The 288,358-nt window shown below is 41.6% G+C and overlaps 2 protein-coding genes, 1 long non-coding RNA gene and 1 pseudogene across 3 annotated transcripts; 2 read left to right on the forward strand and 2 right to left on the reverse strand.

The window, feature by feature from the left end:
• The first annotated feature begins 3,534 nt into the window (after nt 1-3,534).
• LOC124788289 lies at nt 3,535-114,203 on the forward strand. Its single transcript, XM_047255522.1, has 6 exons — nt 3,535-3,920; nt 37,302-37,587; nt 66,772-66,891; nt 70,376-70,516; nt 83,351-83,503; nt 110,282-114,203. The coding sequence occupies exons 1-6, from the start codon at nt 3,613-3,615 to the stop codon at nt 110,453-110,455; spliced, it is 1,182 nt and encodes a 393-aa protein (XP_047111478.1). The 5' UTR covers nt 3,535-3,612; the 3' UTR covers nt 110,456-114,203.
• Nucleotides 114,051-132,992, reverse strand: LOC124788290. Its single transcript, XR_007016080.1, has 2 exons — nt 132,714-132,992; nt 114,051-114,770 (listed from the first exon to the last, which is right to left on the reverse strand). It is a non-coding gene; the product is annotated as an uncharacterized LOC124788290 (long non-coding RNA).
• Nucleotides 132,993-153,745: 20,753 nt separating this feature from the next.
• Nucleotides 153,746-156,148, forward strand: LOC124789307. Its single transcript, XM_047256619.1, has 2 exons — nt 153,746-154,183; nt 154,261-156,148. The coding sequence occupies exons 1-2, from the start codon at nt 153,848-153,850 to the stop codon at nt 154,477-154,479; spliced, it is 555 nt and encodes a 184-aa protein (XP_047112575.1). The 5' UTR covers nt 153,746-153,847; the 3' UTR covers nt 154,480-156,148.
• A 46,063-nt stretch (nt 156,149-202,211) lies between these two features.
• On the reverse strand, nt 202,212-202,329 carry LOC124790564 (annotated as a pseudogene).
• Between the last annotated feature and the right edge of the window lie 86,029 nt (nt 202,330-288,358).

Consider the following 288,358-nt stretch of genomic DNA (forward strand, 5'->3'; position numbering starts at 1 on the left):
TAGAGCAAAGCTTTTGTCCCGGTTTTATGCTAATATTTTTTGTCAGTATTGTTTAGAAAGATCCAAGCCTACACTTCAACGATTTTTCGATGGGCTTTTTGTGTTTTTTTTTTTTTAGTGGGTCTACACATGCTTGATACTTTTCAAAAATATTTAAAAAGTAGTAGCTGTGGTGTGAACATATATTCTTAAATTCACACAGATTAATTCCAGATCGTAAGTCAATCAAATCTCTTCCTTCCTGACTCAATTCAGATACCGGTTGTAACTTTTTTGAAGGTGTGTAGGTTGCTTGGAAACAGTCAGATTTTTTAAATAACCCTACGCTACAGGTTTGAATATCTGACATACTGATTTCACTTTTGGTCTGATTACTGTTCTGGTTACTTTTATAGGATATTGGAAAAGAATCTGTAAACTAAGTAACAGTACTTACTGAAAGTTCGAATAAACTTAATAAAATACTATCCAAGCACTATTTAACACTGTAATAATTTTTGACTTCAAAACACAGGAGTAACAAAACAAAATCCAAGCGTACATTGTTACTCCAAGAAGACAAAAACTTATTTTCGGTGTCTAAGTCACTTGGTACTTTTTATTTTTAAAATATAATTAATATTATTTTAAAAATTAGATAACTATTAAACAGGTTAAAAAGTCAACATAATTTTTCTTTTATCTAGTAGCCTATACAATTAAGAGTATTTTAAAACAAATTTTAGCTTTCTATCAGGTCTGAGACTCTAGATATTGCAGTTTTTGTAAAACTAAACATCCGTTAGCTTTTAAAAAACACACAACACACACACACACACACACACACACACACACACACACACACACACAAAAAACAACAACAACAACAACTCTTAAATTTCTTTCATTTGGAAGATTTTAATATATCTTTATGGTAATTTTTTTTAACATTTAGATATAATACACAAACTTATTCCAAAATTTCATACTGATATCTTGAGTATTCTTTCACATACAAATTTTTTTATTTGTGAGGACACGTTTAAGTTACGATTTCCGACTGCTGAAGTAACGCCAAATCTGAAAACTTTAAAAATTTATATATAAAAAAAAACTATAAGAGATAGAGCAAAAAAATTTTACAAGTGCTTTCAGGACGATAAAAGAAGTAATTGTACCAAGTTTCATCAAAATCTGACATGGTTGGTGTCAAGGCCTGGGTGACTTGACATGGAATGACCCCTATCCAAGATAGGCAAAATTTAATTACGGCTCAACGCTTCCAGAAGGTAGGTAGGAAGGTTTGTACTGCTATCATGAACTGAACTACGTTCCAGCAGTCAACTAAAGTAGTAAGATTTGAAGACAAAGAGACGCAAAATGTGGGCAGGAAACATGACAAGCTCTCTGCAACATGAGAAAAGCACAGTAACTCTTGTGGGAACATAACATACTAATAGATAAGTCCAGGATGGAATAACAGTAACATGGAAAGGACATATTACTACTCACCACCTACAGGGGCAACTGAGCCATAGACATGCACAATGAAAAAGAATGCTAGAAATACTCCGACAAAGTCTTTCTTCACAATCAAAAAGAGACACTTAATATGAAAGCTGAAATAGTTCTAGCATTCTTTTTCATTGCGCCTGTCCTTTAGTCAATGCCTCCCCTATGTGGTGAGGAGCAACCTACCCTTTCCATATTACTGTTATAGTAATAGGAAACATATACCTCAAGAACTGAACAATGCCTCAAGAAGAGAGACACCGTATATTCTAGTTAACTTGTTTTCAGGGATTCGAGTATTGAAAATATTCCAATCACAACTGTCTCTCATATTCCCCATGAAAAAATCCAAAGGAAACTCCCTGTTGCACGTGCATTTTAACACAGCAACTGAGCCACATACTAGCATTAGGAAAGCAAAAAGCTGTGTTATAATTAAACTAAAAGCAGTGTTGACCGATTTATCGAATGTGTGAGGAAACCTTCAACTACGTGGGCTAAAGATGATGTTGGCTGACTGTTTCCTTTGCTCTTGTGCACCCAGCAGCGATAAATGATTATAAATTGTTTCTATTAAAAAACCAGAATTAGAAAAAAAACCCTAACAAGCGACAATTTCTTCAAGAATTGGGACTCTTGGTCACGAAACCAAACTGCAGGAAGGGTTGCATACATTGAAGTACTGTAGAAGTCTGTGGTACGGCATGTATTCTGGGATGGGAAATCGTACAAAACTATGGTTCAAAGGAAGTTCGAGGAGCTAAAGATAAACGTCACCAGTGCACTGCTGAAAACTGGTAAAAAGAAGAAAAGTTCACGAAAGTGCGCAAACCAATCATAATATCCAGCTCTTTTACGAGCTAAGCATACAGTAAATATTGCAAGGAAAAATGTTGTATGTCCCAGGTGTGAAGGAGATTCGCAAGAAAGTGAATAACAATTTTTCCCCTGAAACTATAAAGTGAGAATCCTTTCAGTTTTACCTCAGATACATAAAATATTATAGAATTTTACTACAGTTTTTCATAGTGATTTATTCAAGAGTTATAAAATTCCTTTTACTTGTGATTTAAACAGATTGCTCAAGAGTAAACGAAAAGTAGAAAAAACATTGTTGAAGACTGTGCTAAAATATATTTTCGGATTCTGGAACTACTTACACATCAGTATACCTTTAAAAAGTGTGTTAGTAAAAGGCAACAAATATTAACGAAATTTCTATTTCTCGTGGTAGTCACAGATTACAGTCTCGTTGGTTACATAAATTACCGAAAATGCGTTGGTACTGCTGGGATTAACTGAAAGTAGCAAATGTTTCAGTGGCGGCGGAACAAAATACTCAAATTCAATTCGTATTAAAGCGCGGAGAGGAATAACAATATTTAGTTTACTCGTCGCCAAAGTAACAGTACTAAACTCGTAATAAGAACTTACAATGTCGGTAACAAATTCTGAAATACGAACTTTACATTTATTATCGGCACCAGATATTTACGGCTACAACCATTCTCCAACTTTCATAGAGAATTAATTTTCCAAGACACAGCTTGCGGAACTACACCATATTTCATACACTCCACACTCTTCTATTAACACAATTACTGCAGCACAAAACTTGATAAACCCATTCGAGTTTCGACGCACTGACCTGAGGATACCAGTCAAAGATACTACAAAGTACCGCGCGGTTGATTATACGGGACTGAGATCTGCTTCATTTGTGAATGATCTACAAAAGCATGTTTGCAACCATCACTGCATAGCTAAACCTCCCATCGATAAATGCGTATTTTAAATCTTGAGATTAAATTTTAACAGGCAAATTTTAAGTATAGCGAGCAGCTGTTGTTAACTTGCGATCGACACTACCTGCTTTTCTGCTACAGATTTTATATTAGGTTTAGATAAGAATACATTTCCTTGTTTGTTATAAAATATTCTCTTTAGTTTAGAATGAAGACGACAGCGTAATATTCATGCTTTTGCAGCAGTGTGAACTAAGATATTACTAACTGTTGGATCTATTTCCGTCGCTCAATCATCAATGCGGGCAGTATTTGTGTTTTGGTTGACACCGCGAGAAGTGTGACCATAGCAAAGTAGTTTTGCGGTTGACACAAAATGATTAATGATGTGCCATGCTTGACGTACATGGCACTGTACATTCTATCGTTTCACGTACTTCAAAGTAATTCGAGAACGTCAACTCTATGGAAACTAAATGCAGAAGAAGGAAAAATAATGGAAGCAAGTCATTTTCCTGGGATTGTTACATTACCTGACGTTAACAGCGATTCGCGGATCGCTGACAGTGACCGGATATTTAACATTATTACGTCAACAATACATTTTGGAAAATCGTGGACTAAACAGAGCATGGAGTATTACTGCACAGATTGTCAAGGAATGAATTATGCCCCTAATGATATGTAAGTCCTATACTCCTCTATAACATTTTTAGTTGTTTTTCGTAGAGCTATTGTACCTGTGACATTTATGGTGCTTATGGGGTTGGATTTGGACGTGCTTCGCTGGTATGTTGTTCTAGCACTAAAGAAGTTCACCGAATACGAGCAACCCCCTGTTACTAGCCACACAGCCCGTGTGTGTGTGTCCAATCTGACACTACCAGAACCGAAATCTAGGAGAAACTAGTGTGTGACATGCTACGTCATTGCTGTTTGTTTATTCGTTAGATACAGTCTTTTAAAGAGTACCGACAGGTGGTCGCTGGCCTGGAACTAAGTTTGTAATCAAAGAAGCTGTGGACTGCATATGTTAAACGCTAACGACTAGCTATCATTGATGTTAATAGTCTCGGGCTATCATTACAGTCTTTCAAGGACCGTATGTGAAAGATGTTGGTGAGCAAGATTTGCATCTGTTGTCTAACATTTTATTGTAATCACCACAGCTTTACGTCTGTGACTTGCAAAATCTTTCATTATGCTCCTTCTTTTAAGAGAGAAAAGCTTCTGAAGAAAGCAGTTTAGAGTACTTATACACAAAAATTAGCCAAATCATGGTGAAACAAACCACTGCATACATCACAAATAGCACAATAAAGTACTCCAGCATGCCACGAAAAGCTAAAAAGTACCTATTTATTCTTTATAGTAGAACATTTATCATAGAACAATAGTATCATGTAAGAATGGAGGCTTATTTACTCTGAGCATTGCTTCTTGGCATGTAAATAAAAGGTACAGATGTTTTTAAAATCTAGACAACCAGATAGTTTTTTTTTTTAATGACAGTTGGCTAATAGGGCTTGTTTTAGTAATTTATCTTGTATGTATAAGGGTCCTCAGTCTCTCTGTTTACAGGGTTTGGACAAAAATGTGGAAGCATGAGAAACTCAACATATTATTGTGCCTAATACAGTGTAGAAAACGTCCAGCCATCCTGATTTAGGTTTTCCATGATTTCCCTAAATCGCTCCAGGCAAATGCTGGGACGGTTCCTTTGAAAGGGCATGGCTGACTTCCTTCCCCGTCCTCCCTAATCCGACGAGACAGATGACCTCACTGTCTGGTCTCCTCCCCCAAACAATCCGACCCAGTATAGTAAACATGGCATTCAGAACTACTTCCAGCCATCTCAGAATGGCTAAATACAGGCCCTGTATAGCTTTCAAGAGAATTTTATACCATTCTTCCTGCAAAATACTACCAAGTTCAGGTAACGATGATGGAGGTGGACGGTGATCTGGTACTATTCACTCCAAAGCAGACCACAAAGGCTCATTAATACTGATATCTTGCTGCCTTTGGTGGCCACGAGAGATGCAACAATTCATCCTTGTGCTCACAAAACTAGTCCAAGACAATGTGAACTGTGTAAATAGGGGTGCTGTCATCTTGGAACACAGCATCACCATTGGGGAACAAGTATTGTACCATGGGACAAAAATCATCAGGCAGAATGGTCACACAATGCTTGGTAGTAATAGGACCTTCCAGAATAATCACGGGCCCCATGGATTGCCGTGATATGGCTGCCCAAATTTTCATTGAACCCCCACCATATTTCACTCTTGCGATGTAATCTCGACCAGAGGTAGGAAGCCATGTGAAACAACACACATCCAACCAAATGACTTTCTTTCGTGACTCCATAGTCCAGATTTTATGGCATTGATTCCATATTTTCCTGTTACAGGCATTTCATTGCTGATGAATGGACTTTGAATTCCAGTTCACTCAGCAATTCCCTGCTAATGGAGCTCCTTTCGTGTTGTTTTGGTAGTGACAGTGAGAGGGTTCACAAGTACAACATTGAGTTCTGCAGGTGCCGTCCTTGTCAAATATAACAGTGTAACCTGCAGACTTGGCTACAGTCTGCACTTATGTTCAAGCATGCATTTTCTGCACTGGATCCATATTTTTGTTTTCGTCAAAGACCACATCCTGGATTGAGTGGAGTCTAGATAAAACTCATTTTTGTATATTTTTTTGTAGTTGTGAAAATAACACTTTAGTTGACACTTGTTTTCATTTGTAGCAACAAATGTTTTCAGAAGAAAAGCAACTTGATGCTTAACTGAAGCCTATGATACTGCTTCACCAACTCACAATAAAACTGTAACTTTTCAATGTGATAGTCCTTGGGATGCTTCAGGGATCAATATGTCAGCACAACTAAGATTTTGTATCTATATTTGGTGGTGTCACCTACTCACAACCAGTTTGTCACCTTTTAACTTAACCTAACGCATGCTATGCCTCAGTATGTCACCACAAACTACATTAGAAAAAGTGATACAGACACCAAAAAAATATGGGCAATGTTCGGTTCTCTTCTGTTTTCATATGTATGACATCACAGCATCATTATGCCATATGACTAAGTTGACATCCAGTATCAGTAGTTTCAATTGACCCCAGTGGGGAAGTTAGTGGCTGACCTTTGAAGCTGAACATATTCAAATAATGCAGTACAGACTTACTAAAAGTCAAAACCGATTGTGATACCATTTATGTAACATGAGGTTGAAAAATATAATCAAATAATTTTAGTAATTTGATGAAAGGATAGATCACTACTCTCTCTCTCTCTCTCTCTCTCTCTCTCTCTCTCTCTCTCTCTCTCTCTCTCTCTCTCTCAGGAGAGAACACAGTGACAGAGTAGTCGCAGAGAGAGAGAGAGAGAGAGAGAGAGAGAGAGAGAGAAGCTCAACTAGAACATGACCACTCTCTCTGGCCTCATTGGCTGGACTTTTGTTGACTACTCTGTCACTGTGTTCCACTAAGGCAGTCTACCTAGTCTGTTTATATTCTGAAGAGGTCTTTCTATGACATTGACATATCTACTTTACGTAGTATTGTTATTGCTTTGCTGAATAAGAACTTGGTGACCTTAGTTGTTTTACTCCAGAGTGCAATTCTGTAAGAGTGTAGAGAATTAAAGTTTTCAAGAGAAGCCAGTATGCTGGTCTTAAAATGAACGAACTGAGAGATGTCATTTGGCATGTGTTGGTATGAAGTCAATGTGTATGTAGAAATCTTACTTACCTTCTTTTGTTTGGTGGTGGTGGGGGGGGATTCATCTGTTTTCCCAAAACTTAAATGCATCTTGATTTCTTTGTATAAACACATCCTCTTGTTTTTTTCTGATGAGAATATGATTCCATCCTTGTAAAAGGGTGCCATTACTGTGTTTGTTTCCCTAGTGTAATTTTGTGATCCACCTGACTGAAGGCCTTTTTAGCATCGCAGAACACTACCAGAAGGGTAGTTCTCGTTATGTCACTCTGTAGAGTGTCTTTCTTTGAGAAGAAATGAACAACTTATACTTCAAAAGATGAATCAGTTTTCTGCTGTAACCCATGTGACTAAAAAAGAATTGAAACAAGTGAAAGAAGTTAAATGGGCTTGTAATTATTGGTGTCACTTTTTTGTGTGAAATTATTTGTCCTGAAAGGCTGTATTTAAGTGTAGAAAAATTTCAGTATTTCGCTGATTATGTTTTTGTTGTCCTTTTCAAATGCGCCTGTATGTCGTAGTCGCATATTAAAATCAAATGGAGTACATTCAGAGTTTTATATGATGGTCTATGCTAATGTTTTGGTGTTCTTCTAATGCACCTAGGAAAGTTAACTTTGGCTGCTAACAAATAGGAAGGAAAAATAAAGAAAAGAAAAGGAAAAAAAAAGAAAATCTAAGACTGTAATAATTTTAAAAGTACACAGTCATAGCCAGAATGGTTTCAGTATTGGCAGCATAACAACCTTTTTTTAAAAGAAAAGTTTTATTTCAGTTTCCCAGTGCTTCTGATTAATAATTATTTATTGACTATAAGTTCTAGTCTAAAGATTATCTTCAGGTAGGCCCCTACATTAAAGTTATGTACAACAGATACTTGAAGATCAAAACTAAATATGTGTAAAGTATTATTTATCAGCTGTTCTCTGCAGTTGAAATTGACTCTTTCAAATATTTGAGCCACGAGACACCAACTGCACTAAATGTAGGGCTAATGATTTTTGTTACTTTTGTAATTGTTAAAATTTTAAACTGACAAGGATTTGAATTTTTGAGGCCAGTGCCTGTCGGTATTTACAAATAGCCTCTACTAAAGTCATTATGTATTTGTGTTTGTGTCTGAGCAGGTGCTATGTTTACTGCCACTGTGTGGAATTAATAGAGTAGATGCTGATGTATGATTATTTTATTCACATAATGTATATCACAGCCAATACTGGGAACAAAGCTCCTATTGCCTTACTAGTTTTATTTGACTGTTGCTTGATAACGTCCTAGACTGATTTTTTTTGTCTTGAAGTATATTGTTCTTTACTTTCTTGATAACAAACTGTAAGATCTGACAATAGTTGTGTTGTAATGAGCTTTAACTCTTCATTTCAGCTTGTTCTCAGAACTAGGTGGAGATTTCTTTTTATGATACAAGGTACTTTAATACCACATGTTATCTATCCTTGGCCTCTGCTTCTGTTTACTTTTTTCTGCTTATGTTTTATGGAAAAAATTACTCCAAGTGCTGAATAAGTACTACTATATCCAAGAAAATTTGATTATTTTTTATTAATACTGCTTGCTTAGTAAATGTCTTCCCATTGTTCTTCTCAAATGTTTTCTCTGAACATCGTTATTGAGTCATTGTTTGTTTTTCTGTTGCATGTTTTTGTTCTTTCATGGAATGAGCATAACAGTTGGGTGCATATTGTTGTCAGTATTAAACCGTAATTGTACATCACAATCACCGAGCAAAACCGTTATTTTTCAATAGCTGTTGCCTTGACATTCAATCAATGCAGTGGGAACTCTATTGTGTGAAAATAAACTGAAGCAGCTTATGAGTGTGGTAGTGCTGCTTCATACTCCCCATCCACCATTTGTTGTTGTTGTTGTTGTTGTTGTTGTTTGAAACTTACGTTATTGGCATTGCCATTCCTAATTTTGGTATGAGTTCTCGTAGCCAAGATATGTCCAATATTTAATGCACTTTCCATTATAAATACCTAAAACTACAAGGTAAATTCAGAAGCACTATATTACATAATATACAAAACTCGGAAAAGTATTTTGATGGATATTATGCACATATATGGTGCATAACGCAGAAGGTCGCACCGTTTTAGTAGTGGCCCAGGAATGGCACTGCCTGGAGTCGAAGTCTGGACCAACAGTGAGGAGCAAGAGCAGGTGGAAGGCGCGGTATTGCCTGTCTGGACTGGGCAGGTAGGCAGACGTTTCCCCTTCACATTCCAGTAGTGGCAGAATTCACAGTAAGAATGCCTGGCTGACACACAGGACGCGCTGGGTGTTGGTCTGGCGTGCCGAACATGATGTACTCAGCTGGGCTAGCTTTTAAATGCTGGTTCCTTGCACTGAATTTGCTGAAGGACTGCATTTATGGGCCACTGTGAACCATCTAGAACAGGGCAATGACGGGTCTGGCATAATTTTCGACGACGCAGAACTCAATTGAGTCAGAGTGGCTTCTCAAAGGCTGGCCGCAGGGCATTGATGCCCAGGACGATGTCGTGGAAGTCTTGCTGCTGAGGGCTGCTGATCAAGCAGGAACAATGGCTGGCTGTAGCCGATGTCCGTGTCTTGTGGCCTAATTTCGGCGCTCGTGGTCAAACAACACAGGAGCCAATTGCGCATTTCAGTGACCAGCATTTGCTCTCTGTCTGCGGGCTTGTTACAGTTCTGGTTTCTGACTTCTGCTTCAAGTTCTCCTATAATTTTGTTCCGTACAGTATTCACAAACCTTGTAGAACCCGGGGCTTAAGATTTTTGTATCTCTAATAACCAATATTTTCTTTTGTGTTTATATAATCATCTTGTCATCATCTAGATGTTTCTGTTCAGTTTTAATGATTTTAAGTGACATTCATATATGCATAACACATGTGCCGAGTCTCACTCACCCATTTATTTTCCTTTATTGAGAGACAATGTCAGTATTTTTTAACCATTGCCGTAGTAGGGTGGCTAGGGTGCTTCAGGGATACAGATAGTTGTACTGCAGTTGCAGTTTCATCCACATTTGGGGGGGGGGGGGGGGGTGCCTGGTATCTTTTAGAGGGGCCAGGCACAAATATGATTCCCAAAAAAGGCAAATAGTTGGGTAATAATGGTCTATATGATTGACTGACCTAACTTTGCAAATTGGCCAAGGTGGCCTTGCAAGTTTGGTACTGTGGGAACAAGGGGAAGACACAACTATTATTTTTTCAGAAGTCATGGATGGCTTAATGATGATATCCTCTTGGGTGAGATATTCTGGAGGTAAAGTAGTCTCACATTCAAATCTCCAGGCAGCAACTGCTCAGAAAGATATCATAATAAGGAAAAGCAAAACTGGTCAGAGCATGGAAAATTAAAGAGTCCTTAATTGGATATAATTTAAAGAGGGAAGTAAATAGGTTGAAATTCAGTGAAGTGGTAGCTACTGAATTACGGTGGCCAGAGGATCGAGACCTCTGGTCAGGTGAGAACAGAGCTATAAATACTAAATCAAATAGGGGCAGTACAAGATTTTGTTTGAGTAAGGAAGTAGAAATTTTGGTGAGATATTGTGAAGAGCATGGTGAACACACAGTCATAGGTGAGAGACAGACTCACAGCTAACACCCACCACAGTAGTAAAATATTATATGCTAACTCCACAAATGATTCTTGAAAGAATGTGCAATTAGATACATGAAGTTATTCAGATTATGATTCTGGACTGGAATTAGATAGTAGAAAAAGGAAGAGAAGGAAAAATTGTGGAATAGGGGGCAAAGAGTGAAAGAGAAAGCCTTCAGGTAGAATGCTACACACAGCACCTTTTCACAATTGCAAACATCTGGCTTAGGCGTCATGAATTGTGTAAGACAGAGCAGACACCATAAGGTTTCAAATAGATTATTTAGTGGGAAGACAGTTTTACTCCATATTTTAAATGGTAAAACATTTTTAGTGTTGATGTAGACTCTGACTAACATACAAATTATGAACTGCAGATTAATACTGAAGAAACTGCAGATTAATACTGAAGAAACAGCAGAAAAGTATGTGATGAAGTAGATGGAACCTGAGTAACTTAAAAAACCAGAAAATCAGACTTTTGAAGGGAGCATTAGGCAACAAATGACTGAAACAGGGGAAAGGAATACGCCAGAAAACTGTTGTGTGGCCGAAGCTTGCTTGTTTAGCAGTCTTTCCAATGTGCTTGTCTGTGACTCAGCATCTCCACTATATGGTGGGTAGCAATTCATCCTTTTCATAATATTGCCATTGTTCCATCCTGGATTTTCCATTGCTTGATATACTGAATTGAATTGACAAAATGAGAAACTATAAAAATGAAGTAGGCAAAAGGCATACAGGCACCTAAATATAAGATTGAAAGAAAGTGCAGAATGGCAAAGCAGGAATAGCTAGTGAAGAAATGATAAGCTTTAGAACTGCACTTCACTATGAGAAAGGCAGTTTCTGTCTATAGAATAATTCTTGGAAGAAAGCAGAAGTAGCTTCATAAATATCAAGAGTGCAGATGGCAAGCCAGTACTAAGGAAATAAGGGAATGCTGAAAAGTGGAAGGAATATATAGAAGAGCTATACAAAGGAGACAAACTTGAATACAATATTACAGAAAGATTGATATGGTAAAAGATAAGATACAGCAAACAAAATTTGACATTGAAAGATCTAAAACAAGGCATCAGGAGTAGATGACACCACGTCCAAATCTATAAACTTGAGGGAACCAGTCATGGTTAAACTATTCTGTGTGGTAGTAAAGATATATGATGCAGACGAAATACCCGCAGACTTTGAGGAGAATGTAATAATCACAATTCCTAACGTCAAAAAGACAGGAACGGAAAGCTGTTAATATTACCATACTATCAATTTAATAAGTCATGAATGCGAAATACTGACATGAACAATTTATAGAAAAGTGGTGTAATTGGTAGAAGCCAACCTTGGGGAAGATCAGGTTGGGTTTTGGTTAAACATAGAAACATACAAAGCAGTACTGACACTATGACTTGACTAAAAAGTGCTGGGTAACAAAATGTCTTAAATTTAGTGTAAACGCAAAGATATATTCCTTATCATAGAAAACTTAGCCCTTGTGTGTCTACAGATACAATGATGATGTGTAAGGGCAGTATACTTAATTGCACAACAGTTTTATAAGCATTCTATCAGTTCTGCACATTTTGGATTGTGGCATAATGTACTCCAGGAAGATATCTGCAGTTTCAGCACCAACAGTGTGAGAGATTTTCACTTTTTCCCTCTCCCATGACCTCTTCTTCATCACTTTCATCATAAATTTCCTGTACACTTTTTGTCGTCTCTTCATCTTTTATAGTTTGGCCATAAATAGTTTCTCGTCTAGCATTATATGCAACAGCAATTGATTTCTGCTGAGAGGTTCAGTTCAACTTATTTCCAATTTCAAGTTTCCACTTGAGGTCTGCATAATGTTTTCTTTTAGAGGCTGTGATACTGAAGCATAAATAAAGCCACAGTTTCAAGCATGTATAGCTTTGTTTAACATTGTAATTAACAACATTGTTGCACTGAACAATTCATTATTGTACGTGTCATTTCTGCTTGAGCTACTAGAGGCTAGATATGGGCCGGAAAACTGAAAGGCCGGACCAATGAGAGCTGGATTAATGAGATTTTAGTGTACATAAATTAAAGAAAGGCATACCTGTTCCTAGAGAGGACCACAAAAACTCTCTTTTAACATATTGCGGTAACATTCGCCATCCACTGTTAATGAGTTTTTAGCGTCATCTTCAGAGAAGTATGATCCCGTTACACACTCAGCTGAAGTACGCTTGCTGATGAGCTCACCATTTAGCATCCTAACACACTACTCACACCTACCAAATGCCGTGCCACACAGTCACTCATTATGGATGTAAACGCTTCTCTGTAACTACACAAGGGTTTTCTCTATGTCCTAGTCCTGCAGTTTTGCTTGTTTATGAAACCTTCCAATAAAGAGTGCACCTAATCAGTGAACATTATTTTCATGTGTGTCAGTTAGATTTTATTGACCCAAAGGTGCATACTTTCTCTCAGAATTCAGTGTGCTAGTTCTTGGAATATCCAGTTGCTTTGAATATCAGCAAATAGGTTTCACTGGACTTACTGCAACATTATCACTCACAGGGCTAATGTTTACCACAGAATGACAACATGAGGATGTCCCAAGGGTTTATTATCCACAAACGAATGTTCTTCTCAGTTTATTAATGACTCTAATATTAGTCAACATCTTTGGTTCCTTAGGTTGATCAAATATTCCACAGAGCTGGCAAACAGTCTCTGCACAACATTCACCAAATTTTTAATATGTTTTAAATACGTCAACATGCTGTTCTGCCAAGGAGCAGAAAACGGATGGAGATCAAGCAACATTCTGTACTTCTAACTCATTGGAACAGAAATTATGGACATTTCAATGTATTTATAGTTCATCCATTACTACAGGGGAGCATAAATAATTTCAGAACAAATGTGGAGGAGTTAAAACTGCTGTTACTGGAAAGACTCCCTATGTTTGTGTCTCCTATAAATAAATTTTAAACATATTGACACCTTTGTGCTCAGGGGATACAGGCTCCACTGAAAGATGAACTGAGTTGGAACTGGGCTAAAGATGGAGTGGCCATCTTTTTGAATGGCATTTACAAGTTCCCTTCCTTTCTGAACAGCCATTGAGGCAGTCAGTATAAAAGTGCACATTCTGCATGAAATTACACTTTACAATGTTTATCTCGCCTCCACGACAACAACATATGGATATCTGTGAGGAGGCCAGATGAACCCATGACTCCTGAAGAGGGCAGCATCCTTTTCAATAGTTGTAGGGGAAACAGTCTGGATGATTGAATGATCTGGCCTTGTCACATTAGCCAACATGACCTTGCTGTGCAGGTACTATGAATGGCTGAAAGCTAGAGGAAATGGTAGCTGTTTTGTTTTCCTGCCTGTGGACATGGTGCTCTACAGTATGGCTTAATAATGATGGCATCCTCTTGGATAAAATATTCTAGAGGTAATAGCTACCGCCCCCCCCCCCACCCCCACCCCCCCGTTTGCATCTCTGGGCGGAGTGTGCTTAGGATTAGTCCCCAATAGGCTAAAATTAATTAATTAATTAATAATAGTAGTAGTAGTGGTAGTAGTAGTCTGTGGCTCAGAATGTGGAATATTGGATCCCTTAATCAGGTAGGGAGGTCAGAGAATTTAAAAAGGGGAATGAATAGGTTGATGTTAGATATAGTGCAAATTAGTAAAGTATGGTGGCAGGAAGAACAGAACTTTTGGTGTGGTCAGATCAGTACATGGTTATCAACACAAAATCAGATAGAGGGTAGTGTAGGAGTAGGCCTAATAACGATAAGAAGATAGGAATGCAGGTAATTTACTATGACAAAATTGTTAAGGCTTTCATGGCCACTTGTTGACAAACTGCCTATTGGCTTCTGTCTCGGGCTCTTCAGCTGACGTTCGTCTAGTGATTTTACTGACATTTTGCCAGCTTTAAAACAGTCATTCTTCCCATTCTCCATATGTGAATGAAACGGGAAGAAACCCTAATAACTCATTCAGTATGACGTACCCTCTGCCTCGCATCTCACGGTTGTTTGCAGAATATAGATGTAGGGAGCAAGATGAGATCATACCAAGTTTCACTCACTTCTCAAAGATATGGAAAGCCATAAGGGAAGATATCGGAAACATTTCTGGGCACCAATAACAGCAGTAATGAAGTGGGAATGTCCCCAGCCTATACCTGGAGACATCATGTAGGTAGTGGCAGAATGCTTCAATTTGATCACTGCCACTGAAAACTAGGATCCAGCTTTTTGCCACCTTGGCTATTAATGAAAAAGGGTGGTTGGAATTCTTATTCCAACAAACCAAAAATTCCAACTGTCCCTTTTCGGTATGGAAGATGTGTTGTGTATTGTCTTGATCAAGGAGACTGTACCTGGTAAGAATTGAATCCAGTCAATCATGTTATAGTATCATGAAAATGATGCAAACAAAATCTTCATAACTCTTTTTAATAAAATTTGGCTGATTGGAGACTTTCCCCTCACGGAGACAGGCGATTGTAGTTCCCCTCCTGAAACCTAGGAGAACTGCATGTTGCCCTGTAGTTATCGTAGCTTGGCCCTTACTAGTTGTGTAGAAAGACCACCAGAATGCATGGTCAGAAGCATGTGACCTGGATCCTAGAGTCACAGGAACTTACATGGTCACTTCCAGTGAGAATCTGAGAAGTATTGCTCAAGCCTCGACTTCATCACCCTGTTGGAAGCAGGAATACAACAATCTTTCCTATGTAGGCAACATGCCAATGATATATTCTTCAAACTTGAGAGGCTCTGTAACATAACTTGGGGGTATAACATCGTGGAACAGCTCCACAAATGCGGTTTTGGATGTTGCTACTCATATTCAGACAGTCCTTTCTGTCTAAATTTTTTAATATAAGGTCAGCAATACTCTTTCAGAAAGATTTGAGGAGGAGTTTGGTGTTCTTTAGGGATCTCTCAGCAATTCAGTTTTCTGTAGCCAACAGTGTTACGATCACAGTTGAGGTCTCTCATTCAGTATTCGTTGTTTATGGATGGCTTTGCCACATTCTGTTTCTTCCCCAGTCTTGCAATGACTACTCCTCAACTATGGCTAAAGATAACATATTTGGAGAAATGTGTTTGTCTTAAATAATTACCAATGCCCTTTTAACCCAACTGCTCTTAAAATGAGGGATGCTGTTCTCATTTTTTTATGTTCAGCAAGATTTCAGAGTCTTATATTTGATACGAGGCTGAGATGGTTACCACACCTCAAGAGTATAAAGACCTAAAGCCATTAAATATATTAGAACACCTCAGCCATAGGCCGTGTGAAGCAGACTGATCATGTCTGCTCGAGTTTTACAATGCCTTTGTGCAGTCCCACCTTGATAACAATTAGAAAACTAGTCTACTTTGTGCATTTTCATTTGCTTATAATGTCAGACATTACATTTTGGGGTAACTCTTCCCATTCATAAATGATGATGAAGTCCCATACCCCTTGACAGAGCGCAGGGGATGATGCGGGAGACACGCACCGCTGTACTAGGCAAGATCCTAGCGGAGGTGGTTTGCCATTGCCTTCCTCCGACCATAATGGGGACGGACGGAAGGAAGAAAGAAAGGAAGGAATTTGCAGCTGTCACTTGGATAATACTAGTGGAAATCAAATCTCCATTTGGATACAATGCCTTGATTCTTATGCAGTAAGGTGTGCAGTATTCTGCTGCATCATTTCCAATATGCTACCATAAAAATTAAAAAATTCCAGCAGTAATCCTTCACTTGAAGCAGGAGCTTCACTTGAACCGGACTGCATTATTGTGCTACGTCGAGGTTGGTGTCATTCACCATCATGATTAATAAGAAGACCCAGAATTAATTTAGTTTGATCAGCTTACAGAAGGAATTTTACGTCAAACTGTGTTTTTAATTCCATGTTTTACACACCTGTCCAGCCAAGTGTGTTAGTATGCCATTTCCAGGACATGGGGAGATGAGCTTGACAGTGATCAAGTCTGCTTCGTGGATTGACGATGAGTGCTGGTGAGCCAGCTGCCTAGATGTGGTGTTTAGGCATTTTCACATGCCCAACTAGGTAAATATTGGGATGTTACAATATCCTTCCTCAGATAAAATTTTTGCGGGCATTTAGAAAACATTCTCTGAATTGCAGTTAGGATTAACTACAGAGACAGGCAGATGGGGCACATAGATTCCATACAGGGGAGGAGGGGGTTGAATAAGATACTGCTAATCCCAAACTCCAGCAGCATCCATGTTTTACAAAATTTTATCTATGTTGTATTTTACATTAGTTACCCGTGGAGGAAATTCCACTGGATGCTCTAAATATACTATCAATATTTAGTTATCTAATCCATTCAGGGTGTATGATGCTTAATTATATGCACTCTTGAAACTGGTGGAAGAGATGAGATGTATTCACATGCACATCAGGTTATCCATCACATCTACCCTGCAGAAAAACATATCCAGATGGTCCATGACACCCTTTTTCATCAAGACATAGGACAAGGTGGTGTCATTCTGTTGGGTACCAGGGAATGTGGAATTCACGGTAATGAAGGGGTAACTACACCTGTATGAAAAATATTATTTTCCAGTGTGCTGCTCCTGTACATACAGGGTGCTACAAAAAGGTACGGCCAAACTTTCAGGAAACATTCCTCACACACAAATAAAGAGATGATGTTATGTGGACATGTGCCCAGAAACGCTTAATTTCCATGTTAGAGCTCATTTTAGTTTCTTCAGTATGCACTGTACTTCCTCGATTCACCGCCAGTTGGCCCAATTGAAGGAAGGTAATGTTGACTTTGGTGCTTGTGTTGACATGCGACTCATTGCCCTACAGTACTAGCATCAAGCACATCAGTACGTAGCATCAACAGGTTAGTGTTCATCACGAACGTGGTTTTGCAGTCAGTGCAATGTTCACAAATGCGGAGTTGGCAGATGCCCATTTGATGTATGGATTAGCACGGGGCAATAGCCGTGGCGTGGTACGTTTGTATCGAGACAGATTTCCAGAACGAAGGTGTCCCGACAGGAAGACGTTCGAAGCAATTGATCGGTGACTTAGGGAGCATGGAACATTCCAGCCTATGACTCGCGACTGGGGAAGACCTAGAATGACGAGGACACCTGCAATTGACGATAACCCTAATGTCAGCGTCAGAGAAGTTGCTGCTGTACAAGGTAACGTTGACCACGTCACTGTATGGAGAGTGCTACGGGAGAACCAGTGGTTTCCGTACCATATACAGCGTATGCAGGCACTATCAGCAGCTGATTGGCCTCCACAGGTACACTTCTGCGAATGGTTCATCCAACAATGTGTCAATCCTCATTTCAGTGCAAATGTTCTCTTTACGGATGAGGCTTCATTCCAACATGATAAAATTGTAAATTTTCACAATCAACACGTGTGGGCTGACGAGAATTGGCACGCAATTGTGCAATCACGTCATCAACACAGATTTTATGTGAACGTTTGGGCAGGCATTGTTGGTGATGTCTTGATTAGGCCCCATGTTCTTCTACCTACGCTCAATGGAGCACGTTATCTTGATTTCATACGGGATACTCTACCTGTGCTGCTAGAAGATGTGCCTTTACAAGTACGACACAACATGTGGTTCATGCATGATGGAGCTCCTGCACATTTCAGTCGAAGTGTTCGTACGCTTCTCAACAACAGATTCGGTGACCGATGGATTGGTAGAGGCGGACCAATTCCATGGCCTTCACGCTCTCCTGACCTCAACCCTCTTGACTTTCATTTATGGGGGCACTTGAAAGCTCTTGTCTACGCAACCCCGGTACCAAATGTAGAGACTGTTCGTGCTCGTATTGTGGACGGCTGTGATACAATACGCCATTCTCCAGGGCTGCATCAGGGATTCCATGCGAGGGAGGGTGGATGCATGTATCCTCGCTAACAGAGGACATTTTGAACATTTCCTGTAACAAAGTGTTTGAAGTCACACTGGTACGTTCTGTTGCTGTGTGTTTCCATTCCATGATTAATGTGATTTGAAGAGAAGTAATAAAATGAGCTCTAACATGGAAAGTAAGTGTTTCCAGACACATGCCCATATAACATATTTTCTTTCTTTGTGTGTGAGGAATGTTTCCTGAAAGTTTGGCCGTACCTTTTTGTAACACCCTGTATAATCACCTCTGTGTTGAGATACAGTATCAAGAAGTAGTTGCTAGAGTTTGGAATCGCCAACAAATCTGATCAATGAAACAACAAATGATCCTCCTCCTTCTGACAACTGAGGTGGGAGGAAGTACTTATAATGCACCTCCAGATAGGGCACTGTCCTCTGACACACAGATTCCTCCTCCAGTGCACCTGTGTGCAATGCTGTTCACCACATTTTAACAAAACGTGTTTTATATCAATATATAAGGGCAGCAACTGGTTTACCAGCTTATCTGCCCTCCTTTTTAGGTGACAAGAAGGGAATGTAGTTAGTGTAATGTCTAACCTTTTACATATGTTATTAGGTAGAAGGTTTTAATACGTTCCCATTGTGGCTGGTATCATCTTTTTCCCAGTGATGAATCAATCACAATTCCCTGGTACAGCATTTTAGCTATTGTTGTTTTTGTAGTCTATGTATTGTAACTATGGTTTTTACAAATTCATTGGAGACCTAGCCTTAAATATTTTCTGCTTCCATGTGAAAGTATGAATATGAGTGCATCAGAGTAACACTTTATTAATTTTACCTTTTGAAACATAATTTTAAAAATGTTAGCCACAATTTATTGATTAGGTACACTAATAATCTTTTTCAAAAATTATATTTATAGGAAAATGTTGAACATGTTCCAAAGAGACTCCATACAAGACATTCTGGTAACTCTATTTTTATTACTGCTATAGTTTTTGGGATTCTCATCAGTTGATATGAATAATAAATGAATGAAAAGATGAAAGCACTTAAGATACTTCCTTGTAAGACTGTAACTGGCCAGTTTAGTGTGTTACAGAAATTTCGGGGCACTGATTATGTGGAAGCAGCTACAACTACCTAGGGAACTGTGGTGTGAAACTACACTCCTGGAAATGGAAAAAAGAACACATTGACACCGGTGTGTCAGACCCACCATACTTGCTCCGGACACTGCGAGAGGGCTGTACAAGCAATGATCACACGCACGGCACAGCGGACACACCAGGAACCGCGGTGTTGGCCGTCGAATGGCGCTAGCTGCGCAGCATTTGTGCACCGCCGCCGTCAGTGTCAGCCAGTTTGCCGTGGCATACGGAGCTCCATCGCAGTCTTTAACACTGGTAGCATGCCGCGACAGTGTGGACGTGAACCGTATGTGCAGTTGACGGACTTTGAGCGAGGGCGTATAGTGGGCATGCGGGAGGCCGGGTGGACGTACCGCCGAAATGCTCAACACGTGGGGCGTGAGGTCTCCACAGTACATCGATGTTGTCGCCAGTGGTCGGCGGAAGGTGCACGTGCCCGTCGACCTGGGACCGGACCGCAGCGACGCACGGATGCACGCCAAGACCGTAGGATCCTACGCAGTGCCGTAGGGGACCGCACCGCCACTTCCCAGCAAATTAGGGACACTGTTGCTCCTGGGGTATCGGCGAGAACCATTCGCAACCGTCTCCATGAAGCTGGGCTACGGTCCCGCACACCGTTAGGCCGTCTTCCGCTCACGCCCCAACATCGTGCAGCCCGCCTCCAGTGGTGTCGCGACAGGCGTGAATGGAGGGACGAATGGAGACGTGTCGTCTTCAGCGATGAGAGTCGCTTCTGCCTTGGTGCCAATGATGGTCGTATGCGTGTTTGGCGCCGTGCAGGTGAGCGCCACAATCAGGACTGCATACGACCGAGGCACACAGGGCCAACACCCGGCATCATGGTGTGGGGAACGATCTCCTACACTGGCCGTACACCACTGGTGATCGTTGAGGGGACACTGAATAGTGCACGGTACATCCAAACCGTCATCGAACCCATCGTTCTACCATTCCTAGACCGGCAAGGGAACGTGCTGTTCCAACAGGACAATGCACGTCCGCATGTATCCCGTGCCACCCAACGTGCTCTAGTAGGTGTAAGTCAACTACCCTGGCCAGCAAGATCTCCGGATCTGTCCCACATTGAGCATGTTTGGGACTGGATGAAGCGTCGTCTCACGCGGTCTGCACGTCCAGCACGAACGCTGGTCCAACTGAGGCGCCAGGTGGAAATGGCATGGCAAGCCGTTCCACAGGACTACATCCAGCATCTCTACGATCGTCTCCGTGGGAGAATAGCAGCCTGCATTGCTGCGAAAGGTGGATATACACTGTACTAGTGCCGACATTGTGCATGCTCTGTTGCCTGTGTCTATGTGCCTGTGGTTCTGTCAGTGTGATCATGTGATGTGTCTGACCCCAGGAATGTGTCAATAAAGTTTCCCCTTCCTGGGACAATGAATTCACGGTGTTCTTATTTCAATTTCCAGGAGTGTATATCTCAGCCTTTTGAGGACAGGTCACTACATAATTATATGCTACTGTGTAGCTCTCGCGATCCAATTCTCCCCCTGCGGGTCCGGGGTAAGAATAGGCCCGAGGTATTCCTGCCTGTCGTAAGAGGCGACTAAAAGGAGTTTCAACCGTTTCGGCCTTCCATGTGATGGTCCCCCTTGGGGTTTGACCTCCATTTTTCAAAATTCTACAGAAATACGAGCCTTTTGGGGAAGGACGCCTTACGTGGTGTACCACTGGTCCTCAGTGCACTAAGACCTTGGCACTCGGCATTGTAACGGCGTTGTCACCATACCCACTATTCCTCAAATTGGGCCTAAACGCTTGATGGATTGTACAAGTTACGCCCATAGTGCGTCCCCATCTGCACCTATGATCATGATGGACTTTTCATGGCACCCGAAATCCAGCACGGTAGCCAGCCCGTTGTGGTGGGGTCGTCATGTACCCTCTAGGTTGTAGCCCCCTGACAACACAGGGATCGTGCTGCCGATACCTGAGCTGCATCCTCCCCATGTCGGCCAAGGAGTAGATGCCCGTCTCCTTGGGGCATCAGGACTCCCGGCAACGGTCATCCTGCCAGGTGGCCCTTGCTGAGGCTGGGTGGCGCCTGTGGGGAGAGCCCCTGGTCGGAGTGGGTGGTATCGGGGCGGACGTTTCGCAGATGAAACGTCAACACGTATCAGGTCGCTCTGCAGCCGAGTCTTTCAAAAGGAAAGGTACTGTCTCTGGTTCTGGTTCTCCTGCCCTTTCCCCCTTGGCCACTCCCTGGGAGGAGGGACAGGCCCGCCAGCTTGGGGCGAAGTACTTCCCCCACTATTTGGTCTGTTCTCGAACCGATAGGGGGACGTTGGCCACCTCCAAGCACATGTTCTTTGTTCAGCACATCGAGGACATCTTCGGGGAAATCGAGGCTCTCAGTAAGATGCGTTCGGGGTCCGTTCTTATAAAGACCACCTCCGCCACACAGTCGGCAGCGCTCCAGGCGTGCGACCGACTAGGGAACATCCCAGTGTCCATTGTCCCGCATCTGGCACTGAATAGGACGCAGGGGGTTATTTTTCATCGGGACCTCCTGCTGCAATCTGATGAGGAGCTCAGGGCCAACCTGGAGTGCCGAGGCGTGCATTTCGTCCAGCGAGTCCAGTGCGGCCCCAAAACCCGTCGCATCGACACCGGGGCCTTTATCCTCGCCATCGAGGGGGACGTTCTCCCGTAGAAGGTAAAAGTGATGTGCTACCGGTGCGACGTGCGACCTTACGTCCCGACTCCTATGCGCTGTTTTCGGTGTTTGCGCTTTGGGCACATGTCGTCATGGTGTGAGGCTGAGCCCCTTGTGGCGATTGTGGACGTCCCCTTGGTGAGGAACATACATGCACCCCACCACCTCGGTGCGTTAATTGTCCTGGAATCCACTCGCCTAGATCCTTAGACTGCCTCGCGTATCAGAAGGAGAAGAAGATTCAAGAACTCAAAACTTTGGATCGTCTCTCTTATTCTGAGGCCAGAAGAAGTATGACCGCCTCCATCCCGTGACATTGACCACTTCGTTTGCCTCAGACGTGTCCACTCCTTCCACGGTATCCTCACCCCTATCCTGTCCCCCCTCCACCTCCTCCCCCCATCCGGGGTCTATGCCTCCGCCTCCCAAATCCCTCCCTTCCAAATCCTCCTCCCCCGCGGCCCCCGCCCCCTCTGCCCCAGGGGCCACCCTTCCTCCGCCTGAGAAGCGATCCTCTTCTCAGGCGTCCATCGGGGAAACGTTCCGGACCCCAGCTTCCGAGGTCTGGCGTTCCAAAACGGACCCCGCGCGTGAGGACCTTCTTCGGGTCCAGCCCACCATCCCTGTGCCTCCTCGGACTTCTAAGAAGGCCTCCAAGAAGTAGTCTCTATCCCCCTCTCCACCCCGGTGCGTTTCGTCTGACGCTCCATCTGCGAGTCGCTGCTCCCAGCCGTCCTCAGTTTTGCCGGGACGTTCTGCTGCCAGGCGCTCAGCTGGCCTCTCGTCAGCAAATGATGCTGTCCCTCCTACACAACCAGGGACAGCGGCTGCAGCTGGCGATGACTCGATGGAACAGGATCCGCCTCCCGCCGGTTGTAGCGTTGTTCCATCGAAACCTGGCCCTCTGCGGCCGTCGAGGTGACCAGCTCTTCCCCCGTCTCGTTCCCCCTCTTTTTTGACTAGCGATGGCCTTGTTACATTGGAACATAAGAGGTATTCGATCTAATTGGGAGGAATTACAACTGCTCCTTCACCTGCACTGTCCGCTCGTCCTTGGTCTCCAGGAAACCAAGTTGTGCCCAACTGACCGTATTGCCTTTACCCACTATACCTCGGAGCGGTATGACCTCACCCCTGTGGACAGTATCCCAGCTCATGGTGGGGTCATGTTGCTCGTTCGGGACGATGTCTATTACCATCCCATCCCATTGACCACCCCACTCCAAGCAATAGCTGTCTGTATTACTCTTTCTGCTTTTACTTTTTCAGTTTGTACCATCTACACTCCATCGTCATCCGCAGTTAGTCGGGCTGACATGATGCACCTGATTGTTCAGCTTCCCCCGCCGTTTTTATTGTTTGGCGACTTCAATGCCCATCATCCCCTTTGGGGCTCTCCTGCATCCTGTCAAAGAGGCTCACTCTTGGTGGATGTCTTCAACCGTCTCAATCTTGTCTGCCTCAATACTGGCGCCCCGACTTTCCTCTCGGACTCTACTCATACCTACTCCCACTTGGACCTCTCGATCTGTTCTACCACTCTTGCCCGTCGGTTCGAGTGGTATGTCCTTTCTGACACCTATTCGAGCGACCACTTCCCCTGTGTCGTTCGTCTCCTGCACCACACCCCATCCCCACGTCCTTCGAGCTGGAACATATCGAAAGCTGACTGGGGACTTTACTCCTCCCTGGCGACCTTTCCGGACCACGATTTTCTCAGTTGTGACAGTCAGGTCGAATACCTCACGGCTGTTATCATCAATGCTGCCGAACGTTCCATTCCTCGTACTACCTCTTCTTCACGTCGCGTTTCCATCCCCTGGTGGAACGAGGCTTGTAGAGACGCTATCCGTCCTCGACGACGTGCTTTACGCACCTTTCGCCGCCATCCTACGTTGGCGAATTGTATTGGATACAAAAGACTCTGAGCGCAATGCCGTAGAGTCATCAAAGACAGCAAAAAAGCTTGTTGGGCCTCTCTCACCAGCTCTTTTAACAGTTTTACTCCCTCTTCTGTCGTTTGGGGTGGCCTGCGCCGGCTGTCGGGCATTAAGGCCCACTCCTTGGTACCTGGCCTGACCTCAGGTAATGAGGTCCTCGTTGATCCTGTGGCTGTCTCCAACGCCTTTGGCTGGTTTTTTGCGGAGGTTTCAAGCTCCGCCCATTAACACCCTGCCGTCCTTCCCAGGAAAGAGGCAGAAGAGGCTTGGCGACCTTCCTTCCACTCGCTGAATCTGGAAACTTATAATGCCCCCTTTACTATGCGGGAACTCGAACGTGCGCTTGCACTGTCCCGGTCCTCTGCTCCGGGGCCAGATGCCATTCACGTTCAGATGCTGGTACACCTTTCTCCAGCGGGCAAAAGCTTCCTTCTTCGTACCTACAATCGTGTCTGGACCGAAGGTCAGGTCCCCATGCGTTGGCGTGACGCCATCGTTGTTCCTATACCCAAACCCGGGAAAGATAGACACCTTCCTTCTAGTTACCACCCCATTTCTCTTACAAGCTGTGTCTGTAAGGTGATGGAGCGCATGGTTCATGCTCGGTTATTCTGGATTCTTGAATCTCGACGGCTACTTACCAATGTCCAATGCGGCTTTCGTCGCCGCCGCTCCACTGTTGACCACCTTGTGACCTTGTTGACATTCATCATGAACAACTTTTTGCGAAGGCGCCGAACGGTAGCCGTGTCCTTCGATTTGGAGAAGGCTTATGATACCTGTTGGAGAGGAGGTATCCTCCGCACTATGCACAGGTGGGGCCTACGCGGTCGCCTGCCCCTTTTTATTGATTCCTTTTTAACGGATCGAAAGTTTAGGGTACGTGTGGGTTCCGTATTGTCCGACGTCTTCCTCCAGGAGAACGGAGTGCCTCAGGGCTCCGTCTTGAGCGTAGCCCTTTTTGCCATCGCGATCAATCCAATTGTGGATTGCATTCCACCTAATGTCTCAGGCTCTCTCTTTGTCGATGACTTCGCGATCAGCTGCAGTGCCCAGAGAACATGCCTCCTGGAGCGCTGCCTTCAGCGTTGTCTAGACAGCCTATACTCATGGAGCGTGGCAAATGGCTTTCGGTTCTCTGAAGAGAAGACGGTTTGTATCAACTTTTGGCGATATAAAGCGTTCCTTCCGCCATCCTTACATCTCGGTCCCGTTGTTCTCCCATTCGTGGAAACAACTAAGTTTCTAGGGTTCACATTGGACAGGAAACTTTGTTGGTCTCCACATGTCTCTTATTTGGTGGCCCGTTGTACACGTTCCCTTAATGTCCTCAGAGTTCTTAGTGGTTCATCTTGGGGAGTGGATCGCACTGTCCTGCTTCGCTCGTATCGGTCCATAGTCCGATCGAAGCTGGATTATGGGAGCTTCGTCTACTCATCTGCTCGGCCATCCCTCTTACGCCGTCTCAACTCCATCCACCATCGGGGGTTACGTCTTGCGACCGGAGCCTTCTACACTAGTCCTGTCGAGAGTCTTTATGCTGAAGCTGCCGAATTACCATTGACCTACCTGCGCGACGTACTGCTGTGTCGGTATGCCTGCCGGCTGTTGTCTATGCTCGACCACCCCTCTTATCAGTCCTTCTTCGCCGATTCTGTCGACCGTCAGTACGGGTTGTATGTGTCTGCCCTGCTGCCCCCCGGAGTCCGCTTCCGTCGCCTGCTTCGACAATTGGATTTTGCCCTCCCTACCACCTTCAGAGAGGGTGAGAGCCCGACACCACCTTGGCTCCAGGCTCCGGTTCATATTTATCTCGACCTCAGCTCACTCCCGAAGGAGGGTACTCCGGCTGCAGTGTATTGCTCACGGTTTGTCGAACTTCGTGCTCGACTTGCCAGTCACACCTTTATTTACACCGATGGCTCCAAAACTGACGATGGTGTCGGCTGTGCCTTTGTCGTCGGGGCCGCCACCTTTAAATACCGGCTCCTCGACCAATGTTCCAGCTTTACGGCCGAGCTTTTTGCAGTCCATCAGGCCGTTCAGTATGCCCGCCGCCACCGCCATTCATCGTATGTACTCTGCTCTGACTCACTCAGTGCTCTTCAGAGCCTTGGAGCTCCCTATCCGGTCCATCCCTTGGTTCAACGGATCCAGCAGTCCCTCCATTCTTTCGCTGATAATGGTTCTCCTGTCAGCTTTCTGTGGGTTCCCGGACATGTAGGAGTGCCTGGGAATGAGGCTGCAGATGCTGCAGCCAAGGCTGCAGTCCTCCTGCCTCGGCCAGCCTCCCATTGTGTCCCGTCATCTGACGTTCGTGGGATTGTTTGTAAGAGGCTTGTGTCGTTGTGGTGGGATGCTTGGTCATCCCTCCAAGGAAACAAGCTCCGGGCAGTAAAACCGCTCCCAACTGCTTGGACAACCTCCTCCCGACCATCTCAGCGAGAAGAGGTCATTCTGACCAGGTTGCGGATTGGGCATTGCCGGTTTAGCCACCGCTACCTGCTCTCTGGTGACCCAGCCCTGCAGTGCCCTTGTGGTCAGGCATTAACAGTGCGCCATGTTTTATTGTCGTGTTCCCGCTTTAGTCAATCTCATGTTGTCCTGTCCCTGCCATCTACTTTACCGGATATTTTAGCTGATGACGCTCGAGCAGTTGCTCGTGTTCTGCGCTTTATAACTTTGACTGGCTTGTCCAAAGACATCTAACTTTTTTACTTATTTTATCTGCATCTTTGTGAGGACTTTCTGGTGTGTCCCTCTCCCCTTGAGTTTTACTAGATTCCATGTGCTCTAACAACTGTGACTGGGCGCTAATGACCTCAGTAGTTGAGCGCCCTTAGACCCCCCCCCAAAAAAAAAAAAAAAAAAAAAAAAAAAAATCCAATTCGAAGCCTCAACTTGTCATTGGCTCCTCCCTTTCTTTCGAAACCTGACACACCTAATCATTTCAGTATACACTCTGCTTGGAGTAAAGGATTTTGGTTACTCTTTAACAGTCCTGAGGCTTGGATACATCAAAATCCTCTGCTGTAACCTTTCTTTCCGATAGACCAGTCTCACAGCACAGTAAGAGTCCATCTGTAGGGGCTAGAAGGAAAGAGGAGCAGCTTGTGACAGGTTGAAGAATCGAGTTTGTAAGACACACTCAGATGGCACATTGGTAATTCATTATCAACAAAAGGCACTACTTGGCATAGAGTAGAATACTTCGTTCACAACTAAACAGGACTCTTCAGAAGAAAGATTACATTCCAGTCACGAAAGATTATCAAATTAATTTAGGGAAGTGGTGTTCAGTATGGATAGTAAAAATCTACTGTTGCCTCAACTGTGTTTTCTGAGTGCCATAAAAAACATTTGAGAGCCTACAGAGTTATGTAGTCCCTTTTTCCATCCCTGAGTAAAATATGAAAGAGTGGAGCTAATAGTGATAAAATGTACCTTTCAATATTTACAGCTATACTCTGCAAAGCACTGTGAAGTGCACTGCAATGCGCACTTCTCATTGTACCAGTTATTAGTGCTTCTTCCCATTCAATTCACATACACAGCATGAGAGGAATATTTGCTTAAACGCCTCTGTGCGCACTTAACTTAAAAAATATATTTAAATATAATAAAAAGTAAAGAATGTCAGTGAAAATAGGATACCAAATCATCACAACTGGGAATTGATTAGCAATGTATTTAAGGAACCATTTTAGATTCATCCATTAGTGTGCTTGGAGAAACCTCTTCTGATGCCATGAATATTTGATGACATCTGCAAACTTTCATATAGAGTTCACTCCAATTACGTGTTGGTAAAGTGGCTAAATAGAATTTTCTGCATATGAGCCATCACCCATCATAGCCAAAATTTAGTATGTACAATTTTGTACTGGTCAAAACATTATTTCATACTCATAGAACAGGATGAAAGCTCAAGAAATAAAACAAAATTATGGAAATTTTGGGGTGTATAAATCAACATTGCCTTATGCTATGGATGCTCATAAACCTATGATTTCCAGGAGTTTTTTTGTCTGTGTTTGATTCCTGATTTTAACAATGAAAGTATCAGAATTTAATCAATTTTTGTTACTTCCAGTGTAATTGTTGTCCAATTTTTGATTATTATTACAGTTTATAAAAACATGTGTTGCACTAAAACATGCAGCAGAGGTATAATGGAGTTTACCCACTATAATTTTTGGAGATAGCCTTTCTACGGGTACTGACTATAGCCTAAATGCATATTTACACTCTTGTGAATTTGCAGTAACTCTTATCACAGAGGGGAAAAAGTCATAGTGGGGAAAACAAGGAGAAATTATGATGATACTAAAAAAATCAATTTTGGTATCAGTTATCTGACAAATGCCAAGACTGCCTGTCAACCTGCCAGCACGTATACATCAATACTGGGAATATTGTGGTTCTCTGGGAGATGAGTGGAATCATTTTAAAAACAAATTTAAATCTATATGGTCAAAACATAGTACTACCATAAACAATAAATATTGAATATACCTCTCTCCCTCCTCCCTTCTTCCTCCTGCCTCTCAAGTGTGCCCCCACAGATATCTGAACACAGCTTATCAGCTTATGGGCCAACTGCCCCCCCCCCCCCCCCCCCCTCCTTTTCTCTCCCCCGTTTCCCTGTGTGGTCCCCCCCCCCCCCCCCCTAAACCTGGTCCCACTTGCCAGCTGTATGAGATCACACTGTGTATCCAGGGACAGTGCCAATTCTGGGTTGGTACCTACTATAAGGCCAAGACTAACAACATGTCCCATACTTGTCAAGCTAAACTTGTTAATATGTGAATGACTGTGACAGCCATGTCTGCAGCAGTGCTATGTTGGCCACAGAGGGTGCCTCAGACGTGTGTGTGTGTGTGTGTGGGGGGGGGGGGGGGGGGGGACCGGCGGGCCGTCAGTCGGTTGAACAACAAGAATCATTTGCCATGGTGTTGCACCACCAGTCACAGGCGCTGGACAATCAAACCCACGTACTTCCATAATTGACTTCTATTTTGTCTAGTCGGCAAGCTCCTTAGTCTGTGTCACCTGCTGTTTTAGTCTCCGTGATCCCCATGTTTTATCCACATCCCTTTTCTACATATGATGAGTCTGTTGAGAAATGCAACATATACAAGAAACGGCAGTGACAACATTGTCTACTGACATTATTTTGTGTTGTGACTTGTTCCTCTTGTGGTTATTGCCCAGAATGTATCAAGTCCTACATCAACATGCTCATTTGCAGGATCAGTCTTCCTTAACGTTTGACCTAATGTGTGAACTTCTTTTAGAATACTACTGTGAGTGCACCCATGTCGTTGCATCGTGGGTTGAGTTTTACTGCTGTAGGAAGCAACCACATCAACCCTATGGAGCATGGGAGACTGAAATCCATGGAGTAAGTCATCGTCGTCATTTTGTGGTTGATGTGCATAAAGAGCCGTATGCTGGTGGTCAGATGGTGAGAGGTGCTATCATTCGTTTAGCTCCATATAGTGAGGTGCAAGAGCATACCGTTCAGCTTGAAAATCTATCCTTCTCCACAGTTTTAGCTATTGCACAGTCATTTGAGGTGTCGCAAGCTGTGGGTAACAAATTTGAGTCATGGTGTGAGGTACCAGCAATCCAATCCTCTCCTCCACACCAAGCTTCAGATAGTTTGCAGGGGAGGACATGGTCACGGTGATCTGCACATGATCCTGAGTCGAGGCGGCCAGCCACGTTCCCAGCAGCAGCCGCACCAACAAAGTAAACAGCAATGAATGCGTTCCTTGCACCCATCCTGTCCCTATAACCCCCCACCCCCTCCACTGAGGCTGGCCCCTCTTTAGTAGGTTTGTGCTTGGCTACTATGGGGCCCCCGCCTTTGTGGCATCTTTTCCCTTCTGTGCTCCATGTCTATCTTCTTGCTGTTCTTTTTCCCGTCCCTTGGGGAACATGTCTGGGATGTTGTTGGAAATGTGTTCTGCATATTCAGTCACTGATATCAAAACAGTCTCTCTGCTATCTTTCGTTCCCTGTTTCTCTTTTTCATTCCCCACCTCTTCTCCTTCCTCCGCTTTGGTGTTTGAGGTTCCTGTTTTTCTTCTTCCTCCCCGTGTACTCCTGAAGGCCAGCCCACACATCTGACATGTAACAGGTGACTGGGTAATGTATAATTCCTTGGCTGACCCTTTCAATCAACTTATTGTCATCTGCCGTAACACGTGAGCAGCCATGTTCCTTTCAGACCCCCATCACACCTATTTCCATTTCAAGCTCTCCTTCTGCACTGCCCAATTTGCCCATCATCTCGAGTGGTCCGTTCCGTCTGATGTGTTCTTGAGCAAACATTTCCCCTGTGCCACCTGATTGCTGACTCATACCCCACCTACATGCACACCCAAATGGCAGCTTTGTAAGGCCAACTGGAGGCTTTACTCTTCCCTGGCAACCTTCAACGAAAATTTCCCCAATTGCGATGACCAGGTGGGAATATCTTATAGATGTTACTGTTACCATCACAGAATGTTCCATTCCTCTCACTTCTTCTGTACTGCGCCATGCCCCAGGCCCTTGGTGTAGTGAGGTATGCTGTGACGCCATTCGCATGCGGAGACGTGCTAAGTTTTTAACCATCATTCTACAATGGCAAACTGCATTCCTTACAAGTGGTTATGTGCACAGTGCCGTTGCATTCTTTGGGGTAGCAAAAGAGCTAGGTGGATTTCCTTTACTAGTTCTTTCAATAGTTCCATTCCTTCTTCCATTGTGTGGGCCAACCTCCGACAGCTCTCTGGGACCAAGGTCCATTCCCCAGTGTCCAGCCTGACCATAGCAGATGATGTCATAGTGGACCCTACTTATATATCCAACAACTTGAGCCACAATTTTTTGAGATTTCAAGCTCCTCCCAGTGTCACCCTGCTTTACTACATTGGAAACGAGTGAAGAAGGCTGAGGCAATACCCTTCTCTTATCTGAATCGTGAGTGCTACAGTGCCGCCTTTACTATGAGGGAGCTAGATCATGCTCTCACTTCATCCCAGCTTTCCACACCAGGGCCAGATGATGTTCACTTTCAGATGTTGCAGCACCTTTCTCTTGTTGGCAAGCACTTTTTCCTTCATATGTACAACCACATCTGGATAGAGGGCACGTTTCCCAGACGCTGGCATGAAGCCACTGTCATACCCATACCTAAGCCCAGTAAGGACAAACATCTTCATTCTAACTACCACATCATTTCTCTCATCAGCTTTGTTTGCAAGGTGATGGAACATATGATTCATGCCTGGCCCGTGTGGTGGCTTGAGTCTCGCAGTTTACTAACCACTGCACAGTGTGGATTTCGAGCACGCCATTCTGCAGTTGACCATCTCGTCACTTTGCCCACCCATCTCGTGAATGGTTTTCTGAGGAAATCCCAGACTATATCATCCATACTCTCTGAATGTGGGGCTTCCATGGCCACAAGCTGCGTTTCCTTGAGAAATTTTTAAAAGACAGAGTTTTAAAGGTACACATAGGTTCACTTGTCGTACACCTTTATCCAGGAAAACAGTGTGCCTCAGGGCTCTGTTCTGAGTGTCATCCTCTTTGCTATCACCATTAATCCTATCATGGCCTGTCTCCTGCTGGGCATATCCAGCTCCCTTTTTGTTGATGATTTTGCCATCTATTGCAGTTGTCTATGTACCTGTCTCATTGAGCGGCTTCTTCAGCGATGTCTCGATCGTCTTTACTCATGGAGCATTGACTGTGGCATTCATTTTTCCCCTGAGAAAACAACCTGTATGAATTTCTGGGGGCAGTATTGGTATTTTCCACCATCTTTATGTGTTGGGCATGTTGCACTTCCGTTCATTGAAACTATGAAATTCCTGGGACTCGTGCTTGACAGGAAACATTCGTGGCCCCCTCATGTTTCGTACCGGGTGGCTGCAGTATGCGATTCGTCTGTCGTACATGTCCTCAGTGGTTCTTCCTGGGGAGCAGATTGAACCACCCTCCTCCATTTATACTGGTCCATTGTCCATTCAAAACTGTCTGCATGTCTGTCCCTCTTACGTCGTCTCGATACTATCCACCATCATGTCATCTGTTTGGCCACTGGCACCATTTACACTAGCCTGGTTGCGAGTCTGTATGCAGAAACTGCCGAACTACTGCTGTCCTAGCACTGTGACTTTCTCCTCAGCAGATATGCACGCCATTTTGTCAGCCAAGTGTGGCAAACAATCCTGTGCCTCCTCCTTCAAAGACTCCTTTGATCGCCAGTATGGGGCGCATCCCTCTTCTCTGTTGCCTCCTCGATTTCGCTTTCGGCTCTTGCTCCGGCAGCTTAACTTCTCGTTACGTGCCACTTTGCCGATAGGTGTGAACCCTTCACCACCTTGGCTTCATGTGTTGGCCCATGCTCACTTTGGCCTCCATTTGCTCCCTGAGACACTACTCCAACCGCATTCTGTCACCTTCAGTTTCACAACCTTCACACAGAACTTCCCGATAGTACCTTTGTGTACACTGATGGTACTTGGTCTGACCACGGTGTCGAGTGTGCCTTCACCATTGGCACTGACGTATTTCGGAATCCGCTTCCAGAACACTGCTCTGTATTCACAGCAGAGGTGGTGCAAAGTTCAAAAGTCATACGAAAAAGTATGTTGGCAACTCTTTGTCCAATGTTGCCATAGATTGGATTCGCTTCGCTTATGGTTTCATGCCATTTGGCAAGAAGAGCCCAACATATCTACTCCACAGGGACCAACCGAGGATATTGCTATTACACTTGCACCTTCCACCTGGACGTCAACCCATGCAGCTGCCGTGCCTCTTTGGCCGGGGGTGGATGTCTGGGCATGTGGTTTTGGACATTGCCCTAAATGGATTCCAGCTGTTGGTTCCAAATGCCAGGGGTGGTGTGTCTGTAACATCTGCATAGAGAACAGTCTCTGCTCAAGGCATCGTTATCAGTTCGCCTTCACGTGGATGGTCAGGCAACCTCTGATGATGTCACACCATTGCCTCTGAACCTGTCCACATCGGGAGTTACATCACCTGCTGCTGCTGGTTCTGCACTCCCATGCAGGCATGGGTATCTGTCCATGGTGGCCGAATCTGCAGTTCTTCTCCTGCTTCCGACACAATAGTCAGGGATTCTGTCATCCATTCTGGAGCAACCACTAATAGCAGTATCATCAGCACTGCGAGTGCCATAACCAGTGTCGATGCCCAAGGTCGTCAGGGAAACAGCATTGCCGGTGTTGTTATATGGTTTGACATGGGAGGTAGGCATAGAATCGGGGTTGCCACAATTTCTGGAAATAAGGGAAATATCAGGGAATTTCAAACATTCAGGGAAATCGGGAAAATATCAGAGAAATTTGAAAAAAAAAAAAAAAGGAGAAATTGTTTGTTTACTGAGATGTCATGCATTGTTGCTGGCTGGGCACAGCTGAGTACATGTGCTGCTTCCTAGCCCCTCATTCTTACTGCTTCTCCCCTTCCCATCATTCCCCTCAGCTTGCAGTCAGTGCAGCCACAGTCTTGCCATTAGGCTAGCAGCTGCCGACGAGAGACAGGGAAGTGTGAGGAATAGCTTCTTTGGATCTGATTCTCAGCACGCGCGCATCAAACCTGTGGTTGAAAATTTAGTTGTGAGAGTGTGATAGTCTTTTTTTACGTGCCTGTCTGTGACTCAGCGATCATCTGTATAGTTCGCCTTCACGTGGATGGTCAGGCAACCTCTGATGATGTCACACCATTGCCTCTGAACCTGTCCACATCGGGAGTTACATCACCTGCTGCTGCTGGTTCTGCACTCCCATGCAGGCATGGGTATCTGTCCATGGTGGCCGAATCTGCAGTTCTTCTCCTGCTTCCGACACAATAGTCAGGGATTCTGTCATCCATTCTGGAGCAACCACTAATAGCAGTATCATCAGCACTGCGAGTGCCATAACCAGTGTCGATGCCCAAGGTCGTCAGGGAAACAGCATTGCCGGTGTTGTTATATGGTTTGACATGGGAGGTAGGCATAGAATCGGGGTTGCCACAATTTCTGGAAATAAGGGAAATATCAGGGAATTTCAAACATTCAGGGAAATCGGGAAAATATCAGAGAAATTTGAAAAAAAAAAAAAGGAGAAATTGTTTGTTTACTGAGATGTCATGCATTGTTGCTGGCTGGGCACAGCTGAGTACATGTGCTGCTTCCTAGCCCCTCATTCTTACTGCTTCTCCCCTTCCCATCATTCCCCTCAGCTTGCAGTCAGTGCAGCCACAGTCGTGCCATTAGGCTAGCAGCTGCCGACGAGAGGCAGGGAAGTGTGAGGAATAGCTTCTTTGGATCTGATTCTCAGCACGCGCGCATCAAACCTGTGGTTGAAAATTTAGTTGTGAGAGTGTGATAGTCTTTTTTACGTGCCTGTCTGTGACTCAGCGATCATCTGTATAGTGAGTTGCTACCTATCCCCATTAGTATTGATTGTCAGAGTATTTGCGCAAATTATCTGTTGCATGGATTGATCACCACGGTCTCATTTCATCAACATGGTGTCTGTGACATGAGTGGACTACCATGACGGGCCAAAACCACACGCCATTTCTGCAGGCCTGCCCATCTGAAGCCCATCGTTTCCCACTAATGTGCAAGCCCTGCCCATCGCATCTAGTCTTGCTGGCCCATAGGCCGGGTATATTTGTGTGAGGCATAATGCAGTGGATTTTCATGGTTTATCCAAGGACCCAGGACTGTGGTGCTCCCAGGCAGACCAGAGGCCACGGACTATGGATTTCAGGAATTGCAACTGTCTCACAGCAAGTACACTGTACAGTGTGGTGTTTTATAGATATTTTATTTATCTAGTACATTTTGGCACTTTGAAAGTAATTTATGTACTAGAAAATATAAATGATAAGAAGAAGAAGAAAATTGTGGCAGTCGCTGGAGTTTTGTTTTCTATGTACTCATATACTCCTTGAAAGAAAATGCACACAATACCTGTAAAATACTAGACATAACATAGTGGATAATGACCAACAATAATGAAGATAGAACTAACATGTTATTGGTGGTCACCTATAGTGCTGGTTTGCACAACTCTTCCCTACCTTATTCACTTCTTTCAAGAGGTCTACTCTTTTCTGAGGTTATTTCTGAAATCGGTGAAGGTATTTTAAATGTGTCTTGCAGCTTATAACATTTCTCTAACTACTCGTAATAATGGGGTTGTTTTACTCATTGTATCTGGCAATCTGTCGCAATAGAATTCCTTGATTCTCAGTCACTGTGAAAATTCCAACTTCAGAAAAGTTAAAATTAAAAATGAATCTCTTATTGTGTTTCAGCTAGAAATTTATTACAATTTCAAACTAAATAAAGGCATCTTGACAAATGTGAAATAAGTTGTAATATACTTACAATAATGAAATAAATATGCACAACCAGCTACATGCTCTCTGTCCAAAATCCCACAAAGTGCTGACCGACCCTGCCAATATGGCTACCCCTAGATATATGTTCTAAACAATCCCGAACAATCCTCGGCATTGTTTAGAATCATTTTTCTATTACTTAACAATTAAAACTCTCATCCTAAAGCAAATGTCACATTTTGAAGATTATCTAGATTTTTGTATATTAAACATGAGTGAATTCTAGTCGATAAACTATACAAGTACATATTTTTCATACACCTCTGTTAGAAATTACTGTTCATGGCTAAAATTTACGTGTTTGGATTAATTTTAATAGGACTGTTACATTTCAAACTCCAAGGAAATGTGTATTTTTGTCATCAAATGTGTTTCATTTTATTGAAATAAAATAACTACAGTGGTATTAATGAAACACTTATATCATTTGGCTTGCTTTGTCCATCAGAAAACAGTTAATTACAAAAGATGTTGATGTTAGTACTTAACGTTTTTTCTTACATACAAAAGTCCTTTCCTCTCTCTCTCTCTCTCTCTCTCTCTCTCTCTCTCTCTCTCTCTCTTTTTTTTTTTTTTTTTTTTTTTTTTTTTTTTTTTTTTTTTTTTTTTTTTTTTTTTTTTTTTTTTTTTAAAAAAACCCCTGAGATCTCAAAATTTGTCAGGGAGAAATGGTAAAACTTGTCTGGAAATCAGGGAATTTCACTTGGGGAAACTTATGACAGCCCTGAAACTATATATCAATCACCATCAGAGCTCGCCATGGCCTCCAGTCTGTTTAAGGCTAGTCGAGCTACACTTGGCCTTAGTTCTCTCTGTGTATTGCTGCAGCTCTTTGTGTAGGTAATTGGTTCCTGCTGAATGTTATTTAAATACTGTGTTCAAGCTGTTAATGCTTCCTTGGATTAAAGTTGTGTTTGATCTATTAGTCATGTTGTACTTATATCTAATTATGACACTTTGTTGCCTTAAATTGATGCCATGATATATCCAGTATCCTTGTAAAAGTGTGAACAGAGAAAAATCAAGTATTGAGAAGACATTATGATTTGCATTATCAGTTCCTAGAATCATTGAATTGTAGAATTTCAGAAGTGTACCTGGTTTATACAGCTTATTCAGATTGTCTTCAAAGCATGTTGCTATCATATTTACATTTCAAATGTACACTCAGTATCAGTATATCAGCAGTTTTGTAAATATTGGGTGTAATTACACGGTTTGCTAATCCTATCTTAATATTTGATAATATTTACTCAAGCACACTAGAAATATTTAGGTTATCACCTTCAAAATGGTTCAAATGGCTCTGAGCACTATGGGACTCAACATCTTAGGTCATAAGTCCCCTAGAACTTAGAACTACTTAAACCTAACTAACCTAAGGACATCACACACACCCATGCCCGAGGCAGGATTCGAACCTGCGACCGTAGCAGTACAGCGGTTCCGGACTGCAGCGCCAGAACCGCTAGACCACCGCGGCCGGCTGGTTATCACCTATATGTTAGTATTATAAGGTGCTAATACTAGTAAAACTTTCTGAAGAGAATTTAAGCATTATAATATGATACCAGTGAATTTAACAAGTATGTAAGACAAAGTTATTGGTTACAGATCCAACAATAAGCAGACTGAAAAAGTGAATAATAAAACAAACCCTACAAGAAATGACTGGAGCTCCAACAGGAACACAGTGGATTTAGACATAGATGAAAAGCTGGATTGTGGAAAGCCAGTAAATTTTACTTATTATGACAATCTTGTTGGAGTTGCAAACAGACACAATCATCCACATGTACCAGAACCACAAGTGTCTTTGATATTCAAAAAGCGAAGTACAAAAAATATTGAGTTTGACGTGAATGCCTTGGAAAGAAAACTGAAGAAAGCAAAACGAGAGGTTTGTATTAAAACTGAATGTGTCAGTTTTCAAGTGTGAATGTGTCAGTTTTCAAGTGTGAATGTGTCAGTTTTCAAGTGTGATAAGTAAAAAATATACATAATTTTCTTCTCTTCAATACCCAAGCATTTACCTTTTCATTTTCTTGTTATCTATATTTTTATTGCTAAATTGATTGATCCAAGACCAGAGGTCCATCTGTATTTTGAAATTTGTTTGTTGGTCAAATCCACTTGTCCTGTTTTGGTATTCAGTAAGTGGTTATCATCAAAACAAACCACTATTGTTTGGGTAGATTGCTCTTATGAAAACTGGCAATTTGTAAAGGAAAAGTGCAGTTTTCAATATGTTGAATTACTCTGCTTTTCCTTAATCTGACAAAGACCAAATGAACATGTTGTTCCTTGTTTGTACATTATTTTTTCCAGCACTTTTTTTAAGTGCAGTGACATCTGTCTTGTTTATTTTTATATGCCCAAAAAATTTCATTCTTTGTCTAGTATTTATGTATATTATAAAAGAATCCTCACATTGTGATATTCTTGAGATGCCTATTTTAGTTATTGTTTGTTTTGTTGTGTATTCTCTTTGGTGTAAATTCCTTTGCTGTCACACTTCGTGGTTGCTGCATATGCTCTTATCTTTTTCCCTACAAAAGATTACTTCTGTTTCTTCTAGTTTAATTGCATTTGTCTCCTTATTTGTCTAAACTATTTATTGGGCAGCTGAATCAGTCTCTGATGTAAGTGTCATTGTTGAATTTTCTTGTTATTGTTATGATGGTAAAACTATTGATCTATCATTTGGCAGAAGCAGGGTTAAAATCTCTCCCCCTCCTTTTTTTCTGCAATCATCTCATTTTTGTGTTTCATGCATGCTATTGTCCTATACATGTTCATTATTTACATTAAGATGAGAGGAGCACAGTTTGTGCTGCAGATTTGTTATTGTTGTAATACTTTCTTCAAATAATCTCTTACAAACATCTGAAAAATTTACTTAATAGGTGTGCTTATAATTGTGATAGAAAACATTGCATAAGTGTAACACCACTCCTAGCTTAGACATTCAGTATTTATTTTAAAAGCTTCTGATATTTTGATAGAACATACGTACATCTGTATGTACCAACTTTTATTACCACACAATAATTAATCAGAGATGCATCATGAGTGCCTATCCTTACATCTCAAGACTGATAATGTAACTTCACTTTATTTTACAACAAATATTTAACGAGAAGAAACGCCTTCATCTTCGTAGCTTCAATGATGTCAGTTTGCCATACAGGCTTTTATTGTTGGGATTAAACCATTGTTTTATTTTGTATTGTTCACAACTATGTAGTATCAGCTGTGGAGCCGTTCTCAATTGTTTGCAATGACGTCAGATGTAACACCTAAAATAATGACAAAATTTCCAAAGGATGAAATCATTTTTGAACACCATAATCTGCCACTTTATTAAGCAGAGAGCCCCTATTCTTGACATGTCTTGGGGATCAGTAGCAGTCTATACTGATGGCTCGATGGTTTCCAGTCACACTGGCTTTGCTAACGTCCATGTGGGATGTAATGAAATCCACTCCTTGCCAGTGTTTTCATTGTGGAATTGGTAGCCATCTCTCATACTCTTGAGCATATCCGTTCCTGCACTGGTGAGTCATTCCTTATCTGTAACAATTCTTTAAGCAGTTTACAAGCTCTTGATCAATTTTACCCTCCTCAGCCATTGATCCTGACCGTCCAAGATTCCCTTTTTGCCCTGAACCAATGTAGCCGCTCAGTGGTCTTTGTCGGGACACCAAGTCATGTTGAGATCCCAGCGAATGAACTCTCTGGCTACTGGCAAGCAGGCTCTTAAGATCACTATCTGGAACTGTATGTTTTACCAGTATCATGTCACCAAGTTTTAAGGATTTTGAATATGAAATGGCATATTCTGACTTTTCCAAACTAACTATGGGAGATAAAGGATACCACAAATTTGTGGAAGCCCTCCAAGTGGGCCTCTCGCTTGGACTTCATCATCCTTTGCCGGCTCCACATCGGCCATAGTTGGTTGATTCACGGTCATCTCCTCTGTCATGAAGGTCCACCTCACTGTCATTGTGGTGCCCGTTTGACGGTGGTCCACTTTTTGCTGTACTGTCCTGCCTTAGCTGCCCTGCAGCAGACTTGATCTTCCTGACTCGCTACCCCTGGTGTTAGATGATGCCTCGCTAATTGACCTGGTTTTACGGTTGATTCGTGAAGAGTGTTCTTATCATTCTGTATAAGGGAAGATGCCTCAGCCTTGATGGCCTATTAAGGGGTTGGCAGGACACCCTGTTAGTTCCTCTGCACCAACCAGACAATGGTTCTCTGGGCTTGGTGGTCTGCTCCTGTCTTCACCCTACCCTTCCTTTTGCTCTTCTTAACTCTTCGACCATGTTCTGTTTTGCTTAGTGTTCTTCCCATGTTTTCTTCATCCTGTCCATGTCACTAGTCTTTTCTGTGTGTTGTTGGATGGTGTGCCTCTGGTAAGTGGCAGGGGGTATATTCATCATCACACTTTCTGCCTTTGAGTTGTTTAATATACCTTGGCACTTCTTTCCTTGGGTCTCGTGCACTGGGCCATTCATTGGTGCGCAGTTTTGGCGACTTGCTTATTCCAGGTAGGAGGGACCGATGACGTCATAGATTGGCCCCTTTAGTTGTTGAACCAACCAATCAACTGATTCCTGTGCACCAAGATCACTCCGGTATATAGGTGGATGCGTCTGCCACCACAACCAGTGGGCGACCAGGAGAGAGTGGTGTGAGGCAAGGGGCAAATTTCAGTGTGGTTTTCAGGTGAGTAAAATTCCAGTCGCAGTCAGTGATCCACTTGTAAGGCACGCCCCTTTTATGTACATGATTGAAGGGTTGCACATTGTGTGCCACATGGGTTAAGAACTTGGAATAATAGTTTATCTTGCCCAGGAACACCTACAATTCGGATAGGTTTGTCAGACAGGGTAAGAAATCTGTTGCAGTGACATCCTGATCAGGGGGCCTGATTCCCTCTTTGGTTAGCCAATGCCCCCAATACTCCACTTCCATCTGAAGAAAACCTGCACTTCTCTAAATGAAAACACAGGCCTGTGTCCTGGAGGGTGATAAGGTGTGGAGATTTTTCAAATGCTCTTGGCATGAGGATCCTGTGATAATGAGATTCAAGTAATTCACACAAACCGGAATAAGATGCGTCAACTGTTCCAGAAACCACTGGAAAAAGCAGGAGCTGAGACAATGCTAAATAGAAGCTGCTTGTACGTATATAATCCAAAAGGCATATCGAGACAACAGTATTCTGTGATTCATGATCTAAGGCTAACTGGAGCTAAGTATTGGTGAGATTGATCTTGGAGTGATATTCTCCTCCAGCAAGTTTAGTGAGGTAGTCTTCCAGCCAGAGGATATGATAAGTATCTATCTGCATTGGAGCATTGGTTGTAGCCTTGAAATGTCCACATAACTTGAGAGAACCATTTGGCTTTTTGATAATGACTAGCAGAGTGGCTCACTGCCTCAATAACCCCAGCAGTCTGGAGATGATCTAACTCCTGCTTCCCAACAGCATGTAAGGTAACCAGAAATGATCTGGCACAGTAAAATTGAGACACTGTATCCAGCTGAAGGGTGATGTGTTCCTGACATTCTGAACACATTCTAAATCTGGCTGAGCTAGAGACACAAATGCAGTGTAGAGATTGTCCAGTTCCTGGAAAGGAACTGCAATGATACAACCTTGACTTCATCAGAAATAGAAAACCGTAACAACGTAAAGGCACCGAGGCCAGAAATGTTGGTAGCAGATGGGTTCTCAATGACAAATGTGATGAGTCACTTATGCTCTTTTAGGCTACAGTGAGACAGACGTGACCATGAAGAGGAATAAGCTGTCACCATAGGTCACCAAACACCACGAGGGGTGGGGGGAACAATTCAGTTGAGCCCAGTTTTGCATGTTGCCTAATTTAATAAAGAAATGATGGCCCCTGTGCCCACCTGGAAATGGACCTCCTGGTGAGAAATGCCAAATGTGAGAAACCATTTCCTTGTGAAATGGTTGCATGTGTACAGTGTCTTGGTGCACACGTCGGATGGTATGGGAGCGGGTTGCGTGGCTGCGACACACTGACACGCTGAGTGGAGGTACCTCTCTTTTCCACAGCTTGTAAAGAAACCCCAGAGAACTGGACTGTCTGCTTGTGAATTAATGAGAAAACACTGCAGGCACAATGGGAGTGGTCAACATGACCGATGACAAAGGTTGACTGGAGACTTGGTCACCATAGACGTCAGACAACAAAGAATCACAGCGTTGCAGCAACCTTGGTGGTGTTGTGAAACTGTGACATTGAGGTGGAATGAATAATGGCATGTTAACCGCCTCAACTTATGACCTTGCCATGAGTTGTTCGTTAGCAGCCTGTGTAATTTTGAATGAATGTGTGACGCACAAGATGTGCTCTAACACAGGGTTATCCAATTTGAATGTAACTGTTCAGACCTCAGGATTGGATGCCAGCTGACCCACATCACCACAAATCAGAGTCTGCATACAAAGCCTTGCAGCCTTGATTGGCGCAAGTGAAATCGCATTTGACCTTGCTGAGGCCTTGCAAGTTCGTGACTCAGGAGTGATATGATTGTCCAGGAAGTTTATGATATTGGTGAAATTTGAGCTTGGAGGCATTCAAATTATGTCTCTGGGAATAATAATTAGTCAGAAGAGTAACATACCTCTTGAAAGGAGAGCACAATGAGGCCAAACAGAAGCATTTGCAGAGCAGAATTAGTGTATGGGGACGCCCATGACAGAAATAATGATCCCTGTAATGAATTGTCCATGACTTGAAGTCTGTGAAATATTGCTTCACTCGATGCAAATGTGTGTCCCAGTCCTCCTTATCATCACTGAAAGGCGGAAATGATAGAGAACGAATGAGCGTATTGACAGTTGGATGTGCTGAGGCCTGTAGCAGACTGGCCTTGTACACTCGGAATTTGTCCACGTGAAACAGAAGCAGACTTTTGTAAAAATTATGCCTGTAGTTGCTGCTGTTGCATTAGCTGCTGCAGGGTGTTCCAGCAGGCAAACCAATTTAATGTTCATGATACCAAACAGTTTCCTTTTCCTGATTGCCAGTGCTATAACTACAAGTAGCTGGGTATCAGCACACACTTTAAAACCCAGGAGAGAAGTGGGTGAAGCCGCAAGGCTGAAAGACCACCTTGGAAGAGAAAATGACACAAAGTGGTAGTCTAGCTAAACATGGTTGGCAGGTGGTTGATGGGACACACAGGGACAAGCCCAAAGCAGCCTATTTGGCAGTGAGGTGCAAAGGACAAACCTTCCTCTCAGCAATGTTAACAGGCACAGAGCAAAAGAGGAGACAATCCAAATTATGACTAGGGAGAAAGACTAAATGCCAAGTAAGGTATTTATTGATGAAATCCGTAGTACAGCAGTGATATTACCTGACAATATCAGACACAAGTACAGAAATGACTAGCTGTTCACTGTGCTGTCTTATTTATACCAGCCATGAGGAACACTATTGGCTGGCGTATTCACGTGGTGGGGTAGGTGGTGCACTCACTGTAGGAGTGCAGTGGTGTGGTGATGATATGTTCTAGAATGGCCATGTGTGTGTATTTCCGTGGGCAGATATTCAATGTCCATGGTTCCAAATATCAGAATGTTAATCACCATAGGCTGTCAGTTCATCAGGCAAAGTGCCTTTATTGCACCTTGTATGTGTTTCACATTACTGGTTAGTTTCAGCCTTTGGCCACCTTCAGATGTCTGTGAATACAATACCAAAAGAACAGTAAACAGTAAGACAAAATACAAAGTATAAAACAACCAGTGATTCTTTAGTAGACACAATAAAAAAAAGAACTTGCAGAGTATGACCCCCTTAGAAGCACATTTTTGGTTTACAGCCAGTGTACTTATCTCTCTCTATCCTTATATTTCTCATATTTTCATCACTTGTACTGCATCTGTTGTTGCACACCATGGAAAACTAAAATTTTAGAAAAAGAATGTCACATTTACGTAATACTGTTTATTGTTTTACCTGGATGCTACATATTACTGCTGTTTCTAAGAAGCACTATGGGAAATTGAGTTTTGTGTTGTCATAGATCTTATTGCAATATACTGTGTAAAGAAGTGACTGCTGTGTAGCCCATTTTCATAACACTTGGTGTAATGTGGGTAATTCTTAGTAGTTAAATGTTTTAGTGTATGGTATTCTCCCTTTCTGTGTATATACCATTTTTAAGCTTGCTTCACTTGTATTGATTTTATTATGTCAGGCCAGCCATCCTTTGCTTCTTAAATTGTGCCATAGACAAGTACACTGACTGTAACCCAAGTATTTGTGTTTACCAGATCATATCCTATCAGTTCTCTTTTTATTTGTTGACTAAACAACTAGTGCTTGCTTTAGGCCAGGGTGGGCAAATGGCAGCCGGCAGTACAAAAGTGGTCCACGAAGTGTTTTTGTGTGACCCACCAATACAATCAGGAAAATATGTCTTGAATCAAGATACCCTTCCCGTGCATAACCGAAGGTATTCAGTAGGACAGCGTCGTCAATAAGCTTGCGCAGTGTAGATACTGTCCGTGCAAACCAAGTTGTCACTCGACACGGGGGCTGATGGATGAACGTAAAGGCGTTGCCAATTTATGCTCACTCCTATCAGGCACCACTCAGAGTACCAAGAGTATCGACATGATTTGTGTATACATGCAATGCGCAGCACTTTTCTGGTAGATCTGATTTATTTCGATGTTACCTGTGCAACAGCAAGTAAATAAATGTCAACTTTAGTGAAACCACAAACTTTCAAAAAAATGTAAAATAAGTGATGAATGTCTTGTGTGTAATGAAGGAAATGTAAAATCACTGATGAATATTGTGTGTATAATGAAGAATCGATCTTTTCTGAAATGCAAAGTGAACTAATGAATGCAAACATTTCAAAAGGTGCCGCCCTCTGTTAAGCTCTGCTTCCACAAAATGGCCCCAGAGCTACAAAAGCTGCCCACCCCAGCTTTATGACTATACTTTGAATTTTAATTATGTTAAATATTTTATACATATTGCAGGCACCTTAGAATGGCTGAAACTATGTTGTAGTGAACAATATAAAGTAAATAAATGGTTTAATCCTAACAATAACAGCCAATGTGGCAAATTCATATCCTCCAACAAATTTCTCATGGTTCTAGACCCCATTGCAACTAGGATATTTTAATAAATCACACATGAAAACAATGCTTATAATAATGATTAAAATTCTTCTGGTTGTTGTAGTACATCATTCTATAAAATAATTTAATTATAAACTTAGAGCGTACGTTATTTTGTACAATGGTGCAGTCCAACACGTACAAGAATTTTAATCATCATGACACCAGCTGTTGGAGGCTTCGTAGTTAATTCTTATAATGTGCTCTTTAGTTCTCTTGTTCACTTAATCACTAGACAATGAACCCATCAAGGAAGAAGTAGACGCTCTGTTTCCAAAAACAGCAACCCCCTCCAGGGGGGTCCACATTTCTTGCGAGTACGTGCTTTGCCATCATGGAGCCCCATCCGTTGCAGTGCTAATTCCTCTTCCTGTGCAGACCTACTGTTCTTTTTTCCTGTCTGCCTTTCCACTGGTTGGTCCTCTTGGTGCTGACTGTGCTTGGATCTAATTTGTGATTTTGGACACTTGTTTGGTTCCCTTCAGACACACTTATAACTCTTCATTTTTAATAACATGGTCCACTTCCTAGGTTTCACTTATTACTCCTCTTCCAAATTTTACAGGAGTGTGGATCATGCAGGGAAGTTCGCCAAGCACGGTGTATATTCCACCCCTTGTGATTTTCTCTCTTTGCATCCTTCCTTTGTTGCAAAGGTACTATGCCCAAAACCCAGCACAATAGTCATTCCATTGGCAGGGGGGGGGGGGAGGGGGGGGAGGGGATGGGTTGTCAAGTACCTGCACAGTGGTCAACCCATGCATGGATTGCACTGTTGACGCCTGGGTTGGAAACTACCCATCCAAGCCAAGGAGTATGTGCCTGTTATGGCTGGGGCACAGAGACTCTGGACAGTGCAACAAAACCATTATTTTTATCGAGAACTTTGAGGACCAATTTTGGAAGCTGAGTATGTGGCAAACTTGCAAAATGGTTCATTGTTGTTTAAAATTTCCTTTGCTGCCTAATCTACAGCTCTTCAGGGATGTGGTAGCCTAGGTGATATACCTGTTACCATTGCTCCACATAAAACTTTGAACGAGGTCCAAGGAATCATCTTCCATAGAGATCTTATGCCCCAAACAGATGAGGAGCTCCAGACTAATCTCCAGTGGCGAGGTGTATGTTTTATCAGATGTGTACAGAAAGGGCCAAACAATAATCGTATGGATACAGGCACTTAGCCTTTGAAGGGAAAGTCCTCTTGGAGAAGGTTAAGGTCATGGTGTACAGGTGTGATGCGAAATTATGTCCCACCACCCATGAGGTGCTTCTGATGTTTATGCTTTGGGCAGACATCATCCCACTGCATGACGCCAAAATGTGGTAATTGTGGAGGTTCACTCCACGAAGGTAGTCAATGTGAACGATCACCTTTTTGTATCAACTGTGTGGAACACCACCCTCCATGTTCATCAATTTATCTAGTTGTTAAGAAAGAACAGAAGATCCAGGAACACAAATCTATTGACCGTCTCTTGTATAATGAGGCACAGAATAAATATGAATGCCTACATGGTGCGGATATGGCAATCAAGCCTTTGCAATGTTTACTTATCTCCAGGTAGGCCACTTACATGTGTTGAATTGAGCACATTAATCCAACAACTTCCCCCACCCCCTCCCCCTTTTCTCTTGCTTGGGAATTTCAAGCACACCAACCACTGTGAGGGAGTACCATTTCATCTGGTAGGGGCCTTCTAATTGACAATCTTCTCACAGATTACAATCTGTGCTGCCTCTATCATAATTCTCCTCCGCACTTCAGTGCCACCTTTCTGGCTATTGATCTAATGATCTCTTTCCTCTAATCTTGTGGCTTTGTTACATTGGTCACTACAGAACAACCTTTGTGACAGTGACTACTTTCCAGTGAGCCTGTAATTTCCCTGCCACCACCAGACTGACTGACTGATTACCTTATTGGACACTTCTTAGGGCCAACAGGTCTCTGTTGTTACATTTGCCGCCTGTGTGTCAAATCGTATTGATGAGTTTGTGCGAGGTGTCTGACATGATGCCCCCTCTGCTGGAACAGGCTGTTCCCCTTTCTACAGGTCCATCCCCTACCTCCATCCCCCCACTACTACCAACGCACCATCAGCTGTTGCTGTGGTGGGCCAAAGACATTGTAATAGCTATTCAGGAATGCCAACAAGCCCTCAGCATCGTTTGCAGACCAACCTTATCACTTCTAACCAACTTCATGCTGAGGCACGCTATTTAATCAAACTCGGTAAGTAGGAATGCTGAGAGCATTATGACTCTTTTCTGGGGACGAATGTCTCTCCAGCTCCAGCTCAAGCATAGGCTAAGCTCTGTGGTTTTATGGGCTGCCAATGTTTCAGAGCTGTTCCGTGACTTGACGTATGGGGTGGTTCTTGTACTGATCTGTCAGTACCTGTAGAACACCTTGCAATCCACTTAACAGCGTCGGCATCCTCTTCTTATCTGGCTACCTTTCCACTGCAGAAGCAAAAAATGGAAGATGTGCCCTTATGTTTCACTCTTCACAGACTGGGTACTACCTCAGGCACTTACCTCATCCCGACACGGCCCCAATCTCTGAGTCAACACAGGACATTGTGGGATGCCTTTCTTTTGGACCTGTGTAAAGTACTGACTCTAACCCAGAACGCCTGAATGTTCCCCAAAGGCAATGTCTCCTAGGGGATTCACCAGTATATTCTGTAAGTTGATAGAGATTATGGTGGTCTACAGATTATGCAGGGTTCTTGAATCTTGGAGACTTTTATCTCCCTATCAGTGTTGTTTCTGGGATGAGTGACCAACAACTGACAATATATTTAGGTTGGAAACAGCAATCCAACAGACTTTTTCTCAATGCCAACACCTAGTCACACCCCCCCCTTTTTTTTTTTTTTAACTGCGTAAGGTGCCACTTTTACTGGCCCCCCATGACTGGGGCTTTAGAGGTCCCCATACCGATTTTTGTTTGTGTTTTTATCCCACAAGTTGTTCTGGGTTAGAGTCACCACTTCACACAATTTCCCATGGATCTAAGAATGGCAGTCCGACAGGGTACTGTTTTGAGTGTCACTCTTTCCCTCATCACCATTGATGGGTTGGTGATCTCTGTTGGGCCGCTGGTCACCAATGCTGTGTGTGATGATTTTAGCATTTGTTACAGCTCCCCCTGGTAGCCTCTGCTGAATGCCAGCTCCAAGGAGCCATGTGGCAGATCTCTGCAGGCTATTTCCCATAGTTTCCAATTCTCTCCTATGAAAACACAGGTCATACATTTCTGCCATTGCACCACCGTCCATCCTAAACCAGAACTTCACTTAGGTACCCAGCACCTGGACGTTGTAGCACAGTCTCATTTCTTGGGCCTCCTTTTTGATAAAACAAACTAACTCATGTTCACCATCTTAAGACTAGTTGCATGCAGAAACTTAACACTCTCTGTTTCCTTACCCACCATCTTGGGGTGTAGATCGTGCTACTCTTTCAGTATTTACTGGTCATGGTCTTGTCCCAACTGGACTGTGGTTGCCATATTTATGGCTCAGTAGCTCCTTCAGCTTTAAAACTGTTAGACCTGTTGACCACTGTGGTGTGCATCTGACCACTGGTACCTTTTGGACTTGTCCTGCAGACAGTCTCCTTGCTGAAGGTGGGATCTTCTCCCTTCAGGTTTGATGGTACCAGCTCTCCATGATCGTCCTACATATCCCATTCTCTTTACATACGAATGGTGTCATCCTCCTTATTCCCACCCATGCGTGGGAGTACTAGTTGGTATGCATCTCACTTCCCTCTGCCAAGATCTCCACCTCGGCTCCCTTTGTTTGCCCACCTGCTCTCCCTTGGTGGTGCCCAGGCCATGGATTAAGACCAGTCTCTTCCAAAGTCGTAAAGTCCTTGATGTTTTGGCATCTATTATGTCCATTTCTTTGAGAGTTCCAAGATGCTACTATCTTTTAAAACGAGCTCTAAAACTGTGGATCAGATGGGATATACTTTTATATCACCTGCCAGTATGGAATTAGCAGAGCCTTTAATTTTATCAAACGTGCCTCCTTTGGCCATTTTTAGTATGTACTGACTCAGTGAGCACTCTCCATGCTGTTGACACTCTCCACGCTGTTGACCGTTGCTGTAGTTGCCACCCTTTTGTTTCCACTGTTCATGTCCTTCTCGGTGACCTTCGTCATGCTGCCTGCTCACTTGCCTTTCTTTGGATCCCCAGTCATGTGGGTATCGCAGGGAATGAAATGCCCGACCATTTGGGTAGAGGAGCACTTACTTGCTCCCCATTCTCTTTGCTGACCCCAGCTGCAGATTTGATCTCTTTTCACTCAGAAATGGAATGTCATTTGGTGGGCTACTGCCCCATCTAATAAATTTCTCACCACCAGGGAAACTACTGCAGCATGGGGCTTTTCCTTCCACATATCCTGGAAGGAGTCCACAGTCCTATGTCACCTCCATATCGATCACACCAGGTTAACCCATAGTTTCTTTTCTGTAACAAGCCATCCCCACATCGTGGTTGTGGAGCCTTACAAACAGTAGCTCTTATCTTGGTTGAATGCTGTCTCCTTTCAGTTCTCCATGTTTCTGGACTCATTGCCTCTAATATTGACAGATGATTTACGGATGGTTGAACTGGTTCTCTGTCTTCTCTGTGAATGTGGCTTTTATTTCAGTTACAAGGTTTTAATCTATGCCCAGAGCAGGGGCAGGGTGTTTGGGGATAGGGTGTCTCCCATTGTATGCTAGCTCAGGGGTTCCCCAATCCTACCTCCTTGACCAAGCTATTCCTTCATCCGTATTTTACTCTGTTTTAATCGCCTGTAGATTTGATTTGGCTCCTTTCTGCTGCACCCAGTTTTCTATTCTGGGCATCACACTTTGTCAGATAGTGGGCGCCCTTATCTATAATGGTTCAATGGTGGGACAGTTGTGGGTGGATGTTTCATGTGGCATGCAGAGCACTGGGGACACCCACCTGCTGACTGCCCAATGTCCTTCATCTTGCTTTTATTATTGAGGTGCAAGAGATGTCCATTGCAGTTTTAGCCTTCTCACTTTTACTGTTATGAATCTCTCACCCAAATCAGAACACATTCTCAGTGTCTCTACTTCCAGATGCAATACTCTGGGATCAATTGTTGATGACCTCATTGTTTGGTCCCCCCTCAAAAACAAAAAAAAATCACCCAGTGAACAAACAGCATTTCACAGTTCACTCACTCTCTTATAAAGGTACCTTCACACTGAAAACCAACTCCAACAAACTCAGTTGACAACAATTTTCAACACGAAATTTGACTTAGTTTTCGACTGTTGTCAACAGTTTTTTGAAGTCGAGTCTGAACAACTAGTTGAGGGAAGTTTTGTTCAGAGTTTGTAGTTTATGGTCAGTGAGCAAAAAATACGGCAGAGTTGTGTGGCTTGCACATGCTCATTTGACGTATTGTCTGCTGTGTTCCTTTCCACAATGGCAACTCACGAGTGGACGACAAATCCAACAATTCATTTTTTGTTAGAACTTGAAATGAGGAAACCTCTGTAGGATCCTTCCGATTCTGCATATAAAGACAGATATAAAAGGAAAGATTTGTTTAAAGAAGTTTCAGATAAAATTGGTATACCACTTGCGGAGTGTGAAAGGAAATGGACAAATATGAAAACACAGTACAATCGTGAGCATTGTAAAATGGTCAAAACCGAAGGTGGATCTGGGACAACTGAGATCTACGTTCTGAAATGGATATTTTATGAGCATACGAAGTATGTGGAAGGCGTGAACAAGCCAGGGAGTAAAATATTTGCAGTCATGAGTAAAATGTCATTCACTGAGGTAATTGAAGCTGTAAGACTTTTCGTCGGAAATTTCGTAATTACAGCTGCATTTTCACCAGAAATTTATTTATCCTGTCATATCATTTTGTCAACATCTGATACAAAGTAGTGTGCAAATTAATGGCTTACATTGTTAATAATTTATGCTATAAGGGTTTTGTTTGGTAGTTTTTTTTTGTTCGTTCAGTGGTTTGGGATGACACCTTCTTCAATCAACAATTCAATTAAGGCATGTTGATGACCTCTCATCAACCAATTGTCTGTGTAGGGTTCCATTCTTTGCACTTTAAAACACAGCAGAAAACCACAGCAGTGAACAATTAACTGAAGCTGTTGAGGAGATCCTACTGAAGAGTCATGTACATGGTGCATAAGAGTGCCACCCTCTCCCCCCCCCCCCCCCTTTCCCCCTTGCAGGCCCGGGTGTTAGAATAGGCCCGCGGTATTCCTGCCTGTTGTAAGATGCGACTAAAAGGAGTCTCACACCTTTCAGCCTTTATGTGATGGTCCCCTGTAGGGTTTGACCTCCATTTTTCAAAATTTTCCCGAAGAGCGAGCCAACATGGTGCATCGTGTCCATCGTGCATTGAGATATTTAGCCCACTTTCTCATCGTGACATTGCAGTTCTGCTCATCCTCCATCTCTTCAGTGAGGACACCTTCCTGGATGCATTTACCTCCACCCACCATGCAGTGTCATTTTCTGCTACGATGATGACCATGGAATTCTTTGCACCTCATATCCAGTACGGTAGCCAGTCCGTTGTGGTGGGGCTGCCATGTACCCTGTTGGTTGTAGCCCCTGACTACACATGGATCGCTCTGCTGGTGTCTGCACTGTTAACTCCCCATATATGCCAAGGAGTAGATGCCTGTCAACCTGGAGCTTTGGGACTCCCGACAATGGCCATCCTGCCAGGTGGTCTTTGCTGCAGCTGGGTGGTACCTGTGGGGAGGGCCTCTGGTCAGAGTGGGTGGCATCAGGGCAGATGAAATGTGATGAATCGTACCACGTCATCACTTGCTGGTGATCAAATGCCAGCAGTCTCCAAGCATTCCAAGTCTCGGTACAATGCAAGGAAGTGTGATCCTCAATCGTGCCCCTCCCTGGCCACATCATGGAAGGAATGCCAGGCTAAGGATGGCAGCGAACCTTACTTGCCCTGGTACCTCGTATGTACGAGAGCTGATGGGGACTCCTTTGTCTCAATGAAGCCTCAGTTTTTTGTAGAACATTTAGAGAACAAGTTTGGGGAGAGAAGATGGACAGCTTGACCAAAATGTGGTCAGGGTCAGTCTTGATAAAAATGGCATCCCCTGCCCAGTCTCAGGCATTACTCACTTGTGACAAGCTGGAGAATGTTTCCAGTACCATCATACCCCATAAGAGCTTAAATATGGTCCAGGGTATTATATTCCACAGGGACCTTCTTTCGCAGTCTGACGGTGAGCTGCGCTCCAACTTGGAGCGACGAGGAGTTCATTTTGTACGGCACATCCATCGGGGTCCGAGGGATAATCAGGTTGCCATTGCTGCCTTCATCTTGGCCTTTGAGGGTGACACATTACCTGAGAAGGTCAAGGTGGTGGTCTACCGCTGTGATGTCGAGCCATATATCCCTCCCCCAATGCAGTGCTTTAAGTGCTGGAAGTTCGGCCATATGTCTTCCCATTATACTTCCAGCATCACGTGTTGATATTGTGGACATACATCCCATCCCAATACTCAGTGTGCCACGCCTTCCATCTGTGCCATCTGTGGAGAGCATCATTCCCGTTGCTAACCAGACTACAGGATTTTACAGCAAGAATGGAAAATCATGGAATACAAGACCCTGGACCAACTGACATACACTGAGGCCAAGAGGAAATTAGAGCACCTACATCCTGTGGCTCTGACCACCTCTCATGTTGCTGCTATGAGAACAGTTGTAGCTCCATCAGTTATGCGAGTTCCAGTTGTCTCTCTGAGCCAGAAGACTACACCTACCCCCTTGATGGTGGGGGGGCACTTCCCTCCCTGTTGCTCCCACACCACCTACCTCAGGAGCACTGTCCCCCCCCCCCCCCCCCAACCATTGGGGACACCAGTCCCCTCTCCCCAGCCAGAGAAGCGTAAGTCTTCTTTGGCTCCTCTCACTAGGAAGGGGACCCTTGGGTCACTCTGTTCCCAGGTTCCTGCTACTGTGAAAGACTACACCCGCCAGTGGCTGAAGTGCCCAAAAGCAGCTGGTCATAGGGCTTCACGATTGTCCTCAATGCCGGAGACTGAATCAGTGAAGGCCTCCCAGCCAGAGAAACCCCAGGATCAGCGAGAGAAATCCAGAAAGAAGACCCCCAAGACCAAGGGAATTGCGGTGGCACCCACACCACTGCTGCCTACAAGGTCTGCGTTTGAGGATGAGATGAAGACTCTGGCGTCTGCTGAGGACCTAGATCTCGCCAGACCCCCAGACACAATGGATATAGCCTGTTCAGGAAGTAAATCTGTGGCAGCAGGTGACCCTGAGGTGTAGGCTGCCTCATTGAGTGTTTCATGCCTTCCCAGTCTCACGATCATTTCATCCTCCAGTGAAAATGCAGCAGTTTTTTCCACCACCTGGCTGAGCTACGGCAACTGTTAAGCTTTACACCTGCTTTCTACATTGCCCTCCAGGAAACCTGGTTCCCGGTAAAGCGGACCCCTGCCCCTCACAGCTACAGGGGATATTACAAGAACCGTAGTGAATATAATAGTGTCAGGTGGAGTTTGCGTTTATGTCCTGAACCCGGTATGTGCCTCTTCAAACTTCTCTTGAAGCTGTGGCTGTCAAGATATGGATGACGCAGGAAATAACTGTCTGCAACGTATATATCCCTCCAGATGTTGTGCTGGCTGCACTGATTGATCAACTCCCTAAACCTTTCCTACTTTTGGGAGATTTTAACGCCCATAACCCCTTGTGGGGTAGCACCATGCTTACTGGCCATGGCAGAGATGTCGAAAATTTACTGTGCCAACTCGACCTCTGTCCCTTAAATACCTGGGCTGCCACACATTTCAGTGTGGCTCATGGTAGTTATTCGGCCATTGATTTATCAATTTGCCTTCTCCCATCTATCCACTGGAGATCGCATGACGACCTGTGTGGTAGTGACCACTTCCCCATCTTCCTGTCACTTCCCCGGCATCATGCCCACGGATGCCTACCCAGATAGCCTTTTAAACAAGGCAGGCTGGGTAGTCTTCACCTCTGCTGTCACCGTTGAATCTCCCCTGTGTGGTGCCATTGATGTTGTGATTGAGCAGGTCACTACAACGATAATATCAGCAGTGGAAAACGTGATCCTTCGTTCTCTAGGGTGCTCCCAGCGGAAGACAGTCCCTTGGTGATTGCCGGAAGTCGCCGAGGCAATTAAAGAGCATTGGCGAGCTCTACAGCGACACAAGTGGCACCCTTCCCTAGAGTACCTAATAGCCTTTAAACGGCTCTGTGCCTGTTTTAGCCTGCTTATAAAACAACGGAAACAGGACTGTTGGGAGAGGTACGTGTCGACCATTGGGTGCCATACGTCACCTTACCGAGTCTGGACGAAGATCAAACGTCTTTTTGGGTACCAGACCCAACAGGTGTCCCTGGTGTTAACATCGATGGCGTGCTCTCTACCAACACAAACACGATTGCTGAGCACTTTGAAGAGCACTAAGCTCGAGCCTCTGTGTTGGAGAACTATGCCTCAGCCTTTCACACCCTCAAACAGCGGATGTAAAGAAAAGTCCTCTTGTTCACTGCACGCCACAGTGAACCCTATAATGCTCCATTTACAGAGTGGGAGCTTCTCAGCGCCCTTGCACATTGCCCCGACACAGCTCCTGGGCCGGATCGAATCCACAGTCAGATGATTAAACATCTCTCATCTGACTACAAGTGTTATCTCGTCATCATCTTCAACCGGATATGGTTTGATGGCGTCTTTCCATCACAGTGGCGGGAGAGCACCATCGTTCCAGTGCTAAAACCCGGTAAAAATCTGTTTGATGTGGATAGCTATCAGCCCATCAGCCTCACCAACGTCCTTTGTAAGCTGCTGGAATGTATGGTGTGTCGGCGGTTGGGCTGGGTCCTGGAGTCACGTGGCCTACTTGCTCCATGTCAGGGCAGCTTCTGCCAGGGTCGCTTTACCACTGATCATCTTGTGTCCCTTGAGTGTGCCATCCAGCCTTTTCCAGATGCCAACACCTGGTTGCCAATTTTTTTTAAATTTTTTTTACTTACGTAAATCATACGACACGAGCTAGTGACGTCATATCCTTGCCACATTGTATGAGTGGGGCCCACTCCCAATTTTTATCCAAAACTTCCTGTCACTACATACTTTCTGTGTCCGAGTTGGTGTCTCCCATAGTCCCCTCACCATCCTTTGGTAGCGAACATCCAGGAGTCCATCTCTGCCCTGGAATGGTCCATTCATTCAGTGGTGTTTGTATGGACCGCAGGACACATTGGAATCCAAGGCAATGAACATGCTGATAGGCTGGCAAAACAGGGTATGTGGAAACTGCTCCTGGAGATGGGTATCTCTGAAACGGATTTGCGTTCTGTCTTATGCCGCAAGGTTTTTCGGCTTTGGGAGACAATTGGCAGCTCCGCATTGGCCATATGTGGCTCACACATGGCTACCTCCTCGGTCGCGAGGACTCATCTCAGTGCCGCACTGGCTCCCAAATCACAGTCTTCCACCTCTTGCTGGACTGCCCACTTCTAGCCACTCTGCGGCGGACTTTTAATTTTCCCAGCATTGGTGTTGTCCACCGCCGGTAGCTGAATGGTCAGCATGACAGATTGTCAATCTTCTGGGCCCAGGTTTGCTTTCCAGCTGGGTTGGGGAATTTTCTCTGCCCAGGGACTGGGTGTTGTGCTGTCCTCATCAACATCATCCTATCATCTTCATCGACTGCAGGTCGCCGAAGTGGTGTCAAATTGAAAGACGGGCACCTACTGAACAGTCTGCCCGATGGGGGAGGGGGCCCTAGCCATACGATTAAATAAAATAAATACCTTCAATGTTGGACAACAATGCCTCAACAACATCTTTAGTTTTCATGTTTTTTTCGTGAGGGTGGGTTTTATCATTTGATCTGAGTTTTAGTGCATGTCCTTTGTCCCTCTGTGTCCTCCACCCTAGGGCTTTTAGGGTGGAGGTTTTAATGTGTTGCTGAGTGGCTGGCTTCTCCTTTTTTATTCTCATGGTCAGCCAGCCATTGTAATCTGCTTTCTTGTTTTTAGTCTCTTCTCCCTGTTTCTCGTGTGTCTCTGTGGTTTCCTTGTCCTGTTTTGTCCATTGTAGTGTTTGTTGTCCTTCTGTCATTCTTCTGGTTCTTTCTTTCTGCTGTTATTGTGCAGTATGTCTTCTTTGTTTTCTTTTTTCCCCTCGGGTAATTGTTCTACTGGGAACAAGGGGCTGATGACCTCGCAGTTTGGTCTCTCTTTTTCCCCCCCTTGTAAACCAGTCAACCAACCCCCTCCCTCACCCCCCTTTTCCTCTGGCCTTTCCCATGATTACAAATATTTCTCTCTGTCTTCTGACAAATTAGTTTGGAGTTTGTCTTCTCATGAAAAACATGTCATTTTGCGTTCTGGATATAACATCTTCTGACTAATGTAATTTACTTTTATCTCCTTTGAATTAATCTAGAGTGATCTGTGCTGCACCTCTTGCTCAACCCAACACTAAACTGTTTTTGTATTATACTACCTGAAGAGACCTGCTATGCCTAGTCTCTTTTTTCCCATTTCCTCAGGAATTGGGGAAAGAAGTGTTTAACTGATTATCTCATTTGCATGGAACCTAACTTATTCAGCATATGTTCTTATAAACTGCATTTGATACTTAGGTTTGGAATGCAATGACAAGTAAGTTTTGTGATGCCCCAATACACATACATGCTACATTTAGTTATCTGTGTGAAGAATACCATTCTTTTAAAAATCACTCTGCAACATTTGAATATTTTCCATGTGCTTCATTGATATTCATATTGTACACTAATCTTATCAGAAATTGGAGTATTTTAAATAAGAATGGTAGGTTAGTTGAAATTATTAGAATTTGTGTTACAAATACTGATTTGTTTTTCCTTTTACATTTACTATTTACGCTTTTATGAATTTTCAGTCTGCAGTAGAGTGTGTACTGGTTTATTTGAAATGTCCTGGCAGATTAAAACTGTGTGCCGGACTGGGGGTTGAACCTGGGACCTTTATTGTGGTATGCAAAGGTTCTAGGTTTGAATCCTAGTCTAATACACAACTTTAATCTGTGATGAAGTTCCTCTGATGTCATTTAGAAGCTTTTTTTGTGAGGGCGTTGTGGGAACATTGAGTAAATTTAGGACTTCTTTTAGGAAGTTAACACTTTCATTTTGGTTCATCATTGTGTCAGTGGTGTTTTCTTTTTAGAAAGTTGCTGTAAGCTGTGCTGCATGCAGTGTAGCGTAGCCGTGTGGTTATCACTGGCTGACATGTTGCAAGTCCTCAGTTCAAACCCGAACACTATTATTGTTATTTAGTATTTGTCAATTCTGTAAGGTTCTCCAATTTTCCTATCTTTGTGATGTTTGTACGTTCAGGAATATTCGATGTCAGCATAAATAGCAGCACACTCTTTATAGGAGCTCTGTTCTGTTCTGGTGTGCAGTATGTTGGTGTTTGTAATAAACATGCATCGGTGCTAAGTGCCATACTTCATTGACAACCCTGCTTTCAGATTCAGAGTTAAGTTTGTTACTGTGTGGATGCGCCAGGTACTTCAAAACATCTACATCACCCTGGCTCGTGAAAGCTGTTGCTTATACAGACACAACTGGAATACAAACAATATGTAGTTCTCTAGGACTGTACATTCAGCATGCCATTGGACTCCAGAACAGCAGCAAGTCAACTGCACATCAGACATCCATCAGTGTTTTTCAGATACACTGGTCAGGATCTGACAAAATTACTGAAAGAATTCAACCGAATTGTCAAATACATTAAGTGGGATGACATGATGTGTTTGGCAAATGTGTACTTTCAGTTGTACAGTACAGCCCAGCTGTGTGACTTGGGAACAATGAACAGCAGCTTGATAATCGGGACAAATCACAGATTGAACTGAAGGAAACATTCGGCAACAATCAACAGCAAGTCGATAACAGCTGAAGAACAGGGTCTGACATCATGGGAAATGACACAATCCCACATACAGAATGTTTTGGCCCTATGCCACATTGTGAAACAAATATGACTGACGCTGATAAAATCCCTCACTTACTGAAAGGGGTTGCAGAAGACATATACCAAGCTCTTCTGGTAAAGAATGCCATACCAACTGAGGAAGTCATCAGGTGTACCGGCACATCTATGAGAGGCAACAGAAAAAGCGTTGTTCGAAAGAAGTGTGTCTGACTCCTGAATGTGTCACTATAGCAGTAGTGGAAGACCACCAAAACCTCACCTCCCTCATACACCAGGTGGTGAAGAAAAGAGATGCAACTATCTATGGAACAAGATTAAGCAAGAGATAAGAACCACAAATGTCAACCCCACCCATCAGGAGGCAGTAGAGAGTAGTGAAGAAGAGATCTGCTGATCTAGCACCAATCTATGCCTCCAGGAAGAATGAAGTAGACAAACTCGGACGTATTCCATAGCTGTTAAGCAACAACCCAGCACTCGACCAACATAGGTACAATTAACTCCTCCACCAAGTACAATGCCCCACATAAGAACAGATATTTGGAGGACAGAGAACATCATGCAGGTGTGTTTCCACTTCTACACCTTGCACTCGTGTTACTGCATAGAAAGATGATGAGTTTTTGACAACTACCACACTGCCAGATGTCAGCCATCATAACAGTTCCGTTCATACCAGTCAGTTGCAGGTGACTGTAGCTGACTTGTGGAATCAAGCCCATCTTCTTACCCAGGACAACATTGCTTTCCAAGAAGTCATAGCCATTCCCCATTGCAATACAGAAGAACTAGCCATTAGTTGCTTTCCAAAAAGTCATAGCCATTCCCCATTACAATACAGAGGAAGTAGCCATTAGTCTAGCTGCAAAATTCAGGAAAACTAAGCGTGGCAACTATTTATGGAGATGTGGCCACCACACCAATTGTACTGTACGTCACAAATGGGAAATAAGTCTAGCTGACAGGAAATATGTATTGCAAGGCTATCAGTGAAAGAACACAGCCCTTCACATTTGCCATTTTACCAGATTGTAGTCATAATGTTATTCTCTGATGAGACTACTTGCAGGCATCACTAGCGATCAGATGTTATGAAGGATCAGAGCTCTAGATTGATGAAGATATTCCAACAAGGACACATAACAAAGATTGCTCTGGGTGATTGTTTGCTGTTGAAGATGTTATCCTGCCATCATCAACAAGACACATTCCAGTCATCAATCGAAATGTTCAGCTAAACTGTGAAACATTCATAAATTCCAAAAATCAACTCTCACTCACAAAAGAAATCTACATTCCAGCAATGATCATAGGCATTGTAGGTGGACAACTGTCACGACCAGCCACTAATCATCACTAAAGGTGTGCGCACAGGGGTAGCCAAGCCAGTCCAGGAACAACTACTTAGTGCACTCAAAGAAGAATTGTGCTCCACTTCCACTGCAGACAATGCAGGAGAGGAAGCTACTATTGAACTGACAATATGATCTGGTCTGACCAAAGAGCAACAATGGTGAGTGCCAATTTGCAGATACTTTCAGATCCGGAGTGGAGAAAAGATAGACCAAGCGTTTTTTTTTTTTTTTTTTGTGTGTGGTTTTTTTTTTTTTTTGTGAAGTATATGATATTGCATATCAGTAATGAGGATCATCCATCAATCAGCCAGTGCTTGTAAATGATGTTGCCTACTGAACAATGGATAATCCAGGAGGAAGTGGACTAGATGCTGCAAGATATCATTCAACCTCCAAAGTGTCCTTGGTCCTTTCCTGCAGCCCTTGTGAATAAGTAGGACAGCACATGTTATTTCTGCATTGACTATTGATCGCTGAATAAAATTGTGTTAAAAGCTGTCTACCCATTGCCACACATTGATGACACTCCAGACTGCTTAAGAGGAGCAAAATATTTCTCAACTGTGGACATAGTCTAACCAGGAAGAGACTGCATTCATAAGACTTGATGGCCGCTGAGTTCAAAGTTATTCTGTTTGATCTGTGTAATGGTCCAACCACTTTCGATCATATAATGGACAACCTGCTTCATCACCTTAAATGGGCACTGTTTCTTTGCTACTTGGGTGATCTCGTCAAAAAGACATTTGAATAACCTCTAACTCACTTGACAACTATGTAGAAATGTGCTCAGATTGCAGGCCTCTGGATTAATCTGAAAAAAGGCTCTTTGTCACTCAAGAAATAAAAATCTTGGGGCAACTAGTAATGGCAGTGAAGTCCATCCCAGTCCAGAGGAGACAAGAGCAATCGCCCATTTTCTTACTTCACAGAACATTCATGATGTGGGTAGTTTTCTCAGAATGTGCTCATACTACCAGTGATTCAGAAAGGACTTCTATATTGAGGCACATTCCACACAAGAACTACCATAAGGAGAGGCCAGATTTTTCTGGAATGAAATGTAAGAAAGATCTTTCCTTGTCATAAAGGAAGCACTAACATCTTCAGTCCTAATACTGTACAACGAGAATGACAAGACAAAATTTCACACTGCTGTTACCAGTTATGGTACAGATGCAGCTACAGGGCAAATTCAGGAAGTTGCTGAAAAGATGATAGTTTATGCATTCAGAGTACTTTCCAAGTCCAGGAGAAACTACTCTACACCTGAAAAAGAGTGCCTTGCAGGTGTTTGGGCCATCAACAAGTTCCAGTCATATTTATTAGGCAGAAGCCAGATCCACACAGAAGGATGCTAACTGTCTTTCTAAGGAATCCTTTGGTGGAACAGAGTAGCATAGATAAAATCTCAGTTATCAGTGCATGAATGAAATTACTGCTAAACGGAGGGAGATCAAGCACTGCTGAAAATCACGAAAGCCTTGAAGAAGAAGCAATCAACCAAAGGATAATTCCTATTAATATATGGAACATTGTATAAGAGGGACAATGTTCCAGTTGGGTGGAAATGGGTGTTCATCATCTCAGCTTATCTACAGCCAGGTATCCTGAAGTATTTTTGCCACACTCCTATATTTGGTTGCGTGGAATTCATGAAGATTCAAGATGCCATTGGATACAGGTATCACTGGCCAGGTCTCTGTCGATCCATTACACACTATGTGAGCCATTTGTAAGGAATGCCAGTGACGGAAGCACATGCCTCACTCACTTCTGAGGTATGTGGTACCAATTCTGCTTGCAGCAGTGCTACTCCACTGAATTGTAATCTTGAAGTTTGCAAATGAGAATCGATGGATAATAGTCTGCACTGATTTCCTGACCCATTACACTGTCACCAAACTGTGCTTTTCTACAAAAGCACTGAAAATTGCAAAGTTCATGGTAGAAGGTATTATTTTGGGCTTTGAGCACCATGATTGTGGAAAACTTTCCCAGGCATGGCTAGTATCAGAGGTAATTTTATGTTGTGACATCACCTGCAGGATGTGATCTGCCTACCACCCACAGATGAAGGCCCTCGCAGAATGCTTTAATAAGGTGTTGGCAGACATGCTCACGATGTACGAGGGTGTGTTGAAAAGTAGTGCCTCCAAATTCTTTATGTGAAAACTTTTAAAGTGTCCTAAACAAAACAAAACTTCAACATTATGGATCTTTATTCTTCACGTCCACATATTTATTTGTCAACATAGTCACCCTGCCCGTGAACACATTTCTCCCAATGAAAAACCAGTTTGTTGATATCATCACTGTAGAATATTTGGCTATTTTGGCAGAGCCACAACCTCACCTCTGCTTGCATTGCTTCATCACTATCATAGTGAAAACCTTGAAGAAGTTGTCTAAGTTTTGGAAACAGACAAAATGAGATGGGGCCAAATAGGGAATGTATAGAGGATGATTGATGACAGTGAACCCAAGACATCAGATTGTTGCAGATGTAGTAGTGCTCATGTGTGGTCTGCATTGTCATGCTGAAGGAGATGATGCTCCATGTGTGAGCAGTTAGAAACTCGATTACAGCACGTTGTTTGTCATGTATCAACACAGTTAAGTTACACACCTCCACATTACACACAATAATTCAGAATCCTCTAGCTGCAAAGGGTTACAACCTGCATCAGCAAAGCAGGAAAGTGAACAGAGTAAAGTGTGTGACATTTAATACCTCAGCTGAAATTAAGAACAGAATAAAAAATTCAGAGGCATTACTTTTCAGTACACCCTCGTACATTGATGTCAGAGAGATTGTGATACAATACTGCCCTTAATGACATTTGCATGCAACACAGCTGAGCAAGACAGTACAGACTTTACAGCATTCTTTTTCCTCCATGGTCAAGAGGTCGAAATGATGCTGGATATACTGTTTCCATGTGAACTGGATGATGCCCAGAATGACTATGTGAAACACCATCACTGGGACCAAAGAAGCAAGGCAGCTGGCTTGCATATAGACTATTGATGCCCAGGAGAAAGATGGCGAGTGCTATAACGCCAAGCAGAGGCCAGTGAGACACAGCTGGGAGGTTTGGTTTGAATTTCTATGGCTATGCACAAAGTGGAACTATTGAAAAAGTTACTAAAGAGCTACTTTGGGCTGTTCATGTCCTTCGTCACTGGTCAGACATTATGACTTGATTTGTACACTGTGTGGTTCTTTAGTGGATACAGGAACAAGGAACAAGTACTGTTCATTAACAAAGAATACAAATACTAATTTATTCTACATCTAATATCAAGTAGTAAAAATAGTACGTAACTTTGTTGCCGTAGTTGCAGCATCAGTCACTAACAGTAGCTTTGGATGTAGAAACCTATACAGATACAAAAGATTTATATACTGATCAGCCAGAACATTACGACCACCCACCTACTATCAGTATAAACCCATCCAGGCAATAGAAGCGTCACCTGGCGAGAAATGACTGTTGATCAGACACATATACGGCGCCTGTAGTATCAGTGAGCGTGCTGTCCGTATGTAGAATTGGGAAGGCGTGCGATCTATCTGAGTTTTCCTGAGCGCAGGTAGTGATGGCCTGGAGGCTCGGCATGAGCATTTTGGAAGCTGTATGACTCTTTGGGTGTTAGAGGAATGCTGTGGTGAATGTCTTCAACATGTGGTGAAACCACGTCCAGGCATCATGAGGTTAGGCAGCGACACCTCATTACAGATGTCATAGGCCAGGCAGACTGGCAAAACAGGACAGGTGGCGAACTGTGACAGAACCTAACACCAGACTTTAATGCTGGGCAGAGTACAAGTATGTGTGAACACTCCTAACGATGGCCCTCTGCAACTGACAATCCGTGCATTTGCCAGTGTTAACATCACGACATCAGCAACTACAACTGAAGTGGGCACATGACCATTGACACTGGATGTTGGCACAGTGGTAGAGTATTGCATGGTCTCATGAATCCCAGTACCAACAGTTTCTTGACGCTTGTACTGCGGGATGTAGACACACTGGCGGTGGCTCTATTATGCTCTGGGGAACATTCATGTGGGCCTCCACGGGTCCAGTGTTCATGCAAAGCACCTTGGTGGCCAAGGAGTAGCATACACTGGTTGCAGACAATGAACACCCCTTAAAGACAACAGCAGTGGCATTTTTCAACAAGATAATGAGCGATGTCACAATGCAGGAGTGTGATGGAGTGGTTGAGGAACACAGTAGTGTGTTCCAGTTGATGAGCTGACCCCCCAACTTGTCAGATATGGGATGTGATTGAACGTGGCATCAGAGCTCAATGCCCCCTCCCCAGAGTTTACAAGAATTAGGGGACGTTTGTGTGTGTGTGTGTGTGTGTGTGTGTGTGTGTGTGTGTGTGTGTGTGTGTGTGTGTAGATGGTGTGCTAACTCCCTCCAGTGATCTACCAGGTTCTCATTACTTCCACACAACAGTGCATTGCCATCGTTATCCATGCCAGAAATACACATACCGGCTATTAGGTAGGTGGTCAAATGCTTTGGCTGATCGGTATTAGTATGTCACTCTTCAATACAATGTCTATTCAGATTATGTTGAGTGTGGCCACTATAAAAGTCTGTAAATGTTATTCAGCTGACAAAAACACAAAAAAGGGGCAGTGAATGAAATTTCGAACTTAAGTACACCACCTGCTGGAGTTCCACAGAGGGGAGCAGGATAGTCATTAGTGGCAGTGCCCTCCTGCCACAGTGGCAGCTATGGGAATTGCGATGGTGTGACTGGCGACACACGTATTTGAAAGTGCAGTCTAACGGACAATGCCAGATACTGTAGTATGAAGCTGTACTACATTCTTGTGGCACAGATTGATGGTGTGCACTTCTTGTTCAAGAAAACTGAAGACCTGCTCAACGATTGTGAAAATTTCAAAAGAGTAGCTGCCTCCAATGCTCACCATAATGAAGAGAACAAGACAAGAATATGAGGATTTGCCAGTACTGCCATGCAGAGGGCCATTGACAAGATCTGGATCCAGGGTTCTGTTGTTAGTTCCAGTTAAACTCCGGAAAGAGTGGGTAATTTTTTCTCTGGGAGGGGCAGCAGTACCGCAATCTGTGGTGCACGCAGTGCAACAAAGCGGCTAATGTCACTGGCTGGTATGCTGCAGATTGCTAGTTCAAACACAGCCACCAGCAATTATTTGTTATTTAGTATTTGTTCTCTCTGGAAGGTTCTTGAAATTTGTTATGTTTAAACATTCTGAAATATATGATGTTTGTATAAATAGCAGCACTCCCCCATCCAGGAGTTCAGTCCTGTTCAGAGCGTTCGTTGGTTTTTGTAATAAACATGCTTTCAGATTTAGATTTGAGTATGGTTACAATATGACAATATTCTGTATCTTCTGATTTATTTGTTGAACTATGTCATCTTTTTATTGCTAAAATTGTTTGGTCACAAAGCCATTCTTTATTTGCATAGGTTCTCCATAGGTGGATAAAACTTTTTGATGAGTTGTTCCTGTGGCTCCATTACACTGAAGAACTCATTGTTAGGACAGTTTTGCTGGGCTGTTCTATTTCCAAGTTGTAAGCTAGAATATTCGGTAATATTCTAGAACAGTAGGAAACATTTTTTTAAGATGTAGGAATATTTGCAAAATCTCAAGAGCATTACAGAAAAATCTCAGTTTTTTTCATTTGAAAAATGCATTCATGCGAACAACAGGTGTCCTGGTGACCACCACAATATGATGATCATCACTTGACTTACTCATATCTCCATTACCACAACCGCTATCAACCACTCCACTGGTAAAAAATCTAAAGGAGTAAGATACAGCATCCTCGGTGACCGTTGCTACTGATCCATATTCCAAGGAATGTTAGGATTAAAAGATGTCACCTGAAGACTAGCATGTGCCGAGGCCCTGTAACATGATGGGATAACACAACCGATCCAATCAACTGTTTGCCTGCCATAGCAGACACATACGCTCTTGAAAGAATGTGTTTCCACAGATGCATGTAGGTTTTCATTGTATCACCGATGTGAGTTAAGTGTTGTTGGTACACCCTGAGTGAAAGTGGCTTCATCATTGAACAGTATTAATGGGATTGCACAGCAATATGCGGTTAGCCAGTGAGAAAATTCTAATCGCTTACCTTCATCTCCTTTCAGAAAGTGCTGAATTTGCTATAAATGATAAGTACAGAGGCCATGCACACATAATGGCCACCGTATACTTGTTTGTGGAAATCTCTATGTACTCTTTGAAGGACTTAATAATGTCCTCTGCTTCATCCACACCTTGTTCATTTGCACTTTCAGATGAAATTTTACTGCAGGGCACTCCATCAATCTCACGCAGTTTAGTGAAAATATGAATAAACACACTTGAATCTGGTACTCAGGCGTTAGAAAATAGTCAGTCGTATTCTCTACAAGCAGCAGCAGTGTTTCCCCTGTGAAACATGTACACAAACATCATATTGGGATATAAGCATTTGTACAATGAACAGCCAGTCTGTTGCCAGAAGTTTAAATAAACAAACATGGCCTAGATTCTGATACTCCTATGAGTATCTTCTTCAGAAATACATGCCATTACATTGGCTGCATTAAAATATGTTACATGAATCATGAGCTAACCAGCTCAGATATCATGCAGTAACTGTAATTAATATGCCCATTGAAACTGTAAAAGTGAGACAGATATGGCTAATGAAGAGATGCAAACATTGAAGTCAAAACCTGTAGCACAACTAGAGGCAGGGATTAGAAAGGGTGTTAGAAAGAGATGGCAGACAAAAGTAATTGAAAACTACCCGATGTTAATTTTAAATCAGTGTTGTTAATGTTACTGGTGATTTCCATTATGATAAGTTACCTGCACAGGTGGGTGTAAGTGTAGGTGTGGAATATTGTGTGTGACGTACCTTCACTCATGAGGCATGCGATTTCAGAGATCGTGCATCCATACAGTTCACAGGCCCACTTACAGACGCCACCTGGATTGGCCCCCTGGCACGCTCTGGTAGCCGCCAAAAAAAACAGTATTATCTAAGCGATCGCAAACGAGTGCTCAGCCTATTCTGTAACCTGTGTTACTGTTGTCCGTTCAGTGCTACGCACAACCTGTACTTCATTGTATCTTATGTGTTGCTCTGTAAAGTACTATGTTCCATAAATCGTGTTTGCTCTTGCTGTAGCAGTATGTAATAAAGTTTTGATTAAAATTAATATTACAATGAAATTGTAAATCATTTTCATGTATAATTTGTGTAACGTATTTATACTTTTAAAAACATGTAAACACGCGAAGTTCATTTTTGTTGTGCATATAGATTTACCTTTTCCTATTTAATAAAATATTCAGACACACAAGTAACTGAGCAATGCTGGGTAACCAGTTAGCATAATTATGAATGAAAGATTGTCTGGGTAGAATCAGTGTGCTCAATGTTTTTGTACTGTTTCAGAAACCAAAGTCTGTACAACTTTACAACCAGATAGGAAACTTCTGGAGAATTAAAGGTGATGCACAAAAGTCTATAGAGTGCTTTAGAAGGGCCCTAGCAGTCTCACCACATAATGCGGAGGTAAGAATGATAGTTTAATTTTAAATGGTTTAAAAATATTTATGTATGTAGCGTGCACTTGTAACCTTTGCTATTCGCATGAGGGGGTGTTATGCCTCGAAGACAGGTAATTTTTTGCTATCTTTTGACTCATTGGTTTGGAGATGGGTATCAAATGATGATGTCTGCTCTTCACGTCACACAACCTTTCTCAATGTGAAATATGGGAGAATGTATAAGATTCACTTTAGTTAACACAAGCAGGGAAATTTATTCTGTCAATATTCACAGCTTTTGAATAGATTCAGATGTTGAAAAAAAAATTGCACAGTCTCTGATATGAATGTGACAAGTCAGATTATAAAAGCCACACGCATGATGGAGAGCCAGTTTTCATCTCTGGCATTTGGAAAAACTAGTGTTGAAAGTTGGTATCCAAAGAACCTGAATGGTGAAGTTGCGTAGGATGATCAGCAGTAAGGTAATGCATATTACCAGTGAAAGTGATTTGTCAGTGTTCATTCATTCAGGTTGAAATATTAGTGGTAACAAGGTCTTCCTCCAGGCTTTGAAAGCCCAAGGGATGTTGACTGGCTGCCTTGTAATTCTCTACCTTGCGGAGCTGTGAGGATGTAGTGTAGAGGGGCATGTAGTGAACACTCTGCTCTCCTGGTTGTGTTGCCAACTTTCCAGATCATGGAACTCCTACTTTTCATTAGAGTTGCTCCTCGGTTGGCATCATGAAACTGAAACTGACACCAAAACCTCCAGATGTCAGACACTCGGATCATTACCGAACATTTTATGTTGATAGGGTACGAACCAAAACATCGATTTAGTTCATGCTGTGCGCTGTCATCCAGTAGAATGTGCATAGACGGTAATGAAAAATATCACCAGAACTTCGGAGCACAGCAAAAGTGTATCTGTGAGTGACTGTATTGTAGATCTCAGGGGTGAGAAGGTAGACCATTCGTCGTCATACCAGAGATCGCACTTCCAAACCCAGTTGATGACAATTTTGTTTAACTGTTTATGTGTGAAACTGTTATATGGGAGAAGATTTTCCTGAAATGTAAAAGGACTTTTTTTAGTCTGTGCCAATTTTCTTTTGGCAGCCTGATTCCACTTCGTTAGTTGAGCATTATGTACTTATCATTTTTTTTATTTTGTTTATTATTACTACTATTACTTCCACTTGTGTGATGCAATTGTTTCTTTATTTTTTCTCTTCTGATTGTATATTCTGTGAAACTACAAATTCACTCTATAGGTTTACTACTGCCAAAGAAACGACACGCAAGCAGACTGCCAAGAGAACATTGCTGTAAACTCCAAACAGCCTTTTTACATGTTATAAACATGTTGTCTCATATAACACTTTCACATATAATGCAGAAGAAAAAGTTATTGGGATTTGATCCTGTAGGAGGATCTATCACTCTACCATTTCCCCAGGCAAGCAACATGGGTTAGTTGCACACAATCATGCTTTTGATTTGCCCTGTAGTTCTGGTGTTACTTTTAATTAACATTTATGCCCATTCTGCTGGATGACAGCACATAGTACAAACTAAATTAGAGTTTTGGTTGATACTCCATTGACCTGCAACGTTTGGTACTGATCTGAGTGTCTGACACCTGGAGGTTTGGATGTGAGTGCACCCCGTACTAGTACCCCGTGAAGGAAAAATCATTGGCAGGACCAGGAATCAAATCCAGGTCCTCTGCATTGTAGCCATCCATGTTGACCAATCAGCTACAGAGACGGACAGAGATTAGTGGAAATCGCACGAATATGAACACTGGGCAACATTCACTGATTAGCTGATGATCAACATTGTACTCCACTGTCTCCTAGAGTACCCTGCTGGTTATCAGAAAGTTGAATCCAGCTGTTGTACCTGCAGAACACCCTTCTCTTTTTACCATGACATGGGAGGGTTGTGTGCCCTGTTGACTACCAGTGCATGTGGAGATGAAGTTACTGACAAGTCAGGCATGTTTGCTGCGTACTGCATCAGTCTTCCTCATCCCTCATGTGCAGTCGTGTCATTGCTCAGTGGAGGAGTCGTGTGTCAATGGAAAACTTGCAAGCTAGAGTTATGGAACAAGAAGTTATGACATGTTAGATCTAGTGCCAGACCTTTCAGAACATTTGGCTTTCTGTGTAAAGAATATACCTTGTAATTAGTTTTTAATTTTAAACACAAATCAGTTAAAAAACTAAAGGAATATTGTTATGTCTAGAGTCTTTACGAGGTACCCACATAGTGATTAGAGATCAGAAGCAAACTCGATACACTCACTCTAAACTCACCAGCTGGTCCTATGACATCATCTCTAAACTCAACATCTCTGTATGCTCAGAAACTTGACTTGTGAGTCTCTGTCATTGATCATTTAATTGAACTCTTGCCACTTGAGTCTGTTCTTGGGTAAAAAAGGAGACAGAGTACTTAAGTTCGCAAATATTACTGAGGACTCACAGCAGTTGCTGCAACTGTTGGCATGATGATTATTATATACCAACACAGTGAACATGTTTCATTTATATGAGAGGCAGTCTGATGAAAATGAGACAGGTGGAAAAAATAGACAAACTGTATAATATTTCAAAAGTAATCGCCATAACTTCTAATACATTCCGCTATGAGACACGACGGTCAGTGCCTTCATGGAAAAATGTATGTGATTACCTAGGGAACCATGATTGTACCCAGGCAAGCACCTCTTCATCTAAAACGTATCAGTAGTGATGAACGTCTTTCTTCAGGGTACCAAAATTATGGAAATTGCATGGTGTTCCTAGCGAAACTTCTGCAGCACAGTTGAAACAGCCGTGGCAACATGTGGGCCTGCCCACTTAACCATTCTGATGTGAGAGCAATGACCCAGAGGCTGCAGCAAAATCTCTATCTTGTCACTTAATACTGCTTGCCTAATACAAATCATCAGACCATTAAACTGAAGAATTCTGTTGTTCCGTGGTTTATGCCATGTTTAGTCTAGACAGTATTTGCTAAGATGTAATATTTTATTATTGAAGTTTCTTAACCTAAATGCAGAAGTGTTACAGTCTGTATTATGACCTCTGTTCACAAATTTTACAGTGTTCAATCTTTGAGATACAATTTTTCCACTAAAGTTTATTCCTCTGAAGGAGGATTTTTTTTTTTTTTTTTTTTTTTTTTTTTTTTTTTTTTTTTTTTCAATGCATGGTGAGTAATTACTATCAGGTGTTTAATAGATAACTGTAGCACTCAACTGATACTATCTCATCGGGAAATTGGAATGATCAAAGCTCAGTTGTGGGGACACAGTTCTTCAGTTACTTGCAGCAAGTGACCAATATGTCTCACCTAGGCCAACTGATGGGTTATCTTTGAGGGCTGGATAGTATTAATAGTTTTCTTCCTGAAATATTTTTTTTTAGTTCTGCCATATAGGCTGTAACATAATTACTTCTCAGATTTCATTATTTGTAATTATTCTCTATTTACAGGTGCTGCTTAATTTGGCACGGGTGCTGTTTAATCTGCAGTACCTTGATGATGCCATTTACTTGACGAGGAGGTCACTGGAAGTGCAGCCTCCAGATAAAAATGCTTGGCAGCAGTATTTTACTCTTGGTGAGATCTTCAAGGTCAGTCTTCTTTCTTCGGTATATTCTTTGTCTTTACTCCCCCCTCCTCCCCTTCCCCCCTACACACACACACACACACACATACACACACACACACAGCTTAATGTAAAATCTCTTTATAAAGCATGCTGTATGGCTCTATGCATGCGTGCTATCTATAATTTTCAATGTCCTGTGTGATAATCACCACCATTTTGAACACACTTTGAAGTATGACAGGAAATAGATTTAAAAAAAGTTTGGCATATTGTATGATATAACCACATATTAACAGCTTAATTGAATGCAATCACATTATCTTTTGTAATGTTCCTGTTCATATGATTGCTTGATTTGCCCACAGTGATTTGGTGAGATGTTAGGTAATCACCCAGTGTGCTATAACAAAATAGATGCTGCTGCATTATAACAAAGTTAGTAGTATGGACAAGAAATAATTGTTTTATTTTATGGCCAATTTTGGTGCTATTTTTGTTCATCTTTTATTTCTCCCTGGCCCCCTCATGCCCCACATGTGCTCTAATTTTTTCCCCAGTTTTGGTGTTATTTTATGTCAACTTCAGTGTTATTTGCTGCTAGTTGCGGCAATATTTTTTGGCTGTTGTGGTGTTAGTTTCTGAAGGCTTATTTTTGATGAACCATATGTTCCTATTTTTACCTTATTTCATTGTTTGTCAGAAGATGCACCTATCAATTGCTTTATATTTTGTGGCATCACAGATCATTTTCTTTACATTATTAAAAAATAAATATTGTATATTGAACCTATTAAATCCAACCAGTTAAAGTAAAATTATCTTTGCAACCAAACACCATTGAAAGTTTCCAAAAGAAAACATTATCCTATCTTTAAAGTTGTCTTCTGAGACATTATGCCACCAATCTGACAATACTCCATTGTAGTGTGGAAACAACAGCCAGAGTCAAATTTAAACACAGAAGACAAACTGCCTTCAGCACAACAACAGATTTTTACAGTGTGCATATATCCTGCTGAAACAGAAAGTTGCTTTTTTGCACTAAATTTTGAAGGGATTTACATCCTTCCAGGATATCTGAAATGGCTGAGACCCATCATTCTAGGTGCACATAATAGAATCTTTCCATTTCAACGTTAGTAGAATTCATTATCATCTCATGGTTGTTGCGTGTACACAGACTTAATGTTTGCATACATGACCTTGAGGGTTGTCAGCCTAATTGGAAGGTGCAGCCTAATGTGTTAATTGTTTCTGTCTCTGCCTTATGTATTTTTGCCTTCATATGTCTCAAAAGCTTACTGACTTAATCTCCATAAATGAGGCAGTTTTTGCTTGTAACTTGAAATACAGGTAATGTTTTACTCAGTGGCATGAGATTTCCCGATATTTTTGCACAACAAACATACCAAAAACTATATTGTTTGGAGAGAACTTTAATGTGGTTAATCAGTTTAATGCCTATTTTTGTAATACACAAGTATAAATGCGAAAATCATCTAGTACTGCCCTTCAGTACACAGATATGTAAATCAGCATCATGCCAAGTCGGTTTGCTTCTATCAGCCAATCGCAGCATAGGACACATGATGTTATGCAAATGTGTTTATGGTGGTAAAACACAACACTGAGAATATTTATTCAGTGTAATTTTTATTATTTTTTGAACGAAGTTTGTGGTGACGACATGATCTGTTGCTTAGGCTGGGTCCTACGGTAGGTTGGAAGGTATCAGGTGTCAGTGTTTGTTGGTGAATCAGTATCTGAATGACTTGGGATGGGTCATTTATCATGGCCCAATAGGTTTCTTTTTTGCTGTGTGTGTAATGTCTTATTATTTTTTAAAGTCAAGTTTATTGTCTATAATACAGCATACAGTCACCTACTATCTTTATCTTGCAATTGTTGTTGCCTACTTTCACCCAAATAAACAAATACTCGCCAGAGTTGAGCTGCTTCTTTCTTCTAGTTGACAGAGAAAACAGCTTATCTGGAACCAATGTACCATACGGAATCGTAACTAGTAGTCCTGTACTCTGTTATACTCCACGTCTTCCAAGCCAGAATATTTGCATCAGGAAAAGCCTCAAGGCCACCATAATTTACATGACTGCCCCATACAACATCCAAGCTCAACCATGCATGGCCTCCAGAAACAGCGGAAACATCACAGATAAACTGCATTCGAAGTCCATGAAAGACACAAGGACCCCCAATAAAATTGGATGATATTGAGAGTCAGTTTCATTTACTGTGAAACTGAATGTTGCCATTGAAATTACAGTGAAATAAATGTTGACATTAGTGTTGTGTCCAGTGAGAACTGAACTGACCAAACTACTTCCTTTTCCAAGACAGTTTGTAATTGGTTAGTCTACAATTTGATTTCCATCATTAAATTGTTGAAGAAGACAAAAATTCAGTTTTGATGTGAGAGTGGAATTTGGTAGTAAAAAAAAGAAAAATAATGGAAAAATAGTGGGAGAACTTGGAAAGGGGGGGATGAAAGTGGAAGTTGGCTGATAAAATTTTACAACACTTACAGAATTTTCTGTCCATAAGGATCACGCAGGAATGGTACTCCATCTTGCAAATTAAAAGTTTGATTGTAATAGTTTTACATAATTTTGTTGCTTTGGATATATGAGGGGTATTTGAAAAGTCCGTGCAAAGTCCGAGAGATGGCACCACTGGCGCGTATAGAGGTTATGTTTAGTTAGTAGCATCTTTGGAAAGAACTCGCACCAAGTTTCAGCCATATTGGTCTATTTCTTTGTGTTCGGCATTCGTGTGAATCAAGGAAGTCGAGTGAGCGTCAAAAAATGGACGAAAAAGAATTTCGCTTGGTGATTAAACATTACTTTATGAAAGGCAAAATGCCTCAGGAGACTAAAGCTTGATAAACATTACGGTGACTCTGCACCTTCGATTAGAACAGTTTATAAGTGGTTTCAAAATTTTCAGAGTCGCCATATGGGTACAAGTGATGCTGAACATTCTGGACTCCATGTGGAAGTTATGACTCCAGAAATCATTGATAAAATCCATGATATGGTGATGGATGACAGAAGAGTTAAGGTGTGTGAGATTGCTAATGCTGTGGACATCTCGAATGAATGGGTACATAACATTTTGCATAAACATGTGAATATGAGAAAGCTATCTACAAGATGGGTTTCGCAATTGCTCACGCTTGACCAAAAACAGAATTGTGTGAAATGTTGCAAGGATGGTTTGCAGCTGTTCAGGAAGAATCTGCAGGACTTGAAAGCATTGTTTCGTCACTGTGGATGAAACATGAACACATTACTATACTCCTGAGACCAAACGATAATCTAAACAATGGGTTACCAAGGGAGAATCTGCACAAAAAAAGAGGCGAAGACCATGCCTTGGCCGGAAAGGTTGTGGCGACTGTCTTTTGTAATTTGCAAGGGATAATACTCGTTGACTATCTGGAAAAGGGTAAAACTATTACAGGTGAATATTATTCATCTTTGTTGGAGCATTTGAAAACCGAGCTGCAAGAAAAACGCCGGCGATTTGACCGCAAAGAAGTCCTTTTCCATCACGACAATGCACCAGCACACACCTCAGCAGTTGTGGTTGCAAAATTGATGCAAATAGGATTCCAATTCGTTTCAAATGCCCCGTTCTCCAGACTGGGCTCCCTTGGTCTACTATTTGTTCCCCAATTTCAAGAAATGTCTGGCAGGACAAAGATTTTATTCAAATGAGGAGGTGATTGCAGCAACTAATAACTATTTTGCAGACTTGGCCAATTCCTATTATTCAGGAATGGAATGGGTGGATGGGCATGAACGTGTATTTTTCTACATCTGAAGGATTTTGACTGGTAGCTCAATCCACTTTTAAAGGTACTTTGAATGTGCCTGTCAGCAACTCACTGCCTCCTCTTTGTGATGAGTAGCAGTTTATTCTATTTCATTTTGTTATTCCATCCCCGATTTTGTGCTGTTTGATTTTACGTCATGGTAAGACAGAAATTTTGAAACCAGATTTTTAAACAGCAAAACATATCCAGTGGTAGTTCTGGGTTCTGTTCGTAATTTATTAGTTATGAACTGCAGATTGAAACTGAAATTGCAGAAAAGTAGGAAATTAACCAGGTGGGACCTGAGGAAGTTAAGGATACAGGATACTTATAAATTGTGCAAAAATCTAAATTTTTTATGTCTGTTAAATTCTTAGTCTTTCCTGATTACATTGATATATACATTATAGGATTTCAAATGAAAAATTACCTACATATACCAAATTTTAATGTTATGGTCATGTATGCCGCCACCCCCCCCCCCCCCCCCCCCCTTATTTCTGTTATAGAAACCAGTATAATTTCGAAAAGAACTGTGAACTTTCTGTTTCCAGTGATTATCTATATGATACATTGTATATGTTTGTAACTGTGCAGGTTTGTAGTGTCTGTAATTGTAAATAATTATCTTTGCTTGTATTTACTTTTGTTTTGCTGCAGCAGTTTGTTCACGTGTTACTGAATGTTTCTTGCCAAAGTGCCACATATCTTTGTGGAAGTACATATCCTTTAGTGTGCAATAAATACGAACTATGCCAGGCATCAAGAAATTCAATAAAAGGAAATTCCGTGGTAATCAGTTCACAAACAAAGCAAGCCACACTGTTAAAAGCAACCTATGTATCAGTTCTTCACGGAAGAAACTCCCACATGGCACACCTCCTAGTGATTCAAATTTTTGTGTTAACAATGACGCTGTTTGTAGTGGATTTGTTGTTGTTGAAGTGGGCATCTTATCTCCTTTGTAAAGGATGTGGTGAAATGTAAACAATGTGATGGTGTAAGCTGTCTGGAAATAACTGAAAAACAAAGTACCAGGAAAGGTTTAGCATCAAAATTAGTTGCTCTGTGTAGATCCTGCAATAAAGCTACTGTGAAAATGACTTCGAACATTGTGCAAATTAATATTATGTGAATTTGAAGTTAGTGCATGCAAGGTGTGCAATAGAAAAAGGAAAAAAGGCTGCTCAAACATTTTGTGGTTTGGTGGACCTTTCTCCTCCTCCCAGTAGGTTCAGCAAGTATGTAAAAATACTTTTAGGTGCCTTGACAGTTGTGTCTAAAGCGTCTATGAAATGTGCAATAGAAGAAACTGTAAATATTAGTGGAACCAGGGACATTGCTGTTGCACTTGATGGGACATGGCAACATCGAGGATATTGTTCCTTGAATGGTGTTGTAAGTGCTACTTCTCTGGAGAAAGGAAAGTTGTTGATGTTGAGTGCTTATGTAAGTACTGCCACACCTGCCATGGTAACAATGAAGGACATATTGAACATCAGTGTTGTGATAATTATGATGGTTACAGTGAAGGTATGGGGTATGATGGAGCTCTAAAAATATTTCCGGGGTCAGTGCTCTTTTATAACGTTACATATACGATGTACTTAGGCAATGGGAACCCTAAAGCTTTCAATAAAATTAACCTTGATAACAGAACTGGAGTGTTGTGGACATGTGCAAAAGGGGATGGGTGCTAGATTGAGCAAGCTACAAAGCGAAATGAAAGAAAAGTTGTCATCTGATGGAAAATCTCTGTCTGGCCGAGGCAGATTGACAGAAACTGAAATAGACCTCCTTCAGAGTTATTATGGACTGGCCACTAGACGAACTGCACCTCTGAATGATGATACAGCAATAAGAAAAGCTGTATGGCCCACCTACTTTCATAAGTTGTCCACAGATGACCACCCTGTTCACAGACTTTGCCTTAAAGCAGCAGATTCTTGGTGTGGTTACCAAAAGGCAAAAAGAAGTGTTCAAATATACCATCATAAGCATTCTCTTTCTGAGCCAGTTATGAATGAAATAAAAAACAATTTTTAGAGACATGAGTGACCCTGTTTTGTAAATGTCTTCATGGGGGCACTCAGAATACAAAAGAAAGTTCCAACCATTGCACATGGGAAAGATTACCCAAGAATATTTTTGTAGAACTAAAGGCATTAAAAGTTGGTGTACTAGATGCAGTGATATGTTTCAATTATGGATTGAAGAAAGGTTGGAAGTCCTGAGAAATTTAGGCATAAAATGTGGCTCTGATATGGAAGATCAATTGCTTGCATGTGACAGTCAATGGGTGCATGAAGCTGAAAGATTCACTCTTCAATTTACCAAAGAAGCAAGAAGTGCTAAAAGGAATGCCAAGAGGAGGCTTGAAGATGAAGAAATGCTGGAGGATGAAGACTATGCTTCAGGAATATTCTGAGGCAGAGTTTAATTGGACTCATATCTTCATTCGCAACTTCCCGCAAATTGTATTTTTTCAGAATTCAGGTACAGATATTTCCTAAAGTTTATAAAGCAATGCTCTAATTTTTTTCTGTAACTTTAAATAGTCCATACTTATGTAGTAGACCTTAGCTTTATTGCAGAATCAACTAAATTATAGAAAAAATAACATTTTTACTAGGAAAAAAATTACAAAAATTAAAATGTAAGATGTGATATATTTTTATCCTTGTAATATACATAATAGGTGGAATTATGTAAGTCTATTACCTCAGCCATCATGTCTTGCAAAAATTTGGTCTCCTTCAAATGTATAACATTGGATTAAAAGGTACCTCAATTTGAGGAAGCATTTTGGAAAAAAAATTGCGTCAGTTTCTTTGTAATTTTTTTAAAGTGTGCTGCATTACCTGATGTCAACAAAAAATCTGTAAAACATATACATTATAAACAGTGCCTAAAAGAATTAGGTGTTGATTTTTACATAATATTGACCTAGAAAAATACCCTGTATCCTTAAAAGACTGGAGAAAGAAGTACAGTAAAATACGAAAGAGACAAAGTAATAAAGACAGCATAGGACTGAATGGGCAAAGAGATAAGGTGCAGTAGAAATAATTGGATAACAAATGAGATAAAGAATTTAATTATTCCAAGCAAAAGCTTGGAATGCTTAAAGGAAGAGGAAGGATATCAGCCATGCCCTTTCAAAGGGACCGTCCCACCATTTGTATTAAGTGATTTCCCTAAATCATGGAAAACCTAAATCTCACTCAATGACGTCGTCATATGTGTGTAGATGACTTGATGATTTCCCTTGACTTACCAAGCACCCTGTTTCTACAAAACATTTGTGCCACTCATAAACTGTAGGCCCACTAGGAGGATCTTCAGCGTATTTGGTACGGAAATTATGCTATACTGTTGTCGCCAACCTAGATTCTTTAAACCAAAACACACATCTACTAGTACGCTTGGGTCCAGTGAAGGCAGCCATCTTTAACGCAACTGCCGCTAGCACTCCTTGCGATGCAATTCGGCAATAGCAAGCTATGTGAGACAAACTTTATATATTTCTGTACAAATTAATACTACAATCATCTCTGTAGGTACTGTGAATTAATTTATATGAATTCTGAAACTTGTAAAGTCCTTTTTGAAACACACAATACAAGTCATCTTCAGATCATCATCAGATGATTTGTGTTACATAGTAACTTGCTAACTGGTTACATCCAGAGAGGTGCTCACGATGTCCAGAAAAAAAAAAAAAAAAAAAAAACACACACACACACCTGTGAGGATTACCGATGTCACTGTAATTCTCTTTCTGTTGGAGGTGGCTAGAAACTTATTGCCAAATCAAATCAGCTGATGTTGAAGGAATTAGTCTGGGAAAGTAATAGATGATTTTTGCTGTTTGGGTAGAAAAAAACTGATGATGGCTGAAAGAGATGACAGATTGTCATTGATTATTCTTGAAAAAGACATATATGCTAACATTGAATATAAATGTATGTGTTAGAAATTCTTTTCTGAAGGCATTTGTCTGGAGGGTAGCGTTGTGTGGAAATAATACATTGAAAATAAACAGTTCAGATAAGAAGAAAACAGGAGCTCTTGAAATGTGATGCTATGGATGAATGCTGAAAATCAAATAGGTTGAATGGATAACTAATGAAGAGGTAGTAAACTGAATTTGGAAGAAAAGAAATTTGTCATCATCTTTAATAAAAGAAAGGCTCAGTTGATAGGACCCATATTCCAGTATTAAGGAATCCTAAACTTGCTAATGAAGAGAAGTGTGAGGAGTAATAATTGCATAGGAAGACCAAGGCTTGACACAAGTAAGCAAGTTCATATGGCTGTACCAGTAGCTATGCAGCGATGATGAGGCTTCCTTCATTCCTTCTTTGATATTCAGGTTTAACAGTACAGGAGAAAGAATTTACCATATCTTAAACCCTTCTTAATTTGAGCACTTCTCTTTTGGTCTTTCATTGTTATGGCTCTCTTGATTCTTGTATATTCTTCGCCATTCCCTGTACCACATAATTAATTTTCTGATGCTCTCAAACATCTAGTACCACTCTACTGTGCCAAAAGCTTTTTCTGTGTTGGCAAATCTTATGGAGATGTCTTGATTCTTACCATGTTTTTATTGGTCACTTTCTTCTCTCTCTCTCTCTCTCTCTCTCTCTCTCTCTCTCTCTCTCTCTCTGTGTGTGTGTGTGTGTGTGTGTGTGTGTGTGTGTGTGTGTGTGTGTGTTTTTTCAGTACAAAGTTTGCAACTGATTTGAATTTCCAGATGAGTTGAAGACTTGAAATTTTAAACATAGCTCATAACTGGATGACAATGCAATATTAACTCACTTTCTTGTCAGGTGTGTGGCAGAGGGTACAGTGTGTATCATTGCCACTTCTGTTGCAGTTGAGATGGTTCGTGGGAAGGACGACTGCTAGTAAGCCTGCTTGTGACCTCACACTCTTGGTCTTTTCACAAAACATGCATAGGAGGAAGCAACATATTCAGCCAGGTTAAGAGAAACTGAAATAAACCTGGGTTTCCACAGGTCTCTGTTGTAATCTCAACAAAATGTTGAAATCGATTGAAGAATTTCACACATACACAACTAAAAATCAGAAAACAATTATTTAAAATAATGTGAATTTTAATAAAGCATGTTCTAAATTAGACTAAAAAGTATAAAATAATTTTGCCTGTCACCAAAGAGATTGTCCTGAAAATTTGCAAATCTGAATTTTTAATTAGCTACAAAAATACTTGTAAGATTTAAAACAGAAACACATTGGATACATGCAATAAATAATTGATACATGAATAGTGCTTGCCATTATTATTGTCTATTGCATCTTCTCCACATTTTTCATATTAAATCTTCCAAGTATTTCCATTGCTATTAAAAATTCACAATTGCAAATCTTAAGGATTGTCTCTATCGATATAGGAGAAATTATTTTATACTTAATGGTATATTAAAAATTCATTTTTATTTAAATAATTATTCTTATGTTTTGCTTCCATTAGTAAGTATACTGTCCTAAAGACACACTAACTTCTGCTAAAATATCCTCAGTTTTCTTTTCAATTCTTCTGTGAACTATTTTTGTCAATTACTTGATTGTATTAGCTGTCTAGCTGATTGTGTGTTAACTCACATTTTGTACCCTTGTTGTCTTTGGGATGGTGTGGATGATATTCTTCTGAAAGTCCAGAGATACATCTCAAGTCTCATGTATTCCACACACTAACTTGATTTTTTCTCCTCTGATGCTTTTAGGAAATCTGCTGGAATGTTATCTATTCTTTGTTCCTTCTTTGATTGCAAGACATCCAAAGCTCTCTCAAATCTGGCTAATGCTGGATCCCTCATCTTCCACTCGACGCCAGCCTCCAGAATATTTTCATATGAAAATGCCATTGTTTTTCTACACGGTAAAGTTTCATGTACAAGAGAAATATTAGGTCTCATATTAAAAGCATGTGTACCAAGTAAGGACAATGCTCCAGAATACAAATGTAAAGCCATAATGTTCTCCAAGCAAATGAGTTGTTCACTGAAACAAGGACCCATCCCAGTACAGATACATTGCTGCAAAATAAAACTTTGTGCAACAGGGATATGGAACATTGTTGTAAGAGTTCCTGTTATAGGACATTTTTTAAAGAAACAAAGGAACCTATTATTCCCGATGTCCACAGATAACCCTAGTATGATGATTAAAATGCATTCATAGACAGTATTGTTAAAAGCTTTGTAAAAAGATCTACTGAAAGTCAGCAGTCAGTCAGAATTTACAGAAAGAAAAAAAGAAGGAAACAACTTTTAATCCTGTTCTTAAGGACTTAGGCAACAAAATCCCTACATGCAGAAGCACAGTTTGTGCATTTCACAAGATTACTAGCAAATGTGTAAGAACTCGAAGTTAAGTTGTATTTCTATTTGTGATTTCAATTTGATACCTGCCATTTAGTTTACTCGTGTCTGAACCTATGGGATATTTCTATTTAATATCCCTACACACTCTTACAACAAGGTCTTTTTATGAGTCAACAGATTCTGTATGCTTCATTGACACTATAAAAGTAATATAGTGCTACAAGACGTCATTATACATAATGATATTATCTGCAAAATATCTGAAGTTAATATTGTCAGCAAGGTTGTTAATATACAATTTGAACAGCAGGAGCCCCAAGGCATGTCTCTGTCGTACAAATTTCATGAGGTTGTTCTCTCTCTCTCTCTCTCTCTCTCTCTCTCTCTCTCTCTCTCTCTCTCTCGCTCTCTCCCCCCCCCCTCCCCCCCCCCCTCTCCCCCCCTCCCTCCCTCTCTCTCTCTGTCTCTCTCTCTCTCTGTCTGTGTAGGTGGGTGGGCATGCGTATGCACGTGCGAGGGGGGAGGTACCTTATAATAAGCGATTCAGATGTACACAATGTACATAGCTTTATATGAGTTTTTGAGACCAAGAATTAATAAGCAAATATGAAAGATAATCAAAATATTTTTAAATGTATCTTCAATGGCAGGTTGATGACGCAGACTGTAAAAAGACAAGGATTGGAGCAGTTCAACATCTTTACTTTGAACATGAACCATGCCTTTTTCCAGATTTTAGAGGTTGAATATAATTTCACATTCACTCTTTATTTTCTTTCCAGGTGAGATAAACTAATGTAAAGTACCCTGCTTTCCAGTTAAAGCAGTCCATCAAAAAGCAGTGACTCTCATGCTTGTGCTTAATGTGTTTTATGTCTTTGTGTGTCTGTATGGAATTAATAGCATTTTTTGAAGTTTCATTGTCCTTGTATATAATGCACTCTGATTTTATGAGTCGTAGAAAATAATTGTTAGATATTTTTCCTCTGACATAATTTGCGTGCAATACTGTCTGAACTATTTTTGTGTTCTTTCTTTTCTTGCAGTTTTGTAAATGGATAAAGATTTCCTAAAAAGACAAATATTTCATAATTAGTCTGAGTCAAAAAATCCTGTTTCTTTCTACAAAAAAACTTGATGATTCAGTGAAAATGATTCAGGAGTAAAGTTAACAGCTCACCGAATAATACACACTTTGAGTCATCAACAGGCACATAAACGAGACAGAAAATTGGCTTTCAAATAAATCCTTTTTACACATCCACTGAAACAGAGCAAGTTTATTCATCTTCTTTTTAAAACTAATTGCTGTTGCTAACTACCTTCTATCCATTCATTACTAACGATTTTATATAGCATATTATAGAGTTAGTTCATTTTCTTTTGACAGCAAGAACATAAGATATTGAGACATTGTAACTGCCATCTTTTTGCTGTTGCAGGCCATTAACTAAGAAGGAAAAAAACAAAACGGAGTTGACTGAAACTGCAAAAGTCTGTCTCAAATGAGAAAAGTTTTACGTGTTGACTCTGTTCCCAACAATTACACATGAAACAAGAGTAAACACATTTGCACAAATATATTGAGATGTGGTTGTTAATACACTAAAATATTATTATTTACCTGTTATCTCTCAGGTGGAAAAGACATCATCATCATCATCATCATCATCATTAATTACATGTTTACAACCATGAAGGTCCACATAGGAATATCAACAGTATTATGAAAAGAACAGAATAGATAGCTATTCACCATAAAGTTAACACATTGAGTTGCAGACAACCAAAATGAAAAGACTGTTACACATTTAACTTTTGGCCAGATTGTTTTACAGAAAAGAAAACACATACACATTCACACAAGTAAGCACACATAATGCACATATGACTTGAATTACAAGCCACTCTGACCAGAGCACGAATGATGGTATCACGAGCCACTCTGGCCAGAGCAGCCAGAGATAGCAGTTTTTGCACATTAAGTGTGCTTGCTTGTGTGTGTGTGTGTGTGTGTGTGTGTGTGTGTGTGTGTGTGTGTCTTCTTTTCTGAAGAAGAATCTGGCCAAAAGATAAATGTGTAACAATCTGTTCGTTGTGTCTGTCCACAACTCAATGTCATCTTTATGATGACTAGAAATTTATCCATTTTATAATATTGTAAAAACCATGATGGAGTAATTACAACATTATGAAAAGGATAGATGGCACGCACAAGCACACGTGCGACCATTGTCTCTGGCTGCAGAAGCTAGACTTCTGTGTCAGTGTGCATGTGTATGTATCTCCACAATATGGTGAGTAGCAATCTGTCCTTTTCATAATGTTGTCATTTCACAATATTGTTAATTACATATTTTGATGGAAGTCAGTTTAATCAAAATCTGATAAAATTTAAAGATAGTTTGTGTGTAGTCTTTATATGGGTAATGCCCATACATAGGTATTGTTGATATAAAGAAGGCACTGACACCATCTTAATACTCCCACCAGAAGATGGAGAGAATGATTCACATTATAGCATAATGCCTTTCTATCAGTCTCTCCTTATTAGGAATCCAGGAACTTTATATTAGTAAAGCTGCACTTGTTTCGAGCTTGAAAAAGCATTAGCTGTTCTGTTGTTAGCTTCTGGAAATCAATGTAACAATCATTTTCTTTTTGGCAGGCATATGGTCATTACCAAGAGGCAACACTGCATTTACGCCATACCTTGGAGCTGAAGCCTGACTTTCAGCCAGCAGTTGCAGCTTTAAAAGATATGGAAAGTTTGCCTGATACGACAATTCATGTCTACACACTTCTTATAATCATATGCTTGGTGAGTATTTGAATTGCAAATTTTCTACACTGTAATAATAAAAATGTAAGGTCACATCTCATGTCATTGCAGACCTAAGACAATACAAGTGTTAGAGAGTGTGGTCAACAGTTCAGAGATCTGGGAAAGAGTTAAAGGAAGGAGAGGCATGGATTAGATAAAGAACAACAGATAGGAAGAAAATGTAAAGAAACTGCAAATAGTTGATGAGAGGTATAAAGCCATAACTTTGAGTATTAGGAAAGTAACTGGCAAGAAAGATGGAGAAGGCTGGAGGAAGAAATAGAGAGAAAATAAAAATTACCAAAAATCATGGCCTTTTGCTAGAAATGAAGCACTCTTGACCAAGTGAACATTGATGTATTGATGCTAGGAGCAGGAGTGTAATAGGCATAGGCCCTTTTGTTCCCCTGTAATTTATGCTCCACAACATGGTATTATGTTTCATACATTCTGTGTCCATTGAACCTTATTGGCAGCTTTGTGATTCTTGGGTTGACATAGAAAGCTTGAGTTTGGAATGTATGCAGGGTGATTCTTATTACTGTTAAAAAATGTTGGAAGCAACGTAGATGATGCTGAAACAAGTAATTTAATATAAGATACACAGAGTTGCAAATGTCAGGAAATACCCTAAAAGTGGATGACAAATGTTGAACATGTGAGATCACCAGATGACGTACTGCACTGCATGTGTAGCGGTTGAGCCTATCAGTCTGTCGCACCTGATCATCCCATCCCAAGTCAAGTATTCATGTCGGTGTGACTCTGGATGCATCACACAACTTTAGCCTGTGGAGCTCAGTGTTCAAGTCATGCATCTGGCAAGCAGTATTTTTTTTCCCCTTTGCTTTAGACAGTAATATGTTTACATTGAGGTAACATTTATTATTTTATGTACCTGTCTTGTGGTCTCCACTGTTTTATTGCGAAGTACAATACAACAAAAGCCTTGCATCACAAGTAAATGAGCATAAGCTTCTTAATTGGATCATTGCCAATGAGTGACCTGTATTTGTTCATTAAATAATGTCCATAAACAAAGACATGAATGGACAACAGGAAACGGCCATCCTGATTTAGGTTTTCCGTGATTTCCCTAAATCACTCCAGGCAAATGCCGGGATGGTTCCTCTGAAAGGGCACGGCCGACTTCTTTCCCCATCCTTCCCTAATCCGATGAGACCGATGACCACGCTGTCTGGTCTCCTTCCCCAAAAACCAACCAACAACAACAACAACAGGAAAGAAACACAAAAGAAGAACACTTATTAGAATGAGATTTTCACTCTGCAGTGGAGTGTGTGCTGATATGAAACTTCCTGGCAGATTAAAACTGTGTGCCTGACCGAGACTCGAACTCGGGACCTTTGCCTTTCGCGGGCAAGTGCTCTACCAACTGAGCTACCGAAGCACGACTCACACCCGGTACTCACAGCTTTACTTCTGCCAGTACCTCGTCTCCTACCTTCCAAACTTTACAGAAGCTCTCCTGCGAACCTTGCAGAACTAGCACTCCTGAAAGAAAGAATATAGCGGAGACATGGCTTAGCCACAGCCTGGGGGATGTTTCCAGAATGATATAATTTTAAAAAAAAACTCTCTTCAATCCAACATAAAATTTTGTGGGATACAAAACTTTTCGAGAGTGGTGTAACACAGTGATTTGTTTACTTTGCTAGTGAAAGTGGCATGGCACATGTTCTATTATTTATTTGATTGCTTGTTGTTGTAGTAGCTGGCATTACATTTATTTGAACAAAGCGTGGTGATGCATATGTCAAGTCAAAGGACTTGCATTAAGAATACATGGTGTTCCAATGCTCATATCACTATCTGAACAAAATGTTTTCTCTTGTGAGATAAGTGCTAAAATTGTAGTTTTGATAAAGCAGTGACTTTGTACTCTCCAAATGATCACCAAGTCATTGAGGCATGTAATTTTCCTTCTGATTACTTCATATGTTAGAGGTACAAATGAAAGAACCGTGCTAAGGGTACTTTTTATTTTAGAAAATAATCTCTGTTCGACTCTTGAAGTTAGTAGCAGATACACTTCTGCAACCCAATAATAAGTGAATAAGCAAAAAAAAGTGAAAATAGAAGGAAACAAAACCAAACATTCAACACAAACCAAAAGAAATTTTACCAGACAATAGATAACACATACATTAAAATAGACAATCCACCAAACATAACAGACATGGAACACTTCTGGAGCAACATGTGGTCAAACCCGGTACAACATAACAGGCATGCATGGTGGATACAAGCAGAAACTGACACATACAAGATGATACCACAAATGCCTGAAGTGATAATTTTGCAACATGAAGTCACTCGAGCAATTAATTCTACTCACAATTGGAAAGCCCCTGGAAAAGATAAAATAGCAAATTTCTGGCTAAAGAAATTCACCTCAACACATTCACATCTAACTAAATTATTTAACAGTTACATTGCTGACCCATACACATTTCCTGATACACTTACGCATGGAATAACTTATCTGAAACCTAAAGGTCAAGCAGACACAGCAAACCCAGCTAAATATCGCCCCATAACATGCCTACCAACAATGTACAAAATTTGAACTTCAGTCATTACACAGAAATTAATGACACATACAACACAGAACAAAATTATAAATGAAGAACAAAAAGGCTGTTGCAAAGGAGCACGAGGATGTAAAGAGCAACTGATAATAGATACAGAGGTGACATATCAAGCTAAAACTAAACAAAGGTCGCTACACTACGCATACATTGATTACCAAAAAGCTTTTGATAGTGTACCCCACTCATGGTTACTACAAATATTGGAAATATACAAAGTAGATCCTAAATTGATACAGTTCCTAAACATAGTAATGAAAAATTGGAAAACCGCACTTAATATCCAAACAAATTCAAATAATATCACATCACAGCCAATACAGATTAAGCGTGGAATATACCAAGGAGACTCATTAAGTCCTTTCTGGTTCTGCCTTGCTCTGAACCCACTATCCAACATCCTAAATAATACAAATTATGGATACAATATTACTGGAACATACGAACACAAAATCACACATTTGCTATACATGGATGATCTCAAACTACTGGCAGCAACAAATCAACAACTCAACCAATTACTAAAGATAACATAACAGAAGTATTCAGCAATGATATAAATATGGCTTTTGGAACAGACAAATGTAAGAAAAGTAGCATAGTCAAGGGAAAATACACTAAACAAGAAGATTACATATTGGATAACCACAGCGACTGCATAGAAGCGATGGAAAAAACGTATGCCTATAAATATCTAGGATACAGACAAAAAATAGGAATAGATAATACAAATATTAAAGAAGAACTAAAAGAAAAATATAGACAAAGACTAACAAAAATACTGAAAACAGGTATACACTCGCACACGCACATATCCATCCACACATCTGTATGTGTGGATGGATATGTGCGTGTGTGCGAGTGTATACCTGTCCTTTTTTCCCCCTAAGGTAAGTCTTTCCGCTCCCGGGATTGGAATGACTCCTTACCCTCTCCCTTAAAACCCACTTCCTTTCGTCTTCCCCTCTCCTTCCCTCTTTCCTGATGAGGCAACAGTTTGTTGCGAAAGCTTGAATTTTGTGTGTATGTTTGTGTTTGTTTGTGTGTCTATCGACCTGCCAGCGCTTTTGTTCGGTAAGTCACCTCATCTTTGTTTTTATATATAATTTTTCCCACGTGGAATGTTTCCTTCCATTATATTAAATTATTTAACAGTTACATTGCAGACCCATACACATTCCCTGATACACTTGCACATGGAATAACCTATCTGAAACCTAAAGATCAAGCAGACACAGCAAACCCAGCTAAATATCGCCCCATAACATGCCTACCAACAATCTACAAAATATTAACTTCAGTCATTACACAGAAATTAATGACACATACAACACAGAACAAAATTATAAATGAAGAACAAAAAGGCTGCTGCAAAGGAGCACGAGGATGTAAAGAGCAACTGATAATAGATACAGAGGTGACATATCAAGCTAAAACTAAACAAAGGTCGCTACACTACGCATACATTGATTACCAAAAAGCCTTTGATAGTGTACCCCACTCATGGTTACTACAGATATTGGAAATATACAAAGTAGATCCTAAATTGATACAGTTTCTAAACATAGTAATGAAAAACTGGAAAACCACACTTAATATTCAAACAAATTCAGATAACATCACATCACAGCCAATACAGATTAAGCGTGGAATATACCAAGGAGACTCATTAAGTCCTTTCTGGTTCTGCCTTGCTCTGAACCCACTATCCAACATGCTGAATAATACAAATTATGGATATAATATTACTGGAACATACCCACACAAAATCACACATTTGCTATACATGGATGATCTAAAACTACTGGCAGCAACCAATCAACAACTCAACCAATTACTAAAGATAACAGAAGTATTCAGCAATGATATAAATATGGCTTTTGGAACAGACAAATGTAAGAAAAATAGCATAGTCAAGGGAAAACACACTAAACAAGAAGATTACATATTGAATAACCACAGTGACTCCATAGAAGCGATGGAAAAAACAGATGCCTATAAATATCTTGGATACAGACAAAAAATAGGAATAGATAATACAAATATTAAAGAAGAACTAAAAGAAAAATATAGACAAAGGCTAAAAAAATACTGAAAACAGAATTGACAGCAAGAAACAAGACAAAAGCTATAAATACTTACGCTATACCAATATTGACCTACTCATTTGGAGTAGTGAAATGGAGTAACACAGACCTAGAAGCACTCAATACACTTACACGTTCACAATGGCACAAATATAGAATACATCACATACATTCAGCAACAGAAAGATTCACATTAAGCAGAAAGGAAGGAGGAAGGGGATTCATCGACATAAAAAACCTACATTATGGACAGGTAGACAATTTAAGAAAATTCTTTCTAGAACGAGCAGAAACTAGCAAAATACACAAAGCAATCACTCATATAAATACATCGGCTACACCACTGCAGTTTCATAACCACCTTTACAACCCTTTAGATCATGTAGCATCAGCAGATAAGAAGAAAGTAAATTGGAAAAAGAAAACACTGCATGGCAAGCACCCGTATCATCTAACACAGCCACACATCGATCAAGATGCATCCAACACATGGCTAAGAAAAGGCAATATATACAGTGAGACGGAAGGATTCATGATTGCAATACAGGATCAAACAATAAACACCAGGTATTACAGCAAGCATATTATTAAAGATCCCAATACCACAACGGATAAATGCAGACTTTGTAAACAACAAATAGAAACAGTAGATCACATCACAAGCGGATGTACAATACTAGCAAATACAGAATACCCCAGAAGACATGACAATGTCGCAAAAATAATACATCAACAGCTTGCCTTACAACATAAACTTATAAAACAACACGTTCCCACATACAAGTATGCACCACAAAATGTACTGGAGAATGATGAATACAAATTATACTGGAACAGAACCATTACAACAGATAAAACAACACCACATAACAAACCTGACATCATACTCACCAATAAAAAGAAGAAATTAACACAACTAATCGAAATATCCATACCCAATACAACAAATATACAAAAGAAAACAGGAAAAAAAATTGAAAAATACCTCCAACTGGCTGAGGAAGTCAAGGACATGTGGCATCAGAATAAAGTTGACATCATACCAATCATACTATCAACTACAGGAGTCATACCACACAATATCCACCATTACATCAATACAATACAGCTACATCCAAACTTATATATACAATTACAGAAATCCGTAATTATTGATACATGTTCAATTACTCGAAAGTTCCTAAATGCAATATAACATATACCGTACAGTTAAAAGGAAGTGACGCTTGATCAAGGTCCGCGTCACGTCCCATTTTTAACCAGACTTAACGTCTGAGAAAGTAAAGAAATAATAATAATAATAATAATAATAATAATAATAATAATAATAATAATAATAATAATAATAAACCCCGTGGAGGCCCGGGAAAAGAATCGGCCTCCGGTATGTTCTGCCAGTCGTAAAAGGCGACGAAAAGAACAAACCACTAATAGGGCTAACCCCCCTTTTAGTGTGATTAGTTGGTTCAGGACAAAACTAAAGAAGCCTCGGACAAGCGTCGTCATGGTCGGGGACGACGCTTGAACCCTATGCCCGCCCACAATGGTAACGACACTGCTAGCCAACTGGAAAATGATTTAAATCCAAATAGAGGTGTTTTGCAGGATATGCTTCCTGCAACCACCCTAGAAGGAAAACAAAGACAGAGGATGAGATGGTCAGATGAAGTTAATCGACACCTCATGTTCTGTTATTACCAAGCAACAAACCTAGGAACCAACACAACTGGAAACAGATCACAAGTATACACAACATTTATTACCAGATACCCAGAATTAAAATTTTTAACAGAACAACGATTAGCTGATCAGATCCGTGTAATAATAAAAAATAACAGGATACCCCAGTCAGAATTAGAAAACATCAAACATCAAGTACAACAAATACTGGAACAAAATAATGTGCAATCAGAAGAAGAAGAAAATACAGTAATGGACTCAAACATCCCAGAGCAAACAAACAAAGAACAACATGCACCAATTAAACAATCAGAGGAAAACGAAATCTTAAGACAGCCATCAGAACAAGCACAAATAGAACACGAAGAGACACACGTGTTAGATATAGAAGAGAAATTTCAGCTGACATATATAGAATACAAAGACACAAATACAGACATTAGACCATTCTTGCGTAGACCACCAAATAACCCACAAGTCGAAACAACAATAAAAACTATCAACACAGTCATACACAACAAAATAAATGAAAATACAACTATGGAAGAGTTACAACTACTGGTTTATATAGGAGGACTCGCTACACTAAATATACACACTAGGCAGAGATCAGAACCAACCAACACACAGAAGAAACCCACAAAACCAGCATGGCAACACAGGCTACAGATCAAAATAGAAAAACTGAGAAAAGACATCGGACAGCTAACACAATTTATAAGAAATGAAATCTCGGAAAAAAATGAAAAAGGTTAGGTAAAATCTCACAACAAGAAGCGACAGAGCAATTAGACGAAAAGAAGCAGAAATTACAAGCATTAGCCAAACGACTCAGAAGATACAAAAAAAGTGAAAATAGAAGGAAACAAAACCAAACATTCAACACAAACCAAAAGAAATTTTACCAGACAATAGATAACACACACATTAAAATAAACAATCCACCAAACATAACAGACATGGAACATTTCTGGAGCAACATATGGTCAAACCCGGTACAACATAACAGGCATGCACGGTGGATACAAGCAGAAACAGACACATACAAGATGATACCACAAATGCCTGAAGTGATAATTTTGCAACATGAAGTCACCCAAGCAATTAATTCTACTCACATTTGGAAAGCCCCTGGAAATGACAAAATAGCAAATTTCTGGTTAAAGAAGTTCACCTCAACACATTCACATCTAACTAAATTATTTAACAGTTACATTGCAGACCCATACACATTCCCTGATACACTTACACACAGAATAACATATCTGAAACCTAAAGATCAAGCAGACACAGCAAACCCAGCTAAATATCGCGCCATAACATGCCTACCAACAATATACAAAATATTAACTTCAGTCATTAAACAGAAATTAATGACACATACAACACAGAACAAAATTATAAATGAAGAACAAAAAGGCTGTTGCAAAGGAGCACGAGGATGTAAAGAGCAACTGATAATAGATACAGAGGTGACATATCAAGCTAAAACTAAACAAAGGTCGCTACACTACGCATACATTGATTACCAAAAAGCTTTTGATAGTGTACCCCACTCATGGTTACTACAAATATTGGAAATATACAAAGTAGATCCTAAATTGATACAGTTCCTAAACATAGTAATGAAAAATTGGAAAACCACACTTAATATCCAAACAAATTCAAATAATATCACATCACAGCCAATACAGATTAAGCGTGGAATATACCAAGGAGACTCATTAAGTCCTTTCTGGTTCTGCCTTGCTCTGAACCCACTATCCAACATGCTAAATAATACAAATTATGGATACAATATTACTGGAACATACCCACACAAAATCACACATTTGCTATACGTGGATGATTTAAAACTACGGGCAGCAACAAATCAACAACTCAACCAATTACTAAAGATAACAGAAGGATTCAGCAATGATATAAGTATGGCTTTTGGAACAGACAAATGTAAGAAAAATAGCATAGTCAAGGGAAAACATACTAAACAAGAAGATTACATATTGGATAACCACAGCGACTGCATAGAAGCGATGGAAAAAACGGATGCCTATAAATATCTAGGATACAGACAAAAAATAGGAATAGATAATACAAATATCAAAGAAGAACTAAAAGAAAAATATAGACAAAGACTAACAAAAATACTGAAAACAGAATTGACAGCAAGAAACAAGACAAAAGCTATAAATACCTATGCCATACCAATATTGACCTACTCATTCGGAGTAGTGAAATGGAGTAACACAGACCTAGAAGCACTCAATACACTAACACGATCACAATGCCACAAATATAGAATACATCACATACATTCAGCAACAGAAAGATTCACATTAAGCAGAAAGGAAGGAGGAAGGGGATTTATCGACATAAAAAACCTACATTATGGACAGGTAGACAATTTAAGAAAATTCTTTCTAGAACGAGCAGAAACTAGCAAAATACATAAGGCAATCACTCATATAAATACATCGGCTACACCACTGCAATTTCATAACCACTTCTACAACCCTTTAGATCACATAACATCAACAGACATGAAGAAAGTAAATTGGAAAATGAAAACACTACATGGCAAGCACCCGTATCATCTAACACAGCCACACATCGATAAAGACGCATCCAACACATGGCTAAGAAAAGGCAATATATACAGTGAGACAGAAGGATTCATGATTGCAATACAGGATCAAACAATAAACACCAGGTATTACAGCAAGCATATTATTAAAGATCCCAATACCACAACGGATAAATGCAGACTTTGTAAACAACAAATAGAAACAGTAGATCACATCACAAGCGGATGTACAATACTAGCAAATACAGAATACCCCAGAAGACATGACAATGTCGCAAAAATAATACATCAACAGCTTGCCTTACAACATAAACTTTTAAAACAACACATTCCTACATACAAGTATACACCACAAAATGTACTGGAGAATGATGAATACAAATTATACTGGAACAGAACCATTATAACAGATAAAAAAACACCACATAACAAACCTAACATCATACTCACCAATAAAAAGAAGAAATTAACACAACTAATCGAAATATCCATACCCAACACAACAAATGTACAAAAGAAAACAGGAGAAAAAATAGAAAAATACATCCAACTGGCTGAGGAAGTCAAAGACATGTGGAATCGGGATAAAGTTGACATCATACCAATTATACTATCAACTACAGGAGTCATACCACACAATATCCACCAGTACATCAATGCAATACAGCTACATCCAAACATATACATACAGCTACAGAAATCCGTAATTATTGATACATGTTCAATTACCCGAAAGTTCCTAAATGCAATATAACACATACCGTACAGTTAAAAGTAAGTGACGCTTGCTCAAGGTCCGCGTCACTCCATTTTTAACCGGACTTAACGTCTGAGAAAGTGAAGATAATAATAATAATAATAATAATAATAATAATAATAATAATAATAATAATAATAATAATAATAATAATCTAACTACTGATGGCTAGAATACAATGGTCCATGTTTTATTACAGAATAAATAGCCCTTCATGCTGGAGAAAACAGATTGCTTGTTTTAAATGTTCAGCAAAACTTCACACTTCATGAAACACAGAAAAGGAGTATCCTATGACTAGAATATCAGTAACTCAATTAAAATCAGTTACAGTAATTTATACAAGTAAGTGTGTGTAAAAAATTGTAGGTAAATGAAACGGAATGATAACGTAGGCTCAGTCATAAGACAGGCGACAGACTTCAGTTTATTGGTAGGCAATTGGTAAAATGCAATCAGTCTACAAGGAAGACTGCTTACAAATGACTTTTTAATCAGTTGTGTGTCATCCATACCAGATACAACTAACTGGGGAATTGAATGTATATAAAGAAGAGCAGCATGAATGGTTACAAATTTATCTGACTCATGAGTGAGCATTACGAAAATGATGAGAGACCTGAATTGGAGGCTCTTGAAGATAGATGCCAGTTATCCTGCAAAAGTCTACTTCCAAAGTTTCAAGCACCAGTATTAAGCGAAGGATAAATTGTATTCTTCAACACCATTTATACTGCTCTTGCAGTGATCGTGAAGGCAAGATTAGAATTAATAAGAGCATGCTCAAGCACGTTTAAACATTCATTCTTCCCACAGTACATACACAGTTGGAATGGAAAGGAACCCTAACATGAGACACTATGCTATCTCAGTACCTCTGCCATGCACCCAACAATGATTTGCAGTGAATGTATGTAGGTGTAGATAGCGCCCGTAGAAATTAACCCAGATTAAGCTATTTTTAAGATCTCATTACACTGTATGGCAAAATCACCACATTTTCTTTCTACCATACTATCTAGAGAGAATGTGAAGAATGAGAATTGATAATAGTAAAAAATAATTTAAATAAATTCTAATAACATTTGTTTATAGAATCTGCCTTTGAAAATATGGACCAAAATAATCAGGAGTAAGATGGGATGACAGTGAGATTTCAGGCAGTTGTCTCACATTTATTCTGACCTTAATTTGATATTTGAGATATTCTGTCAGAAGCAATCATGTACAGTAAATTTGCAACACTGCTTATCAAACTGACTCGTTAACCTGAACTTTTTCACTAGGTGAATACAGTTCCTATCGTTCTTGTAGAGTTACGTAGATGGGCTGCAGAATGTGTGCTGACCCAAACAGATAGGAAAGATATTTACCAAAACTGACAGTGGTAATGTTAACATAATTTATACAGAAAAGAAAGGGAATAGAGAAAACTTACTACATGAAAATTTATTGCAAACAACTAGACAAGGTGAAGTAATGTAATGAATACGAGCAAGAAAGAAAGAAACCAGATGACCAGCTTATTGTACAAATTTCAGCCACCTGATGTACAAATGTAGAACAAAACCATTTAATATGTAGTTATAGTGTATATGGTGATTAACTCCAGCTGATAGAGAGAAAACATGTCCAAGCTTACTGAGTTATAAGTTTTTCATCACAAATATAGGAATAGGCACATTTTTTAAATGGTGCACATTTTAAATAAAAACCAGACTGGTAAATGTCTGCAGCTGTACAGCAGTTAAGAGGCAACATGATTGGTGTACATTTCTCAGCCCTTAAACAGTTTGAATGGTGAGAGGAAGGGATGGGTGCGGGTATACAAAATCCAAAGACAAAACAATAACGCTGTAATTTTTGTGTTCACCCCTGATATGAGCTGTGTAATCTGTAAACAAAGCCAAGTTCGCCCTGATCTGACAGTTGAAGGAATGCCAATGGTGGTAACCTGAAGTTCCAAGTCCCTAGCAGGGTCGGTATCTGCATAGAGGCTAGACTTACTTCATTATGCACACACAGTGTTCTGTACTAGACTGAGCTGCAGCTGCTTGCTTAGCCCATTGTTGTGAGCGAATGAGTCCAAGTGACACACTGTCTTTACCTCTGGTGGCACTGCTCATTCCTGAACTGTAATGCCTCCAAGCCACTATCAATATCATCCACTGGCTGGGAGATTAAATCCCTTCCCTCTGAAATCTGCACCTAGGGCTGTAAATGTCATGGTCTTTGCCACTGTTAGTGGAGGAGGGAGGGGGGAGGGGGCAAATGTAGGGGGAGAATTCTTTGTTGACAGATCTAGTGCCATCAGCTCAGTGGTGACCCCATCAGGAGGCCTGGTCGAGCACAGCACGAATGGTGGAGACGCTGGCATCCCCATGCCAGTAGACTGTCCCATTGCCACCATCATGAAGGGAGGTTGAGACGGAGTGTGTGTGTGTGTGTGTGTGTGTGTGTGTGTGTGTGTGTGTGTGTGTGTGCGCACCCTGAAACAGGTATCCCATGCCTAGGTGGGCCTGTCCCCTCACGTGCTCAGCATTCGTTTGCTGAGTATGGTTGGCGACCCCAGGGTTCATCAGCTGGAGACTGGTAAGCGCTACCATCCCCCTGTCACTGTAAGCTCTGGGCGAGCTCTAGCGACCAGCATGTGGCGCAGCAGTGGAATGTTGTGTGTTTCGGAGAACTGGAGCCTTGGCTTCACTGCCTGGAGTGTGAGGAAGGTACACGCCTCTAAAGGGTGTTACAAAAAGGTACGGCCAAACTTTCAGGAAACATTCCTCACACACAAAGAAAGAAAACATGTTATGTGGGCATGTGTCCGGAAACGCTTACTTTCCATGTTAGAGCTCATTTTATTACTTCTCTTCAAATCACATTAACCATGGAATGGAAACACACAGCAACAGAACGTACGAGCGTGACTTCAAACACTTTGTTACAGGAAATGTTCAAAATGTCCTCCGTTAGAGAGGATACATGCATCCACCCTCCCTCGCATGGAATCCCTGGTGCGCTGATGCAGCCCTGGAGAGTGGCGTATTGTATCACAGCCGTCCACAATACGAGCACGAACAGTCTCTACATCTGGTACCAGGGTTATACGAGCACGAACAGTCTCTACATCTGGTACCAGGGTTGCGTAGACAAGAGCTTTCAAATGCCCCCATAAATGAAAGTCAAGAGCGTTGAGGTCAGGAGAGCGTGGAGGCCATGGAATTGGTCCGCCTCTACCAATCTATTGGTCACCGAATCTGTTGTTGAGAAGCGTACCAACACTTCGACTGAAATGTGCAGAAGCTCCATCGTGCATGAACCACATGTTGTGTCGTACTTGTAAAGGCACATCTTCTAGCAGCACAGGTAGAGTATCCCGTATGAAATCATGATAATGTGCTCCATTGAGCGTAAGTGGAAGAACATGGGGCCCAATCAAGACATCACCAACAATGCCTGCCCAGACGTTCACAGAAAATCTGTGTTGATGACGTGATTGCACAACTGCGTGCGGATTCTCGTTAACCCACACATGTTGATTGTGAAAATTTACAATTTCATCACGTTGGAATGAAGCCTCATCCGTAAAGAGAACATTTGCACTGAAATGAGGATTGACACATTGTTGGATGAACCATTCGCAGAAGTGTACCCGTGGAGGCCAATCAGCTGCTGATAGTGCCTGCACACGCTGTACGTGGTACGGAAACAACTGGTTCTCCCTAGCACTCTCCATACAGTGACGTGGTCAACGTTACCTTGTACAGCAGCAACTGTTCTGACGCTGACATTAGGGTTATCGTCAACTGCACGAAGAATTGCCTCGTCCATTGCAGGTGTCCTAGTCGTTCTAGGTCTTCCCCAGTCGCGGCTGGAATGTTCCGTGCTCCCTAAGATGCCGATCAATTGCTTCGAACGTCTTCCTGTCGGGACACCTTCGTTCTGGAAATCTGTCTCGATACAAACGTACCGCGCCATGGCTATTGCCCCGTGCTAATCCATACATCAAATGGGCATCTGCCAACTCCGCATTTGTAAACATTGCACTGACTGCAAAACCACGTTCGTGATGAACACTAACCTGTTGATGCTACGTACTGATGTGCTTGATGCTAGTGCTGTAGAGCAATGAGTCGCATGTCAACACAAGCACCGAAGTCAACATTACCTTCCTTCAATTGGGCCAACTGGCGGTCAATCGAGGAAGTACAGTACATACTGACGAAACTAAAATGAGCTCTAACATGGAAATTAAGTGTTTCGGGACACATGTCCACATAACATCTTTTCTTTATTTGTGTGTAAGGAATGTTTCCTGAAAGTTTGGCCGTACCTTTTTGTAACACCCTGTATAAAAAAAATCCCTCAGTCTCAAGGTGCATTACATGCTGATGAGGTGAATGGCTGTTGATATAAAACAGTCTGTAGTGAACAATCTCTGGGGCACCTGCCACCCTCCATTTGTGTATAAGGCTTGCTCAGGCAGGCAGGGCTCTGCCTGGTTCGATGCCTGTTTCCCTAGTGTCTCGTGGAATGGTCTCATCAAACTATTACTCCTGATGGAATGGGTATACTGTCAGGTAGTACTGATTCCCACTCATCAAGGAGAGCTCGGTTGGTCAGTCCTCGCAAAAAGTAGTCTCAGAATCATAGTCACAGGGCATTAGTGTGCCATAACACTTTAATTGTAATCAAGCAACCGGGGGAACCTTTGAGAAGGTCTCCCCTTTTTATATTCACAAGGCATTGGATTGTGTAAACTGCTCCAGGGACCACCCAGTGTGGAGCAGAAATTGTGGTTTACAATGAGAAAAGAGGAAAATTAAGAGGTTGAAAGTCAAGAGACACATACCCTTTGGTGAAGCTAAGAAAGCTTTCAAAGCTATGCAACCTCCGGTTTTTTGTACTTCTTTTCCACTTGCCCTTAAAACGCCTATCGCCAAGTGTGACACCTCCACACAAACTCAGACCACAGATTAAAGTACAATCACATGCTCTTTTCTGTGCACCTGTGGGGGGAAACGCTCCACTTGAAACAGAAGTCATTCAGGAACCCTCAGCAACGGCCTTACCACCTAAGCCACATACCACTGCCCACCATCAGAAGCCAACTAAGCTGTCCCCGTAACCCAAGCAACAACAAAATGTCCTTCGAATAGTATTTCCAGGTCCAAAAAAGTAGTAGTTATTTGTTCAGTTGGGTGAGCTCTCTCCCTCTCTGATGGGATCTATGCTCTTGAGGATATGGACTTCCGATCGAAGGAACCTGAGGGTCGGGAAATGGCTAAATTTCCCCCTGACCTCCCCAGTAAGTCACCACCTCCGAGGGAGAAAGATGTGAACAACCTTCGCTGAACGAGTGCCACAGGGACTTCTGTGTTACAGTGGAATCTAAATGGATGTTGTTCACATTTGGAAGAATTACAGCTCCTGGTCCAGGAGAAACTATTCTGGGTCTGCTTACAAGAAATGTATCTTAAAGTCACTGGCACACCTGCATTATGGGTTTACAACCCATACAGGAAGGATGATACAACTAGCTAAAGGTGGAGTGGCTGTTTTCATTGATGATAGAGGTTACGCCTCTCCTGTCGCTCTTACCAAGAGCATACAAGTGGTTTCCATCAAAGTTCTAGCACACTATTTATCACAGTATGTTCCTTGCATCTTCCACCTTGTGATGCTTTGGATGCAGATGCACTTGCAGAACTCTCCCGGGCGCTCCCACACCCATGCCTCCACATGGGGGACTTCAGTGCACACAATGTGCTGTGGGGCTCGGCTGCCGCTTGCTCCAGGGGTCAGATGATTGAGCGAGTTGTTTATTCTGAGAATATCTGCCTTCTGTATGCACAGCTACAGGGTCTTTTTCAGCCACTGACCGTAGTTTTTGTTCCCCAGTCATTGTAGACTCAGTTCAGTGGGAAGTGCCTACAGATTTACATTCTAAAGACCACTTCCCAGTGAGGATCTGTCTGCCGATTAGGACGGTGGCTGATAGGAGACCATACAGATGGATCATACAAAGGGCAAATTGGATGCAGTACAGTCAGTGGTCGCAATCAGGGTCAGGCGAGCAGCTCTGTGGAACTTCAAAAAGAAGACCTTGATGCCTTCAGATCTGCGAGAGCACATGTGAGGAAAGTGATAAAGGAACAGAAGAGCGCTTCCTGGAAGGAATTCATGACTTCCATTAATTGGTCCACTTCCACTGCAAAAGTTTGGGAATCAATAAGACAGATTTCAGAGAATAGCTGTACACATCCCCACATGGACTTGTCAAGTAATGGCTTCTTGGTGGACATGGCAGGAGACGTGGCTCAGGTTTTAGCTGAACACTTCTTTACTGTCATTATGTCATCCAGACAAGCTCCTGCTTTTCAGGTGTTCCTTAGGACTGCAGAGATGAGGAAGCTCAGTTTCTTCTTGCATAATGAGGTAGTCTAAAACTTTCCATTCTCTATGTGGGAACTGGAATCAGCTTTGTCTGCAGCCAGAGACGCTCCTCCAGGACCTGATGACTCATTATGCCATGCTTCATCATCTGTGCCCTGAAGCGAAAGGACAGCTCATCTCTTGTTTCAGTTGGATCTGGTTTGATGGACAGTACTCCACAACGTGGAAGGAGGTAATAAAAGTAATTCCATTCTGGAAACCAGGCAAGGACCATAGTACCCCTAACAGTTACTGGAGTGTAGCTCTTACCAGTTGTATGGGTAAGACTCTTGAACACGAGCTCAATCGCCATCTCATCTGGATGCTCAAATACTGAGGTTACCTGAGATGCTACCATTCCACCCTTGACAGCTTAATTCTACTAAAGACGGCAAACAAGGAGTCCTTGTTATGCCAGAACCTTTCCTTTGTGTGTTTTTTTGACCTTTAAAAAGCATATAAACTACTTCACGCATGGCGACTACTCGGATGCGTGCCACTTCTTATCCAATCCTTTCTTGATGACCGGAATTTTCAATATTGCATTGGCAAAGCCTTGTCTGTCTACTATGTTAAAGAGAATGGGGTCCCTCAAGGCTATGTCCTCAGTATCACGTTGTTTGCCGCCGCTATCAATGGCATTTCCTCAGCAGTCAAAAGCCCTGTGAAATGCTCTTTGTTTCTGGATGATTTCACAATCTTCTACTATTCGTCTGATATTATAACAATGACGAGGCAGCTACAGCTGACGATTAGGAGGCTGGAAACCTGGGCCAGGACAACTGGTTTTCGGTTCTCACCTGAGAAGACTACATGTGTCAATTTTAACTGTGCTCATCAAAGTTTTGACCAACCAGTGCTCGCAGTGGGGGACTATACTTTACCTTTCAAGAAACTGCGCTTTTTGGGTTTATTATTTGACTTGAAGTTAAATTGGCTCCCACACCTGAAAGGTCTGTGAACAAAGGGCTTCCAGTCATTGAATATTATGAAATGCCTTAGTGGAAAATCATGGGGAGCTGCCAGGTTCCACCTCCTGCAGTTTTATGTAGGCCATTTGTTTGATCGTGTTAAGATTATGGCAGCATGGTCTATGGATCAGCCCGTGTTTTCTACTTCAAGATGTTAGACGCTGTCCACCATGAGGACATTCAGATATGAACTGGGGCCTTTCGGACCAGCCCAGTTCAGAGTCTGTGTGCAGAGGCTGGTGAACCACCACTCTGGATTTGGCACTGTATCCTTTTGGCTCGACAGGCTCTGAAAATCTCAGCGTCATCCCAGCCACTGGTATTTAATGCAGTGACCCAACCCACCTTTGAACGGCTGTTCAGAAATCGACCCCATGCGACCAAGCTATTTGGAATACATGCTGCAGACTCTCAAGAATCTGGATCTATCAGGCATCAAACTATGCAGCCAGGGATGGAATGCATTGCCGCCTTAGTGTCTTTGGAGGCCCAAAGTGGTTTTAAGCTTGACACAGTACAAGAAAACTTATACTCCAGATTGCGTTCTTAGAACTTTAAATATGTACCACAGTCTAATCATTGGTTATAGAGATCCTGGCAAGAGAATGTCCTCGGTTGTTCTGCTGTTTTCCCTGATAGGGTTTTAAAGGGTGTCTTCCTGAACAATTTACAAATTATGATGCGGAAATATATGGCATTCTGATGGCACTGGAGAGGATTCACCGACATCACCATACAAGATTTCTTGTCTGTTCCGACTCACTTAGTGCACTGCCAAACACTTCACCAAATGTATCCAGTAGACCAGATGATCGATCTCATCCATGACTCCTTACAGTGGCTCCAGCACTATGGCAAGGAGGTGATGTTTTTCTGGGTACCTGGCCACATCAGGATACAAGGAAATGACATAGCTGACAAAGCCACAAGGAAGCATGTTGGGGTGGTGTTGTCGGTCAATGTCACATCCCATTGCGCACCATCGTCTCATTTTCTGACAGACGCATCTTGCGTCAGCAGGAGACTGAATGGTTACAGATGACAGGAAACAAACTGTGATCTCTCAAATTGACCACAGAGGCATGGCAGATTTCATGTCAGCCTCGCCGCCGGAAGTAGATATTGCTTACCAGACTGCGCATCGGACATAGCCTTTTAACACGTGGCTTCCTCCTCTGGTGGGAGAATCCACCACTTGGTGACGTTTGTGGCATGCCACTCTCAGTTCAGCATATTGTGGCAACATGTCCTGCATACTGATATTAGGGCAGCCCTCAGTGTTGATGGAGATCCGCCCACCATACTCGCAGATACTGATTCCAGTGTTACAATAGTGGTGAAGATTTGTGAACAGCCAGGCCTCGTCCCTAAATTGGTGGGGAATGGAGGCTTACTTTAATACATTATAACCTGCTCTGCATGTGGGGACGGCCTTCATCACCACCCATGATACTGGCATGCTGTCTTCTCATCAGGGTGCTGATGACCATGATGTTGAGTGCCCCTCACTTAAAATAGTCATCATCATCAATTCAGCTTCCTTGATCAAACATGTCATGTAGCAATCACAATAACTAGATAAGAGACAATGGGACGCTTGTGGAGTTGTGTTGACAGTAATTATTCCCCGACTCATACTGGTTTGTAATAGGACTGAAAATTGCTATTATTTGTACAAAGTACCCCCCCCCCCCCCCCCCCATTATAGACTGCACAGTCACTAGCAAAGCATAAGTGCAGATACAGAAGCCATTCCACACTGAACCACTGCTTCCAATCTGACCATCTCCAATCCCAATGAAATTTTCACAGATGTTTCCTACAGAATAAAACTAAGATGTGCTAGCTTAGAGTGCAAAATATAAGTATTCATGGCTTTATGAGGCTTTCAGTAGAGGGCTGCAAAATGTGAGAGGCCTGTGACTGAGCCAAATGTAAGATGCTAATAGCACTTCAAAGGAGATATTAGGACCTGTTGAGTCCTAAACCATAGCAGTTGTATATGAGTACTGCCAAGTTATTAATATGTAAATATGCCATCAAAATTTTTGCTTCAGATTTGTACAAATTTGTACATAATGTATTGATGTCATATTATTATACAGTACTGGTGCTATTTTCTTTATTTTTTCTTTCATTAAAATTTGTTTTAAAGAAGTTTTGCAGTAGAAGAGGTTTGTTTTGTTTTGGGGACTCGCCAAATAATGTTATAAAGTGAACTTGAAAACACTGCTATCAAACATTCACAGACCATCATTCAACTAGTGCATTTTTTGTACAAGAAACCTAAAAATCTGGCTGTAAAGTAAAGCTTTTGCAGAAGTTTGTTATTGCACATAACCATCCACTTAAAACATTTTCATTCCAGTTAAATTTGTTATCCTCGAAGGAAGCTAAAACCTGTACTATTTAAATTTTATAGGTCTTTTTGACAACCCAGGATGAAACTGTAACGTCAGAAGCCACTCATGGCATTAACCAACTTTGAGGAACAAACGTCAACAATTTCAAATCTCACCATTTGAAGAAACTCAGGTTTTTTTTTGTTTCAATTAATTCACTAAATTATCATAATCAACACTGTATCTGCTTTGCTGGTCATTCGAAATTTGCTGTACAAATATTACATTGTTCTACTTTAACTCACTGGAAACTGCAATCTACCTTCCCTGTCAGTCCAAAAAGTTTCTCCTTCTTCTTAAAGTGCCTTATCCTCCAAGGACATTGGTGATTTGTAGTATGATCTGCTGTTTGTTCGAATCCTGCCTCGGGCATGGATGTGTGTGATGTCCTTAGGTTAGTTAGGTTTAAGTAGTTCTAAGTTCTAGGGGACTGATGACCTCAGAAGTTAAGTCCCATAGTGCTCAGAGCCATTTTACTGTTTGTTCATGGCTTTTCTGAACAGCAATTCTGTGCTCATTCCAAACTACTTGTTTCAATTCCTTAGCAAGGATAATCAAACAGTGAATCAAACAATGGAAAATCCAGGATAGAATGTAACAATACGAGAGAAGGAAAGTTGCTACTCACCATATAGGGGAGGTGCTGAGCCACGATAGGCACAATAAAAAGATTCACACAATCATAGCTTTCGGCCATTAAGGCCTTTGTCAGCAACACACACATACGCACACGCACACAAGCACAACTTGCACACACAGCACACACATCTGCAGTCTCAGAGAGCTGAAACTACACTGCGAGCAGCAGCATCAGTGCATGATGGGATTGGCGACTGGGTGGGGATAAGGAGGAGGCTGAGGCGGGGAGGGGGAGGGATAGTATGGTGGGAGTGGCGGACACTGAAGTGTTGCAGTTTAGATGGAAGGTAGGAGAGAAGATGCGGAGGGGGAGGGGGTAAGTAGCGGAAAGGAGAGAAGTAAAAATAAAAATAAAAGAAATTAAAAGACTGTGTGTGGCAGTGAAATGACAGCGTGTTGTGCTGGAATGGGAACTGGGAGGGGGCTGGATGGGTGAGGACAGTGACTAACGAAGGTTGAGGCCAGGAGGGTTATGGGAATGTAGGATGTATTGCAGGGAAAGTTCCCACCTGCGCAATTCAGGAAAGCTGGTGTTGGTGGGAATGATCCATATGGCACAGGCTGTCAAGCAGTCATTGAGATGAGGGGTATCATGTTTGGCAGCGTGTTCAGGAACAGGGTGGTCCACTTGTTTTTTGGCCACAGTTTGTCAGTGGCCGTTCATGTGGACAGACAGCTTGTTGGTTGTCATGCCTACATAGAACGCTGCACAGTGGTTGCAGCTTAGCTTGTGGATCACATGACTGGTTTCACAGGTAGCCCTGCCTTTGATGTGATAGGTAATGTTAGTGACCGTACTGGAGTAGGGGGTGGTAGTAAGATGTATGGGACAGGTCGTGCATCTAGGTCTATTACAGGGGTATGAGCCATGAGGTAAGGGATTGGGAGCAGGGGTTGTGTAAGGATAGACGAGTATATTGTGTGGGTTCGGTGGACAGCGGAATACCATGGTAGGACAGGTGGGAAGGATAGTGGGTAGGACTTTTCTCATTTCAGGGCACGACGAGAGGTAATCGAAACCCTGGCGGACAATGTAATTCATGTGAACAGAGCGAGTGTAGCCCCCACAACTCTCACTCCGCTTTCATACCCCAGCAACATATGTGACTTTTCTCCCAAGTGTTCTATTGGTTGCTGTCAACGTGAGGCTTGTCAGCAATCTTAACATGAAATAACCACTTCTAGTGTAAAATATGGGCTAACTCTGCCACATAAAGCCATGGGGAAGTGTATCAAGCATGGATGGAAGCACCAAAATGAAATGACATAGACAAGTTGCAAAATAAAAGTGAGTGAATAAAAGGAATACTTACTATATATACTAAAAAGAATTGCTGTGAGCACAGAATGTAACCTAAATTAGGCCAGGTGGATGGCAAGAGCCAAGCACATGTTGTAATGCCAGTTCCCAGATGTTGAGTTCTGGGAAACTGGTCTCAGGAGGGAGAATCCAGATCACACAGATGGTGAAATAGGCACCGAGGTCTCAACTGCCATGTTATAGAACATGCTCTGTACCAGGATATTGTTTGTTACAAGTATTCACCCTCCATCTATGCCCAGACATTCTGACTGGTAACTTGGTGGTAGTCATACATCATAAGTGTAAGAGCCGTAGGGTAGGGTAGGGTAGGGTAGGGTAGGGTAGCAGAAGGAGCATACATTATTATGTTGATATGGGACGGGGGAGCTATTCTAGGTGTGGTGGGCAGATGTGGTCCTCATTGCAAGGCACACAAGTTTAGGTAGTCATAGCCTTGTCGAAATAACTGATTAATGCTTGGAAGTCTCTTGGGCATGCAGCCGGATTAATTGATCATTATAGAACAAATTTTTGATGGCATAATGAGCCATCATCATCTGGTTACTCCTGCTGACTGATATCCTCGACCAGCTGGTGCAATATATATACCAGTTGTCTCGCCCATCCACTGATGCCCTGTATGGACTGCGCGATATGCTGACTGCAGTTATGGGGGTAGCTTGCACTTGTGATTAGAGTGGCAGTCCCCAATCTGTGCTCTGTCTTTTCTGTGCTCGGTGTTCTGTTTCCACTGTGTTTGGAGAATTTTCAGTGTCAGAGTCCATGCTTGACTCAGTCGAAATCCATTCTCCTTGTTGACAAGTTTCTCATGTAGCGGGATTTCGATAGCCTCCTTGTATACACAGTCCCAATAGTGGACCAAGCAAGGTGGCACAGTGGTTAGCACACTGGACATGAATTCAAGAGAATCATGATTCAAACTTGTCCCTGGCCATCCTGATATAGGTTTTCCGTGATTTCTCTAAATTGCTTCAGGCAATGGTTCCTTTGAAATGACACAGCCAACTTCCTTCCCCACCCTTCCCTAATCCAATGGGACCAATGACCTCACTGTTTGGTCCCCTCTGACGAAACAACCATCCAACCAACCCAATAGTGGGATGTGTTTTGCATAATTTTTGTGGTTAGTTTCAAAGCAGTGTTCGGCAATTGCGGATTTTGTCTGCTACCGGAAATTGGTGTGCTGTTTGTGTTCCATGCACCTTTCTTCAATTGTGCAAATGGCTTGTCCGGCGTATGTTTTCCCACACTTGCATGGCATGTAATACACTCCAGGTTTCTGGAGTCTGAGATCATCTTTTACTACCCCTAAAAGGGATTTGGTCTTAACTGGTGGCTGGTACACACATTTGATATTTTGCTGTCATAAAATTCTGCCAGTTTTTCCAGATACATTCTTTGTATGGGATGTAGGCTATCTTTTTCAGTTGGCCTTCGTCTGTATTGGCAGTGATGTCGTCTGTTGCTTGAAGGCACATCAAATTTGGCTGTCACTGAAGCCATTTTTTCTGGAACATGTCCATGAGGTGGTCTAGTACAAGTTTCTAACTTTCCTCATCAGAAATCTGTAGCTCTGTGGACCAGTGTGTTTAGCAATCCTTCCCTTTGTGATGGGTGATGACAGCTAGAAGCATGAAATTACTGGTCCACATGAATCCTCTTCGGATAGAAAAACTGTGTCCCCATGTTCCATCCAGTTTTTTCCATACCAGAACATCGAAGAATGGCAGCTGACTGTTTTGCTTGACCTCCATGGTGAATTGAGTTTGATTGTGGATAGAAGTCAGTGCAAGAAAACTTGAAGAAACTCACCTTTCTGTGAGGCCAAACATATCTGAAAAGTAGTCGGTTTTAATGGTGCTGAGTCTAGTGCCTTGTCCTCAGTCTTCCATGTACATAATGTATGTATTGACCACAACAGGTGACAAAGGACTACCCATAGGTGCACCATCAGTCTGTTCATGGTAATGTTTTGTCAAAAAGAAATGACTTTGGCGTGATCAGAAAAATAAAAAGTTTGGTGAATGAAGCCAAATTTCTTTTCAATCACTTCCAGCGATTTCGTGACTGGAACACAGATGAAAAGTGACACATCAAAATTGACCATTAAATCTGATCTGGCCAATATTAGTACCCATAGACGTTCTACGAAAAGAACCACCTTCTTGACGCGGTGCTCATATTTGCCAACCAATGGATACAAAACTAATGTCAAGTGTTTCACAAGCTGCTACATTGGCACTCCTATTGTACACACTTTTGGTCTCTTTATTTACCTTTGGAAGCCTATAGAACCTAGGTGGCGCGGCAGCATGTAGTACTTTGAAGAAATTCATTTGTCTTGCACTGCTGTATCCAGCTTGTTGGATCTGTGATCGTCATCTTGTAAGCCGCATCGTTCTAAGAGTTTGTACATTTTCTCTTTGTATTCTGTAACTGTTAATAAGATTATTGAACATCTTCAAAGTACTTTCACAGAAGAGGCAGCAGAGAAACTTTGGCCATGTGCTGCTGCACTCCCTCTTCCATCGTGTGGACCAACTTCCGACCCGACAGCTCTCTGGGACCAAGGTCCATTCCACAATTTCTAGCCTGACAGTAGCAGGTGATGTCATAGTGAATCCTACTGCTATCTCCAACACCTTGGGCAGTATTTTGTGGAGATTTTGAGCTCCATCTACTATCACCCTGCCTTCCTCCATCAGAATTGAGTGGAGGCAGCTCAGATGATACCCTTCTCCTCTCAGAATCATGAATGCTACCATGCCACCTTTACTATGAGGGAACTTAACTTCACGTCACTTTCACAATGTGTGAACCCTTCACCATCTTGGTTTCATGCAGCAGCCTGTGTTCACCTTGGACTTCATTCACTTCCTAAGGACACTACTCCAGACTCGCTCTATCATCATAAATTTCTTGACCTGCACACACAACTTGGTGATAGTACCTTTGTGTACGCTGATAGCTCACAGACTGTCTGTGGTGTCGGGTGTGCCTTTGTTATTGGCACAGACGATTTTTTGGTATCGGTGTCTGGAACACTGTGCAATATTTACAGTGCAGCTCTTTGCCCCATATCAAGCCACGTAGTACATCTGGTGACACAGGTTTTTTTTTCAGTTGTCATCTGCTCAGACACTCAGTACCCTTCAGAGCCTCTGTGTGCTGTACACCATCCATCCCTTAGTGCAGTGGGTCCAGGAAAGCTTTCACTTGCTCACTCTTGATGGAGCCACTGCAATGTTTATGTGGGTCCCTGGTCACATCGGTCTGATGGGAAACGAGGCTGCTGAGATTGCTGCCAAGGCTGCGATCTTCCTACCTCTGCCCACTAGTTCTTCCATTCATCTCTTTGTTGCCATATGTCAGCCAGTGGTGTCACTTTGGGATCACCACTGGTCTTCTCTTCATGTGAGCAAGCTTTGGGGAGTTAAACCCCTCCCAGCAACTTGGCCAACCTTCTCTCGGGCCTCTTGCCATTAGGAGATCATCATTTTAGCTAGATAGTGTATTGGGCACTGTCATTCTAGCCATTGCCATTTTTTAGGTGGTGGTCCCCCACCACTTTGTGCTCATCGTTGTCAACCTTTGACGGTTCACCATTTCCAGACAGAATGCCCACTTACATTCTCATTTAAATTTTTCCACCCGAGTTATCGGCCATTTTAGCAAACGATGTGCAACCTGTCCACCGCGTTTTACTTGTTATCCATCATAGCAATATGGTAAAGGACATTTAATCTGTAGTTCAGGACCTCTGTTGTGTCTATGGTGTATTGTATGGCCTTCTGCAAGAAAAGGTCCCTGTTTTTAGCTGTCTTTCCTTCCATCGATTGGGCTTAATGTGCAATTGCTTTTAACTCCATTTTCATGTATAACCGTAGTGTTATCGCATCCTAAAACAAAACAAACAAATCCTGTGCTGTGCACTTCACAGTGGTTTGCATAGAACACATGTAGATGTAGGTAGGACACTGTCTTCATTAAATCTATTTTTAGTACACATTTACCATAATGGATTATGATAGTCTGCTTGCATACATTTGCACCTGCTAGTATCCTGTTGCAGGACTGATGCCATAGTGCCTTTGTTGTTTGAAGAAGGCTGATGGCTCATGGTTCATTGCTTTCCACAAGGAGAACCAAGCCTGCTAATGAAAAAGCATCAGTTGTAGTCATCATTGATTCCTTCCCAGAAATTCAACATGCTCCATTAATTTATGATCAAATAAATATTCATAATGTGCTATGGATCCCTAGATGCTCCTGCCCCAAGATTGAACAATTAAGAATGTTATTTTGACTGCATTTGTCACCTGTTATATAGACATAGAACAACACACCCTCTGTTACTCCAGGAAATTCATCTTTTGTTATCTTTTCTCAAGCTAGCTCACCTTCATTGGTTCTTTTTTATGCAGAAGTAGCAGGGATTCCATTCTGGAGTGCGGTCCCCTTACATCATATTTACCAGCAATATCTGCCAGGCAACTTTTTGATGTAGCCCAAGTGTACGTTAAGGAGGCACGAAACATCCTCTCATTGAAGTCGTGAAGTTCTTATGAAATGACATTCTACTGTTTTTTACATGTGGTTTTATCTGTGTGATGTACAATAAAATTATATGTTCCTGTCATTGAAAGGTAAACAGTACTCAAACTGTATTGGTGTAACAGGAATGGAGAAAAGAAATAACTGGCATAAGTTGGATTTGGTGCAAGTATAAAGGGTGTTTGGTTTGTTTCAGTACAGATAAAATTAGCATTTTTCCCAGTACTTTTATTCTTACTGTCATAAATTTGGTGTTTTTAATAATTTTATCTGGAATCACATGCAGAGAAAATTACTTGGATGCAACCTCAATGGGTTGAATTGTCTAAATGTGTACTGTGTTATTCAGCATAGTATCATCATCATATATCAACCTTTGTAGTGCAAGAAAAATAATGGCAGCTCTACACTTGTCCAGCAAGTCTACATTTGTCTTCTGCTGATCAAGAAATCATTTGAAACTGATTTTGTTTGCCATAAAGTTTACAAATTACTTTACGCAATAAATCTGTTGACAGAAAATTATACATAGCTGACCAATCAGTACATGTCACACTAAAATACTGTAGTTAAAATGGGAATTAGTACTGTGGAACATTGTCAGTCACATTATGTATTGGTGGTAGGTAACTCATCAGCAAATGATACAAACTTGTGAGAAAATTAGAGACTCAGACAATCATCATAATCATTGTAAACATACTCTATAATTTTGATTTGGGTTCTGTTATAGGTCTTGGGTGTCTTGCTTGTCATCCTGTCTTCAATGGATGGAGGCCTTGAAGCTGATTTTGCAGAGGCAAAACCTCAACGCCATTTCAATCGCGCTATGGCTATGCGAAGTTTGAAGATGGGCATCTCTCCTCGAGCGCTAAGAGCCAAGAGGTATGCAGGAAACTACCCTTGATTCAGTGCTTGTGAAGTTGTCGGATGTGTTGTATTACCTGCCAAATATATGTGTGTAGTACCTGTAAAAGCTCACCATTTAATTCTGATGTTTCAAACATTAGATAAATGCTGTTGAATGTATATTTTTTATAGAATTTGTTTTATTTGTGATGTAATTTATTTTATTTATTTGTTATAAAAGAACAACAGAAAAAAGTGTTTTTAAAACCCAAGTTTCTGTTTTGGTGCTTACATTAAAACTTTTATTTATTTTAGAATCAGATTAAATCTGAAATCGTGGTGTTGGTCTTTGACTTGCGATGAGCATGCCAGACGTTGGAGGAACTTCTGTTTCCTTTTAACTTTCTGTTTTACTTAGAAGCAGCAATTCAGAGAATTATTGTTACCATTGGTTGTGGTCGTGATGCACACCAGGAAAAGAAGATTCTGTCAATTTTTATTTTAAAGAAATAATAATTGGTCTTATTGTGTGACATAGTGCAATGCATTACTACTTCATATGCTGTTGATGTTCCCTAAAATGTGTTCAAATTTTTTAAATCTATCTGAGAGCAATAAGTAATTTGTCACCATTAATACTATATTTATTGTTATGTCTTTCATTAAATATTTTGATAATGTTTGTGTTGTCCTTTGTGTACTCATTTGCAGTTCCTATCATTTGTACACACAAACATTTGTAATTTGATTTAAAATTGTAATGTGGGTTTTGAGTGTAAGTAGAGGACATGCAGCAGAATTTAGTTCTAGTCATTTTTCTTCTTGTGTGGAAATGCTGTAAACACTTGTATAAGAAACAGTTCACATACTGAGGACTGAAACAGACGTTTCTTTATTATATACAGTATTATAACTGTCCCAGACATATTTGTAATTGGTGTTTGTCATTTGAATCATTTGTTTTGACATTTGATTTTATGACCTTGTTTTTGAGAAATATTGTTTTGTTGTGAACTGTAGCCTTTATGCAGAGAAATGTTTATTTTATTATATACATTATAATTTTTGTATGAAATTCTGCACAAAATTTTTATTGTACAGGTATTCATCTGTAATCGTGTATATATTCTTGATAAATTGAGAAACTTTGATATCAGATCACCAAACAAGAATAAAAACACACAAATTGGTTCTTATTTATTGACATTAATATTTCTTGACATGTCACTAAGCTTTTGATGAGATTCCAAATCTTTAACTTTGTAATTTTGTTGGATAAATTGTTGTTTCAGCTATAGGAGAATAAGCTCCCTTTCTGTGTTTACACTGTTTCTTGAATCCCAGTTATAGTCATTGTTTGTCTGATTTTATTGTCTGCTATATGCACTCAGAGTGAGAAAAGTAGTTGCACCTAAAAGGAAGAGGATTGTAGAGATATGTGGAATGAATTGGCAAACTAGCTAACAACAATAGGTCATATGAGACTGAATCTGTACCAAAAAGAAAATTTATTTGGGAAAACTACGAGAGAGAATTGCTAAACACTCCTTATCTTCAGGAGGCGAAATTGTTAGTACTGTGCTAATAGACACATCTCAGAGTATAAGAAATGATTCCAGCATGCTGAATTATTGGTTCCTTTGGAAGAATGAAAGAGGATAGGGGAGGTTAGAAAGTGTAGGCAGGCTACTCAGATGCCAGGATGAGAGGCGAGGGGAGACAGAGATCCAGCACCTGAGGCATAACTTGCATGTAGCAGTCAGTGGCTTAATGAACTCATAAAATCTAGCGTCTCCCTTACCTTTCCATACGCATATCTTTAGTGTTCTTCCAACAGGACAGAACAACACTCATCCACACGACCTGTCTAATTGACAAGTCAAACTCAGTATTTCTCCATCAAAAATATGCAGGAATTGCACGCGAGTGTACGGTGTACATGGGATGGGATTATCAAAGTGGAATTATCAGTAAAATTGGAATACTATGTGAGAATGTGAAAACCACATCAGTACATTTTACCAAAAGATACTACTTTCGAGTGCGCAACTTCTTAAATATTACATATAAAACTTTTTGGCAGATAATGCTTCAATATACATCATGTATTTTCTGTCCAGTCTGCCTGTATACACTTTGCTGGAGACTACAAGCCTGTTACAGACTGCAGTAAATGGTACAAATGTAAACTGTTGGAGTAACACTATGGATAAGTTGTTTGAAAGGGGAAGGAGCCTATATTTTATGAGGTTGTTATCCCATTGAATGCTGTGTGTGCAACGTAATAGCTGTGCCTCATTTATTTAAAATATTTACGCAGTTTACTGCAGTCTATAACATCATCGCAGTCTCATGACAAAGCGGACTTGAAATGGACAGAAATCACATGATGCACATTGGGGCATCATTTGTTTGATTTCTGTCAGACTACAAAGTGAGGTTAAATTCCACCAAAGTGCTGACAACAAAATTATATAATGTGCATTTGAAGGCCATTTGTTGGGTTAATTGCAAAGTACAAAATTCGATGTGGATTGACTGAACGTATTGATATCGAACTGCAACTGAAATCCCAACCGTGAGAGTCTACCAGTATAACGAATCAAATGGGTGCGGTGCTCCACCATAGCCAAACAATAAACAAACACACAGTTCAAGACTACTGGATAAGTTGACTACACCTATAGGCATATCAACACTGAACTGCCAAAGCAGTCAACTGCCCTCAGGAAACAGCTAATTTTGACTGCTGCTGAGCTGGCAACGTCCCCAGCCACCATGATCTGACATCACTGACATACACATAGTGAATCATGATGCAGGCTCTCTGAGTACAATGTAACACAAGTAGATTCACCTTTGAGAAAAGTGTGGTTTATCCATTCACACATCTCTAAAGTTGTCTCCTTTTAGAGAAATTCAGAATTTGTTGTTGTTGTTGTTGTTGTTGTTGTTGTTGTTGATGATGATGATGATGATGATGATGATGATGATACATTTTCATTCCAACACTTCTGATGATAACAGGCAGCAGTGTTTGTTTGTTTATCTACACATTTTGTGAGTGGGAACACTATTTCTTATTGAAAGAAGCTGCAGTAATGGGTGTTGATCAGCCAGCATACGTAAAGTTGTTTGTTCGAGATCTTCTTGACCCTTTATATTGCTAGTGTATATCTTGTTTGTCGATTATAACTGACAATTCTCATAGTGATACTATTGTGACCGGTATGAGGGCCACTGCGCCATTAGTATGCGGATTCTCTGAAAATAAAGATGCAGTCTCTGATAAAGCTGTTCAAATGTTTTAATTGATTGTGTACTTTCTTCAAAGGAGGTGTGTATCAAAATTAATCATTGATTCATTCCTGCTGACTTTCTTGGTGCAAATATATTTTTTTGAAAAATGTTTATTGTGATTTCTTGTACTGATTATTAGTTCTGAAATGCTACTAATTAAGGATCATGTTAAACAATTAAATTTTTGGTGAACCATGAACATTCAGTATGAATTACTTGTGCAGATTGTTATGCTCAAAGTTTAATAAGTAAGGAAAAAGTATTATTCCAGTCTTACAAAGAACATTTTTTAGTGATGTGTGATTCCAAAAAGTTATCTTAAAGTGTGTTTAGAATGAAATTATTTCAGAGACTGTTGTTAAGTGAAGATTTTAATGATGTTATTTTCATTTGTAACTGTTCAAATATTTTCTACATTTTTTGGCTATTCAGTATTATGCTCCTTTTTTGATCCGAACCTTATCTTCACAAGGTCTGTAAGCTATTTTCTTGAATGAATAAAATATTGTTTCACCATTATGTCCAATATTCATTGAGGAATGCCTATGTTTTCAGAATAAACTTGTGTAAAAAAAGAAGTCAAACTGGAGGTCATGTTCATGTTTGAAAACTGACCCCTGTATTACTGAGAAAAACACACACACACACACACACACACACACACACACATAATTATTTGATTTGAATATGGAAACAAAAATACAAATGGTCACCATATATAAAGCAGCCAACAAACTACTGTGTCCCTCTGAGTTTAGTTACACCATATGTCGAGCACATCGTGGATCTCAAGTTTCAAGACAAAGTTCATATTTGGAGAACTGAAGTCCCAAGTTGAGAGCTGGTCAGCAGTTCCCGTCCTTGTCCATCCTAATCTCTAGATGCACATAATCAGTGTTGGTGGTGATGGTATAACATTTTCACATTTGAGAATGAAGATCTTGACTGTACTGGCCACTTCACAAGGTGGCACAAAACTCCAAAGCATATCATGGCCTGAAGGTAAGCTGTGCTGGGACACACTTCCAGGCATGTGGGGCTCTGTCTGTGTCAATATACATTCTTGTAGTTGCCTGTGGGAACAAGATGGCAGTCTGAAATTCTCTACATGCCAATGATATAAACACATGATTTGTAATGTCAACACCAATCTTATTAACAAACCAAAGAGGATGCCCTTCCTGAGCAGTTTGGATATATTAGCAAGATATAAATACCAGACAGTAATCATGATTGTAAAAACTGAGGAGGGAATGTATGAAAAAGTCTTCAATCATCATACAGAAAGTGCTAAACAAATTGAAATTGAGCTGAAGTCACTAAAGAGATGGAAAAAGTACTTTTTTGTTTTATTGTAGGCCCTATTTTTGGGTACAAATTTGTTGTGCAGCAAGTTTATTCATATAAATATTATCCAACTTTGATTTGTTACAGATCATTACTGTTTGTGTTTTTAAACTCTCATTGCAATGTTGTGGCATGGGATGTGAATGTTTGCAGTAGTACCATATATAAAAAGCACTTTGTATGTCCTGTGATACTATATTGCTAACAATTTTTTAATGGATGGCCATGCTTTTCAAGTTTGTGTTAGCGGGCTTCAATAATTTCATATTATTTGGGACACTCACATAAAGATGGTTTGAGACCTCTTATTCTGTACAAGAACAAAAGGAGTCTCCATGGTGTGCAGCCTGTGCAAATGATAGCAAAACTGCCCATGCTTAAATCTTAATCTAGAAGTTGAAAAAGCCAAGCACTGTGAGACAAAGCGCAGATGAGATCTTAAGGACAGGATAACTGTCATGTGAAATGTTGCATAGTTCTTGACTATGCATCTCATTGTCTGCTCTCATTACTGTTGCCTCTTAAGGAACATGTATCTGGAATCATTACTTGAGATTTTAATCAAAGTTATGTCCTTTGCCACAACTACTTCTTTGCATGGGTAGTAAAAAATTTCGTTGCCAGTATTCCTGTTACACAATTTTTCCCTGTTTGAGATAATAGATTTGCCATTTTCTCGCACATATTTCAGCACTTCTGATCCTATGTGCTGTAGCTTTTTCTGTCTCATTGACACTGAAACTATTCACAGATGCTAGAGTATTATATGAGCCGCCAAGAAGCAGAGTGGTGTAAGTCAAAAAATTTTAGTTTTTGGGTTATACCACTCAGTTTACTTATAATGCATAGAAATTTGTTGTGGAGAAGTAGTAGAGTAATAACTCCAATTGGAGCTGCTTGAGAGTGCCAAATTGATTCTTCCTCTTATGCCAGAGCTAAGAACACATACGGGAATAGTGGTATCAGTGAAGCGTGATCGTTTTGTTTCGCATGTTTATTAAAAAGGCATTGCAACAGTACTAGTAAGTATTAGCATTGTTTTCTTTCTTTTAGATTTGTAATATCCAGATGTTATTAAAGCAGAAATTGTCTTTATGAGGGAAGTTCACACTTCATGTTGGAGTCTTAGGTTAAAGCCTACACAAATCAAACAGTGAAGTGTCTCATTGAATACATAAACCACACGTTGTGCTTTGTTTGATCTATTCACAAAACGCTTATAAAAGAATGCTCACATGTCAGATGGCTTTACGCACATTTGGAATGAGGCTTTGCCATCAAAAAGCTCCCAAGAAATAGGTTCCTGCCTTCTGAAGCATGTTGAATTGTATGCCCATGATTCTCATCACATAACAACAGTGTCAGTGATGTAGTAATTGATCAAAATCAGAATTTGAAATTTGCACTAATTCAGATAGAGATTGTAAAGAATTCAAGAAATGAGATCTGTATGTTTGACCATAAGTTTTATGTTATCAAAACACTCCTTTCTGCCAAGCAATAGGGATTTCAGAGTTATCGAGACAAAACCAAGAACAGCTCATATTTTCACTCCGGATGATTGGTGTAATGTCATTCAAAAGGCAAGGAGAAAACAACCCTCTACCATTTGTAGATTGGTCCTTAATGATTTTTGTCCCTACAAATAATCTAGAGAAAAGTGTTACATTTTGAAAGAGTAACACGCAAAATTAATAGTTCAATTGGCTTCACATTCAATGGCTTCATTTCCAGAAAGATTGCCCACATCTTGTTTTTACAAAGAATCTCTTGATGCAGGAACCCCTTTCAAACCTTTGCATATTACAACTTCACATCATACTCGTGACTGTTCTTGCTTGTATAATGTTCAACTCACTGCTCTCAACAATGCTATGCTACCTGTGACTGTGGCAAAAAGGAGAGACATGATGACACTTCTTCCGTACATCCCTCCGGTGCACTGTGCTTTCTTCAAACAACTTCAAGTTTGGCTAAGGAATCTGGATCTCGACGTGTTGATCCTTTAGCAGAGCCCCTCCCCCCAGGTGCTCACCACTCTTTGGTGGGTTCGTGCTTGGCTACCATGGGGCCCCAGCCTTTGCAGCACCTTTTCCCTTCAGTGCTGCATATCTATCCTCCCCTCCTGCTACTCTTTTTCGCCTCCTTTGGGGAACATATCTGGGATATTTTTGGGAATGTGTTCTGAAGTTTCAGTAGCCTGACATCAAAACAGCCCCTCCTGTTTTTCTTTTCTTTCTTCTTTCTTTCTCCATCTCCTATCCTTCCTCTTCTTTAGCATTTTTAGGTTCCACTTTGTTTCTTCTTCCTCCTTGTGTGCTCCTAAAGGCCAGCCTGCACTTCTGATGCATGATAGGTGACTGTGCAACATGTAATTCTCACCCTCCCTCTGAGAGGGTCCCCACAAGGAAGGAGTGCGCCATTGGAGACACTGGCAATCGTGGGGGATTCATCCGCAATGGATTTCTCTTCTTCTTCTCTCTCAACTTCTGCCCAAAAACGGAAACTTGACCAGCCACCAGTGACAAAAGTACTACCGCCTGCCCCAAAGTTCCTCGTAGTTTCTAGATCTGAGGACGGAAAGGATTTTTCATATGTCAACCCTTTTGTTATTCAGAAGGGCGTAGATGCCATAGCCGGACCTGTCAAGTCATGTACCAGGATGCGTAACGGTACCTTGTTCTTGGAAACAGAGCACCTTTCAGGCACATAAACTCCTTCGGGCCACACTCCTGTACACGTTCCGTGTCCGGGTGGAGGCTCACCGCACTTTGAATTTGTCGCGTGGTGTGGTATCTACTAGATCACTCGACGGATTGATTGACGTGGAGATTCAGTCTTTCCTCGCTGAGCAGGGCGTGACGGCTGTCCATAGGGTCGTGAAAAAGGTCGACAATGACATTGTACCAACCCGGACACTTTTCTTGACCTTTGATAGTGTTCAGCTGCTGTCGCGCATCAAAGCGGGCTATGAGGTTATTTCTATTTGCCCCTACGTCCCGACACCTACACGCTGCTACCAGTGTCAGCGTTTTACCCACACCCGCCAGTCTTGTTCTAATGCGGCTAAATGCGTCACTTGTGGCAGGGATGCCTATGAGGGTGACTGTCCACCTCCATCTCCTCATTGCGTGAACTGTCAGGGTGACCATGCAGTGTCCTCTCGCAACTGTCCTATCTACTAGGATGAACGCTGTATACAGGAAATTCGGGTCAAAGAGAAAGTGTCCACCTCGGCTGCTCGCAAGCTTTTTGCTAGTAGGAAGCCCACGCTGCTCCCAGCGGGGAAATACAGTACCGTTCTCGCCTCTCCTCAGCCTACCAGGGAGGTATCAACACAGACATGCGATCTGACCTTTAGCGCTACGGTCATCCGTTCGGCCAGTGCTAAGATCACCCGGTCAACGTCTCCTCTTTCTCCCGTCACCCCTAAGACACAAGCACCTTCATCAGCTTCTGCCACGACTAAGACCCAGAAGTCAGATGCACAGGCCTTCAAGAAGGAACCGTCCTGTGAAGACTTCTTATGTACCCCAAACTCCCAGCCATTGAGCAGTACTTCGACTAAACGACCTTCCAAGAAGGCTCATAGGAAGAAAAGTTCTCCTTCTCCGCCACAGCATGTTTCTTCTCCTGCGCCACCCAGTGGTTGTCGTCATCTGTTTCGCCTGGCCGCACCACTGGTAGCCGAACATCTGGCCATTCACCAGCGGTGGAAGCTCCCCCTCCCAACCATCTTAACATGGTGGACGACGAACCTATTGAAAAATGGACGATGACTCTCTGCCTATTGATAGCAGCAGCAGTGCTCGTTCAAAGCCAGGCCCTCAGTGGCCTTCGAGGTGGCCCCTGCTTGCTTCTCCTTTTTCCTTTTCTTCTCACGATGGCACTTCTTCATTGGAATATTCGCTCCAACCGAGAGGACTTAAAGTTGCTGCAACGCTTGCACTGTCCGCTCGTAGTAGCTCTCCAGGAAACGAAGCTACGCCCATGCAATCGTATTGACTTGGCACACTATACCTCTGTGCGTTTTGACCTACCCCCTGGGGCAGGTATTCCGGCTCATGGTGGGGTTATGTTGCTGGTCCGGGATGATATCTACTACGATCCCATCACATTGCACACCGATCTGCTGGCAGTTGCCATCCAAATTACTCTCCCCACTTTCACATTTTCCATTTGTACTGTTTACACTCCATCGTCGTCTGCCGTCCTAGGGCAGACATGACGCAAATTATTGCTCAGCTACCTGCACCATTTTTGTTGACTGGAGACTTCAACGCCCACCATCCCCTTTGGGGCTCTCCAGCATCCTGGCCGAGAGGCTCCCTGTTAGCAGACCTTCTCCACCACCTCAATCTTGTCTGCCTCAATACTGGTGCCCCTACTTTTCTTTCGGACACAACTCACACCTATTCCCATTTAGACCTCTCTATATGTACTCCCCAACTTGCATGTCGGTTTGAGTGGTACACTCCTTCTGATATGTATTCGAACGACCACTTCCCTTGTGTTATCCATCTCCTGCATCATACCCCATCTCCATGCTCAACTAGTTGGAACATCTCCAAAGCAGACTGGGGGCTCTTCTCTTCCAGGGCAACATTTCAGGATCAAAACTTCGCAAGCTGTGATAGTCAGGTTGCACACCTCACGGAAGTCATTCTCACTGCTGCTGAATATTCCATCCCTCATATTACTTCTTCTCCACATCGCGTACCGGTCCACTGGTGGACTGCAGCATGTCAAGACGCTCGCTATACGTGCTCGTCGACGTGCTTTACGCACCTTTAAACGCCACCCTACAATGGCGAATTGTATCCATTATAAGCGATTACGTGCGCAGTGTCGTCATGTTATTAAACAAAGCAAGAAAGCCAGCTGGGCTGCTTTCACAAGCTCCTTCAACAGTTTTACTCCTTCTTCTGTTGTCTGGGGTAGCCTGCACCGGCTATCTGGCACTAAGGTCCACTCACCAGTTTCTGGCTTGACGGTCGCAAATGACGTCCTTGTGGCCACTGAGGATGTCTCCAATGCCTTCGGCCAATTTTTTGCAGAGGTCTCGAGGTCCGCTCATTACCTCCCTGCCTTCCTCCCCCAAAAACAGGCAGAGGAGGCAAGGCCACCTAACTTCCGCTCCTCGAATCATGAAAGTTATAATGCCTCATTCACCATGCGGGAACTCAAAAATGCACTTGCCCGGTCATTGTCCTCCGCTCCGGGGCCTGATTCTATTCATATTCAGATGCTGAAGAACCTTTCTCCTGCGGGTAAAGTTTTTCTTCTTCATACTTATAATCGCATCTGGATTGAGGGTCATGTTCCCACGTGCTGGCGCGAATCTATTGTTGTCCCGATTCCTAAGCCGGGGAAGGACAAGCACTTGCCTTCCAGTTATCGACCCATTTCCCTTACCAGCTGTGTCTGTAAGGTGATGGAACAAATGGTTAACTCTCGTTTGGTTTGGCTGCTCGAATCTCGATGCCTACTTACCAATGTACAATGTGGATTACGTAGGCGCCGCTCTGCTGTTGACCATCTGGTTACCTTGTCGACCTTAATTATGAATAACTTCTTGTGGAAGCACCAGACAGTGGCTGTGTTCTTTGATTTGGAGAAGGCTTATAACACCTGTTGGAGGGTGGGCATTCTCCGCACCATGCATACATAGGGCCTTAGCGGTCGTCTCCCTCTTTTTATTCGTGCATTTTTAATGGATCAAAAGTTCAGGGTAGGTGTGGGTTCTGTCCTGTCCGACGCCTTTCGCCAGGAGAATGGGGTGCCACAGGGCTCAGTTTTGAGTGTCACTCTCTTCGCCGTAGCGATTAATCCAATAATGGATTGCCTCGCAGCTGATGTATCAGGCTCCCTTTTTGTGGACGATTTTACCATCTACTGCAGCACGCAGCGAACATGTTTCCTGGAGCGCTGTCTTCCGCGTTGTCTTGACCATCTTTACTCCTGGAGTGTTGCGAATGGCTTTCTTTTTCTGCCGAGAAGACGGTCTGTATTAACTTCTGGCACTACAAAGAGTTTCTCCCACCGTCCTTACATCTTGGTCCCATTGCTCTCCCATTCATGGAGACAACAAAATTTTTAGGTCTTACATTTGACAGGAAACTTAGCTGGTCCCCACATGTGTCATATTTGGCTACCCGTTCCCTAAATGTCCTCCGGGTTCTCAGCGGTACGTCGTGGGGAGCGGATTGAACCGTCCTACTTCGCCTATATTGGTCGATCGTCTGCTCAAAGCTGGATTATGGGAGCTTTGTATACTCCTCTGCACGGCCATCCATCTTACACTGCCTATACAACATCGGGGGTTACGTCTTGCGATCGGAGCATTCTATACTAGTCCCGTCGAGAGTTTTCATGCTGAAGCCGGTGAATTGCCACTAACCTACCGGCACGATATACTGCTTTGTCGATATGCCTGTCGGCTATTATCAATGCCTGTCCACTTATCTTATCATTCCTTTTTTGACAACTCTGTCGACCATCAATAAGGGTTGTATGTATCTGCCCCGCTACCCCCTGAAGTTCGCTTTCGTCGCCTCCTTCAGCAACTTGATTTTCCACTCCCTGCCACCTTTAGAGTGGGCGAGAGCCAAACGCCACCTTGGCTCCAGGTTCAGGTTCGCGTTCACCTTGACCTCAGCTCGCCCCCAAAGGAGGTTACCCCAGCTTCGGTATACCGCTCGTGGTTTGTCGAACTTCGATCAAAGTTCATTAATATGATCTTCATTTATACAGATGGCTTTAAGACCAATGACGGTGTTGGGTGTTCTTTTATTGTCGGGGCACAGAGTTTCAAATACCAGCTCCATGGCCATTGTTCAGTCTTCACAGCTGAGCTATTTGCCCTCTATCAGGCTGTTCTTTACATCTGCCGCCGCCGACATTCTGCTTATGCCATCTGCTCTGATTCCCTGAGCGCCATCCAGAGCCTCAGTGATACGTATCCGGTTCACCCTTTCTTGCACCCAATCCAATGCTCTCTTCAAAGCTGGCAGACAACGGTTCTCCAGTTACCTTTATGTGGGTTCCTGGCCATGTCAGTATCCCTGGGAACGAAGCTGCATATGCCGCGGCCAAGGCTGCAGTCCTCCAGTCTCGGACAGCTTCTTGTTGTGTGCCTTCATCTGATTTTAGCAGGGTCATTTGTCAGCGCATTTTATCGCTGTGGCATGCCGATTGGTCTACACTTACTGACAACAAGCTTCGGGCCTTGAAACCTCTCCCCACGGCTTGGACGACCTCTTCATGCCCTTCTCGGTGGGAGGAGGTCGTTCTGGCCCAGTTATGGATTGGACACTACCGGTTCAGCCACCGCCATCTGCTGATGGCTGCGCCGGCGCCGTTCTGCCCATGTGCGCAATTGCTGACGGTACGCCACATTTTAACGTCCTGTCCGAATTTTAATACATTGTGCATTGATCTTGGCCTGCCATGTACTCTGGATGAAATTTTAGCGCATGACCCAGGAGCAGCTGCTTGCGTTCTTCGTTTTATCCACTTGACAAACCTGTCTAAGGACATTTGATTATGCTGTTTTCTTTTAATCCCTTGCCTGTTAATGTGCCTTTTATAGTGTTGTCCTTTTTTGTTGCTGTTATAACATTGTGCCTCGTAGTGCATTCATAATTTAGTCTGGACGCTAACGACCACTGTAGTTGTGCGCCCTAAAATCACAAAAAAAAAAAATAAATAAATAAATTATTCCGAGCGCCAAATCAACAGGTAGGGTTTGCACATACCCCCTGGTATAGACCAGGCCCAGGGAGGGGTGATTGCCTTAGCCGTTACCTTCCCAAATTCCCAACTAGTCCCTCTGAGAGGAGTTCGAGTTCGAGAGATGTGCACCCTCTGAGGGTGCGCACTGTCAGAGATGCTGGTAATCATGGGGGATTTTCTCACAGTGAACCAATCACCACCTCATTCTACATCTACTAAACGTAAACGGAATGAGACTAAAGATTCCAAGACTCTTCCTGCTGCATCTTGATTCCTCATGGTATCACATACTGAAGGAGGTTAGTCCTTTGTTATGGTTAATCCATTTATTATGCAGAAAGGAGATGATACAATTCCTGGCCATGTGAAATCCTGCTCTCGCATACATAATGGCACTTTGCTTTTGGAGACAACTTGTGATGCCAAAGCCCACCAACTGCTTGCAGCTTCGCTCCTCCACAGCTATCCTGTTCATGTCAAGACCCATCAAACGCTGAATTCTTTGCATGGTGTTATTTATGCTAGCCAGCTCAATGGTCTGACAGAGAAATCCAAATTCCCACCTCTCTGATCAGGGTGTCACTGCTGTCCATCAGGTCATGAAAAAGGTGGATACCACCTTGGTGCCTACACACACCGTTTTTCTCACATTTGATAGAGTAGTGGTTCCATCAAAGATCAAAGCAGACTATGGAGTCATCTTGGTCTGACCACACATTCTAAATCTGATACGCTGCTACCAGTATCGACAGTATAACCACACTTGAATGTCCAGTCAACACCTGGCCAAATGTTCGTGCAAGGGCAATTGCTTGCCCCCTCTTCCCCGCCATGTCAGTTTGATAGCGACCAAGCTGCCTCATCCTGGAAATGTCCCTTGTATCTTGATGGGCGGGCCATCCAGGAGATCCGGGTGAAGGAAAAAGTGTCGTACCCTGTCACTCACAAGTTGTTGGCTAATTGGAAGTGCTGGATTGTACCCTCTGGCACTTAACAGTAAGTTTCTTGCTACACCTCCCTCCACAAAGGACACCTCCACGCAGACGTGCAACCTCAAATTCAGCATCACAGTTGTAAAACCACCCAGTGTCATGGTAGCATCCACATCTATTTATCCTCCAGCTGTGCAAAAAGCCACCAAATCTTCAACTCCAGGGACGAAATCACGTGCTACACAACCGGCAGGCCAGAAAGGACATAAAGAATTCTCCTGTGAAGATTTTTTACATCCCTCCAGCCAACAAACATCTGAATCTTCATCTGCCGACCACAAAGGCATCGAGAAATCAAAAGCAAATGATCTCCTTCAGCGACTCTGGAGATCCTCTTAATGGTGTCACCGCATGATACCCTCACACAGCCAACCTCCATTTTGCCGGTGCACTCCACCTACCATTTTTCTGCCCTGGAATTCACAGGGCTAGCCAGAGACAGTGTTGATGTCTCTGTAGATGTCAAGGACCAGGACCCTCCAGCCTGTGCACCTTGTAGCAGTGAGCCCTCGAAGGCTGGCACTGGGCAGCCGCCAAGGTGACAACACTTCATTTTTTCCCTCCCCTTTCCCTGTCATGACTCTCCTCCAATGGAACATTTGCAGCATTATATCCAACAAGGAGGAATTACGGCTTCTCTTGACATAACAGTGTCCACTTGTTTTCTGCCTCCGGGAAACAAAATTGTGTCCTCACGACCAGTTTGACCTCTTGCATTTCTTTCCAGTCACGTTTAACCTTCCCCCTGAGGACAACATTCCGTATCGTGGGGGAGTCGTGCTGCTCACTGAGGATGATGATCATAGTCAAACCATCTCATTGAAAACCCAGCTACAAGCAGTTGCAGTCTGGATTTTCCTTCCTTGTTTCACCATTTCTCTTTGAAAAGTCTACATCCTTTTCTCATTCGGTGTCACCAGGTCATACTTACTCCAGCTTATTGGTCAACTCCCACACCCTTTTTGCTGCTCAGTGACTTTAATGAATGCCATCCCCTTTAGGGCTCTTTCAGAACCTGTCCGGGGAGTTGCCCTCTTGGCTGACCTCAGTCAATTCAACCTCATCTACCTTAACACTGGATCACCCACATTCCTTTCGGACCCCACACACGTATTCCCATTTGGACCTCTCTTTATGCAGTGCCCAGCTTGCCCGTCACCTTGAATGGTCCATTCTCTCTAACACAAACTCAAGCGACCATTTCCCATGTGCTATCCATTTGCTGACTCCTACCTCATCTGCATGTAAACCCAATTGGCAGCTTTCTACAGTCAACTGGAGGGCTTACTCCTCCCTGGTGACCTTAGAAGAAAAACACTTCCCCAGTTGTGATGACCACTTAGAATATCTTACAAACGTTATCCTTACTGCTGCAGAACGTTCCATTCCTCACACTTCACCTTTACTGCACCTTGTCTGTGTTCCATTGATGGACTGAGGCATGCCACGATGCAATTTGCATACAGAGACGTGCTCTCCGCATTTTTAACCATCATCCTATGACGGGGAACTGCATTCACTACAAACTGTTGCATGTACAGTGTTGTCACATTCTTTAGGAGAGGAAGAAAGCTAGCTGAATTTCATTTACTAGTTCTTTTATCAGTTCCAGCCCTCTTCTATCATGTTGGCCAATATCTGACAGCTCTCTGGGACCACAGACCACTCCCCAATTTCTCGCCTGTCCGTAACAGATGATGTCATAAAGGACTCTATTTCTTTCTGCAACACCTTGAGCCATTATATTGTGGAGATTTCAAGCTCCACCCATTGTCACCCTGTGTTCCATCTTAGGAATCGAGTGGAGGAGGCCCAGGTGATACCCTTCTCCTCTTAGAATCATGAATGCAACAATGCCACCTTTACTATGAGAGACTTAGATCATGCTCTCACTTCATCCTGATCTTCTGCCCCAGGGCCAGACAGTGTTCACACTCAAATGTTGCAGAATCTTTCTCCTGCAGGCAAGCACTTTCACCTTTATACATACAATCGCATTTGGGTAGATGGCATGTTTCTCAGATGCTGGCATGAAGCCACTGTCATACCCATACCTAAGCCCTGGAAGGACAAACATTGTCCTTCTAGCAACTGTCCCATTCCTCTCACCAGCTGTGTTTGCAAGATGATGGAGTGTGTGATTCATGCCTGGCTGGTATGGTGACTTGAGTCTCACAATTTACGACTGCACAATGTGGATTTTGAGCACACCATTCTGCAGTTGACCATCTCATTACTCTGTCAACCCATGTCATGAATGGTTTTCTGTAGAAATACCAGACTGTGACCATGTTTTTTGATTTAGAGAAAGCCTACTACACGACCAGAGGACTTATATTCTCCATACTCTCTACACATGGGGCTTCTGAGTCCACCTGCCCCACTTTCTTCAGAAATTTTTAAAAGACAGAGTTTCCAAGGTAAGTGTGGGTTCGGATACCTTTATCCAGGAAAACAGCGTGCCTTAGGGCTTCATTAATCCTGTTGTGGCCTGTCTCCACCAGGTATCTCTGGCTCCCTTTCCATTGACGATTTTGCAATGTATTGCAGTTCTCCACATACTTGTCTCTCTGAGCGGCATCTTCAGCGATGTCTCGATTGTCTTTACTCATGGAGCATCGACAATGGCTTTCGCTTTTCCACTCACAAAACTGTTTGTATGAATTTCTGGTGGCACAATGGGTTTCCTCCACTGTCTTTACATCTCAGGCCTGTTTCTCTTCTGTTCACTGAAACTATGAAATGCCTGGGGCTCATGCTTCATCGAAAACTTTCTTGGTACTCCCACGTCTTACCTTGCTGCCTGATGTACCCAGTCCCTCAATGTCCTAAGTGTCCTAAGCGGTACTTCCTGGGGAGCGGATCGGACCACCCTCCTTCATTTGTACTGATCCCTTGTCCATTCGAAACTAGGCTATGGGTGTGTCTATCTTATGCTGTCTAAATACTATCTACCAATTTGGAGTCTGTTATCTGCCATAACCAGCCACCTATCCTACGCCTCCTTCTTCGATGACCCCTTTGACCACAAGAATGCAGTGTCCCTCTTTGGTACCTGTTGGAGTTGGCTTTCGGCTATTGCTCTGGCAGCTTAACTTCATGCTACCTGCCACTTTCCACATGAATGCGAACCCTTCATCACCTTGGCTTTGTGCAGCGTCCCGTGTTCACCTTGGACTTCATTTGCTTCCTAAGGACACTACTCTAGATTCGATCAATCACTGTAAGTTTCTTGACCTTTGCATGGAACTTCACGATAGTACCTTTGTGTAGACTGATGGCTCTCGGACTGACAGTGGTGTCGGGTATGCTTTCATCATTGTCACCGATGATTTTCAGTATTGGCTCCTACAACACTGCTCATTATTTACAGCAGAGCTCTTCGCCCTTTAGCAGGGCATGCATTGCATCCAGCAACACAGGCTATTGGATTGTCATCTGCTCTGATTCTCTCAGTGCCCTACAGAGCCTCCATGTGCTGTACACAGTCCATACCTTTGTACAACAGGTCCCAGAAAGCTTCAACTTGTTCTCTCTTGAGGAAGTCACTGTGATTTTTATGTGGGTCTCCGATCACAATTGTCTGATGGGAAACGAAACTGCTGGTAAAACTGCGGTCCTCATACCTCGGCCCACTAGTACTTCCATTTCCTCTGATGATCTCTGTGTAGCCATCTGTCAGCGAGAATTATCCCTTTGGAATCACCACTGGTCTTCCCTTCATTGGAACAAGTTCTGGGGAATTAACCTCTCCCAGCGGCTTGGCCAACCTATTCTCGGCCCTATCACCACAAGGAGGCCATTTTAGTTAGGTTGCATATGGGGCACTGTCATTTTTGCCATTGCCATTTTTTAAGTGGTGATCCTCCACCACTTTGTGCTTATTCTCATCAGCCTTTGACTCTTCACCATTTCCTGGCTGAATACCATTTTTTTAACCACTTACATTCTAATGTATGTTTGCCATCTGAGTTATCAGCTGTTTTAGTGAACAACAACACACGGCCTGTGAACCGTGTTTTACTTTTTATCCATCATAGCAATATGGCGAACAACATTTAATCTTTAGTTTGGGACCTCCATTGTGTCTACAGCGTATTTTGTGGACCTTTCTCCAAGGGGAAGGCCTTATTCTTACCTCTCTTTCCTTCCATCGATTGGGCTTAACATGTAGCTGCTTGTAACTTCTTTTTCGTCTTAGTGTTCTAAGGTTCTGACTTGTTTTCGCACCCTAAAACAATACAAAATAAAACAAGACAAAACCCTTTAGCAGAGGAAGATGATATGGACAGTGAAATCGAGTAAACAGACATGGTCCTTTATAAAACCTCTTGAAATATCAACATGAAAGAATTAAACTTAAGAAATTTTGACATTTAGAAACAACAATTTATTTATTAACCCTAGATGAATGCACTGCTGAACTGTTAGAGCCAGTATATAGCAATTATTTTAACTCAATTTGTGAGAGAAATGTGTGTAATGGGAGTAATAAATGCAGGCTCACATTTACTATATTAAATTATGTGTATGTTTTATAAATAAATTGCAGTTATGGAGATTAAAAGACACCATATATCTTCTCAGGTATTCAACTTCACCAAAATGTTAATAAGCAGAATGCAGAATGGTACATCTCTTTATTTCACTATGAGTAAGCTACAAATAACCAAAATGTCTGTAGTAAACATAATTACAATATTTCATTTGTACATTTCGTCAAATGAATTATTATAAAGCAGGAATTTACATTTAAAAAAAATCTTTTATTTCTCAGAACTGGGAGAAATTGAGCTATACTATTTGGCTCTCAGCAGCTCATACATAAAGCAACTATCACCTACTTGCAGAAATATAGTGCTTTTAGTATGGCAAAAGTTATGTAGTCATGTTGTTTTCATGTGTTGGTGATTTTAATAAACCAGTCTTCTGCACACATGGAATTTATAAAATGCTTCCAACTAAGTTAGTGGTTTATGAAGTGTTAGTGTGTGTTCTAAGTGCTGCCTTAAAAACTATGTCAAAATTTTAAGTGGACCTATTTTCAAAAACAGTGCCACTTATCGCTTTCACTAGGAATGATATGTTGTGAGAATGGCATGTTGAAACTATTTGTTTGCAGAATCCTTATAATTTTCCCAGACATCCACAAAATGTTCAAGTCCTCTTCTATTAAAAGAATAGTAGCAATCCAAAAGCATTCTATTAAGCATCTTAGATTCAGATTTGAAGCATTCAGTTTGTGATTAAATGCTTCAGGGGGGAAAAATGTAATAGTGCTGCTCTTGGCATAGGTGAGTTGAAGACATACTTCAAACAAAATTACAGTGGGCCTTCCTTGCTTTCTCTCCCCCCCCCCCCTTCCCCCTCCCCCTGTAAGTCCATCTTCGTAGAAGATGATTAAGGGACTATATCTGTTCAATATAAAATTAAAAACATTACATTCAAAATAATGAACATGAAAGGGTTTTTAATTTTGTATTGTCAATTTTTTGTCAAGGAGGTCACCTATGGCAAATCAGTAACAACCACTGTCGTAATCAGTGCGTGGGAGTACCAGAGCCTGGGAAAATGTAGGTGCTATGAGAACACTCTGTTCCCACCATAACCCCATCATAATTCTGATTATATTGATGGGTACCTCATGTTCTAAGTAACATTTCTTATGTGCACCTTGTAGATTAATAATTTTTGGTTTATGGGGAATGTCAGGTATACGGCAACTAACTTTGAGCCTGTTACAGGCCTAGTGTAATTACCTACGGCAGAGTTGCACTGACCCTAGAAAACTTTCCTGCATATGATTTTGCAGTGGATACTTCCACACCATATCTTGTAAGCCATTGTTTGATCACAAACAATAGTTTGTTTCCCACAGCTTGTTAGTGCTGTATTCTCCTCATACATACATGTTACAGAAATTTACCCATTTTTCAAATATCCTATGTCAGTCGCTAAAGTAAATGTCAGACAGAACAGTTGCTAAAAATTAATGTTGCACAATACCATTCTTGTTTGTGTTTGTATACACTATCTAATCAAAAGTGTACAGACTCCCTTGTGTAGTGCAGAACTAACCAATAGATTTCATGGGAGCCATGCCCACCAGTATAAAAGCAGGTGGAGAGTTAGTGTTGTCAGTAGAAAAGCAGTAACTGCTGTGTTGGAGTTCTTTACCCTCCCACGTAACAGCAGGCCATCAAGGGTGGCCTACACCAGGAACTTGGGGGTGGGGGGGAGGGGGGGGGGGGGAGGCACGTCTGCAACCACCAGCACAGAAATTTTGAGCACTCACCTAGCCAACAGGCTTGTCTCAAGAAGTCACCATCCTCATGGGTCTACTTGCTTGGAATCATCATGCAACCGGATCTCCAATGGCCACTTTCCCTGCTGAGACTCTTCACTATGTGGAACAGCCAGCAGCCATCTTTGAACTATCCCAAGAATTGGCCTATGCAGCATGGACAATTGGGAACATTAGTATTTGGGCTGTTGCCATGTAGTATTATTAAACTTTCAATTCCTAGTGAATAAAGAACTTGGACTTCTGTTATTCAGTTTGATCTTTTGCTAATTAAGCATACATTGGGTGTCTTGTGGTAGGGACACTCGAGCGAGAACATATGAATATCCTAAACAAAACCCTCCGAGGGATGCCGCCTTGTCGGAGACGCACCTTCGGTGTGGAGGGTGGGGGGTCTTGCATGTTCTGTCAAGGTCAAGAGCTGTACCAGTGGTAGCATAGCTACTGGTAGGGTTATGCAAGCTGGAGTGGTCATGATGGAGAAGCCAAAGTACGTCCCACAACATAGAACAAGGAGGGCTCTAGTGGCATAGTGAAGACAACTTCCATTAGGGGTAAGCCTGATACAAATCCTGGTCCTTTAAGATGGGGGTTCGGCAAGTGGGTAACAACCCTTTCCTGTTACAGAAAACCTGTTCAGAAAGCTCAAAGTAAAGAAGCCGAACTGATACATGGACAGCAACACAGCACTGGAATGGCAAATGAAAAAGGAAATAAGATGTGTTTAATTGGAACCTGGAATGTAAGTTCATTATACAGGGTGGAGGTCCTGAGGTCATTGCTAGAACAGCTCAATAAAACCAAGGCAGACATAGTGGCTCTACAGGAAATGTGATAGAATGTACATGGAGTGCTTGACATGGGAATTTGGATAATTTTTTTACCATGGTCCAGATAGCAACCATGAATCTGGTACAGGGTTCATAGTAAGACAAAAATTTAAACATATAGTGGGCGGATTTACTGGAATAACATTTAGAATCTCATAACCAAGACTGAAGACCCAGTTCACAAACTATTCATTGATCAATGTACATGCACCCACAGAAGTAGCAGATGACCATGACAAAGAAGCCTTTTATGATAACCTTGAGGGAGCCTATGATGGATGCCCTGGGCATGATGTTAAAATAATTACTGGAGACCTCGATGCATAGATTGGAAAAGAAGATCATTACCATCCAGCAGTAGGAAAGCATAGCCTCCTCAAATACATAAATGATAATGGACACAGAGTTGTTCAGTTTGCCCTATCACATAACAGCTGTAGGTAGCATTATGCTCCCACACAAAAGGATCCATAAAGCAACTTTGTGTAGCTGTGATCAGCATACCTTCAACCAAAATTATCATGTTATTATTGACGCCAAGCATTTCTCAAATTTACTGATATACATACCTACAGAGGAGTTAATGTGGATTCAGACCACCACATTGTAATTGCGAAACTAAGAGCTCGAACTAAGAGCCTGATATGAACCCTTGTTGATGGCACTGACACTGGCTTCCGCATCACAAATTTGCAGTCCTAAGGCTTCAGATAGGACCAGGCCCAGCAGACTGGATGCATCATGGTGCCATGACAGCAAATCTGTGGGCTGTGAGGGACACGGAGCCATATTGCAACAAGAGCATGAAAGCCCCTGTGACGGAGATCAAATCATTGCTAAACCTGCATAACAGAGTGTCAAAATGTTGTGGGGGGACCTAATCCATTGGCATGTCAGCCGATCAATAATAGTAGCAGCAGATCATCCATGATCCAGTGCTGATTTGAAGCTCAACTAGGACACTGTCCATATAAATCGAAATAGATATTAATTTGTTTTACAGTAGCAAGATGGACTGGACAAAAGCAACTTCAGGGGAAGGTAAGTCCATGTCCACCCTCCATGAATCAGAGGGCTCCGTGTATGTCCAACTGACATTCTTGGCTGCTGGGGAGCAGCACACCCACACCTTATGTCTGTTTTTACCACATGCACTGCACTTTTATTTGCGAAAGCACCATTGGTGTTGTTGGTGGCTAATAAAGCATTGTAAATAGGAAGGGAGGGGTCAGAAACGACATTGGCCTTGATCTCAAACAGGCTCATGTTGGAGTTTGGCTGGTGCGGGTGGGCATGATGCAAAGATCATTGAGGGGTTCTGCAGGGCTCCCAGGGATTGAAGAGACTGCTCAAAGCCACACGTAATGGGTAAACATGCCTCCAAGGAGGGCTCTTTCAGCTTCAAAAGACCATTAGGATACAGCACCAACACTTTGTCTTATGCCAACGATGAGGAATAGGATTGTTTGCATTGCAAGATGGTGGAATGGAAGCGACAGTCGTGTGATAGACAATGGAGTCATGCAACCCATTCTCTGTAAGATTCAGAGGAAAGTTTGTTACAGCTAAAAAATTTGTGGTGTGCTGTCGCCACGTGAAAATGTGAATCAGAATAGTAAAGCAAACTACATTTCAGTGTAGCATATGGGAGAGCATGAGGCTCTGTCTTGGGCTGTATTTGATTGGTTGTTTCATAGATTAAAGGGACTTAACTGTAATGTTATCAGTCCCTTGGGTGCAGTTGTTGTATGAGTTGGTACACAGATCGGCCTGCATCAGCAAGGAGAAAAGCAGGTTGCTGCTTATTACCTGAGATATCGTGTGCCAGAAAATGTTGTTCCATCCTTGTGATGTAGCAGGACCATGGCTCTACCCTCCTGTCGAACTACTGCAAGGGAGGTGGTGTCGGCCGAACGTCATGGACGGATCTGTCGATCTGAGCAAGATGTGTGGCAAGCCCCAGTGCAGACTGTGTAATAGTTGCCAACCGTTCGAGCGAAAGTTCATTTGTGTGTTGCATCCTCTGGAGAAGCTCCATTGGATCAGAGGCTGTAGCCATGGCTGCAAAAGCTAACACACAACTCCACTATCTGTAACAGTAGCACAGAGTTCTGTTTAGTTCCTCAAAACCAGTTGACATGTGCTGTGATGAGAACACTCCAACAAGAACACATGAACATCCCGAACAAAGCACATTTCATTTATAAGTTTCATTTCTGAATGTTTGTGGCACAAATTGCTAAGAAAAGGTTTATCATTGCACCAAAAAACAAACAAGTTGAAAATGGAGTTGACAAAAGTTCCTCTTCTGGAAATTTGTAAACGAAACAAAATAGTCTCTTCCAATTACTGCAGTTAATTAAATCTCAGATCACTACTTGATTCACTGTCCACTGGGCCATCTATTAGTAGAGACATCCAATGATAAAATTAAGTTTGGTCAATGAAATATTGCTTTCTTCACATATAAGGAGAAGTCTGAATTACAATGGCAAAAACTAAAGTCCACACTGTAACTGCCTCTGTAAACTTAAAGTTCACTGTCACAAAGTTCATTGATCACTTCAACCGAAAATCAAACACCAATGAGTTACTACACTTCCAGCTGAATGGCACCCCAGCAAAGTAGACTGATGAGGAGTGGGTGCTGCAGTGTCTGGCAGTGATTGACTGCATGATTGGGGGGCATCAGGAATCTGACTGTGATGAAGTTGCTTGCAGATCTGCCTGCGCGGCCCTAAGTACGCTGGTGGTGAATGCATACAGGATTCCTATTTGCAGCACAATCTGTTTGTGGAAGCATAATAGTAGTGCTGCATTCTGCATCAATGTAGCCAGTGATGCATGTGCATCCTCCCCATTTGACCTCTGTTCTGAAGGGGACATCTGGTGCCATTGAACTTTGCCAAATGCTCTTCTGCAGCCACTGGCCTGCTACAGGGCTCAAGTGGTAGCCCACTTGCCATCCTGATTCGGTGGTGTCACGTCAGTGTGTAGTTGTGACACACCAGTCTCTTTGTTGAGACTCAGACTAAATAGGAAACCTTCAATTTTGTGATACGAATGAAACTCCAGGAAGGAGACTTGAGTTTACATGTATTTCAGTAAACTGGGTGCCTAATCAGTTTGGGGTACTTTATCTGATATCAAAGGGTATGTTTTTCATGGACTGTGATTTTACGTGTGTGGTACACCCCAGGTAGACAGTGTTTCTATGCATGGTTTTTAAATTGCAGAAGTTGTTAACCATTCCAGCATGTCTACTCCTATGGATGTGCCTCCCAAGTTTTACTGCTTCCCCAGAATATTTAACATGCTCAAGAGTTGGTGTTAGAGAAGTTGGCTGCCATCAGCATGACACAGGTGCAACTTTCCAACTGCTTGTCACGTATAAACTCATAAGTGAAAGAACTCTGGACTGTGCCTCCTTATTCCAGGCATTAAGAAGGTCTAGATGTCAGTCAGCTAAGTGACCTACCTTGAACAACACTTCCTGGCACCCAGCATTACAGGTGATACTCAGCAGCTTGTATTCTTTTTGGCCTACACAGGTCCCGTAGGGTGCCACCTAGTACAGCAGCTTAACCCAGAGTGCGAACAGCATGTCATTTCTTATGATGTTTTAAGTCATCAATAAGGGAGTGGAGATCTGCCTTGATGCAAAACCCTTTTTTTCGTTATTATTTACTCCAAAACTAGTTTCAGTGACAATATCACCATCATCAGTGGCTTCTTTAATTCTAAAATATACAAAAGTGGCATTAGAATTAAAGAACCCACTGATGATGGCCATATTGTTGCCAAAACTAGTTTGGGAATAAACAATAAAAAACATAACTGTTTCGCATCAAGGCAGACCCACAATCTCGTATTATTGTTTTTATCCAAACACAGACTAATGAAAGAGTTTCAAGATAAAACGATTATTATATGTCAAGTTTACTGGACTAATTTGACTCTCAAGTGCATGTTACACACAAATTTTTCAACTGCCATACTCTGAATGGGCAGTCTTACAGGCATCAGATAGCCAGGTTACAGGGCCTTTCTAGAAATTGCCATTTTCAATTAGCAAACCATCAGTGCAAGCTGTCTTACACAGCATCACTGTTTAGGAATATGAACCTCATCCACTCTCCAGATGAAAGCCCCTGGAACGAACTCCTCAGACTTAATGGCCCATCGTTAGGGAGATGTTTTCCCTCATGTTTGAATAGTCCATCAGGTCTTCACCACAATTGCAGGATCCTTCACAGGTGTTTGCCATCTGCCTGACGCGCTGAACCCAGCCTCGGCACCGGCCCAAATCACTGACCGCCACCAAAGATGATGCCCCAGGCAGTTGCCCTCCTGCAGTAACTATTTTGAAACCCTTCATCATCGTAAGTGCTACTTCCATCAGACCAAATGCACAGCCTGTGAGGGGAATGAGACACAAAACTGAAATCTGCTCAGTCCTGCATGAAGCTGAACATCAATTGTGCCTGCTTGGAGCCTCAGAATTCTGGCTCAGATGATATTGCAGGTGTTTACACTCCCGACGTCCTACATGTCCAGACCATTCTCCCTATCTATGATAGGCTATTAAATTTGACATTGTCCATCAATGCCATCTCTATCCAACTTGATACTGGATCCACAAGAACCATTGCCAACTGGGAAACATACTGCTGTATGGGCTCCCTTTGTCTACAAACATTTGGCAAACTGATGAAAAGCTGCAGTAATGACACCATAGAGGTCAAGGCCCAGTTCAGTAACAGGGTCCTTTGAAGGCTTGCATCCCCAGAGTCAATGCTACAGGGGCCACAAACAGCAACAATAGTCTTACTGCTGCAGGCACTAGCTTCAATGAAGATGGGATGGTTAGATAGAGGAGGAAAACTACTAAAGACATTGTTTGGCAAGCCAGATAGTGATAACATTCGGAAACTGAACAGTACACTAGAACAAGTACAATGGATAGTGGATGCTACCAAAGCTCCTGTAGAGTGTCACATCAGTCAGTTAGCAAATCTGGAATGAACTGTGCTTAATAACGCCAGAATACTAACAGAATTAACCACGGAGTTGACACAGCATATTTGGAGCACAATGTGAATGATAGATGATGATCTGGATAATGCTCAGGCCGGGTTGAACTCTGAAGGGAAGGATGATTGAGGCAATGTTATTACCCATGTTGATGGACAGTTTGAATGATGCAAGAATGGAAGTGGCTACATTGCAAAAAGTTCATCATGCGGTACACTTGCAATTGAGTTCTACATTGTTACCACCACAGCACTTTTTATATGGACTGCGCAATACGTAAGAAACATCCGCCATGGAATTATAGCAACTGATCGAGTCTATGCAGAAGGATCATACATCAGAAGTGATGAAATTAGTATGGATGGTGCAAGACTATATGTGTTGATGTGATTCTCAGTAGCAATCACGGATGCATGTTATCAGTGCTTTACCAACCATCCACGATGAGATGAGTTGCAATAGGAATGTGAGTACGTCTGAGAACAGGGGAAGTATTATTAATATCAGAATGAAGAGGGACCTCTGTGCTAAAGTCAGTGGAAACTACAAGACTGTCAGAGGTAGAATGTTATTACCTGTCCAATTAGAATGGTTCAGACTGGTGACAAGGCATGTAAGGCAGAACTGTTCTTGAGGTAAATAGAACCAGCCAAGTATAAGAGCAAAATGTTGTCACCACGCCCTTATGTTCAGAGCGTATGCATGCACTGGATCTATTTGTTTTTTCCCAGGAAGTAGTAGTAAGTAACTGTTACGACAAGGGAAGCCTAGGGGCATGAATAGGGTGAAACTTCAGGTCAGGAGGATACTACAGGTAATTAATGGTATGACCTGTGACATAATGGGCATAACTGTCTCTTTCCTGTCTGTGGTTACTGGTACAACTATCATTCAATTGACTCAGCTGATGTATTTGCCAGAGAAGACACTGGAGATGTATTGCCATCCCAAAATTTAACCCTTCTGAATGATACCCTGAACTCCTGTATTTGTTAGATAACTTATTAGCATTGCATCTGAGTCAGATCTCACTGGAGCAAGTTGTTCACAATGTGCAAGAATATCACATTAAGCAACACCACAACGTTATGACTGAGTTTCATAATCCCCAGCACTGTAGTGGTTCTGGCTGCAATTTATGTAATCTGCTTCTACATTAGACGAACAACTGTACTTCACCCTGAATTTCCTGTGCATCAGATACCGGTTAGTTGGATAACTAGCAGTGGATAAGGAATAGATTAAGAGAATAAAGATTTATTCGGTGGAGGATGAGTGATATTGTAAAACAAAATATCTATGGGCTATGTTATGGCAAAATATTATGCTAGTAACTAAGTAATGACTTATTGTTCGAAAACATAAATAGTAGGATACGTCGTTCAGCAAGCTTAACTCTGAGAAGTGATGTTGTGATTAAATGGAGGAAATTTAGATTCAAGCTCAATTGGATAAAAGTGGAAAACTAAAGCGCACAATGTAAACTTTTTTGTAAATAACTAAATAGGCTACCACGACTGGTGTCATGCTGGTTAAAATTCATCTGGGTATTGTACCACATCATATTATAAAATACTTTAAAATATAAATTGTAAAAGTAACTTTTGGACCTTACTGCAACTGCATTCCTCAGGGCATGACAGAAAGGCTGCAGTAAAACAGTTGAAACATTGGTTTTACAGTTCATGTTTTAAAGTATATTATACAATGACATGGTACAATACCCAGATGAGTTTTAAGCATCACTTATAAATGTTTATTAACACTGTTCTAGGAATACCCCAAGTCAAACCCAAGGTGGATTTGTTAAAGGGGGGAGGAGTGAAGCACCCCGCAATAACAGGCTCTGCAACTGAATAAATTAGAAGGCTTCCCCCAGTAACACAAGAGGTGAACAAAGTGGGTCAGCCCACAAGGAATACTAACATGGAAGGATCGCTGATGTTGCATGTTATATGACTTCAAGACAGAGTTAATTGCTATGCACCATAAGAGCTGAGTGCCCAAGCTGCCAATCCAGCAAAATGATGTAGGGAGAAAGAGATGCCATCATTCTGTTGACCCCACAGTGTGGAGTAAGGAAACTTAAGTCAGGTGTAAGAATGATTATTCAGATCACAGACACTGCAGAATACATCCACCACTGCCCCTGAAAGGCAAGGTTGAGACATCTTTCAGCTACAAACAAAATGTCCAGAAAGCTGACTGGTGAAGAAAATCAAGCCAAGTGAAGTCATCGTCACCTTGCCACAGCAACACATGTAAGACAGTTCCTGTTTAAATATTACTTCTGACCAGTGGCTTAATCTACTTGTACTCAGTTTTCAGCATGGAGGATGGATCTATGTTGGTCTATCCTTTGCTCGGTGAGACTGTCTTCAGTCAGTGATGGAACAGCAAGTCCTCCCTAGTGGACATTGGCACTGCAAGCTGCAGTACTGCCTTCTGAGTCAAAACTGATGGGGAGTTGTGAGCAATATCAGCCAATAAGTTTTGGAGGCCTGACCAGCAGGTCTGGGGAGCAGTCAACAATCATCATCACAGGGAGCACGCTATTGCTGCTGCCTGCTTTCTATTCCTGTGGATGTACTTCATTGCTGCAGGCCTTACACCTGTCAGAGGCTGCAATGAGGCTCAGTCGAACTACACATGCTCTGTGCAGAACTAGTGGATGCTTACTGGGGTGTCATCTAAGATGTCAGCGTGAGCTCCCTAATTATCCACTTCTCTGAGCTGCTAGTGCCAGAGGTAGTGCAGACAACACCTGCCAAGCTGCAGACAGCTACCTGTGATGTTGCTGGGCACTGAGTCCATGCTTCCACCACTGCAGCAACTGAGGCAGTGTAGGTGCACTAGTGTCAGCACATTCCAATGTGGCGAGCACCACTTCTGCCCACCACAGCTGCAGGCAGTCGTGAATGAAGTCAGCTGTATATTTTGGACCAATAAATGTTTGTTTGGTTACCGATCTTTTATTAGTTGCTTTGGGCATCAAACATGCCATCTCCCACTGAGCCACTGCTTGTGCAAGCCCAAGGCTGACAGCCTGGCTAGATCCTGGAATCGACAACCTAGCACTGTCACCTAACATGCCAGGTCACAACAGAAAGTGGGGTTCAGGAAACATTTTACACAGCTAATCAATATGTCATTCATGGGAGGAGTGTTCACAGATTACTTGAAGAGATCATGTAATGCTTCTACAGTTGGTGAACTATAATCAAAGAGAAGGGCTATACGTCACAGTCCTGTGCCACCCGTAGGCTGAAATTTTGGAAACATTTTCACATCTGTATATTATCATGGAAACACCTATAAAAGGCTTGAAGATATGGATGAACTTGATTGAATGAAGCATCTCCCAACAAAACACTGGAATTTAAATATGTTCATAAAACTATTTTATTCTGTGTGTCTTACATCTAACTGGAAAGGAAATAGTGATTTACCTTGGATTAAGAAACGCTGAAGCAAAATGTATTAGTGCATCCCAGACCAAAACAATTGTTTAATGTACATTAAAAGATACAAAAGGGTGGGAATCGAATGGAGTTCTCTGAAGATGTCAGTGACAGAATGCTGTGTGGACAAAATGCAGCCAAGAGAGAGACCCCAAGGGCACACCAGTCAGTGTGAACATATCCCTGGAGGAGGAAAATAGAGTGAAACTGTACTGCTCAACAGACACTTTTATTAGTGAAAGTATAATTTTATCCATGTTTGTGCTAGAAAAGGACTGTTTGTCAAGCCCAGCAATAACTTACTGTAAAGTAAGGAAGTTATCATAAGACTCTTGTAATATCTATTAAATATATGCCATTAAGGTTCAAATACTCTTTATAAGTCCATTCTTAATCATTGCATTGTAATATAATTCCTATTTCACAGTCCATATTTCTTCTTTGAACAGACAGCTAGTTTCCGTGTTGCATGAGAGTTGGTGTGCCTGCTTGGATGTTTCCTTGTAATAGTTCTTGAAGTGTATAAGCCATGCACTGTGGTAGTCTCTAATCCAGTTTGACTGTTTGTAATGTCACACCAAACTCATGTGAAACATGGGTAGATGCATGCAGTAGGAAGATTTTGTTCAGCACGGTTTCAGCAATTTAAAGACAGAGAAAAAAAAATCAACAATTTTCATACGAAGGTGTAATCCTGATATTTACAACAAAACAATTTGTTTATTTAGCAGTGAACATTGTGTAAACTCTTCTATTGGCCATGTTTGTTACCTGGAAAGGACAAACCTCCTTGTAACAGTAAGGATCGTGGTTATTCAGACCATAATAATCTGTACACTGAAGTTTCCAAGCATGAAAAACCAGAATCTCCTATCCACACATGGATAGCCCTGGACACATTTGATAAAAGTAGGAGTGATTTGTAAGTAGATGAACAGAAACATGCAAGCATTTTAAAGCACAATGAAGTTGAAAAAAGATTTAAAAATTATTTAAGAGTTTGAGAGCTGCCACCTGCTTTTTAGGACAACAAGAATAATCATTTTAAGGAAAGCTTCGTCTCCAACATTCAAGGCAGTTATGTAGGGTAAATTAATTTGTTGGCTGAATTTGATGACAAATTGAAAATGCAATTATTTACAACTTCTGTGTTCACTGGATTATCTTCTCTCATTCAAAATGATTTAATACAAAGTGTACATGGTGTTATGCTCTCCAAAATAAAACTCTGATGAAAGAAGTGTCATTTGTTGCTATTTTACTAGATGAAACATCAGCTGTTACAAATCTTTCACAATCATCAATAGTATTCAGATGTATAAATGACAGTGTAGGAGAACATCTTTACCCCACCTTTTTTTTAGCCAAATTATGGCTATATGCTCAATTTCAACATATCCATTCACAGAAGTGGCACTCTCTTGGACTGGCCCGGCCTTATCTGCAATAGCTCTGTGGCATGGCACTGCTATCAATTGTTGAAAATGGCAGAGGTGCCTCACAAGTTCACAGCATAAAACAACAAAATATTATTCATTTTTTATGGAACAAGGGACGAACACCCATCAAAATCCACAGAAAATGCAACCTACATATGGAGTAAAACGTATCAGTTTGAAAATTGTGAGGTGGTGGTGGTGTTGGGAGTTCACAAAAGACCATGAAGACTTGTGCGACAACGAGCATTTGAGGTGGGTCCATCTGTTGACGATTGGCAACATTTCCCGTGTGGATGCAATGATGAAAGCAGACCAATGTGTGCACCTCAATGATGTTTCCCAGGAGTTTGGCATTTTATATGGGAGTGTTTACAACATTGCTCTTGGGTCCTTGGGGTACTGGAAGGTTTTGTGCCTAAGAACCTGGATGACATGATGAAAGGCAAGTAAATGATTGCTTCACTGAATCATCTGCAGTGGTATGTCAAGGAGGGTGACAGTTTTGTGAAAATTGTTGTTACTGGTGATGAAATGTCAATACTGCATTTCACACTGGAATCAAAGCAACAGAAACATACAGGTTTGTCTGTAACAAAAAGAATTCTGTTCAGTGCTCTGTGTTGGGGAAGTAATGTTAATAGTTTTTTGGATTCATCATGGACCATTCCTGCTGGACTTCATGCCACAAGGTGCAACCATAAGTGCTGACAGTTATTGTGCCTTAATTCTGGATGTGGGCATCATGGTTATCCTCCATGACAAAGTAAAGCCAAAGGGGGCAATGAGAACAGCTGATAAGCTACAGTCATTTCACTTGGAGAGTCTGGATCACCAACCATACAGTCTGGGCCTTGCCCCTAGTGATTCCACATTTTTGGTCAGCTGAAGAAGTTCCAGACAGGACAGTGATTCATGTGCAATGATGGGGCCAAGACAGCAGTTTGATTGTGGTTCCACAGCCAGCTGGATGAATTCTACCACAGGGGCATCTCATATTTAATGCTGCAATGGGACAAATGTCTGAACCTGTGTGGGGGCGATGTGAAAAACAAGTGTAAGGTATGTAGAATAGTGCGTATATTTCTAATTACCTGTTTGTACCTTAGTTCAGCTAATAATAAAAAGGTACGGAGACTTTTTGATTAACCTTAATGCAAGGGACAAACTAAGTGGTGGTAGAGGCTCACTGCCAGTCCTGGAGCAAATTCTAGGAGTTGCTAGAATTTGCTGCCACTGTCTGGAGCACAGGGAGTTGTGCTTGTTATATTCCACTGACATAAGCATCAGCATTCCTGAAATTTTAACAACATCACATCTGGATGGTTGAGCCAAGGCTATGAAATCATCATGTCACTGACCTATGAAGGCTATCACTATCCTGCAGCCCGAGCCCCCACACCATTCACTTCGTTCATTGATGTCATAGTGTTGTCTGCCAATGGTGTGCAAGTTCAGACACCCACCCTACGAGCAATTGTAATTTTTGTTATGTGATTGTGTGAGTGTCATCATTTGCTGTCTGTACATTGTCGGGCATGAAGTGCTGCCAGCAGCAGGAGCAGCAATCAACTGGGAAGAAGAAGACTATCAGTAAGTATTTTATCCATCTATCTCTAATTATAAGTATTATGTATGGGTTTTTTATGCATAGGCTTTGTTGTTATTGTTACGGACGGGGACTCACAGATGTTCCTCCCTGAAACCACAGCAACAGCAGTCATTCTCCACAGTGGGTATTCACAATCTTTCAGACCCGGTGTCCTTCGACTGTGCCTAGCACAGCCACAGCCGGAACATGAGTCTCAGCTAAGGGGTAGCAGAATACTGCTAGACACTAATACGTACAATTTGGCTGTAAGTGGATCTAAACATGTGAATGTAGGCCTAGCACTCCACAGTGACTTTGATGTGGTGACTGAGATAGAGAACGTTCAATATCTGTGCTAGAGTGTGTATGCATGGTGTGTACGGAACTGTGTCGTATGATGTAGTTCAAAAAGAGGAAGAAGATGACTGAATACAACACATCACATATTCCTATTACCCTGTTTTATGGACTATACAATGCTATGGACTATAAGACACACCTTAATTTTAAGCAGATTTTTAATGACATTTTTACAATTTTCATTATCAGATTCCAAGGCCACGATAAAAAATTCTTAGTTTATAAAACCGAACTGACCTTTAAAATCCCTGGAAATCATCATCTGAACCTTCTTCTTCTCCTTCTTCTTCCTCTTCATCATCATCATTGTCCACTTCATTTATAAGAGGATCTTCACTGCCATTGGGAGCATTACTTATGCCACACTTCTTGAAGGATTTAACAACGTCTTCTCTCAATCTAGACCACAACAGTTTTATCCATTGACATACTTGTTTGACTTCAGGTCGTTTTAGAGCTCCCTTCAGAGTGAATTTATGTTGGGTTTCATCCATCATCCATTGTTCCACTCCTCTCTCATATACTCTCTAAATGGTTTATTTATTGAGACATCAAGAGGTTGCAATCGTGAAGTATGTTCTACCAGAATAACAGCAGAATCTGTATTTTCCAGTCTCGGTTTCTCTTTCACAGAATTTTTCAGATGACTACATAACTGATCTAGCACAAGAAGATAGCTCTTCTTCAACAAAGCACCTTTCCCTCTGTCCCACACTCTGTTAATAACTTCAAACCTGCCTCGTCCATCCAACCCTTGTCTTGTAAGTGAACAACAGCATCTGGCAGCATTTCAGAAAGTTTTTGCATTGTTTTCCGTTTGAAAATGATCATTGGATTATGTTTAGTACTGTCAGCACATCATGAAAGGCAACAGTGTAGTGCATTTTTTCGTGTCCACTTGTTTTTATAGTTACCATACAGTTTTAGCACCTTTCATGGCAACGGTTCTGTTATGTGACACATCAAACGTTAGAGGAGCTTTGTCCATACTCATTCCTGTACTTACTTCCACAATGGTTTTCTCTTGATGTTGAATAATAAAGTGATGGAAAGATTATAGTTTCCCTTCATACTCTTGTGGCAGTATCTGAGGTATTTCAGTTTCAGTTCACATGCTAAGTCTTTGATGCTTCATAAACCTGTAGCACCAACTATCACCATCCTTAAAGTCTGTTAAGTTTCACTGTAGCACCAGATTACAAGTGTGTATTTGAATCATTTTTGTACTAATTCTGTGGTATTGATAGCTACGATGCCATGGCGTAGGTACAAGTTCTTAGGTTGTCACTACGACACCAACACCAACGACAGCACCCTCAAGCCAGCGCTGTGCAGCTCTACGAGCTCCGCTCCAGATTCTCCCCATTTAATTCTGAGTAGACAACCAAGCAACATGATTTCTACTTCATAGGAGGCTAGCCATTACAGACTTTGTTACTTCAGTTACTTCAATGATAGTTTGTCCAACTACTAGTAGCTGTTAGATTTGATTGATGTACAGCTTCGCACCTATGTGCTCATCTCAGCCAAAGTTAAGTACTATCAGTTGTATATGTTCATACACCAGTAAAAGAGCTATAATCAATATGCAGTACCAAAGCGTTTCACCTTTTCCTGCTCCTACTCACTTCCTACATTCGGCCTACCCTCCAGTTTACAGGAGCAGACCCACAAGCCGCCTTCCAGGTGGGGTACAAAAGATGGCGATGAGCAGGGACTAAAATTGTTTTTTTCCCTCTCTTATCTTCTTTTTGCTCGGTCCTGTTTTCTTTTCATTCTTGCCCAGTGTGCCTATATCTGAGTGCTCCCACCTTTCGCTATACGACTTTCATTTGTGTAAACCATGGCTTCGCCACAGCAACAGGCTTTGCTGTCCGATCTTGTACGTTTTCAGGTTCAGCAAATGACGCAGCTGCTTGCTGCCACCAATGGACTGGTCACACTACAAACTGCAGCTACTACAGCGCCTCTGACGCCACCACCTGTACCAACGCCATCGCCGACGGTGTCGCCATTTCGTGCCTTCAATCCTGATGTTGAACGCTGGCCAGAATACATCGCCCAGCTCGAGGCACACTTCGCAGGATACAACATACCAGGTACAGAGCGGCTTGCCTTTTTCATTGCCAACACAGGTGTTGTGTTACACCGCGTGCTCATCAAATTGTTTCCCACCATCCTCGCAGAAACTAAAACTTACGAGAAAGTGAGTGATGCTTCGAACTCCCACTTCTGTGACAGTTGAAATGTGGTAGCTGCATGCTACAAATTCTTTCATCTCTGGCGTGGCCCTACTCAGTCCAATAAATTTTGGTTAGCGAACCTTCAGGGACTAACTTCTGATTGTGACTTTAATTGCTCATATGCAGATATAATGTTTAGAGATGCTATTGTGCAGAATGTGGTGGATCAACGCATCCGTGAACAAATCCTCATATTTAAAAACCCATCTCTGCAGGAAGTTGTGGACTTGCTGGACAGAAAAGATATATTAGGTATGGCTACTTCTGCATTCAACATGACTCCACGTGTGTGTACTGTTAGTGTGGCACAACACGTGCCCTCACAGCCAGCCCCAGCACAGCTCACCATGCCATGCCCTCGCACACGAGTAAACAAGTTTCCAACCAGGCACCTACTCAGAAACTGAAACTATGTCTGAACTGCTTTCTTGCCCACCCACGGGGCAGTTGTCCATCCTGTCAAGCACAGTGTTATTTTTGTAATAAGAAAGGACATGTGCAAGCTGTGTGCAGTAAGAGAATCTCTAATTCACAACTTGTCTCCCATTCGCATGACTCGCGTGGGTGTCACCGCAACGGGAACTGCCGTGATCATGATTCACCTCAGCCTATGGATGTTAATGCAGCTTCATGTGCTTCTACAGCTTGTTGTGTGAATCAAGTTTTGCCAGACACTTCCTCTCACACTCAGTGCGATGCGAGAAAACTTTTTGTGACTTTGAACATTTGTGGATGTTCTGTTCGCACGCATCTGGACACTGGTGCATCAGTTTCTTTACTGAACAGATCAACATATGACTTACTTGGTTCACCCCCACTTTATCGTTAGCATTCCACATTGACTGCATTTACCGGACAGGAAATCTCAGTGCTCGGCATGTATAGTTTACTAGCCAGGTATGGTGCAACGACTCATACAGTGTCTTTCCATGTGCTCCGCTCTAGTAATGCTACGAACATTTTTGGCATGGACGCATTTGACCTTTTTGGCCTCGCAATTCAGGACAATGTACTTTGCATCAATGCTAGTGACCCTGCAGACAGCGTTGCTGCCCTATGAAATGATTTTGCTGAACTCTTTTCTGATGGGCTTGGTTGTGCCGCAGACTTTGCAGCACATGTTGTACTTAAAGACTATGCCATGCCTATTTTCTGGTTTGCACGCCTGGTACTGCATGCACTGCGTGACGCCGTAGATGCTGACCTTACGAATTTGCAAGACAGTGGTGTCATTGAACTTGTTTCTACTTCACCATGGGCTTCGCCTATTGTGTGTGTGAAAAACCAAACGGTCATCTCAGTATTGATGCTGACTTTAAGTCTACAGTAAATCCCCAGACAGTGGTAGCTACGTTTCCCTTACCGCGTCCTGAAGACATTTTTGATAGGCTTGGTGCGGGAAAATTCTTTTCCACGATTGACTTGAGGGACACATACTTTCAGATTCCACTTGATGAACAGTTGCAGCACTACTTTGTGATCAACACCCACCTTGGATTGTTCAAGTTTCATCACCTTCCATTCGGTTGTGCTTCAGCTCCTGCAATTTTTCAGTCTTATTTGCAGCAGTTGTGTGCCACTGTCCCTGGTTGTTCCAATTATCTGGGCGATATAGTTGTCTCAGGTCGCACCCCTGACGAACATTTGCAGAATTTGCATGCCTTATTTACTGTACTTTTGCAGGCAGGACTAAAGTGTAACAGAGACATGTGCAAATTTTTTAAAACTGAGATTCAGTATTTAGGACATATGATTAATGGACAGAGTATCCACCTCTCGCCGTCACATCTCAGTGTGATTAGAGACTTGCCAACACCCAAGAACTTGAAAGAACTTTTGTCTGTGTTGGAAAAATTTACATATTATATTCGGTTTATACCAAATGCAGCACAGATTGCAGTGCCTTTGCATCGCCTTCGGCATAAAAACGTTCCTTTTGTTTGGAATGTGATGCTGCTTTCCACACGCTCAAATCTGCTTTGTTGAGTGATCACTGTTTGATTCCTTTCGATCCTTCCAAACCAGTTGTTTTGGCTGTCGATGCATCTTCTCATGGCATTGGAGTGGTTCTCTCACACCATATTAATTCTGTCGATCGTCCGATCACTTCTGCATCTAAGTTACCCACTTCTGCCCAGCAAAACTATTCTCAAATTGAGAAAGAAGCTTTAGCTATTGTATATGGGGTGGCAAAGCTTCATGATTCTTTGTACGGTTACAAGTTCGATTTGGTCACTGATCATAAGCCTTTGAGATCGTTGTTTCACCCGTCAAAGCCAGTTCTGGCCCGTACTGCACAAAAGTTGCAACGTTGGTCTTTGTTCTTGTCTAAGTACAATTACGAAATTTTGTTTTGGCCTACAGCCCAGCATGGCAATGCTGTCTGCTTTGTCTCATCTACCTATCGGTCCTGATGCAGTATTTGATTCTTCCAAATTGTCATGCATGTTTATTGATTCACAAGATAAGGGATTAACTGATGGTTTTCCAGTGGATTTTCGTCGCATTGCTTCCGCGACAGCCGCCATTGCTTGTTTGTAGAGTCTTTTGCAGTATATTCGTACTCAGTGGCCTCCATCTGCTATCCAGATTAGTGATCCCCTTGTATGGCATTACTTTGCACAATGTCACAACTTGTCTGTACACCAAGGTGTTATCTTGTTATGAACTGACAATGATCAGTCTCATGTGGTTGTACCTCGTTCGATGCAGTCGGAAATCCTCCGGGTGCTGCACGCTGGTCATTGGGGTATAGTGCAGATGAAGCAATAAGCACGTCATCACTGCACTTGGGTTGGCATTGATAAACAAACTGAGAATTTGCTTGCTAATTTTCGCTCTTGCGCAGAGCATCGATTTGCTCCCTGCCAGCACTTCTTTCTGTGGCCAACTCCTACTGCACCTTTGCAGTGCATTCATGTTGATTTTGCGGGTCCTTTCTGGGACACCCACTGGTTGATAGTTATTGATGCGTACAGAAACTTCCTTTTTGTTTGAAGCGTTCTGTGCTGCTAATGACATACGCCTTCTGACATCAGCCCCGTTCCACCCTCAGTTGTACAGCGAGGTTGAGCGCTTTGTGCGTACGTTTAAGTTGCAGATGACCAATTTGCGCGCCACGCACTCTCGCGAGTGTGCACTCTGGACTTTCATTGCTTCATATTGCTCCCAGCCGCACGGCACCCGTTCCCCAGTGGAATTGCTACATGGTCGCAAACATTGGTCGCTCCTGCAGCTATTGCACCCGCCGTCGTGCGCTCCCACCGCTTCGCCTCGTTCTCGCTTAGCACCGCTTGATTAGGTGTTCTATCGCGTTTTCTCTGACAGGCAGCGCTGGGAAAAGGGGCGCATTCTTCGCCCATCTTGGCCACGCCTTATTTGTCATTTCTGGCCCCTCCGGCACTGTCAATCAACACCGGAATCAATTCCGTTTGTGCCGTCCTCGGTTTTCTGCAGCTGGTTGTTTTCCAGCAGAATTGGAGGAAGCTTCCTGGCAGATTAAAACTGTGTGCCAGTCCAAGACTCGAACTCAGGACCTTTGCCTTTCGCGGGCAAGTGCTCTACCGATTGAGCTACCCAAGCACGACTCACGACCCATCCTCACAGTTTTAATTCCGCCAGTACCTCGTCTCCTACCTTCCAAACTTCACAGAAGCTCTCCTGCGAACCTTGCAGAATTAGCACTCCTGGAAGAAAGGATATTGCGGAGACATGGCTTAGCCACAGCCTGGGGGATGTTTCTAGAATGAAATTTTCACTCTACAGTGGAGTGTGCGCTGATATGAAACTTCCTGCCAGATTAAAACTGTGTGCCGAACCGAGACTTCGCAGGAGAGCTTCTGTGAAGTTTGGAAGGTAGGAGACGAGGTACTGGCGGAATTAAAGCTGTGAGGATGGGGCGTGAGTTGTGCTTGGGTAGCTCAGTCAGTAGAGCACTTGCCCGCAAAAGGCAAAGGTCCCGAGTTCGAGTCTCGGTCCGGCACACAGTTTTAATCTGCCAGGAAGTTTCATATCAGCCCACACTCCGCTGTCGAGCGAAAATTTCATTCTAGAATTGGAGGCTTCGCGGCTTCGGCCGCCTCAGCCCATGACTCCACCGATGGCGTCTTCGCCGCTTGCGCCCCCGCCACGAGCGCTCCTGCCATCGGCGCCGCTGCTGGTCCGGTCACCTGCACCGGACGGGCGCCTCTTGCCGCCGCCATGGCCCACTTCCGGTCGCTGCTGTCGCCACTGCTGTGTACCTCCATGGTGCTGGAACCAATGGACACTGAGGCTGCCGTCACACTGCCGCTGCCCATGGAGTTTGTTGCTCTGCCTCCTCACCTGAGCATACCCAGTGGCAGTGTGCAACCTGGGCAGGTTTTTCATGGGGCATTTTCCTCGGCCCCTCGCGAGCAATTCGGGGTCGCTGGTGGGCAGCACGCCCCGGCGTGCCCGCCTCCTCAGTTGCGCCGCCCCTGGGTCCCTCCATCAGCCGTTGAAAGCCCTACTCAATGACAGTGCGCTGTTTCAGGGGGAAGGGGTGTGGTATCGATAGCTACGATGCCACAGTGTAGGTAAAAGTTCTTATGTTGACACTAAAACATTGATGGCAGCGCCCTCTGGTCGGTGCTGTGCAGCTCTACGAGCACCACTCCAGATTCTCCCCATCTGATTCTGAGTAGACGACCAAGCAACATGGTTTCTACTTCATAGGGGGTGAGCCATTACAGAGTTTGTTACTTCAGTTACTTCAATGATAATTTGTCCAACTACAAGTAGCTGTTAGATCTGATTGATGTACAGCTTCACACCTATGTGCTCATCTCAGCCAAAGTTAAGTATTATCAGTTGTGTATGTTCATACGCCAGTAAAAGAGCTATAACCAGTACGCAGTACCAAAGCATTTCACCTTTTCCTGCTCCTACTCACTTCCTACATTCGGCCTACCCTTCAGTTTACAGGAGCAGACCCACACGCTGCCTTCCAGGCGGGATACAAAAATTTGCAGTGCCATTTTGATAGTGTCCTTGAATCTATTTCAATGCGCCATCTTGTAGTTTCGACAATTATGCAGTCAGTCCTCTGTTTGCACATTTAGTCTTCCTCATTTTTTTCAGTTGTTCCTTACTAGCCCATCAATCCTGATATAGCTTTTTCTGTTTGTGGAGGGCCGAAACACCGCTCAGTTGCTCTGTTTCCATGTTCTTGTGCATATGCTATTACTTTCAATTTATAGCCCGCATCGTATGAACATGTTTTGTGTCCATTACGGAACTAGCTGCTAACAAAAATATTGTACTGTTACCGACAACACAAATCACTTTCAATTCAAGTTCGCTAGCACAGTATACTGCAATGAAGCGTCACATGCTAGACAATGCTCTGGGGTTGTGACGGCGGGGCGGGAGAGAGACAGTGTTAGCGGGCTTGTGAATCACTGCAACTTATGTGTATCGCATCAGTGCACTACTGCTGCCAGCTGAATCCAATGTTGCCAGATGGAGATGCGTTTCCTGTGGCATCATGTATATGGTCATTTTTAAGACTGAAGGGAATTTTAAATCAGTCACTGGACATTTCGAGTGTGAGACGCACCTGAATTTTGGAGACATTTTTCCGAATAGAAAAGTGCTCTTTTAGTTCCTAAAATACAGTAACATTAACATGTTATAGTAGAAGGCGTCAATTGTCACTATGTGTAGAGAGGCAGTGCTTGAGCTAAAATTATATAGATCGAGGACTTTTCTAAATACACTGATGCAACAAATTAAGTTATGGTTTATTAGCATTAGCAATACAGTTTTCAAAATTGTTTCACAAACTTAAAAAACATTCTTTTCTCAAAAAGAGATTGATTATTTTCAGAGATGCATCATACTAATACACATAATTATTTTGTGTACATGTCTAGCAGTATCTGATTGCTAATGTGTGGAGATATATCATATTAATACTAAGAGAGGAGGAGAATGATTTTATATACAATATGTACATAAAGTATCCGATTACTGTAATACGTCACACAAATACGACTACTGTGGATTTTATTTTTATATAGAATATTTACACTGTATGGAGGCTAACAGCAGCAGGTGAGGAAGAATGAACCACACGTACACGCATTCATACTCACACATAAAATATACATACAATCAAACATAGAGTGCAAAAAACGTGTACATAGTACACATAATAATGATATATACAATTTGCAAACACACACACACACACACACACACACACACACACACACACACACACCGATGGAATGACATAGGCTCTCCTAGTAGTCATCAATAGTAACAGTCTACGAGGTCGCTCACTGCACACCCTTATAGTGCGTTTAAAATTAGTTGCGGCCTTTGTCGTATGTCTCAGCGGCGGGGACGTGACGCCGTTGCCTCGTTAACACCAACAGCTAGCTGACTTTCCCTGCCACGCCGCCAGCAGTTCTGCTGGTACCGGTAAAGCGCCCCATCACTCCGTGGGTAAACAGTACGACGTGGTGTCGCGCATTAGAGGCACGTACGTTCATTAGCTCTCGTTGTAAAAGATATTTTCTGGCGTTGAAGTGTTCTACAGCCGTCAGAAATTGTGAACGAGTGTTTTGTGTTGACGCTGCATTAATAGTAACAGTACAGCACGCCTGAAAAAACAAGATTCACAATAAAAGCGGACGTTCAGGAACACATCACTGACTGAAAATAATGTTCTGTTTCAAAATATTCCTCCGAATTCGACAGTAATAGACATTGCGCCAATTCACTGTGTTGTGATGGAAAAGCTACAACAATGCAGTGGATCAAAGCGGATATTGGTTCTGAATCCAACGAAATGCTCAACTGGCTACAGTTGAACAAATTTAAATCCGAGTGAGAACATGTTCAGTGAAGTTAAAATGCTGAAAGAAGAAGCCATTGGAAATGTTACACCACACGACAGGTCTCGAGTTGTCAGCCATACCAAGAAGGTAGTTGAGGAGAGATTAATTCACTAAGTATGTGTTACCGTGTTAAAATCTTCGTCTTTTGTCAAAACACAGTATAGTTTACAAATATTCATCTCACTTACATTCTAATGCAGTTGAAATTGTGACAGAATGATCAAATAGTGTGTTATCAAACTAGTAGCTGAGGGCAAGTGAGGTCAACAGTTCATGAAACAGCCCATTCTCAGAACAAAATAAATGCGTAACTACTTCACTTCCATTGTCACAAAACCCTCGGCAATACTCGTTTGCTTCGAAAAAACCTGTAGTTCCTTGATTATCGCAGCGGATATGAAAGTTTCGCATATTAATCATATGGCAAAATACTCTATGTGTGCTATCATTTGCGAAAATCATGTTTCGATACCTCGAACGGTTTGTGAGGTTCGTGTGATTTATGACTATTTCTTTCTGGTCTTTTCGTTGACGCGTGCTTTCATGACGGAGTGGTTTACATACATTTCATTTTCTCGAGACTGCGGACAGATCCCTTCAAGTTTAAAGAATAATTCAGTATGTTTTCCACATTTCATACGGAGCAACATAGGGCCTAACATGCAGGAAACGCAGATTCATAGTGGCCCTTAATTTTCCACTGCAAACATTAAGAATCTCTTGTAGTAGTTTACCCTGATTTTGAAATATGACAATTATTACGAGTATTAACGAAATGTTACGCAGTTCGGCATGAAGCTGACGAATTAACCTATAAGATGTGCGAGGATCAGATGTTTTTAGGTGACAGTTTTTTTTTTCGACCAGCTTGCGCTTCTTGATGTTCGTGTACTGACGCGTCCAGCTCACATTGGCAAATACGCTTCCGTCCATTCGACACTCGTTCGGCACTAAACTCATAAACTGTCAAAAGTCGCAACTAATTTTAAACACACTATAGTCTATCTTTGGGTTGAACCTGCATCTATACGATAGGCATACGTCTTGGATGAGCCTCGGAAACTCCACAATCTGCGAGCCATTCGCTTCATCTTTCATCAGGTCGATAACCTTCTTGTTCGCATGTATTATGCCGTGAGAATTATCGTCCACGTAGCCAGAGTTGTCGAATTCCTCGGGATTGTACCTTATTACTTCGTGTGGATCACAGCCTTTTACCCAATAGTTGAAACTGTATGTATCCATATAAAGTACCTTGGAAACAGCGATTTTTGGTTTTAGCTACTCTATATTGGAGTGTCTATTTAAGGAGAACTTAAAACATCACTCACAATTTTTATCAACTGTAGTAGTAGCAGGGCAGAGCAAGTGATTTCAATATTATTCAAGATATACCTGAATTGCTTAGAAAACCAGATTTTATGAACGATACATACCATACTTAAAAGTTCGGCTGTTATACTCAATCATTTGTACTTCATCTCATTAGTTGTTCTGAAAGACAATTGAATGAGAGAGTAAAGCTCAAGTAAAAATAAAACGCAATGCATTTCTAATCTGCCTGTAGGTGTTCTGACCAGACTCGAGTTTTCAAGAGAATACAGTTTTCAAAAGATACGGAACTTTCGCCAGTTTTTTTACACTTGTTCTGAAATCGTTCGTTTTTTTCCTTCTTCCAAAAATCTGTATCGTCCGATTTAACAGTTTAATGGGGATACCTAGCGGCTGCGTGTACAAGTAGTGCTTTGTCGGAAAGTGTTTTCTTCTGCAATCTCTGCAGTTCGACCATCGACAGTTTCTTTACCTTGTCCTTACATCGTTATATGTGTATATCTTCCCTGTAAATGCATTGATTGTGTTGTGAATTTGTTGTGCTGAAGTTGTGTGTTTACTTTTTCGTAAACTTGTATTTCTGTTGTGGTTTCACATTCGTCGCTTTCCGCTGAAGTACAATGAGTGGTAAAGCAGCATATAGCTCACCGTTAGGACCTAGGGAATCAATAAGTTCTACTGGTTTAAATTTCAACAGCTTTGCAAAGCCATTAGGGCAGTTTTCACCCCGTCAGTTTAGTTCTCCATCTAGTAGCTCGCCAAGTTCGGCACAAGAAGGAGATTTTATACCGCTTGGCTATAGTAGTCCTATAAAGCACTCTAGTCAAAGAGGAAGGGGGAACTGGAAGGGGTCCCGTCGCAGTAGTAATAGCCCTGCTAATTCGGGTTTCAGTTCTAGTTGCAGCCCGTACACTGTAAATAGGCCGCAGAAGTTCTCTTTTAATAGGCGTAGTAGAGTAAGTCTGTCGATTATATTGACAATTCAGTTTTAATGTAATGAAACAAAAATCTCATGGCTGTTTTTCTTTTTCAGGGAGGTCATGGAAATTCTAGCAGTACGAGTTACTCAGATGATATATCCCTATACGTCAACCATTCTATGGTTGAAGACCCGTGGTCAAACCTTGAGAAAAAGTTAAAGAACAGTAGAAATTCAGGTGCTAGCACCGTACTTACTATGAGTGATTCAGATTACATGGGCGACTCCCAGGGAAACCAAAGCAGCACGTCATCCGACGATGCATCATCATGAAAACAAGCAAGATTCGTTCAGAAAGTGTTTTGTGAGCGTTGACGCCGTTGTCAGCTATTGTTTCGCTGTTAATCATCATTGTGCGTCAATTTGTTTTCCATCGTTGTGCAAAAGTGCACAGTTGATTTATTGTTTCAACAGTTTTGTGTGTGCGTGTGTGTGTGTGTGTGTGTGTGTGTGTGTGTGTGTGTGTGTGTGTGACAGAGAGAGAGGGGGGGGGGGGGAGTACTAGAAAAATTGAATTCTGAACTCTAGCAACTCTAGCATTAAGTGATGAGGTATTAGATCAATTTGCCCTCATCAATGTCACAACATGTACAAATTACATTGCAATAAGAAGCTGGCTGTTCAAAAGTTTTTGTAAATTCATGAAAAGAATATTTTAAAACTTATTGAGTGCAAATAGCTGTATATTGAATCATGAGAGAGAGCTCAAGAACAGTACAAATAAGATATTGACAATTGTGAAAATACAACGCTATAGTGAGTTTTAGACAGTGCCTTACTTTCATCTCTGTGGTAGATGTGGATACGCTAATTCATTTCAAACCAGGGAGGTATTATTCACTGGTATTAAAAATCTTCAACACAGCTAGTTCGTCTACGGAGACATGAATCTGAAGCAGTGCCCCAGAAACTTACTCATCATTATCCTTGTCCCAAATTTAGTCTGTGGTTACATAGCATCATTTGGTATTGGCAGAGACATAGCCTAGTTTGTTTCCATACTGAGAAAATGGAACAGTCTTGAAAGTGCTAGTGAGTGTATCTTAGCTGTCAAGAGAAGGAAACTAGTAGGAGATGTGATCACAACTGTTGTTTATGCTGAAAAAAAAAAAGAATTTTTGTTACTTCATTTTATGTTTTGTGATAAACAAATTAGTGACTGCTGTCCCCATAGTCCTGCATATCCTGCAGGATACTGCTGATGAGAGATCCCATTCAGAGCTGCATATGATAAGCAGGCAAGAAGTGGGAATATCTTGCATCAAGATCTCACCACAAAAGACATTTATGTAGCATTTTATATGAGGGGTTGCAGGAACTTAAATGTGACAGTGTACTTTCACTTGTCACAGTGACTGCATTTTGCTGGAAGGTAACATACTTCTAACTATCTAAATCTTGAGAAAGTACTGTAATCATTACATGAAAGTTTCCGTGAACATTGTTTTCTATAAATACTTATCACAGTTTTATAAGCTATAGTAAACTGTGATAGTAGTTGACCCTATATGTTTCCTCTTCTACTCATCAAGCTTGTAATTTGTGTTAGCTGGTTCTTTAAATCACCTCAGTGGTAATGATGTGTGATTACCATATTTATACAATTATATTTTTTGACCACCATGTTAAGTTATTCATAATGATTTACTAGCATGGAGAGAATTTTTTTCTCTGCAGTGTGTTTTTATGAAGCTAAATATTGAATGATAAAGAACTATCATGAGACATGATAGCATATTCTGTATTTTGGCAGAGTATTGCTGCTCCACATATCTGAAATGTTTTCTACATAAGAAATAAATGATAGAATATTCTAAAAATTTGTTAGTATCTGCTTTGTGAAATGTAGTAAATTCAATCTCAGATCAGAGATTTTTTTATATATATTTTCATCCATTGATATTCGTATCCTAATACAGGTAGTAGTCCTCTGAGTTTTCTGTTGGATGGTAATAAATAATTTCTTTGTTGTTGTTGTTAGAATATTCTAAAAATTTGTTAGTATCTGCTTTGTGAAATGTAGTAAATTCAATCTCAGATCAGAGATTTTTTTATATATATTTTCATCCATTGATATTCGTATCCTAATACAGGTAGTAGTCCTCTGAGTTTTCTGTTGGATGGTAATAAATAATTTCTTTGTTGTTCACATAAATCTCATGACTTTCAACTGTAATTTCTACAACAGATTTGTCAGTGTTACCACAGTTAACCATTTTGTGGCTAAAACTTAGAAATAGGAGGTCTTCCATTATGGTCAGTATTAGGCTCACACTGTCACTAGCAAAAATAATAATAATAAAAAAAAAAAAACATGACTGATTTTGGTAGTGTCCCACGAACCTAACTAAGTCAGTGTTTTCATTTGAACATAGGATTTTCATATGTGATGTTTTTTATGTATAGAGATTTTATTAGGGTGACAAATATGGAAAAATTATAACAAATCAGCCTATCGAAACACGTTTGAATAAAAAGTTACAAAAGAAAATTTGGAGGTTGCTTTGATACAGCCTGTACCAATGTTGTCTTCTTTCAACATTCTTCGAAGTTTGCTGGGACATATCCATCCTACTAACTTTAAAAGATGTACAACCAGAACAGTTACACAAGAGAATAGTAATTTTTTTTTTTTTTTCAAAACGTTGCCTGTAATGCATAAAGAAACACAGTTAGTCACTTCAGACATCCTTGGAAACAGGTGACATTTATTAACACATGCTGCCCAACTAATCTAATCTTGATCACTCTCAGCTTTCTGTATAATCATCCCATGGTCTGTATTTTCTTCCAAATTTTGAAATCTTGATGCTTAACAGTAGCAATAGACATCCCAACTGCGAATTTCACTAGCGGAACATATGTGTCACATCAACCACAAAAGGGTTAGCATAATGTCCAATTCAATTATAAATTCCTTTTCTGTCTGGGAAGGAAACCTTCAGTGATACAGTAGCATTTCCTTCTAGCATAGTAGATTGTTTGTACATGGCTTACATTGTGGTCATTGTAACTCTGTCAGTGCTGTGAAGTATGACTTTCACAAGTAATTAACTAATTTGATTATCTTTCAATGAAAAGTAAAAGAGAACAAAACAGGATTTTAATAGAAATACTTTATGAACAGTAGTCCCAGCTTTACTGTAGGTGTGGTACTTATGGGGAGTATGTATGTCTTATACCCACAGTGTTAAATTTGCAATATTGATGACCCATTATCTCAGAACCTGTGACAGATAGAGATCTGAAATTTTTGGGATGTATAGTATCACTCCTTTTCTGATTACAGAACCAGAATCAAAATGTACAGAGAAATAATAAGCTAGTTATGATTTTTTTTAAATATTGTTCAATATTTTCTTTTAAAAGTCCACTTTTTCTTCCGTAAGTAAAAAAACCGTTAGAGGTAGAGATGTTTTGGGAGGTTAAGTAGCTGCAGTATACTAAGTGGTAACATAGTGTAAAATTAGAGATATGTATCTGTAATAGTTCCTGAGATAATGGGTCAAATAATTTTAAAAATGTCATTTCCAGCAAATCAAGTTCAAACATATATTAACTTACACATGGAAGCATGCCAGCTTCTAGAAACAGCCAGGCCCATAATCAGCATTATCTAGATCCTGTTCTTGACTATCCTGCAAACCTAGAAGCTTCCTTCTTTTCCTGCCTTTTGCTTCTTTAGTCATTTCCTCTGCTGCACGCTGGGCTTTCGTGATCCTAAGTCGATCCATTCGCTGAAAGGCTTGCAGTGTGCTGGCACTTGGAGTGATACCAAGTTCCTCTAGTACGCCAATTCTTCCCTTTATACCATTATTAAACGTTATCACAGCATCACAAACACCTAAGCATAGAGTTTTCTTTCCTACAAAGACATTTTTTGGTATGCGGGTCCAAATTACATTATTGAAAGAGTCATTCGGGTTTTGTGTTCGACCATGGAGACATTTGGAAAGAAGGTCAGGATGAGCTAATTCTCTATATATTGGTTTAATAGCTTCCATCATTGCAGATGGTATGCTATTTTTGTGCCTAAATTGTTCCTCGCTACCCGCTGCCTGAGCTTTGCGGTACTTGCACCATGAATCAGCACCAGGTGGACAAAGACCATGTACAGGCACATCATCAGTGGAAGATTTGTGGAAGAATGTAGCCCACACTGCTCGTTTCATCCCTTGTAGGTCATGTGTATTGTTTCTTATTGCCATTCCATAATAATGCTGGAGTTCATCAATGTTTTTGTCTGTAAGTCTTCCTTTACCATTTAGAGTCTTTCCATCTGATAACTTCTCTTTTCCTTCTGTCTGCTTCAGTTTTCGGAGACGTGTTCCCATTCGTTTTTGAACGTGGCCCACACATTCAATTTTAACAATCTGCTTATTACCATAAGGTTGGCTTCTACTGATTTGTAAGCTTTTGAATCACCTTCCCCTAAGTACTCAGTGTAACATACACCTCTCTCCTGTTGTGAACGTCTGAACATACAAACAACTGCAGTAGCCTCCATACGCCCACTAGTTCCCTCATAATTCTTAGCACAATTTGTTTTATGGCTTTCACTTGTTTCATCAACTGATTTATACTGATGACAGTATTTAGTTAGCACTTTAATGTATAAAACTTTACCTGTGTCAACACTAGTGACAGTTGCAACTGCATTTTTTTTATGTGTGACCTCTCTTCTGCCATGTGCCATCAACAGCCACACATAAGTCTGTTGTGTTAGTTCTACTGCTTCTTTAGCAGCAGCTTTCATAGAAGCAACAGCAACAGATTTGACACATTCACCAATTACTTCTGTTTACTTACTTGATCTGGTTGGTGGGTTTGGCAAGTTCAGCGTTGCACATAATACTTCAGCTGCAGCCAATCCTTTCCCAATGCACCTCATTCCATACAGAAATGTAACATCGCTCTCAAACAAGTCATTCTTGCTCATTTCAGAAGTCCAGAATGATGTCGAGAGCCTGCAAACTTCGCACTGAATATCAAGTTTGTTAGCCAGTCTAGTCTATGCAGATGAGTCCTCAGAGATGCTAATTTGCCCACCACAAACCTTACATGACACAGCATCTAGCAAAACTTGTCCTAACACACTCAAATCTAAAAGAACATAACCTAAACTATTTTGATCTTTGCCAATAAATAAATCCTCATGGTCTCCAAGTTCCCTCTTCGAAGCACTAGTAGGCGTGTCCTTATCACGGATCTGTGAAAAATTTATTTCAGGATCAACACTGGATTCAGATTTTGTGATTTGCTGATTTCCATGGAAAACAACCCTTTCTTTTCGTCATGTGGAAAAGAGGTATAAGAGCGTATAATAACACACCAAACTACTATGTTTTCAGTTCAAAACTTATGAAACACGACAACCACAAAGTAAATAAACAAAATGCATGTGCTATACTGCCATTTCTGTTTACACAGTGCATCCGACCTCTTAACATGAACATTAACATGATTTCAATGAATAAATAGCTGAAAACCACAGCCTTCTAGATTGAATAGTTCGAGAGATAGAGATACTTAGGCAAGTCAGTGCAGAACGACCGGATAATTTTACACACACACTATTAACTTTGCAATGACAAAAACTACACTTCCAATTGGAATTTTTCGACAAATAATGCATCAAATTATTCAGGAGAGATCAAATATTAATAAGAGATAATAATCCTGAAATGTCACTTTTTGACCAATTCCGCCATTCGTACTCCCCTTATTATAAGAAAAGCCAAACTGCAGTGTATGTTGTACAAATTAGTGAGAGGTCAAAGCTTGTTGGCCATATGTTATGCTGCGAAGTCACACATTGTTTTCTGAGTGATTCATTACTGTAGCATGTACAAGGTTGCTCTAATTGGCCTTAGTATGCCACTGCAATCAATGACCATAGTTTAAATGTGCATTACTAATTATTTTCCACTTTTGTTGCACATTGTATTGATATTATCGAAGGCTGTTGTTTTACTTGTTGTATTGCTGCCCCATTCTGTTCGTGAGTCTCCTTCGAATATTGTGCATTGAATAAAATATGGGATAATAAGTTGTAATGATGACTGTGATTGTACATTCAAAATGCTAAATGTCACATGACACACACATAACTGCACATCACCTGCCTAGATATTATTGTTAAAGTGTCATTAATGTAAAATGTCAGTTTTGTAACTCGTAAACATTAGAATGGTCAGTAGGCCAAAGTTCACAGAAATGACAATGGCATCAAATACTTCTGCAGTGTTGTCTCAATTTGTATTTTTAACATTTTGAGCGCAAGTGTTGTCGGCACACAATTTGTTCCCTATACCTCTTGAAAGTCATGCAAAGGCACTGGTGTCCTCACCATTTAGCACCCTAAGCCACTAATCATCATCATCATCATCAGGAAAGAGTTCTCACTAACCTGGACGGAATCAAAATGTACATCACTGGTACTAAAGAGATGCAGGGTTAAAGTGTTTTACACACAGTTTTAATTTCTCATTATCATTAAGTGACTTAACATTACTCAGTAAAAGTGCGCAACATGCTTTGTTCACAATTCAAATGCTTGAAGTGGTGGATGTATTATCAGAGAAAATATTGCTGGTTTCATTGTAACATTCAGCTTCTGACCTGTTGGTAGGTGAGTATGCTGAAGTGGTAAGAAATCCTTTCTGAAAGTATTTGTCTGGAGCGTGGCATTATATAAACTGGAATGCAGCTAATAATCAGTGTGACAAGAGAAAGAATCTTTCAAAAAGTGGTGTTACAGAAGACTGCTGAAAAGTGGATGGGTAGACCAGGTAACTTGTGAAGAGGTACTGAATCATATTGAAAGAAGGGATGGATTGACGAACACAAACTTAGGCATCAGGGAGTAGTTAATGTAATGAGGGGAAGTGTGGAGTAAAATTTTCCGGAGAAGACCAAGGGTAGACTACAGTAAACAGGTTAAGTGGTTGTAGATTGCAGTGTTAATGCAGAGATGAAGGGACTTGCACAGGGCCGACTAGTGTGGAGAAATACATCAGACCAGTCTTCAGGCTGGAGGGGAGACAACTAATGCAACCTAGATTGAATGTTGTCAAAGAGCAAAAGTTGATGTGTATTGGGGGGTGGAGGCTTATAGACAGCAAACATTGACTCCTCAAGCTCTTAAGAGCTGTGTGCAATACTATGATAATTGAAGACCTCGGCTGTAGACAGTGGAAGGAACAAGTTAGTTGTTTGGGGACATTTTGTATTGAAGTTTCAATAAAATTTCGTATTTTGATTACATGCAATGTCACTTTTGTTGTCAGATAAGTCATTGTTTACAAATATATGTATGATAATGACTTTTTAAAATGATGAATTCCACCCAAAATGTTATTCTTAAAAATTCATTAATAGTTGTTCAACATGATTTACTTACTGAATGTCCTTAACATGCATTACCATTGCACAAGATCTGGTATTGCACATTGCACTGTTTGCTTGCTAGGCAAATCAACAAAAACATTGCTGTAAAACCTTTCAAAAACACAAATTTAGAAGGTTCTAACACACTGGATGACTTAAAGTGGTGAAGTATGTGTGTAAACTCCCAGTTCTTTAACGGTACGACTTACTTGAGATTGTCAGCCAAATTTCCTTGCTGGTTAGCTTGCTGCTGCAACCTCCTTTTCTCTTCTTCTCCAAAGTATATTTGCTAGGGACAGGAATTTCTCAAGACTCTTTCTACTTATAAAATTAAGCAGACATACACAGTTTCTTTTGCTTCACTTCACGATGTATATTTGAACATCAGACTTTTACAAATATCATTCTTCACATAAACAAACACTATCAAGTAAGTCTCTTTGTGTCTCCGAAGTTTAGGAACAAAGTAGATGTACATGTAAGGTAAGATTGGCTTGATAACCTTGTCCTTTCTCAATATGAATCTCAATACAGGTCTTATCCTCTCCATATCCAAAACGAACATTAATTAACAGTTTTTTTCCAACTCCATTGTTCTTTTGTCACTGCAGTCATCAGAGTTGCAGAACAGCACTGAATGCATAAAAATTCCTTGTTCTTTCACTACAGCTTCCATGGCGCGACTGGCAAACACTTGTCACTGCCATTCGACCGCCATGTCTACAGTTGTCTCACAATAAACTTCAAACCTGCATACACAGACAGGTGATGTGCAGTAAAAAGGCTCTCTCACACTTATATTTAAATTATTGTGTGTTCAAGACGGTAGTAGGCCGAGTGGCTCTAGAATAGGCGCGGAAATTCTCAAAACACTACATATCCCCCTCCTCAGATCGAACACGCGATATTTTATACATAATCATTATGTACATTAATATTGTACATAATAACAATTCATATTTTAAAAGTATCTATTACATAGGTTTATATACATTTTTCCCCTCGCCCATAAATCTTTGTAATCTATAAAGCAAGCTTCCAATGGTTGTCTTTCTACTGATTCCTTACTCTTCTTTGTTTTATAGAACATAAGCATTTATTTATGATTTCAGTCCGCATTATTATTACTTAGGAATTGTGAGGGCTCTTTCTTTAACTCCAATCACAAACTTCAGGTGTTCATGACACTTGAGTACTTCATTCTAATTCTTTGTACTACTTCTTTAGTACATAATAGTCTCATTATTTATAGACTGTAGTTTGGAGGAACTCTGTTGATAGTTCCACAATAAACAGAGAGATGGCAGCTCTATATCAAATTTAAGATTATCACTAATGGCAACTTTGTCAGGATGTGTGCATGTAAGCAGTTGTAAGTGCCAAAAACCCGGATGCCAGCAGTAGTAATACATGTGGTGTTTTGAATTTCTGGAGAATTCCAACATGTTTGCCTTATATTAGGGCAAACTGTTTAAACTTTTTACATCAGAATTCAAGTTGTGTGTTCAAAAAGTGTATACCTGTTAGGCAAAGTTATCTCCCAGTGCTTTCTGATAATTTATTTGACATCGAAAGATGAAAGCAACCATATATTTGTAAACACTGCATCAATTCTTGCATGGCAGTTTTCAAGTGTTTGTGAATGTTTTCTGTTTCTTGCTGTACATTTCCAGTAAATATTATGTAGGTTTTGACTGACTGCGAACCTAACAAACTTATGGATGTGGAATAAAATAACAAAGGAATTATTTTACAACATATAACAGAATGTGGAACCAGGACCTCGCCTCAGTGCAGGCCCAGGGAATTCCACGTTGAGATAGGGAGAGAGAAAACTGGGGGGAAGGAGACTGCAGAGAAGAGTGTGTTTGTGGAATGAATGGATGATGGCGTGGGTACCATGCTGGAGGTGGATGTGGGACAGGGGCTAATGGAAATTGAGGCCAGGGGAATTGCAGGATTGAAGAATGTGTTGTAAGGACAATTTCCATTTATGTAATTTAGAGCAGCTGGTTTTGGAACAGAGGATCCAAATCATGGATTGTGAAGCAGCTATTGAAATCTAGTGCATTTTATTGAACACCATATTCTGTCATTGGTTGTTCTACTCTGCTTGTGGTCACAGTCTGGTGATGGCCATTCATTTATGTAGATAGTGGTTTGTGGTCATGCCCACATAAAAGTTTGTGTGAAAGTTATAACCGATTTGGTATATGCAAAAAGGCAGAATACCATACAGAGGCAACACTGCGACAACAGTGAAGCAGATTGAACAGCCCTCTGCCATGTTTTATATGGTCAAATCAAATAGTCATGATATGGGATAGTGGTAGATAGTGGGACAAGTAACTATGAAGTAACAGCCAACTGTTAATGTTCAAACGAATATTTCAGTCCCAGATGGTCGATTGCGTTACATACAGAACAAGAATACATGGTCTGGAAAATTCAGGTTTGGATCTGTCTTCATGTGGATTGCACACCCTTTACTACACATAATATACATCCAGTACAGAAAAATCCCAATATCAGTTGGAGATATGTGTATCCCACAAGTTTTGGAGAATGGAATTAAGATGAAAGCATAATAGAAAAAGTTTCCTTTTTTGTAAATTGTGTGTAGTATATGGTTAAATTTGTATCAGAATTTGAAGTAAGTGAAATAAACTGTGTGTTAGATGTGTCAAATATGGAAACTCCAACTGCAGGATCAAGTACATTACAACAAAACCCACTCAACACAGCCGGTCGAATACACAACTAAGTTGCTGGATGTCATAAGTTTAAGAAATTAATACTTAAGACACTACCTAGCTATACTAGCTTTCTCCTCAATTAGTTTATCATGTGCTCATTATATAGATACAGGCTTTGCAAAATTATTACTCATGTACAAAAGGATACCAAGATTGTTTCATAGAGTAATTTGCACTTTTTACTTTGTATGAAAAGGGTTCCGACTATAGTTTCAGGCTATAATTTAAAAACAGCTAACTCCTGATGACGTGTAATTGCAGCCCTTTTGGTCTGCAATATATATTTTCTAATGCGAAAGCATACGTCATTTAAAATTTCCAGAAAGCATCAAAAACTTTGTAACACTCAGCCAAAAAAGCCATAATTCACTATACCATTCACAAACACATTTACTTTCAGAACAGCAGAATGCCTTCCAAAAACGTGGTGGCTAATAGTACAGTGTGGCACTGCAAGAAGTGGTGCCACAGCCCGTCTGTGTGTTTTCTATCTCTCTCGGTATATGACACCACTGCTTTCATAAGTGGTCCTGCCTATGATAGTGTGTGCCTATCATCTGCTCAGTGCTTCAGCTCACGTATGTGGTGAATGCTTGGCTTACATAACAACCTTTCTCACCTTTGTAGCACATCTCAACCAGCGTCTTTGAAACACGTCACAGACGTATCTCATAATGTAATCAAATTGGGCATTTTCAGCCATAATACATTCGTAATATGTGTATCTACACTTCCACACACATATTATCACTATGTTCCTTGGCTCACTCATGCAAACTGCAGCACGAACTACTTGCTCTGTACTGAACAGATCTACTATTGCATGTTTGTGTATTTACTGTGGAAAACGTTTGCATTAATTGGTCAAGTATGAAAATATCCATTGCTGTGAGACTATTAAAGTTGTAATATACAATTATGCTAACCTGCGAGCGTGGGAAGAAGTCTGATAAGTGTTAAAGAAAGCAAGTAAGTAGTAAACTTATTTTCATTTAATATTTTAGGTTGGATTAAGACTGCAAGTATTGAGTTTAGGCACATATGTGGTCTATCACATTAATGCAACCATTGCCTCTGTTGTACAACAACCTGCAATAACCATTCACAGGCCACTGATGAGGGTATATATAAATTGTATTGGGGAGACGAGGAAAACAGTGCAGCCCATATAATGCAGAAACAGAGAAAAATATCTGACATCCAAAAGGGCATGACCATTGGCTCACATGATCATTGGCTTGCATGACCATTGGCTTTCGGGGCTTTGGTGGAAGCATTTCTGAAATGGTGAAGTTTGTAAACTGTTCGTGTGCTGCTGCAGTTAAAGTACACCATGCATTTCAAGGTGGAGCCATCCAAAATCGGCACCGAGGCGACTGCAATGTGACATGGATTGACAGGGGTGAACTATGGTCACAGAGGTGTTCAAAAATAGCTCTGAGCACTTTGGGACTTAACATCTGAGGTCATCAGTCCCCTAGACTTAGAACTACTTAAACCTAACTAACCTAAGGACATCACACACTTCCATGCCCGAGGTAGGATTTGAACCTGCGACCGTAGCAGCAGTGCGGTTCCGGATTGAAGCACCTAGAACCGCTCGGCCACAACGGCCGGCTCACAGAGGTGTGTTTGGGTGAATAGACGTGTAACTATTGAGCAACTGATCGCCCAGATGAATGAAGGGCCTACCAACAGTGTCCTCTCATGGACCATTCAACAAATATTGCTGCATATAGGCCACTGCAGCAGGTGCTTGGCTCGTCTACCCAAGCTGACTGCTTTCATTGTCAACAAAGGCTGGAATTTACATCCCAGAACCACAACTGGACATCCACTGAGTGGCGACAAGTAATCTTTTCAGATGATTCACATTTTATGCTCCTTCGGACAAATGGCCACTGGTGTGTGCTGCGTGAAATGTCTGAAAGCAAGACCTCTGCAATCAGGAGTGTAAGTTATGGTCTGGGGAATATTTTTGTGGCATTCCCTGGGTGATCTCATCATTCTGGAAAGCACAATGGACCAACACAAATATGCACGTATCCCTGAAGACCATGTCCAACCATGCATGCTGTTTGTTTTTTTCAGCACGATGGCATCTAATAGTAGGACAAAGCGATGTGTCACACAGCTCCCAGTGTATGTTTGGGATTCAAAGAGCACCAGGGTGAGTTTACTGCGCTCTCCTAGTGACCATACTCCACTGACTTAAATCCATTCGAGAATTGTAGGACCATCTCAATTGGGCTGTTCGCACAATGGATCCTCAACTGAGAAACCTAATGCAGTTGTCCAAGCACTGAAGTTGGCATAGCTCATCGTCACTGTTGGTACCTTGCAGAACATCATTGACACTCTTCCTGGATGTCTCACTGTAGGCCATGCTGCAAAAGGTGCTTAATCAGGTTTTTTACAGGTGGTCACATTAATTTCATTGGACTGTGTATTACAGCTGTACCAATTGCTTTTCCATGCCATAAAAGACTATTTGGTTTTTCATATGCTCCTAAAATTTAGTCACTAAACAGCCATTCTCCAAGTAAGCAGATAAACCTGGGTAATGTGCAGTCCACTACTTTTTCTTTGCTATTAAAAGGAAAAAAAAATATGTCACAGTATGTTGATATCCTTCATAAACTAAATTCATTTAGTATTAAGAAAATAATATTACTCTAAGTTCATTTGAAATCATTACAGTGGAGAAGGGCTGTAACGAATAGGCCTAAAAAGATCGCGCAGAGGTTCGCAATTTTGGGAGGGGATCTTGGTGCTCAGTTTCTGTTTGAGCTAGGAACATGGAGTGAAAAGTTTTTGGTTTAGCCCAGACTAGCGGTCATTTGTACAGCCATTTGAGCATCTGTCCTGCTGTAGCTATGTTACAGTATTTCAAGCAATGTTTGAATGACGAACGGGAGCACGCAAACTGTGTGAATTGATTAATTCCTTTTGCAAAAAAATTTAATTGGACTTAAATTAATGCTCAGCTAATGGAACTGTTTGTATGTGCACCGTATGGATTTTACATGCAAAAGTAGTCACCTTTAAATAAATTGAACTGGAATGAGACTGATGGTTCAAATTTGCTTCACGAGTGTATAGAACCTCGGTATCTGATAAGTTCTAGTCATTTGAAAATATCTTGCTTTGTTTGGATTTTAAGTGCAAAGAACATGTTGTTCTGGGAAGATTTTAAAGTGCTCCAATTCTATACTTTAAACATGTACAAATCAGTTCAAACTTTGCTTGACGATAAATAATGATAAAGTCAGAACGATTTTTTTTTTTTTTTTTTTTTTTTTTTTTTTTTTTTTTCAGTCCAATAATCTTTGTTGAGATATGATGGTCTGAAATTGAGCTAAAAGTTGCATCTAAAATTTGTTTTTATATGAACTGAATATGCAGAAGTGGTTGAAAGTGAATCAAATAAATAAATAACAATACCAGAGACGGGAAGTTGCTACTCACTGTATAGCGGAGGTGCTGAGTCGCGATAGGCACATTAAAAAGATTCACACACTCATAGCTTTCAGCCATTAAGCCTTTGTCAGCAGTAGACACACACACACACGCCACACACTCACGCAAACGCAACTTGCACACACGCCTGCAGTCTCAGAGAGCTGAAACTACAATGCAAGCAGCAGCACCAGTGCATGATGGGAGTGGCGACTGGGTGGGTGTAAGGAGGAGGCTGGGGCTGGGAGGGGAAGGGATAGTATTGTGGGAGTGACAAGATAGTGAAGTGTAGCAGTTTAGACGGAGGGTAGGAGAGAAGGTGCGGAGAGGGGAGGGGGTAAGTAGCGGAAAGGAGAGAAATAAAAATAAATTAAAAAACTGGGTGAGGTGGTGCAATGGCGGCTGTGTAGTGCTGGAATGGGAACAGGGGAACTGAGAGGGGCCTGGATGGATGAGGACAGTGACTAACGAAGGTTGAGGCCAGGAGGGTTACGAGTGGTCCACTTGTTTTTTGGCATCAGTTTGCGGTGGCCATTCATGCGGACAGACAGCTTGTTGGTTGTCATGCCTTCATAAATGCAGCATTGTGGTTGCAGCTTAGCTTGTAAATCACATGACTGGTTTCACAGGTAGCCCTGCCTTTGATGGGATAGGTGATGTTAGTGACCGGACTGGAGTAGGTGGTGGTAGGAGGATGTATGGGACAACAGGTCTTGCATCTAGGTCTATTACAGGGGTATGAGTCATGCGGTAGGGGATTGGGAGCAGGGGTTGTGTAAGGATGGACGAGTATATTGTGTAGGTTCGGTGGATGGCGAAATACCACGGTAGGAGGGGTGGGAAGGATAGTGGGTAAGACATTTCTCATTTCAGGGCACAGTGAGAGGTAATCAAAACCCTGACGGAGAATGTAATTCTGTTGTTCCAGTCCCGGATGATACTGAGTTACGAGGGGAATGCTCCTCTGTGGCCGGACTGAGGGACTTTGGGAGGTGGTGGGAGACTGTAAAGATAAGGCAGGGGAGATTTGTTTTTGTACAAGGATGAGAGGATAATTATGGTCAGTGAAGACTTCAGTGAGACCCTTGGTATATTTAGAGAAGGACTGCTCGTCACTGCAGATGCAACGATCACGGGTGGCTAGGCTGTACGGAAGGGATTTCTTGGTATGGAATGGGTGGCAGCTGTCGAAGTGGAGGTATTGGTGGTGGTTAGTAGGTTTGATATGGACGGAGGTACTGATGTAGCCATCTCTGAGGTGGAGGTCAACATCTAGGAAGGTGGCTTGTTGAATTGAGTAGGACCAGGTGAAGCAAATGGGGGAGAAGTTGTTGAGGTTCTGGAGAAATGTGAATAAGGTGTCCTCACCTTCAATCCAGTTAGCAAAGATGTCATCAATGAATCTGAACCAGGTGAGGGGTTCAGGATTCTGGGTTTTTAGGAAGGATTCCTCTAGATGGCCCATAAATAGGATGGTCCCATGCGGGTGCCCATAGCCGTACTGCGAATTTGTTTGTAGGTAATGCCTTCAAAGGAGAAGTAATTGTGGGTGAGGATATAGTTGGTCATGGAGACTACAAAGGAGGTTGTTGGTTTGGAAACTGTAGGGCATCTGGAAAGGTAGTGTTCGATAGTAGTAAGGCCCTAGGCATTAGGAATGTTAGTGTACAGGGAGGTGGCATCAGTAGTAATGAGCAGGGGACGGTGTGGTAAAGGGAAAGGAACTGTGGAGAGTCAACCACTGCCAAAATATGAGTAACATCATTTGAAAGACAATAAAAAAACATATACTGGATCCGTCGTCACCCTAGTCAACAAAAATCTACATCAGTTGGCAAGCTATTGCAATCTAATGTCAAAATTATGGAAGAGTTGAAGTCGGGAACCAGAACAAAAAATTCTCCTATCATGTCCTCAGCAGAGTTGAGGATGTGAAAGAAGGGAACTAGCTTTTCAATTTATCTGGCAACTTCAAAGACATTTAAATCAAAACATCTTGACATATTTGTGCTTTATTATTAGTTAACCCTTCTTCCACACCAGAGTGAGCTTTCTTAGACCCACCCCCTGATACATGTTTGGTGAGGGGTGAAAGAACAAATAGACACAAATTTATATGTTAGAGAGTGGGATGCATCTACAAGAGGAAATATCCAAGAGTAGGGGTGCATCTATAATAGTAAGTATTCCAGAGTGGAGATGCAAGCATCCTAAACTTTAATGAGACCTGTAATGGGACACCCTTTTTTTATAGCAATAGTCAATACAAAGTAAGTTGTATAGGTGAACATTGTTTCAGCTGTTTAACTAAATGAATTTCATATAATTTTGTATAGAGTGTATTATATTCAGGCTAAAATGTATAAAAAAGAAATTAATTTGTTACAATCTTTACATACTTATCTGTATATGCAGTTAAAATTACTCTTCTTTTAAAAATATTTGAAATTATAAAATATCTGGCATATTTAAAATTCATATTATTAATTGCACAATCTAATGTCATTTATTAAATTTATTTCTGGATTCATTTATAAAATAATTACATAGCTTGGTGATGATTCTCCTTTTCTCAAGAAAGTTCGTAAACTCTTTGGAATATCGTGAGCACAGCAGAAAGTATATGGTAGTGAGTATGCATCTGATGGAGACAGACATATTTTTTCAAGATCGACACTAACAATGTAATTTGGAATATGAAGTGGAAATTGTAAAGACAGTGTGATATTGAAAAATGTGACAAAGAATAAAATTCAAGAATAATACAGGCAAATCTTAATCAGTTATTTACTCATCAGGAACCTACAATGTTAAATCAAAATTTCAGCTGTAAGAATGTAACCCTAAATTCAAGAACTGCAGACAACAACAAGAAGAAAAAACGAAGATAAGTAAAAAGTTTTTCTTTTGTATATCTTACGCCTCTTGAAGCTTTCAAAACTTTTAGAGTCAGAGAAATTTAATGGCGATTTGTGGGAGTATAAGTTTACAAGACGTTGAGTCATATTGCACATCATGGCAAATGCCATGTTGGATGGCATGTGTCATGTTGTACGACACGAGATCATCTTACTTTACTTGACATGAAGCATTATATTACAGGACATGTACTAATGCTACCAAGTAAAGAAGTGCAAATATGTCAATATGTTTTGATTTAAATGTCTTTGAAGCTGTGAGCTAAATCAAAAAGCTAGTTCCCTTCTCTTACAACCCTAACTCTGCCCAGGACGTATTCGCCTGTATTTGTACTACAATAGGAACACTTTTCATTCTCATTGAGTAATGAATAAACTTTCTAGATCATGGCCTACTTTTAACCATATGGAAAAATTAAGATAAATACTGTTAATTGCTTTAGTTCTTAAAGGCAACTTGTAACATAACAGACCCATAAATTAAAACAGAATCAGCAAGTTTACTTTGCTGTTCAGTAAAATATTGCACCAATCACAATGCAACTCCACTTTGTATTCTTTTCTCGGGCATGGGATGAGTTAGTTTGCGTTTGTAAGCAGCTGGTAACTGTCCTGACTACTGGCAAGTGATTGGTGACTGTTGTGAATAGATGTGTTGGGAGGACTACTGAGAATCATATACCAGATATAGGTACCTCAAGCAATATCCTCTCCAGGGGATCTGCTCCTGTCTAGGAAATACAGTATCGTATCGCTGCTCATCCACTAGACTGAAAATAGCATCACATTGGTGGGGCTAGTCACCCTGTAAGCAGAGACGGACCAGGGAGATCTCAAAAAAAGGGTAGGATCTATTATTCATTCACAGTTCAAATGTCTGGTGGATAAAGATACCCTTTGGGGAAATGGCGGCAAGGGGTGGAAAGGAACACTTTGCGTACCCGGGAGGGCAGAGAGTGTGTGTGTGTGTGTGTGGGGGGGGGGGGGGGGGGGATCTTATTCAACTTATACAATAAGTTGTTCTCGCAACCATTGAGGGAACAGGAAGCAACCAACTGCAGACTGTGTCTCACGTTCTGTAAGGTTACACATATTTATGTGAGCTAGTTGGCTGGTCAGTATTGGTACGAGGGAAGATGAATTTATTGTACTGCTCAGGGCCAGTGGGCATACCACCCACCCACCCACACACACACACACACACACACACACACACACACACACACACACACACGACCGTCAACTCTGGCAGCCTGGACCAGAATGCAGCCATCTCATGGGATGGAAGCAGCAATCTGGAGGGGCAGGGAAGGGAAAGGGAGAGCAGTGTATGGGTGGAGAAAGAGAGCAGCACTGCCTGGCACAATGTTTGGGGGCTAGAATGCCAGCATATGCTTGTCAAGAGGCAGGGAGGTGGGGATAACTGAGTGGAAAAGAAGAGTGGGGAAAGATGGATGGGTCCTTTGGCAGAGGGTGGGAAACAAGAATGGGTGCCCAGAGGAGGTGGAAACTGTTGGGTGGAGGGTGCTGGGACAGTAGGTTACTGTAGGTTGAGGCCAGAATAATTACAGGAGTGGAGAATGTGTTGTAAGGATAACTCCCATCTGTACAGTTCAGAAAAGCTTGTAGTGGAGGGGGGGATTCAGGTGCTTGGATGGTGAAGCAGCCATTGAAATAAAGTATGGTATGTTCAGTTACATGTTGTGTCTCATGGTCGTTTACTTTGCTCTTGCCCACAGTATGGCAGTGGCCATTCATTCTGGTGGACAGCTGGTTGGTAGTCATACCAATATAAAACACTGTGCAATGATTACAGCAGAGCTTTCACAGGCTTTCTGTGGACCTGAGGGTTTTGGTGGAAAGGCTACATCAATGTTTTGGCTCTGGATTTGGTGGAGTGTTGGTAGGATGTTTTGGGGGATGCGGCAACTTGAAAACCTTATCTAGACAGGGTTTATTTGCTATGAGGGTTGGACAAGGAGGAACACTGTGGGTAGGAAAGGGGTTGGAAAGTGGTGCTCCAAGGTGGTAGTATGGTGGAGGTGGTGTCTGGAATACTCCTCCAGGTGCCAGAGCAAGTGAATTTAAAGGAGCCCTACACCGAAATTTAACAGTTCTGAACTTGTCAAAGACCTACTCTCCTGTTCCTCCAATGGAAACATGCCTTCTCTGCCAATCTCTCCAACCAAAGCCAACTTAATCCAACATTGAACCCTACCTATCCCAGCTCATATCTTCATACCACCATCCAACTGCAATCCTCCCCCTCCCCCCCCCCCCCCCCCCTTGCCTAAATACCCACTGGTCACCTTCCAGGAATTCCATACCTCCGACTTAGCCTCATCATCCTTCCCCAGGTGCTCTCCTCAGAACACCATCCTTTCAGCAGAAGAAAAAATGGCCATACATAAGCTCGAAACTTATCCTGACCTTATCATCCTACCTGCACGTGAAGTTTTCCACCACAGTTGTTATGAACTGCAGTGACTATGTGGCAGAAGGTCTCCATCAGTTATGTCACACCTCCAACTATAAACTCTGCCAGAGTGATCCCATCCCTTAAGTCCAACACAACCTCCAATCCCTGCTTAAAGCCTTAGGTCCTTCCCAGAACCCCTCCCTTGAATCCATTTTCCTCCTCACTCTGACGACGCACCACATGCCCACCTTCCATAAGCTCTACAAAATCCACAATCCAAACAATCCTGGATGCCCCATTGTGACTGGTTTTTGTACCCCCACTGAAAGAATTTCAGCCCTCATTGACCAACACCTCCAACCAATTGCCCTTAATCTAGCCTCACATATCAGTGATACCAACCATTTCCTTCACCGACTCTCCAACAGCCCCACACCTTTACCCCCTGCATCCTTACTCATCACTGTTGATGCTACCTGCCTATACACCAACATACCTCATACCTATGGTCTTACTTCTATTGAACACTACCATTCCGAACGTCCTCCAGACTTCAAACTCATTACCCTATTCCTCATATACCTTACTAACTTTACCGTAACCAATAACTACTTCTCTCTTGCAAGGAAGGTGTACAAACAAATCTGCGGCACCTGTATGACACTTGTGTGACATCCTCATACGCCAATCTCTTTATTGACCATCTACAAGAGACCTTTCTAGTCTCTCAAAATGCCAAACCACTAGCCTGGTTCATTGATGAGATCTTCATTATCTAGACTCAGGACCAAGACACAATGTCTTCATTCCTTCACAACCTCAATATCTCTCCCAGCCACTTCACATGGTCATCCTCAACCCAGAATGCCACCTTCCTAGATGTTGACCCCCTCCTCTCTGGTGGCTCTATCCACACCTCTGTCCACATTAAACGAACCAACCACCAGCAGTACCTGCATTTCAACAGCTGTCAACCCTTTCATGCCAAAAAATCCCTCCCAAACAGCCTGGCCACCTGGAGATGGCATATCTGCAGTGACAAGAACTTCCTTGTCCAATATGCTGAGGTTCTCACTGAGTCCTTCACAGACAAGCACTATCCCCCAGACCTAGTTCACAAACAGATCTCCCATGCCATTTATCTTCATCCCCAATCCTCCCACCACCCTCAAGAACCATCTACTATGGAGTAGGCCATTCATCATCCAGTACTAGCCATGAGTGGAACAATTGAACCATGTCCTTCACAAGGACTTTCATTACATTATATCATGCACTGAAATGAGGGACATCCAACCCAAGATCCTTCCGACCTTGTCTAAAGTCGTGTTCCATCAGCCACCCAACCCTTAAAGTATCCTAGTTCATCCCTATGTAGTTCCTAATCCCAACTCCTTGCCACTAGGATCATTTCCCTGTGAAAGACCCAAGGTGCAAAACCTGCCCAATCCATGCTCCCAGCACTTCCTATTCCAGTCCTGTCACAAGTTTAACCTACCCAATCAAGGGTGGGGCTGCCTGTGAAAGCACCAATGTCATTTTCCAGCTCTGCTGCAATCATTGCACAGATTTGTATATTGGTATGACTACCAACCAGCTGTCCACCAGGATGAATGGCCACCGCCATACTGTGGGCAAAAATGGAGTAGATGACCATGAGGCACAACATGCAACTGAACATACCATACTTGATTTCAAAGTCTGCTTCACTACCTAAGCCATCTGGATCCTCCCCTCCACCACCAGATTTTCTGAACTGCTCAGATGAGAGTTATTCTTACAACACATTCTCCACTCCTGTAATTATCCTGGCCTCAACGTATTGTATGATACTGTCCCAGCACCCTTCACCTAACAGTTTTTACCCCTTCTGTTCTATTACCTCATCCCCATTCTCGTCTCCCACCTTCTGCTAATGCACCACCCATCTTTCCCCACTTCTCTCCTTATTCTCTCTGTTATCCCCACCTGCCTGCCTACCTCACAACCTCCTGATGCACGCCTGTTGGCATTCTAGCGCCCGCACACACTGCCAGACAACACTCCTCTCTTCTTGCACCCATACTCTGCTATCCCTTCCTGTTCCCCACCCCCTGCGTGTTGCTGCTTTCATCCCACATAAAAGCTGCATTCTGGCATGAGCGGCCAGAGTTGACATCATGTTTGTGCACAGTTTGCATGCTTGTGGGAATGAATGGGGCATGTTGCTCTTTCTCCCACATGTCTGTGGCTAGAAGCTTATGTGAGACTGTTTTTTAATTGTGCCTGTTTGCAGCTTAGCATGTTATCTTTATGGCAAGTAGCAATTTATCTTTTCCTAAACTGATGATATTCTTACCTGAAGTTCCCATTGTTAAATTATAGAAGCTAATATTTCACAGTGAATAAACATTTACACAATGAACCTCTGAATTAACAACATTTAAATGCTTAATGCAATTTCAGCAAATGATATCCTGGATGACAGCATTGCACTATAACCATCATCTTTGGAAGCTACGTATGTGTGTCTATTTTATTTATCAATTTATTACATCTTTTATATTGTTTTATTGTGCAAATGTTTGTCAAAGCATTGTATTCTCCACATTTATACAACTAATGAATACAGCATGAATATATCACTTATTTTCATACTCATGTAGTTATTTTGCCAGTAACTTGTTAATTGCAAGTGCTATTAAAAAACTGTGCTAATTTAAAGGTAGTCAATCACATGTGTTAGTAGACATCGGGATTGAAAAGAGAACCAAAAGATGCATCTGTCAATAAGTCATAAATAATCATTTAAACAATATTTAAGTACAGTCTATAATGATTTATCATGAGCACACTTGCGGATAAATGCTGGCTTATTTATTTATGAACTAAGTATTACTTACATTTAATGTAAATGATCTGAGTGTAACCGAATGTTTATGACATTCCTTTATTTAAATATTGTTGTAACATATAGTATAGTCTGAGCAGTGCTCAAAGTTGAGCTAAATGGTGTCTGCAGCACATAAGAACAATATATTTTTGGTAGGGATGGCCTTCAGACAATAGAAAAGCTCACAGTAGTGGAGCACTATGAGAGTCAAGTGGAGACTGGGACTTTTTGAGTGAAGAGCTCAAGGGAGCAATTCTGGAGACCTGATGTCAAGTGCTGGAAGGAGGCAAACCTGCCTGCAGTAACAAGGGAGATTCAATTGCAGAGGTGTTTGATTCTGTGTGGTGAATGGCCACTATGATACTTTAACTTCTTAAGGGACTTTATATTTTGAGAGTTTTGAATGTGCTTGAGGGCAGGTCTCTAACTTCGTCACTTGGTTTACAGAACTGAGGATAGAGAGAATATGATTTACTGGTCATTGTACCGTGCATGTTAAATTTGTGAATCATCACGTGGAACCCTGAACTGATTTGAGCTTGTGAATATTCTTTGTATTGTAGTCATGAAATGGACTTAGTTTTGCGGATCTTCAATGACTATTTAGTTTGGAGATTTTGCTACCATTCTCGTAAAACTATTAACATAACTTTACTGCACTTGATGAGGGTCTTTTCTGTGTGTGTGTTTTAACTGAATATCATAGGATCACTTCCTGTAGGTTTGAGACGTCCTTTCTGGAATAAACAGTATTCAACATAATTCTCTGTTACCTACATCAATTACAAATGTTACAATAGAACCCTTTCTATTGAATTATTCATTTATCTTTTACTTCATATTTCTGTGTACATTATTAATTTGCAATTCTAGCCAATGCATAGACTATTTGGCTGCACAATCACAGCAACAGATTATTACTGGCAGCGAATTAGCTGCAGGGCAAGAAAGCAGATGTGTGCAGCTTCACCGTACGACTACATCGAGCTATTATTTGTAAACAGAGCCTTGCATAGCCCAGCTACCTAAAGAATGGGTAACCACAGATAGACACAACTGGTTTGCTCATACGGGATGCTGTTTAGAGGAGAAAATACTCAACAATAACCGTTAGGTACCATCACAATTGAAACAAACGACACCTGTTGTCTGACCCCACCAATGTCATACGTGGATGATTCCAGTGAGCAGCAGAGAAGACTGAGAAGACCAGCCTTGTTCATGAAATTGCAACAAAGCTCATAATGTGCAGCATTGTCTCCTGAAGAGGTCATGGCCACCTGGTCCTGAGTCGAATGGAAGGCCTGAACCAGAGTTCTAAGGTTCTGTGACATGCTTGGTGGTGACTTCCTAAACTTGCACCACGTGGTTGAGAACTGTAAGGTCCCCCTAAATGGGTCAGATGTGCACTACACCTCAGAGGCCACTACAAAGGTAGCTACAGGAGACCCTGAAATATCCATATAAGGTCAAAGAAATGCCTCCTACAGGTGAGAGTATTAAAATCCTAGTGGTTAACTGCCAAAATATTCGCAACAAAGTCCTGAGATTTCAAGTACTCTTAAAGAGCAGTGGCAGTCTCAAAACAGTAGTCACAGAAAGCTGTTGAAAACCTGAATTGATATCAGTGGCATTTTTGGGGAAAACATCTATCCACATTGGAGCTACATGCAATATTATTTGAGTAACTCAGTACCAATGGGGAACGTAACCTTATAATTTGATCTTTCTATCAGACACAAGATTCATCCCCAGATGTATTCAGAAACTTTAGAGAAAACTGCAGTTCACTAATACGTATGTCTACAGTCATACAGGAATCCTAGTGGTTAACTGTAATCATTCAGCATTCAGTTGCGATAATTACAGTTCTGTTAGTGGTGGGCATGGCAAGACATCCTGTGAAATGTTGCTAGATGCCTTTGCTGGGAACTAAATAGAACACACAGTTTAGAACCCCCACTCATGATGGAAATATTTGGATGTGAGGGCATCAAACAGACTTAACCTCTTTGAGGATGTCCATAATGAAACTTGTGTCAGTTACCACAAGCAACAGTGATTATCAAAGTACCAAGGGCAACTAAAATCAGTAGAAATATTTATATGTTCAATAAATTGTATAAAGAGGCAGTGGTGTCATACACCAATGATGAACTTCAAACATTTTGTTCTGGACAGAGTCATGTGAAAAACTATGGTAGAAGCTTTAAAGAACAGTTCGCCAAGCACTGTACATATATGTACCTAGTAGAACAGTCTGTGATGGGAGGAGCCCTCCATAGTTTATAGTTATTGCAAAGAAACCGATTACTGCTTAGTAAATGTAAAACAAAGTGTAGCACTACAGTTAGAGAGATGCTGAAGGATACGTGTTTTAGACGGAAATGCGTGAAGCCTTCAGCAGCTACTATAGCAGAATATTATCAAAATATCTCTCATGAAATCCAAAGAAATTCTGGTCATATGTAAAGGCTCTTAGTGGCACCAAAGTTAGTGTTAAAGACATTCATGTCTGAGGTAGAAATTGAAAATTAGTGTAGCAAAGCAAAGGCATAAATGCTAAACTCCATTTTTAAAAGCTCTTTTACAAATGAAAACCAGGGATCATTGCTGCAAAGATTAGTGAAAAGGATATTAGTTGCAATGGCACTGAGAAACAGTTGAATTTATTAACAGTAAGCAAATTACTCAGTTCCATATCAAATTTGTGGCTTTTATCCATAACATACAGTAGATCCCTTAAACAAAAACCTGTGTCCTACAAGAAGGGCAGCAGAAGTCATCTACAAAATTACTGTACAGTATATTTGACACCCATTTTTTGTACAATCTTAGACCATATTCTGAGCTCAGATACAATGGCATATCTTGAGTAGAGTAATATAGAGTAATCTTAATGCCAACCAGCATGGATTCTGAAAATATCAGTCATGTAAAACACAGCTTGTGCTTTTTTGGCATGTCTTGAAAAGCATTTGACTCAATACCACACATACACTTGTTATCAAAGTACGGTCAAAAGTATTATTATTGTGCGAGGGTTGCAGTATGTTATATCTGATGGAGACTTACCAACAGAAGTAGAAGTAACTTTGGATGTGTCCCTTGGACTTGTTTTGGGACCCTTGCTGTTCATTTTGTATTTTATATATTAATGACCTTGCAGACAGTATTAATAGTAACCAGAGACATTTTGCAGATGATGCAATTACCTGTAGTGAATTATTGTCTGAAAAAAGTTCCACAAATATTCATTGAGATCTTGGTAAGATTACAAAGTAGTGCAAATAAGGGCAACACACTTTAAATGCTTAGAAATGTAAAATTGTGCACGTCACAAAATAAAAAAAAATGTAGTATCCTATGACTATGATATTAATGGGTCATAATCAGTGTACATCAACTCATACAAATACCTGCGTAAAAACGTGTGGGGATGTGAAATGGAACAACCATTTAGGCTCAGTCAGAGGTAAAGCAGGTGGCCGACTTTGCCATCAGTCTGCAAATGACATTGCTTACAAAACACTTGTGTGACCCATCTTTAGAATATTACTCAAGTCTATGGGAGTCATACCAAATTAAGACTAACGGGGGTTATGGAATGTATACGAAGTAGGGTTACAGGTTTGCTTGAAACATGGGAGAGCATTACAGAGATGCTAAAACGACTGAACTGCCACACACTTGAAGGTAGGTGAAGAGTAGCCCAAGAAAGTCTAGTTAGTAAGTTCCTAGAACCAACTTTAAATGATGACTTTAGGAATATACTACAAACCTCTACATGCGTATTCCATATGAGTTGAGAAGACGAGATTAGACAAATTATAGCAATGAATCTCCCCTCCTCCATATGTGAACGAAATGAGAAGGAACTCTAAGAAGTGGTACAATGGGAAGTATCCTCTACTGGGCACTTCATAGTGGTTCTGCAGATTGTGGATGTAGATGTAGAAACACTAAGCTATTTTAGTTGTAAAATAATTCTATATAGCTTTTAATTACAAGGTTAACTACAGTGTGAAGGTCTCCTCAGTAAATGACTAAAAGTAAAATGTGAAATACAATTCAATTAGCATCATGAGCTTTCTTTTTACGTAACAAAACTATTAGAGAGGTGTATGGACATTAACTCTGCTTATCATCTAATACTGTTCCCTGTAGCAGATGATAATGGAGAGAAATAATAATAAAATAATCATCACTCATTATAATTACCTTTTCATTAATGTTTATTTATAGGAAGTAGTTAATGCAACATATTGACACTTACAATACTCTTATGAAACTTGGTACAGTTCTTAAGTTCATTCTTGTTACTTGTTAGCATGATGCAACCACTGTCAAGGTAGAGAAAATCTTCATCTCATTTGGTAAAACATAGAATAGTGGCTTATTCTGGCACTAGTGGCTCACCTTTTGGCATAGTAAGGCTGTAGCTAGTCTTCCATTTTCCAAGTGTACTTTTTTTAAAATATGGTGGAGTCAAATTCTTTTCTGTACAATTTCATGTTTACAGTTACCAAACACAAAATTAACAGAACTGTAGAGAAATTTTTTGTGTAGTTGCAGAAAGATGATCCAGATGAGGATAGTGCCTGAATTTTGATTTGTTTCCACCTTTTCCACCAATGCAGTAAGCAAAATTCCATGTCATGAAATTTTGCAGCAATATCCTCCAAAAATTTTCAGTAGGTGTCGGCATGTATAATGGTTACACAGCACACCATGAAGCATCACACACTTGGTCAACAATTCAGTACTGATGTCGACTTTGGCTTAAGCTTGTAGTAATGTATGAGGCTCCAGTTTACCGTTATAGAGGCAGTTATAAATTACAGGTTAGAAGAAGCTGCTAGATGCTCATAGAATGCCCTCAGAAGGAAAAAGACAAAAAGCGGTCAAGCTTCAAAGAACCTGAAAACATGGAAGTATGAGATTTGTACTGCCTACATTTGCAGCTCACAAGCCATAAATATTGAAATTTATTAAGCCATAAATATTGAAATTTATTTTGAACGAAATTTTCATATAGGCTGTTCCACCAAAGTATGGTGGTCATTTCTAAACAAAACTGAAAGACATTTCTGCTGCTCAAATTAATTTTTGATTTGATTGCTGATTTTTATAGGTACAACAATAATATTCATACAGGGGTGGTTATGAGTGGTGGTGTCAGGTCAAGAAATGTGCAACAATATTTAGAAAACATATTTAATATAATTAAGATAGCATCAAGTCAAATCAGATCCAAAGCAAGAGATGAACCTCTAGAGAACATTTACAATTAATCAGCACAAATTATAACAAGTCCAGTGTGCATCCATTTAAAAAACCTAAAGAATAGTATTATTTGTACATAAATGTGAATACTTCAGAGGTTTTAACTTATAGTAAAATAATTGATTACAACAGTATTACGAAAACAACAGATTCCTTTTCACCACAGAGAGGAGGCATTGAGTTGCAGACAGGCACAATGAAAAGAGTGCTAGGCATTTAAGCTTTTCAACAAAAAGTTCTTCTACAGAAATCGAAACAAACACACACACACACACACACACACACACACACACACACACACACACACACACACACACACATATATTCACAAACAAAACCGTGGCCACAATCTGGTTCCTGTGGCCTGACTGTGACTGCATCTGACATGAGCAGCAATCTGAGATGGGTGGTGGGATGAGGAGGAGGCAAAGGGGGGGGGGGGGGGGGGGATGGGGAGGGATAGCATTGCAGCGGTTAGGGAAGATGTTACACTGCCTGTGATAACATGCAAGGACGTGGTGGAGACAGGATAGGGTTACCAAGTGCAGAGCTGAGAGGCTGTGGTGGTGGTGGTGGTGGTGGTGGGGAAGGGGGGGGGGGAGGGGGCAGAAAAGTGAGAGAAGAGAGTTAGAGAAGGGGGAAAGACTGTAGGTGTGCATTGGCAGAGTAGAAGGCATCTGTAATGTGGAATGGGTGATGGGCGCAGGGAAGCGGATAGGTAGGTGGAGGACAGGAACATTACGGGAACGAAAGATATGTCTTAGGGAGACTTCCCACCTGCACAGTTCAAAACAGTTGGTGTTGAGAGGAAGGATCCATATGGTGCTGGCTGTGAAGTAGTCATTGAAGCAAAGCACATCATGTTTTCTTATGTAATTTTCAAGAAGTTATTTCAGACCATATATCTCTTGATCACTGAAACATACCATGTTCTTAAAGTTGTGTCATTGTTTGTGCTTCAGTGTCAGCCAGCTTCCAGCTTTCTGCTTTTATTTAGTGGATGTTGTTATCTTATAAATTAATGAGCCAAAACATTATGACCATCAGCTCCGTAGCATGTTGGCCCACCTTCGGAATGCTACACAGCAGTGATTCTGTGTGACATGAATACAGCACATCCTTGGTAGGTGTTCTGAAGGCACATGGCACATCCAGTTGTCTACACACAGTTCCCATAAACTTCAAACTGGTAGTTTGTGAATGTAGAGTTGTCACATGATAAGTGTCCTAGATGTGCTCCATCTGGTTCAAATAAGGCAAATTTGGTGCCCAAGACATCAGTATGAATTCACTATCAAGCCTATTAAACCACTGCAACACAATTACGGTCATGTGACATAGACAGTTATCCTGATGGAATATGCCACTGCCATTAGGGAAGGCACCAAGCATGAAGGGATGTAGGTGGTTCACAGTAATTTTTATATAGTTGACAGTTGTGATGTTGCCTTCAACTAGTACCACAGGTCCCATGGAAGCCTAGTTGAATGTCCCCCAATACAATAATACTGGCGTGCATCTGTGAGACAGTGCATGATTTGAGCAACTTTTCACCTGTATGATGGCCTATCAGGATGTAAACATTAACCTGATGTAACAAGAAAGGTGATTCATCCAACCAGGTGACATGATTCTGTTGGTCCATAGTCTAATTTCAGTGATCTCATGCCCACTACACATGTCACTAAACTCTGTCATGAGGTCTGTCACAAGTCCCCCCTTGTCCAACTTACAGAGTGAGCCAGCCTTGTGATGAGGTATGGACATCTCAACATCTTCACTGTTCCACACTTATTCATCTACTTTCTATAAATCCTCACAACTGTAACAATTCAACAGTTGAATAACATCACTATTTTGAAGATGCCTGTTCCCAGGCACCAGGCTATATGAATTTGCCCTTTGTAAAATTTATTTATGTCAGTGAATTTCCCCATTTGCAGACTGTATCATCACTAGTAATATTTCCCATTTGCCTCTGCTCTGCATGTATAGGGTAAACATGAATAAAACCAAAAAACTGCATGGATGGATTCCTGACTGGAAATGGAGAAAAAAAGGTCCTATGAACATGTGTTCAGAAATGGACGGTGCGTGTGCAACATACAACAAATTGTCACATAGACAAAAAATCATCTTGAAAAACAGTAAAGAGCTGCATCGCATCTACGTCACAACAGATGTTCAAAGTGGCCTGCATGGGATTGCAGGTGATATGGATTGTAGTGGTTGCCATGCAGCATTACACATAAACATACTTTGACTTACACCATGTCGGTAGGTCACTTGCCTGGAGCTTATACTACTGTTCGTCTCAATATCCTATAGAACCCTGTCCTCCAAATCTGGTGTACGCACAGTCTGCTGCCTCTCTGCACATTTTTCCACCTGAAAGGACTCATGATCACATAAATGCCTCAAAAGGGCTAGAAATGTTGTGTGATGCAGTTGGTGTTTGTGAGGGTACTTTTTCTTGTATAGTCAGGCCACCTCTCAATCATTTCCATTTGCTTGGTTGTACACAAAAACCATCTTGGTTTGTTCCAAACATGAATACCAGACCATTCTGCTGCTTACAGTACGCTGTGTCAATCACACAGCATGCAACAACACACAAGGAACACACAGCACATGGTCAGAGGAACTGTCCTTTGTCACTGCCATCTAATGTGGCAGTGATGCATTTTCAGACACATGTTCATAGGATCTTTTTTCCCCATTGCCAGTCAGGAATCTGTCCCTGCAGTTTGTCAGTTTCATCAACTTTCACCTCAAAAAATCCCTTGTCATTCAAGTGCCTGCAACACCACCAGTTTTGCAGTAATTATGTTTTGGCTTATACTTCAAGTGAACCCATATGCTTCCATCGCTCATCTGGCAAGTAGATTCTCACTTCTTGCAGGTTTTATATTCAGTATACAGTCTATTTACATGGAAGTGCATTTGTTTTCTTACTTTCAAATGAACTTCTTTTACATTAAGGTCTGTACATAGTATCTTGTTAACTTGGGTTAATGTATAATAACTTTTTTGAATTGTATATTATGACACTGCTTTACCCTTCAAAACATTCCCATGCAATAATGTGTTAATATTGTTAGGACTATAAGATATGTTTACATACTTAGTTTGTTTAACTACAATTATCTTACATAAGAACAATTTGTCATTAAATCATGGCAGTTATTTATTTATTTTTATTTATTTATCTCTTGTTCCAGTGATCCTTGTTGTGACACTATCACAGGATATGGAACGTGTCAATTTTACAAGCTTTTGGCCAGAATTTATGGTAATACATAAAACAAAACAAAAACAGTAAACAGTAACTTAGGCCCCACTACAAAAAATACATTTTATAGATAGATAGAGATTACAAAACAAAAACAGTAAACAGTAACTTAGGTCCCACTACAAAAAATACATTTTAGAGATAGATAAAGATTACAAAATAATAAGTGTTACAGAGAAATAAATATTGCAAAATATATGTTTACAATAAAAATATTCGGTATTATAAATACAAATTTGGACATACATTTGCAATTTACAATACAAGAAATGTTAAACACTGTAGTTCAGGAACTCTTCTATAGTATAAAATGATCCTTGCAATAGGAACTTCCTTAAGGTTTTTTTAAACAAGAGATCATCATCTATCAAACACTTAATTCTTGAAGGGAGTGCATTAAAACCTCATAGCCACTGAAATGGACTCCTTTCTGCACCATACTTAGATTTGGCTGTTCAGAGTGGATATCATGTTTCCTTCTAGTATTGTAACTATGATATGCACTATTCAGCTTAAAGATGGATTATTCTTTCCTACTGAAGCACATCAAAGATAATATATATTGCACAGTGGATGTAAGTATTTCAAGCTTCTGAAAAAGATTCCTGCATGTGGCTCTAGAATGGACTCCACACATGATCCTTATGGCTCTTTTTTGTATACACAGTACTTTTTTAGCCAGTGGCTGATTTCCCCAAAATATAATTCCAAATGCCATAATTGCATGAAAGTAACCATAATACGCTGTCTTCATGGTTTCCATATTTCTATAAGAAGAAACAATGCGCAATGCGTATGTTGCTGAACTTAGTCTTTTGCATAGATCCAGGATGTGGTTTGACCAATTCAGTTTGCTATCAATATGCAAGCCTAGGTATTTTGAGGAATCTACCCTGGTTATTGTCTGCTCACTTATTTTTACTACTATTTCCTCATCTTTGGATGTTGTGTGGAACTGAATGTAGTTTGTTTTACAGTAATTTAAAGAAAGACCATTAATGTTGAACCAGTTCACCATTTCACTTAAAACCTTGTTTGCTGTTACCTCAAGTTTATCTGCTGAATTATCAATGAGTAATGTAGTGTAATCAGCAAATATGGTGAATCTACAATATTCCGTACAGAGAGGGAGATCGTTTATAAATATAATAAAAAGTAGGGGGCCCAGAACTGAGCCCTGCGGCACTACACATTTGATGGTACCCCATTCTGAAGATAATGGGACACCATCTTGACTATCTACTACAACTTTTTGTTTCCTGTTTGACAGATATGAGTCAAGCCACTTCCCTGCTGCACCACTTATACCGAGATGTGCAGCTTTTTGTAAAAGAATTTGGTGATTTACACAGACAAATGCTTTTGTTAGGTCACAAAATATACCAATCACTTTCAGTTTTTTGTTGATAGATTCCAAGAGTTTGCCAGTAAATGCAAATATTGCATCTTCTGTTGACAAACCTTTCTGAAATCCAAACTGACTTTTGCTGAAGATATTGTGTTCACTGAGATGCTTAACTATCCTGGCATGCATTAGTTTCTCTATAACTTTTGAAAAGCTTGTCAGTAGTGATATTGGCCTATAGTTAGCAGTATCCATCTTATCCCCCTTCTTATACAGCAGTTTTACAACTGCATACTTCAGCCTCTCAGGAACTATTCCTTGCTTAAGTGACGCATCAAAAATGTGGCAAAGGACTTTACTTACATGGCTGGAGCAGTATTTTAATAATTTGTTAGAAATGTTGTCAATTCCAGCAGAGTTTTTACTTTTCAGGGATTTAATAACTCTTTCAATTTCTTGAACAGTGACTGTTTTTACCTTCATGTGTTGTAGTGAACCAGGCACTCTAGCTTTCAAAAGATTGATGGCTTGCTTCATGGTCCCTTGTAAACCTATTTTTTTCTGTTACTGTTAAAAACTGTTGTTGAATGTGTCTGCAACTGTTTTTGGATCGCAAACAAGATTACCCTCACTTCTGATCTGGATATTTTCACTACAAACTGCATTTTTCCCCGTTTTCTTCTTTACAAATTTCCAGACAGTTTTTACTTTATTGCTCGAGTTGTCAATTCCTGCCTTCAAGCACATGTTCTTTGCTGCCTGAATGGTCTTATTCAGAACTTTATTGTAGATTTTATAGTGTGTAATCCTACTGTTGTCATTTGAACTCCTGGCTGCAGCATACTGTTCTCTTCTTGTTTTACAAGAGATTTTGATGCCTTTAGTAATCCAAGGCTTGTTTCCAGATTTGAACAGGTTTTCTCTCACTGATATTTTAGGAAATGCTTCCTCAAAAAGGCTTGTAACTTCATTGATAAATATATTAAATTTCGAATTAACATCAACTGTAGCATATACAGGAGACCAGTCCACAAGCTGTAATTGATGATTAAAGGTTCAGTGGTATGTCTGTTTATACTCCTAAATGTTTTCCAAATGAAATTTTCTTTTCTTTGTACTTTCATTTGGTTTAGAGTGAGGAATTGCCCTTCATGATCTGAGAGACCATTTATAATATTTTTCATGGTTAAATTATTGCAAAGATCCTTACCTACAAATACATTATCTATTAAAGTGCTAGAGCTGGCAGTTACTCCAGTTGGAGTGCCCACCACTGGTACTAAATTGTAATAGTACATTATATGTTCAAAGTCTGTTTTGTTTCTATTTTCTGTTAAAAGGTCCACATTGAAGTCACCCATAACAATGATAGATTTAGTTTTCCCGCATAGGTGGGATAGAAGTGATTCAGTTTGTCTTCGAAATACATTTAGATTTCCAGCAGGTACCCTGTAAACAGCCAGAACAATAACAGTTGCACTGTCTGCTGTTAACTCGATGCCACACACCTCAAAATGTTGTTCATCACAGTATTTGCTTAAATCTAGGGATTTATACACTATATATAAAAACAAAGATGAGGTGACTTACCGAACAAAAGCGCTGGCAGGTCGATAGACACACAAACAAACACAAACATACACACAAAATTCAAGCTTTCGCAACAAACTGTTGCCTCATCAGGAAAGAGGGAAGGAGAGGGGAAGACGAAAGGAAGTGGGTTTTAAGGGAGAGGGTAAGGAGTCATCCCAATCCCGGGAGCGGAAAGACTTACCTTAGGGGGAAAAAAGGACAGGTATACACTCGCACACACGCACATATCCATCCACACATACAGACCAGCGGAGGGAATGTAAATACAACTTAATGGGGTCATTGTGGGGGTGTTGTGAGGGTGACATGGTATTAGAAGGTGGAAAGTGTAACATGAGGTGAAATGAAAATGAAAATAAAAATATATGGGGAGAGATAAAGGTGAACCGGAAAGAAACTGGAGATCTGGAATGAAAAAAGGCGAAAAGGTGTTGGTTACAGCTGGGCTATGTTGGACTTGGGTTGGTAGACAACGATGTGCATAAAGGTTAGGTGGTTGTGTTGCCGCCAAAACACGTTAAAGGACGGAGAAATTCGGGAAAATTTCGAAAAAACTGCGTGTAGTATATTAAAAGGAGTGGTATTGTGGTGGCAGATTATGAAAATGAGGCTAACAATTGTCTGACGAAGAAATAATGGCGTTAAAACCTGTGGGAAGCGGCTAAAAATGATCAGTGATGTGGGAAAAACGGAAATGGAAATAAAGCGAAAGTTATTAGAACTGGCCGAAATGGTTGTTTAAAAGGTGAAAGGAGCTGTTTGTGAACTAGAAACGGTGGATATTATAGCGGCGGTAGTGCTGAAAGCGGCAAAAAAATATTTTTTTGGTTATGGTTTGGAAGTGGGTTACGTATTATTGAGTATATATATAGGCGGGATAAAATAGTATAGCAGATTACGGTAAAAAGGAGAAGGTGAATACAAAGTGAAACTACTGGCAAAAACAGAAAGAGGAAAATAAGACGACAGAAAAGATTTCGAAATGCAACAGTGACAATAACAAACGTAATTGTTGGATTCAAATTAATGATATCAATATAATGGAAGGAAACAGTCCACGTGGGAAAAATTATATATAAAAACAAAGATGAGGTGACTTACCGAACAAAAGCGCTGGCAGGTCGATAGACACACAAACATACACACAAAATTCAAGCTTTCGCAACCAACTGTTGCCTCATCAGGAAAGAGGGAAGGAGAGGGGAAGACGAAAGGAAGTGGGTTTTAAGGGAGAGGGTAAGGAGTCATCCCAATCCCGGGAGCGGAAAGACTTACCTTAGGGGGAAAAAAGGACAGGTATACACTCGCACACACGCACATATCCATCCACACATACAGACCATGTGTGGATGGATATGTGCGTGTGTGCGAGTGTATACCTGTCCTTTTTTCCCCCTAAGGTAAGTCTTTCCGCTCCCGGGATTGGGATGACTCCTTACCCTCTCCCTTAAAACCCACTTCCTTTCGTCTTCCCCTCTCCTTCCCTCTTTCCTGATGAGGCAACAGTTTGTTGCGAAAGCTTGAATTTTGTGTGTATGTTTGTGTTTGTTTGTGTGTCTATCGACCTGCCAGCGCTTTTGTTCGGTAAGTCACCTCATCTTTGTTTTTATATATAATTTTTCCCACGTGGAATGTTTCCTTCCATTAGATTTATACACTATATTATTTTTTTATATTTTTTAAATCTGCACACTCAAGTTAGCATGAAAGATCACAATTCATACTGATTCTCATGGTGTGAGTGGATAGTTCTGGAAATGCACTCAATGAAATTACTCTTTGAATGCCCCATCTGTGTATGAACTAAAACATACTTTATTTGGTAGCACAATTTTACTAACATTTTATTGTTTTTCCACAGTTATTCATTTTAAATGAAAATGTACAGTGTTAAGGCCAACATATATTTTAATAACATCCCAAAATGAATATGCAGATGGCAAATCTCTGTCATAACGTATATTTTGTAACATTGTTATCAAATGTTAATGTGAGTGATCAATATGACAATGAAACAGTTTTACACAAAAGTATTATACTACAAGTAAATTCTAGTGTTGTGATGCCTCAATGATCAATTTCAGATCAAAATTGTCAATTTGTTATAAAATATTTTTTGTATACATTTACTTCTGGCAATTTATGTGTATCAAAGAGCAATGGAATTTTGTGATATCATCTGACATACTCCTCCTACATGTTCTCCAAATACCGCTCTTCCAAAATTCTCCTAAGCTAAGTCTGAGAGCTCTACACAAGTTGTCATTGGCTTCTAAGAAGAGGATAAAGCCAAATTTTTAACTACACTGAGGACAGTTTTCAAGGTGGACTTCTGAGATTTGAATGTCTTGACTGTCCTTGTGGTGGTGTGGGCACCAGCATTGTCTCAAAGCACCAACAATCCTTGAAGCCCAGTTTTTAGCATTTTACCTTGGATCAGTCGGAAAACTTTGGGCAGAGAAATGTTGGTAGCTAAGTGTGTTTTGTAACATTCTCTGAGGTAATTGTTGTAATGCATCTCCTAGCGAAGAATGTGCCCACCATCAGTGATGTATCACTTTCACATGAGACTCATTACCTGGAAAGACTGACACATATGACAAATCTAGTTATGTAAGAAAGTATTGATAAAATGTAAATACTTTAGAAGTAAAAATGATCACTCACTGAAAAGCAGAAGCACTGACTTTGACCCATCCTCTGATGGGGTACAATAAGCCAAGGACAAGACTGGAGTAGGAAGTTTTGGGTAGGTGGATTTGACAGGTCTTGCATCTACATCTTCCTGTGCCAAGTGGGTGGGAGTGGAAGTGCCATAGGGACGGACTAGGATGTTGATTAGGTTAAGTGAGTGATGGAACACCACTATAGGATCAGTGAGAAGGATCTTTGATAGGATGTCCCTCATTTCAGAGCATGATGATAGATAATGAAGGGCTCAGTGGAGGATATGGTTCAGTAGTTTGAGCCCATGGTGATATTGGGTGACGAGCAGGGTGCTTCTTTATAGCTGATTCTTGGGGGTGGAGATTGTGTTAGGTATTTGTGAGGATGTGACATGGTAAATCTGTTTGTGGAGTAGGCTTCAGGAATAGTGCTTATCTATGAAGGCTCTCATGAGACATTCAGAATACAGGACAAGGCAGTTTTCAGCACTGCAGATATACTGTTCACTGGTGGCTGGGCTGTATGAGAGGGAGTTTTTAGTTTGTTACTACAGGTACTATCAGTGATTAACGGGTTTAATATGGACTAAGGTGCTGACAGAACTATAAGAAATGTGGAGGTCAATGTCCAGGACTGTGTTGAGGAGGGCCAGCTGAAGTGGATGGAAAAGAAGGTGTTGAAGTTGTAAAGGAATGAGGAGCAGGTGTCTTGGCCCTGAGTCCAGATCATTAAGATATCATCAGTGCACCTGAACCACACCAGGGGTTTGGGGTTTCGAGCGGCTACAAAGTTTCCCTCTAGATGGCTCATTAGGATGTTGGTATAGTATGGTTGAAGGGATTGGTAGCCCCATCTCTAGCCCAACACACATGTTTAACTGTGTTGCACCTATCACAGACCTACTCTCCCACTTAAAACCTCTTCAGTTTAAACACTTCGTTGCCATCAATCTCTCTAACAGTAGCCAACCTAATTCCAACATTCAACCTTGCCTCTCCCAGTTCATATTGCCTTCCAACCATGACCTTCCCCACCCTGTCCCACTTTAACCACCCCTGGTCATCTTCCAGGAATTTCTTACCTTCACTTGTCCTCTTCATCCTTCCCCAGGTCCTTTCCTTCAAACACTAATCTTCAGCCAGCCACTGGTGGCCGAGCGGTTCTAGGCACTTCAGTCTGGAACCGCGCAACCGCTACAGTCGCAGGTTCAAATCCTGCCTCGGGCATGGATGTGTGTGATGTCTTTAGGCTAGTTAGGTTTAAGTAGTTCTAAGTTCTAGGGGACTGATGACCTGAGATGTTAAGACCATAGTGCTCAGAGCCATTTCAACTAATCTTCAGAAAAACAAAGGACAGCCACATAGAACTTCAAAACAGATCCTGACCTAATCATCCCCCCTGCAGGCAACTCTCCACCACTGCCGTGATGAACTACAGCGTCTACCTGTCTGATTCATTCACCTACAACCTACACCATAGTGAGCCTACCCCACAAGTCCAACATAATCTGTACGCTCGACTGATATCCATAGGATGATCCCAGAACCTCTCCCCTGAATCTGTCTCTCTACTCATCCCAAGGACACACTGCACACCCACCTTATACATTCTCCCCAAAATCCATAAATCCAACAATCCTGCATGCCCTATTGTAGCTGGTTATTGGGCTCCAACTGAAAGAATTTCCAGTCTCATTGACCAACATCTCCAGCCAATTGTCTGAAACCTAGCCTCACACATCAAACCTACTAACCACTACTTTCACTTATTCTCCACCATTCCCACCCATTTACCTCCTGGATCCCTACTTGTCCCTGTTGATGCCACCTCTGTATACACCAACATTCCTCATACCCATGGTCTTGCTGCTATTGAACACTACTTCTCCCATTGTTCTTCAGACTCCACACTCACTAACTTGTTCCTCACGCGCCTTACCATATATCCAGACACACAACTACTTCTCTTTTGAGAGGAAGATATATAAACACATTTGTAGCATAGTCTTGGGTGTCCACACGGCACTCACCTACGCCAACCTTTTCATGGGCCCTCTAGAAGAAAGATTCTTAGCCTCAAAACTCCAAACCGCTTGTCTGGTTCAGATTTATTAATGGTATCTTCATGATCTGGACTCAGGGTCAAAACACCTTATCCTCGTTCCTTCACAACCTCAACACCTTCTCTCCTGTCTGCTTCCCTTGGTCTTCCTTTCTGAACATTGACCTCTGCCTCTCTGATGACTCCATCTACACCTCTGTCAATATTAAACCCACTAACCACCAAGAGTACTTGCATTTTGACAGCTGTCATCCCTTCCACACTAAGAAACCCTTCCAGACTGCCTGGCCATCCATGGACAGCATATCAGCTGTGACGAGAACTCCCTTGCCCAGTATGCTGAAGGCCTCATGAAGGCTTTCACAGACAGGCACTATCCCCAAACCTACTCTGCAAACAGATTTCCCATGCCATATCTTTACACACATCCAATCCTCCTACCTCCCCACAAGAATCACTAACAAAAAAGCACCCCAATTGTCATAGTAGACTGAAACGACTGAACCATATACTTCACCAGAGCTTTGAGTACCTACAATCATGCCCTGACATGAGGGACAGATCTGGGCACCCACATGACACCAAAGATCCTTCCCGCCCCTCTTAAAGTGATCTTTCAGCATCCATTGAATCCATACAAGAACTTAGTCCATCCCTGTGCCACTCCCATTTCCAACCCTTTGTCACAGGGATCATATCCCTGTGGAAGACCTCGATGCAGCACCTGACCAATCCACCCCTTCAGCACTTGCTACTTCAGTCCTGCCTCAGGCTTATCCTACCCCATCAGCAGCACAATTATATACAAAATTTGCTGCAATCACTGCACCGTAGTTCATGTTGGTATGGCAACCAACCAGCTCTCCAGCAGAATGAATGACCACCAACTTTCTGTGGCCAAGAGCATAACAGATCACAACATGTAGCTGAGAACAACATGCTCAATTTTAATGGCTGCTTCATGACTTGGTCCATCTTGATCCTTCCCTTCTCCATCAGCTTTTCTGAACTATGCAGGTGGAGTTATTCTTGCAACACATCCTTCTCCCTAAGATCCATACCGGCCTCAATCTTTGTGAACTGACTGTTCCCACGTCCTCTACTCAACAGCTCTGTCCATTGCCCTCTCCCAATTCACCTCTCCACGTCATCTTCGTTGTGGACTGTTCCCCACCAGCTCCAACACCCACACATCCCATGCTCAGACCTTGCACCTGTCACCCATCCTTCCCACATTCCCAGCCAGCAAACTGGTTGCTGGCCTCCAAACCACTAGCTACCCACCTCCAATACTCCAAAAGCTAGGAAGTTTTCTGTCCTTTTTTGTGTGTTTCTATCAATGACTCAATGCTTCTGCTTTTTGTTGAGTGGCATCTGAAAAATTGTTTACCAGAATGAAGAGTATTGGTGCTTGGTCTTTTTAACCTCTACAATAATAACTAGTCACTTCCAGACAACACCAGAAGTTTTCTCTGTGCAAATGATCTGGTTTTGGCAACTCATGTGAAGTCTTTTAACCATTTATCTGCTCTGGATGTGTCCTTCTACCTGGTACTCTGAATGTGTCTATGCGCAGACACGTTCAGAGTACCAGGTAGGAGGACTGGTGCATGCGTAAACACGTTCAGAGCACACAGGGACAAGTACAAAGGCACATGCATTAACATGTCCAGAGCAGTTAAAGGCTTAAAAAAAGTGGAAATTCGCCTGACAGATGCTTTGAAGAAGACAACATTCTTTACAGTAACAATCAACTTTACCCAAACCCAATTAAAATCGAAATGTGTGAATTTCTTGTCTCAAACACAGACAGGCATATCACAAACTTGGGGTCTTGTGGTCTGAACTGCAAACAGATACTACACCACATCCAAACTTTTCATATGTCACACATTGACATGTTGGTAGCATTGCAATAATACAATGTTGAAAGTGAAATCTAGAAATAACATCCTTAAGGAAATACCTGGCAGTACATGGGGCTCTCAGAAACAAACTTAATGGGGTTGGAAATGGGAGTGGCACAGGGATGGACTATGTTGTTGTATGGTTTCAGTGGATGCTGGAAGATCACTTTAAGAGGAGTGGGAAGGATCATTGGTGTCATATGAGTGCCCAGGTCTGTCCCTCATGTCAGGGCATGATTGTAGGTACTCAAAGCTCTGGTGAAGGATATGGTTCAGTCGTTCCAGTCCAGTGTGATATTGGGTGACAATGGGAGTGCTTTTTTGTTACTGATTCTTGCGGGGATGTAGGAGGATTGGATGTGTGTGAAGATATGGCATGGGAAATCTGTTTGCAGAGCAGGTTTGGGGTTAGTGCTTGTCTGTCAAAGCTCTCATGAGACCTTCAGCATACTGGGCAATGGAGTTCTCATCACAGCTGATATGCTGTCCATGGATGGCCAGACAGTCTGGAAGGGTTTCTTAGTGTGGAAGGGATGACAGCTGTTAAAATGGAAGTATTCTTGGTGGTTAGTGGGTTTAATATTGACAGAGGTGTAGATGGAGTCATCAGAGAGGCATAGGTCAATGTTCAGAAAGGAAGACCAAGGGAAGCAGATAGGAGAGAAGGTGTTGAGGTTGTGAAGGAACGAGGTTAGGATGTCTTGACGCTGAGTCCAGATCATGAAGATACCATTAATAAACCTGAACCAGACAAGCGGTTTGGAGTTTTGAAGCTAAGAAGTTTTCCTCTAGATGGCCCACGAAAAGGTTGGCATAGGTGAGTGCCATGTGGACACCCAAGACTATGCTACAAATGTGTTTATATATCTTCCTCTCAAAAGAGAAGTAGTTGTGTGTCTGGATATATGGTAAGGCGCGTGAGGAACAAGTTAGTGAGTGTGGAGTCAGAAGAACACTGGGAGAAGTAGTGTTCAATAGCAGCAAGACCATGGGTATGAGGAATGCTGGTGTATAGAGAGGTAGTATCAACAGTGACAAGTAGGGATCCAGGAGGTAAATGGGTGGGAATGGTGGGAAATCAGTGAAAGTAGTGGTTAGTATGTTTGATGTGTGAGGCTAGGTTTGAGACAACTGGCTGGAGGTGTTGGTCAATAAGACTGGAAATTCTCTCAGTTGGAGCCCAATAACCAGCAACAATAGGGCATGCAGGATGAACACTGTTGTATTGGGCGTCCACAACTGTGGACACTCGTCCTATCTTGGAGTCTAGGTACAGAACTCTCACATACGAGTACAGTGCACATGTCTTCTCTATGATGTGGCAGTTATTTCGGCGGTGTTTGCGTTCAAGACGGATATGGAGACTTACAGACAATTGCTAAAGTATAGTCTACAAACCAAAGCAGAATCCCAAAACTATTCTTTCTCCATTTCTTTTATAGTCCTTACTGAACTGCAGAAAGGGATGATTCCAGCAGGCTTGTGCGCGATCTTTGGGGCCTACTCCCAGTACAAATTAAATGGCTACAGTACATTTACCTCTACAACGTCCGTCCCCAATTCCCAAAAAGACGTCTCCCCCCTTCGCTGCACAACTGACTGGTGAATGATCACACCATAGTTTACCATCTGTCTGTCGCCAGAGCAAACCTGTCACGGCTTAGTGAGACCACATTCAGTTTTACAACCATACGCGTGTTCAACTGTTCATCTGCGGACCCAAATGCCTCAATCGGAAAGAGGAAATACCCTTTTTTGCTCTAGAGGACAGGGAAAAGAAGAGTGGAAAGTCAAGGTCGATAAGATCTCTCAACAAGTGAGACCCTTTCAGACACCATGGATATAACACAGCACAACGTACAGTCGTAGGATTACGACGTAAGTGTACAGTTGGCATGGCTTCACAGTAGTGTGTGATTGTTTTCGGAGGTTTTGCACATTCATCTCGTCGAATGCTGGCCCAGTTTACACTTTACTCACCTCGCACCAGAAATTTTGGTTTCAAAGCACAATTTTTATAACTTTAATTACGCCAGTCAGCTTCAAAAATACAGTGCATGAAAATAATTGAATATAGCTATAGCATGATTAGATGTGAAGATTTGTAAGCAAATAGCGCTATAGATAGCGTAAGTCGAATAAGTGTTTTCAAAGTTTATGTCCTGTTTCTTCACTTTAAGGGATATTAATCAGAGGCATCGTAGGAGGATGACACGGTTGTCAGACGGTACTGGCGGGTCCGCCAGGGTCTGAGGACGGAGTTTCCTGTACTTTTGCTGCTAACGTTTGATTAATAACAAGAGTTTCTTAAATATTTTATATAAAAAATTGCTATTTTAGAATCTCGGCCCCTGTTGCGTATATTTCTGCGGATGCCCATGATTATAGGTAGCAACTTACCTACGGTCCTTCTAAGAATGGAAGAATGTACAAATCAAAAAAGAAACGGAAACATAAGGAAAGAATTAGGAATATATAACCTAAACGAAAAAAATAAAGGAAAAACAGGAGAAAATGGAAGGAACATGTAGACCGTATGGGTGGAGAAAGATTCGCGGTAAAGGCTCTAAATTATAAATGCACTGGAAGAAGTGTAGGGAGACTATACAAGAGATCGGCACCGTAAGAGGTAATTCGCCTAATACATGAAGTGAAGAACAAGAAGAAGTAGAAGAAGAAGACTATCTTAATGAATTCCTGGAACTCTTCCACTAAAGCGTTGCAAACATCTGCTAGCAAGAGCAGTATCGAAGAGAATCTTATGTGCGTCGACAATAGCCAGAAACCGAAGGGTTATCCTCAGTCATTCTAAATTGTATACAGTCTTTCATATTGGTATTTGTCCTACTAATTCGGAGATCAATATTGCTTTTACACTATATTCAAAATCATATTTCGAGATTACGGAGGGGATATGCATCAGTACACGAGTTGAAAGTTTCGGGAGTAGCCCGCTTACTTAACAAAGAATGCATCCACTGAGACCTATTTCTTTATTCTTTACTATCTTTTTGGAAATGCAAAAGCAAGAGAGTCGCAAACGCATTCCGTGGCAATACTCGGTGACCTGTGCAAACACTTTTGGACCGAACAGGTATTTTTGCAAAAATTTCCGGTTGTGTTGCCGAACACATTACTACACATCGTGTGACCGCGATGTTTTCCGGCAACACTTCCGACTTATATTCTCTGAAATATGCAATTTCTACGGCCCTTGTAACGATCAGATTTACTCGTGCCGATACCCCCGGGATAACAAGGCCGTCCAGCAGTGTTAGTGACGTCACACTAAGCGGCCCATAGGCGACGCAGCAGTCCACGGACACCTCCGTACAGACGCGCCTGATGCTAACGATCTTCTGTCCGTCATACAGAAAGGAGCCAACTATAATTCGAACCAAAGACCAAATTATATATATTCTTGTAAACAGCATAAAGGTTCATAACGAAATACCGATTACATATACGGGCAGGAATAAGTTTAATCGATTGAGGAACTTTGCCACTATTTTATAATTGTCAGAACACTATTTAGCTTTAAAACTCGCATACAGGTGGTGACAAATGCCAACTGACAGCAGGACTTAACATTTTCAAGCTATTACACTGAAAGTAAATTATCTTAAACACTGTCATACATAGCAAAACCCTCACAACTTTCGTTTACAATAAGGTAACAAGAGTTCGCTCTATCTCATAAAACAGATGACTATTGTGAATTTACTCATATGTTCATGGTGACAGCTCTTTTCAAGAATTTTTGCAAGTGTATCCCCAGTAATAAAGAATGGAAACTAAAGATAGATATCAAATATTCTCCTTTTAACATAGACATCACTGAACACAAGATTCTGTCTTGCACTGTGATACTAAGGGACTGCTCTTTCCTTTAAGAAAAGCCTGAAAATTTGAAGTTCACTCTTCTGTTGAAGATACACTTCTTGAAACAATATTAAAAATGTTATGAAAGGTAAGGAAATGAAAAACAACCAAATGCATTACATGTAAGAATGTGAGCAAAAGGCTGAGGCTCTCTTTACTTACCATTTTCAATCTCTCTACAGCTTTTCCACGTAGAAATCACCAACTGCAAGTCTCGCTATCGCTGTCTGTTACTAACAAAGTGCTTTTCTATTTAGAAAACCTGACAATTTGATGTTCATTCTGGTACTGAAGATAAACACATTTCAGTGGAGTTCTAGAACCTATTCCTGCCCGTATATGTAATCGGTATTTCGTTATGAACCTTTATGCTGTTTACAAGACTATATGTAATTTGGTCTTTGGTTCGAATTATAGTTGGCTCCTTTCTGTATGACGGACAGAAGATCGTTAGCATCAGGCGCGTCTGTACGGAGGTGTCCGTGGACTGCTGCGTCGGCTATGGGCCGCTTAGTGTGACGTCACTAACACTGCTGGACGGCCTTGTTATCCCGGGGGTGTCGCTCGTGCCCACTGCCAACGTCACAGCTGTTTCAGCTATTCAAAATTGTGGTCTTTTTTTTATTGCTAAATTCTAGAGAACTCTTCAAATTTTCTACAGAGAACTCTAAAACTGTAGGACATGTAGCAAAAACTCCGTAAAAAGTATATATTTCTCGAAAGTCGGGTTGCAAGTTCACAAGTGAAAATGAGACCCTAATTATCGTAGTTATAAATCCGCAGAAATAATGGCATTAGGGTTTCTGTAGAATTCTTGGGAGCTATTCATAACTATGATCATAATTTTTATTCGCAAACCTTATTTTAACAAGATTAAAATTTTTCCAGTACTATTGCTTTCTTCTCAAAATTCTGTAGAAATATTCAGATTTTGTAAAGAGAACTCTAGAAATATAGCATATCTTATCTATCAAGAACTCTAAGAAAATGTATGTTTCTCAAAAGGTAGGTGCCAACTTCACCGGACTCACTGATTGGCTGCAAGCCTTCTGACCGGAGAGAGGGGCTTCCCCGCAGAACGACGTCTTTCAGTTGCCAGCTGCGCATTCAGCTTGCTTCGAACGTCGCCAGGCGGGGAATCACAAGTTTAACAGGGTTGGCGGAGGGGCAAAGGGGCAGATATGGACAGCAGAAGTAGTTGGGATCCACATAACAAGGGGACTCCCCTTGCAGCCAAGGCCACAAGACCAAGAATACTGCTGGCGCGAGCCGCGCTGGCTTCGCAGCTTCGCTTCGGGTCCTGTGTATACGAAAGCCGTCAGACTATCGAAATAAACACAGCTGGAAACAAGGAACATTTGCTAAAAGGAAAGGGGCCTGATTTATTTTCTTTATTTATCTTTAGAAGTGTATAATGGGCAAATATTTGCGTCCCATCGTCTTACGCAACCTCTTAACAACGATACTTTGGTTTTCTTGCTTTTCGCGACTGCAAAAGAAAATTAATTTTGAACATTACGTTATTTGTTTTTAATGTACCCATACATGGTCATTATGTGCAATCGGCAGGAGATATTTCATTCGCTCACTTAACAGTCTGGAAAGTCAACAAAATGTTAATTTTTGAAATTCACATTAAGTTAGACCTATATCTAGTGTAAAAAACCTATATCAAGTACCTAGTAAGTACTGAACTGTCTTTACCTAACATTTTGAGGCTTAGCTATTCTGTGTTAACGTTAGTATTCCACATCTATACTCTGCAAGCCACTGTGAAGTGCATGACAGAGAATACTTTCCCCCTGGTACCAGTTACTAGGAGTCAGAGGTTCTAGTTGCGGTGAAGAAATGATTGCGTAAATATCTCCGCTGCCTTCGCGGGCGATATAAGCTAAAATGGCTCTAAGCACTATGGGACTTAACATCTGAGGTCATCAGTCCCCTAAACATAGAACAACTTAAAAGTAACCAGTGTGCGATTTGCAGGGGGGGGGGGGGGAAGGGGGCGATTCCCCCCCCCCCCCCCCCCCCCCCCGCCCTTTGCATCAGACCATCCCCTCCTCTGGTTTTAGTTTATGCATCCCAACCTGGGATGTTTATTTCCCACGCACTGGAGTAAAACTTAACATATAATTTAAATTTGCGGAGCCGAACACTGAAAGTTTTTAATACAGTCTTACTATTAATACTATTAATATGTTTGCTTATTAATTTTGAAGAAGTGTTATGTAGTAGGTAAGCATTTCAAAACATTTAGAACTAAATGACAAGGCGACGCACGCCACATTTCCGTAGCATGCCACAATGTTGCAAGACGTCGCCCCAGCGTAAACGAGGCTTTAGAGCCAGGGCTGTATTGTATGGTGGATGTGATGTGTTGCGTACGAAACTAAAACCTGCAATCAGATCCAAACGTCGTGGAAAACTGTGAAGAGGTTTCATCCTGCAACAAGATAACGATCGTCCACATTCTGCCAAACGGACAGCCGACGCAATAAAGGAGTTGAGATTCGAGGTGCTGGAACATCCACCATACAGTCCAGACCTGGCTCCAAGCGATTTTCACATGTTTGGACCCTTAACGGAAGCACTACAGGGAAGAAGATTTGAAATTGATGAAGACGTCATTGCTGCGGTGCAAAATTGGTTACAGATGCAACCGATAAACGTATTTTCTGATTAAATAAAAAAACTCGTAAAACGTAGGGAAAACTGCATTGAAGTCGAGGGATGTTACGTAGAAAAATAACGCATGTTTCAGTTTTCTATCATCAGAATAAGTACAGATTTTCACAAATATACCTTTACTTTTTGGATTCCCCTCGTATACCTGTATGTAGATGATTTTGTAAATAAGCTTTACCTATAATGTACTTTTAAAGATATAACAAGGGATGGCTTTTCTGATAGTGCATACGCGTGAATAGTGAGTTTCGGCATTAACATCTATTTATAAATAACTGTTTAACCATGGGTAACGCCACGGTCCAAGCTAGTAACATATGTAATTATACTAACTCCCTAAGACATCCCCCCCACTGGCAAAAGCACAAATCGCACACTGAACGTAACTAACCTAAGGACATCACACACCTCCATGCCATGCCCGAGGCAGGATTCGAACCTGCGACCGGAGCAGTTGCGCGGTTCCGGACTGAAGCGCCTAGAACTGGTCGGCCACAGCCGCCGGCTGCGATATAAGCAGGCACTGTAGAATATTCTTCATTTAATGCTAGTTTTTTAAACTTCGTTACGCTTTCACAGGATAGTTTTCGTCAATCTGCAAATCCAGTCTTTTCAATCTCCATGAGGGTCTTCACCATGGGTCAAACAAACCACCGTTCGAGCTGTCCTCCTTTGTAGATGTCCTATGTGGTACAGGTCCCACACGCTTGAGTGACATCCTAGGATCAGTCGCAAGAGTGTTTTCAAAGTAATCTTCTTTGTAGACTGGCTGCGTTTTCCTAACATCCAACCGATGAACTGAAGTCTGCCACCTGCCGTAGCTACGACTCAGACTATGTGATCCATTACATTTTGTTGAGCTCTACAGTACGAACAATGGCTTGATGCACTATCAGTTAATTACTACCCATATAGCAATTTAGTACGTTTCTCCCAGGACCACCTGACTTACTTTTGACTGCATTCCATTACCCTCGTTTACTTTTGTTGATGTTAATCTTATAAGTTCTTTTCAAGACGCTATCCATTCCGTCCAATGGCCGTTCCAAGTCCTTTACTGACTCTGACAGAATTACAATGTCATCAGCAGACCTCAAAGTATTTATTTCTTCTCCCTTTCCAAAATTCTCTTTGGTTTCCTTTACTGCTTGCTCAGTGTACAGATAGAATAATATAAGGAGAAGTTACAACCAAGTCTTAATTCCTTCCTGACCACCACTTCCGTTTCATGTCATTCGAATCTTATACTGCAGTCTGGTTTCTTTAAGCAAAGCACTCCGTCTTCAAGCCACAAGTGGTCCATCGAGACTATCCGACCGCCGTGTCATCCTCAGTTGAGGATGCGGATAGGAGGGGCGTGTGGTCACCACACCGCTCTCCTAGCCATTATGATGTTTTTCTGTGACCGGAGCCGCTACTATTTGGTCGAGTAGCTCCTCAGTTGGTATCATGAGGCTGAGTGCACGCCAAATAATGACAACAGCGCATGGCGTCCCGGATGGTCACCCATCCGAGTGCCAGCCACGCCCAACAGCGCTTAACTTCGGTGATCTGACAGGAACCGGTGTATCCACTGCGGCACGGCCGTTGCATAGTCTGGTTTCATTACAAGGTGTAAATCCGTTTTAGCTCCCTATATTTAATCTCCGCTATCTTCAAAATTCCACAGCTGTTCTATATATTCCTTCCCCCTTTCAACTTCCCCTTCCTTTATTGACTCGCCGTCTGAGATCTTGATATTCATATAGCGGTTTCTCTTTTCTCCAAAGGCCTCGTTAATATCAGTCACAAGTTTCATATATATATATATATATATCGGTTTCTATCTACCATCTAAGATAAGTTGTAGGGTCAATATAATCTCGTGTGTCCCATCAGTTCTCTGGAGCCTAAAATGAACTTCCCCCAAGCTTCTACCAGTTTCTCGATTCTTCTGTAAATAATTCCTGACTGTGTTTTGGAACCACAACTTATTAGACTGATAGTTCAGCAGTATTTACACCTGTCAGCAACTGACTTTTATGGAACTGGAATTATTGCTTTCTTCCTTAAGCCTGACAGTATGTCACCGCTTTCCTAATCTTTCACAACAGCTGTGTCATGGCTGACTCTTCCTCGCTTCTCAGTAACTTGTCCACTCCAGGGGCCTAGTTTCGACTAAAATCTTTCAGTGCTCTGCGAAAATTTTTTCGCCCTAATCGGACTCCCGTCTTATCATTATTTACTTCTTCTTCCCGTTTCATAATATTGTCTTCAAGCTCATTTCCCTGTCACAGCTGTTCTATATATTCCTTCCGCTTTCAACTTCCCCTTCCTTTATTGGCTCACCATCTGAGATCTTGATATTCATACAGCGGTTTCTCTTTTCTCCAAAGATCTCGTTAAGTTTCCTATAGGCAACATCTATCTTTTCCGTAGTCACGCACGTTTCTGCAGCCATAGATTTGCCCTCTAGACATTCCTAATACGACACCGCGATACCTTTGTTACTAACAAGTACGATGCAATGTTACTTAGGACATGCGCTGCTGCGACTACAGTCGTCATGAAATATAACATGTAACGTATTCGAAGTTGCGAAGACAGCCGGCCGTGGTGGCGGAGCGGTTCTAGGCGCTACAGTCTGGAACTGCGCGACCGCTAGGGTCACAGGTTCGAAACCTGCCTCGGGCATGGATGTGTGTGATGTTAGGTTTAAGTAGTTCTAAGTTCTAGGGGACTGATGACCTCAGAAGTTAAGTCCCATAGTGCTCAGAGCCATTTGAACCCAGTTGCGAAAACGGACAACAATCAGCTGTATAATAGTGACAACAATGAAAATTTGTGCCGGATAGCGACACGACCGCTCGCGCAAAGTGGGAAATCCGGGTTCGAGTCCCTGTCCGGCACAATTTTCATTGTCGTCAGTCCATTATACAGCTGATGGTGGTCCTTATTCTTGGCTGCGGATTAGCTGTTTTGCATTTTCTCTGAATATTTTTTAAAAGTACGTTTTTCCTGTTGAATGCATCATTTTATGTAGTTTGCATTTTCTTCTTCCGTCAATTTCATTCAATATCCATGACTTTCCAATGGGTCTAGTTTTTTTTGCCACTTTGCTCCTCTGCTGCCTGCACGATATCATTTCGTTCCCCTGCTCCATCATTCGTTGTCTCCCGCTCCCTTCGAAACCCTCAACAACGGTCGTTGCTTCCAATTTATCCAGGTTCCATCTCCTTGATTTTCTACATTTCAGCAATTTCTTCAGTTTTAATCTACAAATCATGATCAATAAATTATGACCCGAGTGTACATCTGCCGCTGTAAGTATTTTGAGATTTTAAATCTGGTTTCGAAATGCCAGTTTTACCATCAGAAGCAGTCTGAAACGCAGAGTAGTTTGTGCTGAGAAGTAATTGTCCAAAAGAAAATCCGATACGTTGTGCCGCTTCCGAGTTAACAACCAAATGCAGTCCGAAAACAAAGGATGTAGGTTACAGAACACCTGTTCGCCCACTGCTTGACTACTGCTCACCAGTGTGGGATCCGTACCAGATAGTGTTGATAGAAGAGATAGAGAAGATCCAACGGAGAGCAGCGCGCTTCGTTACAGGATTATTTAGTAATCGCGAAAACGTTACGGAGATGATAGATTAACTCCAGTGTAAGATTCTGCAAGAGAGACTCTCAGTAGCTCGGTACGGGCTTTTGTTGAAGTTTCGAGAACATACCTTCACCGAGGAGTCAAGCTGTATATTGCTCCCTCCTACGTATATCACGCGAAGAGACCATAAGATAAAATCAGAGAGGTTAGAGCCCACCCAGAGGCATACCGACAATCTTTCTTTCCACGAACAATACGAGAGTGGAATAGCAGGGAGAACCAATAGAGGTACTCAAGGTACCCAGGTACCCTCCGCCACATACCGTCAGGTGGCTTGCGGAGTATGGATGTAGATGTAGATGCAGATGTAGATTGAAGTTAGCCAATCGGGCCACTGCGAACGCAAATTCATGAGACCCGCCAGAGATGGTTACGCGATACATGTTCTTCCGAAAAAGAGACCGATGTAAAAACTGGGCATGGGACGGTAATAGGGATCGAAACCGAGCCAAAGGCAGTGGAGTCTTGTGGGCTGTCATCTACGCTATGAGAGCAACTGACACTATTTGTATCTGGCGGTCGACTTGAATTTGCGCAAAGGACCGAGTGGCTAACTTCAATGCTAATTAACACGGACGGCGCAACGTATCGATTTTTTTTCTTAACAATTATTTCTCAGCACTAACTACCCTGCAAATTCCTTACAAGCTTTTCAGATTGTTTCTGACCAACCTATATGTTATATTGTTTCTGACCACCCTATATGTTAAAAATTCAAGTCCCCCCGATATATATACAGGGTGGTCAGAAAATGTGTGAAATGCTTGTAGGGATGTTACAGGGCAGGTTGTACTGAGACATAAATGTTAAGAAAGAAATTCGATACGTTGCTCCGTTTCCGAGTTATTTAGCATAGAATTTAGCCAATCGGGGCGTCGCGCGCTCGCATTGAAGCGGCCTGCTAGCGGCGGTGTTGCCCAACGAGTGCTTTGTCTCGTTAGATGAAACTTGAATTTATGCGCGCGACGATCTGATTGGCTAACTTCAATGCTAAATAACTCGGAAACGGCGCAACGTATCGAATTTCTTTCGTAATATTGATATCTCAGTACAACCTGCCCTGCAACATCCCTACAAGCGTTTCAGACATTTTCTGACCACACTGTATATATATAATTAGCGGGGGGACTTGAATTTATATATATATATATATATATATGATGATGATGAAGTCCCGTACTCCGTAACATAGCGTAGGGGACGATGCGGGAGACCCGCACCGCCGCATTAGGCAAGGTCCCAGTGGAGGTGGTTGGCCATTGTCTTCCTCCGACGGTAATGGGGATGAGTGATGATGATGAAGACGACACAACAACACCCAGTCATCTCGAGGCAGGTGAAAATCCCCGACCCCGCCGGGAATCGAACCCAGGACCCCGTGCTCGGGAAGCGAGATCACGAGCTGCGGACTATATATATATATATATATGCATGCTAATTTTAGGAACGAATGCAGGGATTTAGATACGATTTTCACTAATAGATAGCATGATTCACGACGAAGGTTTCTGTACAAATCAATTACGACTGCTAGACAAGTCGTCCAGTCGTAGCTACAAGGGAAAGGCGATCTTGAACGCTCAGGACAGCACGTAGTCAAGGTTAAGGTGAGGAAATCGGTAATGCGAAGAACCCAGATATCCATATAAGACGACTAAAAACGTACGTATTTCAATGCCATGACTTTTTTGCAGTATTTCACTCTGCTTGAAATAATTAAGCTATCCGAAAACAAACGTTTTCTACTGGCTTGGTGGTGTTGCACAGCTGTCTTCAAAGTGCAGGTGTGGGATTTCAGGGAAGTGGTCAAAGCAAAGTGGAACAGAGCAATATGCACATCTGATTAAATCCACTTTCATTGTTTTGCAAATTGTTTTACTTCGAATGCACATATAACACCTCAATCATAAGTATGCTGTAGGAGTTGTAGCATTGTGAGTCTTCGAGGACGCGCACGTCCCTTGTTACATCTGTGTGAAACCGGAATTGGTCGCTAGTACCCTCTGTGTCTCCAGGTCTCTTCTACGTATATAGGTTTCTTACATAATTTTTAAACCAAGTGTAAGCGCTGATTAAATTATGCTCTGCGCAAAATTTAACCACGCGGCTTCTTTCATTCCTTTGTCCCAGTCCAAGTTGTACTTTAGTTTAATTATGTCATGTTCCGTAGATCATTTTCACAATTATTTTATCGATATGATGTGGAACAAGTCAGATTACAAGACATATAGACACACATGAATGGTGCTAACATTAATATTACTGAAATATTTAGTTCTACACATGCAACTACACTAGAAGTACAATCTTTTTTTACCAGTTATGAAACAGAAACTCGTCCATGGAATAGGAGTTGTCCAATAAGAAATGACTTTAAGCTAGATTTAAAACTTGATCTGCTACCTGCCAGGCACTTTATGTTGTTGGGCAAATGATCAAAGATTTTTGTTGCTGAAGAATGTACTCCTTTTTGAGCAACTGAGAGCTCCAATAACGGATAGGAAAGGTCATTTTTCCCTCCAGTGTTGTACGTATGAAAATCACTGTTCTTCGCAAACTGAGTTGGATTATTTATAATGAATTTCATTGGCGAATATATGTACTCTGATGGTGCAGTTAAAATACCTAACTCCTTGAATAGGTGCCTACATGACGTCTTTGGGTGAACACCACTAATTGTTCTCACTGCACTCTTTTGTGCAATCAATACTTTATGTCTAAGTGGTGAGTTACCCCAGAAAACTATTCCGTAAGACATTACTGAGTGGAAATATGCAAAGTCCGTTAGGAGGCTGATCTGTTTATTACCAAGACTAGCGGTTATACGAAGAGCAAAGGAAGCTGAACTTAATTGTTTGAGAAGCTCAGTAATAGGCTTCATCCAGTTCAAGTTGTCATCAATGTGAACACCTAAACATCTGGAGAAATCTACCCTGTTAACTGAGTCCTGTTCATATGCTACATCAATTGTCGGTATGACTCTATTCGGTGTGCAGAACTGGATATAGTGAGTTTTTTCAAAATTAAGGGAGAGTCCATTTTCTGCAAACCACTTAATAATTCTTTGAAAGACATCCTTAACAATATCTTCAGCTACTTTTTCTGGAAAGGGATTTATTATACGAGAGCTATCCACAAAGTACATTACGTTTCGGAATTAAAAATAAATAAAGTATTGGAATTTTTTTTATTATATACAGTTGAAAGCCACACTTAAATACTACTTTATACATAGTTGCTATTTTAAATTAAGGCAGTTATCATAGCGATGGACGAGCTTGGAAATTCCTTCGTCGTAAAATTCGGCCGCCTGCGCCTTCAACCACGTGGTTACCTCTTCTTGAAGCTGTGCGTCGTCATCAAAACGCTGCATAGCCAACCACTTCTTCATTGCTGGGAATAAGTGGAAGTCACTCGGTGCCAGGAAGGGACTGTACGGCGGATGAGGAAACAACTCCCACTTAAAAGATTCGAGAACTTCACGAGTGGCATTCGCCGTGTGGGCCCGGGCGTTGTCGTGAATCAGCACCATCTTTGAGCCCAACTTCCCCTGCGCTTGTTTTGCATTGCTCTTCTGAGGTTGTGCAGAGTTTGGCAATACCTTTGAGAGTTTATTGTAATACCTCTTTCCAGGAAATCCACAAAAATCACACCTTTTCAGTCCCAAAAGACAGTCATTACGTGGTTGAAGGTGCAGGCGGCCGAATTTTACGACGAAGGTATTTCCAAGCTCGTCCATCGCTACGATAAGTGCCTTAATTTAAATGGCAACTATATAGAAAAGTAGTATTTAAGTGTGGCTTTCATCTGTATATAATAAAAAAATTTTCCAATAATTTATTTATTTTTAATTCCAAAACGTAATGTACTTTGTGGATAGCCCTCGTAACACTCGTGTCATCTGCAAAAAGTACTAGTTCTGCTTGCTGAATGTTAAGTGAAAGGTCATTCACATGAATAAGGAACAGCAGAGGACCCAAAAGTGAACCCTGTTGGACTCCCTTTGTGATAACTTCCCATTCACTATAATTTACCACCCTCACAACATTATTTGTGTTATCATATTTCTAAATGAAAAAACCGGGGAGATATTACAATCTTTATGTGAACTACAATGGCTTACTTTTTTTACTAAAGCATATTTCTCGCTTCCTCGGCATTTTTCGGTAGCTCATCCTTGGATTTGATGTTATCACAGTATTGAGAATACCTGAGATCTTTAATAAATTCTTTACACATTGTAGAGAAAGTCTTTCTTAAGCCCAATGTATATTTAATAGGGAAAATACCCTTTCCACAATTGTGTTGTGGGCAGGGATTGCCGAAAAGTATTAAGCAATTTTCGTACGTTACAAATTAATATCTCCAGAACTCCACGGCAAATCACCGTGCCACCACGACAATCGAAGATCGCTTGAAGTGGTGCCAACCTGCAACACAAAAAATGTGTGTGAATTTCTAAGGGACCAAACTGCTGAGGTCATCGGTTCCTAGACTTATACACTATTTAAACTAACTTATACCAAGAACAACACACACACACACACCCATGCCCGAGGGAGGACTCGAGAACCTCCGGCGGGAGGGGCGGCGCAGTCAGTGACATGGCGCCTCTAACCGCGCGGCCACTTCGTGCGGCACTTCACGACACAGACCTACTTGACATGGAAGTTCAAAAACCGTCTTTCTTTTACGGTTTTATAAATTTGCAGTTCCAGTCTCCCACCACAATTAAACTTTTGTCTCCCTTAGCTATCTGAATGATCTCTTTTATCTCATCATAGCTTCTTCCAATCCGTTCATCATCATTGTAAATGAAGTTTTTCACAAAATTATTAAGTGGTTCTCACCAAACGGACTCTCTTTAAATTTTGATAAAACACAGTATATACAGTTCCGTACAGTAAATGGCACAACTCCAGTAATAAATATAGACTTTGAACAGAAGTCTGTAGCTAAGGTAGAATTTTCAAAATTTTTAGGTGTGTACATTGATGAGAGTTTAAACTGGAAGCAACATATTGATGGTCTGCTGAAACGTCTGAGTTCAGCTACGTATGCTATTATGGTTATTGCAAATTTTGGTGATAAGAATCTCAGTAAATTAGCTTACTATGCCTTCTTTCATTCACTGCTTTCGTATGGCATCATATTCTGGGGTAATTCATCGTTGAGTAGAGAAGTATTCATTGCTCAAAAACGTGTAATTAGAATAATTGTTGGAGCCCACCCACGGTCATCCTGCAGACTTCAATTTAAGGATCTAGGGATCCTCACAGTAACCTCACAGTAAATATATTCACTTATGAAATTTGTTGTTAATAATCCAACCCAATTCAAAAGTAATAGCAGTGTGCATAGCTATAACACCAGGAGAAAGGATGATCTTCACTATGCAGGGTTAAATCTGACTTTGGCACAGAAAGGGGTAAATTATGCTGCCACAAAAGTCTTTGGTCACCTACCAAACAGCATCAGAAGCCTGACAGATAGCCAACTAACATTTAAAAATAAATTAAAAGAGTTTCTAGATGACAACTCCTTCTACTCACTGGCTGAATTTTTAGATATAAATTAAGGGAAAAAACATTAGTGTCATGCAATATTTTGTGTAATGTAATATTTTGTACAGACATCTTTTATTAACCTGACACGTTCCACATCATTACGAAGTGTCGTATTCATGATCTATGGAACAAGTATTAATCTAATCTAATCTAGTAGGCACATAAAAACTTTTATTGTGGTTGTGGGTGTTGACTTCGTGTCTGTCTTGCCTACGATAATGCGCCCACTCTGTTCTTCGTAGCAGCTTACCACATTCCTACTTTTTTATTCTTAAGTGCCATCTAAAGGTAAATAGAAACGCAACAAGATCCTTGTTTGATCGTCTTTTATAGTCGTTGCCGTCGCTGGCTGACCCCAGTATCTTCCTTATTATCTTTCCCTCCTAGTCTTCTACTTTGTGAGACCCTCCATGTTGAATACTAGGCATGTACTGCTTCAGGGTGGTTGACTGTCTGATAACGGTTCATTTTTGTGCCGCGGGAGAGATACTTTGTTACGGACGCTTTTGGTAATATGGTACGCCAGTTCCATCTTGTTGAGTTGATAATGCTGTTCTTTCGGAATGATAGGGTTCCAGCCAATATCCCACGTATTTAAGCCAGCTAGTTTTCTGATTTCTCCCTGCTGCAGGAATGATGTACAAGGAGAATCACTCAAGAGACAAATTTAGCCCTAACTTTGCCGCTTGTTGTCTGGAAACACTGAACTGGTTCACTGAATTTTCTGTTGAATTAGAGAGAAGTACCAAGTTGTCGCCAAATGCCAGGCAATCAACATAGATCCCATTGCGCATGGCCCCAGAGAGATACTATTTGGAAGTCTCTGTGTAACTAACTCTCTTACCACCTTTTCCAGTGCACAATTACAGAGGAGAGAGGAGAGACCATGTCCCTGTTTTACCCCTGTCTTGAAGAGGAGGAGGAAGAGGAGATTAGTGTTTAACGTCCTGTCGACAGCCAGTTCATTAGAGACGGAGCACAATATCGGATTAGTAAGGCTGGGGAAGGACAAATCGGTCGTGCCCTTTCAGTGGAACCATTCCGGCATTTGCCTGAATCGATTTAGGGAAATCACGAAAAACCTGTATCAGGATGGCCGGACGCGGATTTGAACCGTCGTCCTTCCTCATCCGAGTCCAATCTGCTAATCACCGCGCCACCTCGCTCGGTCCCGTGTCTTGATTTCAGTACTTCTTGAATGTGTCCCTTTGAACTTTATTCGCGATATGGTGATGTTTAAAGTCTGCAGGATAAGATTATGTGTCTTGTGGGTCATATCCTAGTTCGTGAAGGATCTTCATGGGAGTAGGTCTGTCAGTCGAGTCATACGCCTTCTTAAAATCGGCTCTACAACCAAGGTGGTAGCCCGGTCATAGGGTTATAAACCTCTGATCCCCCAAAACAATTTTCAACTAAAGCACGGTGAAAAAGCTCACAGAAATCACTACGCCAAGTGCTACACCAATTTTAACACATAACAGATGGTGACTATTGACAATATTCTTATTATTAAGATAGCTGCATTTGACTTGCTGTGCCTGTGCGCAGTATGGAGTTATCTCGGTCACATCAGTCTCTGTCTTCTCTGCTGTCAAAGGTAAGATATATCGTCATCAGCTCTCTGCCATACCTGAGGATTAACCAGCACTACTCGTATTTGCGTCTAGATAAAATTTGGCCCTGAGCCACGAGACGTCGCGTAACACCAGCTCTTCGGTCGGGGAATTCCCCTTCTGTGCGAAGATTCTGTTGACTCAGTTCCTGGCAATCGTGAAGCGACACTTTGATCCTATACGCTACACCTCAGCCGTTTCGAGATCGCTTCACGGTACACAAGGAATGCAACGCACTACGAGGGAAGCTGGTCAACCTCAACCGAGGCTGACCAATGACCAGAGTAATGAGAACTACGCTACAGAATAACGATCGGGAAAAAAAGTTATAGCCGGCCGATGTGACCGAGCGGTTCTAGGCGCTTCAGTCTGGAACCGCGTGACCGCTACGGTCGCAGGTTCGAATCCTGCCTCGGGCATGGATGTGTGTGATGGCCTTGGGTTAGTTAGGTTTAAGTAGTTCTAAGTTCTAGGTGATTGATGATCTCAGATGTTAAGCCCCATAGTGCTCAGAGCCATTTGAACCATTTTGAACATAGCTATAAAACGGCTGATCTTACACTACCATTCTGATATGTAAAAAGGATAGAAGGGAACAAGATGAGTCGTACAAGAAACTTAAAAAGTTATAGTCACGTACGACACATCCGAACAAGATATAGTTTTTATAATACTAAAATGTCCTGTCACTCTAAGCCAAACATCATTATATTACATAAATATTACATATTCAGTTAAATCCAGTGTTGTGAAGTCGACTTAAATAAACTTAACTGTTCATCACTGTTCATGAACACCATTTTTCAACGCATTTCTGTAATCTTGTACTAAACTGCGTATTGGTACATTTCGTGCAGATTGCCTCAGAATTGATAACGAGGCTGCCAAGCTATATAACCACACGCTTACTATGTGATGAAGAGGTTGGCGACCTCGACAGAGTTACAGAAATAGCAACAAGAATTTTAATGCAAAAGTAGTGGTACACTGGACGAGATGAACGCATTTTAATTAATTTTTATTTCATGAAATTAAATTGAATGTGAGTTATCTGCGTACAGATGATAGCAGGAAATTTTAAAGTTTACAAACAAAGATTATAAATGTTGTTTCATCCTGTGCAGAGATGTCTAGTTAGTTAAAATTGCATAAATAGGAGGCTAATGCGTTTGCTAGCAGGTGGTTCAATGGCGAATCGGAAACGAAATGTCCTGTGTATTGGGAATGCCGTTTCACTCCTTCCGAATTCAAAAATCCAGAAAACGTTGCGCTGCATTGTAGCCACCTTATTCGCAACTGATGCGAGCCACCAGTCTGTTGACGCCTTAGACCGTAGATAATTCTATTGGTCTAACGCTTGCGCCAGAATTGTAGCGGCTATTTACGCAACTACAAGGGAACCTCAAAAAGTAAATTACATGTTATTAGGGCCCGCTAAGTAAATCCTATGAATGTTGCGCTACACGTCAAAATGGCACATATCCATGACACTATTTTTTCACACAGTCGCTAAGTTTCTATAAACAACAGTGGGAATGTTCTAGCAATTGTTCAACTTCTCGTCGACAGAAATCCACTCCTTGGTCACGGTGCCAGTCGTGAACCGCTCTTTCCCCCACGTGTTGTTTCAGCTTCCCAATAAGATGGAAATCGCGTGGTTGCAAGATCTGGATTTCGCGATGAATATCATTCACAATTCAGGCGGTCCTGTTCAAATTGTTGGCGCCATTTTGTTACGACTGAAGGCTCGGACTTCTTTCCCCCAAGAATCGTACTGTCCCCCGTACTTCAACTTCGGAGTAGGTTACTAGTTGCCGCGCCATTTCAATCGCACATGTCATTCATACTTCAACAGATTTGTGTTTGTAAGAGTCAGGGAATATGGACTACCTTCTGACAACGTGCCACTCTCATTGCACATTGGTCTTAGTGTGGGACGGCAAGTGTAACTCACTTTTTGAAGTCCCTACTTTTAGCCCTCTATTGGTTGTAATAAAAATTTAAGACCCTGTTTTTTCCAAAGGTGTGTAGATTATCCATATCCAATTTATATTTCATAACATAAAAATTACTGAAATTTGTTCAATCTTTCTCAATAATCCCTGTAGATGAAAAACAAAAGAAAGCTTCTTCAGTGCAACACTCCAGATTTTGATCCAGAAATGACGTAAATCATTCGTTAGCAGAATTTGCTAAGAGGAACAACGTACTTGTCTTTAGCAGGTTCCCTTAAAAGAAAAGAAATGGAAAATGGATTTGACAAGGGACAGCACAACATGATGCCCATCATCAAAAACTAACAAACTGAGGTGGTATTCGTCCCGAACAGCACATCCTTCCACCAGTTGATAGATCAGCCTGTTGGTTGCTGTCTGAAGGATAAACAGGGTAATCTCTGCAATGCTCAGAGCAGGATACACATTTGCCAATGAGTGTCATGCAAGCCATCCGCTTGCTCTCAGGATCCTCTCTGGAGTTTATTGTAAGCCGTTCTGCAGGCAGTTATCTTGCTGACTTCGTCGTATTCCACTGTGCTCTTTCTGTGCCCCTGAATGCACTCATCAAAACACCGAACGCTTCCTTCAAGGTATTTTCGAACTTCGCGATCCAACACATTTGTCTGCCGTCCATAATTACCTCGTCGTTGTCAAGACTTGTTTACTTTAGTTATCTGCACGTAAACACCCTTCAGATTCCGCATTCCCACAGGGTAGACGTCCGAACAGCAGTGTCGCGTCAATCAGCTGTAGGGTGTGAAAGTGGTTGCCTGCATACAGTCGCGTAGGAATCAGTCAAGTGTAGTCTCTGTATTGTACATTCTTAAAGCGCTCAACAATGGTGCGCGGGTGGCATCGCGGGTTTTGTTGAACTTGGGAGGTCTTAGAGGAACCCTTCGCCATTTTATTTATCCATCTGTCAATGTCGCACCCACTGTGATCACACCACAAGAGAGTGCAAAACAGGGAGGGTGATAAAGAATAAACATCCTTTGTTGCTTCAGATCACATTCAAATTTCGTCGATGGTTTTGAACAGCCGCCAGCAGCTCCACCCTGCATACCAGACCAAAAATGGCACCGGTAGAATCCCTGCATTTCCTGAAGATCAAATGGGAAACAACGGAAAAATATTTCAAGGGTGTCAAACCATGGGATTGGGGTCTGTATCGCTTTCCACTGACAAAATATGAGCCTCATGCATAACAGTCAATTATAGAAGAAAATATTCGTTCTAATTAAGAGAATACATCATTTTTCATTCTGTATCTTTTCCAAACATGGATGAAGTATGCACGTCTAATGTGTAAACTGAATAATGTCCATCTTTATAATTGGGAGTTTGCTGCAGTTTAAAAAAATTACAATTCTTCGACAGAAACATATAAAGTAAATGGACTTGATAGGAAATCCCAAATCAAGGAACACATCCCCAAAATGCTGCGTGAATGTGATATATATAGGGTGTCCCAAAAAGAACGACCCGGTTTTAAATAGAAATATTTATTAGGAAGAAGGTCTTAACACCAACAAATTGCATACTAAATTTCTCAGAAAAGACAGGCGTTTATAAAAATCCATCATAAATATTCAATTAGTCCTCTATTGGCCGCACAGATGACATCCAGCCTATAGCCGAATTCATCCCAAACTGAGCGAAAGATGTCTTCTGTCACTGAAGCTACAGCAGCTGATATTCTGGTTTTTAGTTAATCAATGTCACGAGGTAAGGGAGGAACATACACATTGATTAACATATCCCCACAGGAAGAAATCACATGGTGTTAAGTCAGGGGACCTAGGAGGCCAAGAGTGTGAGGCCTGGTCTCGCGGTCCTGTTCGCCCTATCCAACGTTGTGGCACATTGGCATTGAGGAAACTGCGCACATTGTTGTGACAGTGCGGTGGTGTTCCATCTTGTTAATAGATGACATTGTCAGAGTCACGACGCGTAGGCTTACGGGGGCTCTGCTCACAAGGGAACCTCCCCATCGCACCCCCCTCAGATTTAGTTGTAAGTTGGCACAGTGGATAGGCCTTGAAAAACTGAACACAGATCAATCGAGAAAACAAGAAGAAGTTGTGTGGAACTATGAAAAAAATAACCAAAATATAAAAACTGAGTAGTCCATGTGCAATATAGGCAACATGAAGGTAAGTATAAGTTTAGGAGCGCCGTGGTCCCGTGGTTAGCGTGAGCCGCTTTGGTTCAAGTCTTCCCTCCCGTAAAAATTTTACTTTCTTTATTTTCGCATCCCTCGAGTGAAAAGTTTACTTTCTTTATTTTCGCCAAGTTATGATCTGTCCGATCGTTCACTGATGTCACTGTTCACTGTAATAAGTTTAGCGCCTGTGTTTTGCGACCGCACCGCAAAACCGTGCGATTGTTATTGAAGTCGCGAGCTATATTTGCTGGATTCATATTGCCCACGGAATACATCTCGCGTATTTAATGCACTCTCGTCCAAAGTAGTGAACAGTCAACTGCCAGCCAGGGAGCCTCGTTAGCAGGAATACTCTCTCCTCCATGCGCTGTAGTCGACTGACGTCGTGTGTATCGATGTTTGTTTAGATGTGGCGTCCCCATACTACGGCGCAGTTACCTCGCATCGGACGGACGGACAGATAATAATTGTCCGAAAATAAAAAATTAATCTTTTCAGTAGATGGACGACTTGAACCAAGGACTTCTCGTTCTGCAGCCGCTCACGCTAACCACGGGACCACGGCGCTCTAGAGCGTTGTCCGTGATGTTGCCTATGTTGCGCATTGACTTCTCAGTTTGTATATTTTGCTTATTTTTTCATAGTTCCACACAACTTCTTCCTGTTTTCTCGATTGATCTGGATTCAGTTTTTCAAGGCCTATCCACTGTGCCAACCTTTAACTAAATCTGAGGGGGGTGCGATGGGGAGGTTCCCTTGTCAGATGCTCGTCGGATTTGTTCCACTGTTTGTTCAGGAATGTGTGGCCAGCCAGGACCTTTGTCTTTACAGAAGCACCCTGTCTCTTCAAACTGTTTGTACCACTGTCGAATGTTCTTTGGTGATGGTGGTTTAGCACGAAATCCAATATGAAACGCCCGCTAAACTGCGGTCACTGACTGAGTACAACGAAATTCAATAACACAATACGCCTTCTGTTGCGCGGATGCCATATTACGCGAGACGGGCTGCACGCTCCAGGTCAGCTCTCGTAGCGACATCTAACGGATTCAGAATGAGATTTTCACTCTGCAGCGGAGTGTGCGCTGATATGAAACTTCCCGGCAGTTTAAAACTGTGTGCCCGACCGAGACTTGAACTCGGGACCCTTGCCTTTCGCGGGCAAGTGCTCTACCATCTGAGCTACCGAAGCACGACTCACGCCCGGTCCTCACAGCTCTACTTCTGCCAGTATCTCGTCTCCTACCTTCCAAACTTTACAGAAGCTCTCCTGCAAACCTTGCAGAACTAGCACTCCTGAAAGAAAGGATACTGCGGAGACATGGCTTAGCCACAGCCTGGGGGATGTTTCCAGAATGAGACTTTCACTCTGCAGCGGAGTGTGCGCTGATATGAAACTTCCTGGCAGATTAAAACTGTGTGCCCGACCGAGACTCGAACTCGGGACCTTTGCCTTTCTTTCAGGAGTGCTAGTTCTGCAGGGTTCGCAGAAGAGCTTCTGTAAAGTTTGGAAGGTAGGAGACGAGGTACTGGCAGAAGTAAAGTTGTGAGGATGGGGCGTGAGTCGTGCTTGGGTAGCTCATCTGGTAGAGCACTTGCCCGCGAAAGGCAAAGGTCCCGGGTTCGAGTCTCGGTCGGGCACACAGTTTTAATCTGCCAGGAAGTTTCATATCTAACGGATTTTTTCTGAAACTCTTGACCATGCCAATTACATCTAGCGCTGTTTCAGCTACCTAGTGACTTTTGTCTCAATATTATTACAAGTTAAAATCGGGTCATTCTTTTTGGGACACCCTGTATTTTGTAGTCCGTTGTATTATTTGTGGCATGTCATGACGGGTTTGCGAAAGTTAAGGACGGAAGTATCTTTCATATGATGTGTCACTGGCAAGAAACATAGTGCGATGAATCTTGGGCCATACGCAGAAAGAGCCGATGCAGTATAGTGCAGAAGATAACTGAAATAAACAAATGTAATGTATTGCGAACACATAGAAAGAAGGATCCTTTATTGTATGATTATATGATAGCGGAACAAACACTGGTAGCAGTTACGTCTGTAAAATATCTGGGAGTATGCATGCGGAATGATTTGAAGTGGAATAATCATATAAAATTAATTGTTGGTAAGGCGGGTACCAGGTTGAGATTCATTGGGAGAGTGCTTAGAAAATGTAGTCCATCAACAAAGGAGGTGGCTTACAAAACACTCGTTCGACCTATGTTTGAGTATTGCTCATCAGTGTGGGATCCGTACCAGGTCGGGTTGACGGAAGAGATAGAGAAGATCCAAAGAAGAGCGGCGCGTTTCGTTACCGTGTTATTTGGTAACCGTGATAGCGTTACGGAGATGTTTAATAAACTCAAGTGGCAGACTCTGCAAGAGAGGCGCTCTGCATCGCGGTGTAACTTGCTCGCCAGGTTTCGAGAGGGTGCGTTTCTGGATGAGGTATCGAATATATTGCTTCCCCCTACTTATACCTCCCGAGGAGATCACGAATGTAAAATTAGAGAGATTAGAGCGCGCACGGAGGCTTTCAGACAGTCGTTCTTCCCGCGAACCATACGCGACTGGAACAGGAAAGGGAGGTAATGACAGTGGCACGTAAAGTGCCCTCCGCCACACACCGTTGGGTGGCTTGCGGAGTATCAATGTAGATGTAGATGTAGATGTAGATGAGATGTAGAGCAGTAACAATTTTATTCAAAGACAATAATTACACTTATGCCACCGCGATTTATGCTGGTTCCCTAGACGTTACAAAAGGTAGGACATGATTCTCAGAAGGGCATGTGATCGCCAAGGACGGCAATACATGCTCTGCAACGTGCACCCATGCTGGTCACGAGCTGGACCTGGGAGATCCTGTGGTAGGGTGTTCCGTTCCTCCACCAGTGCGGTTCACAGCTGCTAGAAGCTAGATGGTCGTTAGCGCATGTGGATGTGCTGTAATATGTCTCCTCAGCGCATCCCACAGGTGGTGGATGGGGTTTATATCGGAGGAACGGACACGCCAGTCCATTCACCGAATATCCTCTGGTTCCGAGAACTGCTCAACATGCACAGTTCGATGACGTTGCGGATTGTCATCCATAAATACAAATTCAGACCAGAATACTCCCCTTAAAACACGCACATGGGAAAGCAGTACAGTGTCATAATAGCGTTGACCGGTGAGTGTACTGTGTTCAGAGATGAAGAGGTCAGTACGTCCTCGCGACATTACACCTTCCCACATGGACCACCAAAACTATCATGTTTGACAGTGCTCTTTCCTGGATGCATTACGTTTTCTCATCTCTAACCACACGAGTGAACATAATGTACACAAGAAGATTGTTGAACATGATTATTTTGGTCGTCGACGTATTATGTTCTGGGGAGGCATAATGTTGCATGGGTGTGCTAACCATCAAATTTTTGGAGACAGTACCCTCTCTGGTCAACGCTATTGTGAGATACGCCAAATTTAAACGGACGCAAAATCTTCAAGATAGGCGATCTTTTACAAAATTTCGAAATTTAGCGCGGACTTCAGTGCGATATGCTTATAATAGTTTCCACAACCTGGCAGATAATCCACAGAGATTCTAGTCGTATGTGAAGTATGCTAGCGGCAAGACACAATCTATGCCTTCTCTGCGCAGTATACTATCGAAGACAGTGCTGCCAAAGCAGAGTTACTGAATACAGCCTTCCGAAATTCCTTCACCAAAGAAGGCGAAGTAAATGTTCCAGAATTCGAATCGAGAACAGCTACCAACATGAGTAAGGTAGAAGTACATATCCTTGGAGTAGTGAAGCAACTCAAATCACTGAACAAAAGCAAGTCTTCCGGTCCAGAATGTATACCAGTTAGGTTCCTTTCAGAATATGTTGATACAATAGCTCCATACTTAACAATGATATACAACCGTTCGCTCGACGAAAGTCCGTACCCTCCTCATCCCCCCTCCCCCCCCCCCCCCTCCAAAGACTGGAAAGTTGCACTGGCCATACCAATATTCCAGAAAGATAGTAGGAGTAATCCACTAAGTTACAGTCCCATATCATTAACGTTGATATCCAGCAGGATTTTGGAACGTATATTGTGTTCGAACATTATGAATTACCACGTAGAAAAATGTCTATTGACATACAATCAACACGGATTTAGAAAACATCCTTCTTGTGAAACACAATAGCTCTTTATACTCACACGAAGTGTTGAGTGCCAATAACAAATAATTTCAAACTGATTCCGTATTTCTGGATTTCAGGAAGCCACACAAGCCGCTTGTAATGAAATTGCATGCCTATGGAATATCGTCTCATTCGTGATATCCTGTCAGAGAGTTCACAGTTCGTAGTAACTGACGGAAAGCCATCGAATAAAACAGTAGTAATTTCTGGCGTCCCCCAAGGTAGTGTTACAGGCTCTTTGTTGTTCCGTATCTATTAAACGATTTGGGAGACAATCTGAGCAGCCGCTTAGGTTGTTTGCAGTTGACGCTGTCGTTTATCAACTAATAAAGTCATCATCAGAAGATGTCCGCCCCCGGTAGCTGAGTGGTCAGCGCGACAGAATGTCAATCCTAAGGGCTCGGGTTCGATTCCTGGCTGGGTCGGAGATTTTCTCCGCTCAGGGACTGGGTTTTGTGCTGTCCTAATCATCATTTCATCCCCATCGACGCGCAAGTCGCCGAAGTGGCGTCAAATCGAAAGACTTGCACCCGGCGCACGGTGTACCCGACGGGAGCCCCTAGTCACACGACATTTGCATTTAACAGAAGATCAAAACAAATTGCAAAACGATTTAGAAAAGATGTCTGTATGTGCGAAAATTGGCAAAAGTGTGAGGTCATCTACATGAGTCCTAATAGGAATTCGTTTAATTTGGGTTACACGATAAAGCACTCCAATCTAAAGGGTGTAAATTCAGTCAAATCCCCAGGAATTGCAGTTACGAACAACTTAAATTGGAGGGAACACATCGAAAATGTTGTGGAGAGGGATAACCAAAGACTGCGTTTTATTGGCCGGACACTTAGAAAATGTAACAGATCTACTAAAGAGACTGCCTACACTACGTTAGTCCGTCCTCTTTTAGAATACTACTGCGCGGTGTGGGATCCTTGCCAGATAGTTCAAAGAAGGGCAGTACGTTTTGTATTAGAGGAGAGGGTGTCACTGAAATGATACAGGATTTGGGGTGGACATAATAAAAACAAAGACGTTTTTCGTTGCGGCGAAATCTTCTCACGAAATTTCAATCAGCAAGTTTCTGCTCCAAACGCGAAAATATTTAGTTGGCGCCGACCTGCATAGGGAGAAACGATCATCATAATAAAATAACGAAAATAAGAGTTCGCACGCAAAGGTATAGGTGTTCGTTTCTTGTGCGCGATATACGAGGTTGGAATAACACAGAATCACTTAAATGCGATTTGCAGAGTATCCACGTAGATTTAGATGTAGACTATACTCCTTCCCCACGTGCACCTTTTCATGGGTGCATTCAGTCCTGACTTTATCATTATTGTTAACAGTGCGCAACCGCATCGAACCGCACAGGTGGGGGAGCTGTTGTAACGAGAGGATACTCGACGAGTGGACTGGCCTGCCCATTCCCCCTACCTAAATGTCATCCAGCACGTGCGGGATCCTGGGATGTGTTGGGCAGACGGTTGCAGCTCGCCCACACGTACCGACGACCATCCAGCTGTTACGCACCGCGCTGTTGGAGGGATGGGTCGCCCTACCACAACAACTCTTTACCAGCCATTCGGCGATTTTACGAAACCATTTTCTTTACTTCTTCATTATTGTCGTCAGTAACTGATGTCCAAGAGCGTCCAGGCCGGTCGTTGCCTTTATAGGCTTCTCGATTCTCTTTTAAAGACTGATACCACGCTTAAACTCTTGTCTTACTCATAGCAGATCCACCGAAAGCCACAGTCAACATTTCGAATACAGAGCTGCACTTTATTTCATTTTTCAAGCAAAATTTAATGCAAATTCTATTATTTATTCCTTTCGAAAGTAAAAACTCGCCGAGCTCTCGAAAACACTTTATTTTCGACTCTCAACAATAAACGAAATGTTCAAAACAGTTTAAAATGTCAGCATACATCAGGAACATATGTATCAACAACATTGATATGCCCGAAGCAATATTTTTGTATACATTAAGAGTAAATAAATGATAATTAAGATGAAAAATATCTCACTCGTTTGATGAAGAAGCAAATGTTAATGTAGTCTGTTTCTGCTGTCGTTTACCAGACGATGATGCAATCCATAATTGCTTCCTCTTTGCGGCACATTTCTTCATTGCTTCCAACTTTGCTTCTTCATTGAGATGCCTAATCCTTATAAATGTTCTCGTTTTTACGTAAAGAGTAATAACTGCTTCATGAACCTCAGGAAACTTTTGTTTTAAAATAGAGCACAGAGACTTTACGACAGTTTTTTGTTTACGCACTCCATTTCCGTGAAAAGCAGCAACTTCTTCTTCAAACTGCCACACTGTTTTCCCATGCTGGCGTTGGAGTGTAAAGACCACCACGAGATATAATTGATATCCAGTATGCAGCATGATCTCCTTCACTTTTTGCTGCTGGAAAGCCTAATGATTTATCAATGTTGTGGCACTTAAATGCAATATAGTCTGCAATGTATTTTACCGCATCTGGAAGAACATCTGAGATTACAAGAGTCATCCCCCATTGTTACCACATCTATCAGTAAATTTTCTTCCACATTCACAGTTTCTGGGATTTCTCGTAGCGGCGCTCCGTCAACAACATTTACATAGAGCTCACTGGTAATGAAACATGGGGATGCAGAATCCGGGTCGACGTCACACTGGGAAGACCCTGTGTTTAATTCTTAGTAACTGGCGTGTTCCCAGAGAAAGAAACATCACTTGCATTACCCGTCAGTATAAGGAGACGTATCCTGTTCCTTACTTCAAAAGGTGTAGGATTGTTATAAAATATACCTAATCCTTGTACCCTAGAAAAAAAGTTTTCCAGGCAATCTTGAATCAGTCTACAAGTTAATATATAGCTAACTTTCATACTTTTCAGACTTTCGAAAAGACCAAAGAGAGATTTTGTTGAAGTTATGAAACCTTTTTGGAAAGGGAACATTCTTTCTTTGTCACCAACAAGCATTGCTGAACAGATGTCTAAGAATCTCTTCGAAGTATTTTCTTGAACTGTGAGATTCATTCCAAACTCGCTACGCAGGGGGATTTTGTCATTTGAACTATATACTATCTTTAAAATAGTTAATATATCGAGAATGAGTAAAAATAACGGCTATTTCTACGACAAATGAAGTTATTAAATCCAGGAGGAAAAGCAAATACACCTGAGCAACATTATTTATTGCCTGTACAATATAGCGAGTCATTCACTCCCGTAAAGCAATATAGTAATGCGTCAAAAAACGTTGCATTTATGTGAATTCGTTTGTATTTCGGTAATTTTTCAGTTTCAATTATTTAAAGTGTTATGTATGTGCAGACGTCTTACCCTTTCGTTTGGATCACCGCTTTCCGCAATTTCTTCTCCATGCCAGTTCGGAATGTTTATGCAGGGGATTGCTGTTGGTAATAACTTCTTTCTTGAAGGTAACCCTAGAAGCTCATTTCTCAGATCGCATTCATAATCTTCAGGCCGAAAATGAGCTGAACACACACGTGCAGTTTTCACATTCACTTTGCCCTTGCGTTTGCATCGAACTATCCATTCACGTTGCATGTGCTCATCCCTTGGAAAAACGTGATAAATAACGTCCGTCGTCGTTCGAGCAGTATTAATGCAATGTGCCACGGCACAGTTACAGTGACCCTTGCTCATGATTGTCTCAAAACAAATTACTTTTATTGGATGTACACTACCATTTCCGTGTTCCACTGAATGCACAGCACTGCAGCGTCCTCGCTGTGACGTCAAGGCGCGCAAGGGTGCCTGGGAGTTTCTTACTCGCTTGGGGCCGGAATGGCCTACCAGCTTTTTCTATATACCTTGATACTTCAGTTCCTTCTTCCTTGATACTATTAATAGTGGGGTGGGACGGTTGGCCGCCACCTCGACAGGGTGCGGTTGCGGCGGTGAGTTGTTGTCAGAATGTTGGCCGTCAGTATCAAACGGAAACAGCATTAATACTTAAACACTTTTTCTAGTTTTAATTTACAGCTCTATATCATCTACCATTAAAGGTCATACCACCCCTTGGCGAGTGCTGACGCAAGCAAGGCCTGCAGTTGTTAAGGCATTGACCGGCTTGACGTCTGCTTATACGGGACACACATGACGGCTCGTGCCCTAACTTGGCGTGGCGCTGCATTTCTGGCCAGGGCGCGCCTGCGGACGTGGAAGCCTGTTCAAATGGCTCTGAGCACTATGGGACTCAACTGCTGTGGTCATCAGTCCCCTAGAACTTAGAACTACTTAAACCTAACTAACCTAAGGACATCACACACATCCATGTCCGAGCCAGGATTCGAACCTGCGACCGTAGCAGCAGCGCGGCTCCGGACTGGAGCGCCTAGAACCGCACAGCCACCGCGGCCGGCGTGGAAGCCTGTCATGGTTCTCGTAGCAGAAGACAGGCTCCAGCAGTGGAGCACGTGCTCGTGAGTGGTGGCCTGCAGTGACAGTTCGTCTGCATAACTACAGCTGGTTGGGTGGCTGCACTGCATTGAACACGAACTGGCACCCACCAAGGCAGGAGTTCTGCTGCAGCTTTAGCGAGCCTGGGGTGGCATACCACCTGGAAGGCGCCAAGTCCTCAGTGGAGTTAGCCCCAGTAGTCGGGTCGTCGGTGGTGGAACCCAAGTCTTGTGCTGGCAACTTGCAAAACTATGCCAACCCGTCGCCTGCTGTGGTCCTTCCGTCGTAGAAAGTGCTGACACATTGCAATTACTTCGGCCAGAAATGACGGGTATTTATGATGTGCTCATGTGATGTGCCGACGCACCGATTCTAACCACGTACAACGAAACAAGACGTTGGCCATTAGGTGTGGTAACTAGTCCACCGTTCCTTTGGTCGGCCCGTGTTTCTGCTGCGTCGGCGTCACTGCGAGCGATGACCATTGGCCGACTATGCAGAAACCGGTTGCTGGTATTTTTGTGTCTAGTGCAATGGATAGCCGAGCTGTCTATGGTGCTGCAGTCATGGACTGTGCGGCTGGTCCTGGCGGAGGTTCGAGTCCTCCCTCGGGCATGGGTGTGTGTGTTTGTCCTTAGATGATTTAGATTAAGTAGTGTGTAAGCTTAGGGACTGATGACCTTAGCAGTTAAGTCCCATAAGATTTCACACCTATTTTTTTGCAACGGATGCCCTCTGCGCATGGCGTGCCGTCTGCGGCAGCTGTGGCAGTACTGGTACTATTAAGTAGCGGCGGCGCTACAATGCCTCCCTTCTTGGTAGGCCTTACCTTCGTGTATCTGTCTTTGATAAATCTGCAAAGACTTGAAAGGTATGTGCTGAGATTCGATCAGGATAGAGCCAGTGAAAAATGTCGATAGTTTCCAACCGCAAGGTTGGACGAGTAGTACATCTTCGAGTACTAAGATCTTTGACAGCTAACAGAGCTAGGTGCACGCGGTTAAAGTTTGAGTAGTGGTGAGGAGATGCGCAGAGACAGCAGACGTGTTTAGAGTCGGAGCTAGATGCCTGCAGGAGGCAGCCGGGTCGTGACAGCATCAAAGTAAGAATTGGCGCTACACACATAATAAGCTATATATTGAGCGAAACTCGGCACATACCTGGGGAAACTAGAAAGAATAATTAATAAAATAGGTTTTCTTTGGTTAACTAATGTCTAAAAACTAGATAGAAATCCCATTCTTGATGCAATCAGCGTTTTGTGAAACTTTCTCGTAAATCCATGCTGTTGTTGTTGTGGTCTTCAGTCCTGAGACTGGTTTGATGCAGCTCTCCATGCTACTCTATCCTGTGCAAGCTTCTTCATCTCCCAGTACCTACTGCAACCCACATCCTTCTGAATCTGCTTAGTGTATTCATCTCTTGGTCTCCCCCTATGATTTTTTCCCTCCACGCTGCCCTCCAATACTAAATTGGTGATCCCTTGATGCCTCAGAACATGTCCTACCAACCGATCCCTTCTTCTGGTCAAGTTGTGCCACAAACTTCTCTTCTCCCCAATCCTATTCAATACTTCATCATTAGTTATGTGATCTACCCATCTAATCTTCAGCATTCTTCTGTAGCACCACATTTCAAAAGCTTCTATTCTCTTCTTGTCCAAAGTATTTACTGTCCATGTTTCACTTCCATACATGGCTACACTCCATACAAATACTTTCAGAAATAACTTCCTGACACTTAAATCTATACTCGATGTTAACAAATTTCTCTTTTTCAGAAACGCTTTTCTTGCCATTGCCAGTCTACATTTTATATCCTCTCTACTTCGTCCATCATCAGTTATTTTGCTCCCCAAATAGCAAAACTCCTTTACTACTTTAAGTGTCTCATTTCCTAATCTAATACCCTCAGCATCACCTGACTTAACTCGACTACATTCCATTATCCTCGTTTTGCTTTTGTTGACGTTCATCTTATATCCTCCTTTCAAGACACTGTCCATTCCATTCAACTGCTCTTCCAAGTCCTTTGCTGTCTCTGACAGAATTACAATGTCATCGGCGAACCTCAAAGTTTTTATTTCTTCTCCATGGATTTTAATACCTACTCCAAATTTTTCTTTTGTTTCCTTTACTGCTTGCTCAATATACAGATTGAATAACATCGGGGAGAGGCTACAACCCTGTCTTACTCCCTTCCCAACCACTGCTTCCCTTTCATGTCCCTCAACTCTTATAACTGCCATCTGGTTTCTGTACAAATTGTAAATAGCCTTTCGCTCCCAGTATTTTACCCCTGCCACCTTTAGAATTTGAAAGAGAGTATTCCAGTCAACATTGTCAAAAGCTTTCTCTAAGTCTACAAATGCTAGAAACGTAGGTTTGCCTTTTCTTAATCTTTCTTCTAAGATAAGTCGTAAGGTCAGTATTGCCTCACGTGTTCCAGTATTTCTACGGAATCCAAACTGATCTTCCTCGAGGTCGGCTTCTACTAGTTTTTCCATTCGTCTGTAAAGAATTCGTGTTAGTACTTTGCAGCTGTGGCTTATTAAACTGATGGTTCGGTAATTTTCACATCTGTCAACGCCTGCTTTCTTTGGGATTGGAATTATTATATTCTTCTTGAAGTCTGAGGGTATTTCGCCTGTTTCGTACATCTTGCTCACCAGATGGTAGAGTTTTGTCAGGACTGGCTCTCCCAAGGCCGTCAGTAGTTCCAATGGAATTTTGTCTACTCCGGGGGCCTTGTTTCGACTCAGGTCCTTCAGTGCTCTGTTAAACTCTTCACGCAGTATCGTATCTCCCATTTCATCTTCATCTACATCCTCTTCCATTTCCATAATATTGTCCTCAAGTGCATCGCCCTTGTATAGACCCTCTATATACTTCTTCCACCTTTCTGCTTTCCCTTCTTTGCTTAGAACTGGGTTTCCATCTGAGCTCTTGATGTTCATACATGTGGTTCTCTTATCTCCAAAGGTCTCTTTAATTTTCCTGTAGGCAGTATCTATCTTACCCCTAGTGAGATAAGCCTCTACATCCTTACGTTTGTCCTCTAGCCATCCCTGCTTAGCCATTTTGCACTTCCTGTCGATCTCATTTATGAGACGTTTGTATTCCTTTTTGCCTGCTTCATTTACTGCATTTTTATATTTTCTCCTTTCATCAATTAAATTCAATATTTCTTCTGTTACCCAAGGATTTCTAGTAACCCTCTTCTTTTTACCTACTTGATCGTCTGCTGCCTTCACTACTTCATCCCTCAGAGCTACCCATTCTTCTTCTACTGTATTTCTTTCCCTCATTCCTTTCAATTGTTCCCTTATGCTCTCCCTGAAACTCTGTACAACCTCTGGTTCTTTCAGTTTATCCAGGTCCCATCTCCTTAAATTCCCACCTTTTTGCAGTTTCTTCAGTTTTAATCTACAGGTCATAACCAACAGATTGTGGTCAGAGTCCACATCTGCCCCTGGAAATGTCTTACAATTTAAAACCTGGTTCCTAAATCTCTGTCTTACCATTATATAATCTATCTGATACCTTTTAGTATCTCCAGGGTTCTTCCATGTATACAACCTTCTATCATGATTCTTAAACCAAGTGTTAGCTATGATTAAGTTGTGCTCTGTGCAAAATTCTATCAGGCGGCTTCCTCTTTCATTTCTTCCCCCCAATCCATATTCACCTACTACGTTTCCTTCTCTCCCTTTTCCTACACTCGAATTCCAGTCACCCATGACTATTAAATTTTCGTCTCCCTTCACTATCTGAATAATTTCTTTTATTTCATCATACATTTCTTCAATTTCTTCGTCATCTGCAGAGCTAGTTGGCATATAAACTTGTACTACTGTAGTAGGTGTGGGCTTCGTACTTATCTTGGCCACAATAATGCGTTCACTATGCTGTTTGTAGTAGCTTACCCGCATTCCTATTTTCCTATTCATTATTAAACCTACTCCTGCATTACCCCTATTTGACTTTGTGTTTATAACCCTGTAGTCACCTGACCAGAAGTCTTGTTCCTCCTGCCACCGAACTTCACTAATTCCCACTATATCTAACTTTAACCTATCCATTTCCCTTTTTAAATTTTCTATCCTACCTGCCCGATTAAGGGATCTGACATTCCACGCTCCGATCCGTAGAACGCCAGTTTTCTTTCTCCTGATAACGACATCCTCTTGAGTAGTCCCCGCCCGGAGATCCGAATGGGGGACTATTTTACCTCCGGAATATTTTACCCAAGAGGACGCCATCATCATTTAATCATACAGTAAAGCTGCATGCCCTCGGGAAAAATTACGGCCGTAGTTTCCCCTTGCTTTCAGCCGTTCGCAGTACCAGCACAGCAAGGCCGTTTTGGTTATTGTTACAAGGCCAGATCAGTCAATCATCCAGACTGTTGCCCTTGCAACTACTGAAAAGGCTGCTGCCCCTCTTCAGGAACCACACGTTTGTCTGGCCTCTCAACAGATACCCCTCCGTTGTGGTTGTACCTACGGTACGGCTATCTGTATCGCTGAGGCACGCAAGCCTCCCCACCAACAGCAAGGTCCATGGTTCATAGAAGTTTTTTTTAGTTTTTCACATGTGCCTTAAAAGTTTGAACAATAAATATTTTTTAGATAAAATTAGAGTTTCATCTCACACCTTATGTCGTTCTCCGCATCCTGTGGTTGCATTGAACCGAAAGGTACATTAAAGTAAAGTTCCCATGAGTAAAGCAAATAATTTCATTTATCAGAGTAAAATAATATATATGCCATTGCACAGTTGGCAAATTATTCAGATGAGGGCAGAATTTTTACTAAGTAACAAACAGGGCCAAAATGAGTAAAGTTATCTAGAATGACAATTTTATGCCATTGCACTACGGCTGAATATATGTTTTATTATCGGCTAAACGGGGAGGGGTGCACGAGCTAAGTCCACTGACGCAGTCAGATGCAGGTTAGTGACCTTCATTTATTTTTACCACTAAACTTCCATGCAGTCAGATGTATATTTTGAGTATTAATTTTCCAACAATATTTTCATGCAGTCAGATAAAGTTCAGTTCAGTTAAATACGCAGTCAGATGCAAGTTTTATTAAAGACTAAAGCAGTCACATGCCGTTCAGTCTAGTTTAAATAGAGAAGTTTTATTAACGGCACTTTCAGACTCAGCAAACACGGACAACAGTGTGCCTCCTTCAGTACTATACAGCTTCAACCACAGCGGTCAGGGGCTATTAAGTTAGTCTGAAACTTCCCCTTTGAACAATTTTTACAAGACTGTGCTTATACTGACACACAATGTTTTTAGCGCAACGCAATCTGACTTTCAAAATTCCCTACTAAAGAATGGCCCTGACTAACATTAAACTATACCTTTCACAAATCACTTACCTCACAAAAATCTTCGCTGCTCAAGCTACTGCAATACAGCGAGCGCCACTACTGCCAGCTAAATAAAAGATTCAAACTACGGAAGGCACTAACTACTGATAGGGATAGTTAGCAAATGAAAGATATTAGTAGAGAACAAACAATGTATTTACCTTGATATCATCATATATAAATATAGCAGTTCATGACAAATTACAAATCTCCGCCATCTCTCTCCCCACATCCACCACTGCTGGCGGCTCACCTCCAACTGCGCAACGCTACGCGCTGTTCACATCCAGCTGCCGCTGCCCAACACTACAATGGCAGACAACAATGCAAACTAGAACAGACTGCGCACAGCACAGCCAGTGATTTTCATACAGAGGTGGCGTTACCAATAAAAAAACCTAAACAGCCTACTTACAAGTCTACGGTTCCAGCCCACCGGCTTTCCATCAGCGCCTATACTGTGCAACAGAATACAGTATCGCTTAGGCGATTGCAGGCTTTCTCGGCGTATTTCGGCTACGAAATCTTCCCAGGTTATCAGCCAAGTGGCTCGTGTTCTAGTCACAACGTTTCAGTGGACTGCATCTTCTAGGATATCACCCTCTGGTTCGAGGACGCTTCAAATAGTAAGATGTCGAAGCATGTGAAAAAAAGGCCACATCTCATAAATGCGTGTGACGTATAAGACGGGTTAATAATGTACGTTTGTTGATTGGCGACTCCATGGAGTGTCCTGTGAACCACGACCAGATAATGGATATACTTAGAAGGAGAGACAGCATTGGTCGTATTTTTTTGTTTTATTAACCGCAAAATCGATTTTCGGTCACTTAGTGACCATCCTGAGTGCTGTAATATACAGGGTGATTCAAAAAGAATACCACAACTTTAGGAATTTAAAACTCTGCAAGGACAAAAGGCAGAGCTAAGCACTATCTGTCGGCGAATTAAGGGAGCTATAAAGTTTCATTTAGTTGTACATTTGTTCGCCATTTCAGCCAATAAAGTTTTTGGTGCCTTTTTCTTCGAAGGTGCTACTGTAACTGGACTACAGTATCTGGAGATGTTAGAGAATTGGCTGTTCCCTCAGCTCGAACAAGAAGCACAACAATTCATATTTCAGCAGGATGGAGCGCCACCACATTGGCACTTATCTGTCCGTAACTACCTGAACGTCAACTACCCGAGGCGATGGATCGGCCGCCAGGCAGCCCGTGACAGAGCACTTCATCACTGGGCTCCAAGAAGCCCTGATCTTACCCCCTGCGATTTTTTCTTTTGGGAGTATGTTAAGGATATGGTGTTTCGGCCACCTCTCCCAGCCACCATTGATGATTTGAAACGAGAAATAACAGCAGCTATCCAAACTGTTACGCCTGATATGCTACAGAGAGTGTGGAACGAGTTGGAGTATCGGGTTGATATTGCTCGTGTGTCTGGAGGGGGCCATATTGAACATCTCTGAACTTGTTTTTGAGTGAAAAAAAAAAACCTTTTTAAATACTCTTTGTAATGATGTATAACAGAAGGTTATATTATGTTTCTTTCATTAAATACACATTTTTAAAGTTGTGGTATTCTTTTTGAATCACCCTGTACAATTTAAATTGGTAGGCACTGGTGTCAACAAGCTTAGAGCGATCGCTCTAAGCTTGTTGACAGCAGTGCCTACCAATTTAAATTGTATATTACAGCACTCAGGATGGTCACTAAGTGACCGAAAATCGATTTTGCGGTTAATAAAACAAAAAAATACGACCAATCCTGTCTCTCCTTCTAACTAAATGTACGTTTGGCACCAAATTTCACCACAATTCTGCCAGATACCACCGTGGACGTGTCACACGATCGGAATTTTGTCACACCCCCTCTTAACCACATTTCACCCCTTCTTTTACGCCTGTGCGATGGATTTTAGAACCGCGACGCCCAACATTGAAACCACGCGGTTTTCTTATGAGTCGACGAGAACACTCCAGACACACCACCGCTCGTAATCGACACGAAAAGGCCGCAGGTAGTAGCATAAAGGGCGTCAGTGAAACCACTCCATTCCCTGGGGCGTTGATTCGCACATACTTCGCTGTCGAAAACGACAGTTCGCAGTGCGACGAATACCAGTATGGCGTTCGTTACAACCTTTGGCACTGCTATCGCCCTCGGGCGCTTCAGTCCTTCTCTAAGGACGTTGTGGGGCAGCCTCCGATCGAATGTGGTCGCACCTGTTCGTTACGCAGCGCGACACGACGGCAATTATTGCTCTCTTGTATAGTTTGGAAACAGTAGGGACCGTTTACAACCGTTCGACGAAATTTTAAAGTGATCCTAAGCAGTAAGGGTGCTTATGCTTTTTAAGAACCCATTACGAGAGTATCAGGCCCCTGCACGCAGGCTACGATGCTCTTCCACCGCTAGATTGCTGCTCTTGCGCTTGGTAGTAGGCCACCCATAATCGCACAGTGTCGAAGGGGTTGCCGATTTTAAGTCTTGCTCACGCATTGTTTTCAGGGCTTCCTGCAGCTTTCACCATAGAGGTTTGGCTGTCAGTTGCAACTTAATGGCTGGTGATCATCCAGTCTTTATCGAGACTTTGTGGTTCTGAAGCTATGCTGTTCCGAAATAATCTTGATACCCAGACTGCTAGTTTAGCGGTCTTGAATCTTGAATAGTTGTAATGCTGTCTTGACCAACAGTTTTTCTTCATCCCGCAGAGATATCTTGGGCACCATCTCTCTCAGCCAATCCACTCTCCCCATCCTCTAACAGCTAGAATCCAGACTCTGGATTTGATTCAAATGGCCCTGAGCACTATGGGACTCAACTTCTGAGGTCATCAGTCCCCTAGAACTTAGAACTACTTAAACCTAAACAACCTAAGGACATCACACACATCCATGCCCGAGGCAGGATTCGAATCTGCGACCGCAGTGGTATCGCGGTTCCCGACTGTAGCGCCTAGAACCGCGCGGCCACTCCGGCCGGCGCAGCAGTCTAATCCAGAGCACCCTTACCCTGATGGATCCTCCTGAATTTGGGGTCTTGGCTTGCGTCCTCCGTTCGAAGAGGACCATCTGCACTAGCTCCTCTTGTGGTGAGGTGATATTAACGAAAGGACTACCTTGTTAGATAACTGAGACTGCAGTACTGTAGGTATGACACCCTGTTTGCAGCCTCAGTTTTTTTTCTGGGTGCGTTTCTCCTGTAAACTGGAGTAGTAAATTCCTCCCTCATTCTCTTGCTATCATCTTAGAAGTTAAAGGGGTCTGCTTACCCCCTTCTCTTTGACACAGTCCTTTCTTGGGTGTCTTACATTAAAGTCCTTTTCTTCTCTCCATTTGTTGCTAGGAAGTCATTCTTTTCCTTCGTCTTCTCTTTGTTCTCTAAGAAGTTTTCTGCTCTGTAGCCGAAACAAGGCTTTTGGCCTAATATTGATATGGTCAAGCTTCAGCAGCTTTCTACACTGCTGGAACCGGTTGCTCCCCCGATGCGATTGCGGAAACAGCTTCCCTCGGCTCAGGAGCCAATGTCTGGGTGTTTGTGGTATCTTGCACACCAAGTCACTCAGTTTTTAGAGTTCTGTAGCTCAGTCAGTTAAAACGAAACTCTTATAAGATCACTTTGCTGTCTATCAGCCAGTCTGCTTCTGCAACAGTCCAGTTTAAACTTATATGACATACTAAGGCGTACAGCCTCTTGGGGCTGGGAAAAATTACTCCCCCCCCCTCCCAACAACGTCCTTGCACAATTTCCCTCCACCCTCCCTTCCCACACCTACCCCCTATTGGCGAGAATTCCGAAATTTGACGGGAATTTCGAATTTTGGTTGGAATTTCTTTGTCCCAGGCTGTGCTGACGTCCCATCCGACGCAACACCCGGAAATTGGCGGGAAATTAAAAATAGCGGTGCCCTGGGACTCGAAGCCCGGTCATTTTGGGCAGGAAGCCCTAGTACACCCTCCAACAAATGAAAACCGGCTAGATGCGGGAGAGGAAGGTTAGGTTAGTGCACTTTATTTATTTTAGCTGGGACACTGAAGTAAAGGTCAAAATTACGTAATTAGTCATAAAGATTAGGTCTAATTAAACAACTATTCGCATAGCGCTACACAAGGATTGGCTAAAATCAGAATACAGCTCAAAAATTGACGACGCCATACAACAGGTGTTGGCCTGCAGGGAAAAATTTCACAATACTACTCGAAACTAGTGGCAGATGTGATAAAAATCTGCCCTTTACCTACAGGCTGACGGGGTGTATGGTACAATCTTTATTTATTTATTTATTTATTTGGCGGGAAATATATTCATCTGACAAGATGCTGGTGTTCAACAGAGAAGAGATTAATAAGTATATTATCTGTAAGCATACAGCTGAGAACTGTATCTATCACTGTTTGACGTCAGAGCTCGCTACAGACGCCTGCACAAACAATCGCCCTGCAGCCCATGTGATAGAAGCCAATACTTGCTACCACAGCTAACAGAAAAAATGTATCACTATTCTAATTACACTTCGAAATTGTCATGAAAAAGCTGCCACTCCTAATCAACGGGGCACAATGCGACCATGTATTGGGAATTGGGAAAAAAAACATCGTAATAACACAACTACCGCAAAAACCTACCCAATAAGATTGCAACGGGCCAGCAGCTACAGCTGTGTCCCCCTCGATGGATGCGCACGAACTGACCAACTTCGAGGTAGTTTTACTCCACATTCCACTCCTCATCCCGTCTTCCCTCCCTCCCTCTTCTTACTTTACGTAGCGATAGAGGCATGACCTACCTGTGGTCCACAAAGAGATCCTTCTGGTGGCAGTGATACACTGTCTCCAGTCTGCAGAAATCAGTCACAGATAGACAAAAGACAAGAAAAAGACGCTTCATGCTTCTGCTAAACGTGTTTCTCGGAAAGACTGGACCCCCTTGCAACAACAACGAGATTCTGGAGAACTCTCGAGATCGCTTTTTCAAACGGCCAGCTGCTGCCACCGAGCGCGTCGCGGTTTCTCTGCGGTCTGCTGCCCTTCCATCGGCGGACGACTTCGCCGAGGCCGCTGACCGCCTTGAGACGACATACTTCGCCAACGCAAAAGCATGTACAGTCCACTAAACAATAGGAGATAAATTTAGGTTGTTCGTCTAAAATATAGCGACACAGGCTGCCGCCACACGCCGCCGCCCTGGTCAACCATTTCATGCACCCTGGACTGTCTTCCACACCGCCCCACCGCAAGTCCTGTAACTGAGGCGGAACATGGGGACCAGCCCGGTATTCACCTAGCAGGATGTGGAAAACCGCCTAAAAACCACATCCGGGCTGGCCGGCACATCGGCCCTCGTCGTTAACCCGCCGGGCGGATTCGATCCGGGGCCAGCGCGTCTACCCGAGTCCGGGGGGGAAGCGCATTAGCGCTCTCGGCTACCCTGGCTGGTAAGAAAGAACATCTATGTTAAGCAATTTCTTTTCGCTTGATGGACGATTACACGACCTGCGAGCGTCTCTCGCGTTCAGTTCAGTATCTGTAAATAAACTGTCATGCATGTGAGTCTTACACACAGATACTTGAAATAACATCAGAGAATACTGTCTTTCACGCCATTAGCTCACATGTCAGAGAAAACACGATCATTTATGTTCGACAACAACATGCTATAACTGAAGAGGACGTTGCTGTTTTGTACACTATGGCAAGTCCCGTTTTACCAATGTGAAGCTCTATCACACATGCATTTTCGAAACAAATTGTGAGAGCCTTTCGTGTAATAGGACCTATTAGAAGATATTACCGCGTCTCTCTCTCTTCCGTTAAATTGAAACCAATTACCGTCTGCGTGCTTACATTTGAAATTATTGCTCCATGTCCCCCCCACCTACTGACATGTCTGTGAAGTTTCTAACTATACAGCAGAGTTTTGTGTTCTGGGTTTGTACACAATTTGATCATCACAGCCTGTTTCATGCAGTTTACTCACATGTCAGGGGAAAAAACGCTATCATTTCTAGGTTCCACAAAGAGCTATAATTCAAGTGGTGTCTACTTTATAATTAGAGGTTGTGAAGCAGGACTTGCGGTAACACATGTTTTTTAAACACAGAATCGTGATGATGATAATAAAAAAAATCATGATTCCATGAGAATAGATATAGCCGATTTCTATTGGTTTTATGAGCAAAATCTATGTAGTTTTGAAAGAACTATCCGCATCCAAGCTTTAACCAGTTATACCACTCATTGAAATAGAACCTCCTACAGCATATTTACTTGTCTCTCTCTTCCGATATATCGAAAAAACAAATAGCATCTGCATGTTGACATCGACCATATTTCATATTCACATATCGCTCCATCGACCAGTGTTCAAAGTCGCTAGACAGATCTGCGTAAAGTTTTGTCGAACACACTGGAAAGAGACCTTATCCTACAGACTACCAATTACAAGAGAGGGTTCCTGTATTGGTCCTTCACAAGCCGTTTAATACATTGTTTTTCGGCTGTCACACATCCAAGCAGCTACAGCTACGTGCACCACCCTAAACTTTGTTTTTCTACCATGACTTCGAGTTCTCTATCAGCTGCTAAACCGATATTAATACGTTTTGATCCTTTGGCTCTCACAGGAAGCTGAACACCACATGGTGTGTACTATCTAGCTCTCACAACACATACGGGTTGATAGAAATAAAACAAAGAGGCGATGTTTCTCATTGACAAAAATGTACAAATCATCGCAACATATGAAAACTGGAAGTGCTTACGGCACTGTATAGCGTTTCGAACAGCTATCCGAAGATCATGACTTATACAGTTAATCTCATCTTCCACAGCAGCGGAGTAGCGGATGTCTCGGCTTCCGTTTCGAAGGCATTGTTTTCTCATTTAGTAGTTACATACATGATTACTGTTCCGTTGTTGATCATTGCCGGAAGGTGCCATTCACAATACGCGCGAGGTAGTAGAAATAAAAAAAGGTGCTGTCAGCTTATTGCTGAAAAATATAAAAATAAAAACATACGGGCGGCATCGCAGCATATGGAAATAGGATGAGTCTGCAGCATTGAGGAACACTTCCAAACAACTGTCTGAACCACTTCATTAAATCTCGTAGGTCAGTATTCCGCAAAGGCTCCCGCCATCTCAACCAAGTGGTGTCAGTCAATCAGTATGTGGTAATCAACAGCATACATATGGGCTGATGTACGGTAATACACACCGCAGTTGAATAGCGTGATCAATTTTAGCAATTTTTCCAGCTGTACCGTAATTTAAGCGCAAACCAATGACACAGTAGAATGCTTCCCAATTTCTGTATCATCGCTAAATCACCACTCCATTACTTTTCAGCTACAATATACTAGATTGCGAATGCAACTCGATGACTGTGCACTACATCCAATCGACCACATACACCAAAATATACGAGACAGAGTCCTATACCGATGCAATTAGGTTATCTACATATTTCCAGCGCATTGATAATAATGCGGAATTTGCCACTACGGCTGTCCATCTTTCCCTGTGTGGATGGGGGCCACAGAGTATTCTCGCATTCGAAGGATAAAGTCGGAGATTGACAGATCCCTTCCACATTGTCCTTGACCAATCCTCCCTGCAATACTAATCTTACCCATTGCACCCATCTCCAGATGCATGCATGTCAAGGTGGGTAGCGCCTTTTATCGGTGTGTACTAGACGTGGGAGTGTTGAAGTGATATGACAGACAGTTAAGAAAAAACGTGTGGTTTATACATGATGGAGCTCCAGACGAATGGAGTTTGAAACATTTCACGTAAATCAACCGTGCTATCAATTCCGAAGCATTGTCTACTGTCTGGAATCAGTTCATGAAAGATACCGGCATGATATAAATGTTTGTAAACCGTAAACACACACTGATGATCACATAGTTCTCCACCTAAAAATGCTATATTGTTTATTCCATACGGTTTCCGAAGTAGTATTCATGCACAATGCAATGTTCTTAATACTCTAATGCAGGATATATTTGTCGAACATCAGACATAATTCCACCCCTCAAGTTTCCTACCGCAATCACTATGTTGGCAAACTTTAAAATGGTAAAACTGCTTCCTTCTACACTATTATGGTGCCCTTCACAAAACGGTTCTGTAGGGGATGTAAGCACATTTAAATTCATCCTGTTAACGAGCATAACATCTACAATGCAATTTATATTACCGATATTTCGTAAGAATATTTCTCCAGTAATAACAACAAGCCATGGTATCTTGCTGTGCCTATCACACCTCCTTTTATAATCTTAAAGGTCTACGATGAGAATGCATACCCCAGTTGCTCTATTTTCATCTACATCTACATTTATACTCCGCAAGCCACCCAACGGTATGTGGCGGAGGGCACTTTACGTGCCACTGTCATTACCTCCCTTTCCCTTTCCTGTTCCAGTCGCGTATGGTTCGCGGGAAAAGCGACTGTCTGAAAGCCTCCGTGCGCGCTCTAATCTCTCTAATTTTACATTCGTGATCTCCTCGGGAGGTATAAGTAGGGGGAAGCAATATATTCGATACCTCATCCAGAAACGCACCCTCTCGAAACCTGGCGAGCAAGCTACACCGCGATGCAGAGCGCCTCTTTTGCAGAGTCTGCCACTTGGGTTTGTTAAACATCTCCGTAACGCTATCACGGTTACCAAATAACCCTGTGACGAAACGCGCCGCTCTTCTTTGGATCTTCTCTATCTCCTCCGTCAACCCGATCTGGTACGGATCCCACACTGATGAGCAATACTCAAGTATAGGTCGAACGAGTGTTTTGTAAGTCACCTCCTTTGTTGATGGACTACATTTTCTAAGGACTCTCCCAATGAATCTCAACCTGGTACCCGCCTTACCAACCATTAATTTTATATGATCATTCCACTTCAAATCGTTCCGCACGCGTACTCCCAGATATTTTACAGAAGTAACTGCTACCAGTGTTTGTTCCGCTATCATATAATCATACAATAAAGGATCCTTCTTTCTATGTATTCGCAATACGTTACATTTGTCTACGTTAAGGGTCAGCTGCCACTCCCTGCACCAAGTGCCTATCCGCTGCAGATCTTCCTGCATTTCGCTACAATTTTCTAATGCTGCAACTTCTCTGTATACTGCAGCATCATCCGCGAAAAGCCGAATGGGACTTCCGACACTATCTACTAGGTCATTTATATATATTGTGAAAAGCAATTGATAACAACATGCTGTGTTCTGTTTGCTAAAAACTCTTCAATCCAGCCACACAGCTGGTCTGATATTCCGTAGGCTCTTACTTTGTTTATCAGGCGACAGTGCGGAACTGTATCGAACGCCTTCCGGAAGTCAAGAAAAATAGCATCTACCTGGGAGCCTGTATCTAATATTTTCTGGGTCTCATGAACAAATAAAGCGAGTTGGGTCTCACACGATCGCTGTTTCCGGAATCCATGTTGATTCCTACATCGTAGATTCTGGGTTTCCAAAAACGACATGATACTCGAACAAAAAACATGTTCTAAATTTCTACAACAGATCGACGTCAGAGATATAGGTCTATAGTTTTGCGCATCTGCTCGACGACCCTTCTTGAAGACTGGGACTACCTGTGCTCTTTTCCAATCATTTGGAACCTTCCGTTCCTCTAGAGACTCGCGGTACACGGCTGTTAGAAGGGGGGCAAGTTCTTTCGCGTACTCTGTGTAGAATCGAATTGGTATCCCGTCAGGTCCAGTGGACTTTCCTCTGTTGAGTGATTCCAGTTGCTTTTCTATTCCTTGGACACTTATTTCGATGTCAGCCATTTTTTCGTTTGTGCGAGGATATAGAGAAGGAACTGCAGTGCGGTCTTCCTCTGTGAAACAGCTTTGGAAAAAGGTGTTTAGCATTTCAGCTTTACGCGTGTCATCCTCTGTTTCAATGCCATCATCATCCCGGAGTGTCTGGATATACTGTTTCGAGCCACTTACTGATTTAACGTAAGACCAGAACTTCCTAGGATTTTCTGTCAAGTCGGTACATAGAATTTTACTTTCGAATTCACTGAACGCTTCACGCATAGCCCTCCTTACGCTAACTTTGACATCGTTTAGCTTCTATTTGTCTGAGAGGTTTTGGCTGCGTTTAAACTTAGAGTGAAGCTCTCTTTGCTTTTTCCCGTCCCTCACAGTTTTACTCGGCACCTACCTGTCTAAAACGCATTTTACAATTGCCTTGAACTTTTTCCATAAACACTCAACATTGTCAGTGTCGGAACAGAAATTTTCGTTTTGATCTGTTAGGTAGTCTGAAATCTGCCTTCTATTACTCTTGCTAAACAGATAAACCTTCCTCCCTTTTTTTTATATTCCTACTAACTTCCATATTCAGGGATGCTGCAACAGCCTTATGATAACTGATTCCCTGTTTGTTCTGTACATACAGAGTCGAAAAGTTCGGGTCTGTTTGTTATCAGTAGGTCCAAGATGTTATCTCCACGAGTCGGTTCTCTGTTTAATTGTAATTTTCGGATAGTGCACTCAGTATAATGTCACTCGATGCTCTGTCCCTACCACCCGTCCTAAACATCTGAGTGTCCCAGTCTATATCTGGTAAATTGAAATCTCCACCTAAGACTATAACATGCTGAGAAAATTTATGTGAAATGTATTCCAAATTTTCTTTCAGTTGTTCTGCCACTAATGCTGGTGAGTTGGGAGGTCGGAAAAAGGAGCCAATTATTAACCTAGCTCGGTTGTTGAGTGTAACCTCCACCCATAATAATTCACAGGAACTATCCACTTCCACTTCACTACAGGATAAACTACTACTAACAGCGACGAACACTCCACCACCGGTTGCATGCAATCTATCCTTTCTAAACACCGTCTGTACCTTTGTAAAAATTTCGGCAGAATTTATCTCTGGCTTCAGCCAGCTTTCTGTACCTACAACGATTTCAGCTTCGGTGCTTTCTATCAGCGCTTGAAGTTCCGGTACTTTACCAACGCAGCTTCGACAGTTTACAATTACAATACCGATTGCTGCTTGGTCCCCGCATGTCCTGACTTTGCCCTGCACCCGTTGAGGCTGTTGCCCTTTCTGTACTTGCCCAAGGCCATCTAACCTAAAAAACCGCTCAGCCCACGCCACACAACCCCTGCTACCCGTGTAGCCGCTTGTTGCGTGTAGTGGACTCCTGACCTATCCAGCGGAACCCGAAACCCCACCACCCTATGGCGCAAGTCGAGAAATCTGCAGCCCACACGGTCGCAGAACCGTCTCAGCCTCTGATTCAGACCCTCCACTCGGCTCTGTACCAAAGGTCCGCAGTCAGTCCTGTCGACGATGCTGCAGATGGTGAGCTCTGATTTCATCCGCCGGAAGCCAGAGAGGATTTCCTCGGATCCATAGCGACACACATCATTGGTGCCGACATGAGCGACCACCTGCAGATGGGTGCACCCTGTACCCTTCATGGCATCCGGAAAGACCCTTTCCACATCTGGAATGACTCCCCCCGGTATGCACACGGAGTGCACATTGGTTTTCTTCCCCTCTCTTGCTGCCATATCCCTAAGGGACCCCATTACACGCCTGACGTTGGAGCTTCCAACTACCAGTAAGCCCACCCTCTGCGACCGCCTGGATCTTGCAGACTGAGGGGCAACCTCTGGAACAGGACAAGCAGCCATGTCAGGCCGAAGATCAGTATCAGCCTGAGACAGAGCCTGAAACTGGTTCGTCAGACAAACTGGAGAGGCCTAAGCCGGCCGAAGTGGCCGTGCGGTTAAAGGCGCTGCAGTCTGGAACCGCAGGACCGCTACGGTCGCAGGTTCGAATCCTGCCTCGGGCATGGATGTTTGTGATGTCCTTAGGTTAGTTAGGTTTAACTAGTTGTAAGTTCTAGGGGACTAATGACCTCAGCAGTTGAGTCCCATAGTGCTCAGAGCCATTTGAACCATTTTTGGAGAGGCCTACCGTTCAGCCCTCCGGAATGTCTTTCGCCCCCTGCCACACCTTGAGACGACCTCCCACTCTACCACAGGTGAGGGATCAGCCTCAATGCGGGCAGTATCCCGGGCAACCACAGTCGTAGTCCGATCGGGGGATGCGTGGGACGAGCTGGCCGTCCCCGACAAACCCCCATCCGGAACCCCACAGTGATGCCCATTGGCAACAGCCTCAAGCTGTGTGACCGAAGCCAACACTGCCTGAAGCTGGGAGTGAAGGGATGCCAACTCAGCCTGCATCCGAACACAGCAGTTGCAGTCCCTATCCATGCTAAAAACTGTTGTGCAAAGAACGTCTGAACTAATCTACAGAGAGCGCAAACAAATCGACACAAAATTTAAACAGTTATAAAAATACAAGATTGCCTAGTAAATGCAGTAATGCTGCTACTTGCGCACTGCTGACACACTGCTCGGCGGCGGAAGGAGACTACGCGATTTTACACTATTCAGGTACTAAAACGCGATGCTACAACTCTCAAATACTATAATACGCCCGAAATTTATGAATTAAACAATGCAAGTACCAAAAACACGCAAATAAATTAAGAATTAAACTATGTAACAAATGAGTGAGCTAGGAGTATACGACTTGCTGCTGCAGCTGCTTATCCAACGGCGGCAGGGAGACATTAGTCGGTCAGTATAGCACTGTACTCGACTGCACTATTTTTCTATATTTTGTGTCTATGCGGGTGTCATGAATGGCTTCCATACACCGCACCCTGTCCTCTCAGTGGTGGGTCCACTTTCAAACCCTATCCCGGACGAACTGCATTGCATCCTCTAGACACTGTTCCGGATATAATGCGCCGTGGATCCACCAGCAGGAGACCTGGATCGGGTTTACTGGAGCCATCCACAACATACTCATAGAAGTAAATATACAAAAAAATATAGAGCAAATGCATTGCATCTGTAGAATATTTGGTTGTGAGTGACTGTGTGTGTTCGAGTACAATACTATATCCTCCAATAATGTGCTTCCTCCATCTGCCGGACAATTAGCACACAAAATAGCGGAATTAGGATGATTATGTGCCGTTCTCGTGGATCTTTAAGAGTATAAAATGGGGCATAAGAGGCACAGCAAGAGTCATGGTCTGTAGTTATTACTGGAGAATCTAGACAATATTGTTACGAAATATATGTAATATAACTTGCATCTTGGATGTTATGCTCAGTGGCAGAATGAATTTAAATGTGCTTACATCCCTTACACAATCGTTTTGCAAAGAGTTTTTCCCCATTTGCATGGCTCTAGCACTGTCGAAAATAACGTACCAGCGATTGAAATCGAGACTACGCGATTGGTAATACGCGTGCATGGTCTCTATATGAGCTGTCAGCGGTGGACAGTTGCAGTTGGGATGCATAACTTGCTAACTGCTCATCATTAAAGTATGTTGCCGGGAGTGTGCACTCTGTAGGTATGGGGAGGGGAAACTCTCACGGTCCAGGAGGCTAAGTGCAGTCGACACACACTCAACCAAAGCGTATTTATTACTAGGATAAAAAAAATACACGAAATCTACAGTTTGTAGATGTCCTCACATGGTTGTGGGGATGTAAGAGTTAGAAGGTTTAAACAAAAGCAGTGAAGCTCATTTGGTAAGCAAAAAGAGCATATACTTATGGGAAAAAATTAATATCAGAGCAACAGCAGAAATCAACTATCTAAACATGTCCACTCCCTGTTGCAGATGCCTACGCAGTAGAGAGGAAGTCAGATGAACATGCAGAAGTGTGCCAGGCTTTGAGTTTCCAGCAAGTGCGTCGCTACATGATTTTGAAGACAAGCACTCTGATGTGATGTAGCAGTACACGGATTTGTTGCCAGACTACAAGTTTCCAATCTGCACCACTCATTGAGTCTCATCTAGTTACGAGGCGAGTGTTACTATACTTTTCATTATCTTCCTATCGAAAGTGCGTGCCTGTAGGTCATCAGGAAGATGGGAATTATGAAGATTTTTTTGTAGGCTAGTGTACAGAATACTCAAATATCCTCATATAAAATCAAACAACGCATGGGTATGCCGGCAATATGGCCACAGACATACGGAAAAATATCAAAAAAATATGAAAAAAATACTTAAAATCGGTAAAAATCGAGGAAAACCTGGTGTAATTAGGACAACTTGATGGGAAATCCCTAAAATTGTAAACTACGTGGGTTTTTGTAACACATGCTCCAACGAAGGCGACATAAGTATTACACAGAGACACAATATTAAAGCAGGCAAAACATGCACTATATGATCATAAGATGCGGACACCAGGCTGAAAATTACTTACAAGTTCTTGGCGCCCTCCATCGGTAATGCTGGAATTCAATATGGTGTTGGCCCACCCTTGATAACCTTGATAACAGCTTCCACTCTCGCAGGCATACGTTCAATCAGGTGCTGGAAGATTTCTTGGGGAATGGCAGCCCATTCTTCACGGAGTGCTGCACTGGGAAGAGGTATCGATGTCGGTCGGTGAGGCCTGGCACGACGTCGGCGTTCTAAAACATCCCGAAGGTGTTCAATAGGATTCAGGTCAGGACTCTGTGAGGCCAGTCCATTACAGGGATGTTATTGTCGTGTAACCACTCCGCCACAGACCATGTACTATGAACAGGTGCTCGATCGTGTTGAAAGATGCAGTCGCCATCCCAGAATTGCTTTTCAACATTGTGAAGCACGAAGGTGCTTAAAACATGAATGGAGGCCTGTGCTGTGATAGTGCTACGCAAAACAACAAGGGGTGTAAGCCCCTCCATGAAAATACGAACACACCGTAACATTACCGCCTCCGAATTTTACTGTTGGCACTACACACGTTGGCAGATGACGTCCACTGGCCATTCGACATACCCACACCCTGCCATCGGATCGCCACATTGTGTACCGTTATTCGTCACTCCATACAAAGTTTTTCCACAGTTCAATCGTCCAATGTTTACGCTCTTACACAAAGCGAGACTTCGTTTGGCATTTACCAGCGTGATGTGTAGCGTATGAGCAGTTGCTCGACCATGAAATCCAAGTTTTCTCACCTCTCGCCTAACTGTCATAGTACTTGCAGTGAATCCTTATGCGCTTTGGGATTCCTGTGTGATGGTCTGGATATATGTCTGCCTATTACACATTACGACCCTCTTCAACTGTTGGCGATCTCTGTCAGTCAACAGACGAGGTCGATCTGTACGCTTTTGTGCTGTACGTGTCCCTTCACGCTTCCACTTCACTATCACAATGGAAACACTGGACCTAGGGATGTTTAGGAGTGTGTAAATCTCGTGTACAGACGTATGACACAAGTGACACCCATTCTCCTAACCACGTTCGAAGTCTGTGAGTTCCGCGGAGCGCCCCATTCTGCTCTCTCGGGATGTCTAATCACTACTAAGGCCGCTGAGATGAAGTACCTGGCAGTAGGTGGCAGCGCAGTGCACCTAATACCAAAAACGTATGTTTCGGGGAGGTCCGGATACTTTTGATCACATAGCGTATGTATTCCAATGCATAACTGTGTTTTCACACATGCAGTCAAATATCTATATTACCAGATTACTGTCGGTTCTCACAAACAATGTTATTCCTCAAGAATTAAACAGAAGAATCAGTGTGTATTAGACTAAGCCATTCCCTAGAGTGTTCTATAGCAGAATGGACCGATGTCATACGCATCACCTTAAAAAGTGTGAGAGGGGTGTACTCGAAAAAAGTGGTGTTAGGATGAAATTGCCATATTATCCTACACCTGATCAAAACTACCTAACATAAGACCAGGACTTATTTGTTCAAGATGAATGCTACCAGAGCTGAGGTGATGCTACTCTAAACAGCAATAAGACTGTTACATCTCCTTTGGTTGCTGATCGTGGTGCTTACTCCCTCACAAGAATTCCTGCTTCTTCGGTGCATTTTCGAGCAGCAGGGTGTGGTTGGTACGTTAATGTATATTGACTGACACCACTTGGTTGAGATGGCGGGAGCCTTTGCAGAGTACTGACCTATGGGATTAAATGAAGAGGTTCAGACAGTTGTTTGGAAGTTTTCCATATGCTGTGATATCGTCCTAATTTTTTTTCAGCAATAAGATAACAGTACCTCTTTTTATTTCTACTACCTCACGTATGTTGTGAACAGCACCTTCCAGCGCCAATCAACACCAAAACAGCAATCATGTACATGACTGCAAAATGAGGAAAAAATCTCTTTGAAACAGAACACCGAAACATCCACTAACCCGTCACTGTGGAAGATGAGATTAACTGTATAAATCACCACCTATGGACAGTTGTTGGAAACACTCTACAATGCCAAAAACTCTTCCAGTTTCCATATGTTGCGATGACTTCTATATTTTTGTCAATGAGAAACATCACCTCTGCCTTTTATTTCTACCAATCTGTGTGTTGTGGGAGCTGCATAGTTTACACCATGCAATGTTCAGATTTCAGTGAGAGCTAAAGGTTCGAAACGTGTTAATATTGGTTTAGGAACTGACACAGACCTCAAAGTCAGGGTAGAGAAACAAAGTGTATGGCAGTGTACAAAAATGTAGGCATACACTCCTTGGATGTGCTACAGCCGAAAAAACAATGTAATAAACTGATTATGAAGGACCAATACAGGAACCCCTTCTTGTAATTGATAGTCTGTTGGATATGGTCTTCCTCCAGTACAGTTGAAAAACTTTACGCAGATCTGCCCCAAGCGACTTCGAGCACTGGTCACGTGCTCCAATGGAGCGATACGTATATATGTAATATGATCGATGCCAACATGCAGATGGTATTTGTTTTTTTGATATATCGAAAAAGAAGGATGTTTCAAAACCTTTAATAGGAGGTTCTATCCCAAGGAATGGTATAACTGGTTAAAGCTTGGATGCAGATAGTTCACTCAAAACTGCATCGATTTTGCTCATACAACTAATAGGAATAGGCTGTATCTATTCTCATGGAATCATGACTGTTTTTATTATTATCATCGTAATTGCGTATTTAAAAAAAACAGGTGTTACCACAAGTCCTGTGTTATTTCATACTTCATAACCTCTAATTATAGAGTAGACATCACATAAATTATAGCTCGTTATGTAACCTAGAGATGATAGTGTTTTCTTTTCTCGACATGTGAGTAAATTGCATGAAACAGGCTGTAATAATCAAATTACTCACAGAACTAGAACACAAGAATCTGCTCTATGATTAGAAACTTTACAGACATGTCGGTAGAGGGGAGATATGGAGCAAAAATGTCAAATGTAAGCACCCAGATGGAAACTGGTTTCAATGTAACGGAAGAGAGAGCGAGAGAGACGCGGTAAAATCTTCTAATAGGTTCTATTACAAGGCAGGCTCTCACAATTTGTTTTGTAAACCCGTGTGTAACATAGCTTCGCATTGGTAAAACGGGACTTGCTGTAGTGTATAAAACAGCAACGTCCTCTTCAATCATAGCTTGTTGTTGCCGAACAAAAAAACAAACAAACAAAATCGAATGTGTGTGAAATCTTATGGGACTTAACTGGGAATGTCATCAGTCCATAAGCTTACACACTACTTAACCTGAATCATCCTAAGGACAAACACACACACCCATGCCCGAGGGAGGACTCGAACCTCCACCGGGACCAGCCGCAGTTGTCGAACATAAAATGATTGTTTCTCCGAGATGTGAGCTAAAGGCGTGAAAGACTGTATTCTCTGATGTTATTTCACGTGTCTGAAATGTCTGTAATACTCACATGCATGGCAGTTTATTTACAGACACTGAACTGAACGCGAGAGATGTTCTTAGGTCGTGTAATTTGCCCATCAAGCTAAAAGAAATTGCTTAACATAGATGTTTTTTCTTCAGAGTTTAAATTCTCGCTTTTTCTTTACTCCGATGGTGGTTTCGCAATAATGAAGATATTCTGCGGGGATCGGTAGTTTTTGCAGAAAAATAATGAAAGTTTTCTATCCCGATTTTACGCATGGTGGTTGCAGAGAGGAGGTGTATAAACTAATCATTTGTAGTCAGTGGTGGTACACTTTTTTGGATGTCGCAAACTACTAAGATGTGAATTGGATCCTGCAGTCGAATGTACAAACTATACCGCTTTTGCTCAAAAACTAAAAGAAAATGGACTGCATGTATTTTTCGTGGAAAGGGAATATTTATTATCGTCGTGATTGTGTTCCCCTTTTTTTAAAAAAAATGCTCGATTATAAGAGTTGCGTTAAAGAAAAGTTTTCTCCTTCGCAGTTTTGCAGTCGATTGCAGTGGGGTAGTGTAGAGGACGATCCATTGTGTATGAGAACAGTGACGCAGTTGCGTGCGACCAGGGCGGCGGCGTCTGGGGGCGCGCTGTGCTGCTGTATTATGAACAAGTTGCACTTTGGACGGCCCTCCATTTATCTCCCATTTTTTAGTTGACTATACATGCTTTTGTGTTGGCGAAGGACCATCGACTCAAGGCGTTCAGCGATCTTGGCGAGCTCGTCCGCCAGTGGAAGGGCGGAAGACCGCAGAAAAACTGCAAACCGCTCTGCGGTAGCAGCTGGCCATTTGGGAAAAAAAAAAGAGAGAGAACGATCTGGAACGTCTCCATAAATTCGTTGTTGTTCCAAAGGGGTCCAATCTTCCCTAGAAAAACATTTAACAGAGTGCAAGAAGCGCTCTCTTCTTACGTTTTGCCTATATGTGACTGATTTCCGCATGCTGGATACAGTGCGTCAATGCCACTAGAAGGATCTCTTTGTGGAACACCATTGACAAGATAGGACAGGCCTGTATCTCTGCCTACAGTGAGGAGAGGGAGTGAGGGAAGACGGGATGAGGAGTGGAATGTGGAGTAAAACTACCTCGAAGTTGGTCAGTTCGTGCGCATCCATCGAGGGGGACACAGCTGTAGCCACTGGCCCGATGCAATCTTATTGGGTAGGTTTTTGCGGAAGTTGTGTTATTACGATGTTTTTTTCCCAGTTCCCAATACATGGTCGCACTGTGCCCCGTTGATTAGGAGTGGCAGCTTTTTCATGACAATTTCGAAGTGTAATTAGAGTAGTGATACATTTTTTTCTGTTAGTTGTGGTAGCAAGTATTGGCTTCTATTACATGGGCTGCAGGGTGATTGTGCAGGTGTCTGTAGCGAGCTCTGACGTCAAACAGTGATAGATATAGTTCTCAGCTGTATGTTTACAGGAAATACACTTATTAAACTCCTCTCTGCCCAACACCAAGATCTCGTCAATTGAATACATTTCCCGCCAAAAGAAAAAAAATGTAGTACCTTACACCCCACTCTTTTTCCCGTCAGCTTGTAGGTGAACGGTAGTGTTTGAGTGCGTCTGACACTAGTTTCGAGCGGTATTGTGAAATTTTTTCCCAGCAGGACACCTGTTCTATGGCGTCGTCAAAGCCTGAGTTATATTGCGATTTTAGGCGATCCTTGTGTAGCACTATGCATAGTGTTGTTTGATTAGATCCTATCTTTATGATTAATTGCGTAATTAGGAGCTATCTTTACTTCAGTTTCCTAACCAGAATAAATAAAGTACACTAACGTAACCTTCCTCTCTTGTATCTGGGCAGTTTCCATGCGTTGAGTGGGAGAGGGGGGAGGGGGGGGGGGGTGCACTAGGGCTTTCCGTCCAGATGGACCAGGTTTCAAGTCTCAGAAAGGGAATCGCCATTTTTAATTTCCTGTCCATTCCCGGGTGGGGGTGGGGTGGGACGTCGGCACAGCCCCGGGACAAAGAAATTCCCATCAAAATTCGGAACTGCCGTCAAAATTCGGAATTCCTGCCAATAGGGTTGTTGTGAGGGGTGGAGGTGGGGAAGGGCGAGGGTACGGTTACCCATGTGCCAGCTGATAAAAACACGTGACGTTATCTGGCGGTGGGGGTGGGCATTGTTTGGCGGGGATTGTTAATTAACTGATCAATTTAATTAATTTGCATATAAACTCGATATCAATTTGATATCAAAACTGCGCCCACGGCCCCATATGCCTACTACTTCCGATCATGACACATCACCCATTGTCCCAAGCATCCCTCGGCATAGATCGCGTCACACCTTGAACTGAGGAAGTGCTTTCGTGTCTTCTACCATCCTATTCACATGAAAATATGAATCGGATAGCCCAAGGAATACTTATCCCACTGCCATCTGAAAGGATCTACTTTTGCACAGGGCCAAGTTCCCCACACAAAGGCATAAGCATTCATGAGGGAGAATATACAGTATAGTTTCACGTAACTTTTTTTGGTTTCGAGATTTATTACAGTTATGGATATTAGCAGCTGTTTCTTTTCATAGAACGACGTTTTGTATTATGAAAACATTGCTACTACGTCTTTCTTGAATGTTCATTCTGTATTTTGTACTTCCTAGATGGCATAATTCGTTAACTGCAAAAGAATCTTGTTCTTTTTTAATTCCCTGCAAAAATATTAGTTCGAAAGTAAAGCTAGGATTATGAGTACCAAACTATTGCTGAGTGATGGGAAAAGGGCAACAAGTGGGTAAAAATAATAGAAGTTAATATGTCAATAAAAAGGTCGATGTGAAGAGCACACAACTTCCATTGTCATGCGTTAGGGAAAGCTCTTGCCAAGACTGCAGAAAATTCTGGCACTAGGTAACATCACTATGCGGGCAAAGGCTTCTGTTTAGTCATTTATAGACCAGGCAGGTGTGACAATACAACAAAGCAAAAAGAAAACTGATGTTTTAAATTGCGCATTCCAAAAAATCATTCTCACAGGAGGATCGTATATGCATACCATCGTTCGACCGTCTAAATTCGCGTAGAGCAGACGTCTAAACCAGCATCCCTGGCGTTCAAATGCAGTTTAAAGAGTTGAAAACAAATAAGTCGCCATGTCCAGGTGGAATTCCACTTCAGTTTTACAGAGAGTAGTCCTCGGCATTGGTCCCCTAGTTACCTTTCATTTATCATGAATCTTTCGCCCAGCGATAAGGCTCAAGTGGCTGAAAGAAAGGCAGATGACTCCCTGCATAACAAGTGTTTAAAAAAATGGAAACGCAGAATTACAGATCAATGTCCTTAACGTCGGTTTGCTGCTCAAACTTTCATGGCACCCCCTTCAGTCAACCCTGCAAGCACCAATCACACGAGATTTCAAGAAGCTTGCCATCATTTTTTCTAGCGAATCTCAACTGTTGGCGTGCGTTAAAAGTAACAATTCGTCAGCGCACGCAACAACTCCCAGCAATTCCTGACTGCTTTGTAATCTGTCGAGTCCCAATGAAACAGAAGAGTGACTGCTCGCGGGCGAGCAACTGACAGCTCGTGTCTTCCCATAGACCGCGGAGGGAAAGTGTGAGGAATGCCAGAATAAACAAAAAGATTTGATTTGATGTGATTGTACTGTAAATGCCACAGTGAACAAAAAAATGTGTTGAAAAAGACGGAAACGTGAAAGGAAAATAGTGCAATTATAAATCAAATATTCATTCATTTCCTTCACTTATAAACAAGTGCATGCTGGGTATAGGCAAAATAGTGTGAAAAGTGGTGGTAATGGGATGGTTGTGTTTGACGGCCAACAACGCAGGTAAGGCACGTGTCGCGCTGGACTGTGTGTGTTCAGTACGGACTAGGCATCAGTGCAGGTTGTTTACGAGTAGTGCACACTTCTAATTTGCATTCAGAGGCCGAGGTCGACGTGCAATGAAAGACCTACCAGAGTTCCAAAGAGGGCAGAGTGTGGGGGCTCCATTAGCTGGAGCATCGGTAACCAAGACAGCCAACTTATTGAATGTTTCAAGAGCAACTGTCTCAACAGTCATGACAGCCTACGCGAAACACGGATAGACACCGTCATGTAAACGTAATAGTGGGTGCAAATCAAAACTAAATGACAGAGATCGTTGTACGCTAACACGGATTGTGTCAGAAAAACACAGAACCACGGCGGCTAAAGTGACTGCAGAGCTCAACAACCATATTCGAGACTGTATTTATCGACACTGTCCGCCGAGAACTCCATAAGGCGAATATTCCTGGACGAGCTGCTATACCGAAACCATTAGTGACAACAACCAACGCAAAGAAGCGTAGCCGGCCGCTGTGACCGAGCGGTTCTAGGCGCTTCAGTTCGGAACCGCGCTGCTGCTACGGTCGCAGGTTCGAATCCTGCTCGGGCATGGATTTGTGTGATGTCCTTAGGTTAGTTAGGTTTAAGTAGTTCTAAGTCTAGGGGACTGATGACCTCAGATGTTAAGTCTCATAGCACTTAGAGCCATTTGAACCATTTGAAAGAAGCGTAAAACATGGTGTCAGGAGCATAAATCCTGGACGGCTGATCGGTGGAAACACGTCATGTCGTCCGACGCGTCATCGTTTTCGTTATTTCCAACATCGGACCGGGTTTACGTCTGGAGAACGCCAAAAGAAGCCTACAATCCTGGTTGCTTGATTCCAACGGTTAAGCCTGGAGGTGCATGTGTGATGGTGTGGGTAGCCATGTCGTGGTATTCTGCTGGTCTCGTCATTATTCTCAAAGGCCGTGTCACAGCCAACGATTATGTGAACATTTTAGGTGATCAGGTACACCCCATGATCAAATGTTGTTTCCCAACAATGATGCCATATTTCAGGACGATAATGCACCACTTCACACAGCCAGGACAGCAGAATCGTGGTATGAGGAGCATGCTACTGAACTGCAGCGACTTCTACGGCCAGCACAGTCCCCGGACTTGAACATTATCGAACCCGTGTGGACGGTATTGGAGTGCAGTCTCCAGAGCAGATTTCCACCTGCCTCTTCACTACAGGAGATAGAAGAGGTTCCGATCACAGAGTGGCATAACATTCCACTGGAGACAATACAATCATTATTTGCCAGTATTGCAAGGACAATAGCAGCTGTATTAAGCGCAAACTGGGGTCCAACCCCGTTTTAGTAAACCATTCCCAAGTAAGTAGAGGTGTTCACATTATTTTGCCCATCCCCTGTACTTGAATAACACACTCTACGACAAAAAAAACTAAACACCAGAAGGAATTATCCGAATGGGACGAAAGTCGGTAGCTGCGATGTACATGTACAGACAAACAATGATTATATGATTACAATTTCATAAAAATTGGATGATTTATTCAAAAGAAAGAGCTTCGCAAATGCAGCACGCCAGTGCTGTGTTGGTCCACCTCTGGCCCTTATGCAACCAGTTACTCGGTTTGTCATTTATTGATAGAATTGCTGGATGTCCTTTTGAGGGATATCATGCCAGATTCTGTGCAAATCACGGGTTAGATTGTCAAAACCCAGAGCTGGTTGGAAGGTCCTGCCCATAACGTTCCAGTTGGGGAGAGATACGGAGACCTTGCTGGCCAAGATAGTGTTTGGCAAGTACGAATACGAGCAATACAAACTCTCATCGCGTGTGCGCGCGCATCGCGCATTACCTTGCTGAAACGTAAGACCAAGATGGCTTGCCATGAACGGCCACAAAACGGGACGTAGAATATCGTCAACGTACCACTGTGCTCTAAAGGTGCCGCGAATGACAACCGAGGGGTTCCCCCTTGGTTGTCATCCGCAGCATCCTTACAACACAACCGTTCGTCGACGATATTATACGCCCAGTTTTGTTGCCCTTCGTGGCAAGCCATCACGAGCGTACTTTAGTAAGATAATGCCCGCCTGCACACGGTAAGATTTTCTAGTGGTTAATTTCGTACTTGCCAGACCCTACATTGGCAAGAAAGTTGAGGGCTTTTGGAACATTGTCAGCAGGCCTCTCCAACTACCTCGGGATTTTGACGACCTAACGCGACAATTGGGCACAAACTGACATAATATCCCTCATGAGGACATCCAACAACTCTTTATCGTCGAACGCCAAGCCGAATAACTGCTTGCGTAAGGGCCAGAGATTGGTCAATCTTTTGTTGACGTACTCAGTCTTTGAAGATCTTTCTCTTGAATAAATCATCCATCTTTTATGAAATTGTAGTCATTTGCTTGTCTGTACATATGCTTCCCAGATGACCCGGTTTTCCGGAACAGTTCCTGTTTCATGTTACAGAAATCGGTGTCCCAAAAAGGACTTTCGGAGAGGCGGTTTGACCGGATTTGAAAGAAATATTCTCGTATTATCTATTTTTTTCTCCAAATCGCGTCACTGTTTTCCCGACGTTCGAATAACTTCTGCGTCATAATCGTTCGCAACGTTGAATTAACTTTTGCATCAAAACTGTTCTTACCGTCATTGTTGATGTGACCAAAATTGGCTTGAATACATTTAAGTCACTTTCGTTTCTGTTTTATAATGGCAAAAATGTGTGACCGAGCAAAGAAGATTATTATGCGCCTTGCTCTTGAAGCGGTAACGGATAATAAAAGGACAAGGGAGATAATTACTCCCTGACAAGTGAAACACAAACACGCATCAGCAGTATAGAAGGAACAGCCATAGGTCCCACACCGCGAAATAACAAAAAAACCAGTGAGCAAGGTGGACCTATAGGCATCGACCTCGGAACGTATGTTCAGTGTGACTCAAATTACGGAAGCTTCAAACATGTACGTGGTCGACAGAGCAAGTGCGATAAAATCAGTTTTGAAAAGAGCGTCAGTACCTCCTCTTTGCCGAGAAGCCGTTCCGCAAGCGGTACAGATTTGTTCACTGCTTCAAGTGACGAGTATCAACGGTCAAGCAGCGGTGAACCGTCAAATTCAAGTGAAAGATCATTCAATCATAAGGAAAATTTTTCTTAAAAAAAGACTAAAACATGCGGAATGTGTTAATAATTGGGACGGAGTAATAGTTAAGACCTTGAGAAACAGTGCGAAAGTTATACATCAAGAACGGGTAAAATTGTCAAGGCTCGAAAACTGAGTGCTGCTTGTACTGATATCCTCTCTTGTACAAAGACATTATCAGAAGTCCACAGACGTCAGCTGTTGACGATTTACTGGGCACTGGAATCGTTACAAAGACAACGAGATTTCCTGAATTCCTGTATTGAAACGTTCGTTATCAAATATCGTCGCATTACTGGCCGTGAACCTAGAAAGCCGAACAGCGCTTTCTACTTGATGAAAGATAAGTGGGCGATTCGTGTGCAAAACGTTTCTGATAAATACTTTGGGAATAACCGAAAGACAAATCCGTACTGTTATCGAAGCGAAAATGGGATGTCACCTTTGGTCAAAAGGTTGATCCAGAAATTTTGGAGTCCTCCAGGAATAACCTAAATTCCCCATATTGAGAGTCACTGTGTCTCAACATCGATGGTGGCGTATCCATTGCAGAAATTTGCGCTTCAGATCGATCTTCCGGTAACCTGCCAACTGCAACGCCTACACGCGTATATTCAATATCGAAATTAATATCGGATTTTTTTAGCCAAAGGAGGATCGGTGCGACCAGTATGAAGCTTACAAAAACGCTACAGAGGAAGAGAAAGCAAAGCCAAAAGATACATTTCAAGAATATCAGGAAGAGTTGAGTCGTTCAAAAATGGTTCAAATGGCTGAGCACTATGAGACTTCATATCTGAGGTCATCAGTCCCCTAGAACTTAGAACTGCATAAACCTAACTAACCTAAGAACATCACACACATCCATACCAGAGGCGGGATTCGAACCTGCGACCGTAGCAATCGAGCAGTTCCAGACTGAAGCGCCTAGAACCGCTCGGCCACTCCGGCCGGCAATTGAGTCGCATGGAGAAAAACATGGACAAGGAGTTGGCTCAAAATGAGGAGATAAAACTAGCAGTTTATGATTTACAAGCTGTCTTAACAGTGCCAACGGGACAAACATCTGTCTTTTCCTACAAGTCGAGGCTCAACTGTTGCAATTCAGCACGAAGTGTCCATACCTACATTGTTTTCAAAATCTGTTATTACCCTTGAAGTCTGATTTACTTATTTTTGTTGTTTGTTGCAGGTGACCGAGACTGGAAACGACAAAAAAGTATCTGCTTTTTAATCATGAGGGATTTACAACAGAGGCCACGTAGAAATAGCAATTTGTGTCTTACGGTATCCTGAAGAGTTAACAAGCAACCTTCCTGGGACGAATGTCATATTTTACTCCGACAATTGTAGAGGACAACAGAGCAGGAAGTAAGTACCAAAAACTCATATTGTGATTCGCAGAAAGCATCTAACAAAATGCTTCTGTTGTAAAAATCACATTGATTAAAATTTTCATTTTCTATTGCAGATGTATGATTGCAGTGTATTTGTAGGCAGTAAAACGGTTGAATATTCGGACCATTACGCACAAGTATTTGATTCGTGGTCACACGCAGAAAGGAGAAGCAATTCACAGCATCACTGAGAGATCATTTAAGAGTGCCAAGAAATCAGGGCCAATTTATGTACCCAATCAATACGTATCAGTCATCCGAAGGAAAATCCTCTACATCTGAGACAAATGGATTATTTACATTTCTTGGACGTTAAAACATTGCATGACGAGTGGTTCCTAACATGGCCAATGACATTGACGGGAATATATTCGAAGTGTCTGAAATTAAATTATATCGATGTGAAAAAGGGGGTGATGTGTTTCAATGTAAGAATAGCAACAAACAGTCCGAGTGGGGACAATTTCAGTTTATAGGTAGAAACATACATTTAAGTTCCCCACACACATTTTGACCGTATTTGTTATTTGGTTAATAATATCGGAAAACAGACACATTTGTCAAAAGGGCTGCAAGGGAGTAAAAGGGGTGCTGTTTAGCAGGAATAATTTTTTTGTTTCGTAGAGAACACTTAGCGTCACAATTAGGCCGACTTTCAACTCCATAGATAATTTTACTGTTGTTTAAAGAAGTTTTTAAACAATGTCGTTTGGTTTTTTGTGTCTCCTGTAGACTTTTCATTTTGACAGTTACGACATTATTCTTCCGGAATGGCGATGTGACGTCTCTCCGGACCAAATACCGAGAACAATGACGAACAAAATGAGGCAAAAGACGGTAAAGCGCGTGCCTGGAAACCGAGAGGTCGCGGGATCGAATCCAAGCTACGTTTTAACTTAGCCGTTACCTCTCGACGATGAGAAATTATCAGAAACTGTAGGTCCACTTTCTCCAGCAGGATAACTGGGGTCGGTAGCTGAAGTGGCGTCCAATTGAAAGATTCTCACCAGGCCATTGAGCCAAAAGAAATAAATAATTACGCTACACTGTTTCCTTGTGCTTCTGGTACTACCAATTCGCGAGGACGGATGAAACATGTGTTGTGTCAACTGTTAAGAACATCTCCGACCTGTAGTTGTCGAAACTAAGAAGCTGAGTATTTCGCGAACGGAAATTGACCTTCATTGTCCTCGTATAGCAGTGAGCAAACGACGCAGTAAGGTGATAACAATCGTATCAGCGCTAATGCGCAGAGACACACACACTCCACAAACTACGCCGAGAGTCACACGGCACGTTAAGGCGGTAATTCCCCTCTCAAGGCACATGGCGTCAATTAGCCGGGGGAGTCCCCATCTGTTACAGGACGAACACACACACACACACACACACACACACACAGAGCGCGCGCTCGAGAGAGAGAGAGAGATGTGACGCGCAACATGGAGCTATCCAACGAAAGACTGTGCGATATGATTACGTAATGGAAAAAACCAATTCTTTGCACAAATGTTGACAAAATACACACATTCTTTTTAACATTGAAAATTGTCTCGTTTCCTTCCTGCAGATGTTCAGATCGAAGTTGTGACGCTCCTGAATGTTTTGACTCTATGGCTCTACTCATATTCTACATCTCGGTTCTCAGCAGCTCTACCCGCGAAAGGCAAAGGTCCCGAGTTCGAGTCTCGATCCGGTACACAGTTTTAATCTGCCAGGAAGTTTCATATCAGCCCACACTCCGCTGCAGAGTGAAAATCCCATTCTGAACATAAAGGTGGTTTATCTAACAGATTCAAAAAGAGCATATCATAATCAAGACTGCGCATGGTAAAGGTCCCAAGCTCAAGTACCGGTCCGACAAAGTGTTATAATCTGCCAGGATGTTTCAAGACAACCAGTTGTTGGGATTACCATTATACTACGGGCTATAAGGCCACACTATTCTGAGATCTGTTACAGAACACAACGTTAGGTTTTCCACCAAATCGCAGAAAACAACGATAGAATAGCCCAGAGAGTTAAAGTAATTTTAACAATGTATTGTCCTCTTGAAAAATAAAGTCTAGATAAAGCTAATCAATAGTTTGCAACACGATTTAAAAGACGGATCTCTATGAAAACCTAGAAGCTTTCATACAAAATCGACAATCACGCGCAAAGTATGACCAACGAGCTAGATTGAAACGTTCGTATATGATTCAGAAAACACCTTACTCATCACATGAATTATAGTACTCAAGAAAAGGATTGCTGCAATTGAAAGAAGTATACCTACTGCTAAACACAATCGCGTTCTTCGTGAGAAGGGACGGGGGAGGGGTTAGCAATCCAACGAATTGATGTGAGAAATTACAGCCTCCTTTCACCGTTTACCCAACAATAATGTGTGCACAATACCGACAGAAAGAGGAGAGGAATGAGGGCTCTGTTACAACAATGTTCCGTAATTATTCGGATCTGCATGGAGTTTAGTAGGTCAGCTAGGGTTGCCATCCGTCCCGATACATCGGAACCGTCACCGTTATGGATCTACTTATCCCGACAAGACCCAATTTTGTCCACATTTTGCAAAATACTGTTACGAGCTTGGCCCATGTACTGCAGTAACGCCATCGGTTAGCGCAAGATGTAAATGCAGCCTCAGTTGGTTTTAAATTTATGTCAACAAGTTTATGTAGACATGGCCGTCTCACAGAAGGCGTTGCATGTTGCGTATCATGAATCGACGATGCAAGCACATTTTAGATTTAGCGCCATTTGACTTGATGACGCTGTCCGAAACTCCTGATTGGGTGGTGATTGGAAACACAGTTATATTCCTGACTAAAAAACGTAATGTATGTATGTGAAGAGCCTTTTGGATACTAAGCATGACTCCAAAGACTGGAAGTCTAAACGCACGAAAGATGAATGGTGGAATTTCTTTCTTAAGGAAACCGAAAATCCTGAATCCAAATGCCAACTGCTAAAATAATACGAGTATTTGTTTTCTATTCCCGCGCACAATCGTCACTGCGGAAAGAGTATTTTCGCTAATGGCCCAGTGAAATGATGAAAGAAATCGACTGCTGCCAGGGACTGTGTATTCTGCCTTACAGTGCCAGTTTAACTACAAGCTGACTTGCATGGAGTTTTATAAATGTGTAAAAGGGAAAAAAGATTTGCTGAAAAAGGTGAAATGTTCCGAAAAATATGGTGTACTTCTGCCGCGACAAGTTCCATATAATTGTGTCCTAAATAAAAAGAAATCACATTAAATAAAATTTGTTAGTTTCATCCATTGTTTTTCAGTGTTTCGTCCGCGACTGTTTTACTTTCGTAAAATGAAGAACAAACCGCCTTCAGTCATAAGTTGCGTTTATTTGCTGCACTATGCATTTCGAGCCCTGGAGGCTCATCTTCAGGTGCTTTTTAGTGATTTACATAAGGTTTTTTAGTTGTTTGCAGTTTAACATTGTATGATGTCTGCTTCTGTTGTGCACAACAGATGATGAGCCTCCAAATGCATAGTGGAATAAATAAACGCAACTTGTGACTGAAGGCGGTTTGTTCTTCATTTTACGAAAATAAAATTTGTACTTCGCTTCTATATCCTCATCTCAGAGTGTCCCGAAGAGATCTAAGCCAAATATGGCAACCCTAAGGTCAGTGCAAAAGTTCAGTTGTGGCGAAGCAAACGGCGTTATTTTCCTTGAACAATGTGACAAGCACGCAAAAATTAAGTTATGCAGCGACTGTTAAACACATTGAGTTTCTTATTGTGGTCGCCTGCGTTGTGGTAAAACTACCTCAACCTGCAGTTTAAGGGAATCATAGACAATCATTTCTAGAGGTGTGGGGGAATCCTGTGATGAATGAAAAGTCTGCACTCCCGATCTCAGGGAAGAAAGTGCCTCCTTTTGTCACCCCACGCAGACACCGATGTGTACAGCGATAATGCATTGTTTGCAACCCATACAGTTTGATAAGGTGCAACTACGAGAGATGACGTCTTTTCGACCTTGAAATTCCAAATTTTCCCTCTCCTTCTAGGAAAGAAAATGATGTTTCTTTTTTTTACTCATGTGTTTGGGTCCATAGATGCAGTTATCCCCTGTGGGAAGGAGGCAGTTATAGTGAAAGAGTTTTGTGGGACATACACAACGCGTTCTGGCACCGATTCGAGGTCCATATATCGAGCATACTGCTTGCCATTTTTATCTCTTCGACCACATTTAAAATACCGGTGCATTATGACTGAAAAGGTATTTATTAACTGAGCATTGGCGCTTCTCTTTAGAATTTCATCTTTGTCACAAGATAAACCGGCTGCAGCGGCAGCTGCAAGCCGAACACGAATGGCTGTGTTCTAGGTCTGAGTGCGTGCGTTTTGAGAAAGATGCATGTAGCTAACGCTTCTTTATGCGTGAGGCGAAGCCACGCACACGGTTGCAAAAGCACATTTATAGGTACTGTGGTGACAGCGAAAAACAACGTAACGAAATCACTACGCCACGGCAAAAGCAAGACTGCGACCTCTTTTGAGGTAATATAGTTGTACACATGAACACTAAAAAGTTTCGTTGATAGCTTTTTTCATTGATTGAATTGAAGGTAACAATAATAATTGGTATCATAACTGCTCTGCGATTATCTGCGTGTATTATAGAGTTCCACAGTCATCTCAATGACTTCAGTGGTGATAGAAGCAACACGTGGATACTACTAACTTTTATCATATATATAGGCAGTTTGTGTGGAACTAATGGGCGGCAGCGGCAGCAGTTTTGCAATTGGTGGGAAAGATGCTAATATTGCAATTTTTTTGTATAACTTATTCGGATAGACTGGAAAACTTGCCTTGCCGCAAGCTCGTTGGGAATGTATATATAACGTATTCGAATGATCGACAGCTATCCATTTTGTACTTTTAAAGATTACTTTTGTATCCAAACGGCAAATTTGCAAAATGCATCTTTCTTGTTGTTAGTATGAATATGGATGTTAACTTTTTGATTTAACGATCATATAGTTAAGTTCTCACATGATTAAATTGAGGGTACTGTTATCCAACGAGTTAAAAATATAGGTATAAAATATTCACAAAAAAATTGTTCGTTTTCCAATAACGTTAGGCTGATGCTCAAATTTATTCTAAGAATTTAAAGAGTTCACACTTGTATACAAAATTGAGCCATTGTCTTTAGGCACTGTAGATAAACTGTCTATAGACATGTAGCTAGACAATGTATACAGACGGTCTGTTACTTTATTTCGTGAGCACATCCGAATGTCGTCTTTCTCGATACTCTCTAAATATGGCTCACATTGTTGGGATCGCGACTTGCGCAGCGATAATAAATGAATAGTTAAAGAAACATAAAGAGGACACGTTGGTGTGAACTGTTTGCGGAGGGACTTCGTTTCGGCTGTAATTTACTTTCGACTTTTGAGAGTAGAAGAACCATGTTTCATTTTCGAACAGTACTCACTGATACCCGCAGGCCTAATACTTGATATTTTTTTGGCCAGTTCTTCTTGTTGCTCTTTTTATATTCGGAATTACCAGCTTCCCCACAAACACGATGCCAAGTGAAAATATTTAATTCTTTAATCGGCTGCTACACTTTCTTTGTTGGCTAACTGTTGATAAATGATGTTTAGCAATAAGAAAAACAAAAATAATAAAAATCGATGAAGCATTTTACAGTGCTAAGAGAATGACTGCAGCCTGTGTTTATAAACAAGTCCACATTACGAAGTGTTGCGCAACATTGTGTAAGAATTGTCTCGTGTCTCCATTTCAGACGGGAGTAGTCAGGTCTGAAGACTACATAAATATATGAATAAAAAGGTGTCAGTGGGAAGAAGGATACCAGTTATCCATACGCGTCAAAGGGAAATATTGTGGTCAAATACAACCAAACATTTCTTCGAATCCATAGTTCTGCACAATTAAAGCAAATAAAAAGTTTATAACTTCCATAATTTGCGTGAGATTTAATCATAGACCATCTCCTAGCCATCTTTACTTATTGTGAATGTAGTGGAATAACAGTACGGGATATCATATTGTTTGATTGTAAACCGTATTCAGACCAGCAAATCTATTCCATACGACAACTAATCTGATTTCATCAATCATTGCCAACTACTGTGCTAACTTTCCTTCATCGAATTAATATCACAGTTGTAAAACCAACTGCGAAATTCTTTGACAAATGCAACCTTTCTTTTTTTTCAAAAGCGCATCTGTAGACAAGAAATGTCTCTCACCTGTCGATTTTGTATGCTAGTGTGTACAAGACCTGAAGAACTGAGAAAACCTTGTTGAATATCAACAAAAATAACCAACAAAAAATGCCTCAATAACACACCTCGAAAGTGGAGAATGAACTTTAAAAAATGCCCATTCAGCTCGAATGATACTTCGTTTGCATACAGAATTTTACAGCCGATCATGTTTACGGATTTATTGCGTTAGTATCATTATTTCCATTTTTCAGTATAGCTGCATAACTAAAGTTGAAGAAAGTGTCTCTTGTAAGTTATGTGATTTGGCTCGATTGAGTGAAGCTTAAACCAGGACCAGTATCCGACTAGAGGAATGTGGGAATTCCCGCAAAAACACCCGCAAATTGGCGTTCCCTCGTCTTTAGTTCGTCTCATTATTGTGCAGCCATATTTCTTTTACTTTCCTCGCTGGAAGCGAGACAAAAAGAAAAAAAGCCAATGTCACGGTATTTCCCGTCGCGCTCGGCAATGCTAAATGGACGCCTTGGCCGTGGTTAATGGAAACACAGCTGTACATAAATTTTGAAAGACGCAAATTTTGCTGTTTGCATTAGAAACCATTCAGAAAATGTTGTCATTATTTTATCATAATATATATCTCTTAAAAGCTAAAATAATGAAAAGAAAGTTTTCTTTTTAATACTTTTGAAGAGTAGCAGTAGGCCCTACATGCACATTGTTCGATGTTCCTAGTGCAATTATTTTAATAAATTTTTCTGCCAACATTACACCGACATATTCCACATCATGACGTTTATTGTGACAATGAACAAGTAAGCAACTACTTAAAGCATGCTGTAAACCTTTTAGTTAGGTACTGATAATATGTACTCAATATGTGTCAAACAGGTCGTATATCTGTTGACAGCCACTTCTTTTTTAATTACGAAGTATGTGACAAATAGAAGTCAGTTTAGTCCGTTTACACTAAAAACCAAACTAACTACGTTTTTCGACAGAACACATTGGAACTAGCGTCCAGAGCAAACCAGCGCCTATCTTTCTCGAATAACTCAAACGGTATCTAACGGATCAGAATGAGTCCAAATAATACTAAACGAGCATTGCAATGACGAGATACGATAATATTCCCAAACGATCAAACGACACTAACGGAAATACGAAAATAAATGTGGCTGTTCTTTGCAAATGGTTTCAGAGGCATCACTGCAAAGAGCTTTTCTATCAGGCCTATGAGATTCAGCGTAATCGTATTTGTCTGCTCTTGGAAAGCTCTGAATGTAATTGTTTTATAGGCTACCATTCGCATTCGCCTGTCGCCTTCGCAGAATCTCATATACACGAAGAGTTGCATAAATAGTTCAACTCAGCGCTTTACTTGGCTATGTATGTCTTGCACGTGAGATCACAAGGAAATTCAAAACGACGCAACACGTTCGCGAACAATGTCGTCAAGTTTATACTGAAACATTCAGACGTTCCTTCGTTTGGAAAAAAGTTTCTGTCGATTAAAAAAAGTGTTAACTAGTCAGCAGATTAATAACATCCTTAATTGTATGTTATGAAATTAACTTTCCGGATGCACCTATAATACGTAGCTCACAATATGACACCCGAGTTCCCATACAGTAGAGCAAACCTTGCCATATCAAGAATAAAATCAATTAATCCCTAAAGTGCTCTAAAGACATATATCCCAAAATTTCTAGAATGTTATCCATAACACAGCTAAATTTAATTTTTTTGTCAGTTATGCGTTTCTGTTCTATATTATGGCTTCTATGTCACACGGATAACGTACCACGCAGTGACAAGTCGTCAAGTTGGCTGCGCTGCCACTGGTAGATACCCGAACGATGAAGTAAGTCCAGCAGCAACACACAACGTACATAAAAAAAACCTTCTTGGTTATAAATACGGCACTAGCGCAAGCTGTACGCTCAATCAGAAACAGAGTACGTCTCGTTTCTTTCGCGCGTTTCTGTCGGAAGCTGTCTATCGTTGTCTCAAAAATGGACAAGGCTGCACAGGATAATCGTGCAAACCAGTGCAATCCCAATCATGAGAAATCCGGCCGTGGTAAGTTATAATTTATGAAGATATGCCTCGCTCTGTAATGAGCTGATTAACCATTTACTTTGGTAGTTCCAAGCGTTAACGTTTGTAGTTATGTATTAATTATGTCATAATAATTTTGCTGTTTGTAATTTCGAGAATGTTGAAAAATGAATTAAGATGATGTAATCTGTTTTGTAATTGTATGTTTCTAAAGTATTTTTTTCTTATTTAATATTTACATCGAGATCAGTTCAAAAAATGGCTCTGAGCGCTATGGGACTTAATATCTGAGGTCATAAGTCCCCTAGAACTTAGAACTACTTAAACCTAACTAACCTAAGGACATCACACACATCCATGCCGGTGGCAGGATTCGAACCTGCGACCTTAGCAGTCTCGCGATTCCGGACTGAAGCGCCTAGACCGCACGGCCCTCCCCCCCCCCCCCCCCCCCCCCCCGGCCGGCTCGAGAATAAGTACTGATGTATTGATGAGTATTGTTGGTGACTGGCATTTTTGCCATACTGCTTTATGTACTATTTTGTACCGGATATAAGTTTACCTGTGCGCACAGAAAGGTGGTACAGTTAATTTTTACGTATTTTGCTGCTGTTCTGTAATTCATGGATTCCCAGTCAGTAAGAGTGTCTGAACGATAACTTTCTTGATGTCATTCGTTTACTATAGTTAAGGTTTTAAAAGAATGAGTTTCATATCTAATATGTAAGAAATTATCAGTCCCGATTGCGGTAATGAAACCAACCTTTAGCTAGGTTTCAGCCCAAATAATTGAGCCTTCTCCAGAAGATATACCTGAATCCCACCGAGGCCCACCGCACGGCGTCCATTGAGACGAGGCACACGCCAGAGCTTAAGTGTTGGTGTTGTCTTAGTATTTATGTACAGCATTTTTAAAATGTGACTATGCCTATTCAGGCTGTTTTAGTTTTATTTCCAGACCACGCCCTCTTAGACAATTTATAGATTCAGGTATATCTTCTAAAGCAGACTCAATTATTTGGGATGAAACCTAGGTAAAGGTTGGTTTCATTACCGCAGTCGAGGCTGATAGTTTCTTATATATTAGAGTATCATGATTGCTGACTGGGCTGCAATGTTGAAAGTACTAATATTTCATATATCTTATTCCCGGTATTTGTAGCTTAACGTAGCTAGTACAAGCATGGTCCAGTGAGTATTGCTGAAAACGTAGGACTGTGTAGGGCAACATTGTTTTGTCTGCAGTGGGAAGGACAGCATTTTGTTTGCAGTAGTGGCTAGAACAGTCTTATAAGGGCCTGCGGGGTATAAACTTCACAGGGAAAAGAAATGTGTGGTGGCAGAGCAGTGATTGCGTTCTGTATCGATTTGAAGCCGATGTGCCACTTTTCGTACGCGATACTTTGATTAAGCATCTAAAATTGATTGCGTACCTATGAGAGGAGCAAAAGTTACAGTTAGAGTTAATACAACAAGTAATAAACTTTTCTGAATACGTTATTTGTTAGCATGTGATAAGATCATAAATCACTGGTAAGAAATTTCTGGAACTTCACTGTGGGACACTCATTCCTATACAGACCCGTGCATTGGCTTATTTCAGACCTGCCCATTGCAGACATCTTTCGTAGAATGCAGTTCTGTGCCGGCCCATGTAAAATTTCCTGTATTCCTAATACTGCACTGACGCAAATCAGATAATAAAAGGTGTTCCAGAAAGAATGGGCTGTATTAAGGTGTAAGGCTGTATTAAGATGTAAGAGAGAAACAGCTACTTGGAGCAGAAAAATCCAGTAAATATGGGCTCTGAAACGCAGACTCTAAGCACGATGAGCACTTATTCAGTAGAAGAGGTGTGTTTCAAAGAAGTGAAGTCCTCATAGCTCGTAACGTGCGCACTGTAGTGCCCATGTTTACTAGACTTTCTGTGCTTTGAATAATTGATCCGCTCCTATCTTTGAATATTGTCCCTTCTTCTGGGACACCCTTTATGTTGGGATGCATGTCCAATTTCATTTAATGATTATCCCAAGTAATTTTACTCTTAACCCTTTCTACCATTTCACTATGTATGCACAGTTTAGTTTTGTCATAAGGCTGTACTGTGGAACTCCACTGGCGCTTATATTTGAGTTGCTTTCATGCAAAGTGTTTAGCAGTTTCATTTCATGTGTTACTGTAATAACTTCGTACAGTTTAAAGCTTTCTCTCACTATAGGTGTATACCTCCACAGTGTTCTGTGTTCACGTTGCCACTTATCTGTCACGTCTTCAAAGAAATGAGCACCTGTTGCTGTTTTGTTTGATATACATTTTAGAAATCAATTTTGGTTTTGGTAATTTCCAAGAAGTCGTGGCTATCAAAGTTTTACCCTCATTGCAATTCTCGATATGGGAGGCTGGATGTTGTTTTGTGCATTGACAAGGAAATGTGCAAATTTTTTAATTAAATCATTAGAGAATGTAGTTGGATCAGTGTCTTGCAATGTGCTCACTTTGTCTGGACACATTTTTGCGGTAGGCTACTGGTATTTGTGTAAATGAATTTTGAAGGCTTCTTTTAGCTTGAGATTTTCTCTGTCAACATTGCACTGTTGGGCAATTTTAATTTTCCCCTCGATTCAATGACAACATAATTTGTATAGATAAGTTTATATTTTTCCGTGTTTTAACTTCTGTTGGTTCTTGGCATGTGGTGTCAAACTATAAAAGTCAGCAGTATAGCTATCATATGATGAGACAATTATTGTTGAATGTTTGTTGGTGTTGTTGTTGTGGTCGTCTTCACACTGTTTTGATGCAGCTCTCCATGCTACTCTATACTGTGCAAGCTTCTTCATCTCCCAGTACATACTGCAACCTACATCCTTCTGACTCTCTTTAGTGTATTCATCTCTTGGTCTACCTCTACGAGTTTTACCCTCCATGCTGCCCTCCAATACTAAATTGGTGATCCCTTGATTCCTCAGAATATGCCCTATCAACTGATCCCTTCTTCTAGTCAAGTTGTGCCACAAATTTCTCTTCTCTACAACTCTATTCAATACCTCCTCATTAGTTGTGTGGTCTACCCATCTAAATCTTCAGCATTCTTCTGTAGCACCACATTTCAAAACCTTCTATTCTCTTCTTGTGTAAACTATTTATCGGCCACGTTTCACTTCCACCCAGGGCTACACTCCATACAAATACGATCAGAAATGACTTCCTGACATTTAAATCTATACTCGATGTTAACAAATTTCTCTTCTTCAGAAACACTTTCCTTGCCATTGCCAGTCTACATTTTATATCCTCTCTACTTTGACCATCATCAGTTATTTTGCTCCCCAAATAGCAAAACTCATTTACTACTTTAAGCATCTCATTTCCTAATCTAATTCCCTCCCGCAGCATCACCTGATTTAATTCGATTACATTCCATATGTGTACAAAACATAGTTCAGGTTCTCATGTTTGTTGTTACTATGGCATTTTTTTGCTTGTGGTAGTTTCTCTAGTTGGCTCATGAATGAGTGAGGTCAGATTGAATTCATCTTGTAACTGTGCAACTTTTTGGAGCTGGCTTCGTTGGTTAATAAGTGTATTTGTCATCTGTTAGTAATTATTTATGCAGCCATTTAACAGAGAAAATGTGTCGTCTATATTTACAAGCAAGTCGTGATTTCTCAAAAAGGTATCCATATTTGTTACAGTCTGTTAACACCAATAATTGCTGTTTTCTTTATCTCATTTTACACTTCTTGCAGCAAATTCTGAAACTACTCCGAAGCTGAAAAGCAGTTAAGTCAGTTACACTAAAATTACTTTCTTTGACGGTGAAAATTACTACCCACACCACAAGTGTGTGTTTCCTGCTAAAGGCTGGGCAAATTTTCACAGAAAGTGGATAAATAATGCTAATTAAGTCTTCAGTGTACCATTGTTCAGTTTCAACTAATACATGAAGTCTTATCAACCCACGTGGTGATATCCAGATCACAATAATTGTTTTTAATATTACAATAATTCTAATGTATTGTTTTCAGGGCAGTTTTGCCTGCTCATCCTTGACTGGGTTACTTAGGGCTAATGGACTGTCCAGCAGGATTTACAAGTCTTTTTGACTAATCAGCAGTAGCGGTTTGTGTGGTGTATCTTGTTTGGGTGGACCATTACAAGGCAGTGAACTCATAATTGCACCAATCTATGGAAAATTTCAAAGTGTTCTTTAATTTATGTACATGCCATGAATCCTCTGCTGGTCTCATTCAAGATTGCTGACATTTATGAGAAACATATTGTCAAATTTATTACTGATTGTTTCAAGTGTATAGTTTGTTTTATGTTTTATGCACTTCAATTTCGCAATACATCTTTCTACTAAATTGTATGTTTTATATTACGAAGTGTCACTTTTAACTTGTGAGATAACATGTGCTGGAATTTTAGCTATATCCTTTGTACCCCAGATAGCATAATTTGCCTCATTTTTAGCAGTATACTTCGCATCTCCCATGAAGACAATGCAATTATTTGATCTTTCACACAATGCTTAACAACAGCAGAACAAGGTGCTGCTAGTTGAATGTGAGATACAGCTTTAAAGACACCTGGGATTCTTATGATGTTTTATACAATTCTGCTGCCATGACTCTCTCCGATATTAGCGTGCAGACCTTCTTGTATCTCTGATACTTTTCACTTCTGCTACTTTTGTAACTCACATATTGTGCAGAGACTAAATTATCACGGTACAAGTTTCTTGTAAAAAAGGTGTTTTTATGATGAAACACACTAACTGGCTGACTGTTTTTTAAGTAGAAGCTAAAATAATTGTTTTATTTTTTAAGTACTAATCCAAAATAATTGTTTAGAAGAGTGTTCTCAGTTTTGGTACTCTCAAAGAAAAGAAGTGTTGCTGTGTTGTATTGAAACATGCTTTATTATTGTAACTAATCTTTCAATTTAAATAGTGAATGCCACTGTGGGAAATTTAAAATGCCAGTATGTTCTCTTTTTATAGGCCGTGATGCTGGTTACCACGGAACAGGAAGTAAAGCAGATCTGGACAATCATGGCAACCAACTGAATCCAAACAATCCTAATTACAAAGGAGGGAAAAAATGAGGGAAGAAGTGATGATTTCTTTTGTATGCCAGTTGTTAATATAAAGTGATGAAATATTTCAAAAATGTAGAATGACTGGTTAACACTTCTTATTGATACATTATTGTGTGCATCAAATAAATAAAGACAATTAAATGTCTGAATCTTGAAAGTTCATTATTTGTTTTTCTATTGATGTGCCTAGATATTTGTAAGTAATTACAATAATATAAATCTTGAGCATAATACAGTTTTATCAGCTTGCCTTAGTTGAGCATTGTGTGAATGGCGAATGCTGTAGACAACACTCAAGATTTCTGCTAAATGCTGCCAACTGAAATTTTCGGATTGCTCCTAATAAACACTGCCACTGGTAGATTCATATGTGCACTTTCCCAGCTATGTGAAAGAGAGAGTGAGAGAGAGGAGGTTACAATCAAATATAGAGTATGAGAAGTAATGTCTACTCTGCTATGGACACACAAACTCTGTGAGCATATCTGTAATCAAACTGTGAGAAGGCACAGCAACTGGATAATATTTTTGTCTTTAATTTTAATTGTAGTGATCTGCTTTGCCATTTCAAGCTTCAGACTGTTACTAGCGATCTGTTGTGAGAGAACGCACTTGCAAAGGACACACATTTTAATGCTTACCTACAATAAACTTCAGTAAGATTCCTAGCATAGCACGAGCTGGCCTGCCTATGTAATAATTTTCCCATAAGAATGTTCTACAGTCATCTATAACCATTCCATAAATTTTGTAGTTAAATCTCATTTTATGAACACTAAATCAGGTCAGAATGAAAATTTATACTTTCGGTATTTGCATTCATTCAGAACCAGTCTGTCTTTTTAGCAATTTGCCTACTTGTAGTTTGTATCAGCAATCATGATCCTGAGTTCATAGGCAGAATAATTTGTAACCAGTACATAAGTACATTGGTAAGTATTACTGTTTTGATAGTAAAGTAAAATGTGTAAGGGGTGCAAAAATGTGTAAGAGTATACTGAGGTGGATCAACTGCCACCCATATGCTGTTTAACTTGACAAGCTTTCCCTAGAGAAAATCCCATACAAGAGTCAACCGAAAGGATGGTTACATTTAGAAAATAAGCTGGTACCCTGTTGTAGGCTACTTTATGATAAAGGAATGTTTTCATCCACTCCACATACTGGTCTTCCCTCTCAGTACAAGATAGTCGCGTGAATAAAAATTAATAAGCGAATGAACTTGTCAGCTACATGAGCTCGTAGTTTTTGAAGTCTTCTGCTTAGTCTCATTTGTTTTGTAACTGTATTTTAGGATTAACTTAAATAATGTATAGAATTCACATTATGCACAGAAGCATATTGTTGTTTAGTTTTTTTCCTCGTAAATTTTACACACAATATACACAGAAGCATTACATTTACCTGACAGATACAGTTATACCACCAAGAAACATGGGTTTCAAAAAGACAAACCCCAAGAATGGAAGTACCTAAGGACTGGTGATTGTGCTTATGATGTTTCTGAGTATTACACTCTGATTCAAATTTCATAGGACCTCCCGTGTCCTGTATGTAATCATTACATGACGTATGTACATATACTAGAACACTTAATATAATCTGTATAAATATGGAGATTTAATTTCATAAGTACTTCTCACTGTGGCATTGATATATAATTATCTACAGGAAAACTAAAATTTTATGGTATTTTCAACGTCAAACTTTTTTAAAAGTATGGAGTCTTATACCTTCATACCATGTATTACTGAATTTGGATTCTCAATTTCTTCCTTGTGCATGGTGAAAGATTTTCAAGACTTGCACTAGAGTTTTTAAGTGTCATTTTGAAACTTAAGCAAGATGGAAAAGTCTCCACAGAATTTTTGTACCAAATTGTTTTATAAATCACAATACAGCCAGAACTGATTATTAGATTGTCACATGTTGCACAGATCACATTCATGATAAATGTTGTGATGTGAAATGTGTCAACTGAACAAACACAACACATTTAAAAATATATTCAAACAGTTACATTCACTGAATTATCCTACATAATTGACTAAATATTTGTATCTGTGTGTGTGTGTGTGTGTTTGTACCCTAAACATAACTTCGGTAACTTTCTCTTTGTGAAATGAATAGTTCTTGCTGAAGTGAGGAGCTACCTCAGAATATTATATTGTACATCAGTGAATGAAAATATGAACTTAGCAGCTTCCGTACCTCTAAAGTTGGCAATTCCGATGGCAAAAGTAGTTGAACCTGAATGACTTAAGCAGGTCTGATATATGGTTTTTCCATCATAAGTTTTTGTCAATATGTAATATGTATACCTCACTACTTGGAAAAATATATCTAAAAACAAAGATGATGTGACTTACCAAACGAAAGTGCTGGCAGGTCGATAGACACACAAACATACACACAAAATTCAAGCTTTCGCAACAAACGGTTGCTTCATCAGGAAAGAGGGAAGGAGAGGGAAAGACGAAAGGATGTGGGTTTTAAGGGAGAGGGTAAGGAGTTATTCCAATCCCGGGAGGGGAAAGACTTACCTTAGGGGGAAAAAAGGACAGGTATACACTCGCACACACACACATATCCATCCGCACATACACAGACACAAGCAGACATTTGTAAAGGCCTTTACGAACGAATTGCGTGCAGGCTGACTGGCGGGCGGGTGGCAATGCATGGCGGCCCCTGCGCTCCCCATTTGTATCCGCCTCTGATCTGACATCAAAAACAAAAGTCTTTCAAGAACCCCCACTCCCCTCCCCCCCCCCCCCCCCCCCCCCCTGTATCATGTGTATCTTGAAACACGCAGTTTTTCTACTTTTGTAATAGTAAATGTTGACCCATAATTTTACGAAGTATTAGAAAACTCAATTGGAATACATTTTATTGTGTTTCCATTTATTGTTGTGATGTTGGATGGCTTCAAAATTCGAAAGCGTTTGAAGTAATCCCAAAATATGGAATCATTTAACACCCACTGGTATTTGTGTAAATGAATTTTGAAGGCTTCTTTTAGCTTGAGATTTTCTCTGTCAACATTGCACTGTTGGGCAATTTTAATTTTCCCCTCTATTCAATGACAACATAATTTGTATAGATAAGTTTATATTTTTCCGTGTTTTAACTTCTGTTGGTTCTTGGCATGTGGTGTCAAACTATAAAAGTCAGCAGTATAGCTATCATATGATGAGACAATTATTGTTGAATGTTTGTTGGTGTTGTTGTTGTGGTCGTCTTCACACTGTTTTGATGCAGCTCTCCATGCTACTCTATACTGTGCAAGCTTCTTCATCTCCCAGTACATACTGCAACCTACATCCTTCTGACTCTCTTTAGTGTATTCATCTCTTGGTCTACCTCTACGATTTTTACCCTCCATGCTGCCCTCCAATACTAAATTGGTGATCCCTTGATGCCTCAGAATATGCCCTATCAACTGATCCCTTCTTCTAGTCAAGTTGTGCCACAAATTTCTCTTCTCTACAACTCTATTCAATACCTCCTCATTAGTTGTGTGGTCTACCCATCTAAATCTTCAGCATTCTTCTGTAGCACCACATTTCAAAACCTTCTATTCTCTTCTTGTGTAAACTATTTATCGGCCACGTTTCACTTCCACCCAGGGCTACACTCCATACAAATACAATCAGAAATGACTTCCTGACATTTAAATCTATACTCGATGTTAACAAATTTCTCTTCTTCAGAAACACTTTCCTTGCCATTGCCAGTCTACATTTTATATCCTCTCTACTTTGACCATCATCAGTTATTTTGCTCCCCAAATAGCAAAACTCATTTACTACTTTAAGCATCTCATTTCCTAATCTAATTCCCTCCCACAGCATCACCTGATTTAATTCGATTACATTCCATATGTGTACAAAACATAGTTCAGGTTCTCATGTTTGTTGTTACTATGGCATTTTTTTGCTTGTGGTAGTTTCTCTAGTTGGCTCATGAATGAGTGAGGTCAGATTGAATTCATCTTGTAACTGTGCAACTTTTTGGAGCTGGCTTCGTTGGTTAATAAGTGTATTTGTCATCTGTTAGTAATTATTTATGCAGCCATTTAACAGAGAAAATGTGTCGTCTATATTTACAAGCAAGTCGTGATTTCTCAAAAAGGTATCCATATTTGTTACAGTCTGTTAACACCAATAATTGCTGTTTTCTTTATCTCATTTTACACTTCTTGCAGCAAATTCTGAAACTACTCCGAAGCTGAAAAGCAGTTAAGTCAGTTACACTAAAATTACTTTCTTTGACAGTGAAAATTACTACCCACACCACAAGTGTGTGTTTCCTGCTAAAGGCTGGGCAAATTTTCACAGAAAGTGGATAAATAATGCTAATTAAGTCTTCAGTGTACCATTGTTCAGTTTCAACTAATACATGAAGTCTTATCAACCCACGTGGTGATATCCAGATCACAATAATTGTTTTTAATATTACAATAATTCTAATGTATTGTTTTCAGGGCAGTTTTGCCTGCTGATCCTTGACTGGGTTACTTAGGGCTAATGGACTGTCCAGCAGGGTTTACAAGTCTTTTTGACTAATCAGCAGTAGCGGTTTGTGTGGTGTATCTTGTTTGGGTGGACCATTACAAGGCAGTGAACTCATAATTGCACCAATCTATGGAAAATTTCAAAGTGTTCTTTAATTTATGTACATGCCATGAATCCTCTGCTGGTCTCATTCAAGATTGCTGACATTTATGAGAAACATATTGTCAAATTTATTACTGATTGTTTCAAGTGTATAGTTTGTTTTATGTTTTATGCACTTCAATTTCGCAATACATCTTTCTACTAAATTGTATGTTTTATATTACGAAGTGTCACTTTTAACTTGTGAGATAACATGTGCTGGAATTTTAGCTATATCCTTTGTACCCCAGATAGCATAATTTGCCTCAATTTTAGCAGTATACTTCGCATCTCCCATGAAGACAATGCAATTATTTGATCTTTCACACAATGCTTAACAACAGCAGAACAAGGTGCTGCTGGTTGAATGTGAGATACAGCTTTAAAGACACCTGGGATTCTTATGATGTTTTATACAATTCTGCTGCCATGACTCTCTCCGATATTAGCGTGCAGACCTTCTTGTATCTCTGATACTTTTCACTTCTGCTACTTTTGTAACTCACATATTGTGCAGAGACTAAATTATCACGGTACAAGTTTCTTGTAAAAAAGGTGTTTTTATGATGAAACACACTAACTGGCTGACTGTTTTTTAAGTAGAAGCTAAAATAATTGTTTTATTTTTTAAGTACTAATCCAAAATAATTGTCTAGAAGAGTGTTCTCAGTTTTGGTACTCTCAAAGAAAAGAAGTGTTGCTGTGTTGTATTGAAACATGCTTTATTATTGTAACTAATCTTTCAATTTAAATAGTGAATGCCACTGTGGGAAATTTAAAATGCCAGTATGTTCTCTTTTTATAGGCCGTGATGCTGGTTACCACGGAACAGGAAGTAAAGCAGATCTGGACAATCATGGCAACCAACTGAATCCAAACAATCCTAATTACAAAGGAGGGAAAAAATGAGGGAAGAAGTGATGATTTCTTTTGTATGCCAGTTGTTAATATAAAGTGATGAAATATTTCAAAAATGTAGAATGACTGGTTAACACTTCTTATTGATACATTCTTGTGTGCATCAAATAAATAAAGACAATTAAATGTCTGAATCTTGAAAGTTCATTATTTGTTTTTCTATTGATGTGCCTAGATATTTGTAAGTAATTACAATAATATAAATCTTGAGCATAATACAGTTTTATCAGCTTGCCTTAGTTGAGCATTGTGTGAATGGCGAATGCTGTAGACAACACTCAAGATTTCTGCTAAATGCTGCCAACTGAAATTTTCGGATTGCTCCTAATAAACACTGCCACTGGTAGATTCATATGTGCACTTTCCCAGCTATGTGAAAGAGAGAGTGAGAGAGAGGAGGTTACAATCAAATATAGAGTATGAGAAGTAATGTCTACTCTGCTATGGACACACAAACTCTGTGAGCATATCTGTAATCAAACTGTGAGAAGGCACAGCAACTGGATAATATTTTTGTCTTTAATTTTAATTGTAGTGATCTGCTTTGCCATTTCAAGCTTCAGACTGTTACTAGCGATCTGTTGTGAGAGAACGCACTTGCAATGGACACACATTTTAATGCTTACCTACAATAAACTTCAGTAAGATTCCTAGCATAGCACGAGCTGGCCTGCCTATGTAATAATTTTCCCATAAGAATGTTCTACAGTCATCTATAACCATTCCATAAATTTTGTAGTTAAATCTCATTTTATGAACACTAAATCAGGTCAGAATGAAAATTTATACTTTCGGTATTTGCATTCATTCAGAACCAGTCTGTCTTTTTAGCAATTTGCCTACTTGTAGTTTGTATCAGCAATCATGATCCTGAGTTCATAGGCAGAATAATTTGTAACCAGTACATAAGTACATTGGTAAGTATTACTGTTTTGATAGTAAAGTAAAATGTGTAAGGGGTGCAAAAATGTGTAAGAGTATACTGAGGTGGATCAACTGCCACCCATATGCTGTTTAACTTGACAAGCTTTCCCTAGAGAAAATCCCATACAAGAGTCAACCGAAAGGATGGTTACATTTAGAAAATAAGCTGGTACCCTGTTGTAGGCTACTTTATGATAAAGGAATGTTTTCATCCACTCCACATACTGGTCTTCCCTCTCAGTACAAGATAGTCGCGTGAATAAAAATTAATAAGCGAATGAACTTGTCAGCTACATGAGCTCGTAGTTTTTGAAGTCTTCTGCTTAGTCTCATTTGTTTTGTAACTGTATTTTAGGATTAACTTAAATAATGTATAGAATTCACATTATGCACAGAAGCATATTGTTGTTTAGTTTTTTTCCTCGTAAATTTTACACACAATATACACAGAAGCATTACATTTACCTGACAGATACAGTTATACCACCAAGAAACATGGGTTTCAAAAAGACAAACCCCAAGAATGGAAGTACCTAAGGACTGGTGATTGTGCTTATGATGTTTCTGAGTATTACACTCTGATTCAAATTTCATAGGACCTCCCGTGTCCTGTATGTAATCATTACATGACGTATGTACATATACTAGAACACTTAATATAATCTGTATAAATATGGAGATTTAATTTCATAAGTACTTCTCACTGTGGCATTGATATATAATTATCTACAGGAAAACTAAAATTTTATGGTATTTTCAACGTCAAACTTTTTTAAAAGTATGGAGTCTTATACCTTCATACCATGTATTACTGAATTTGGATTCTCAATTTCTTCCTTGTGCATGGTGAAAGATTTTCAAGACTTGCACTAGAGTTTTTAAGTGTCATTTTGAAACTTAAGCAAGATGGAAAAGTCTCCACAGAATTTTTGTATCAAATTGTTTTATAAATCACAATACAGCCAGAACTGATTATTAGATTGTCACATGTTGCACAGATCACATTCATGATAAATGTTGTGATGTGAAATGCGTCAACTGAACAAACACAACACATTTAAAAATACACTCCTGGAAATGGAAAAAAGAACACATTGACACCGGTGTGTCAGACCCACCATACTTGCTCCGGACACTGCGAGAGGGCTGTACAAGCAATGATCACACGCACGGCACAGCGGACACACCAGGAACCGCGGTGTTGGCCGTCGAATGTCGCTAGCTGCGCAGCATTTGTGCACCGCCGCCGTCAGTGTCAGCCAGTTTACCGTGGCATACGGAGCTCCATCGCAGTCTTTAACACTGGTAGCATGCCGCGACAGCGTGGACATGAACCGTATGTGCAGTTGACGGACTTTGAGTGAGGGCGTATAGTGGGCATGCGGGAGGCCGGGTGGACGTACCGCCGACTTGCTCAACACGTAGGGCGTGAGGTCTCCACAGTACATCGATGTTGTCGCCAGTGGTCGGCGGAAGGTGCACGTGCCCGTCGACCTGGGACCGGACCGCAGCGACGCACGGATGCACGCCAAGACCGTAGGATCCTACGCAGTGCCGTAGGGGACCGCACCGCCACTTCCAAGCAAATTAGGGACACTGTTGCTCCTGGGGTATCGGCGAGGACCATTCGCAACCGTATCCATGAAGCTGGGCTACGGTCCTGCACACCGTTAGGCCGTCTTCCGCTCATGCCCCAACATCGTGCAGCCCGCCTCCAGTGGTGTCACGACAGGCGTGAATGGAGGGACGAATGGAGACGTGTCGTCTTCAGCGATGAGAGTCGCTTCTGCCTTGGTGCCAATGATGGTCGTATGCGTGTTTGGCGCCGTGCAGGTGAGCGCCACAATCAGGACTGCATACGACCAAGGCACACAGGGCCAACACCCGGCATCATGGTGTGGGGAGCGATCTCCTACACTGGCCGTACACCACTGGTGATCGTCGAGGGGACACTGAATAGTGCACGGTACATCCAAACCGTCATCGAACCCATCGTTCTACCATTCCTAGACCGGCAAGGGAACTTGCTGTTCCAACAGGACAATGCACGTCCGCATGTATCCCGTGCCACCCAACGTGCTCTAGAAGGTGTAAGTCAACTACCCTGGCCAGCAAGATCTCCGGATCTGTCCCCCATTGAGCATGTTTGGGACTGGATGAAGCGTCGTCTCACGCGGTCTGCACGTCCAGCACGAACGCTGGTCCAACTGAGGCGCCAGGTGGAAATGGCATGGCAAGCCGTTCCACAGGACTACATCCAGCATCTCTACGATCGTCTCCATGGGAGAATAGCAGCCTGCATTGCTGCGAAAGGTGGATATACACTGTACTAGTGCCGACATTGTGCATGCTCTGTTGCCTGTGTCTATGTGCCTGTGGTTCTGTCAGTGTGAACATGTGATGTATCTGACCCCAGGAATGTGTCAATAAAGTTTCCCCTTCCTGGGACAATGAATTCACGGTGTTCTTATTTCAATTTCCAGGAGTGTATATTCAAACAGTTACATTCACTGAATTATCCTACATAATTGACTAAATATTTGTATCTGTGTGTGTGTGTGTGTGTTTGTACCCTAAACATAACTTCGGTAACTTTCTCTTTGTGAAATGAATAGTTCTTGCTGAAGTGAGGAGCTACCTCAGAATATTATATTGTACATCAGTGAATGAAAATATGAACTTAGCAGCTTCCGTACCTCTAAAGTTGGCAATTCCGATGGCAAAAGTAGTTGAACCTGAATGACTTAAGCAGGTCTGATATATGGTTTTTCCATCATAAGTTTTTGTCAATATGTAATATGTATACCTCACTACTTGGAAAAATATATCTAAAAACAAAGATGATGTGACTTACCAAACGAAAGTGCTGGCAGGTCGATAGACACACAAACATACACACAAAATTCAAGCTTTCGCAACAAACGGTTGCTTCATCAGGAAAGAGTGAAGGAGAGGGAAAGACGAAAGGATGTGGGTTTTAAGGGAGAGGGTAAGGAGTTATTCCAATCCCGGGAGGGGAAAGACTTACCTTAAGGGGAAAAAAGGACAGGTATACACTCGCACACACACACACACATATCCATCCGCACATACACAGACACAAGCAGACATTTGTAAAGGCCTTTACGAACGAATTGCGTGCAGGCTGACTGGCGGGCGGGTGGCAATGCATGGCGGCCCCTGCGCTCCCCATTTGTATCCGCCTCTGATCTGACGTCAAAAACAAAAGTCTTTCAAGAAACCCCCCCCCCCCCACAGCCCCCCCCCCCTCCTGTATCATGTTTATCTTGAAACACGCAGTTTTTCTACTTTTGTAATAGTAAATGTTGACCCATAATTTTACGAAGTATTAGAAAACTCAATTGGAATACATTTTATTGTGTTTCCATTTATTGTTGTGATGTTGGATGGCTTCAAAATTCGAAAGCGTTTGAAGTAATCCCAAAATATGGAATAATTTAACACGGTCACGAACTTAAGATGGTCTTCAGTGATACCGTAGTTTTCTAGAGTTAATTCTACAACACGAAGGCAAGCTTGCGGTTCTGCAAACTTAAACGGTAGTTGCGTTAGCTCGTCTGTATTTCGCCTGTGCTACTTGGCGTCGTGAGACACCGACAAACCTATAGAGACGCTCGCTACGCGGTTGAAAATGCAGGGTAACACTTGGGTGCTGTATCGGTACGTTCGGATGTGCAACTTGTGTATTTGGCGTTGTACAGACAGTAGCGAACCTTGTGATACTTCTTGAAAGTGAAGATTGGAGCCTGGCGCAGTAGATATGGCGAACGACATTGACTGGTAATTCATATCATCAGTAGTTTCACAATCGTTTACAGTTCGTTGAAACATTGTTCCACTCGGTGCATTAGTGCTACGCCATCCAATGCGTGTAGTGAAAAAGATGGCTGCCTATAAAGGCGAAGTCAATGCACTGTATGTCCACTTCCCTACAACTGCTACACTCATTTCCTTCTTTACTTTCGGGATTCGAATGTTCTGTGTGACGTCTTCTGTCGTCGTCCAGCGCCGACATGCTCGGGTGTTTGAAAGTACAGTGCTGCGAAACTTTCCCGGTGGACGTCAGAGACGCTATACACAAGCAACATTTGTTATGTGTTTTATTCTTTGATTGTTGATTTCTGTTCCATGTTCTACTCCGTGGCGAAAGCGTGAATCCAAGTGTGTTAGATACGGAATAATTTACCGTGCTGAACTTTTCTTAGCCTTCGCACGAGTTATCGGTTGCAGTGCATTATTGTCTGCTCCGACCGCAGGGTTTCGTTAATAAATTATTCCATCAAGCTGAGAGAAGCCTACTTCTCTCATTCAGCCTACAAGCTCACGCGGATGTTAAACCGTCAATCGCAGTATTTCAAACCGGTACCGACCTTCTCCCCCATCCCCCAAACCCCCCCCCATTAACCATGGCATGGACCTTGGCGTTGGTGGGGAGGCTTGCGTGCCTCAGCGATACAGACAGCCGTACCGTAGGTGCACCACAACGGAGGCGTATCTGTTGAGAGGCCAGACAAATGTGTGGTTCCTCAAGAGGGGCAGCAGCCTTTTCAGTAGTTCCAGAGGCAACCGTTTGGATGATTGACTGATCTGGCCTTGTAACACTAACCAAAACGGCCTTGCTGTGCTGGTACTGCGAACGGCTGAAAGCAAGGGGAAACTACAGCCGTAATTTTTCCAGAGGGCATGCAGCTTTACTGTATGATTAAATGATGATGGCGTCCTCTCGAGTAAAATATTCCGGAGGTGAAATAGTCCCTCATTCGGATCTCCGGGCGGGGACTACTCAAGAGGACGTTGTTATCAGGAGAAAGAAAACTGGCGTTCCACGGATCGGAGCGTGGAATGTCAGATCCCTTAATCGGGCAGGTAGGATAGAAAATTTAAAAAGGGAAATGGATAGGTTCAAGGTAGATATAGTGGGAATTAGTGGGAGGAACAAAATTTTTGGTCAGGTGACTACAGGGTTATAAATACAAAATCAAATAGGGGTAATGCAGGAGAAGGTTTAATAATGAATAAAAAATAGGAGTGCAGGTAAGCTACTACAAACAGCATAGTGAACGCATTATTGTGGCCAAGACAGACACGAAGCCCACGCCTACTACAGCAGTACAAGTTTATATGCCAACTAGCTACGCAGATGATGAAGAAATTGATGAAATGTATGATGAGATAAAAGAAATTATTGAGGTAATGAAGGGAGACGAAAATTTAATAGTCATGGGTGACTGGAATTCGAGAGTAGGAAAAGGGAGAGAAGGAAACATAGTAGGGGAATATGGGTGGGGGTAAGAAATGAAAGAGGAAGCTGTCTGGTAGAATTTTGCACAGAGCATAACATAATCATAGCTAACATTTGGATCAAGAATCATAAAAGAAGGTTGTATACATGGAAGAATCCTGGACTTACTAGAAGGTATCAGATAGATTATATAATGGTAACACAAAGATTCAGGAATCAGGTTTTAAATTGTCAGACATTTCCAGGGGCAGATGTTGACTCTGACCACAATCTATTGGTTATGAACTGTAGATTAAAACTGAAGAAACTGCGAAAAGGTGGGAATTTAACGAGATGGGACCTGGATAAACTGACTAAACAAGAGGCTGTACAGACTTTCAGGGAGAGCATAAGGGAACAATTGACAAGAATGGGGGACAGAATTACAGTAGAAGAATAATGGGTAGCTCTGAGGGATGAAGTAGTGAAGGCAATTGAAGGCACCAGAGGATCAAGTAGGTAAAAAGACGAGGGCTAGTAGAAATCCTTGGGTAACAGAAGAAATATTGAATTTAACTGATGAAAGGAGAAAATATAAAAATGCAGTAAATGAAGCAGGCAAAAAGGAATACAAACGTCTCAAAAATGAGATCGACAGGAAGTGCAAAATGGCTAAGCAGGGATGGCTACAGGACAAATGTAAAGATGTAGAGGCTTATCTCACTAGGGGTAAGATAGATACTGCTTACAGGAAAATTAAAGAGACCTTTGGAGAAAAGAGAACCACTTGTATGAATATCAAGAGCTCAGATGGAAACCCCGGTCTAAGCAAAGAAGGGAAAGCAGAAAGGTGGAAGGAGTATATAGAGGGTCTATACAAGGCCGATGTACTTGAGGACAATATTATGGAAATGGAAGAGAATGTAGATGAAGATGAAATGGGAGATATGATACTGCGTGAAGAGTTTTACTGAGCACTGGAAGACCTGGGTCGAAACAAGCCCCCGGGAGTAGACAACATTCCATTAGAACTACCGACGGCCTTGGGAGAGCCAGTCCTGACAAAACTCTACCATCTGGTGAGCAAGATGTATGAGACAGGCGAACTATCCTCAGACTTCAAGAAGAATATATTAATTCCAATCCCAAAGAAAGGACGTGTTGATAGATGTGAAAATTACCGAACTATCAGTTTAATAAGTCACAGCTGCAAAATACTAACACGAATTCTTTACAGACGAATGGAAAAAATAGTAGAAGCCGACCTCGGGGAGGATCAGTTTGGATTCTGTAGAAATATTGGAACACGTGAGGCAATACTGACCTTACGACTTATCTTAGAAGAAAGATTAAGGAAAGGCAAACATACGTTTCTAGCATTTGTAGACTTAGAGAAAGCTTTTGACAATGTTGACTAGAATACTCTCTTTCAAATTTTGAAGGTGGCAGGGGTAAAATACAGGGAGCGAAAGGCTATTTACAATTTTTACAGGAACCAGATGGCAGTTATAAGAGTCGAGGGGCATGAAAGGGAAGCAGTGGTTGGGAAAGGAGTGAGACAGGGTTGTAGCCACTCCCCGATGTTATTCAATCTGTATATTGAGCAAGCAGTAAAGGAAACAAAAGAAAAATTCGGAGTAGGTATTAAAATCCATGGGGAACAAATAAAAACTTTGAGGTTCGCCGACGACATTGTAATTCTGTCAGAGACAGCAAAGGACGTGGAAGAGCAGTGGAATGGAATGGACAGTGTCTTGAGAGGAAGGTTATAAGATGAACATCAACAAAAGCAAAACGAGGATAATGGAATGTAGTCGAATTAAATCAGGTGATGCTGAGGGAATTAGATTAGGAAATGAGTAGTAAAAGAAATTTGCTATTTGGGGAGCAAAATAACTGATGATGGACGAAGTAGAGAAGATATAAAATGTAGACTGGCAATGGCAAGGAAAGTGTCTCTGAAGATGAGAAATTTGTTAACATCGAGTATAAATTTAAGTGTCAGGAAGTCGTTTCTGAAAGTATTTGTATGGAGTGTAGCCATGTATGGAAGTGAAACATGGACGATAAATAGTTTGGACAAGAAGAGAATAGAAGCTTTCGAAATGTGGTGTTACAGAAGAATGCTGAATATTAGATGGGTAGATGAGGAGGTATTGAATAGAATTGGGGAGAAGAGGAGTTTGTGGCACAACTTGACAAGAAGAAGGGACCGGTTGGTAGGACATGTTCTGAGGCATCAAGGGATCACAAATTTAGCTGGCTGGCTGGCTCTGAGCACTATGGGACTCATCTGCTGAGGTCATTAGTGCCCAAGAACTTAGAACTAGTTAAACCTAACTAACCTAAGGACATCACAAACATCCATGCCCGAGGCAGGATTCGAACCTGCGACCGTAGCGGTCTTGCGGTTCCAGACTGCAGCGCCTTTAACCGCACGGCCACTTCGGCCGGCACAAATTTAGCATTGGAGGGCAGAGTGGAGGGTAAAAATCGTAGAGGGAGACCAAGAGATGAATACACTAAGCAGATTCAGAAGGATGTAGGTTGCAGTAAGTACTGGGAGATGAAGAAGCTTGCACAGGATAGGGTAGCATGGAGAGCTGCAGCAAACCAGTCTCAGGACTGAAGACCACAACAACAACAACAACAACCGACATTCTGTATTCACACATATTTTCGGAATTCTGGTAGGTGAGATCCATGTCTTGCCTTGTGGAAGATCCTTAGAAGTTGGCGAGTTTCGTTTGGACAGCTCACAGTAGCTGTTACTGCGCTCGTCGGCGTCATCATTACTCACTGGGCTATTCCATGCCAAGTGGTCTAATTTCGGAAAGAGTTCCCGTATAACCATCACGGATTTTGCTGAAATTTTGAAACAACATTCACACATCTTCGAATAAACATTGGTACAGTTTCACGATCACTAATTCAATACTTCGGAGATCTTTGAGCCCAAGCGCAGCTATCAACAGTTCACTCGTGAGTTTTCGGCAACTTTGAGTCATAATATCTCTGCCAACATTTTCTTGAAAGGACAAAACTAAGCCATCTTCTACAACTTTTTGTGCTCTCTTAAGCGAAATAATAAAAGAGGATTACCCGAGTAATTTTCATACGGATAATTTGAAGCAAAGTGGTCCGAAAAAACAGACGCTTCAAAAAAATGTTAAGTTTAGTTTTTTTATATTTAGGAAGTAGTGCGGGACAAAAATAAAACTTTACACGTAATAACTTAACAATTCACGGTCGTAGAATATGAAGCTTCATTGTCTTACAGCTTTCAAGCAGTTTACAAGTTGAGGACAAAGTTGACGATTTTTCTAAAAAACGCCAAAACTGGCTATTTTTGGTCCAAATAAAAAAAGGCTCTGCTATAAACTCTTTTAAATTGTTTTCGTTAGTAAGACCATGTTGTAAATCACCTAATAACTAGATTTGGTTTTCAAATACGAGTTTATGAGGCCCTAAAAACAATGACAAGGCGAAGCAAAGTCGGCCGCAAAAACAGTCACTCGAAAAAATTTGAAGTTAAGGTTTTTATATCTCCAGAAGTATTCGAGGGATAAACCACCTTGCACATCATAACTTACCAACAAAAGGTACTAGAACGTAAAAGGTACCAGAACGTAAAATTTCATTCTCCTACTGCTTTCCAATAGTTTACAAATTGAGGGCAACGTTGACGACTTTTTGTAAAACCGTACAAACGGGTTATTATGGGCCCACTTTCATAAAAAAATGCACTAGAAAGATCGTGTTATAAACCACCTAAAAACTAGATTTGGATTCGCAGTGCGAGCATATAAGACCTCAAAAACGACGACAAGGTGGAGGTGCATTGAAAATGGCCCCATATTCCGCTGCTATCCAAATTAAATCTGATTCCTTTTATTATGTTGGCCAATTGTTTAGTGCTCTTTATGGAAGATGATATCAAAAGTCCTGGCGACCAAGAAATGAGCTGGAGTCAGCAAAACTGGAAATAAGTAGTCTTTTTTGTTTTTTTAGACATCTCTACAGCATTCACCTCTACAAAATTTCTTTATCGATAATGAAATGAAATAAGGAATAAAAAAAAACAACGGTTTTCTCTTTTGAAATGGTTCAAATGGCTTTAAGCACTTTGGGACTTAACATCTGAGCCGGCCGCGTTGGCCGAGCGGTTCTAGGCGTTTCAGTCCGGAATCGCGCGACTGCTACGGTCGCAGGTTAGAATCCTGCCTCGAGCATGGATGTGTGTGATATCCTTAGGTTAGTTAGGTTTAAGTAGTTCTAAGTTCTAGGGCACTAATAACCTCAGGGCCATTTGAACTATTTTTGAACTTAACATCTGAGGTCATCAGTCCCCTAGACGGACTTAACATCTGAGGCCATCAGTCCACTAGACTTAGAACTACTTAAGCCTAACTAACCTAAGGATATCACACACATACATGCCCGAGGCAGGATTCCAACCAGTGATCGCAGCAGCAGCGCGGTTCCGGACTGAAGCGCCTAGAACCGCTCGGCCACAGTTGCCAGCTTTTTCTCTTTTCCTGTGGCTCAAATAATCTGAGGAAATCACATTTGAAAAGTGTAATTTTTAGGTTCCCAAACAATCCCACATTGACATCACCTGGCTGGCACTATAGTTTTCCCATGATATTCTACAGTAAATTAATGACTCCTCTAAAAATAGAGGTAGCTTGAAGTAAACATAAGCTTAGGATCCTAAAGGAGACCTCTTATAACATTGGCCTCTGACACTTGCATAAATATAGCATTAGGCTTGTATCCTGTGCGAAGAAACCGTTATCAGACTTGGGAGCTGATGGTAAAGATACCAACCCATGGCTGCTGTTGTACAGCTGTCAGGCATGATCCCTAGGGCGATGGGGGAATTGTGCTGGTTGCTCACTTTAAAAAGGAATCGGAGTGGTTAAGCCATCACGGTCTACATCAATACATTTATATACCTTTTTCTTTAATACATTAATGTTCCACATAAACCACAAACTGTTCTAACACAAAGTACGCTATACCTTAAACCGGAATTAAACTAGCACATCAATAGCATTACACAATAAAAAGATGTTAATAATTCTCGACAATATGAAATCATTTCAATACATGTCAGGATGATTGCTGTGAACTTAACTAAGATTTTCACATTGTTAAAATGTTTTAAAACCTGAAGGCTATTTATAGGGTGTGTTCTATAGCTTTTATGCAACAGTTCTAGTACTATGACCTCCACTGCCTTGGTAATGTATAGTTCAACTGTGAAGTTTAAAATCAGTTTGATTCTGTAGTTATAGCAGGAAAACAGAGTGAAATAAGTCACGATAAGTGGAGACATAAGACACCTCATTTTTGAAGTTTTTCGAGTTATTTGGACTTTATCTAACTTTCTACTTATCAATGCTTTTGATATTGCCTTCCCCAGAGAATACTAAACATTTGTAGCACACAATAAAAGAAGTCACCTTTAATTTGAGTACCATAAAAATATGCACCTTCACCTTGTCGTTTTTTCGAGCCTTACATGCTCGCATTGCAAATTTAGTTTTTAGGTGGTTTAGAACATGGTCTTTCTAAAAAAAACAGTCCAAAAGAGTTTGCAAAGCGGTCCAAAGATTCCCGCATGGACTCACCCTTCTGAATCGTAGTGGATATGTCTGACAAGCGACACGAACCAACGTAAGTATACTAGATAACACTGCCTGGAAAACCAATGTCCTTGTTATCTCCGTATCTCGACACTTTTTGGTTGCGCGGGAACGTTCTCCACTATCGACCATGTTTGGATCATCATTAAACAGTTACTGCTGTCGCTGCTGCAAGTTTCTTCATTTTTAATACCCGCAATGCAATGTACAAATAGTTATACCATAATTAATAGAGTGTAAAACAGCAGTGACACATCCAGTACGATCTCCTTAAGTAAACCAGTTTCGGAAAGTGGAATTTGGTATTCTCTCTGGTCCGTTTACTAACTAACCGTTAAGATCAAAACTGTTTAGAATTATCTATCACTTTGGCAGTAGAATCTTACTTTCGAATTCATGGCTCTCCTTACGCTCATTGTCGCTTCCTTCAGATTTCGAACGTCTACAATGCTTTGGCTGCGTTTAAATCTGCAGTGCAGGTCGCTCTGCTTTCAAAGGAACCTCCGGAAGAGGCTGTTAAACTACACCAGGTCTTTCCAATACATCACAACTTTACCAGGCACATAAGTAATGGCACTTTTATACACTGAAGCGCCAAAGAAACTGGTACAGGCATTCATATTCAAATACAGAGATATGTAAGCAGGCAGAATACGGCGATGAGATCGGAAACGCCTTTATAAAATAAGTGTCTGGCGCAGTTGTTATATAACTACATGATATAAAGTATCCGAACACCCCCAATAACATACGTTTATTCATATTAGGTGCATTGTGCTGCCACCCACTGCAGTACTCCATATCAGCAACCTCAGTAGTCATTAGCCATCGTGAGAGAGTAGAATGGGGCGCTCCGCGGAACTCACGGTCTTCGAACGTGGTCAGATGATTGGGTGTCACTTGTGTCATACGTCTGTACGAGAGATGTCCTCACTCCTAAACATCCCTTGGGCCACTGTTTACGATGCGATAGTGAAGTGGAAACGTGAAGGGACACGGACAGCAAAAAAGCGTACAAGCCGACCTCATCTGTTGGCTGACAGAGACCACCGACAATTGAAGAGGGTCGTAATGTGTAATAGGCAGACATATATCCAGACCATCACACAGGACTTCCAAACAGCATCAGAATCCACTGCAAGTACTATGACAGTTAGGCGGGAGGTGAGGAAACTTGGATTTCATGGTCGAGCCAGACATCACGCCGGTAAATGCCAAACGACGCCTCGCTTGGTGTAAGGAGCGTAAACACTGGGCGATTAAACAGTGGAGAAACGTTGTGTGGAGTGACGAATCATGGTATACAATGTGGCGATCGTGTGTAGTGCCAACAGTAAAATTCGGAGGCGGTGGTGTTATGGTGTGGTCGTGTTTTTCATGTAGGGGGCTTTCACCCCTTGCTGTCTTGTGTGGCACTATTACAGCACAGGCCTACATTGATGTTTTAAGCACCTTCTTACTTCCCATTGTTGAAGAGCAATTTAGGGATAGCAAATGCATCTTTGAACACGATCGAGCACCTGTTCATAATGCACGGCCTGAGACGGAGTGGTTACACGACAATAACATACCTGTAATGGACTGGCCTGCACAGAGTCCTGACCTGAATCCTATAGAATACCTTTGGGATGTTTCGGAACGCCGACTTCATGCCAGGCCTCACGCCGAATATCGATATCTCTCCTTAGTGCAGCATTCCATGAAGAATGGGTTGCCATTTCCCACGAAACCTTCCAGCACCT

Source organism: Schistocerca piceifrons, chromosome 3, assembly GCF_021461385.2.
Source record: "Schistocerca piceifrons isolate TAMUIC-IGC-003096 chromosome 3, iqSchPice1.1, whole genome shotgun sequence".
Classification (NCBI taxonomy): Eukaryota; Metazoa; Arthropoda; class Insecta; order Orthoptera; family Acrididae; genus Schistocerca; species Schistocerca piceifrons.

Excerpts from the sequence above, each read along its gene's own strand:
- LOC124788289 (XM_047255522.1), top strand. The coding sequence starts at position 3,613 with ATGATTAATGATGTGCCATGCTTGACGTACATGGCACTGTACATTCTA. Across the intron at positions 66,892-70,375 it reads TCTCACCACATAATGCGGAG|GTGCTGCTTAATTTGGCACG; the intron begins GTAAGAATGATA and ends CTCTATTTACAG. Across the intron at positions 83,504-110,281 it reads TTCTTATAATCATATGCTTG|GTCTTGGGTGTCTTGCTTGT; the intron begins GTGAGTATTTGA and ends GTTCTGTTATAG.
- LOC124789307 (XM_047256619.1), top strand. The coding sequence starts at position 153,848 with ATGAGTGGTAAAGCAGCATATAGCTCACCGTTAGGACCTAGGGAATCA. Across the intron at positions 154,184-154,260 it reads CTTTTAATAGGCGTAGTAGA|GGAGGTCATGGAAATTCTAG; the intron begins GTAAGTCTGTCG and ends TTTCTTTTTCAG.